Here is a 288,358-nt window from a genome sequence, read left to right as displayed (position 1 = left end):
TTTACCTAGCCTCAGATCAGGATATTTTCTTCCATGTCCCCTTCTAAAAGGTTTACAATTCATTTTATTTTTAGATTTACAAAACAATTGGAACCACTTTTTGTAAATGGAGAGAGTATTAGATTGAGGTTCATTTTTTTGCATATGGTTGTTCAGTTTTCCAACAAAATTTATTGGCAAAATTCTCCATTCTCCTTTGAATTGCTTTTGCACCTTTGTCAGAAATCAACTGACCATATTTGTTAGTGCTATTTCATTGCTCTTTCTGTTCCATAGATCTGTGTGTCTGTTCTTTGACCAGTGTCTTGATTACTATAGCATTATTTTGAGTCATAAAATCAGAAAGTGACATTCCTCTCACCTCATTCTTTTTTTTCCAAAAATGTGTTGTTATTCTATTTCTTGTGTACTTTCAAAGAGGCTTTAGAATTAGCTTCACAGATTAATTTCCTTGAGGTTCTGATGTACCTTTTATTAAACTTCTCGATTTCAGGTTTGTACAATAGATGAATTGACTACAGAAACAAATGGTTTAAAAACACATTACACAATTTAAATGAAGAGACAATAAACTTAAATTCTTACTAATGAGAAGAAAGTTGTCATATTAATAAATCTAATAATAATATGTCAAAGTGATTTTTAAGAACTGCACTTAAGTATTAGAATTTATCCTCTGAGATGTACTATAGGGTAGTTTCCAAAAACAGGAAAGATTTGTTTAAGAAAAGGAAAATTATGAAATGTTTGTACATTAGAAAGAAAAAAATAAACTGTTAATACAAAACAGAATGATCATTCTAAAAATGTTTAAAAGTAGTGTGATTCTACAGGAAACTAATGTGTATGAGAAGAAAGGAGAGAGTAAGAAAGAGAGGCAATTCCAGAAAATTGCTGAAGGAAGAGTACTAGCCATTGAATCTGCCAAATCAAACAGACATCTGATGTCCAAGAATAGTTTTGGGAACATTGTTCCCATTACTCCATTGGAGCTTTGAGTAACTAGCAGAGGATATGATGTTTCTCTTCATCGCCCCCTAGAGATTTTTAAATGGAACAAAAAGTGCTTTTTTTTCAGACATTATTAGAGGAAGAAAAGGGTATTTAAGACAACAAAAAAGATGCTCTGTTAGGAGGTTAAGAAGATGATGGAGTAGGAGGACCCTCAACTTACCGTGTCCCACTTTTACAACTAGGTATCTGCACCCAAGTCAGTAAACCAGAAAGTGATCTGACAGAACAAACTCCACAACTACATATAGACAAGAAATTGTATCTGAAAGTTTAGAAGTCAGGGAGGCAGAGAGAGAGAGAGAGAGGCTGCCTGCAGGAAGGAGGGAGCTATGCATGTGAAGATGGCAGAGAAATGGGCCCTCACACAAGGGAATTCACATGAGGAAGAACAATTCCATAGCTTTTCAAAAAATAGGTTTCAAAAAATAGGATTCGAAAAACATAGGGGCTAAATTCTATGAGTTTGTAAAATAAGTGGGACTGGGACTTGGAGCCTGGAACTTCAAAAGTCAGCTGACTAAGCCCTGAGACAGCTAGGAGGGAGAGTGATAGCTGGGGATGCTGCCTTTAAAGACGCAGCAGCCTGCATGGGGAAGAAACATAAAAATGACAGTTTATACAATGCCAGCACAAATGGGAGACAGATATGTTCACACTGATTTCAGAGGCTGTTGGTGGACTTTCACCCAAATTGACAGGTACCATTTTCCTCTCCCCACCCCAGCATAAACAGAGGAGCCACATACAGGATAGGGCTGCACAGACACCTGCTACCTAACCTGCTAGTAGTGCACCATGCCTATGAGTTCTCTAAGCCTGCTGGCTTTGGCCCTGGGCAAAGGGCAATTTTGTTAAAACTGTGCATCTGTCCTGCCCAGCTGTAAGGTACCCGGTTGCTGTCACATGCTGTACCCATCTACTGCAACCAGCCACATGCCCCAAGCTGCTGTCCTGTGCTGTGCCCACCTGTTGTTGGACACCAAGCCACATCCCCAGCTACCATTGTGCCCTGCGCCCAGCCTTGCCCAGCCATCAATTAGTGACCTAGAAGGCAGGGCAATGGAAAGTAAACTAACTGAACAAAAGAGAGAAAAAAGAATTATGCAAAATGAAATAGACTTAGGGAATTCAGTGACTGCATCAAAGGTAATAAAATTCATGTTATAGGAGTCCCAGAAGAAGAGAGAGAAAAGGGGGCAGAAAATTTATGTTGAGAAATAATAGTAGAAAACCTCCCTAACATCTAGAGAAATGCCATTAAAATCAACAATAGCAGACCCATACCATATTGTAGTTAGATTGGCAAAATATAATGATAAAGAAAAAAATTTAAAAGTAGCAAAACTAAAGAAGTCAGTAACTTACAAGGGAAAACCTACAAGGTTAGCAGAAGATTTTTCAACAGAAACTTTGAAAGCCAGAAGGGAGTGACATGATATATTCATTTTGCTGAATGGAAAAACTCTGTTGCCAAGAATATTCTGACCAGCAAGGCAATCATTCAGAATAGAAGAAGAGATAAAGAGTTTCCCAGGCACACAAAAACTAAGGCAGTTCATGATCACTAAACAAACCCTGCGAGAAATATTAAAGGGGATTCTTTGAGTGGAAAAGACAGGTCAAAAGCAACAGTATAGAGTTAGGAAACACAGAAACAGTAAAAATTAATATTTTTTTTAAAAATATTTTATTTATTTATTTGCAGAGAGAGAAAGCACAAGTAGGTAGAGCAGCAGACAGAGGTAGAGGGAGAAGCAGGTGCCCTGCTGAGCAGAGAGCCAGATGTGGAACTTGATCCCAGGACCCTGGGTTCATGACCTGAGCTGAAGGCAGATATTTAACTAACTGAGCCACCCAGTCACCCCCAACATTAATATTTCAGTAAAAAAAAAAAAAATCAGTCAAGGAACTCACAAATAAAAGAGATATAAAATGTAATTACATATATTTTAAATGTGGGAAGGAGAGGACAAAAGAAAGGGTTCAAACTTAAATGACCTTCAACTTAATATAGACTTCTTTATGCAGAATAAGTTATGTACAGACCTAATGATAACCATGTATCAAAAAACCACTAATAAATATGGAAAGAATAGAGGGAAAAATCCAATTATATTACTAAAGAAAATCATCAAAATGTGAAAAAAAGACAAGAAAGGATCAGAGAAAATCATTAGAAATAGCCACAAAATGAGTAATAAAATGGCAATAAATACATACCTAACAATAATTACTTTGAAAATAAATGGACTAAATGTTCCAATTAAATACATAGGGTGACAGAGTGGATTTTAAAAAAGCAAGATTCCCCTATATTCTGCCTACAAGAGACTCATTTTAGACCTAAAGTCACCTGCAGATTGAAAGAGAGAGGATAGGGGCAGGACACCTGATTGCTCAGTTGGTTGAGCATCCAACTCTTGATCTCAGCTTAGGTCTTGATCTCATGATCCTGAGTTTGGACCCCCTCCCCCACAACAAAAAAAGAATGGAGAAACATCTATCATGCACATAAATTTTTAAAAAAAGCTAGAGTAGCAATACTTATATTGGACAAAATAGATTTTAAAACAAAATTGTAACAAGAGGCAAAGAAGGACACTATATAATCACTAAGGGGACAATAAAACAAGAAGTTTGAACAGTTATAAATATTTATGCACCCAATTTAGGACCACACAAATACACAAAGCAATAATAAGCATAAAGGAACCTAATCAATAATACAATAATAGTAGGGGACTTTTAACACCCCACTTATATCAGTGAACAGATCATCTAACAAAGAATAAACAAAGAAAGAGTGGCTTTATGTGATACACTGGACCAATTGGATGTAATGGTTATATTCAGAAAATTCCATCTTAAAACAGCAGAATACATATTCTTTTCGAGTGTACTTGGAACATTCTTCAAAATAGATCATATTAGCCCACAAATCAAACCTTACCAAATTCAGGAAAATTGAAATCATACCATGCTTTTTTTTTTTAACATGCTATGAAACTAGAAGTCAATCAGAAGGAAAAAATACAGAAATACCAGAAGTACAAGGAGGTTAAATAACATGCTACTGAGCAAAAAATGGGTCAACCAGGAAATAAAGGAAATTTAAAAAGTACATGAAGGGGTACCTGGGTGGCTCAGTTGGTTAAGCAACTGCCTTTCGCCCAGGTCATGATCCCAGGGTCCTGGGATCAAGTCCTGCATCAAGCTCCTGCTCAGCAGAGAACCTGCTTCTACCTCTTCCACTCCCCCTACTTGTGCTCTCTCTGTCAAATAAATAAAATAAAATCTTTCAAAATAAATAAATGAATAAATATTAAAAACATGGAACAAATGAAAATGAAATCACAAGAGTCCAAAACCTTTGGAATGTAACGAAGGCAATTCTAAGGGGGAAGTTTAGAGCAATACAGCCCTCCTCAAGAAGGAAGAAAAATCTCAAATAAGAACCTAAGCTTATACCTATAAGAGCTAGAAAAAGAACAACAAACAAATCTAAAACCAATGGAAGGAAGGAAATAATAAAGATTAGAGCAGAAATAAATGATATGGAAACTAAAACAAGCAGACAAACAATAGAACAGATCAGATGTGAAATAAGGAGCTGGGTCTCTGAAAAATAATTCAGTAAAATTGATAAGCCTCTAGCTAAACTTATCAAGATAAAAAGAAAAGACTCAAATAAAATCAGAAATGAGAGAGGAGAAATAACCACTAGCACCACAGAAATAGAAAAAATTATAAGCAAATACTATGAAAAACTATATGCCAACAAACTGGGCAACCTAGAAGAAATGGATAAATTCCTAGAAACATATAAACTACAAAAAAAAGAGAGACAGAGAGAAAGAAAGAAAGATATAAACTACCAAAACTGAAACAGGAAGATATAGAAAATTTGAGCAGACTGATAACCAGCAATAAAATTGACTCTGTAACAAAAACTCCCAACAAACAGAAGTCTTGGATCAAATAGCTTCACAGGTGAATTCTCCCAAACATTTAAAGAAGAATTACTATCTATTCTGTCACACTATCTCAAAAATAGAAAAGGAAGATAAACTTCCAAATCCATTCTACGAAGCCAGCATTCCTCTGATAAGAAAACCAGATAAAGACACCAGTAAAGAAAGAACCACATACCAGTATCCCTGATGGCATAGATGCAACCCCCCCCCCCAAATTATCAAATTGAAGCCAAAAATACATTAAAATACTATTCACCATGATCAAGTGGGATTTATTCCTGGATCCTAAGATTGGTTCAACATTTACAAATCAATCAATGTGATACATCATATCAATAAAAGAAAGGATATAAACCATATGATCCTGCCATAGAGGCAGAAAAAGCATTTGCCAAAGTACATTTGTTCCTCATAAAAACCCTCAACAAATAAAGTTTAGGGGGCACATATCTTGACTGTATATGAAAACCCTCTGGGTAACATCATCCTTATTGGTGAAAAATTGAGAGCTTTGCCCCAAAGGTCAGGAACAAGACAAGGACATCCACTCTCAACACTTTTATTCAACATAGTACTGGAAGTCCTAGCCACAGGAATCAGACAACAACAACAATAAAATAAAGGCATTCATTGGTGCCTGGGTGGCTCAGTCATTAAGCATCTGCCTTCAGCTCAGATCATGATCCCTGGGTCCTGGGATCGAGCCCAGTATTGGGCTCCCTGCTCCACAGGAAGCTTGCTTCTCCCTCTCCCACTCCCCTTGCTTGTGTTCCCTCTTTCGCTATGTCTCTCTCTTTTAAATAAATAAGTAAAATCTTAAAATAAAGGCCATCCAAATTGGTATGGAATATTTTAAAATATTACACACACACACACACACACACACACACACACACACATATATATATGGAATAATAGCCGTAAAAATGAAATCTTGTCATTTGCAGTGACGTGGATTGAGCTAGAGAGTATAAGTCAATAATAAAAAGAAATAAGTCAGTCAATGAAAGACAAATACCATATGATTTCACTCGTGTTGAATTTAAGAAACAAGCAAAGGGGAAAAAATAAGGGAGAGACAAATTAAGAAACAGATTCCTAATTACAGAGAATAAACTGATGGTTTTTAGAGGAGAGGTGGATGAGGAGATGGGTTAAATAGATTATTAGGATTAAGAAGTGCATTTGTCATGATGAGCACAGGGTGATGTAGCTAAATGTTGAATCACTTTTTTGTATACCTGAAAGTAATACAACACTATGTTAACTAATTTGAATTAAAATAAAAACTTAAAAGTAAAAAGGGACAATAAAGAATAAAAATGCCCAAATTACTTCATATTTTCCATAATGTCATTCTGCTTGGCCCATGTTGTGGTTTACTAGGTTAGCACATCTATGGCAGAATATTATATTTTAGTTTTAAAGATTTTATTTATTTGACAGAGAGAGGGAGGAAGAGGGAGAGAGAACACAAGCCAGGGGAGTGGGAAAGGGAGAAGCGGTCTCCCCTACTGAACAGGGAGCCCGATGCAGGGCTCAATCCCAGGACCCTGGGATAGGACCCAAGCCAAAGGCAGATGCTTAACTGACTGAGCCACCAGATGCCCCTAGAACAGAATATTTTAAAGAAAGATACAAATGAATATTCTCTGGTGAACCAAAAGTAACAAAAAGAAAGTAAGTTCCTAGGTTCTTTAATTTTTCAAGTACAGTAACCCCTTTTTTTTTCTGTCCTAATATAGCACATCTTCACACAAATTATGAAAATCAGCATAGGTATAATTTTTTGGTTGGAAATTTTTTCCATATCATGTAGGAAACACACTGCCCCCCCCAGTACTATTGTATATGTACAGAAATGTTCAGACAACACTAAACTTCATCCTTGTTTTTCTAACCCTTTTTTTATTTTGTAGAGATTAATTTTAAAGGGAGAACACATACGTTATATTGCTAGATGCCTGAATGTTTATTGATAGTGCACTTTTTTTGATGAAACACATTGCAAGTATCAACACAGCAAACTCTGAATTGTTGCCTGGCACCCTTCCACCAAAAAGGATTTCTGCCTCCTTTTCAAGACTGATTCATCTCTAGTTCACAAACAATCTGGCATTGAAATATTTAAGGCACCTACTCCTTTGAGGTCACTGGAAAGGCAAAGAATGAGATCACACCATATAAAAGAAAATTGTGGCATCTTCTTAGCAAATAAAAAGTTCAGTCTCAATTTCATGCTGAAGTATGAATTATAGTCTCTGAAGAGAAAGCCAGTTTGGTTTGTTATAGTAGGATTTGTAACTGTGGAGGTGGAAAAGTTTTCCACTCTGTGAAAGATAGTGTGAAATATTTACTGTGAAGAAGCTGGAATAATACCAACCAGTAGCTATAAAAATAAAGGGGGGAGGAGGCTTATTTTGAGAAGTTTAATACTTTTTTATAAGAACTGCTCCATTATTCTCAATATAGACAAAGGTTGAGTCAAGTTTGTGATGCAGTAAATGAAAAGTTAGCAGTTCAGCTCATCACTTCAAGCGAATCCACATAGATTCACTGCATTCGTTTCTCTCCCTGTTCTCCCTTGCCCTGCACTTCTTCATTTTGATTAGCTCATTCTCTTAACTGGTGAAGCAAGTATTTGTCCTTCAAGTCCAATAAGTTCTAACTGTCATTAATCACAAGTTTCTTTGGTAAGTGTTTAGAAAGTCTAATCAGAGAAGAAGAGCACTAAAGAGAAAATGCATGGCACTTTCCAGTAAAAAATCCAATAAGAGGTCAAGAAGGATAATAGCTGAGTTTTTCAGTCTAGATAATATAAAATCAACAAACTATATGTTTCATAATTGCATTTTCAAATGTAGTTGTACATTTCAAAAATCGGTTATATACCCTGCTATATATAGTGAACAGTGTAAATCAATTAATTCTATTGTATTCTGTTCCCTTTTGTGCAAATCATACACCAGTTTTAATGATAGTAAAAGTTGTTTGAGGAGCATGAAATGAACAATAGTTTTGGAGATCAAATATCAGATTCCAGGAAATAAGATGCCACAAACAAATTAGTAATACATTGTTTCCCGAATCTCCACATGCAGATTATTATTTACTAACTGGGATTCTATTAGTGCCTAAGTATTAGAAGCTGGAAATTAAGCTTGAAGGGAAGAACAGTATAATTGGAAACATGGATGCTTTGAGTTAAGGAGACTCCTTTAGCTGGAACCTCTGTCTGACATATGAATCCCTTCAATAACAGCCATGAGGAGGATGTTGAAGAGATAGAACAGGCATTGGAATATCTAAATATTTTTAAATAATTTCTGAAGGCATATCTCTATCATCTTTTTTTTAATTTATTTTTTATTTTCAGCATAACAGTATTCATTATTTTTTCACCACACCCAGTGCTCCATGCAATCCGTGCCCTCTATAATGCCCACCACCTGGTACCCCGACCTCCCACCCCTCCGCCCCTTCAAAACCCTCAGATTGTTTTTCAGAGTCCATAGTCTCTCATGGTTCACCTCCCCTTCCAATTTCCCCCAACTCCCTTCTCCTCTCTATCTCCCCATGTCCTCCATGCTATTTGTTATGCTCCACAAATAAGTGAAACCATATGATAATTGACTCTCTCTCTTAAGACAACCCATGTCAACTGCTTTTTTTTTTTTTTCCATTTCCATCATTAATTGAGCTCTATTACATATCAGGTAATTATCAGGCTATGTTGATACAAAGAAGAATGAAACTCTTAATTATTGTGAAGAAAGGAGTAAAAAGAGAAAGGAATATAAAGCGATACTTTATTTTTTTTTAATATTTTTATTTGTTTGACAGTGATCACAAGCAAGCATAGAGGCAGGCAGAGAGAGAAGGAGGGGAAGCAGGCTCCCTGCTGAGCAGAGAGCCCAATGTGGGGCTCGATCCCAGGACCCTGAGATCCTGACCTGAGCCGAAGGCAGAGGCTTCAACCCACTGAGCCACCCAGGCACCCCGTGATACTTTATTTTAAGAATCAAAATACCAATGCGTTTTGTTAGGATATTGTAATATCCTAATAAAGGAGAAATGTAAGAATTACTGAGGTAGGTGACATGTAAATTGAGTTTAAAAGACAAGGGTTTGATTACTGGAAGAAGAAAAGGTGGCTTTAGGGAAGAGTTTGGGGAAATGGTATAATCGTGGATTAACAGAATCTGTTCAGTGCTTTTTGGTAATTGTTGCTTAAGTTCTAGGCACACAGGAGGAAATGAAACTAGAGAAGCATGTGGGGCAAGGCTGTGTAGATTGTGCTATATATGTATAAAAATTTAGATTTTTAGATAAATGGGACACTTTGGAGGATTTTAGGGAAATTAGTGGCATCAGCTATATGCCTTAGATAAATCAATCTATTGGTAGCATGGAGGATGGGTTTGAGGGGCCTAGAATATAAAATGGTTGGTATATTTTATTTTAGGCCAAAGAGGATGAAGGGTTAAGTGGGTAGAGTAGACCCAGAAATAAAAATGTTTTTCTAGAGTAGGTAAATAATTGGTACGTAAATCTGTCCAACAGAATATAGATTAGGGATATAATAAGAGTAAGGCTGAGGACACTAAAAATAACAATAATAGTAAAACCCAGAGTTTCTGGCTAGGTGTCTGGATTGGTGTCTGGTAGAACTACAAATTGACGTATGGAATTTAGGAGAAAAACCAGATTTGGAAGGAATATGAGTTCCGTCTTAGACATCTGGACTTTAAAATAGCCCTGAGATATCAAGTGGAGAGGTCCAAAAGTTAGGTATATATATGTGTTTAGTGCTAGGAGAGATCATGGTTAATCATGTTACTTTTGATATCATAAGAGCATAGATAGTAGTTTAAAAGCACAAAAGTGGTAGAGATAATTCAAAGAGAAACTTAATAGAAGAAAATTCATTTGGTGGAGAGGAAAGAATTGAGTGTACCAGAATTTATGAGATAAAAGAGAGAAGAACAACATTATATAGAAGAAAATTACAGGAGTATAGTGTTATAAAATGAGTGGAGTAGAAAGTTTTATGCAATAGGAAGTGATCTGACAATATTTAAAATGGCAGAGAAATCAACTAACAAAGTAAGACTGAAAATATCTGTTGTATTTAGGAGTCAGTAATCACAGAATTAGGAATAGTTTTAGTAGAGGCACAAGTGAGATCGCAGTGGTCTGAGGAGGAATGGCATGAAAAAGAGGAATTGTAAAGGCAAAACACATTATCAGATATTTATCTTAGAAAGGATATGTGATGTTTTATCACTGATCCAAAGGAAATGTAATCCATTTGTAAATTACTTCATTTTTCTGCTACCTAATATCCAAAACCTTATAATTAGAGTACTATTATTTTGTACAAGAGTTTTTCCATAAAGCCAAACCCTCTTCCACCAAGAGTGAGAAATACAATGAGTTGTATATGTTGTAGTGCCATAATATGTACTTTATTTTATCCTCTTATGAAAGGTAATTTTAATATTTCTTATAGAAGGAATTGAAAGGATTTTACAGAATCTTGACTTTGTGTTTTTGAAGCACTTTCAATGATCTTTTTTTTTATCACTTTTTAAAATCTTAGGCTATGGGATCAAATCTCCTTTTGCTGGGTTTTTATTAAATTATGTACCTACAATCCAAGAACTATAGCTGGATATTTCAGATATCTCTGTTGATTAACGGAAAGACAATGTGCTTGATTTCTTGCAAATCTCTTGTTATTTGCACTTAAACTGGTATATTCCTGGTAGCCAGAATTAAGTCCAGAGGCACAGGCTTCCTTTTTACCCTCTCTGGCTGTTAGAATATAAAATTTGCAGCTCACCAAGTCTACAATTTGCCAGGTTCTGTATGTATGATACCTCTATGTACAGAGTGTCTCATCAACCCAACTTTATTTTTCTTCTCTCATAATTCTTTTCCTAAACTTTACCCAACATAATCCCATCCAAACCTTAAATTTAATCTTACCATTATTCAATCTCCTATAGCTGGAGTGGTCTGTTATTATTATTAAATGATATTACTTCTATTTACCTAAACTTATTTTTTCAATTATTTAGAAGAAGCTTTTTAATATATAGACTAAAATGTAATGAATATTGACAACCTTTCACTCTGTCTTATGCTTTATGTACTTATTCTTTGATCTGGTAAACAAAACAACCCTTCCTACTTTCTATAGCTTAATGTTTATTGCTAAACTTTTTTAAAATTTAGAGGGGAAGGAATTGATCATAAAGGAGAATAAGGGAACTTTTGGGGAAATGGAAATGTTCCATTATGGTGGCATCGTGCATTTGTAAAACCCATTAACTATACCTCAAAAAGGGATGAATTTTAGTGTATGCAAGATTATACCTCCATAGGCCCGAATTCTAAAAATGTGTCTTAAATTCAGATAATTAATCTGGATATTGAAAAATATGTGTAGGATATTGAGAAAGAAATTATCCTACCAAATTCCAGAAGTATTATAAAATTGCAATGGAAGTGTCATAGATGTGGCTCACAAATAAATAGAAAAGAACAATTGGTTAGATAGATATAGAACTATTTAATGCATAAATGTATAACAATGCATAGGAATTTAGTTCAAAAAGAAAAACATGCCAAGTCAGTTTGCCTCTGTTAGAATCCTAACTTCACAATTTCCCTATTGTATGATATGAATCAATAGAAAGATTCAAACTATCCTTCAGTTTCATCATCAGTTAAATAATAATGCTTACTTTATAGGGTTCCTATAAAGGTTGGATGAGGCAGGGGACAAAAAGCAGAGATTCTTAATCATCAGATCCATGGATAGATTTTAGGGCCTGGGATTTGGTGGAAAAATTATATTTTCATTTTGTTCAAGCTGTAACTAAAATGTACTGTTCCCTCTGATCATGAGTCTAGGCAATACATTACAATAGTATTAAAAGGAGCTGTGGCATTATCATTAGGTATCACAGATTTTTAAAAAATTTAAAGATTTATTTATTCAGGGGAGAGAGAGAGAGAAAGAGAGAGGATGTGCAAACGTGCCAGCAGTGAGATGCGAGAGAGGCAGAGGAAGAGAGAGGAAGAGAAGCAGACTCCCCACTGAGTGTAGAGCTTGATATGTCACAGGGCTCAGTCTCAGGACCCTGAGATCATGACCTGTGCTGCAATCAAGAGTCAGATGCCTAACTGAGAAACCTAGGTTCCCCAATATCACAAATATTTTTATACCTCATTACAACTTTTGCAAATATCTCAAAATCTTATTTATATCCATGATTAGACAAAAGTGTGGGGGGTTTTTTTAGACCCACCATCAAGTCACATTTTACTGAATGTGTTGAGTATCAGGCAACTCTGTATCTACTAGTAATTCATGCACCAAGTGATGAAGTCAGATGACCCAGTTACCTACATTGTTTTACTACAATTGTTTGTTGATCAACACAGAAAGGAGCTGAGTCACTTGCATTGTTGTTTCGAGTTTTCAAAACTGGGAAATTCAAATAAAAATTTTTAACTCTTATAAGAGGTAAATACAGGCATTCATATAAGCCATAATATCAACTTGTATCCTTATTTCTGTATTTGTGATCCCTCTTCATTCCAGCGCTTGCTGACTTGATTTTTTCCTTTTAAACTTGGTTTAGTATTCAGTATTCATTTATCATCGTTGCTTTGTTTTATGCTGAATTTCCAAGTTTTTGTAGGGGAAGGGGTCACAATATTAACCTATTTAGCCATATTGCTGAATTTAGAAGAGCTATCCTCTTTTTATAATAGATACAAATTCTTTACTGAATTTTGGTTTTTGAGGATTTTTGTCCAGTTACACATTTTTTAAACATATAATTTTATGAGTTCCCTATCTTCCTTTAGGTCTGTTTCTTTTGAAATATATTTTCCTTTCCATTGTCCTTCTCTAGTCATGAAGTACTAAATGTTATGTGCTATTTACCCTCTTGTTCAGAAAAAGAGAAATTCACAGGTGATATCAACTTGGAATTATGGTATATTTCATTATTTTTGTATATTTATCTTCTATAGAAAACTGAAGCTTTATTTTTAATTTTATAAATCCCATGGTATTGTAAAGAAATTATTTGCCTAGAAGGCTTTTAATGAACCTGATTCTTTACATCACAAACCTAGACTCTGGAATATTCATGTGTCTGATAAACTTAACAGGTACCCACTTATCCCTACCAAATGTTCCCTGACATAGATCCTGACAAAGCAAGATTTCAGTTCTCTGAGCTACCTTGAATATTATGCCTTGTGGAAACAGACTGTTCTTGTGAGGATGTTCTGAGTCATCCTTAATCCATGGATCATGAGAAGATATTTTTTCTTGTTCTTTTAAGCATTTTTTTCCTGAAAAAGTATGCTTTCTTGTTTCTGCCCTCCTCTGCTGTTTTCATCTAAAATTTTCCAATCTGTGAATTATATCCTGAGAATATCGTAAATATGTAAATAGGTTTATAGACTATCTCAGCATTCTCGATTGTCAGGAATAAAATACCACTGACAGATTTAGCACCCCACACAGGCAAAAGCATCATTTAGTACCAAGGAAGAATTTTACCATCTGGCACCCTGCTAGGCTGTAGAATGCAAAAGGTCCTCCAAAGTACTTATTGTAATTCATACACCATGAGAAGCTGACTGATGTTTTATTCCTTTTTTAATAAGACATCTACTCATAACTGTGTCTTTCTTCAGACCTGGATCTCCTAACTTAGGATATAAACTTCTTAACAAGTACCGTCACATATCTCAGTTCCAAAAAAGAAAAGAGAATAGATGTCTTGAACCAATTAAGGAGACACTGTGAGTAGAACAGAAAGAAATGTATAAGATGGATGGAGATTGTACCAGAATGTTAACAGCCACAAGAAGACAAAAGGTAAAGAACAAAAAGGTCACTGAACAAATATTTTAATAAATGCTTTATTTGAAATTCCATCGGTTACACATTATTACCTTTACCATGCTGCAGAAACTCAGGAGGGATGACGTGAACAGTATTATTTATAATACAACAAACCTCAGCACCTCCAGGGCACACATCAGCCACCAAACACTTTCCCTTGTATTGCCTTATTTTATGACTTTAAAACATTGCTTTTCTTTAACAGCAGGAAACTATGTAGAGAATCAAACTTCAGTGAGTATAACAAAGAGTGCCTCTTATTATCAGTTCAGTATGATGAACTTCTTAATGAGAATATTAATAGTTACTCAATGACTTTATGCCCAAGAACTCTAGTAAGGGTTTTACACATTTTACTCGTTTCATTCTCACAGCTCAACTCTGAGGTAGGTACCATGAATTTCTCTTTTTTAGAGAAAAAAAGAAAATGTATAAAGTTGAAATAATTAGACCAATATTATTCATGTAATGATGTACATTCATGTACTGTGTGATCTTGGTTAGATTATTCAGTCTTTCCCTCTCTTCATCTAAAAATGAGGATACATAGAGCATGAACATAAAATTGTTTTGAAATCTGAAGAGCATTGTCTTTATTCTAATCCAACCAAGTACCAGAACGCCGTTTCCCATTTTAGTTGTTCACTGCCCTGCTTGTATTAGGTGAAGCCTCAGAGAAGCATAACTGTAAACGTCCTCATGCCTTGCTTGTCCTATATGACTCAACACAACCTACCCAAGACCCTTCAAAAACAGATGCTTTTATTACTTATCCCTGGAAGATCCAATTTCTTATTGCAATTCAAAGGAAAGAGAGATGGGCAGGCATAGATATAGGGAAATACCTTCCCATTTTTAAAGTTGAAGTTTTATATGTAACTTCTGAAGATCAGATACAGGCCTATAGGTTTTTTCTTTAACTTAATTTTATTTTTTCAGTGTTCTAAGATTCATTATTTATTTGCCACACCCAATGCTCCATGCAATATGTGCCCTCCTTAATACCCACCACCAGGCTCACCCAACCCCCCAACTCCTCCCCTCCCAAACCCTCATTTTGTTTCTCAGAGTCCACAGTCTCTCATGGTTTGTCTTCCCCTCTGATTTCCCCCAATTTACTTTTCCTTTCCTATTCCTAATGTCCTCCATGTTATTCCTTATGCTCCACAAGTAAGTGAAACTATATGATACTTGACTTTCTCTGCTTGACTTAACTTCACTCAGCATAATCTCTTCCAGTCCCATCCATGTTGATAACAAAAGTAGGGTATTCATCCTTTCTGATGGAGGCATAATACTTCATTGTATATATGGACCATATCTTCTTTATCCATTCATCTGTTGAAGAGCATCTTGGCTCTTTCCACAGTTTGGCAATTGTGGCCAATGTTGCTATGAACATTGGGGTACAGAAGGCCTTTCTTTTCACTACAGCTGTATCTTAGGGGTAAATACCAAGTAGTGCAATTGCAAGGTCATAGGGAAGCTCTATTTTGAATTTCTTAAGGAATATCCACACTGTTTTCCAGTGTGGCTGCACCAACTTGCATTCCCACCAAGAGGGAAGAGGGTTCTGTTCACACAAGAGTGTAAGAGGGTTCCGTTTTCTCCACATCCTCTCCAATACTTGTTGTTTCCTGTCTTGTTAATTTTGGTCTTTCTAACTGGTGTAAGGTGATATCTCCATGTGGTTTTGATTTGAATCTCCCTGATGGCTAATGATGAACATTTTTTCATGTGTCTGTTAGCCATATGTATGTCTTCTTTGGAGAAGTGTCTGTTCATTACTTTTGCCCATTTTATGATGTGATTATCTGGTTTTTGAGTGTTGAGTTTGAAGTGTTCTTTATAGACCTTGGATGTCGGCCCTTTGTCTGTAGTGGCATGTGCAAATAACTTCTCCCATTCCATGGATTGCCTCTTTGCTTTGTTGACTGTTTCCTTTGTTATGCAGAAGCTTTTTATCTTGAGGAAGTCCCAAGAATTCATTTTCACTTCTATTTCCTTCACCTTTGGAGACATGTCTTGAAAGAAGTTGCTGTGCCTGATGTCAAAGAGGTTACTGCCTGTGTTTTCTTCTAGGATTTTCATAGGCTCCTGCCTCACATTGAGGTCTTTTATCCATTTTGAGTTCATCTGCCCAGAGCAAAGTATACTTTCAATGCCATTCCAATCAAAATTCCAATAGCATTTTTCAAAGTACTGAAACAAATAATCCTAAGATTTGTATGGTACTAGAAAAGACCCTAAATGGCTAAGGAGATTTTTTTTATAATAAACATATAATATATTTTTATCCTCAGGGATACAGGTCTGTGAATCACCAGGTTTACAAACTTTACAGAACTCACCAAAGCACATACCCTCCCCAATGTCCATAACCCCACCGCCCTTTTCCTAACCCCCCTCCCCCAAGCAACCCTCAGTTTGTTTTGTGAGATTAAGAGTCGCTTATGGTGTGTCTCCCTCCCACTCCCATCTTGTTTCATTTATTCTCCTCCTACCCCCTTAACCCCCCATGTTGCATCTCTACTTCCTCATATCAGGGAGATCATATGATAGTTATTGACTTATTTTGCTAAGCATGATACCCTCTAGTTCCATCCACGTCATCGCAAATGGCAAGAATTCATTTCTTTTGATGGCTGCATAGTATTCCATTGTGTATATATGCCACATCTTCTTTATCCATTCATCTGTTGATGGACATCTAGGTTCTTTCCATAGTTTGGCTATTGTAGACATTGCTGCTGTAAACATTTGGGTGCACGTGCCCCTTTGGAACACTACGTTTGTATCTTTTTTTTTTTAATTTTTAATTTTTTATAAACATATATTTTTAACCCCAGGGGTACAGGTCTGTGAATCACCAGGTTTACACACTTCATAGCACTCACCAAAGCACATACCCTCCGCAATGTCCATAATCCCACCCCCTTCTCCCAACTCCCATCCGTCTAGCAACCCTCAGTTTGTTTTGTGAGATTAAGAGTCACTTATGGTTTGTCTCCCTCCCAATCCCATCTTCTTTCATTGATTCTTCTCCTACCCACTTAAGCCCCCATGTTGCATCACCACTTCCTCATATCGGGGAGATCATAGGATAGTTGTCTTTCTCTGCTTAACTTGTTTCACTAAGCATGATATGCACTAGTTCCATCCATGTTGTCGCAAATGGCAAGATTTCATTTCTTTTGATGACTGCATAGTATTCCATTGTGTATATATACCACATCTTCTTGATCCATTCATCTGTTGATGGACATCTAGGTTCTTTCCATAGTTTGGCTATTGTGACCATTTCTGCTATAAACATTCGGGTGCATGTGCCCCTTTGGATCACTACATTTGTAGTGTTACTTTAGGGTTAATACCCAGCAGTGCAATTGCTGGGCCATAGGGAAGTTCTATTTTCAACATTTTGAGGAACCTCCATGCTGTCTTCCAGAGTGGTTGCACCAGCTTGCATTCCCACCAACAGTGTAGGAGGGTTCCCCTTTCTCCGCATCCTCGCCAGCATCTGTCATTTCCTGACTTGTTGATTTTAGCCATTCTGACTGGTGTGAGGTGATATCTCATTGTGGTTTTGATTTGTATTTCCCTGATGCCAAGTGATATGGAGCACTTTTTCATGTGTCTGTTGGCCATCTGGATGTCTTCTTTGCAGAAATGTCTGTTCATGTCTTCTGCCCATTTCTTGATTGGATTATTTGTTCTTTGGGTGTTGAGTTTGCTAAGTTCTTTATAGATTCTGGACACTAGTCCTTTATCTGATATGTCGTTTGCAAATATCTTCTCCCATTCTGTCAGTTGTCTTTTGATTTTGTTAACTGTTTCCTTTGCTGTGCAAAAGATTTTGATCTTGATGAAATCCCAATAGTTCATTTTTGCCCTTGCTTCCCTTGTCTTTAGTGATGTTCCTATGAAGATGTTGCTGCAGCTGAGGTCGAAGAGGTTGCTGCCTGTGTGCTCCTCAAGGATTTTGGTGGATTCCTTTCACACATTGAGGTCCTTCATCCATTTTGAGTCTATTTTTATGTGTGGTGTAAGGATATGGTCCAATTTCATTTTTCTGCTTGTGACTGTCCAGTTTTCCCAGCACCATTTATTGAAGAGGCTGTCTTTTTTCCATTGGACATTCTTTCCTGGTTTGTCGAAGATTAGTTGACCATAGAGTTGAGGGTCTATTTCTGGGCTCTCTATTCTGTTCCATTGATCTATGTGTCTATTTTTGTGCCAGTACCATGCTGTCTTGATGATGACAGCTTTGTAATAGAGCTTGAAGTCCAGAATTGTGAGGCCACCAACTTTGGCTTTCTTTTTCAATATCCCTTTGGCTACTCGAGTTCTTTTCTGGTACCATATAAATTTTAGGATTATTTGTTCCATTTCTTTGAAAAAGATGGATGGTACTTAATAGGAATTGCACTAAATGTGTAGATTGCTTTAGGTAGCATAGACATTTTCACAATATTTATTCTTCCAATCCAGGAGCATGGAACATTTTTCCATTTCTTTGTGTCTTCCTCAATTTCTTACATGAGTACTTTATAATTTTCTGAGCATAGATTCTGTGCCTCTTTGGTTAGGTTTATTCCTAGGTATCTTATGGTTTTGGGTGCAATTGTAAATGGGATTGACTCCTTAATTTCTCTTTCTTCTGTCTTGCTGTTGGTGTAGAGAAATGCAACTGATTTCTGTGCATTGGTTTTATATCCTGACACTTTACTGAAATCCTGTACAAGTTCTAGCAGTTTGGGAGTGGAGTCTTTTGGGTTTTCCACATATAGTATCATATCATCTGCGAAGAGTGATAATTTGACTTCTTCTTTGCCGATTTGGATGCCTTTTATTTCCTTTTGTTGTCTGATTGCTGAAGCTAGGACCTCTAGTACTAGAGGTTGAATAGCAGTGGTGATAATGGACATCCCTGCCGTGTTCCTGACCTTAGCTGAAAGCTTTCAGTTTTTCTCCATTAAGAATGATATTTATGGTGGGTTTTTCATAGATGGCTTTGATGATATTGAGGTATGTGCCCTCTATCCCTACACTTTGAAGAGTTTTGATCAGGAAGGGATGCTGTACTTTGTCAAATGCTTTTTCAGCATCTATTGAGAGTATCATATGGTTCCTGTTCTTTCTTTTATTGATGTGTTGTATCACATTGACTGATTTGCGGATGTTGAACCAACCTTGCAGCCCTGGAATAAATCCCACTTGGTCGTGGTGAATAATCTTTTTAATGTACTGTTGAATCCCATTGGCTAGTATTTTGGTGAGAATTTTTGCATCTGTGTTCATCAAGGATATGGGTCTATAGCTCTCTTTTTTGATGGGATCCTTGTCTGGTTTTGGGATCAAGGTGATGCTGGCCTCATAAAATGAGTTTGGAAGTTTTCCTTCCATTTCTATTTTTTGGAACATTTTCAGGAGAATAGGAATTAGTTCTTCTTTAAATGTTTGGTAGAATTCCCCCGGGAAGGCGTCTGGCCCTGGGCTTTTGTTTGTTTGCAGATTTTTAATGACTATTTCAATCTCCATACTGGTTATGGGTCTGTTCAGGCTTTCTATTTCTTCCTGGTTCAGTTGTGGTAGTTTATATGTTTCTAGGAATGCAACCATTTCTTCCAGATTGTCAAATTTGTTGGCGTAGAGTTGTTCATACTATGTTCTTATAATAGTTTGTATTTCTTTGGTGTTAGTGGTGATCTCAATTCTTTCATTCATGATTTTATTTATATGGGTCCTTTCTCTTTTCTTTTTGATAAGTCTGGCCAGGGGTTTATCAATCTTATTAATTCTTTCAAAGAACCAGGTCCTAGTTTCGTTGACTTGTTCTATTGTTTTTGGTTTTTATTTCATTGATTTCTGCTCTGATCTTTATGATTTTTCTTCTCCTGCTGGGCTTAGGGTTTCTTTGTTGTTCTTTCTCCAGGTCCTTTAGGTATAGGGTTAGGTTGTGTACCTGAGACCTTTCTTGGCTCTTGAGAAAGGCTTGTACCACTATATATTTTCTTCACAGGACTGCCTTTGTTGTGTCGCACAGATTTTGAACCGTGGTATTTTCATTATCATTTGTTTCCATTATTTTTTTCAATTCTTCTTTAATTTCCCAGTTGACCCATTCATTCTTTAGAAGGATGTTGTTTAGTCTCCATGTATTTGGGTTCTTTCCAAACTTCCTCTTGTGGTTGAGTTCTAGCTTTAGATCATTGTGGTCTGAAGATATGCAGGGAATGATCCCAATCATTTGATACCAGTTGAGTCCTGATTTAGGAACGAGGATGTGATCTATTCTGGAGAATGTTCCATGTGCACTAGAGAATAATGTGTATTCTGTTGCCTTGGGATGAAATGTTCTGAATATATCTTTGATGTCCATCTGGTCCAGTGTCGTTTAAGGCCTTTATTCCTTGTGGATCTTTTGCTTGGTTGATCTGTCCATTTCAGTGAGGGGAGTGTTAAAGTCCCCTACTATTATTGTATGATCGTTGATGTGTTTCTTTGATTTTGTTATTAATTGGTTTATATAGTTGGCTGCTCCCACGTTGGGGGCATAGATATTTAAAATTGTTAGATCTTCTTGTCGGACAGCCCCTTTGAGTATGATATAGTGTCCTTCCTCATCTCTTATTATAGTCTTTGGCTTAAAATCTAATTGATCTGATATAAGGATTGCCACTCCTGCTTTCTTCTGATGTCCATTAGCATGGTAAATTCTTTTCAACCCCCTCACTTTAAATGTGGAGGTGTCTTCGGGCTTAAAATGAGTTTCTTGGAGGCAACATATAGATGGGTTTTGTTTTTTTTATCCATTCTGATACCCTGTGTCTCTTGACAGTGGCATTTAGCCATTAACATTCAGGGTAACTATTGAGAGATATGAATTTAGTGCCATTGTATTGCTTGTAAGGTGACTGTTACTGTATAAGGTCGCTGTTCCTTTCTGATCTACCACTTGTAGACTCTCTCGTTGCTTAGAGGTCCCCTTTCAATATTTCCTGTAGAACTGGTTTGGTGTTTGTAAATTCTTTCAGTTTTTGTTTGTCCTTGAAGCTTTTAATCTCTCCTTCTATTTGCAATGATAGCCTAGCTGGATATAGTATTCTTGGCTGCATGTTTTTCTCGTTTAGTGCTCTGAAAATAACATGCCAACTCTTTCTGGCCTGCCAGGTCTCTGTGGATAAGTCAGCTGCCAATCTAATATTTTTACCATTGTATGTTACAGACTTCTTTTCCCGGACTGCTTTCAGGATTTTCTCTTTGTCACTGAGACTTGTAAATTTTACTTTTAGGTGACGGGGTGTGGGCCTATTCTTACTGATTTTGAGGGGCATTCTCTGAACCTCCTGAATATTGATGCTCGTTCCCTTTGCCATATTTGGGAAATTCTCCGCAATAATTCTCTCCAGTATACCTTCTGCTCCCCTCTCTCTCTCCTTCTTCTTCAGGAACCCCAATTATTCTAATGTTGTTTCGTCTGATGGTGTCACTCATCTCTCAAATTCTGCCCTCGTGGTCCAGTGGCTGTTTGTCCCTCTTTTGCTCAGCTTCTTTATTCTCTGTCATTTGGTCTTCTATATCACTAATTCTTTCTTCTGCCTCATTTATCCTAGCAGTGAGAGCCTCCATTTTTGATTGCACCTCATTAATAGCTTTTTTGATTTCAACTTGGTTAGATTTTCGTTCTTTTATTTCTCCAGAAAGGGCTTTTATATCTCCTGAGAGGGTTTCTCTAATATCTTCCATGCCTTTTTCGAGCCCGGCTAGAACCTTGAGAATTGTCATTCTGAACTCTAGATCTGACATATTACCAATGTCTGTATTGATTAGGTCCCTAGCCTTCGGTACTGCCTCTTGCTCGTTTTTTTGTGTTGACTTTTTCTGCCTTGTCATTTTGTCCAGATAAGAGTATATGAAGGAGCAAGTAAAATACTAAAAGGGTGGCAACAACCTTAAAAAAATATGCTTTAACCAAATCAGAAGAGATCCCAAATCTTGAGGGAGGTCAAAGGAGATTTAAAGAGGTTCAAAAAGGAAGAAAGAAAAAAGCAAAGATAAAAAAAGAAAAGAAAAGGATTTTAAAAAAAAGAAAATAAAGAAAAATATAAAAAAGGAAAAAAAAATATATTAGATAAAGTAGTTAAAAAACGTTATAAAAGAAAAGGGTAAAAGTTAAAAAAAATTTAACAGAAGGCAAAATTAAAAAAAAAATTAAATTAACTGCAAGACTGAAAAAAATCACAGGGAGAAAGCCATGAGTTCCGTGCTTTGCTTTCTCCTCCTCTGGAATTCTGCTGCTCTCCTTGGTATTGAAACCGCACTCCTTGGTAGGTGAACTTGTTCTTGGTTGGATTTCTTGTTGATCTTTTGGGGGAGGGGCCTGGTGTAGTGATTCTCAAGTGTCTTTGCCCCAGGCGGAATTGCACCGCCCTTACCAGGGGCCAGGCTGAGTAATCTGCTCGGGTTTGATTTCAGGAGCTTTTGTTCCCTGAGCGCTTTCCGTAGAGTTCTGGACGATGGGAATACAAGTGGGGGCCTCCTGGTCTCTGGCCCGGAGGAGCCGAAATTCCGGGACGCCACTTCTCAGTGCGCCCTCAGAGAACAGCTCCCAGTTACTCCCGTCTGCCTGAACTCTGGCCGTGCTCCAAGCTCACCTATCCTGCAACCGGTTCAAGGTAACCCTGAGCTATTATCTTACTGTTGGCTCAGTCTCTGTAGCCGGTTTTCCCATTCCAATACCCGCAAGCTCTGTGACACTCAGACACCCTCGATCCTTCTGTGACCCTGTGGGACCTGAGGCCACACTGACCCCGTGTGGGCTTCGCCCCAGTTTAGCCTCTGGAGCGATGTCCCTCAGTGGAACAGATTTTTAAAAGTACTGGTTTTGTGCTCCGTTGCACCGCTGCTTGCCGGGAGCCAGCCCTTCCCCCCGGGGTCTATCTTCCCGTCGCTTTGGATTCACGTCTCCGCCAGTCCTACCTATCAGAAAGTGGTTGTTTTTCTGTTTCCAGAATTGCTGTTCTTCTTCTCTTCGATCTGCCAATGGATTTGCAGTTGTTTGCAATCTTTAGATAAGCTATCTAGCTGATCTCCTCCTAGCTGAAGTAGTCTCAGCCTGCTACTTCTCCGCCTACTTGACTCCTCCCCCTCTCTACGTTTGTATCTTTATGGTGAATACCCAGCAGTGCAATTGCTGGGCCATAGGGAAGTTCTATTTTCAACATTTTGAGGAACCTCCATGCTGTCTTCCAGAGTGGTTGCACCAGCTTGCATTCCCACCAACAGTGTAGGAGGGTTCCCTTCTCTCCGCATCCTCGCCAGCATCTGTCATTTCCTGACTTGTTCATTTTAGCCATTCTGACTGGTGTGAGGTGGTATCTCATTATGCTTTTGATTTGTATTTCCCTGATGCCGAGTGATATGGAGCACTTTTTCATGTGTCTGTTGGCCATCTGGATGTCTTCTTTGCAGAAATGTCTGTTCATGTTCTCTAACCATTGCTTGATTGGATTCTTTGTTCTTTGGGTATTGAGTTTCCTAAGCTCATTATAGATTTTGGACACTAGCCCTTTATCTGATATGTTGCTTGCAAATATCTTCTCCCATTCTGTCAGTTGTCTTTTGGTTTTGTTAACTGTTTCCTTTGCTTTACAAAAGCTTTTGATCTTGATGAAATCCCAATAGTTCATTTTTGTCCTTGCCTCCCTTGCCTTTGGCGATGTTCCTAGGAATATGTTGCTGTGGCTGAAGTCGAAGAGGTTGCTGCCTGTGTTCTCCTCAAGGATTTTGATGGATTCCTTTCTCACATTGAGGTCTTTCATCCATTTTGAGTCTATTTTCATGTGTGGTGTAGGGAAATGGTCCAATTTCATTTTTCTGCATGTGGCTGTCCAGTTTTCCAACACCGTTTATTGAAGAGGCTGTCTTTTTTCCATTGGACATTCTTCCAAGCTTTGTCGAAAATTAGGTGACCATAGAGTTGAGTGTCTATTTCTGGGCTCTCTATTCTGTTCCATTGATCTATGTGTCTGTTTTTGTGCCAGTACCGTGCTGTCTTGATGATGACAGCTTTGTAATAGAGCTTGAAGTCTGGAATTGTGATGCCACCAAATTTGGCTTTCTTTTTCAATATCCCTTTGGCTACTCGAGTTCTTTTCTGGTTCCATATAAATTTTAGGATAATTTGTTCCATTTCTTTGAAAAAGATGGATGGTACTTTGATAGGAATTGCGCTAAATGTGTAGATTGCTTTAGGTAGCATAGACATTTTCACAATATTTATTCTTCCAATCCAGGAGCATGGAACATTTTTCCATTTCGTTGTGTCTTCTTCAATTTCTTTCATGAGTACGTTATAGTTTTCTGAATATAGATTCTTTGCCTCTTTGGCTAGGTTTATTCCTAGGTATCTTATAGTTTTGGGTGTAATTGTAAATGGGATTTACTCCTTAATTTCTTTTTCTTCTGTCTTGTTGTTGGTGTAGAGAAATGCAACTGATTTCTGTGCATTGATTTTATATCCTGACACTTTACTGAATTCCTGTACAAGTTCTAGCAGTTTTGGAGTGGAGTCTTGTGTGTTTTCCACATATAGTATCACATCATCTGCGAAGAGTGATAGTTTGACTTCTTCTTTGCCGATTTGGATGCCTTTAATTTTCTTTTGTGGTCTGATTGGTGAGGCTAGGACTTCTAATACTATGTTGAATAGCAGTGGTGACAATGGACATCCCTGCCGTGTTTCTGACCTTAGCAAAAAAGCTTTCAGTTTTTCTCCATTGAGAATGACATTTGCGGTGGGGTTTTCATAGATGGCTTTGATAGTATTGAGGTATGTGCCCTCTGTCCCTACACTTTGAAGAGCTTTGATCAGGAAGGGATGCTGTACTTTGTCAAATGCTTTTTCAGCAGCTATTGAGAGTATCATATGGCTCTTGTTCTTTCTTTTATTATTGTGTTGTATCACACTGATTGATTTGCGGATGTTGAACCAAAAATGCAGCCCTGGAATAAATCCTACTTGGTCGTGGTGAATGATCCTTTTAATGTACTGTTGAATCCTTTGGCTAGTATTTTGATGAGAATTTTCGCAACTGTGTTCATCAAGGATATTGGTCTGTAGTTCTCTTTTTTGATGGGATCCTTATCTGGTTTTGGGATCCAGGTGATGCTGGCCTCATAAAATGAGTTTGGAAGTTTCCCTTCCATTTCTATTTTTTGAAACAGTTTCAGGAGAATAGCAATTACTTCTTCTTTAAATTTGGTAGAATTCCCCCAGGAAGCTGTCTGGCCCCGGGCTTTTGTTTGTTTGGAGATTTTTGATGACTGTTTCAATCTTCTTACTGGTTATGGGTCTGTTCACGTTTTCTATTTCTTCCTGGTTCATTTGCGGTAGTTTATATGTCTCTAGGAATGCATCTATTTCTTCCAGATTGTCAAATTTGTTGGTGTAGAGTTGCTCATAGTATGTTCTTATAATTGTCTCTATTTCTTTGGTGTTAGTTGTGCTCTCTCCTCTTTCATTCATGATTTAATTATTTGGGTCTTTTCTCTTTTCTTTTTGATAAGTCTGGCCAGAGGTTTATCAATCTTATTAATTCTTTCAAAGAACCAGTTCCTAGTTTCGTTGATTTGTTCTATTGTTTTTTGGTTTCTATTTCATTGATTTCAGCTCTGATCTGATTCTTTCTTTTTCTTTCTCCTGTAGGGTTAGGTTGTGTACCTGAGACCTTTCTGGTTTCTTGAGAAAGGCTTGTACTGCTATATATTTTCCTCTCAGGACTGCGTTCATTGTGTCCCACAGATTTTGAACCATTGTGTTTTCATTATCATTTGTTTCCATAATTTTTCAATTCTTCTTTAATTTCCTGGTTGACCCATTCATTCTTTAGGAGGATGCTTTTTAGTCTCCATGTGTTTGGGTTCTTTCCAAATTTCTTCTTGTGATTGAGTGCCAGCTTCAGAGCATTGTGGTCTGAAAATATGCAGGGAATAATCTCAATCTTTTGATACCAGCTGAGACCTGATTTAGGACCGAGGATGTGATCTATTCTGGGAATGTTTCATGTGCACTAGAGAAGAATGTGTATTCTGTTGCTTTGGGATGAAATGTTCTGAATATATCTGTGATGTCCATCTGGTCCAGTGTGTCATTTAAGGCCTTTATTTCCTTGTTGATCTTTTGCTTGGTTGATCTGTCCATTTCAGTGAGGAGAGTATTAAAGTCCCCTACTATTATTGTATTATTGTTGATGTGTTTCTTTGATTTTGTTATTAATTGGTTTATATAGTTGGCTGCTCCCACATTGGGGGCATAGATATTTAAAATTGTTAGATCTTCTTGTCGGACAGCCCCTCTGAGTATGATATAGTGTCCTTCCTCATCTCTTATTATAGTCTTTGGCTTAAAATCTGATTGATCTAAGGATTGCCACTCCTGCTTTCTTCTGATGTCCATTAGCATGGTAAATTCTTTTCCACCCCCTCACTTTAAATCTGGAGGTGTCTTCGGGTTTAAAATCAGTTTCTTGTAGGCAACATATAGATGGGTTTTGCTTTTCATCCATTCGGATACCCTGTTTCTTTTGATTGGGGCATTTATCCCATTAACATTCAGGGTAACTATTGAGAGATATGAACTTAGTGCCATTGTATTGCCTTTAAGGTGACTGTTATTGTATATTGTCTCTGTTCCTTTTGATCTACTACTTTTAGTCTCTCTCTTTGCTTAGAGGACCCCTTTCAATATTTCCTATAGAGCTGGTTTGGTGTTTGTAAATTTTTTCAGTTTTTGTTTGTCCTGGAAGCTTTTAATCTCTCCTTCTATTTTCAATGATAGCCTAGCTGGATATAGTATTCTTGGCTGCATGTTTTTCTCGTTTAGTGCTCTGAAAATATCATGCCAGCTCTTTCTGGCCTGCCAGGTCTCTGTGGATAAGTCTGCTGCCAATTTAATATTTTTAGCATTGTATTTTACAGACCTCTTTTTCTGGGCTGCTTTCAGGATTTTCTCTTTGTCACTAAGACTTGTATTAGGTGACGGGTTGTGGACCTATTCTTATTGATTTTGAGGCGGGTTCTCTGCACCTCCTGGAGTTTGATGCTTGTTCCCTTTGCCATATTTGGGAAATTCTCTCCAATAATTCTCTCCAATATACCTTCTGCTCCCCTCTCTTTCTTCTTCTTCTGGAATCCCAATTATTCAAATGTTTTTTCGTCTGATGGTGTCACTCATCTCTCAAATTGTGCCCTCGTTGTCCAGTAGCTATTTGTCCCTCTTTTGCTCAGCTTCTTTATTCTCTGTCATTTGGTCTTCTATATCGCTAATTCTTTCTTCTGCCTCATTTATCCTATCAGTGAGAGCCTCCATTTTTGATTGCACCTCATTAATAGCTGTTTCGATTTCAACTTGATTAGATTTTCATTCTTTTATTTCTCCAGAAATGGCTTTTATATCTCCCGAGGGTTTTCTCTAATATCTTCCATGCCTTTTTCGAGCCCGGCTAGAACCTTGAGAATCCATCATTCTGAACTATAGATCTGACATATTACCAGTGTCTGTATTGATTAGGTCCCTAGCCTTCGGTACTGCCTCTTGCTCGTTTTTTTGTGTTGACTTTTTCTGCCTTGTCATTTTGTCCAGATAAGTATATGAAGGAGCAAGTAAAATACTAAAAGGGTGGCAACAACCTTAAAAAAATATTCTTTCACCAAAACAGAAGATATCCCAATCGTGATGGGGTATGAAGAGGATAAAAGGAGGTTCAGAAAGGAAAAAAAAAAAAAAAGTAAGAAAGAAAAGAAGCAATTAAAAGAAGTAAACGAATAAAGAAAAAGTATAAAAAAGAGAACATATATATTAGATAAACTAGTTTAAAAACGTTAAAATGGAGAAGGGTAAAAGGTAAAAATAAATTTAGCAGAAGAGAAAAAAAATTGAAAAAGAAAAAAATTAAAATAACTGTAAGACTAAAGAATCATGGGAAGAAAGCCATGAGTTCTATGCTTTGCTTTCTTCTCCTCTGGAATTCTGCTGCTCTCCTTGGTATTGAAACTGCACTCCTTGGTAGTTGAACTTGGTCCTGGCTGGATTTCTTGTTGATCTTCTGTGGGAGGGGGCTGGTGTAGTGATTCTCAAGTGTCTTTACTCCAGGTGGAATTGCTCTGCCCTTACCAGGGCCCGGGCTGAGTAATCCGCTCAGGTTTGCTTTCGGGAGCGTTTGTTCCCTGAGCGCTTTCCGTAGTGTTCTGGAGGATGGGAATGAAATTGGCGGCCTCCCGGTCTCTGGCCCGGAGGGCCTGAGAGCCCGTGGCCCTGCTCCTCAGTGCGCCATCAGAGAACAGCGCTCAATTACTCCCATCTGCCTGGCCTCTGGCCGCGCTCTGAGCTCACCACGCCTGCGACCAGTTCAAGGTAATCCCGAGCTGGGAGCTTACTCCTCGTCTCTGTCTCTGTAGCCAGCTTCCCCATTCTAATACATGTAAGCTCTGCAACACTCAGGCACCCCTGATCCTTCTGTGACTCTGCGGGACTTGAGGCCATGCTGACCATGCGTGGGCTTCACCCCGGTTTAGCCTCTGGAGCGATGTCCCTCAGCAGAATAGACTTTTAAAAGTCCTGATTTTGTGCCCTGTTGCTCCTCCGCTTGCTGGGAGCCAGCCCCTCCCCCCAGGGTCTATCTTCCCATCACCTTGGATTCACTTCTCCGCCAGTCCTACCTTTCAGAAAGTGGTTGATTTTCTGTTTCTAGAATTGCTGTTCTTCTTCTCTTCAATCTCCCGTTGGATTTGTAAGTGTTTGAAATCTTTAGATAAGCTATCTAGCTGATCTCCTGCTATCTGAAGTAGTCTCAGCCTACTACTTCTCCGCCATCTTGATTCCTCCCCAAACCATATCAGGGAAGTATTTTTGAGGAGAGAACACCGAAGCTAAGATTTGACCTTCTAATAGATAATTTGAAATTAGGCATTAAGTTACTTCCGTTTTTAAAAGAGATGTGTTTATTTATTATTTTAGAGTGAGAGAGGGAGCACAAGTGGGAAGCGAGAGAAAATCTCCAGCAGACTCCCCACGGAGTAGGGGACCCTGAAATCATGATCTTGGCCAAAATCAAGAGTTGGACACTCAACCACGTGAGCTACCCAGGCACCCCAAGTTACTTCCTTTCTCTGTGTCACTCACTTTTTTTCATCATTTCTCATCCAGGCTTTTATTTTCTTGTAATTGTTACTATTTTAGTCAATTTCTAAATTTACATGAAATCAACTTCACTTTTTGATGTACAGTCTTATACATTTTGATAAATGCTTACAGTCATATAACCATGAGCACAATTAAGATGCAAGACAATTTCATCACCCCAAGAAATTCCTTTTGCTGCCCTTTATAGTCAACCCTTCCTATGACCTTAGCTCATGGCAAACTTTTCCAGAATCCCTTATAGATAAAAACATCCTGTATGTTACTTTTTCTATCTGGTTTCTGGTTTCTAACTTAGCATATGCATTTGAGATTCATCCATGTTGTTGTGTATATCACTAGTTTGTTCTTTTTTTGTTGCTGAGTAATATTCCATTGTGCAGATCTATCACAATTTATGTATCTATTCACCAGCTGAGGTACACTCAGGTTTCCCTATTTTTGACACTCATAAGACCATTATAAAAATTTATTTACAGGTTTTAATGTGCAATCAGAAGTTTTCTTTTCTCTCAGGTAAATGTGTAGGAGTAAAATTACTAAGTCATATGATAAGCTCATGTTTAACTTTATAAGAATCTTTCAAACTGTTTTTCTAAAATGGTTGTATGATTTTTATTCTTACCAGCAATGGATGAGAGTTCCAGTTGCTCTGTATCCTTGCAAGCCATTGGTATTGTTCTAGCCATCCTAATAGGTATATAATGGTACCTCTTGGTTTTAATTTGTATTTCCCCAATGACTGCTGATTTTCAGTATCTTATTAATGTGCTTATTTGTCATCCATGTAGTGTCATGAAAAAGTCCAAATGCCTTCCTGAGAGGAAAATTTTCATCTTTTTAGATGACTTTCAGAAAAATGTTCTAGGTATATTTTCATGTCTCAAGTCAAGCAACAGAGCCAAACATTTGTCAGAAACAAGAATTAGTATAGAGGAAAAAAATTTTTTAATGGGATATACTCTTTGAAAACTAACGTATAAATCTTCTCATTCAAATGCAATAAATGTATCTAAGGAACCATTATTTAATGCTTTTCAATACATAAATATATGTATCAGCACATATATAAATATTATTTTAATGGATTAACCCCCCAAAATTTAATCTTAAAGCACTAAAATTATTATTCAGAATTTGTTTTCTGCAAAAATAGTATTTTTATCATTCACTCAAGTATAACAATAGATTGTAGGTATAAAAAAGGGTTAATTAATTTTTTCCAAGAAATTTGAAATTTTAGAGCTGCAGAAGAATTGAATCACCTAATCAATCGCACTTATTTTAAGACAAGCTCTCAGGCATCTGGAAATGTAAGTGTTTTATTGAAGTTTGAAAAATAAGATACTTAGTGACAAATACAAAAGAACAAGATCCCTTCCCTCCTTTCCCACAAATCTTTAATATTCCTATCCCAGTGTAGGGAAGTAAAAGAGAGTGAGGGTACAGCATGATAAAAGGGCTGTAGCTCAGAGTAAATAATATTTTCTTAGCACCAGATATTTTAAAAGGGCATTGTGGAGCCAGAGGGCTTCAGGCTGGAAGAGAAGACAAGAGGAAGAATCACTATAATTAGGAAAATACGTGTAAGAAAGGAGAGACAGAATTAATTTCCTTGCCATTTGCTTAGGAACTGTCTATTTTCTCTGAAATTTATTCATTTATTTGTATATTCACACCCATTCTAGTTTTAGCTCACTAAAGTCATGATATATCCTCATGTGAAGAAAAACCTTAAACAGAAAGAAAAATTGAACATCAAGGAAATATAATCCGCTCTCTCCTGTCCTCTCTGCAGAAGCGAAATGAAAAAATTTACATTTTAGTAATTTTCTTTATCTTTATTATAAATCTAAATGATATAACTCTATTAATTTATCATAATTGGGCAGCTATATAAGGATTTTGCACTGTAACAAAAGATATAATGCAGTTAAAATACTTTCTGCCTCTCATCACTCCTTTTTTGATATTTTGAGTTGGTAGACATATTTATATCATAAAATGCAGTGGTTCTGAACAAGGGCAATTTTGTCCCCCAGGGAACATTTGGCAAATCCGGAGACATTTTTGGATGTAACAACTGGGGGTTGCTACTGGCATCTAATGGGTAGAGATGAGATGCTGTTAAGCATACTACATAGAACAGTCCCTGATGACAAAGAATCATCCAATCTGAAAGAATCAGTAGTGCTGCTGTTGAGAAATCTTGCCTATATGACGTTAGATAATGCCTCACAATAATCTTGAAAGCAATCTTTGATTTAAATGACTCCTTTCTATGAAAAATGAGGTAATCAGAACTGTATCATTTTTCCATTTACCTAAGTCAAATGTTTGTTATTATTATTGTTATGATTTATACAGTTTTCATTCTTCATTGTTATTATGATTATCACTGTGTTATGTGTGCTTTGTAAAATAATTTTTTAAGAATTCTGAACCATTAAATAAGATTTAATACTATTTTTATCAGTATTCACAATAATAATATTGATTTAGACAAAGACCAGTAATAAATGTTAAAAGTACTGTGTTAAAAGTTATGGAAACAGATTTAGACAACCTCAAAATATTCCTTCATTCATTTAGGGGAAATTCACCTTCACAAAGGATAGCATTGTGTTTAGCACCTTAACTAAGCAAATAAACTTAACATATGGTAGGACAAACTCACATTACATGCCTCCTGATATCATGTATGTGAAAGAGACTGTTACTACCTAATCAGGAAAAAACAATCAAACAAATTCAGATACTAGGAAATTCAACATGACACTAGCCTAGGCTCTTTAAAAAGATGAGTATTATAAAATACCAAAGACAGAGGCATAAAAAGATAGGTTCTGATTTAGATTAAAGTAGATGAAAGAGACATGATTACCAGATGTAGCAGGTGTACCAGGTTCTATATCAGAGCTACAAAAGACATTTTGACATCATTTGAGAGTAGGTATAGAATGAGTAAGATAAAGCTGTTATACCAGGGCTATATTTCTTGGTTTGTAACAGGCTAAACTTCTTGGTTTTGGTGGTTATGTAAAGTGAATATCCATCATATGTCAGCAACTTATTTTTTATATGGTTCAGCAGGGGGTAGGAAAGGGTGGGATTTGTGAAATGCATATGTAGAGAGAGCAAATTAAAGCAACTGGGACAAAATATTAACAGTTGGTGAATTGAGATAAAGAGAGCACATGGCTTATTTGTTCTATCATTCTCTCCATTGTAAGTCTCCATTGTATCAAAATAATTTTTTAAAAAGATTATTTATTTGACAGAGAGAGACATAGCAAGAGAGGGAACACAAGCAGGTGGAGTAGGAGAGGGAGAAGCAGGCTTCCTGCCAAGCAGCGAGTTCCACGTGGGATTCAATCCCAGGATTCTGGAATGATGACCTGAGCCAAAGGCACATGCTTAACTGACTGAGCCCCAATAAAAATTTTTAGTAACAATTGTGTTTATCCTCTGATCAAAGCCTGAGAAATAAATCTCATTTTTTAAAAAAAGTTGACTTTATATAATGATATGATGGTAAATACGTAAAAATTAGGTCTCCCAGGGGGTATAAAAGCTCTTTTTTGAAGCATCTGTTGTATTCCATGGTGATAATATTCTTACTATAACCAATTTCTAGCACGAACACAGAATTAGGAAAAAAGTGCCCAGTGCTACACCATTATATAAGTTTTTCACCATGCAGATAGATGTAAATAACCTCAAAAGCATAAATAATATAAAATGTAGCAAAATAATTAGGAAGTAATGAATTTTGAGTATTTATTGGTTCTGTTTTTATTAGAAATTACTTAAGTGTAGTTTGTATTATAGAATTAACAACTGGCCGCATTTAAAAAATCTTCCTAAAAAATTCCCCCCAAAATTAACAAGTGGTTCGCAAGAGGCAATAGAGGCCAACTATAGCACACCATTCATCCTATGTCTTGGTAAGATTCCCAGAGGTAAAAATGGAGCCTGAGAATGAAAACAGAGTTGAGGTTATACAGCTCTGTATCTTGATTAGCTATCATGAGAACAAAAGAGCTATAAAAGGAATATGGCTCTCCCTACCCTCCCAGAAGTAAAATTCTTCATAAAGTCTTAAATGATTTTATGTGTCAAGCACAATTCTAGATGTTAGAGTTACAGCAATGAACAAGATAAATGAAACTCTCTCTCATGGACTCCATTTATGTGACTTTATGACTCACTCCTTTGAATTTGCTGACTTAGAACCCGGAGCTTCTCCTTGCTTCCCTTGGACAGAACCATGTTCATTCTTGGGATATAGCTTATCTAGTCTGATTAAAAACAAAACAAAACAAAAACTTGTATTCAGTGTCCTTTTTGTCCTGGGAATTCTCAAATTTTCCAATCTTTTCACTTCTCCCTTCCTTGTTTATCATTACTAATTTGTTTTTGTAATTATGTTTTCATCATTCAAAAGAAGTTTTGGGAGAAAAGAGCAGCAAATGGATTTTCAGTCCATCATATTAAACCAAAAGATATTATATGTTAATTTCCAAAAAGAGTGCCTAAGTAGATTATTTAAGTAGAATGATTTAGAAAAGTTTATCTCTTTCAGAAAGTACAGGGGCAGCCTGCAAAATCTCTTTAGTGGCCTTACAAATCAACATATATATTTTTTCAATCACTAAGGATAAAAGAAATAGTAACATCAGATTGAAAGGAAAACTGGGGCCTAAATGAGTGTAATTATTCCATAACTTCTAACTGTCCAATACACTCTTGTATTTTTGTTATTACTTGGTTCTAAGGTATTAAAATTTCTACTTATGTACTGAAGACTCCAATAAACATAAAACTGTAGTATAAAAGTATAGTATATAATGTCCCTGATATAAAATCAGTCAGGATTTTATCCATTTTAAACTTTTTAATGAAATTAATACATTATATTCATGTTTTAACATAACATGTTATATATTTATAGCTTTCAAACATTTTTAAACTAGGTACATTTTTATTTCCTGTGAAAAAGAAACCCTACATGCTAAAACTTTAAAGCTTAAAAACTATTTAATTAATATTGCTTAGAATTTTGAGTATTTATTGATTTCATTATTCACTTCAGAATTGTGGTGCATTGAATCTGCCATTATAATAAAAAGGCAGGAAAGCACCTAATTCCCTTTAGCAAAGTAGAAATTCCTGATTACACCCTAATTAGGGTAGAAATTCAACTGAGATCCATCAAAGCATAAATTTTGTTTGGTTAAAAAGCTTACATATAGGGGCGCCTGGGTGGCTCAGTGGGTTAAGGCCTCTGCCTTCGGGCTCAGGTCACAATCCCAGGGTCCTGGGATTGAGTCCCACATCAGGAAATCTCTGCTCAGCAGGGAGCCTGCTTCTCCCTCTCTCTCTCTGCCTGCCTCTCTGCCTACTTGTGATCTCGGTCAAATAAATAAATAATATCTTTTTTTTTTTTAAAGCTTACATATTGACTATTAAGCACTAAAAATGTTCAACACTTTACATATCATTTAAAATAGAACAAAGTGACTTTTGTAATCCACTGATCAAGAAAAACTGGATAAATTACATCTTTGTATAAAATTATTTTATATTTTCTTTCCACTTTGTAATCCTGCTACTGCCCACTACTAATTTTAAATTGCTGTTTAGGGTCATGGCAGAGATTTTTCTTTTATGTTTCATCCACAACGATGAAGAAGTTATCAGATCAAGATCCCAAAATGTAAATTAATAGCCTGTTAGAAAAGGTCTGTGTTTGCATTTAGATTATAAATAGTATAAGTGCTTCAAATGCTTTTTTTAGGTTTCTTTTGAAAAAGTTGCTTAAACAAATAAAATCAATAAACAAACTAAAATACTCTATCTAACTACTTATGGATAGCACATATCTTTAAAGTACTTGACTCCATACCGTTAACATTGATATATTCCATAGACAGTTCATTTCTCTAGTTGCTTTATTATTTATTTATTTATTTATTTATTGTACGATTAGTTGACATCTTGTTCTGAGTAAAGTTGCTATATAGAGACACCTGCTGGGAAATAAATGAAGAGAAGAAAATTCAAACCTGAGCTTTGGAAACAACAACAAAAAATGCTTCCCTCTTCTATAACTTAAGGTTGCTTTCTTCAAATAATGTATTTTGCTTCAAAGCACATTGCATCTAAAATATATTCAAAGTCCACCAACATCTGGAGGTTTGCTACGCATCTAAAAATGTATACCTGAGTATGAAGTTTCCAGATCCCAAATATATCTGCTATGTATACTCAGTATTTGATAAGGGAAAGTTGTAAGAAATATATCTCAATCAAGTCATTTATTAGGTGTTCACATGCAATTTTAGAGAAATTTTAAAAGGGATTATTTTCCAGAGTGACTAGGACTTCTCTAATTTGTAATACTTTTACGTCTTAATTTTTGTTTAAAACATATGCCAAATATAGTCTGGGTTATGGACATTGGGGAGGGTACGTATTATAGTGAGTGCTGTGAAATGTATAAGCCTGATGATTCACAGACCTGTATCCCTAGGGCAAATAATACAGTATATGTTAATTTTAAAAAGTTGAAAAAATATGCTAAATGAAGGCAAATTTTTACCCTTTAAGGTTTTAATATAAATACTCTGAATTAATGAAAACGGTCTCCAAAAGTCTGTTTACATAAACTTTTGTTGTCAATTTCTATCTAAGTTTCCCAATTATAACTCAGCAGATTAAAAATAACAGAAATTAATGTAAAAAGTACACTGTTTAATAGCAAACCATCAAATAGCTATTTCAACTCTGTTCCAATCTCAAGGTCAAGCTAAATTCCTTCAGAACAACACTACTATAGCTACCATAAGATAATAAGCCTTAAAGGTGATATAAGCATATCTCATTTCTGATAAGTTTGATAAGACTTAAAGATGATATAAGCATTTCTGAGTGGTTTTAAAAATTTCATCTAGGTGCTCTGCTGAATATCAAATTGTAGGCAAGATTATAGTCAGGTCTTGGAGTGCAGCCACTACAGCAGTTCTCAAGTGATATTCACCATAATTCAGCTGAACATGGACCAGTCATGTGTGGAGAATGGATGATAGCAAGATTTCCAAGCACCTGCTCTATGCTCCCAACCAGATAGGGAGAATACATTATATGGTGACAAACTGATATCTGGCCTCCAACCATGTGGCAAAGATGCTGACAACTGCTAAGAAACCAACCCAAGATGTGACTCAAGATGGGGTGAGCATTTTATAATTTCAGAGGAGAAAAAAATACAACTTGAGAAATAACAGTTCAACTTGCTATTAAATGACCTTAAAATCCCACATTGTCCTACTCAGATCAAATACTCAAATCCATTCTAGGATATTAAGCAGCCTCTTGAAAGAAAAAATACTATGTAGTATAAGAACATAAATTCTGAAATCAGACAAAGTCAAATTCGGTCTCCAGCACTAAGTAGCCGATGTAATATTTAAATAGTATTTTCTTATTAGTACAAAGGAGATATTAATGGTATTATTGGGATGATTATACTAAATGAGATAATGCATATAAAGTGCTTTCTAGAATATTTGGCATATGGTAAGCATTCAACTAACATTAACATTTTTTTTAAGATTTTTATTTATTTGACAGAGAGAAATCACAAGTAGGCAGAGAGGCAGGCAGAGAGAAGAGAGAGAGGAGGAAGCAGGCTCTCTGCTGAGCAGAGAGCCCGATGCGGGACTCGATCCCAGGACCCCGAGATCATGACCTGAGCCGAAGGCAGCGGCTTAACTCACTGAGCCACCCAGGTGCCCCTAACATTAACATTTTAATGTTGATCATCAGCTATAGGGGAGATTTCATTAAGTCATTGTACACATCATTTCTAATAATTTTTCAGGATTATAAGGACACTATTCTTGATAATCTTTGGATAATCATAAATATTGGTTTTGAGAACATTAACAAATCAGTTGGAAAATCAAATTGAAGGGTGTATCCCAAAAGATACAGGTTTTAGGCAGATTGAATTTTAAAGCCTATAGATTCTATGTGTTGTTTCTAATCATCATAAATGAAATTCAAAACAGTTGAACCAAAACTTAATAACTTAATAGAAAAAAGAAAACCAGTACTAACAATAGATTATTTGCTTAGTGATCGCTTCTGCAATGCTATCAATATTTGTATGATTTCTTTCAGATCCATCCTCTGGCTTACCCATCATATATTTAGAATAATATTACATAAGTATTTATGAAAAGTCAAGACAATATATTGAGAAAGATTTTAGTTGGGATTCTAAAATTAGTTGGAGACACATCAGGGTGAATCACAACATTAAGCTAATAATCAAAAAATTAAGTTAATAATCTAAGATGGTTGAATAAGAAAAAAGAAACAGTTGAACAAACTGGAGGCACTATATAACACTGACAGTATTCATAGTTTCTGTTTTTATAAGAAAACAAACCCAGGTTTGCAGAGCTTTTGTTTTTTTGTTTTTGTTTTTGTTTTGTATGTGATTGGAATATACGCTACTGATCACTGAGATAACAAGAGCATGGAAATTTGGGGCTATTTTACTTTGTATCATATTGACCTTCTTGTTTTGCTTGATGTACTTCCCAGAAATAAGTGGAAGTATATTAAAATATGTATCATCCATCCACTAAGAAACTAATTTAAACTCTTCACTATATAATGCCAATGAGCATGTTTTATACATTCTTTTCTTTAAACAATGATAGTAACAATAGGTGCAGTCTCAAGGTAGATGATGACAGATGATAGATAGATGGGTAGATAGAAAAAATAAAAATGAATTGGTAAAATTTTGCATTAGGCTTTTTTTTTGATTATGTGGAAAAATAAAAAATGGGAAAAATAATTATAATGAAAGTCTAGGAATCATAAACCAGAATTAAAGATTAAGAAAAATTAACAGGAAAACATAACCTTGGGTAAAATTTCATAAAATATTACATTTGGCTATTTTTCTTTAGAAGTAGAGAGCAAATTATAAAATAATAATGTAGAGTTCTGCTTATATTACTTTAACTAAGCAACTTTTCCTGCATGCCCCATGCAACCTGGACTCGGATACAAGACTGAACTCATTATTGTCCCCTGAAGACAGCACAAATGTAAATCAGCTAAAATATAAGGCCCAGGATAACTTTTGGGTTGGTAATAAAATTCATGGTGCTTAAATTGCTCACTTCTAATGCATATTTTACAAGTCTCAGAGGAAATCTCTGAAACTCATAGATTTCTCCCCTTTCCTCATTACTGTATTTGATGTACTTTCAAATTCTGTAAGATGAGTTTAATACTTTGTAAAGCACTAAAAGTACCTATCTGAGAGAATCTGAAGGTCTTACAGGACATTTTCTATTTATGATAGTTCATTTTGGATTGCTGAATGGGAAAACTGAGGATAAATGTATCCAAAGTCCTATGGGTTTAACATCAGTCTTCTAAAGTATATTGTGCTGGATTTTCTACATAGTCCCTTGATCTAAGGAATTATGAATGATTCTTTACAGTCAGCAGGATAAGCCCTTTAAAGGAGATTTTTTTTTATGGTGGTTACATGTTCATTCTGATTTATTTACACTTTGATCCTTACTCTCAAACATGTTATGGGTCACTGAGTGGTCTATGACCATGAAAAAGCATTTAATTTACTGGCCTATACTATCCTAGGGATGAGTATATGACCTTTATTCCATTGTCACAATTCCTAAAATAGCTTATCTAACCAACCACAAGAACCAGAGAAACACTCCATGGGGATATAGAGGTGTCATGAAAAGTAGTGAATCTTTTCAATTCTGCTCTAGAACCATATTTTCCTTTAGGAGAATATTAATGAATTCAACCTATAATGACTGTGATTATGTCCCACTAATCTCTATGATGAAAGAGAGACATCCACATCTTTGAGTGATATCAGCATCTAAATCAGGTAGATTTTAAATCCTTTTATACTAAAAAATATGCAACTATCAGAAGTATAGATTAAATTAATTAGACAAGAAAACAGCTGTCTATTTTTTGTTTTGTTTGTTTTTGGAGTAGGAGGAGCTGATTATTTTTCCCTTGTTTAAGATATTTTGGGTGGATATAGAAAACACATTTATAATTATATTCTGTCAGGACACTGAAGAAATTATTTCACTGTCTTCTAGCTTTCATGATTGTTGAGAGATTAGCTGTCACTCCTTTACAACTAATTTGTAACCCCTGCCCTATTGTTTTATACCTGTAGTTTTTATGACAATACATCTAGGTGTGAATTTCTTTTTATTTCCCTTGCTTGAGATCCTATGGACTAGATCTATTCAGTGACTTTCATCAAGTTCTGGGACAATTTCAGGAAATATGTAATCAAGTATTACTTACTGCCCCATTTTCACTGCCTTCTCTTTCTGTATAACTGATTAAACCTTTCACTCTATCTTCCATGCTTCTTATGCTTTCTCATATTTCTTTCTGACCTTTGTTTTATGTATTTTTAATTTCTTCTTACCTTTCTTCCAATTCACTAATTCTCTCTTTGTCTGTGTCTGTATGCACTTAAATGTGTACATTGGGTTTTCAATTTCCACTGTTATATTTTCAGGTCTTATTTTAAAGATTTATTTTTCTATAAATATATTCAAACCTCTTTTTTTATCTTTTTAAATATACTATTGTTAGTTTATAATCTGATTATTTCAGAATTTGAAGATTTATAAGCCTGATTCTACTGGTTTTTTTTGTTTTTTGGTTTTTTCCCCACTAATTTTCAACTCATTGTAACTTGTTGCCATGTATTGTTTTTTCTCCTATGATTTTATCATTTTCCCCAAGAATGTATTCATGCAAATTAAGAACAAGGATGAACTGTATTCCTCTAGAGATGATTTGGGTTCTTTCTGCCACAGACCTCGGAGTACCATGAGTCTGGGAACATCTTAAACCAAATTTTTGGTATAAGGGTTTTGAATATGTTCAGATAATACTAATTTTGACTACATATTTGTAAATTACTAGAACTATGGTTATAATTTCTATGGCTTTTATATTTTATTTCTCTCTGAGGAGGCAGGTATATTTTGTTTCATCCCTGGGCTGAAAATACATCCTTTTAGAGCTCCTGTTTCATTGATAAAGTGTTGCCTAATAGTGTTTTTCTGGCCCTAAGCATTGATCCCTCTCATTTTTGTCCTGAAAGGCAATCAAATGCTAACTTCAGTTTCATTAGATTCATTAAATCTCCATTGGTCCACTTACCTATCTTAGTTATAGCTTTCTTTTAGATTATTGTCTTGTAATCGCTGACATTCTCTCAGTACCTCAATGCTTTCAAAACGTATCTTAAATTATTTTACTCAAATTTGTCACTTGTTTTGATGGGGCAGTTAGTCTAAATCACCTACCCTGTTAAATATGGGTATGGAGACCTTCTTTTCTTTCTGTTTTACTGCTGTTTAGGGTCAAAATATTTCAATTAAGTAAGTTCCCTAATTAAAAATCACACTAAGTCAAGTTTCATAAGAGGGTCAGAAATAGAATAGTAAAGTAGAAGTACAATAGTAAAAACGACAATGTAAGTAATAGTGGTAATTTTCATTGAGAAAGATGAGAAAATAAGTATATATATTTTTTTGTTTTAATTTGACATATGAAAGATACTGACCCAAACTGTGTAGAAATAATTAAGACTAGATAACACATGGAATTTTAGCTTGAGGAAATAAAGAGTGGTATTAGGGAATCTATTTTCTTTTTTAAAGATTTTATTTATTTATTTGACAGAGAGAGAGAGAGAGTGCACAGTAGGGGGAGCAGCAGGCAGAGGGAGAGGGAGAAGCAGGTTCCTTTCTGAGGAAGAAACCCAATGTGGGGCTCCATCCCAGGATGCTGGGATCATGACCTGAGCTGAAGGCAGATGCTTAATGACTGAGCCACTCACGCCCCCCTAGGGAACCTACTTTTACAAGGCATTTACACAAGAGATGTTACCCCAACAAAAAATTAATTTACTCTGGAAGACAGTTTAAATGAAATATTTGACATAATATTCACAACTTCTCTATAAGATGGATCTGGAAACATTAAATAATTATTCAGGCCCACAACTGAGTAATAGAACTGAGATTCAAATCTAGGATATTTCATTCTAGAACCCACAGAACTCTTATACAGGACACTGTGTGGTAGTTGAGATGTATCTCAACAATGTATCAGATAACCTTTCAAAATCTTTCTGAGCCCTAAACAAATATAGACGCAGTATACTTCAAAATGTTTTAATCAGTTGTGTTTGAAAAAACAAAAACACATACACTCTACCTTGCCTTATTAGTATCAGATTCACATATTCTTAATAGAGAGATATAGAGGTTTTGCTTATTATAACTCATCTATTGTAACTCATAACTCATCTATTCTTAATTTAGTTGCCATCAGATCAGAGTCTTACTCATTTAGTTTTTCAATGTTAGTTTGACAGAAGAAAAACAAAACAAACAAACAAAAAAAAAAAAAACAAACAGAAAAGGAAAAAAGAACCAAAGTCAAGACCTATACATAAATTATTTAATCTTTCCACACAAATACTAAATGAATTATCTCTGACTAATGTTGTAACAAAGGAGATGAGATGAAGTATTAATCATTACCCTATTTTGTTAAAAGGCCATTCCAGGTGCACCTGGGTGGCTCAGTCACTTAAGCGTCTGCCTTTAGCTCAGGCCATGATCCTAGGGTCATGGGACTAAGTCCCATATCAGGCTTCTTGCTCAGCAGGGAGCCTGCTTCTTCCTCCTCCTCTGCTTGCCGCTCCCCCGGCTTGTGCTCTCTCTCTCTCTCTCTCTCTCTGTCAAATAAATAAAATCTTTTTTAAAAGGCCATTCCAAATATATCTATATAGAGATAATCTTCATATATAATATATATTCATAATAAAACAAAATTTCATCCACTTATTTTCTACTCTAAGTTGTTTTTGTTTTTGTGCTCAACTCAATCCAATGAGATTATGGGCTAAGTGATATCTCAGCATTCCTGGTGACAGCAGTTAACCCAGAAACTAATAACAATCTCATGCAGCTAGACTTCTAGCCTGAATTTAAAGACCAGCGTGAATATTTTTGAATAAAATTAGTTTATTTGAATGCAAAATATAGTAATAATATGGGTATAGCCTATGAAATGATTGATGTATGACATTACCATTGCATGAAGCTTGATTTATATACTTAGGATTTCTCGGGAGGTAACCTATATCATGAACAAAATTACAAAAATGTGTAAAGAAATATGAAGAAAATGAAAGTAGGCTGAGATAGTGAGGGAGGAAATAGCCTATTTATTATGCAACGACTTAAAATCATTGGAAATTTTTAACTTCCAATCTGGAAGCAGTTTAGCAGGAAAAAATTCCTCAAAATAATCAAATATGAGAATCAAACAAAACACCCCAAATTTAAAAAGAAATTTCTATTGGACCATAGTTCATAGATTGATCATTAAATCATATATTCTAAACAGTAAACTGAAAAAAAGAAAAAAAAAAAAAAGAAAGAAAACACTAAACTGTTCAACCATTTGTGACCCAAACAAAAATTACTAGTCTTTGGCCTAGAGCTCAGTGGGGGTTATGATCTGTTTTATTTATAAATGGCTTGTTTTGTCTATTATAAACATGGAAAACATAAGCCTTTTTTTCCCCTTAAAACCATATACTGGTTTGCTACATGCCATAAAAAGGAGAAAACAGTCATGTACATTAATCATGCATATCAACTATAAATGAAATAACAATAGGCCTGAGAATTTTATCCCTACTCTACCCACAAGCTTAAATGAAAAAAATAAGCTGCTTTAAGACACAGTGGCTGGTTGATTTAAGATTCAAATTACTGAAAGAGTTCACCAAACTTATATTCCTTGTTTTCAGAATACTTGACACATAGTTCTTCAAACCTATCCAAGCCATTATTAAATGACATAAAAGGTGTTTATTGCTTCAAAAAGCAGCCTACCGGAATATTGCTTTTTTTCCCCTCTGAGCTACAGTCCGTTAAATGGCACTTTCTATAAACGCTAGATCTTTTCTAATAAGAAGCAATACTGTGATATCAGGAAGCCTCGCATATTGTGACAAATCTTTGAGCCTCTGGGCTGTTTACCTAATGCTCAACTTAGACTACACTTTGCTGTATCTATATATTCCTCTATATACCTCATCTTTGTCCACAAAGTAAGTGAAAAAAAATATATAAAAAAGGCTAAATAAGAGATATAGTCAATCCTATCAACCCTCTTAGAAAGCTAGAGTGAAGGTTACTTTGACTAAATTCAGCCCATGAGGTTCTACTGAACACCCACAAATGGAGATAAATTTGTCCTATGCCACCATATCCCATAGCTCTTTTAGAGAAGAACTTGTTTCCTGTTACTTTTTCCCTAAGAACTCACAAAGTTTAAATGAAAATATAAGAAAAACAAGGTAATTTAGCATGAATGACAGTATATTAATGCAATAAGCATTTATCACAACTCACTTAATAGAAGGCATTAGAAGTATGATAGAAGCAAAGAAGTATGATTATCCCACCAAATCCAATCTAAATAAATTTCTAGTTTCTTCACTACTACTTATTTCCTCAGTCCATTAGTCTAGCTCCTGGTCTCCTTCCTAATCTAGGTGTGAATATTTTGGCCTTTCACTTTAACTACATACTCACACTATCCCCCTCTGTCCTACCCCACTCCTTTTCTTCTCTTTCCAATTTTCCACAACTGCTCTTCTAAATCTTTACCTTAATTTCCCAGTCCACATTCTTATAGCAACTTTCTCTTAGAAACTTAGTATAGGTCCAAATCTATAAACAACCACCACCAACAACAACCCTCCCCCTCCAGAGGCTAGCCAAATCAGTCTCTTCTTCTTTACAATTCATTCATAATCTTTTATGGTGACCCATTTCCAACTTTCTCAGTTTCATGTGTTGCCACTTTGGATAGTCTGACCACATTAATTGCCCCCATTTAATCTATTTATCTTCTTCAGATATTTCCTTTTTTATGAAAAAACCCCACAAAAGTATATAAATGTTAAGCACTTGTTTCTTTGTCCCATGCTCACATTCATTTTCAGTTCTTTCTTTTCAAATGAAGAGCAGCATTTATTTCTTCCAACACTCTTCATCACAAAATCAACACCTGTTACCTGCTGGATATCCAGATCTCTCTCAAGGTGCAGAGCTTTTTTTCACCTTCATCATACAGTTTCCTCTACATTGCCTCCTAAATAAATGCATATTGATCCTTTGAGGTCAGCCCAAATATCATCTGCTCAGAAAAATCATTTGGGACTTCCTTCCCATCCATCCTCAGAAGAATTGATTACTTTTTCATTTGTAATTCTACAAAGTGTTTTTCATTATACTGTGTTCATGTTTTAGTTTTTGAAAAAATGTATTTGTAAAAATACCTTCTTTTGTGGGCAAAGACAGTCTCTATTGTCTCTTACTTCAATCATCTCTATCTTAATGCCTGACATTTAACAGGTGCTCACTGTTATTTGTTGCAATAAACTGATTCCATCCCTCAAGAAGCTTATTATCTATGAAAAATTCCATAGAATGATAATATAGGAATTTAGAGAAAGATCACTCCACTGTGATGTAAGAAAGCTGAAATGTGTTTAGGAATTCCAGACAGACAGACCAGGGAATATCTTGTGTCGTGCAGAAAGAGTAGATTGAGCAAAAGGTCAAACCTGAAAAGGCATAATGCTTACTAAAGGAATGCTGAACATCTAATCTGGCTGGACTTTAGTAATAGAAAAAAAGATAAGATTTGAAAAAATAGGATAAAGGGTGAAAAACTTTGCATCAGTCAGAAATACAGGTTTGAATGCAATTGACCAAAACAACAACAACAACACCTGAAAAAAAAAAAATAAGAGAAACTTATTTCTCTCACATATAAGTGAAATCCAAACATAACCATTCGAGAGTTAAGCAATCATTCCCACTGTTTACTCCCTGACCACAAATACATGCCTTCTACCTGATGGTCCAGGTGGTCTCCAAATGTTATGCATTTTAGTAAGCACAAAGCATCAAGGAATGAAAAGGGTACACATTTTGTCTCTGAAGACATATCTTGGAAAATCCAAATAAGTGATCAGAATTTACTGACAGGGCTATAAACCTAGTTGCAAATGAGAAAAAAAAATCATATTTTTTTATTGGTAAACATTTTTTTTTCTCTTTTCCAAAACAGAACTTTCTCTCTTTACCCAAGATTTTATTTCATATATATATATATATATATATATATATATATATTTATTTATTTATTTATTTTTTGGTTAAGATTCCATTTATTTATTTGAGAGAGTGAGTGCATATGAGCACAAGCAGGGAGAGAGGCAGAGGAAGATAAAAAGAGAGAAGCAGACTCTCCAATCAGCAGGGAGCCTAATGCAGGGCTCCATCCCAGGCTCCTGGGATCATGAGCTGCGCCAAGGCAGATGTCCAACCAACTGAGCCACCCAGGCACCCCTACATTTTTTAAGATTTATTTATTTATTTATTTGAGAGATAGGGAAAGGAAAGCATGTGAGATGGGGGCAGAGGGAGAGATAAGCAAACTCCCCACTCAGTGCATATCCTAACACAGGGTTGATCTCACAACACTGAGAGTATAGTCTGAGCTGAAATTGAGAGTTGGAGACCCAATGGATTATGCCACCCAAGTGCCCCCCCTTATTCAAGACCTGAAATGATAAGTTGAACCACCTGCATTTTCAATGGTGAGAATAATAAAGGTAAACTCAGAAAATATAGTTATTTTCATAAACTGACATTTTTAGGAAATTAATAATCCTGTTGGTTTTGTGTCCTTAAAGTTTCAGGGAGAACTTAAGCACAGTTTCTCTTTGCTTAGCATCTGTTTTTCAGTTATTTTTTCCTTTAAATATAAAAGTGTTCATTATATTATTCAGCTAAAAGAAACAAAGGAAATTTGACAAATAAAGTTCTTATCTCTGCAATTATATAACAGTTTTTGTTTTTTGCCCAGTTCCATGTGATTGGTCACTCCAGCAAATGAAACTGGAATACAGACGTTTAAACACAAAGAAAGGCGGACTCCCTACTTCTGTTTGCAGATTGATTTGGCTTTGTTGAATGTAAATAAGCAAAATCATTACTTTCAAAATAGCTGCTAGGGATCATCCCTCATTAATCTCTGCAAGGCTTTTCTTGCCGACATCATAAACCCAGCAGCAGGAGGTACTAACACAAAGCTCACATACTTCCAAGTTCACCTGGGAATACGTACCACCCCTTATCATTCATGGATCCTAAGTTAGGAAATATTCTGGTCATGATACTGTTTCTTTAATTTTTAAATACTACCCGTGATTTTTCATGACATCTGTATCTTTGGGGTAAATACCCAGGAGTGCAATTGCAGGGTCATAGGGAAGTTCTATTTTTAATTTCTTGAGGAATCTCCACACTGTTCTCCAAAGAGGCTGCACCAACTTGCATTCCCACCAACAGTGTAAGAGGGTTCCCCTTTCTCCACATCCTTTCCAACACATGTTGTTTCCTGTTTTGTTAATTTTGGCCATTCTAACTGGTGTAAGGTGATATCTCAATGTGGTTTTAATTTGAATCTCCCTGAGGGCTAGTGATGATGAACATTTTTTCATGTGTCTGATAGCCATTTGTATGTCTTGATTGGAGATAGCAGCAATGGCCATGGTTGCCAAACTATGGAAAGAACCAAGATGCCCTTAGACGGATGAATGGATAAAAAAGATGTGGTCCATATACACTATGGAGTATTATGCCTCCATCAGAAAGGATCAATACCCAACTTTTGTAGCAACATGGATGGGACTGGAAGAGATTATGCTGAGTGAAATAAGTCAAACAGAGAGAGTCAACTATCATATGGTTTCACTTATTTGTGGAGCATAACAAATAGCATGGAGGACAAGGGGTGTTAGAGAGGAGAAGGGAGTTGGGGTAAATTGGAAGGGGAGGTGAATCATGAGAGACTATGGACTCTGAAAAACAATCTGACGGGTTTGAAGTGGCGGGCGGGGGTGGGAGGTTGGGGTATCAGGTGGTGGGTATTATAGAGGGCACAGATTTCATGGAGAACTGGGTGTGGTGAAAAAATAATGAATACTGTTTTTCTGAAAATAAATAAATTAATTTAATTAAAAAAATACTACCCGTGAGTCCTAAATGTGAGAATAAGAAACAGTGATTTAAACATTATACATTTATAACTTTATAGAATTGAAGATAATTAAATAATTATAGAAAAATGATAACAGGAATTACTACAGGACATAGAATTGTATATTTGAGAGGCATATTATCTTTATATATAATTCTAATCATGGGTAAATGCGATTATATCATGACCAGGAATCAAATAAGAAACCATACTGATAACATAAAAACTTTTTTTTTTAATTAAAAAAGGGAGGCTTAATTAGTTTTAGACAAATTTCTGTAAATATTGTGGATTTGGACACATTAATTCTCATATACATTATCCCTAGATGTGAATCACCTTAGGTAGAAGCAAGGAATAAGAAGATTCCTGGAAGTGCATTTTGGAGTTTATGCTTTTTCCTGGACTCCAGTCCAGAGCATTAATGAACAAATCAGTGTATGAGATCTTGTAAAGTAGGAGAAAAGTTGTCAAGTACAGTCTCCAGGGTATAGAAACTGGGCAAGAAAGAATGCCCATCACCATGCCCTACAACTCTAGAGGAGAGGAAGGAATTCTAGCATCTCTCACGTGTTAGTGAACAGAGTCAAAAAAATGGCCACATAACCTGCCTGTGGACAGATACTGAATTAAAAAGTTCTCTTCTCATTCAAGGATGAGTAGAGAGAAAAAATAACAACTAGAAACGTATAGAAAAAAATACTACAGAATATAAGAAAGAAAAGACTGGAAGAATCTGAGGAAGAACATAGTACACTACTTCTTCAACTGCAGGAACCAAAAGAAAAAGATGTGCATGTTATTGTGTGCACAAACACATACACATGTGCACATGCACATTTGTGCGCACACACACACACGTATATATGTATGACAATTCAGTAGTCTACACAAAGCTAGCTATTTCAATATCTGCAGAGACCAGTATAGTCTTGTCAAAATTTCAAAGGGCAATAGCAGGTAGAAAGAATGAGGAACATGGCCAATATAAACTATGTCTAAAGAGACAGACACTAATCAGCACCATCTAAATGTCAAACATGAGTATGGCCTTATTTTTACTAGATTTCTGATTCTGGCAATCTGCGGAATTTTAAAGATTTATTTATTTGTGTGAGAGAGAGAAAGATAGAGAATGCGTGTGGGGAAGGGACAGGAGAGAGAGAATCCTCAAGCAGAGTCCCTGCCAAGCACAGAGCTCAACTAATGCAGGGCTCCACCCTAGGACCCTGAGCTCATGTCCTGAGCAGAAATCAAGAGTTGGACACTTAACCAACTAAGCCATCTACATGCCCCTGGCAATTTGGGGAATTTTTTTTACATTTCTTTCTTTCCTCCCTTCCTCCCTCTATTCCTTATTTTCTTTCCTACCATGTTGATTTCCAACAAATCAAATGAATGACAAGAAGAAGTTATGTAGCCAAACAAAACACAACTATAGTCTTCATAGAGAATACAGACTTTTTCTGAGTTCTTCTTAATGGAATATAATAAAAAAGTTGCAGAAACAAGAGCAGACAGTCAAGAAAAGAAGAAGAAATGAAAGAACACACTATGAAAAGTGAGCTGAGGAAACAATTTTCAATAATAAAATTAGATTTTGGAATAGAAGCATTAAAAGCCATAACATACATTTTAGGGAGCTAAATCACAGATGTCAATGATGATTTGAGAAACTCTTAGATACCAGAAGAAAGAATGGAAATAAAGATAAATGGTGAGAGAGAAGAAAACAGAGTGGGAGAATATACACGGAACAATACACACATAGCTGGCCCAAGAATATCAGTGCACTGTAACAGTGTACAATAAAGTAAAGAAAAACAAAATTCCCTGATCTAAACATACCCCAAGAGGGGTATCTGGGTGGTGCATTACAAAAGCATAAAAAACAGAAAATATACACTGTAAATAAGAAAAATGGTAGCAGAAATGAAAAATTTAGAAGGACTGGATTATGAGGTTGAAGGAATCTTTTAAAAAGGAGGGGAAAAAAACACAAATATGAAAAGAGAGACAATACAAAAAAAAATAGCAGATCAGTCCAGGAAGTCTAAGGTAAAAACAATGAATTTCTAAAAGATGAAATAATTTTAAAATGAGGAGAAAAATAATCAAGGAATCCTTCTTTTAAGTGCCTCAAAATAGAAGAACATAAATGTGTAGACAGGATTCACTGGATGAAAACCTCAAACCATGGATGAAAATAGACTCAAGATAACGATATCTCCATGATGTTTCAGATCATAAGAGCAAAGAGTTAATCCAAAAGGCTTTAAAGAGAAACAGAAAATAAAAATAGGCTTCCTGCAAGAGATTAAGAGAATGATGCTATCAGACTTTCAACAGTAGCTCTGCCTTCTAGCTTTGTAGAGCAATTGATTTCCAACCTAGAATTCTTGACCTAAACAAATTATCAGTGAGTAGTAAAATACAGTATAAGAAATGCAAGATATTAAATATATTATCTCCAAAGAAAGTTTTCTGAGGAAGCCACTGGAGAATGTTCTCCACAAAAATAAAGGAATACATTTTTTTTAAAAAAGGGGAAGAGAAAGAAATACAATGGAAACAGAAATACAAAAGAGACCTTCAAGATCACATTTGTACAGTGCATCTCAAAATAAATCAACCAGATTGGAACACATAAAAATTTACGGGAATACTTCCATATAGTTAAAATTGACAGAATTCCTGATATTTTTTAATGCATTAAGCAAATATTTATACAACTTGAGGAGAGATTAGGGACAAATCCATGATAAATACATTGAAAAAACTAAACAAACAGGCATATAAGCAAGGAAAGAAAATCTATACTCTAGGAAAATCAAAAAGTCCTCCAAGAAAATTAATTATAGGACTTCACATATTTCATCTCTAAGTGGAGTTTATAAAGTCCTAATAAACATAGTATTGAAAAAACTAGAATTTGAATATTACAATACAGGGGAGGTAGGAAGATGGGAATTATATTTGTTTTGGTTATAGTGAGGGATGAAAAAACAGTACATCAACACCTTCAATAGTAAATCAATAATCCTTAAATCTAAAATATCCAGAATATCATCAAATTACTTAGAGATGTAAGTAGCTTCTATCAAAGAAAGAATTAAAAAAAAAATTAAAACTGGCCTGTTGGGGCATCTGGTTGGCTTAGTTGGTGGAACAAACAACTCTTGATCTTAGGGTGGTGAGTTTGAGCCCTAGGTGTGGCATAGAGTTTACTTAAAATAAAATTTTAAATTTGCCTTCTAAAATGGGGTACATAAAGTAAAGTATTATTTCACAATAAAATACAGAGAATATATCTAAAAATGAAGGAAATCAGGCTCAAGATTTTCTTTGAAATAGTCTAACAGAAGGCAATATAATATGACTCCAAGAAATGTTTAGTGCCAAATGATGGGACCCAAGCATTTTTATGCCCAGTCAAGTAATTCTTCTTTTCATGAGTTAAAAAACTTTTAGAGACATATTCATGTAGGCAAGGATTCATAAAACATATCACATATTTTCCCTTGCAAAAACTAAGAGTATTCTTATCATCCAACTAAGAGATAAATAAAAAGCAAACAAACAAACAAACAAACAAAAAATTCCTTTTCTGGCTAAGATGGACTAATACATACTAGATTTACCCTCCTGCATAAAACCACCAAATAATTGGACAAAACAGATGAAACAATGGTTTTCAAGACACTGTATACTAGGCAGCAAAAGACTGTAATCACTGAACAACAGAAAACAAATATAATGTGCCCTTTGAATGAAAAGCTTACTGCCTTAAAAACTTTTCAGGGATTACTCAGGAAGAGGAACCAGGTACATCCTAGCACACTTCTGAGTTGAAGAAACATAATTAAAGCGTCCAGGGAAACTAAGACAGATGTAATTCACAGAGAAGAATACTAGAGAGGATTCTTCTGCATACAGAATGATGGAGATCTGCACTGTCTCGGTACCCTTCAAGTATTTAGCAGACCACTGATCAGTGGATGCATGGGAGGAAACAATATGAGGCTAGAGAATCACCCCAAAGAATGAGAAATAACAATGCTCAATACCCACTCAGGCATAGCAGCGATGTCTGTCTCTACTACCCAGTTTTAAAACCTTATAAATCAAAGGTCATTGGATAGACTATCCAGAAGAATCTTGACATCATAGAGGTGAATAATTAGCTAAACTAAACACCAGTCTTGTCTTGCCTAAAAAATCTCAAAAGCAAAACTTAAAAGGATAAAATTATTTATAAATACCTTAAATGCACTAAAGAATATTAATTATAAACTCAAGAATATTAACTAAAATCAAGAACGTTAATTATAAAACAAAATATCCAGCATCCTAAACTTAAACATCAGAATATCTGGCAACCAGTCAAGAATACCCAGGCATGCTAAATGACAAGAAAATATATCACAAGAAGATAAAATAACCAATAACAGCAGACCCCAAACTGATAAAAAAGTTAGAACTAGAAGATGAGGACATTAAAACAGCCTATTATAACTGCATTCTATGATCTAAAAGTTAAGTTAAAGTATGGGAGTTGGAATAAAATATAAAAATAAAACATCTAGAGATGAACAATAAAACATCTGGGATTAAAAATAAAGTGTAGTGGATAGATGGACATTACATAAAAAGAGATTGGTAGGGATGCCTGGATGGCTCAGTTGGTTAAGCGACTGCCTTCCACTCAGGTCATGATCCTGGAGTCCCAGGATGGAGTCCTGCATCGGACTCTCTGCTCGGCAGGGAGTGTGCATCTTCCTCTTACCCTCCCACTTCTCATGCTCTCTCTCTCTCTCAAATAAGTAAATAAAATCTTAAAAAAAAAAGATTGGTAAACTTGAAGACATAGTAATAGACATACATAGTTATATATGACATTAAATTTACTATTATTTCAATTATTTATAAATGTATTACTTATTAAAATAAATATTACATTTAATAAATATAATAATATCTAACAAACTTAACATGTCATAAACATATATTTGAACAGAAAGTAACCAAAATCTTTTCAAAATAAAATGAAACAAAAACAAAAACATAACGTATAAAATCTACTATTATTCAACCTTAAAGAGGAAGGAAATATTGACACATGGATGAAACTTGAAAACATGATACTAAGTGAAATAAGCTAACCACTAAAGGATATAGTGTTTGAGGTTCCTAGGTTAGCCACGTACATAAAACAAAAAATAGAGTGGTGGCTGCCAGGTGTTGGAAGAATGGGGGAAGGAAAATTATTGCTTATTGGTTACAGAATTTCAGTTGGGGATGATAAAAATATTCTAGAAATAAACCACAATGATGGTTGCACAACAATGTGAATGTACTTCATGTTAAAAAATAACAACAACTATGCACTTAAAAATGATTAAAAAGGTTAATTTTATATTATGTATATTTTACCACAATAAAAAAAAAGGAAACCTTCAAAGCAGCCAGAGAAACATACAGAAGAACAAAGATAAGGATGGTAATGGATTTCTTGCTAAAACAATGTAATCAGGAAGACAGAGTGACACCTCAAAATACTGATACAAAATACTCAACAACAGAAAATACAAAAATTAAATTGAAAAAATACGTTTTTGCAGCCATATGAAAGGTGAAAGAATTTTCTCAAACAGAGCCACACTATAAGGAAGACCTTAAAGTGAAAGAAATAACAAATTAAAAAAAAAAATGATCACCACAGAGGAAAAAGAGAGCTGAAAATGGACACCACATAAATATCTTTAAGATATCACTGATTTTTTAAAATTTGACATGTGGTGTGGATCGCATAAAATATGTAAAGCAAAATGTATGACAGTATTGTCATTACCAGAAGGGGGAGAAATAGAAATATATTGTTGTAGGATTCTTGGGAAATGATAGCACTTAAAGCTAGACTGTATTAAGTTAAAGACATGTTCTACACACCCTAAACCAATCACTAAAAAATAGCCAAATTTAATAAGCCAACAAAGAAGACAAAATCAAATCATAAAAAGTTCTAAATCCAAAAAAAGACAGAGAAAAGAAGGAAAAAAGTAAATAAGTGAGACAAGTATAAAATCAGCAAGATTACAGACTTAAGCCTAACTGTATGAATTATCAAATAAATATAAATGAGCTAAATATCCAATAGTAGGTAAAGAGTGTCAGACTGGCTATAAAGCATAAACCCAACTCTATGCTGTCTCCTAAAAACCAATTAAACATATAAATAGACAAATTGGTTAAAAAGTTAAAGATTATAAAATGGCGTACCTTGTATATAAGCTTTCTAGGGCTGTCATAATAAAGTACCACAGACTGGCTTAAACAAGAGAAATATATTTTCTCACAGTTCTGTAGGCTAGAAGTCCAAGATTAAGGTGTTGGTGCAGCTGGTTTCTTCTGAGATTTCTTTACTTGGCTTGTAGATGGCCATCTTCTCCCTTGTGTCTTCACATGGTCTTACTTCTGTACCCATCTGTGTCCAAATTTCCTCTTCTTATATTAACACCAGTTATATTGAATTAGAGTCCACCTTAATAAACTTATTTTTTTATTTTTCATTATTTCTTTTTTTAATCTAAATTCAATTAGCCAACATATAGTATGTCATTAGATTCAGAGGCAGAGTTCAGTAATTCATCAGCTGCATATAACACCCAGTGCTCATCACATCACATGCCCTCCTTAGGGCCCATCACCAAACTACACTATCCCCCTACCCAGCTAGCCAGCCTCCAGCAACCCTCTTTCTTTTCTATAGTTAAGAGTCTTTCATGGTTTTCTCCCTCAGTTTTCATATATATATATATATATATATATATATATATATATATATATATATATGGGAAATATAGGAAATATATATTATATATATACACACACATACATATATCATATATATATAATCACATCTTTATCCATTCATCTGTTGATGGACATCTTGGCTCTTTCCACGGTTTGGCTATTGTGAATATTGCCGCTATAAACACTGGGGTGTATATGAGCCTTTGAATCATTACATTTGTATCTTTGGGATAAATACTAGTAGTGCAATTGCTGGGTCATAGGGTAGGTCTATTTTTAATTTCTTGAAGAATCTCCATACTGTTTTCTAGAGTGGCTGCACCAGCTTGCATTCCTACCACAAGTGTAAGAGGGTTCCTTTCTCTACATTCTTGTCAATATTTGTTGTATCCTGACTTTTCAATTTTAGCCATTCTGTCTGGTGTGAGGTGGTAGCTCACTGTGGTTCTGATTTGCATTTCCCTGATGCCGAGTGATGTTCATACCAGCCCTTTATCTGATATGTCATTTGCAAATATCTTCTCCCTTTTCATAGGTTACCTTCTAGTTATGTTGTCTATTTCCTTTGCTATGAAGAAGTTTTTTATCTTGATGAAGTCCCAATAATTTATTTTTGCTTTTCTTTCCCTTGACTTTTCTGCAGCTGAGGTTGACGATATTGCTGCCTGTGTTCCCCTTAAGGATTTTAATGGATTCCTGTCTCACGTTTAAGTCTTTCATTCACTTTGAGTTTATTTTTGTGTATGGTGTAAGAAAATGGTCCAGCGTACACGATGCTTTCCAATTTTCCCAACACTGTATGTTCAAAATACTATTCTTTTTTCCACTGGATATTCCTTCTTGCTTTGTTGAAAATTAGTTGAACAAAGAATTAAGGGTCCATTTCTGGGTTCTCTATTCTGATCCACCAATCTATGTGTCAGTTTCTGTGCTATCAGCATATTGTCTTGATGATTATAGTTTTGCAATATAGCTTGAAGTCTGGAATTGTGATGCCACCAATTCTGATTTTTTTTTTTTTCAACATTCCTCTGGCTCTTTGGTTTTGTTTTGTTTTGTTTTGGTTCCATACAAATTTTAGAATTATTTGTTCCAGCTTTGTGTCTATGGTATTTTGATAGGAATTGCACTGAATGTACAGACTACTCTAGGTAGTGTAGACATTATAACAATATTTTATTCTTCCAATGCATGAGCATGGAATGCTTTTCCATTTCTTTGTGTCTTCCTAAATTTCTTTCATAAGTGTTCTATAGCTTTTAGAGTACAAATCCTTTACCTCTTTATTTAGGTTTATTCCTAAATAAATGTTTTTGGTGCAATTGTAAATGGGATTGTTTCCTTAATTTCTTTTTTTCTATCTCATTGTTAGTGTATAGAAATGCAATTGATTTCTGTGCATTGATTTTATATCCTGACACTTCACTGAATTCCTGTATGAGTTTTAGCAATTTTGGGGTGGAATATTTTGGGTTTTCTTTTTTTTTTTTTAGGGATGATTATAAATTTTTTATTTTTTATAAACATATATTTTTATCCCCAGGGGTACAGGTCTGTGAGTCACCAGGTTTACACACTTCACAGCACTCACCAAAGCACATACCCTCCCCAATGTCCATAATCCCACCCACTTCTCCCAAACCCCCTCACCCCAAGCAACCCTCAGTTTGTTTTGTGAGATTAAGAGTCACTTATGGTTTATCTCCCTCCCAATCCCATCTTCTTTCATTGATTCTTCTCCTACCCACTTAAGCCCCCATGTTGCATCACCACTTCCTCATATCAGGGAGATCATATGATAGTTGTCTTTCTCTGCTTGACTTATTTCACTAAGCATGATACGCTCCAGTTCCATCCATGTTGTCGCAAATGGCAAGATTTCATTTCTTTTGATGGCTGCATAGTATTCCATTGTGTATATATACCACATCTTCTTGATCCATTCATCTGTTGATGGACATCTAGGTTCTTTCCATAGTTTGGCTATTGTGGACATTGCTGCTATAAACATTCGCGGGCATGTGCCCCTTTGGATCACTACATTTGTATCTTTAGGGTAAATACCCAATAGTGCAATTGCTGGGTCATAGGGCAGTTCTATTTTCAACATTTTGAGGAACCTCCATGCTGTTTTCCAGAGTGGCTGCACCAGCTTGCATTCCCACCAACAGTGTAGGAGGGTTCCCCTTTCTCCGCATCCTCGCCAGCATCTGTCATTTCCTGACTAGTTTATTTTAGCCATTCTGACTGGTGTGAGGTGATATCTCATTGTGGTTTTGATTTGTATTTCCCTGATGCTGAGTGATATGGAGCACTTTTTCATGTGTCTGTTGGCCATCTGGATGTCTTCTTTGCAGAAATGTCTGTTCATGTCCTCTGCCCATTTCTTGATTGGATTATTTGTTCTTTGGGTATTGAGTTTGCTAAGTTCTTTATAGATTCTGGACACTAGTCCTTTATCTGATATGTTGAACAATGCCAAAGGCAAGGGAAGCAAGGGCAAAAATGAACTATTTTGGGTTTTCTACATAAAGTATTATGTTATCTACAAGGAGTGAGAGTTTGACTTTTTCTTTGCCAGTTTGAGTGCCTTTTATTTCTTTCTGTTGTCTGATTGCTGAGGTTAGAGACCTCTAGTACGATGTTGAACAACAGTGGTGACAGTGGACATCCCTGTCCTATTCCTGATCTTAACGGAAAAGCTCCTAGTTTTTCCATGTTGAAAATCGTATCAGCTGTGGGATTTTTATAGATGGTTTTTATGATATTGAGGTATATTCTCTTTATTCATGCACTGTGTAGAGGTTTTTTTTTTATCATTTTTTAAAAAGATTTTATTTATTTATTTGAGAGCGAGACAGTGAGAGAGAGCATGAGTGAGGAGAAGGGCAGAGAAAGAAGCAGACTCCCCGTGGAGCTGGGAGCCTGATGCAGGACTTGATCCCGGGACTCGGAGATCATGACCTGAGCCAAAGGCAGTTGTCCAACCAACTGAGCCACCCAGGCATCCCACTGTGGAGACTTTTAATCAAGAAAGGATGATGTATTTTTGTCAAATGTTTATTTCTGCATCGATTAAGAGGGTCATTTTGTTCTTGTCCTTTCTTTTATTAATGTGATGTATCACACTGACTGATTTGTGGTTGTTGAACCACCCTGCATCCCAGGAATAGCTCCCACTTGGACATGGGAGAAAATCCATTTAAGGTACTGTTGGATCCTTCTGACTAGTATCTTGGTGAGAATTTTGACATTAATGTTCATCAGGGATATTGGTCTGTAATTCTCCTTTTTGGTGGGGTCTTTGGTTTGGGGATCAAGGTAATAATAGTGGCCTCATAGAATGAGTTTGGAAGTTTTTCTTCTTTCTATTTTTTCGAACAGCTTCAGAATAACTGGTATTAATTCCTTAAATGTTTGGTAGAATTACCCTGGGCTCCGTGCTGAGCAGACCACAGAATTGGAACTTCCAGCCCTGAATTCTTGTTAGTTGGGAGACCTCATATTAATTTAATTACTCCTTTAAATACCCTATCTCCAAATAAAGTCATGTTCTGAGTTATTGGGATTTGGAGTTTTAGCATGAATTCAAGAGAAGGTGTTCAGTGTAATATATTAATTCACAATTCACAATTCATCCCATAACACCTAGCTATCACTAATCAAAAAGTCAGGTAGCTATATTAATAGCAGACTAAGTAAATTTCATAGCCAAGAATGTTATCAGATACAAAAAAGAGCATTTCATAATGACAAGGAGACAACTATTAAGATGACAAAAGAATCATAAAAGTATATGCATCTAATAACAAAGTCTCAAGAGCAGGAAACAAAAACTGATAAACTGTAAGGAGGAATGGGAAAATTCACAATTATAATTGGACATTTCTATACTTCCCTCTTAAGAGTTGATAGAACAAGTAGACATAAAATCACTAAGAAAACAGAAGACTTTAGAGGGGGAAGGAGCAAGATGGCAGAGGAGTAGAAGACTGAAATATCATCAGGTCCCAAGAGTTCAGCTAGATGTTTATCAAAACAACCTGAACATCTACAAACTCAACAAGAGATTTAAGAGAAGAGCAGCAATTCTAGGAACAGAAAATCGACTACTTTCTGGAAGGTAGGACATGCAGAGAAGTGAATCCAAAGCGACAAGAAGATAGACTGTGGGGGGAAGGGCCAACTCCCAGCAAGTGAGAGTGCAGCAGACCACAGAATTGGAACTTTTAGAAGTCTGCTCCACTGACGGACATCACCTCCAGAGGCTAAGCGGAGGGTGGAGCACTTGTGGGAGACATTGCAATCCCAGGACAGGTGTGTCTGTGTGCCTCAGGGCTCCTATGTATCAGAGTGGGGAAGCTGGCTGTAGAAACAGAGACAAGGAGTGGGCTCTCAGCTTGGGATTACCTTAAATGGGGATCCATAGCATATTTGGGCCTTTGCTCTATGACCAGGGACACAACAAGCAGCAGATCTGGGGAGACTCACCTTCCTCCTCCAGGAGGAGTGGCACAGGAATCAGCTGGGTTTGGAAACTCCAAAGAGAGCCATGCATCTGAGATAGAAATGCTCGGTCACAACTTGGAGTGTGGCTGGAGACCAGGGAGATGGGAGAAATTGACTGCTTTTCTCTGAGGGTGCATTGAGGAGTGGGCCCAGAGCTCTCAGCTCATAAGGAGATTGGTAGCCACCATCTTCATTTTCCTCCAAAGCTATACAGAAAGACTTCAGGGAACAAAAGCTACCCAGAGTGAACCCAAGCATATTACTTAGCTTGATCCTGGAAAGGGCGGTGCAATTCTGACTCAGGCAAAGACATATGAGAATCACTGCAAGAGGCCCCACCCTCAGAAGACCAGCAAGAACATCCAGCCAAGAACAAGTTTTCAACACATATATTTAATGCCTTTTTCCCCATGATCCTTTAGTCTTTCAAAGTTAATTTTTTTTAATTTTATTTTTTATTATATTTTTTATTTTTCCTCTTTCCTATTTTGACATTTTTAAAAGATTTTTAAAAGATTTTTATTTATTTATTTGACAGACAGATCACAAGTAGGCAGAGAGGCAGGCAGAGAGAGAGAAAGAGAGAGAGAGAGAGAGAGGAGGAGGAAGCAGGCTCCCCGCTGAGCAGAAAGCCGGATGTGGGGCTCAATCCCAGGACCCTGATATCATGACCTGAGCCGAAGGCAGAGGCTTTAACCCACTGAGCCACCCAGGATCCCCCTATTTTGACATTTTTAAACTATTTTATCTTATCAATACCTCTTAAAAATCTTTTTAAATTCTCATTCTTATAGTAATATGTTATCCCTTCATTGTATTTAACATTATTTTTTGTATACATATAGGCTTTTTTTTTCCCTTTAAAAGTTTTGGATACAGTTTCTTCTAATAGATGAAAATATACCCTAAGTCTAACCCATAGCATTGTTCTACTTCCAGCCTGATCACATTCTTTCCTCTTTTTAATTTTTTTTCAACCAACTTCTTATCAATTCCCTTTTCAGAATCTTATTTAATTTTCATCTTTACAATCATATCCCATCCCTTCATTGTGTTTATCCTTATTTTTGTACACATATAACTTTATCTTTCTTTAAAATTTTGGGAGATAGTTTCTTTCAACAGAACAAAATACACCCAAAATCAAGTGTGTGACTCTGTTCTGTTCCCACTCTAACATATATATACATATATATATATATATATATATATATATATATATACATGTATATATATATATATATGCTTTTTCCCCTTTTTTCTTTCCACTTTCCTTCTCCCTGTGGGTTCAGGTCTCTTCTGATTTGGTTAGTGTACATTTTTCTGGGGTTGTTGCTACCCTTTTGGTATTTTGTTCTCTCATTCATCTATTCTTATCTGTATTAAATAATAGGATAAAAAATTCCCCACAAAACAAAACAAAACAAAACAACAACAACAAAAAAACCACAAGAGGCTGTACTGAAGGCTAGGGACCTAATCAATATAGACATTAGTAATATGTCAGAAGTGGAGTTCAAAATGACAATTATCAAGGTACTAGTTGGGCTTGAAGAAAGTGTGGAAGATACTAGAGACACCCTTTTTGGAGACATAAAATCCCTTTCTGGAGAAATAAAGGAACTAAAATCTAACCAAGTTGAAATCAAACATGCTAATAATGAGAAGCAATAAAAAATGGAGGCTCGTCCTGCTAGGATAAATGAGGCAGAAGAGAGAATTAGTGATATAGAAAACCAAACAAGAATAATGAAGCTGACCAAAAAGGATAGAAACAACTACTGGACCATGGACCATGAGGGGAGAACTCAAGAGATAAGTGATATCATGAGATGGAAACAATATTAGAATAATTTGGATCCCAGATGAAGAATAAAGAGAGAGAGGGGCAGAAGGTATATTGGAGCAAATTATTGTAGAGAACTTCCCTAATTTGGCAAAAGGAACAAGCATCAAAATCCAGGAGGTGTAGAGAGCTCCCCTCACAATTAATAAAAATAGGTCAACACCCTGTCATCTAATAGTAAAACACACAAGTCTCAGTGACAATGAGAAAATCCTGAAAGCAGCTTGGGAAAAAAAGTCTGTAACATACAACAGTAGAAATATTAGATGGTAGCAGACTTATCCACAGAGACCTGGCAGGCCAGAAAGACTGCCATGATATATTCAAGGCACAAAACGAGGAAATGTTGCAGCCAAGATTACTATATCCAACTAGGCTGTCATTGAAAATAAGAGAGATTAAAAGCTTCCAGGACAAACGAAACCTAAATGAATTTGCAAACACCAAACCAACCCCACAGGAAATAGGGCAAGGAGTCCTCTAAGCAAAGAGAGAGCCTAAAAGTAACAGACCAGAAAGGAACAGAAACAATAAATAGTAACAGTCACTTTATACACAATACAGTGGTACTAAATTGATATCTTTCAATAGTTACCCTGAATGTAACTGGGATAAATGCCCCAATCAAAAGGCACAGGGTATCAGAATGGATAAAAAACAAAACAAAACAGAACAAAACAAACCATCAATATGCTATCTACAAGAAACTCATTTTAGACCCAAAGACATCTCCAGATTTAAAATGGGGGTGGGGGGGTTGAAAACAATTTATCACGCAAATAGATATCAAAAAAAATCTGGGGTGGCAATCCTTAGATCAATTAGATTTTAAGCCAAAGACTATAATAATAAGAGATGAGGAAGGATACTATCTCATACTCAAAGGGTCTGTCCAAGTAAAAGATCTAACATTTTAAATATCTATGCCCGTAACATGGGAGCAGCCAATTATATAAAGCAATTAATAATAAAATCAAAGAAACACATCAACAATAATACAACAATAGTAGGGGACTTTAATAACCCCCTTACTGAAATGAACAGATCCCCTAAGCAAAAGATCAATAAGGAAATAAAGGCTTTAAATGACACACTGAACCAGATGGACATCACAGAATACTCCATCCCAAAGCAACAGAATATACATTCTTTTCTAGTGCACATGGAACATTCTCCAGAATACATCACATCCTGGGTCACAAATCAGGCCTCAACTGGTATCAAAAGATTGGGATCACTCCCTGCATATTTTCAGAGCACAATGCTCTGAAGCTAGAACTCAATCACAAGAAGAAAGTTGGAAAGAACTCAAATACATGGAGGCTAAAGAGCATCCTACTAAAAATGAATGGGTCAAGCAGGAAATTAAAGAAGCATTGAAAAAAACTCATGGAAACAAATGAAAATGAAAACACAACTGTTCAAACTTTTTGAGACATACCAAGGTGGTCTTGAGAGGAAGGTATAGAGTAATGCAAGCCTTCCTCAAGAAACAAGAAAGGTCTCAAGTACACAACCTAACCATAAACCTAAAGGATCTGGAGAAAGAACAGCAAAGAAAACCTAAACCCAACAGAAGAAGAGAAATCATAAAGATCAGAGCATATGTCAGTGAAACAGAAACCAAAAGGACAGGAAAAGAAATCAACAAAACTGGGAACCACTTCCTTGAAAGAATTAATAAGATTGATAAAATCCTTGCCAGACTTGTCAAAAAGAAAGAAAAAAGGACTCAAATTAATAAAATCATGAATGAAAGAGGAGAGATCACAACCAACACCAAAGAAATACAAACAATTATAAGAACATATTATGAGCAACTATACACCAGGAATTTTGACAATCTGGAAGAAATAGATGCAGTCCTAGAGACATAAAAACTGTCAAAACTGAGCCAAGAAAAATAGAAAGCCTGAACAGACACATAACTAGGGAGGAGATTAAAGCAGTCATCAAAAATCTCCCAACAATGGGGCACCTGGGTGGCTCAGTTGGTTGAGCGACTGCCTTGGGATCGAGTCCCACATCAGGCTCCCAGATCTTTGGGGAGTCTGCTTCTCTCTCTGACCTTCTCCTCTCTCATGCTCTCTCTCACTCATTCTCTCTCAAATAAATAAATAAAATCTTTAAAAAAAAATCTTTAACAAAAAAATCTCCCAACAAAAAAGAGGCTAGGGCCAGACTGCTTCCCAGGGAAATCCACCAAACATTTAAAGAAGAATTAATGCCTTTCCTCCTGAAACTGTTGCAAAAAATAGAAATGGAAGGAAAACTTCCAAACTCATTTTATGAGGCTAGCATTACCTGGATCCCAAAACCAGACAAAGACCCCAACAAAAAGGAGAATTACAGACAAATATCCTTGAGGAACACAAATGCAAAAATTTTCACCAAAATACAGCCAATACGATCCAACAGTACATTAAAAGGATTATTCACCATGACCAAGTGGGATTTATTTCTGGGCTGCAAGTTGGTTCAACATCTGCAAATCAATGTGATACAATACATTAATAAAGGAAAGAACAAGAACTATATGATACTGTCAATAGATGCTGAAAAAGCATTTGACAAAGTACAGCATCCTTTCTTGATCAAAATTCTGTAAACAGTGTAGGCATAGAGGGTACATTCCTCATATCATCAAAGCCATCTATGAAAAGCTCACAGCAAGTATCCTTCTCAATGGGGAAAAATGAGAACTTTCCCCCTAAGGTCAGAAGCATGGCAGGGATGTTCACTATGAATACTGCTATTCAACATAGTACTAGAACTCCTAACCTCAGCAATCAGACAACAAAAAGAAATAAAATGCATCTGAATTGGCAAAGAAGAAGTCAAACTCTCACTCTTTGCAGATGAGTTGATACTTTATGTGGAAAATCAAAAAGACTCCATTCCAAAACTGCTGGAACACATACAGGAATTCAGTAAAGTTCAGGATATAAAGTCAATGCACAGAAATCAGTTCCATTTCTACCACACTAACAAGACAGAAAAAAGAGAAATTAAGGAGTTGATCCCATTTATAATTGTGCCACAAACCATAAGATACCTAGGAATATAAACCTAACAAAGAGGCAAAGAATCTATACTCAGAAAACTATAAAGTATTCATGAAAGAAATTGAGGAAGACACAAATAAATGGAAAAATGTTCCATACTCATGGATTGGAAGACCAAATATTGTGAAAATGTCTAAGCTACCTAAAGCAATCTACACATTTAATGCAATCCCTATCAAAATATCATCAATTTTTTTCAAAGAAATGGAACAAATAATGCTAAAATTTATGTGGAACCAGAAAATACCCCAAATAGCTAGAGGAATGTTGAAAAAGAAAGCCAAAGTTGGTGGGATCACAATTCCAGACTTCAAGCTCCAATATAAAGCTGTAATCATCAAGGCAGTATGGTACTGGCACAAAAACAGACACATAGATCAATGCAACAGAATAGAGAGAGCCCAGAAATAGACCCTCAGCTCTATGGTCAACTAATCTTCAAGACAGCAGGAAAGAATGTCCAATAGAAAAAAGACAGTCTCTTCTACCAACTGTGTTCGTAAGATTGGACAGCCACATGCAGAAAAATGAAACTGGACCATTTCATTACACCACACACAAAAATAGACACAAAATGGATGAAAGACCTCAATGTGAAACAGGAATCCATCAAAGTCCTTGAGAACACAGGCAGCCACCTCTTTGACCTCAGTCACTGCAACTTCTTCCTAGAAACATCACCATAGGCAAGGGAAACAAGGCCAAAAATGAACTATTGGGATTTCATTATGATCAAAAGCTTTTGCACAGCTAAGGAAACAGTCAACAAAACCAAAAGACAACTGATGGAATGGGAGAAGATATTTGCAAATGACATATCATATAAAGGGCTAGTATCCAAAATCTATAAAGAACTTACCAAACTCAATAAACTGACAGTTTTGGTGGCATAGGTGGATAGGGATAGGGTGGTTGGGTTATGGACTCTGGGGAGGGTATGTGCTAAGGTGAGTGCTGTGAAATGTGTAGTAAGCTTGATGATTCACAGACCTATACTCCTGGGGCAAATAATGCATTATATGTTAATTAAAAAATACAGAAGACTTCAATAGCAATATGAACCAAAGTGAACTAATCGACAATTATAAAACACAACCCAGCAGTAGCAAAACACAATATCTTTTCAAGTGCATACCAAATATAATATTAGTTCATATCTCAGGCAGTAGCAAATCTCAGCTTAAATGTATTCAAGTACCAAAAATTGGTGGCATCCAAAATCTATAAAGAAATTATCAAGCTCAACATCCAAAGAATAATCCAATCTAGAAATGGGCAGAAGACTTTAACAGACATTTCTGCAACAAAGACATCCAAATGGTCAACAGACACATGAAAAAGTGCTCCATATCACTCAGCATCAGGAAAATACAAATCAAAACCACAGTGAGATACCACCTCACACTAGTCAGAATGGCTAAAATTAACTAGTCGGGAAACAACAGAAGTTGGCGAGGATGTAGAGAAAGGGGAACTTCTACACTGTTGGTAGGAATGTAAGCTGGTGCAGCCACTTTGGAAAACAGTATGGAGGTTCCTCAAAAAGTTGAAAGTAGAACTACCCTATGACCCAGCAATCACACTACTGGGTATTTACCCTAAAGATACAAATGTAGTGATCTGAAGGGGCATGTGCACCCAAATACTTATAGCAGCAATGTCCACAATAGCCAAACTATGGAAAGAAACTAGGTTTCTATCAACAGATGAATGGATAAAGAGGATGTGGTATATATATACAATGGAATACTATGCAGCCATCATAAAACTATATTCTTGCCATTTGCAATAATGTGGATGGAACTAGATGGTATTATGCTAAGTGAAATAAGTCAATCAGAGAAAGACAATTATCATAAGATTTCTTTGATATAAGGAATTTGAGAGGCAGGGCAAGGGGATCGTGGGGTGAAGGGAGGGGAAAAAAGTGAAACAAGATGGGACCGGGGAGGGAGACAAACCATAAGAGACTCTTAATCTCAGGAAACAAGCTGAGGGTTGCTGGAGGGTGGGTGGGAAGGATAGGGGGGCTGGGTTATGGACATTGGGAAGGGTATATTCTATGGTGAGTGCTGTGAATTGTGTAAGACTAAGGATTCACTGACCTATACCCCTGAAGCAAATAATATATTATACATCAATAAAACATTAAAAAATTGCTTGTAAATCCATAGCTAAATAACCCATTTTTATATAACCTATGGGTCAAAGAGAAACTCTAAAGTAAATAAGTGTATTCAAATGAGTAAAAACAAAAACTTAGCATATAAAATCTGTGCATGACATTAAATCAGTTTTTAGAGAGAAATTTATAGCAGTAAATGCATATATTTAAAAAGAGGAACTATCTCAAAGAAACAATCTTAACCAGAAAAATAAAGGCAAATAAAACCAAAGAATTTAAAAACATCTGGCACATTTTGAAATATGTGATTTGTAATATATGAACTGAATCATTGTTAAAAAATAATATCACTCAGTGGCAGAAATTATTTCTTCCTAGGATTTTTTTTCCCCCATGATATTATCCATCTAGGACCTGGAATTATTGTATTAATTAGGCTTTAAATTACTTTGTACAGAATTATCATTTTCATATTAAAATATACGAATAAAATAATTAAAATATACCAACATATTCATGCTGTCACTGGGAATGGGAATTCGGTATTTTACTTTGAATTTTTTTTATTTTACAAATATTATCAAGTGAACATGCATTGCTTTATAATAGGAAATCTATTTTTCATAGGATAATATAATCTCATAAATTCCATATAATCATCATTATGTAACAATTCTAGGAAAACTGCCAAAGCATTAACTAATATCAGCTATCTCTAGGAGTTGAAAATATGTAAGATGATTTTCTTCTTTAAACTTTTCTATATTTTCCATTCTTTCTATAATGAGTTATATAAATGTTTAAGCAGATAATTTTCTTCTAAAAACTTTAAAAGGTATATATTAAAACAAGTATAAACTTTTGCTACAGAAATTAATGTGTAGAACCGATTTTTAGAATGATAATACAGTTTACATTTTTTCTAATGAAGACTAAATATTATTTTGCAAGAACTTACAGCTTTAGACCTAACTCCTTGATTCTAAAAATAAAAATTTAGTAGATAATAACTCAAATAATAATTCTCTACTGATATAGAATAGCTGAACTAAAAAGCAAAAGCTTAATCTTTTCTAAGGTTTTATTTATTTACTTTATTATTTTAGAGAGAGAAGGTGAGAAAGCATGCATGCTCAGGCAGGGGAGGGGCAAAGAGAGAGGGAGAGAATCTCAAGCAGACTCTGCACTGAGCAAGGGGCCCCTTGCTGGACTCAATCTCAGGAACTGAGACCATTACCTGAGCAGAAACCAAGAGTCAAAGGCTTAACCAACTGAGCTACACAGTTGCCTCCAAAAAGCTTAGTTTAATCTAACGCATTATTATAGCTTTATAATAAGGATGTAAATGCAGGGATTTTTTTCTATAAAAACAAAACCTCTTCTATTGCTATGCAGTTTGAATTTTACAAAATAATTGCCTTTCCTTTCACTTTTAACTTTGACTTAAATATTCTGTTAATGTAAATATAGAACATTCTTGCAGTATGTTAATATGATCAGTAATTTATTCAGAAGATTAAAAAACAGAACCTAAAATTATTAAAGGGATAGAAAAAACATTTATCTGTAAAGATGTTAGAAGACAGGATTATTCAACATGGCAACAGAACTGCATAATATTGAATAATAATTCTCCAATACATATATATGTTGCTGTACATATGCATATACATATAATACACATATATAAAATATGTAACTATTATGACTAGTTCATTCTTATACCTATGGAAAATTAAACCACAGACATTTGGCATAAGCACAAGTAGTTTTAATTCTTGACAGTGACACTGGCCTCATTTATCAGGAGTGTGTTCTACTTACCACTCTGCAACAAATCACTCCAGAACCCAGTGACTTAATACAGTATCGTTTTACAGGACTGTTGTGGTTGACAGTTCATCCAGTCAATTCTCAACTGAGTTTCTGATAATTTTCTAATACAATGATGGCAGAGCCTAGAGTCATCTGAAGATTTCACTGGGCATTGTCAAGATGGCTTCCTCACTTACATGTCTGGTGCCTTTGCTGGGATGGCAGGGATATTTGCATATTGGTTGTTCACATAACTTCTAATTTGTTCAGCTTGCCATCTCACAAGTATCTATAGGTAGAAACTTACTTGTCAGGTACCTTCCTCCAGAATGAGCATTTTAAGAAGGGGAAAAACAGGAACCCCATGCCAATTAAATGCCAGACCCACAATGACAAAAGGATCCTTCAGGCATATTCTATTGATAAAACCAGTTTCAGGGAGTCAGAGGTCAGGAAAATTAGCCTCATCTCTTGATTGGGGGCATAGCATATGCATGAAAGAGGGAAGAATTTGAAGGAAACACTTAAGAAAACTCAATACTGCATCTTCTTGAATTGACTATAAAAATAAGGTAACTTGGAATCATAACATTAAAACTGATAAGAGAAGCATTTTGGCTTTATTTCCAAGTCTCTAATGTGAATTTCTAAAACAATGAAGAAGGACCCATATACAAAAATACATTTCCCCTGGTTTGGTCTTCCATAATGCTGAAAAATTGCTCCATGTTTCCATTTATTTTTAATACAGACATTTCATACTCTTCTTTTGATGGCCACCTTTAATCATATTAACCTATCTTTGTCTTATAATATTATTTAATAGATTATTATTTTGCCTATTTACCTTTTCTAATTTAACTTTTTATGTTGAGGAAATTGTAGATTCATATGCACTCATAAAAAATAATAAAGATTACTGCTATCATTTCCCTATTTCCCTCCAATAGTAATAGTTTTTACAACTCATACAAGATCACAACCAGTATACTGACACTGATAATATAGTCAAAATACAAAATATTTTCATCACCACAGGAATCCTTAAGGTTGTTCTTTTATTATCACATCCCTTTTCCTTCTAACCCTACCCCCTCCTTAATCCCTCACCATTTTAAAAATTGTGTCAGTTCAAAAATTTTATAAAATTGAAACATAATTTTTAGGATTTGATTTTTTCACTCAGCACAATTCCCAGGAGATTCAGTCAAGTTGTGTAAATCAATACTTTATTTTTATTGCTGACTAGATCCCATTGGTAGATGGTGGTGCTGAGTTTCTTTAATTCCTATCTGATTTTCTGCCTGGTTGTGGCACCAATATTTGAAAGAGTTTCCAAATGTAATTGTGGATTTTTCTATCCTTCCTTTCAATTCCACCACTGATGCTTCACATATGGTATAGCTCTGTTACTTGATGCACACACACTTAGGATTGCCATGCTCTTTTAGTGGACTCACTTTATCATTATATAATATCGCTCTGCTGATTTTCTTTGCTCTTAAGTCTACTTTATCAGCTATTAATAGTCATTGTTACTTTTCTCAACTAATGCTTGCAATATACACCTTTCTCCATCCTTTTACTTTCAACTTCCCTGTATCATTATATTTGAAGTGAGTTTCTTTCAGACAGCATAAAATTATGTCTTTTTTTTTATCCACTCTCCCTCCTGATTTGCTTTAAATTGGTATATTTAAACAATTGACATTTAATGTAATTACCAGTATGTTAGGGCTTAAAATAATTTTATTCCAGTTCAATATTAGTTTGTTTCTATTGTTTCTTTTTCCTGATTTCTTCTGGATAATTTAAATATTTTTAAGAATTTGGGACGCCTGGGTGGCTCAGTTGGTTGAGCGGCTGCCTTCAGCTCGGGTCGTGATCCCAGTGTCCTGGGATCAAGTCCCACATCGGGCTCCTTGCTTGGCAGGGAGCCTGCTTCTCCCTATGCCTCTGCCTGCCACTCTGTCTGCCTGTGCTTGCTCTTGCTTCTCTCTCTATAACAAATAAATAAATAAAATCTTTTAAAAAAAAAAACAACAACAAAAAGAATTCTGTTTTGCTTAGTAAATAGTGTTTTTGAGTATGTCACCTTGTATAACTTTCTTAGTGGGTGCTCTAGGTATTAAGTTATATATACACATATATCAAAGTTCATAAGTGTCATCATTTCACCAGTTCATATGAGTAGAAAACCTGATTCCTTTATGTTCCCTTTACCTCCCTCTACTCTCATTCTAACTGACCTTCACCAATAGGTAAACTCCTGTTTTTCTCTTGCTGCTTTCAAGCTTTTTCTTCGTGTTAATTTTCAAAAGTTTATGATGTGTCTTGGTATAGATTTATTTGAATTATTGTATGGGGTTTCCTTAGTTCTTTGAAACTGTAGCATTGGGCGCCTGGGTGGCTCAGTGGGTTAAAGCCTCTGCCTTCCACTCAGGTCGTGATCCCAGGGTCCTGGGATCGAGCCCCACATGGGGCTCTCTGCACAGCAGGGAGCCCGCTTCCTCCTCTCTCTCTGCCAGCCTCTCTGCCTACTTGAGATCTCTGTCTATCAAATAAATAAATACAATATTTTAAAAAAAAATAAAAAAAACTGTAGCATTATGTCTCTTGACCAATGAAGAAACTTTTCAGCAATTATTTCTTCAAGTATTTTAAAAATCTTGGTCTCTTCTCTTTCTGGGACTCCAATAGTATGAACTTTTTTTTTTAATGCTTTCTAATGTTCTCTAGGCTTTTTTCTGTTGTTCAGTCTATTTTCTCTCTGTCTTTCAAGATTGTGTCACTTTTATTTTCCTATCACTCAATTAACTGATTCTTTCCTCTTCCCCTCCATTATTTTATTGATACCATACATTGAGCTTTCCTTTTTTAAAAAATTTCATTGAATTTTTAAATTCCAATATATTTAACATACAATATGATATTAATTTTAGGTGTGTGATATAGTGATTCAACAATGTGATACTCAATGCTCATCATGATAACTGTACTCTTTAATTTCAACCATCCCCCTCACACATCCCCCCTCTGGTGATTTGTTCTCTATAGATAAGAATCCGTATTTTGTGTGTCTCCCTTTTTATTTTTTCTTTTGTTCATTTGTACCATAAATTACATTGAGTGAAATCATATGGTATTTGTCTTTATCTGACAGATCTATTTCACTTAGCATTGTACTGTGTAGCTCCATCCATGTTGTTACAAGTGGCAATTAGGATTCCATTATATATGTATAAAGTATATATGTATATATATGTATAAGGGGATTATTATTTATATATGTTTGTATATATGTGTATATGTATACATATATATGTATATATGTGTGTGTGTATATATATATACACATACATGCATACACACACACAACCACTTCTTTATACATTCATCTATTGATGGACATGGGCTGTTTTCATAGTTTGGCTATTAAAAATAATATTGCAATAAACATAGGAGTGCACAAATCCTTTTTAGGTAGTGTTTTTTTATTTTGTGGGTAAATACCCTGTAGTGCAATTCCTTGAAGGTAGGGTACTTCTATTTTTAACTTTTTAAGGAAACTCCATACTGTTTTCCCTGATGGCTGCACCCATTTGCATTCCCAACAGTGCACAAGAGTTACTTTTTCTCCACATCCTCACCAACACTTGTTTCTTGTGGGCTTTTTGTTTTTTTTTTAAGCCATTCTGCCAGCTGTAAGGTAGTAACTCATTGTGGTTTTGATTTGTATTTCTTTAAGGATGAGTGGTGTTGAACATCTTTTTACATGTATGTTGGCCATCTACAAGTCTTCTTTGGAGAAATGTCTGTTTTATGCCTTCTTCACATTTTTTAATTGGACTATTTACTTTGGGGGTTTGAGTATAAGCTCTTTTTTGGATACTAATTCATCATCTGATATGTCATTTGCAAATATCTTCTCTCATTCTATAGGCTGTCTTTTAGTTTTGTTAATTTCCATCACTTTGCAGAAGCTTTCTATTCTGATGCAGTCCATTAGTTTCTTTTCACTTTTGTTTCCCTTTACTCAGAAGATATATCTAGAAAAATGTTGCTATATCCAATGTCATAGAAATAGCTATCTATGCTCTCTTCTAGGATTTTTATGGTTTAAGGCCTCACATTTAGGTCTTTACTCCATTTTGATTTTATTTATATGTATAGTATAAGTAAGTGTCCAGTTCCATTATTTTGCATGTAGCTGTCTAGTTTTCCCAACATTTTTAAGAGTTTTCCCAACACTTTTACCCATTGCTTACTCTTTCTTGCTTTATCAAAAATTAATTGAGCATATAACTGATAATTTATTTCTGGGCTTTCTATCCTGTTCCGTTGATCTAAGTGTCTATTTTTGTGCCAGTATCATACTGTTTTGACTACTACAGCTTTGTGGTATAACTTGAAATCTGGATTTATACTATATGCAGCTTTATTTTTTGGTTTTTGTTTGTTTGTTTGTTTGTTTTTTGATCAAGATTGTTTTGGCTATTTGGACCATCTTTGGTTCCATACAAATTTTAGGAATATTTGTTTTAATTCTGTGGATCACATTATATCTATAGATCAATTTAGTTAGTATGGACATTTTAACAATATTTATTCTTCCAATCAATGAGCATGGAGTATCTTTCTTTTTGTTTGTGTAATCTTCGATTTCTTTCACCAATATTTTGTAGTTTTTCAGAGGGCAGGTCTTTCACCTGCTTGATTAAGTTTATTCCTAGGCATTATATTATTTTTGGTGAAATTTTAAATGAGATTGTTTTCTTAATTTCTCTTGCTTCTTCATTATCAGTGTATAGAAACATAATGGATTTCTGTATATTGATTTTGTATCCTAGGACCTTATTGAATTTATTTTACAATTCTAGTAGTTTTTTGGTGAAATCATTAGGCTTTCTATTTATAGTATCATGTCATCTGCAAGTGGAGGTTTTATTTCTTCCTTACCAATATGGATGCTTTTCATTTCTTTCTCTTGTCTGATTGCTGCAGTTAAGACTTCCAATATTATGCTGTATAAAAGTTGTGAGAGTGGATATCCTTGTCTTGTTCCTAAACTTAGGAGGATAGCTCTTAATTTTTTTTAAAAGATTTTATTTATTTATGTGATAGAGAACACAAGTAGGCACAGAGGCAGGCAGAGAGAGAGGGGGAAGCAGGCTTCCCACTGAGCAGACAGTTTGATGCAGGGCTCGACCCCAGGACCCTGAGACCATGACCTGAGCCGAAGGCAGAGGCTTTAACCCACTGAGCCACCCAGGTGCCCTACAGCTCTCAATTTTTAAGCATTGAGAATGTTAGCTGTGAGCTTTTCATATATGGTCTTTATTATGTTGAGGCCTGCTCCCCCTAACCCTATTTTGTGGAAAGGTTTGTATTTTTTTTTTTTTTTAGCATGAATGGATGTTGTACTTTGTTAAATGGTTTTTGTGTATCTATTGAAATGATGATATAGCTCTTAACCTTCCTCTTGTTGATACTATGTATCATGTTGATTGATTTGTGAATTTTAAACCACTCTTGTATCCTGGGAATAAATCCCGCTTAATCATGGTGAATGACTTTTTAAATGTATTGTTGTATTTGGTTTCCTTATATTTTCTTGAGGATGTTCGCATCTACGTTCACCAGATATGTTGGTCTGTAGTTCTCTTTCTTTGAGGTTTCCTTATCAGGCTTTTGTATCAGGGTCATGCTGGCTTAATAAAAAGAATTTGGAAGCTTTCTTTTTAGTTTTATTGAATAATCTGAGAAGAATAGGTACTAATTCTTATTTATATGTTTGGTAGAATTCAACTGTGAAACTCTCTGGTCCTAGACTTCTGTTTTGGGAAATTTTTTGATCACTGACTCAGTTTTCTTGGTGGCAATCAGTCTGTTCATATTTTCTTTCTTCTGGATTCAATTTTGGGAGGATATATGTCTGGGCATTTATCCATTTCTTCTAGGTTGTCTGATTTGCTGGCATGTAATTCTTCATCACATTCTCTTATAATCCTTTTTTTTTTTTAAATAAACGTATATTTTTATCCCCAGGGGTACAGGTCTGTGAATCACCAGGTTTACACACTTCACAGCACTCACCAAAGCACATACCCACCCAATGTACAGAACCACAACCCCCTTCTCCTAACCCCCCTCCCCTAGCAAACCTCAGTTTGTTTTGTGAGATTAAGAGTCACTTATGGTTTATCTCCCTCCCAATCCCATCTTCTTTCATTGATTCTTCTCCTACCCACTTAAGCCCCCATGTTGCATCACCACTTCCCCATATCAGGGAGATCATATGATAGTGTCTTTCTCTGCTTGACTTATTTCACTAAGCATGATACGCACCAGTTCCATCCATGTTGTCGCAAATGGCAAGATTTCATTTCTTTTGATGGCTGCATAGTATTCCATTGTGTATATATACCACATCTTCTTGAACCATTCATCTGTTGATGGACATCTAGGTTCTTTCCATAGTTTGGCTATTGTGGACATTGCTGCTATAAACATTCGCGGGCACGTGCCCCTTTGGATCACTACGTTTGTATCTTTAGGGTAAATACCCAATAGTGCAATTGCTGGGTCATAGGGCAGTTCTATTTTCAACATTTTGAGGAACCTCCATGCTGTTTTCCAGAGTGGCTGCACCAGCTTGCATTCCCACCAACAGTGTAGGAGGGTTCCCCTTTCTCCGCATCCTCGCCAGCATCTGTCATTTCCTGACTTGTTTATTTTAGCCATTCTGACTGGTGTGAGGTGATATCTCATTGTGGTTTTGATTTGTATTTCCCTGATGCCGAGTGATATGGAGCACTTTTTCATGTGTCTGTTGGCCATCTGGATGTCTTCTTTGCAGAAATGTCTGTTCATGTCCTCTGCCCATTTCTTGATTGGATTATTTGTTATTTGGGTGTTGAGTTTGCTACGTTCTTTATAGATTTTGGACACTAGTCCTTTATCTGTTATGTCATTTGTAAATATCTTCTCCCATTCTGTCAGTTGTTTTTTGATTTTGTTAACGGTTTCCTTTGCTGTGCAAAAGCTTTTGATCTTGATGAAATCCCAATAGTTCATTTTTGCCCTAGCTTCCCTTGCCTTTGGCGATGTTCCTAGGAAGATGTTGTTGCGGCTCAGGTCAAAGAGGTTGCTGCCTGTGTTCTCTTCAAGGATTTTGATGGACTCCTTTCTCACATTGAGGACCTTTATCCATTTTGAGTCTATTTTTGTGTGTGGTGTAAGGAAATGGTCCAATTTCATTTTTCTGCATGTGGCTGTCCAATTTTCCCAACACCATTTATTGAAGAGGCTGTCTTGGACATTCTTTCCTGCTTTGTCAAAGATTAGTTGACCATAGAGTTGAGGGTCTATTTCTGGGCTCTCTATTCTGTTCCATTGATCTATGGGTCTGTTTTTGTGCCAGTACCATGCTGTCTTGATGATGACAGCTTTGTAATAGAGCTTGAAGTCCAGAATTGTGATGCCACCAACTTTGGCTTTCTTTTTCAATATCCCTTTAGCTATTCGAGGTCGTTTCTGGTTCCGTATAAATTTTAGAATTATTCGTTCCATTTCTTTGAAAAAGATGGATGGTACTTTAATAGGAATTGTGCTAAATGTGTAGATTGCTTTAGGTAGCATAGACATTTTCACAATATTTATTCTTCCAATCCAGGTGCATGGAACATTTTTCCATTTCTTTGTGTCTTCCTCAATTTCTTTCATGAGTACTTTATAGTTTTCTGAGCATAGATTCTGTGCCTCTTTGGTTAGGTTTATTCCTAGGTATCTTATGGTTTGGGGTGCAATTGTAAATGGGATTGACTCCTTAATTTCTCTTTCTTCTGTCTTGCTGTTGGTGTAGAGAAATGCAAGTGATTTCTGTGCATTGATTTTATATCCTGACACTTTACTGAATTCCTGTACAAGTTCTAGCAGTTTGGGAGTGGAGTCTTTTGGGTTTTCCACATATAGTATCATATCATCTGCGAAGAGTGATAATTTGACTTCTTCTTTTCCGATTTGGATGCCTTTAATTTCCTTTTGTTGTCTGATTGCTGAGGTGAGGACCTCTAGTACTATGTTGAATAGCAGTGGTGATAATGGAGATCCCTGCCACGTTCCTGACCTTAGCGGAAAAGCTTTCAGTTTTTCTCCATTGAGAATGATATTTGTGGTGGGTTTTTCATAGATGGCTTTGATGATATTGAGGTATGTGCCCTCTATCCCTACACTTTGAAGAGTTTTGATCAGGAAGGGATGCTGTACTTTGTCAAATGCTTTTTCAGCATCTATTGAGAGTATCATATGGTTCTTGTTCTTTCTTTTATTGATGTGTTGTATCACATTGACTGATTTGTAGCTGTTGAACCAAGCTTGCAGCCCTGGAATAGATCCCACTTGGTCGTGGTGAATAATCCTTTTAATGTACTGTTGAATCCTATTGGCTAGTATTTTGGTGAGAATTTTCGCATCTGTGTTCATCAAGGATATTGGTCTACAACTCTCTTTTTTGATGGGATCCTTGTCTGGTTTTGGGATAGAGGTGATGTTGGCCTCATAAAATGAGTTTGGAAGTTTTCCTTCCATTCCTATTTTTTGGAACAGTTTCAGGAGAATAGGAATTAGTTCTTCTTTAAATGTTTGGTAGAATTCCCCTGGGAAGCCATCTGGCCCTGGGCTTTCATTTGTTTGGAGATTTTTGATGACTGTTTCAATCTCCTTACTGGTTATGGGTCTGTTCAGGCTTTCTATTTCTTCCTGGTTCAGTTGTGATAGTTTATATATTTATAGGAATGCATCCATTTCTTCCAGATTGTCAAATTTGTTGGCGTAGAGTTGCTCATACTATGTTCTTATAATAGTTTGCATTTCTTTGGTGTTAGTTGTGATCTCTCCTCTTTCATTCATTTATTTATATGGGTCCTTTCTCTTTTCTTTTTGATAAGTCTGGCCAGGGGTTTATCAATCTTATTAATTCTTTCAAAGAACCAGCTCCTAGTTTCGTTGACTTGTTCTATTGTTTTTTGGTTTCTATTTCATTGATTTCTGCTCTGATCTTTATGATTTCTCTTCTCCTGCTGGGCTTAGGGTTTCTTTCTTGTTCTTTCTCCGGCTCCTTTAGGTGTAGGGTTAGGTTGTGTACCTGAGAAAGGCTTGTACCGCTATATATTTTCCTCTCAGGACTGCCTTTGTTGTGTCCCACAGATTTTGAACCGTTGTGTTTTCATTATCATTTTTTTCCATGATTTTTTTCAATTCTTCTTTAATTTCCCGGTTGACCCATTCATTCTTTAGAAGGATGCTGTTTAGTCTCCATGTATTTGGGTTTTTTCCAAACTTCCTCTTGTGGTTGAGTTCTAGTCAGAGCACTGTGGTCTGAAAATATGCAGGGAATGATCCCAATCTTTTGATACTGGTTGAGTCCTGATTTAGGACTGAGGATGTGATCTATTCTGGAGAATGTTCCATTTGACCTAGAGAAGAATATATATTCTGTTGCTTTGGGATGAAGTGTTCTGAATATATCTGTGATGTCCATCTGGTCCAGTGTGTCGTTTAAGGCCTTTATTTCCTTGTTGATCTTTTGCTTGGATGATCTGTCCATTTCAGTGAGGGGAGTGTTAAAGTCCCTTACTATTATTGTATGATTGTTGATGTGTTTCTTTGATTTTGTTATTAATTGGTTTATATAGTTGGCTGCTCCTACGTTGGGGGCATAGATATTTAAAATTGTTAGATCTTCTTGTCGGACAGCCCTTTTGAGTATGATATAGTGTCCTTCCTCATCTCTTATTATAGTCTTTGGCTTAAAATCTAATTGATCTGATATAAGGATTGCCACTCCTGCTTTCTTCTGATGTCCATTAGCATGTTAAATTCTTTTCCACCCCCTCACTTTAAATCTGGTGGTCTCTTCAGGCTTAAAATGAGTTTCTTGGAGGCAACATATAGATGGGTTTTGGGTTTTTATCCATTCTGATACCCTGTGTCTTTTGATTGGGGCATTTATCCCATTAACATTCAGGGTAACTATTGAGAGATATGAATTTAGTGCCATTGTATTGCCTGTAAGGTGACTGTTACTGTATAAGGTCGCTGTTCCTTTCTGATCTACCACTTGTAGGCTCTCTCTTTGCTTACAGGACCCCTTTCAATATTTCCTGTAGAGCTGGTTTGGTGTTTGCAAATTCTTCCAGTTTTTGTTTGTCCTGGAAGCTTTTAATCTCTCCTTCTATTTTCAATGATAGCCTAGCTGGATATAGTATTCTTGGCTGTGTGTTTTTCTTGTTTAGTGCTCTGAAAATATCATGCCAGCTCTTTCTGGCCTGCCAGGTCTCTGTGGATAAGTCTGCTGCCAATCTAATATTTTTACCATTGTATGTTACAGACCTATTTTCCCAGGCTGCTTTCAGGATTTTCTCTTTGTACTAAGACTTGTAAATTTTACTATTAGGTGATGGGGTGTGGGCCTATTCTTATTGATTTTGAGAGGGGTTCTCTGAACCTCCTGAATTTTGATGCTCGTTCCCTTTGCCATATTGGGGAAATTCTCCCCAATAATTCTCTCCAGTATACCTTCTGCTCCCCTCTCTCTCTCTTCTTCTTCTGGAATTCCAATTATTCTAATGTTGTTTCGTCTTATGGTGTCACTTATCTCTCCAATTCTCCCCTCGTGGTCCAGTAGCTATTTGTCCCTCTTTTGATCAGCTTCTTTATTCTCTGTCATTTGGTCTTCTATATCGCTAATTCTTTCTTCTGCCTCATTTATTCCAGCTGTGAGAACCTCCATTTTTAATTGCACGTCATTAACAGCTTTTTTGATTTCAACTTGGTTAGATTTTAGTTCTTTTATTTCTCCAGAAAGGGCTTTTATATCTCCCGAGAGGGTTTCTCTAGTATCTTCCATGCCTTTTTCGAGCCCAGCTAGAACCTTGAGAATTGTCATTCTGAACTCTCGATCTGACATATTACCAATATCTGTATTGATTAGGTCCCTAGCCTTCAGTACTGCCTCTTGTTCTTTTTTTGTTGGTGACTTTTTCCGCCTTGTCATTTTGTCCAGATAAGAGTATATGCAGGAGCAAGTAAAATACTAAAAGGGTGGCAACAACCCCAGGAAAATATGCTTTAACCAAATCAGAAGAGATCTCAAATCGTGAAGGGGGAGAAAGGGGATAAAAAGAGGTTCAAAAAGAAAGAAAGAAAGAAACAAAAAAGGAATTAAAAAAAAAACGAATAAAGAAAAGTATAAAAAAGAAAAATATATATATATTAGATAAACTTTCAAAAAGTGGTTGTTTTTGTTTCTAGAATTGCTGTTCTTCTTCTCTTCGATCTGCCTATTGATTTGCAAGTGTTTGCAATCTTTATCTAAGCTATCTAGCTGATCTCCTGCTAGCTGAAGTAGTCTCAGCCTGCTACTTTTCAGCCATCTTGACTCCTCCCTCTCTTATAATCCTTTGTAGATCTGTTGTCATGGTTATTATTCCCCCTCTGCCATTTCTGATTTTATTTGAGTCCTCTCTTCCTATCCTTTCCTTTCCTTTTCTTCTTTCTTTCTTTCTTTCTTCTTTTTTTTTTTTTTAAATGAGTCTGGCTAGAGGTTTATCAAAGATCATCTCCTAGTTTCCGAGATTTTATCTCTTTTATTGTTTTGTTTTGCTTTTTTGGTTTCTGTCTCATTTATTTCTTCTCTAATCTTTATTATTTTCATCCAACTATTGGTTTTAAGATTGTGTTTGTTTTTCTTTTTCTATCTCTTTTAGGTTAAGGTTAAGTTGTTTATTTGAGATTTTTCTTGATTCTTGAGGAAGGCCTGTATTGCTATAAACTCCCCTCTCAGAACAGTTCCAAGTCATTTCCATTGACACCATGGTTGGGATCGTTACTGCTGGGTGATGGTATAAGTTCAACTCATTATGAGACCTCCTCTGACCTTTATATTGCTGGGTTTTCCGAATGTCCAGTTTCACCATCTGAATTCTCCATTGATAGTCCTGGAGTGCCTCATTACTGGCCATAAGGAATGAATATCCCATATTCCTTCTTGACCTTTACTGACACCACCTTGATGGGCTGTTGGATGCTTCCTTAAAGGCTCATGAGACTAGAAGTCTAGGCTCCCATCCGGCCTTTGTTAGCATGGGGTTGAGGGGGGGATGAGGCCATAGATTTTTTATGGGTTTGGATGGAGTAGAGCAGATACTATCTAAAACTTTGCCTTTCTAGGCTATTCCTTTCAAGGGCCCTTGGCTAGAAGAACAGGTGTTTGTTGGAACACTTTTTTTTTTTTCCATCTGCACACATTGGCATTTTCAGTTTGTCAACTCCTTCTGTTCCAGGTCTGGGAATATATGAAGCCAAAGAAAACAGAGAACTCATCCTGCTTCTCAAGTTCCCTACCCAGTCTTCCTTCTTCTCATCACCTTTCAGTGTCTTACAGTTTTGTTTTTTAATATATAATTTTCAGCATTTTCAGTTGCACTTAGTGGCAGTAACAGTAAGAACTATGTCTATTCCATCTGGAAATTTTTTTATATTTCTCTATATATTTTTTCATCAATTTCTATTTAAGAATTCTTCAGCTGTTGTGTCCTTTACTTATTGTCTTTTGTTGACTAATAAGAAGATGGCTAATGATAATAAATATTAGCAATTAATAATAAATAGTAATTCCCAATACATCTGCACCAAGATACAGCTCTTTGCCTTTTCCAACTTGTTCAAGGAGATGAGATCTTAGAATCTAAAGGTGTAAGTGATTAGGAAATTAAATGTGTACTACCTTTCTGTTTTGCATGTAGAGGAAGCAGAAGAAATAACAATTGTATGTATTTTATCAGTCATAATGGGATTTCAACGTTCTCCATCAAACTCTGGTCTTTAGTTATGCAGGAGGTAGCAGTTCTACTATTTGTTGAATGGTCACCATCTTATACCTTGAGAATATCCTGTAATAAAAATATTTTAAAAACTTATATTGGTATGGTGTCACTAGTTGATTTTATTCAGGTAAACTGTAAAATCTGGATCCACTGAGTTTCTGGAGAGAAGGGTTATTATAATACTTAAATTCCTTAATGTTTTAACAAATCAATATTTGATTACGTTGTATATATAAAAGTTATTCTCTATTTGTGTGATAGAAAATTTCCATAATAAAAAGAAATAATTCTGCCAATAGAAAATGAACAGAGTTTTTCCTTTGACTAATAACCCTATAATTCCAATACCAGAGAAACTTAATGTCTTCAGAAAATTTCACTGAACTCTGTCACAACATTAGGCAATAATCAAATTTTCTGTTGTTACAATTTCTCTTCATTGTCTATCATATTTTTGTATTTAAAATACATGTTTTACTCTTGTTTTTTACTCTTGTTTTACTCTTGATATGTCTGTTATTGGAAAACAGAATAAAAACCAGAAAATTTTCTATTTAAATGACACAAAGCTCTCTACTGCATAAATGTAACTGAGGGTGCATTAGAATCGTTTTTCCTTCCTATTTTTCTATCAAATTCTTTTCCATCCATTTCAATATAGTGTTGAAACATTTTTTCCATCACAGAGAGCAATAACTTAAAAGTACATAAAGCTGCCATTGTCCCAAGGTTTTCTTCTATTTTATTTTTGATAATCTATTTATTTTTGTAATATTGTTAGGATTTAGGGTCTTTAGTTATGCAGGAGCTAGCAGTTCTACTATTTGTTGAATGGTCACTATCTTCTAGATTCAAAGCTTTATAAATATATCATCTCATTTAATCTTCAGAATATTATCTTACTTTCAAAATTTCGGAAATAGAGTTAAAGAAGTTACATAACTTGTCTGACACAAGAAAGCTAATCAGTGAACAAGCTGGGAAATTGCCAGGCAGTTTCCACAAAGGCACTCAATAAAAATAATCTGCATAAATGAATAAATGAATCTAACCTACTAATTCAAAAGTTATATGATGCCCTTCAATCTTCTTTGAAAGCTGAATTACAAGGTATGTTGGTAGCAACAATAGAGCCATAATACAGTGAATAGAATTTGTAATGAAAAACAGCAACTCCTGGACTGGATAGTTTACATAGTACTCTCCAGCCACTCCAATTCTACACCAAGATACATCTGCACCAAGATACAGCTCTTTGCCTTTTCCAACTTGTTCAAGGAGATGAGATCTTAGAATCCAAAGGTGTAAGTGGTTGGGAAATTAAATGTGTACTACCTTTCTGTTTTGCATGTAGAGGAAGCAGAAGAAATAACAATTGTACGTATTTTATCAGTCATAATGGGATTTCAACGTTCTCCATCAAACTCTTGAATCCAGGTCAAAAAGACTCTCAAGATTTATTATAATATGGACATATTCATGGACAGTTGATATTCGATAAGTCTTAATTTGTTCATATGATATGACTTATCAGGAAACAACTACTTCTTAAAATAACAAGTGTTTCAGATATATGAGTACTGAAATAAAATATAAAACTTCAATATAGAATTTAACAGTAAGTAAATATGTATTTTAAAGTATGACCATATTAAAAAAATGTAAGGAATTTTAATGAATAACTTTCCTATGGTCCTATAATTCCTATCTTATAAACTTGAAGGAATTATAATTCAAATAATCTTCATAATGTAAATAACAAAACCTCTATATATTTGGAATCTTCTGAACTATAAAATGTAGTACACTCCAATCAATATGTGTTTAAATTCCACTGCACTTGCTTCTCTGATCAAAGAAGCATAGTAAGAAATTCTTTCCTTCGGAATCATCCTGTCTATTTGAAAAGTCACACTAACAATACAAAAGAACTAAAATCTGTGCCTCAGAGTCCTAGTGAAAAAGAGACCCAAAGGAAGAGGAGACACTAAGAGAACCAGAATGGGAAGAGATGCCTTCTCACAGGAGGAAGCCTTGAAAAGTGCTTTTGGGGGAATGAGATGACATGACCAGATAAGACAATGGGCTTCTGCCCTGGCTATAAATACATTGCTGCAGTTTTAAGAAGTACTGAGAAATGCAAACTGACATAGGACAGTATCTATTGCTCTTAGACTAGGTATATATGAACATAGATAGTTCTGGCTATTAGGGTATATAGATTTAATTTTGTAAAAATAAAACAAAACCAAAATCTATCTATTAAATGTTTTAATAATATGTGAAAAAACACAAATACAGATAATACAAGAGGTAAAATAGAGAGAATGAAGCATAATCACATGTGTATGTTCGTGTTTGTTAGCAGAAAGGAAAGTGATAAATATTTATGGAGACTGCCTCTTATTTTATAAAATCTATCCATAAAAGAAGAAAAACATGAATTTAATTATGGAAAACAATTATTGAAAATAGTATGAGAAAACTGCTTTGTCTGGAGGACTTGGAAAAAGTTATACTGAACTAATTTCTAAGCCAAAGGGAAATTAATATAGAAGAATCTTTCTTGAGAATTCAAATGTCCAGGGGGAAATCACCAGGAGAAAGCTTTTCATTCCTACTCTCAGTTCCAGGAGAACAAGAAACAAGAAGTCTAGTTAGACACCTCCCACATGAGTAACTTTGGGCAATGAATTAAACACGTAAACTAAATAAAATAAACACATTATTGTAAAAAAAAAAATCAACCTTTTTTTTTTTTTAAGATTTTATTTATTTATTTGTCAGAGAGAGAGCGAGTGAGAGCGAGCACAGGCAGACAGAGTGGAAGGCAGAGTCAGAGGGAGAAGCAGGCTCCCTGTGGAGCAAGGATCCCGATGTGGGACTCGATCCCAGGATGCTGGGATCATGACCTGAGCTGAAGGCAGCTGCTTAACCAACTGAGCCACCCAGGCGTCCCAAAATCAACCTTTTTAAAATGGAATTTTTAAGTTTATATTTAATTCTTTAAAATATTAAAAACAGAGAGGGAAAAACTTAAATTTCAACTCCCCAGTTATTAGACAAGGAAAATAAGACGTATATATATTCTCAGAAAACAAAATTTAAAACCTCAGTTTCCACAGGTGTTTATGAAAATGTAGTAGTCTTGGTATGCCTGAGTGGCTCAGTCAATAGAGTGTGCCTTTGGCTCTTTTTCTAAAGAAAGAAAAGAAAAGAAAATGGAGCATTCTATGAGCATGAAGTCATTTTTCTTGTTTAAATTAAAAATGCATGTTTATTTTTATTTATTTGGGAAGTATAGTTAATAATTATAGAAATGTCCTTTTAATTATAATCTTGAGATCTTTATGCTTTAAAATTGAAGCAAATATTGAGCTATAAAGTCTCCCTCTAAATAAAATAATTTTTGTTAGTTAAGTATTTGACCTTTCAAGGAACTCAAAATTAAGAGGTAGGGAAGGATGAATAGATAACACAGAGGGTGAGCGAGGAAATAGGGTAGTGGGGGTTGAGTGAGAGAGGAGGTAAGAAAAGGAGGGAAAGGAGGAGGGGGATAAAGAGGAAAGGAGAAGAAAAATTTTCATTTTATAAGTCAATACTTAGAAAACTTTCAGTTCTTACAGGATAAAATAAATGCAAGAGAACTACAATTTTATTTCTAAATGGGAGGAGAGTGTGTGTAGACATACATAGAGAGAATGTGAGTACCTTTGTGTGTCTGTACTTGACCCTGAGAGAAAGTGGACAGTCATGTCATGTAAGTTTATTATATCTATTTTCAGGCAGAACTCTATGTATGATTGTCTGTTGAACTTGAGGAATGGGTATCATAAATAGATTCAACAGTACAATACCAGTGCTGGAAAAGATGTCAGAAAAACTTTTTCTTATCCTCCTATTTGCAAGCAGGTTTGCTCTTAATTTAACAAAAGAAGATAGCTCTGCTGCTCTTTTCTAAAAGTTCTCAGACAGAAATGTTCTTTGGCTATTCTTTACTATTTTAAGTTAAATTAAAACATATTTAGGCATCTATTCACTATGTGAAAATTTAACAAGGTAGTTTAGACGAGGTCACATATCTGAAGATGTGCATATTTTATCTACACAGTACTTGAAAGTCAAGTAAATGCTAAACATTTCCACTATTATTTGCTAGTAAGCATAGGGAGAGGTAAGGAAAAGTAGTTTAGGTTCACCTATTTCCTATGAAAAGGTAATGTTTTAATCTACATGTATAATATTGCTTATCCCACATAGTAAAAACTTAAGAATTATTTTTAAATGAGAAATGAGTGATAAAATAAAAAGCAGTAAATATGAGAAAATAAATGTATCCACCTTCTTTATATGACTTACCCTATTTCTTCATAAAATCACTATTTCATTTTTTAGAGTAGGTATATATATGTCTGGATCCTAGGTTGTCTTCTTTCTTTTTTTAAATAAAATGCAAAGATTTGTGAATGTCATTCTAGGTATTAAAGAGCTGACAATAATTCAGGACTCTAAAAACAAACACATGTCAATATTCTTAGTCCTATGACAAGATGATATATTATCTCACTTTGGAATTCCTGAAACCCGGGTTCAAAATCCAGAGCTGTAATTATCAGCCATGAGTCAATAGGCAATACTCATGGATATTCAACTTGCCCATCTATAATATGAATACTAAGGATAATTTATAAATTTACTGTGAGTATAAAATATAGTGTTCGTTATTACTATTCTATATTCTATGTTCTATAATCTGTATTTCATACTTGAGGTACAATGATCCATACAGTACATACTGTATACTCATCAACTCCTCCATACATCAACAAGATGCCTGAGTACATAGCAGATCATGGACATTATAGTAATGATCACAGTTACTGTATGGTGTATTAGAAATGGGTGTAATTAGAATGGGTGTAATAACCACAGTTACTGTACGGTGTATTAGAAAATCTTTGGGAAAAGATAACCATGGTATATAAGTAAAAAGCAGATAGGAAGTAACTGAGAGGAATGTCTTTTCACTAATACTGCTCTTGTTGTTTAGTCTATCTCTAACATACTTTAAAAACAGGATTATAAATATACATATTGGACCTACTTATGAGTCAAGGAATCATCTGTAGCATATAAGGTGATCGTGAAGAGAACTAGAAAGATGATTTAAAAAAGACAGGAAACAGCTCTTCAAAAATAGTCAGAATTTTTGTTTTTGTTTTTGGTAACAGAACAATTGGTATGTGTGGGACCTGACAGACATAAAAAATGGTATGTCTGACTCTTGAGGCAAGATAGTAGAGGAGTAGCAGACTGAAATGACATCAGGTTGCAAGAGTTCAGCTAGATAGTTATCAATCCATATGAACACCTACAAACTCAACAGCAGATTGAAGAGAAGAAGAGCAGCAATTCTAGGAATAGAAAATTGACCACTTTCTGAAAGGTAGGATGTGTGGAGAGGTGAATCTGAAGTGACGGAAAGACTGCAGGGAGAGGGGCTGGTTCCCAGCAAGCGCTGGAGCAGTGAGCACAAAATCAGAACTTTCAGAAGTCTGCTCCATTGAGGGACACTGCTCCAGGAGCCTTCGCAGGGACAGTTGTGGTCTCAGGTCTCATGGGGTCACAGAATGATTGGGAGTTTCTGAGTGTGGAAGAGCTCCCAAGTATCAGAGCAGGAAGCCAACTACAGAGACAGAGAAGAGGAGTGAGCTCTCAGCTCAGGGTTACCTTAAACTGTGATCCATGGCACAGATGGACCACTGCTCTTTGAGCAGGGACACCACAAGTGGCAGATCCAGGGAGACTCACCTTCCTTCCCTGGGAGGAACAGTGTGGCAGGAATCTGCTGGGTTTGGAGACTCCAAATGGCACTATACACTAGAGACAGAAATGTTTGGTCACAGGCCAGGTGAGCTCAGAGTGCTGCCAGAGACCAGGGAGACAGGAGTGATTACTTATCTCTGAGGGAGCACTGAGGAGTGGGGCTTGAGCTTTTGGATCCTCCACTCTGGAGAATGGGAGGCCACATTTTAATTCCCGTCCTCCAGAGCTCTATGGAAAGTGCTCAGGAAAGTGTTTCAGCTCCTGAAAGTGAACCCTAGCAGATCTCTCATCCTGGCCCCTGACAAGGGCAGTGCAATTCCACCTCAGGCAAAGACAACTGAGACTCACTGCAACAGGCCCCTCCCCCAGAAGATCAGCAAGAATACCCAATAAGACCAAGCTCACAGATCAAGGAGAACAGCAGAACTCCAGAGCTGGGGGAAAGCAATGCATGGAATTCGTGGCTTTTTTCTCATGATCTTTTAGTTTTGCAAAGTTAAATAAATTTTTTTTCTGTTTTTTTTTTTTAACTTTTCCTCTTTCCTCTTTTACATTTTTAAACTAGTTTATCTTAACAATAACGTTCTTAAAAAAAATAAAACCTTATTTTATTAAAATTTAAAATAACTCTGTGGTCAACTAATCTTCAAGACAGTAGGAAAGAATGTCCAATGGAAAAAAGACAGTCTCTTCAACAAATGGTGTTGGGAAAATTGGACAGCCACATACAGAAGAATGAAACTGGACCATTTCCTTACACCACACACAAAAATAGACTCAAAATGGATGAAAGACCTCAATGTGAAACAGGAATCCATCAAAGTCCTTGAGGAGAACACAGGCAGCCATCTCTTCGACCTCAATTGCTTCAAGTTCTTCCTAGAAACATCACCATAGGCAAGGGAAACAAGGGCAAAAATGAATTATTGGGACTTTACCAAGATCAAAAGCTTTTTTTTTTAAAAAAGATTTTATTTATTTATTTGACAGAGAGAGATCACAAGTATGGAGAGAGGGGCAGGCAGAGAGAGAGAGAGAGGGAAGCAGGCCCCCTGCTGAGCAGAGAGCCTGATGCGGGACTCGATCCCAGAACCCTGAGATCATGACCTGAGCCGAAGGCAGCGGCTTAATCCACTGAGCTACCCAGGCGCCCCAAGATCAAAAGCTTTTGCACAGCTAAGGAAACAGTCAACAAAACCAAAAGACATCTGACAGAATGGGAGAAGATATTTGCAAATGACATGTCATATAAAGGGCTAGTATCCAAATCTATAAAGAACTTACAAACTCAACACCCAAAGAATAAATAATCCAGTCAAGAAAGAGGCAGAGGACATGAACAGACATTTCTGCAAAGAAGACATCCAGATGGCCAACAGACACATGAAAAAGTGCTCAACATCACTCAGCATTAGGGAAATACAAATCAGAGCCACAATGAGATACCACCTCCACCCGTCAGAATGGCTAAAATTAGTAAGTTAGGAAGTGACAGATGTTGCAAGGATGTGGAGAAAGGGAAACCCTATTACACTTTTGGTGGGAATGTAAGCTGGTGCAGCCACTCTGGAAAACAGTATGGAGGTTCCTCAGAAAGTTGAAAATAGAGCTACTCTATGACCCAGCAAGCACACTACTGTGTATTGACTCTAAAGATACAAATGTAGTGATCAGAAGGGGTATGTGCACCGAAATGTTAATGGCAGCAATGTCCACAACAGCCAAATACGGAAAGAACCTAGATGTCCATCAACATATGAATGGATAAAGAAGTTGTGGTATATATATATTATATATATATATAATCATGCAGCCATCCAAAGAAATGAAATGCTGGCATTTGCATCGACGTGGTTAGAACTAGAGGGTATTTTGCTGAGCGAAATAAGTCAATCAGAGAAAGACAATTATCATATGATCTCTTTGATATGAGGAATTTGAGAGTCAGTGTGGGGGGTTTGGTGGGTAAGGAAGGAAAAAATGAAACAAGATGGACCAGGGAGAGAGACAAATGATAAGAGACTCTTAATCTTTACAAAACAAACTGAGGGCTGCTGGGAGAATGGGGTGTAGGGAGAGGGTAGTTGGGTTATGGACATTGGGGAGGTTATGTGATATAGTGAGTGCTGTGAAGTGTGTAAGCCTGATGATTCACAAACCTGTACCCCTGGGGCAAATAATACATTATATGTTAATAAAAATAATTAAGGGGAAAAATGGTATGCCTAATTGGTACCTCTTGACACAGGCTAAAGAAGTTTTATCTGGGAGGGCAGAGTGGAAACTATTCCTGAAGATGATAATGCACATAGTAAGAGAGACTATAATTTCTCTGAAGTCAGAAGGTCTTACTGGTCTTTATATAATGGTACCTGTTATACAGTGTTTAAAATATTTATGGATAAGAACAGAGAGAGAGAGAGAGCAATTGAGCAGAATGGTATTGTCCAAACCTGACTGGACTAGTGGCTGAAATTGTGGCTACTCACAAAGTTGCCTGAAATGCTTCTTTAAAACCTGCAGAAATAAGAATCTGAGTAATTTTGTAAAAGAAAGATTCATAAGTGTTTCTGGTGATCAGTCAGGATTGGCAGCCATTACAGTAGGTAATGGAATCACATATCAGAACTCCAAATTCCATTTAGAAGAGACTGGCCCTAGGCTTAGATCTTTGGTCATGGCTTAGAAGCATGATGGCAGGGTTTTGACAAAGGCAGGAGCAAGGTCACTCCCATAAGACATTTCTGTTAAAGTAGAGTTCAAGTGACTTCAAAATGCTTATGAAGGAACCATGTTTAGTAAGATATATAAGTTGACTGGCCTCATAATATTTTTATTAGTTAAATAAGAAAATTATAAGCAGCAGCAATGAAGCTTTCCTTCTCTATTTCTCAGAGACTCACCCCATTACAGGAATTAAACAAGGTTATTAGACTGGAGTAGCTCTAATGCCTTGGTAGCTTATGCAAGCAAACACAAAGCTGACTCAGAGTCAAGGCATTTGTATGTAAAAAAATGAAACTCAAGAACAACCAATCACAAACAGCCATTAGGTTTTCCCAAATAAGGTAATCACTTAAGCTATAGCCAATTAAATAAATTCCTTCCTTTGATTCCATCCACTCTATAAAAACGTCTTCCTAGCTCTTGTCCAGGGGTGCTCCTAATCACTTTTGGTTTAATGTTACCAGATTTGAATCAATGATTGCTCAAACAAATGCTTAAAATTTTTATGTACCTTAGTTTATCTTTTAACAACATTGATCCTTTTATAGTGGAATTTGACCAAAGTTACAACTCCAAATGTACCTTTACTTTGCAAGGAGAACAACGAAACTCATTTAAAAATTTTCATCACTGAGGGACCTAGGCGGCCCAGTCAGTTAACCATCCAACTCGACTTTTGGCTCAGGTCTTGATCAGGTCATGTTGTGAGATTGAGCCCCACCTCTGGCTCTGTGCCAGTGGGGATTGTGCTTGAGATTCTCTCTCCCTCTCCCCTTTGCACCTCCCCTCTCAATAAATAAATCTTTAAAAAATATATTTTTTAGCACCTTCCAGATCTTGGAAAGCAACTTTTTGTTCTCTATAACCCATGAGATTATTCTTGTATCATCAAATGTAAATATATATATGACTTAGGGTCATGCTAATTTCCTAAACTAGAATATATATTAGCAATTTCAATCTAGTATCTGATGTCAGATATCTGTCTATGTGTACACACACACACACACACACACACACACATATATATCTAGTAAGACCAAGATACCCCTAGAAATAGAGAATGTTGCATTGCATCCTGAGAAAGGGAAAAACACAAAACAAAACAAAACAAAACAAAACAAAAAACAAAAACAGTGTTGCCAGCTTTAACCAACATGTGACTAGTAAGATTTCTGCAGAAATCTGTCAGGAGCATAAAGTACACTTGAACTAGCAGATAGGATAGACTTTTAATATTGTTCTCTCTCCAGTAAACAGAAAGCTTAGATTAGTGAAGGTACAGTCTTCTTAGAGAAAATCCCTTCTATACTCAGTCTTATACCATTCATAATCCTGATTTGACCTGTTCTCTAAAGTTATTCAAAGAAGATGGACTTTAGGATAAACTGATGTCATTCAACTCTATAAATCTGCACAACACTAACCAACTTTATTTTTTACCACCTTTAGTCTGGTTGGTTTCAGTATAAAGTAAATTTAAACTAGTACACTCTGGTACAGTTTTTTTTCTTCTAAAATATTTAACCCTGGCACCACCACCACCACCACCACCACCACCATCACCACTATTTGAATTTCTCAAGTCAGTTTTATCTCAGAAAAGCCAGGCAAAGAAAAAGAAAACCACTTTCCTAAACTGATGGTATACATATGACATATATATGTGTATATACACACACACAGTACACACACACACACACACACACACACACACACACACAGTATGCATCTCCCTAGAGTATTTAATAAAAGTTAAATTAAAATTGACTACAGATACTAATTTATGAAACATCAAATTTCCACATGTATGTAGTATCTGATTTATTTATAAGATGCATACACTTTTCTCAAATCCTTAAGAGCCAAATGAAATCTGTGAGACCTTTGTTTAAATTTAGATTCTGCTACCTATTTACTCACACAAGTATCTTGGACAAAGTCCTTTAATCTCTCTGAACTTCAGTTTGTTCCTGTTTGAAAAGTCAGTAATGTCACTCTACACCATGAGGTTGTTTGGAGAAGCAAATAAAATAAGGTTATGAAATGAGCTTAAACAATACCTGACACATTGCACTCAATGAATTTTCCTTACTTTTGTTTTATATCCCCAAAACTAATGAATGTACTTCACAGAGTGCTTGAATGTGTGTGTCCTTTTCCATGTCTGAACATTTATTTTACTGAATTGCTTGCTGAATTTCAGATTATAAAGAGACACAAAGTCTAGATCTGAAGATAAAATTGTTATAGCTGTCCTATCATCATTTAACAATGCCAAGTTAGTTTAACAACTCTCAACTATCAGAATTCTAAAATAACATTCATGTAAGAGAAGCTTAAAGAATGCCTATCAGAGTAAGGCGAGCACTCACAAAACAATTATTGGCATGATAGGTGACCACAGAAGAATACTGAAGATTATACAAAAATGGAGATGGAGGGCGCCTGGGCAGCTCAGTGGGTTAAGCCGCTGCCTTCGGTTCAGGTCATGATCTCAGGGTCCTGGGATCGAGTCCTGCATCGGGCTCTCTGCTCAGCAGGGAGCCTGCTTCCTCCTCTCTCTCTCTCTGCCTGCCTCTCTGCCTACTTGTGATCTCTCTCTGTCAAACAAATAAATAAAAAAATCTTTAAAAAAAATGGAGATGGATACTATAATTATCATTTTTAAAAATGGAAAACAGGAAGATTCCATTTGAAAAATTTCCCAGAAAGTACTATAGGAAACTTAATAAAAGAAATAGTTAGATGGAAAAAAGAAATAAAGAAAGAGAGAGAGGTGGGTCCTAATAATCCAGTTCCACAGAGAACAAATACTAACAATCTATCTTTATTTGTAAGTCTTTATTGTAGATTAAAATCTCAAGATAAACATATGAGAGAGATGGATAAAAATTATCTGGATGCCTGTACAACTAGCTATGCTCTTAATTATTAAAAAAAATTAAGTTCAAATTATCTTACTAAAATGATCCACATCAATCTGAGAAATATCTAGACATAGATTAAAAGAGACTGGCCTTGCTTCATTCCTTATAAACATTTTGGCCCTTGGGCACCTGAGTGGCTCAGCTGGTTAAGGGTTTGACTCATGGTTTCTGCTAAGGTCTTGATCTCAGGGTTGTGATCTCAGGATCCTGAGGTGGAGGGCCCTGTCAGACTCAGGCTGAGTACTGAGCCTGCTTGAGATTCTCTCCCTTTCCCCCTCCCTCCCCCTCGATCCCTCTTCCCTCCTCCTTGGTCCCTCATGCCTCTTCCTTCTCATGCACGTGCTCTCTCTCTCTCTCTCTCATTCAAATAAATAAATAAAATCTTAAAAAAAAACACACAGTTTGGCCCTCAATTTGAATATAGACAGGAAGTATCCTATATAATATATATTATAAGTATATATTATATATAACAATTATATATAATATACAGTATAACAGCAATAATAATGGCTTTTATTAAATCCCATGTACGTGCAAGACACTTTGGAAAACATCCTTTCTATATCATCCCTGTACTCCTGAAAACCACTCTATGAAGGAGTACTATCACATCTCCCTTTCTTATAAATAAAAAACTTTGGCTTTTAAAACAAAAACAAAAGCCCAGTAAGAATAATAATAAAGACAATGGTAGGAAACTTTGGAATGTGATGGATATGTCTATGACCTTGATAGTAATGATGGTTTCAGATACATAATATATTTATCCCCAGCTCATTTGGTTGTATATATTAAACATGTACAGCTTTTCACATGTTAACCATACCTTAATAAAGTTATTTTAAGAAAATGACTACTTGATTCTGATGGTATAACAATTATATTTGGAAAATAATCCAAACTCATCCTGTGTTTCTTTTGCTAAAAAATTTAAAGGTTATATTAAGTTTGGAAAAAATAAACAGAAATTTTACCATAAATAAAAAAACTTAAAACTCACAGAGGTCCAGTAACTAACTCTAAGTCTGGAAAATGGATTATGCAATGGTGCTAGACTTAGAACCCAGGCTCATCTCACCCACAATGCCACTCAAATACTAGTCTATACTGTCCTCAGTAACATGTACCAATCACACTTGCAGATGTCAAATCAGGAGGAGAATACCTTGCATATCAGAAATTATCAAAAAATATCAATAGGCTCTTATAGCTGGAGCTGGTCTTCAGCAATAACTGGTAAGTGTTCCATCTGATATCTATCCTCCAAACTCCAACAATTCAAGGAAAGAAGAGAGGAGATTTAGTGGCAAGGGCTCAATGTGTTTGTCTGTGTGCGGGGGTGAGGAGGGACCCTATTGAACAGAATTATCCAAAGACAAAAGTGTCTGCTTTTTAAGAGTAGGCATCTTCTAGTTCTGAAAGCATTCAAACCTAGGTTAGATAACATTAAGGTACTATGACGAGGACCGAAGCACCAGATGGATATATAGACTGAACATTTAACTATCTTTTCCAGATGGATGCATAGACTGAACTATCTTTTCAACCCTGATATTCTGCTCTTAGGAATGACCAGACATTCAAAATAAAAAGAATCTAATGTGATTAGGAGAGACAGAGGAGCATATATACTTCTAGTCTCTTTAGCTTGTAGTAAATATTTGGAATATCCATCAAAAGAGCAAAATTATATTTCAACTGACAAGCCTTACCCAGTGCACACCCCAGGCAATGCTCTTATGTCACTGAGAAACAAACCGGTCTACCCAGAAGAGAGGCTCACTAATCTTGATGCCTAAAAGCTGGAAGCCTCACTGGAGAAGTGAGCAATCAAATGGGGTTTGTCACTGCTGATCAGCTGAATATTGAAAGACAGTGATCTTTATAAAAAGAAAAGAAAAAGAAAAAGAAAGAAAGAAGGAAAGAAAGAAAGAAAGAAGAGAGAAAAGGAAAAGAAAAGAAAAGAAAAGAAAAAAGGAGGATTTTCCCCTGCCAAGATGAATAATATTCACAGCTGAGCTCTATAGCTGGAGGGTTAAGGGAAGGTGCCATCACTGGCCATGGTCACTTTTAGCTGGAGTTTGTATATAGTCTGTAGCATAATGCAGGCACAGGAAGCACCTTTCTTTTCACTGAAGGGATTGCTGGCTGAAGGAATACTGTTAGCCGCTTTCCGAGGTCCATCCCTTCAACATATGCGGACTCTGATCACAAGCAGCCAACTTGGGCTTCTCTCCAGTCAGGGGCATATGGTGAGGTCACAGTGGCTGAAAGGGCTGAGAGAGAATATTGGATTTCAGAGCAAGGGAGAGAAAGCCCATCAAATGCAGGTGCACAGAAATTAGGATATCAGAACAACTCCTGGCATTTGTGCTACTTTTACAGCGTTTTCCCACTTCTATGCTCAGTGACTTGTCAGCACACCTAAAACTGGGTGTTTGATAAGGGAAGAGCAGCAAAGACTGAAATATGTTCAAATCAGAACTATGAATTTTGCCAAATGTATCATTTTATGATAAATGAATGAATCATTTTACACAGAGTAGTTTATGATTATGAGACATCAAGGAAAAGCTCTGCCAAGAACTGACTGTGCAGTAGGGCCTCTCCATCCACTGATGTGGATGGCCTCTCCATCCATCCTCACCTACTGTGAGGTGGCCCTGTCCAGGCAGCCTGATGTCATTCTGCTTTGCTTTGGGTTAGGCTTGGGTAGAGTGTGGCTGGGGTTGACAAGAATGAGATGATGCTGGTCTGTGAAAGCAGGAGTATATAATTTACATACAGTTCCCTAACCAGTCAGGAATTACAGTTCAGGTGAATGCTATAGCTTTCTTGTGGTACAGAATTCAGGATATAAAATACATTTTATACCAGAAAGTAATATGCTGCAACTTTGACCCAATTCATCAACCACTGAAGTCCATTAAGAAACAAAAGAAATTCGTCTTTATAAAGAGAATCAACTAATTGAGGTTAGGATTTCCAGAACAGACAGAGAGCTAGGACTCCAATTAAAGGAGCCTCCCAACCCCACACGTGGAGCAGAGGAACTGAAATAGAAAGGACACAAATTCCTTCTGCTTTGCACCACAGAAGCACCATCTGACAAGTCAAACAGCTGTCCAAATGAAAAAACATATGCACCGCTCAAAACATAAACATTTAACTTAGAGGTATTCGAAGTATTATGTGAGCTTAAGAGAGAGAGACCCAGAGAAACTGAGATAGAGGGAAAACTGGGGTCCTGGCTTTGGGAAAATACATATATTTAAAACACACACACACACACACACACACACACACACACACACACACATTTTAAACCTACAGACATGAAAAGGTTCTCTAAAACACTTAGCAGGAGATGTGGCCTCAATATTTTGTTCCCCACAATCTAATGTTCAAAAGGCAGTACTGGTTGCTTTTTTGTTTACTTTGCAACCCAATATATTCAATCAAACCCTAGGAGAATCCACCTTTTCCCTTTTGTTTCAATGTTTAAACACCTAAATAAAAACAATTGTTCTCTGCTATTAAATTAAAAATTATAGTAAGGAACAAAAGTAAAAAATCATAGTTAAAAAAAACCCCACCAATGATTCAAGTTATTAGACGGCATAGAAGAACCTCTGGTTCATTAGGAAATGTCACCTGCCAGCAGCTAAGTTTTGGACCAAGTCTTATATCGCTGTCCTGGCCAAACTATGACAAAGCGGAGAAATTGCTTAAGCAAAAACAAGGACAATAAAAACAAAGGTTTTCTAAATTACTGTTGCCCGTGTCATTAAATTTCATATTGTGCATGGAATATAAATACATCACTTTGTTCTGCATGACAAGCAGAAGTGAGCATTCATACATTACTCAGCCACTTAATTAAGTGCCTGGGATATTTGCAGTTAGCAGAAACTAATAAGGGAATCACATTTAAATTCAAATCACTCCTCAGGGTAGCTGTCTGCAACATAAGCAAAGCTTACTGGGTAGATGTTCCACTAAATGCTCAGCTAAAAGCTTAGATTCACTGTATTTGGGAATAAAGAATAATTCTACTTGTGATTAAAGGTGAGAGTAAAATAAACAATTCTGTTAGGGATTTTTGACTGATGTTTTATTTCCCCTGTTTTAAATACCCATTTTGTCTATTATTTTGTCTACTACAACAAGGGTATGATTTAGGGCTTTGCCAGCATAGAAAGAGGTTCCATAAAAAACAAATGACTACGCTGACCCCTTCCATAGCAGCCTTTCAACAGACCTGACAGTAACAGTCCTGCACCACAGACAGTAAACAACAAAATTACAAAGTCCCCATTCAGAAAAAGCAAGCAGGAAACAAAGCGATGGAGGGTCATGAAAGGCCAAGAAAGGGGAGGAGAGGGGAGGAGAAAATTCACATTTTTATGTCAAGGAGCCAAGAACCCAGTATTCCAAACTCTGAGTGATTGCTCCTCCCCTAGTCACTGTCCAAGAGTGGGTTTATTTTTAGTCATTCTTCTTTATAAATTTTAACTTTTTTAGACTAAAACAGTCCCATATGGTTTCAAATCTGCCCTTGATTCCAAACAGCCTCCACACTGAGCTTCTTCAAAATTTCAAAGCCATCTGGACGCCAGTGGTACAAATGACCTCTCCAATTCCTCCTTATACAAAGTGTGGTTTACAGCTTTGGAAAATGGGATTCTCAGTCCCCTAACTAATCACTTACTAAGAGCAGAGGTAGAGATACACAAAAGACCCTGTCACTTGAAGAGAAATAATCTCTAACCTAAGGTACTTATGGAAAAGTGAGTGGAATCACTTAGATTCAGATTGTACACCCTTGTTCTTTTACTCACAGAAATTACATAATTTCACCTGCAATCATGCATCATTTTGCTACAGAAAACATACATTCCCTAAATTCCAGATTGCATTCCCAAGTAGAAATAAATCAAAGTAAATTTGAATATTTTAAAATTGCATCGGGAATGAACATAATATTTTTGGTTAGAAGGAAATTTGGCATCTTCTCCCAGTCATAAAATCTTTGAAGCATAAATTTTGATCATCACAATAGGTACTGTCACACAGCGTCACCTCAGATATTGTCAAGGTACCATCTGGCATTAGTTACACAGCAGTGAATTAAAAAGGTATAGGTCTAACACTCAATTCTTAAAAGTATAAAGATCAGTATTCATACCAGCATTAAGAATCACCACAAGACATACGTAGGGTATATACGAAGAGAAAAGATTTACATTTGAAATCATTAACTTAGTTATATCTGGGAAGACATGGAGACTTAGCTTTTAACTGTGTATCCTCTTACACAATTTGAATTTTTTTTCATGTATGTGTAATAATTTTGGTGGAAGGAGAGTAGTTTGATTAAAGAACAAAATTTATGCCCACAGATTTTCAAATTTTTCCCTAACCACACTTGTCAAATAACTCAGTTTGAAAGCACCTATAAATATGTATATGCATCTACTGAACTCCATCCTACCATTATGAATGATAGCCTTCTCAGTCTGTAACCACTCTCTTACCCCAATCTGCCAAATGAAGTGCCTCTGGAGTCATGTCCTATTAGATCCCCTACATTCTTTTTTTTTTAATATTTAATTTATTTATTTGACAGAGATCACAAGGAGACAGAGAGGCAGGCAGAGAGAGAGGAGGAAGCAGACTCCCCACAGAGCAGAGAGTCCAATGTGAGGCTTGATCCCAGGACCCTGGGATCATGATCTGAACCAAAGGCAGAGGCTTTAAACCACTGAGCCACCAGGCACCCCAAATCCCCTACATTCTTGATGGAATTTTGAGAATGATCTCTTATTTGAGTTATGAGTAAAATTATTTTAGACACTTGAATATTTGGAATAGATTTTTTAAAGTTGCAAAGTCAAATATGTGTAGCCTATTATCACAAATAATGCCAAAAATATGAAAAGATTCACACAATAAGTTTATTTATCCCTAATGTCATAGATAAATGTGAGGTTATTTAGGGACTTCATTATATTTATAAAGTAGAGGTTTGGGTTCCTTCCATTATTCTAGGGCCTTGGTCTCCTCCACAATCAGCCAGCAGACAATTTAAAAGAGAGTATGGAGACTACCATGAGATATTTTATATGCACCAAACGTGGAACTGGTGTTCATCACTTCTAACCACATTGTACTGGCATCATTCAGACACTTGGGATCACCTATCTGTAAGGAAAATATAATTTAATAGTTTACTTGGGGGAAAAATTAGTGAACACCATAGTAGATTGGATTGTTCTCACATTTTCACTTTTTCCATGTATCTATACCTTTTATCATATGATTTTAGAGTACTTTTCAGGGGAGTTTGCACTATATATTTCCTCATCTCATCAATATTGGCTTTGGCTAGGGGTGCCTGAGTGGCTCTGTTGGTTAAGTATCTGCCTTAGGCTCAGGTCATGATTGGGCATCCTGAGATCAAGGCCCACATCGGGCTCCCTGCTCAGTGGGAAGTCTGTTTCTCCCTCTCCCTCTGCTGCATCCTCCCCATGCCCTCTATCTCACATGCTCTCTCTAAATAAATAACTAAAATCTTTAAAAGACAAACAAAACAAAACAAAAACATTGGCTTTGGCCATATGATTCTCTTTGGTCAAAGGAAATGTTAGCAGAAGAATGAAAGCAAAAATTTTAATATGGTTAGGGATTTTTGGCTTGCCCTTGCATTTTTTTCTTAACCTTGATAAGAGCATGCCCTGAGGAGGATGAGAGACATGTGAAATAGACCAAAACCTGAGCAGACATGAGTCTGGAAGCAAGCCCAGCCAACCCACAGCCTGAATCAGAACGACTCATTTTAGCCCAACCTAAATCAGCCCGCAAACCTGTGCGTGTGAGAATAAGTTTGTTGATATAAGCTATTGAGTTGGGGGAGGTGGGTCTGTGGAGCTGTTTGTTATATATCATTATTATAGTAGCAGCTAACTGATACAGATACACAGTAGTCTCTGCATCAGTTGGTGTCTGTGAGTAACTATAACTTTAAAATACCTCACTGACCATAATTCTCAGGAGTATTTGCCTGTATTGCTACATTAGACATTGCTTTACTTTGATAAATATTAAGAGTATTGTGAAATCTAGTACAACTCAAGAAAATGAGTTAGCCCTAAAAATGACAATCTAGATAATACATTATTATTTCACCATATTTTTTGAGGAATCTCTTGAATAATTATTTACTGTTTTGTTTTTTTTAAGTTTTACTGAAGTATAATTTATTTACAAAATCTGCACATATTTAATGTACACAATTTGATAAGTTTAGGTACATACATAAATCCTAAATGCCACAGAATGCTCATTTAAAAACTGGATACATATAATAATACTGGATACATATAATAATTATCTCAAAGTCATTTACAATAGAATTAGAAAGACAGTATCTATCTTGACTATTCTAACTGTAGATGATCATCCAGAGACTGATTTTTTTTTTTTTTTGTCTGTGAATTATCTAGGTTTCTTCTCTTTGTGCCTGCTTTAGAACATTTATTTCACAGCTGGTTAGAACTTTCAACAAAAGATGATCAGAAGCAGAAAAGATTTTGTTATACCAACCATGAACTAAATAATATCAAGCATTTAAAATATCTTGCCTCATTAAGCCCTTAAAAAGTTCCTGTGCAGTATTTATCTTTTTCCCCATTAATAGATGAACCTTCTAGTTTTATTAATTTTTCCAATGTTATATCCTACTAATATATGAAAGAGGTAGAGGGCCAGGCTTAAAACAAAGGTAGTCTTTCTCAAGTGTTCATGTTTCCTCCACTACACCAGGCTGTCTTCACAAGTAATGTAAATTCAGTAACTAAAGGGAGCCCAAATTAAGTTTTGGGATAAGAAGGAAAAATGAATTACCTACACATACAGATATTTGTGATTTAGCTTTATTTTCTTAATTAGCCAATAAAATTTCATAACAGTGCTTAACCTACATAAAAGAAAATCATTTGTTAGCATATTAATCTAAGCAAAAAGGAGATTAATTTATAGAATAAGAATCAGTGAATTTTAAACCCTGAATTCACAACTTGTTATAAGTGAGTGTAAGAAGGTATTGAAAGAATTTCCTCAATCCTTCTTCTAAAACTTTACATAAGAGAGACTAACTTTATATATGGTATAATTATAAAGAAAGTGGCTTCAAATTTTAGAAAGATCTTAAGTTTCCTAATTGGAAGTTGTATGTTTAGTCCATATAACAAAGGAGTAAATTTTTTTTAAAAGATTTTATTTATTTATTTATTTGACAGAGACAGATCACAAGTAGGCAGAGAGGCAGGCAGAGAGAGAGGGAAGCAGGCTTCCTGCTGAGCAGAGAGCCCTCCAAGGGACTCGATCCTAGCACCCTGAGACCATGACCCGAGTCGAAGGCAGAGGCCTAATCCACTAAGCCACCCAGGCGCCCCCAAAGAAGTAAATTTTAAGAGACTTTCTGTACCTGAAATATTTGGTCAAAGAGTATCATCATTTCCCTTAACCTCTGATTCATTTACTTTAATAATCTCACCAGGACAAAATAAAACAGCTGCTCAAAACGAGTGTTGTCTAAATTCTTGTACAAGTCAACTGAATTGTTAAGTCAACAAAGAATGGTGAGTTCCTACAAGGATTTAAGAATAAGAGTGCAACAGTGACTGGAATGGGAACAACATTCAACATTTCATGAGCTCACTGGAATTCATGACACCTGCTCCACCTATTGAGTCAGCTTGTGGTGGGTGGGTATTGGAAAGGGAAAAGTGGGTGACAAATGCAATTTCCAAGCACCAAAATAGGTTCTAGCACATTTAGCTCATAAGATTTCTTCTATTTAATTCTTCTAAGGAAAATTTGGAATAAAAATGTTTACCACACAAAGTTTTTATAAAAGAATACTTTTATGAGTTAGGATGTAATCCTTGTTTCTATTGCAACATAACTTCAAAATATAAAGCTATTTAGATTTCTCATTCCAATTTCAATTATAAACAGTCCAGAAGATTCACTTGTCTCCTAAAATAAGTTTTCAACTTTTTAGTAAAGAAACATTTGTCACCAGGTGACAAATCAACTTTAAATATTCTTTAAATCAGCCTATAACTGGAAGTAAGCTCTTTTTGCCCCAAGTGCAGACATGTTATCTTTTACCTAATTTTTCTCGTTGAAATTTTAAAAGTAGATCAAATTCTTAGCATACTTTCTCATTCAATTATAAATCTGTGGGTAGGAATTATTTAAAAAAAATCTTGTCATTTGTAGCAACACAGATGGGGTATAATGCTAAGTGAAATAAGTTAGAGAAAAATAAATACCTGACAATTTCACTTATATGTGGAATTAAAGAAACAAAACAGATAAATATACAAAAGAAGAGATGGACAAAAAGCCAGACTCTTAAATTCAGAGAACAAATTGGTGGTTGCCAGAGGGAAGGAGGGATGGGTGAACTAATGGGTGAAATAGATAAAGGAGATGAAGAGTACACTCACCTTGATAAGCACTGAGAAATGTATAGAATTATGGAATCATTATACTGTACACCTGAAACTAATATAACACTGAAAGTTAATTATACTTGAGTTTTATAAATTATTAAAATTAAATAGTATCAGAAATGCTCATTCTCTAAATGTTCATTCCTGTATTTGTGCACTTTTCTAAAGACTCAAAACAAAGTGAAACCCAGTATTGGCCTTGCTTTGAATATTTTTTTCAATATGATTTTTTGGGATATTGAGGTCTTTGCCTCTTCAAGACATTGCTGAATACATGCACTTATAGTACAGTACAGTGTAAGGCTCACTATTTCTCTCAATTTCCATGTTAACTACTTTTCATTTCTATTGTGTATTAAGTCAAATACATCATAAATACACAATTAAACCTCTCTTTCTTGAAAAAATGTTACTCTCATTGTATATTATAAAGGTAACTTATTTGGGGTACCTGGGTGGCTCAGTCAGTTAAGCATCTGTCTTTGACTCAGGTCATGATCCCAGAATCCTGGGATGGAGCCCCCACATCTGGTGCTCACTGGGGAATCTGCTTCTCACTCACTCTGCCTCTTCCCTGGATTATGTACTCTCCATCTCTTTCTCTCTCTCCCTCGATCACTCGCTCAAATAAATAAATAAATAAAATCTTTTTTAAAAATAAAAATAAAGGTAACAGACTTAAGTAATTCAAAAAAGTCAGGTTTATCTCTTCAAGTTTGTCACTGAAAATACTCTGATATCTAAAATCCCCAGAAGTACTAATCATGTCATTGTATATAAAATTCGCTTGAATTTTATGACTAGTAAAAGCATATTATTGTTTTCTATAATTATATAATTGATAATTATTGTCAAAAGTATATAAAATAAAAACAAATAAAAATCTATAATAATGTGCCAACCAACACCTAAAGATAATTATCTTTCAATGGAATGTTAATAAATGTATATGAATAATTTATATTTACATATGTATAAATGTGTCTGTATAATTGGGATTATCCATTATATTCTGTTTTATAATCTTCTCAATGTGTGTTATTACTTTTTATCCTAGTGATTTGAAAGACATATTTTTATTTTAATCTACTATGCTTATATTTAGTTCATATTATTTTGTCTGATTATCAGTAATAATAATAAATTTATTAACCTGCCTAATATAGCATTTAATATTTAGTATGCCAATCTTCATAATCCTTTTCCATTGACTACCTTCTTTTCCCAGATTTAAAAAAAAATGTGAAATGTCAGCTTCTTATAATTACTTTTATGGAATCATCTTTTTTCAAACTTGGAATTTTTCTTTGAAAACTGCATTAATTTATTGTAAGACAGATCTTTATTTAATTGGCTTCAATCCCTTTTAGAAGCAACTAATTCCTTCATCAAGTCGTGATTTTTATGCCTTTATCTGAATGTATTCTTTAGCAAAAGGATATAAGAAATCTGAGAATACTTTTCTGTTGTCTTCACACAGACAGAATTCTTAGATTTAAGGAAAATCTCTAGATGCTAATCCAGATCTTTCATATGAGAAATATGAAATCAATGTGATTATCTTTTTCCTTTTGTCTGAACCTATTTTCTATTCCTAACTGGGTGCCTCTTGTCTTTTAAATTTATTTTTAAATGTAAAAAAATCCAGCATATGTGGAAATAAAAATTTCTTAGGTGAATTTTGACTAACAGTAATCCTTTTCAATTCAAAGATCCAAGTCTTTCCAAGTTAGGATAGTATACTGTAATTATTTATTTATGACATCTCTATCAGTTATTATTTTTCAATCTGGAATTTTAAAAACATATATAACTTTAAATAAAGATATATATATATATAGTATCATATCATGTCATATCATATCATATATCATATCATTTATGTTTTAGGTCTCTCTTCCATGTCACATCTTTTCTTTTTGAGTTAGGAGAATTTTCTGCAGTTTTTCATCTTTTTTACTGGTTTAATTTTTCAGCATAATCATGACTATTAGTCATTGCTCTCATTGTTTTAATTAATAATTTTTTTAAAGATTTTATTTATTTATTTGACAGACAGAGATCACAAGCAGGCAGAGAGGCAGTCAGAGAGAGGAGAAAGCAGGCACCCTCCTGAGCAGAGAGCCCGATGCAGGGCTTGATCCCAAGACCCTGGGATCATGACCTGAGCCGAAGGCAGAGGCTTTAACCCACTGAGCCACCCAGGCACCCCTTAATTAATAATTTTGATTCAGTCTCATGCACTGTGCACTTTTTCTTATCTCATACTCTCACTTTTCCTTTTTTATTGGATTATAATCAACACACAATTTTCTGTCCCTTTCAGGTACACATTATGGTGATTCAATATTTTTATATATTATAAAATGATCCCCACCATAAATCTATTTACCATCTGTCACCATACAAAGGTATTACAATATTATTAACTATATATCCTATGTTGTATGTCTCCAGGATTGTTTTATAAATGGAAGTTTGTGACTCTTAATTCTATTCACTTCTTTGCTTGCCCTCCAAACCACTCCTCCCTCTGGTAACCAATTGTTTGTTTCCTGTATTTATGAGTCTGTTTCTGTTTTGTTTGTTAATGTTATGGTTTGTAGATTCCACATATAAATGAAATCATATGGTATTTCTCTTTCTCTAGCTTATTTCACTTAGCATAATTTAGAAACCAACTTTTAAAAAATTCTCTAAATGTTTATTCTGTTTCTTGAGTAAGTCCATTTGGTAGGGGAAAAAAATGCTATGGTGTTTCTAAAAAGTTCCTATTCCAGTGGGAAACTGAGAATGCAGAAAGATAAAATGGGTGTTCACAAACTCACAGACCTCAAAGGCTCAGAGGGAACTGTATTATTCAGGCTGGCCATGGTCTTAATCAATGTGCTATTAACCCATATTTCCTTGGGATGATCTTTTCCATCATTTGTCCTTCTCACTTGAGATTATATAACCTCTGGCTTCAGACAGATAGATGTAGATATAGAGATAGATAGATATAGACAACAGCTAGTACTTAATAAATATGATTATGATAAAGATGATGTACAGCAGAAATCATGATTTTAGAACACTATTAAATAACATTCAATCCAGAAAAGAAACTTACAAAGAGTGAGGGATACTGACATTGCTATTGTTACATATGTTCACTTTACTTGAAGGGACAACTAACAGTTTTTTTGTTTTTTCCAAATACCCAGTAAAAGAAAATAATTGAGCTCATTTGATAGCTGCTATAAAACACAAAATAGTGAAAAAATACAATCTGGAATAGTGAATCTAAACTTTCAGGAGATAAGAATTATTTGAGCCATTCACAGAATATAACGTATAGTGTGTATATATAAAATTAATTGATAAAAGTGATTTCAAAATGTGTTCCTAGATCATAAGTGTCCCTTCAATTAATCAGAATACTCATAATAAAAAGTCTTTGGCAGCCAAACTTGTAATAATTCTTTCTGAATGGAGATTTAATTATTTGTAAAAGCAGCGGTTAGCTAACCATTGCCTAAGTGAATAAATGCCATCAACACAAGCCTTCCATGTAATTTGCACTGCATTAACAGTCCTCATTTTTTTTTTAATCATAAACAACTTTCTACTGAAAAGTCACTGTGGACATGGCATTAACATTATGCTGGTTGTTACAGATGTTATAAACTGTATTTTCTCAGGTAGGTGGGAATTGGTAGGTGGACCAAGGGCAAGAATGAACAAAAAGTGAGTCTTCTAGTATTTCTGGGATTCATTTAAAGCAGCTGGTGATATTGGAATTCCATCTGCAATGTGATTTGTTTGAAACTACTGGTTTCTAGTTGGAGAAAATCACACACATTTTCCTAGAATTATGAAGATCTATGAGAGTTCTAGTATAGAAACAGACATTTCCCTGTCAAGATATGTCTACTATCTATCTCTTATATAACTGCTTAATTCTTCAGAAGTAAAGCAGTCTAAATTTAGAAATCCTAACTTTATTTATGTATTTATTTTACATATAGTGTTATGGTCTAAATCTATTAATGGCTTATGTCTCATGCTTTAGAAGTATCTGTTGTCACTTCATTTGTGAAACTTGGCATTGGGTTTAAAACATAGAAATCTTGTGAAGCTCAAACACATGTTTCTATAATGAGACTACAATCAAACTGGTCTGTTCCTGCTATTCACTTTTGATATGTCTCACTATAGTGGTTATTTACTTTTTCTTATCCCTCGTGCCACACTGTACCACTTATGTTAGTCCCACTTAACTTATTTTTGGCCATCAAATAGCACATGAGTAGTTAAAAAATATTTTTGAAATTTGGCTTAGATAAGATAGGTCAATGTAAAAGCTGGGTAAGACACTATTACTGCAACTGAAAATAGTTTTTGTTTTTTGTTTTTAATTTTTTAAAGATTTTATTTATTTTTTTTGATAGAGAGAGATCACAAGTAGGCAGAGAGGCAGGCAGAGAGAGAGGGGGAAGGAGGCTCCTCACTGAGCAGAGAGCCTGATGTGGGGCTCAATCCCAGACCCTGAGATCATTACCTGAGCCGAAAGCAGAGGCTTAAACCAGTGAGTCACCCAGGCGCCCCTGAAAATAGTTTTTAACCCTAGTCCTGGTTGCTCGAATGACAGCTTAAATGGAGAGACAAGAAATAACCACAACATAATGTTTATGTGAATAAATGGGGAGAACATTCAGAGCTACTGAAAGCATAAAAAATCTCTTAGAACTCTCCTGCTTCAGATGGCAGCTCCAGCACTGAGTTATTTCTTTTAGGAGGTTCTTTTAATAAGCATCAGTCTATCTGCAGATAAAGAGAGACAATCCTCCAGATTTCAGGAGTTTCTTGCATTATGTACATTTGTGGAATGGTATAGAGCATTAGGTAAACCTAGAACTGTATTAGTAGTATTGATGAAATCTGTGTTGGTGAGGCAGTAAGCTTATAAAGATGGAACTTAAAGGTGTAAGGCCTCCTCTGCAGAACAACCTAGCATTTACAATGAGAGACAACTCATTTCAGAGGTTAACAGAAGAGGAAACTGGATCTCAAAACGCTATTGTCCCATCTACAACTTTCCAGGGATGTCAGCAATATCCCAGTAATGAGAACTTAGCAGTTAACCCTAGAATAACCGACATAGACTATTTCATAGGAGGCTCTCAGTATTTCCACCCCATTCTTTTTGTTTTATTTTTAAATTTCATGCTTAAGTGCTCAAATTGGATTCTGCTACCTAGCTACTAATACCACTTGTTGGGGGGGGGGGGATTCTTATTCTAAATGAAATTAGTGATGAGAGCCTGTCTTACCAAACCCACACAGATTTTTTGGCATAAATCTTTGTCCAGGGGCTTAGTGGCATAAAGGCTATTCTTACTGAATGATGAAGAATTTAAGAGTGTATGTATCCACTGGGAATTGTTCCAAGACCGATACCTAGAATATTATATACCAAAATAAATTGACTATTATTAAATTACTAAATGACCTCATTTTTTCTATTTTCATTTCTCAATGGAATTTAATGAAATCACTGTAAGCAACCATAACAAAGTAGGAAAGAGGCGAGGAAACCGCTATCCATTTTTTCCTATTATTTTTTTTCTGAATCCCTTTGCTTTACATTATTCAAGTTCTATGATTCATCACTGCCAAATTTGTCAATATCAAATAAAAAATTTACTTTTACTTGCATCCATTGACAACTCTGACAGTAAAACAGCCTCCATGTGCCCCTTCTGACACCACAAATCATTCCACAAATTATTCTGGACTTTCTCCCTCCTCATCACTTTGACTCTTCATACTCCCATTATTGTATTTACCACTCTCATACATCTGAAAGCTACAAAGACCCTAAAGACATAGGGATGCAGTTTTACCAAAACAATCTACAATGGTCAGTGTTTTTCATTTTGTTCATTAAGTAAAAACTATAAATAATCTGAAAAGCATGAGGTAGAATAAATTAATGCTCTCCTATAAAAGATATGCTTGCATATTCTAGTACCTGTCTCTCAAAAATTTACTGTGCGACATTTAGCTAACCTAAAAGCCTCTATATATTTTTAATGCACCATTAACAAAATGGGATCAGCAATAGTAATAAGAGTTTCTACAGAACAACTAATGAAAATTTCTCCAAAGGAATACTTGCATTTTATAAATAAAAAGATCAATCTAAAAAAACAGATTGGCTATTTATATAATAGTGCAATTATCTGAGTTATCTTTGGTCAGAGTATAACTCTTTTAAAGTAAAAAAGTGTTTGGCTTAAAAATATACACCTGCTTTTATGTAAAGCTTATATTTTTATGGCATATATCTTAATCATGTTAGTAAAAATAATTGCATTCAACCAAAATGGATGTTCTCAATTCATTTGTGAAAAATGTAAGGAACACATTCTTATACCCATTATCAATAATGGAATCTACATTACAGAATTTTTAAAAATTGGTCATCAACAAATTAGTAGGTATATCATGGTTATATTACATACTCCTCCGTGACACAATTGTTGTATTTTCTGTAGCAGATATAGGAATAGGAAGTCTGGATAGAAAACATTAATTGTACATCAAAGTTAACAATAAAACTTTTATAAGAATCTAACATTATGAGAAAAAAATAAAAGCAAGTAAAACTAAAACACCTAAAGCCGTCCATGATGTTACCAATTATAAAAATTCAAAACAGTTTAAATCCCACCTCTGGCAATGTTATATATAACATGTGTAAAATGTATTCTCAAGCCTTGAAGTGAAAGTTTGCTTCTCCTCTTCTCATGGACTGAGAATACAAGAGCCTGCAGGAAAAAAAAAAAAAAAAAAAAGCAAAAGTACGACTTGGACAATAAACAATATAGATGCTTTGGTATTTCCATCCCTACATTTTACACTCCTAGGCTCCTGTCTAACCTTGTGTTTCCAAAGAGAATAGAATTTTCCCAAAGCAATACTGGTAGTTGAAGGCAATATTAAACAAATAAGGAAGTTCATTTGAATTAGAAGGAGCTATATCCAGTAGGCAGTTCACTCAGTTCTATAGCTGTATTTGCACCCAGTACAGCCATCGACTATCACACTTCTGTTCTCTAAAGATACAGCACAGACACCTCTCTGTTTCTGAGCAGAGACTTTCCAGAAAGCTGACAGAGGTCTCTCAGAGCTTTTTCAATAGGGATTGAGTAAGGAAATACAAGTAATTGACCAGGGAAAGGAGCAGCAAGAGAGATTGTGCTCTTAGCACAGTGATGGGCTTAGCATAGAAATTCAAAAAAATACTAAATTAGGTAATAAAAACCATTCTGATATATATTCTATAATCAGAATCATTGGCTTACGAATTTTTCATCTCTCTTTGTCCTTAATAATCCTCAAGACTTTCAGGATGAATTAACATACAGACCTACATCTATATCATACACATCTACAATTGAGTTCATTAACATTTGGGGAATTGTAATAATATTATGCAAACTACTAGTTTCAATTTATAGCATAACTAATATTGCAAAGTGCTTTCATACCAGTGATATGCACAATCACAAATACTCTTTTTTTTTAAAGATTTTATTTATTTATTTGACAGACAGAGATCACAAGTAGGCAGAGAGGCAGGCAGAGAGAGAGAGGAGGAAGCAGACTCCCTGCAGAGCAGAGAGACCGACGTGGGGCTCGATCCCAGGACCCTGGGATCATGACCTGAGCCAAAGGCAGAGGCTTTAACCTACTGAGCCACCCAGGCGCCCCAATACTCTTTTTTGTGTTTTGAAAATCATGTTGGCAGCTCCCTTTGCTGCTTATTCTACAAGCTACTCCAAATTCATCAGGGAAGTCCTGGAACACAACAAAGGCACAAAACATTACCCTCCTAGAACAGAGTTCCACTATTAGGGGAATAAAACTTTTAGTGAAAGAAGTGAAAATAAAACTCCTTGCAATTTCTCTAATTTCCCCTATCAGCTATGGCAAAAGGAGCGAAAATAAAGTCTGCAGCTACATAATTCTCTGCTTGAAATCTGTCTTGGGTTTGAAGAACCTAAAGAAATAAAATGGTTATAACATTTACTGAGTATCTATGGACAGTGCACACTTCATAGCTTATATATTATAAATTTAGCCATTCCGTTAGGCCTGTGAGGCAGGTGGTATTAACCCCATATTACCAGTGATGAGACTTTGCTCAAATAGGTTAGGTTAATCTGTTTAGGATCACACCATCAGTAAAAAGGAGGGCTGACCCAGTGGCAGCTCTTGCTGGTGAAGTACCCTGGCTCAGAAGCAAGCAGCGGCAGTTTGAGCTTATTCTGGCTTCTATGAGTTATGGAAAGAGAAGCTGGGTTCCTCTTCAGAACTCTAAGTAAAACTTTGAAGATGTTTTTTTTCTTATCTAATGCAAAACTATCAACTAATAAGAGAGAACAGAATGAGAACTTTTCTTGAGAGAAGCCAGAGGGGTGCCTGGTTGGCTCATTCAGTTGGGCAACTCTTGATTTTGGCTCAAATAAAGAACTCAGGATTATGGGATGCAATCCACATCTGGCTCTGTGCTCAATGGGGAGTCTGCTTCTCTCCTTCTTCCTTTGCCCCTCCCCCTCACTCCTATGAGTGTGCTGGCTCTCTCTCCCAAATAAAGAAATCTTAAAAAAAAAAAAAAAAAGAAAGAAAGAAAGAAAAGAAAGGAAGGAAGGAAGGAAGGAACGAGCCAGAGAAAGAGAAAAAAAATAGAGAGTTCCTAACCCTCAGGACATCTGCCTTGGGAAATATAAAGGAAAAAAAAAAAAAAGGATAGCATTGATATAGGAAAGATGTTGGAGTCTGGAGCTGAAGGACGAGAAAGAATTCTTGAGATGTCTTTGGTGCAAAAAGGTGGTTTATTAAAGCACAGGGACAGGACCTGTGGGCAGAAAGAGCTGCACTGCAGTCAGGAGGAGTGGCCCATTATATACTTCCAAGTTGGGAGTGGGTTAGGAATAGCTTATCTCCAAGGAATTTTGGAAGCAAGGTTTCCAGGACCTTGAGAAGGGCTAGCTAATGTTAGGAAAAAGTCACTTATTACTGACCAACAAAACCTTAGTCATGAGACCCTTCTGATGTATATGTGTGGGCTATATGCCTAGGGGATGATTGCCAGCATATACCTTGGAGGGTAGAGATAAGGGAAGTTTCCAAAGGAATTTTTATATGTTAAAGTAGACTCACAGGATCCTGGGGGTCAGCTAAGACTGCCTTTTGCCCTTAGCAAAGTATTAATATCAAGGCAACTAAGGTCCTGAAGGAATGACACTCTGCCTGTTAAAGGACTTGTCAGTGGGCTGTAGGTAGTAAGGAAATTCAGTTTTTATTTTGCCTTTGTTTCCCACATCAGCATGAAGGCTCCTTTCCTTTCTGAAGGACTACATCAATCAAAGCAAAAATGTTCCCCAAAGCTCTAAGGCCTCAAAAAGAGAATTTAAGATGAGCCAATTTCCCTACTGTTCATATTTATCAACTGATTAATAATTTAGTGATTTAAATACCTAGAATAGAAATATTGGAATTATTTAAGTGGCTTTAGAAATCAAAGCTTTTAGGCTGAACTACGTTGAAAATACCATTTTTGTAGGTCAAAAATGGTTGAATAATGTCAATTTCATATGGTCAAATTTAATGTATTATTAAATTATTAATGCCAATCTAAACATAGAAGACCCAAATAATGAGTATTCAAACTTACTAATAACCCAGGATCATTTTAAAATACAGTTTTAGACCTCCAAATATCTCTAGTAAGCCAATTTGCAGGTGGATCACTCCAAAAGGGCAGTAGCCCAGAGCTCTGAAATATTATTCAGGAAATAGTCCTTTGCCATGACAGCCATTTGACACACTGCAAAGCAAAACACATGTGACCAAAGTTCTACTTCCCCATGCCATGGCAGTTTTTCAGGCTAAGCTAGCTGATTTGTGCAAAACTATTCTCACAGCTGTGGCAAAGCTTTAGTTAGGATCACAGTATAATTTATATTCAGCCAATAATTGTGTGAAAGAACAGATTTAATTTTTAAAGGGCAGGCCTTCGAGGTTTTAGCATAACTAAGCCTGAATTAACATGTTTGCAATAAGGGCTGAAGCAAGCTGCTCACTATACTGGCCAATTTCTGTATACAAGCAACCCCCTTAGGTTTTCTACCACATGCTTGATAGGCCTGTTCACCATGGCAAAGACAGAATATATCCTGTAGGCTCCCTATGCAGCAAGAGGCTGAAAGAGCATTTAAACTTGATCCTTGCAGCCAAGAGGGAAATTCAAAGCTTTCCAATTTCAGGAGAAGAGTTGGAATGAAATTCAGCTGATATCACTGTCATGCTTAGAAGAACGAAGAGGCAGACAAGCCCAAGAGGAGAGAGTCACAACGAACAAGAACTCTGGATCTCTAAAGTGGAAATCTACTGCCAAGTCCTCATCATCTAACACTATAGTATTGTGTACTCCTGGGAAAACCCAGGTTCTCCACAGATGGGCACTTATAGAATGTTTTCCCTTCAGAATACACTGGCAACTGAAATTTTCTTTGCTTTCCTTCTTTCTCTAAAATTTAAAGAGCACACATAGTGTGCTAGACACTATCCTGGATACTAGATCCAGATCCCAGATATTGGAAAACCAGAGAAGAAACCTACGAAAATTAAGAATCATGTCACCATGGGAATGCAAGAAAGATGTTGAGTGGACGATATGCCCAATGAAGAAAAAACTCCAATAAGGATAACAGATCTCAGGTGTACAGGGTCCAGGAAATTAAGACATCATCCAAGTAAATTCAAAAAGGTGCCGTTAAGAGTTTCGTTTCTTCTTAAAGAGATACACACTTTGACGGTTTTCCTACATCTTAATTCCTCTACCTAAACTCTTTACATTCTTTCCCTTGATTCTACTTAAGGACAGAACCCTTGAAAATACTTCTTTTAAGGAATAGATATTCATCTTTTCACCTATACTTTCTTTATAATGGCCCTATGTCTTTTATACATATCATTATGAATTAGGAAACTAAAGCATAATGGAGAATTGGTGAATAAAGTTAGTGTGAAGAGACTTCAGGATTGTACCTCAGAGCTCCCCAAAATACATAACATTTCTTTCCCCCATTCTGATTGAAATCATATACATATTAATCTGATTAGAGATAAATGTTTTCAAAGGAAGGGAGGGTATTGGGTAAAACACAAAGGGAAGTATCCTAATGCCCTCTAGATTCAGCCTTATCTGTGACCTCTGAAAATTCTATTAATATATTTCCCACCAAGAGACGAAACTAGAAACTGATTATGTTACAAAATTAAATTATGCATGATTTAAAATAAACTTTTTCTTTTCCTTTTTTAAAAAAGATTTATTTATTTACTTGACAGAGAGAAAGAGGGACAGAGAGCAAAAGCAGGAGGAGCAGTAGAGATCCAGACGTGTATAATTCTGATCTCAGGCTGATTTCGTGGGTGATCATGGAGTTCTTTGGAAGGTAATCAGCTCACTTTAGCCTCCAGAAAGGATGAATACCCAACTTTTGTAGCAACATGGATGGGACTCGAAGAGATTATGCTGAGTGAAATAAGTCAAGCAGAGAGTCAATTATCATATGGTTTCACTTATTTGTGGAGCATAACAAATAGCATGGAGGACATGGGGAGTTAGAGAGGAGAAGGGAGTTCAGGGAAATTGGAAGGGGAGGTGAACCATGAGAGAATATGGACTCTGAAAAACAATCTGAGGGTTTTGAAGGGGCGGGGGGTGGGAAGTCGGGGTACCAGGTGGTGGGTATTACAGAGGGCACGGATTGCATGGAGCACTGGGTGTGGTGCAAAAACAATGAATACTGGGGGGAGGGGCCGGCTCCCGGCAAGCGGCGGAGCAACCGCGCACAAAATCAGGACTTTTAAAAGTCTGTTCCGCTGAGGGACATCGCTCCAGAGGCTACCCGGGGCAAAGCCCACACGGGGTCAGCATGGCCTCAGGTCCCGCAGGGTCACAGAAGGATCGGGGGTGTCTGAGTGTCGCAGAGCTTGCGGGTATTAGAACGGGAAAGCCGGCTACAGAGACAGAGCCGACAGTAAGCTCGCAGCTCGGGGTGACCTTGAACCGGTCGCAGGCTTGGTGAGCTCGGAGCGCGGCCGGAGGTCAGGCAGACGGGAGTAACTGGGCGCGGTTCTCTGAGCGCGCACTGAGGAGTGCGGCCCTGGGCTCTGGCTCCTCCAGGCCGGAGACCAGGAGGCCGCCATTTGTATTCCCGTCCTCCGGAACTCTACGGAAAGCGCTTAGGGAACAAAAGCTCCTGTAAGCAAACCCAAGCGGATTACTCACCCCGGCCCTGGGTAAGGGCGGTGCAATTCCGCCTGGGGCAAAGACACTTGAGAATCACTACAACAGGCCCCTCCCCCAGAAGATCAACAAGAAACCCAGCCAAGACCAAGTTCACCTACCAAAGAGTGCGGTTTCAATACCAAGGAGAGCAGGAGAATTCTAGAGGAGGAGAAAGCAAAGCACGGAACTCATGGCTTTTGCCCTGTGATTTTTTTTAGTCTTGCGTTTAATTTAATTTTTTTCTTTTTCATTTTTTGTTTTTTTTTCTCGCCTTCGGGTAAAAAAATTTTTTTTTAACTGTTACCTTTTTCTTTTTTAACGATTTTTTACTAGTTTATCTAATACATATATTTTTTCTTTTTTATATTTTTCTTAGGTGTTTTCTTTTTTTTTAAATTCTTTTCTTTTTTTTTTTTCTTTTTTTTTTTTTTTCTTTTTTTTCTTTCTTCCTTTTTGAACCTCTTTTTATCCGCTTTCTTCCCCCTCACGATTTGGGATCTCTTCTAATTTGGTTAAAGCATATTTTCCTGGGGTTGTTGCCACCCTTTTAGTATTTTACTTGCCCCCTCATATACTCTTCTCTGGACAAAATGACAAGACGGAAAAATTCAACACAAAAAAAAAAGAACAAGAGGCAGTACCGAAGGCTAGGGACCTAATCAATACAGACATTGGTAATATGTCAGATCTAGAGTTCAGAATGACAATTCTCAAGGTTCTAGCCGGGCTCGAAAAAGGCATGGAAGATATTAGAGAAACCCTCTCGAGAGATATAAAAGCCCTTTCTGGAGAAATAAAAGAACTAAAATCTAACCAAGTTGAAATCAAAAAAGCTATTAATGAGGTGCAATAAAAAATGGAGGCTCTCACTGCTAGGATAAATGAGGCAGAAGAAAGAATTAGTGATATAGAAGATCAAATGACAGAGAATAAAGAAGCTGAGCAAAAGAGGGACAAACAGATACTGGACCACGAGGGGAGAATTCGAGAGATAAGTGACACCATAAGACGAAACAACATTAGAATAATTGGGATTCCAGAAGAAGAAGAAAGAGAGAGGGGAGCAGAAGGTATACTAGAGAGAATTATTGGGGAGAATTTCCCCAATATGGCAAAGGGAATGAGCATCAAAATTCAGGAGGTTCAGAGAACACCCCTGAAAATCAATAAGAATAGGCCCACACCCCATCACCTAATAGTAAAATTTACAAGTCTCAGTGACAAAGAGAAAATCCTGAAAGCAGCCCGGGAAAAGAAGTCTGTAACATACAATGGTAAAAATATTAGATTGGCAGCTGACTTATCCACAGAGACCTGGCAGGCCAGAAAGAGCTGGCATGATATTTTCAGAGCACTAAATGAGAAAAACATGCAGCCCAGAATACTATATCCAGCTAGGCTATCATTGAAAATAGAAGGAGAGATTAAAAGCTTCCAGGACAAACAACAACTGAAAGAATTTGCAAACACCAAACCAGCTCTACAAGAAATCTTGAAAGGGGTCCTCTAAGCAAAGAGAGAGCCTACAAGTGGTAGATCAGAAAGGAACAGAGACCATATACAGTAACAGTCACCTTACAGGCAAAACAATGGCACTAAATTCATATCTCTCAATAGTTACCCTGAATGTTAATGGGCTAAATGCCCCTGTCAAAAGACACAGGGTATCAGAATGGATAAAAAAACAAAACCCATCTATATGTTGCCTCCAAGAAACTCATCTTAAGCCTGAAGACACCTCCAGATTTAAAGTGAGGGGGTGGAAAAGAATTTACCATGCTAATGGACATCAGAAGAAAGCAGGAGTGGCAATCCTTATATCAGATCAATTAGATTTTAAGCCAAAGACTATAATAAAAGATGAGGAAGGACACTATATCATACTCAAAGGGTCTGTCCAACAAGAAGATTTAACAATTTTAAATATCTATGCCCCCAACGTGGGAGCAGCCAACTATATAAACCAATTAATAACAAAATCAAAGAAACACACCAACAATAATACAATAATAGTAGGGGACGTTAACACCCCCCTCACTGAAATGGACAGATCATCCAATCAAAAGATCAGCAAGGAAATAAAGGCCTTAAACGACACTCTGGACCAGATGGACATCACAGATATATTCAGAACATTTCATCCCAAAGCAACAGAATACACATTCTTCTCTAGTGCACATGGAACATTCTCCAGAATAGATCACATCCTCGGTCCTAAATCAGGACTCAACCGGTATCAAAAGATTGGGATCATTCCCTGCATATTTTCAGACCACAATGCTCTAAAGCTAGAACTCAACCACAAAAGGAAGTTTGAAAAGAACCAAAATACATGGAGACTAAACAGCATCCTTCTAAAGAATGAATGGGTCAACCGGGAAATTAAAGAAGAATTGAAAAAAATCATGGAAAAAAATGATAATGAAAATACAACGGTTCAAAATCTGTGGGACACAACAAAGGCAGTCCTGAGAGGAAAATATATAGCGGTACAAGCCTTTCTCAAGAAACAAAAAGGTCTCAGGTATACAACCTAACCCTACACATAAAAGAGCTGGAGAAAGAACAAGAAAGAAACCCTAAGCCCAGCAGGAGAAGAGAAATCATAAAGATCAGAGCAGAAATCAATGAAATAGAAACCAAAAAAACAATAGAACAAATCAACGAAACTAGGAGCTGCTTCTTTGAAAGAATTAATAAAATTGATAAACCCCTGGCCAGACTTATCAAAAAGAAAAGAGAAAGGACCCAAATAAATAAAATCATGAATGAAAGAGGAGAGATCACAACTAACACCAAAGAACTACAAACTATTATAAGAACATACTATGATCAACTCTACGGCAATAAATTTGACAATCTGGAAGAAATGGATGCATTCCTAGAAACATATAAAATACCACAACTGAACCAGGAAGAAATAGAAAGCCTGAACAGACCCATAACCAGTAAGGAGATTGAAACAGTCATTAAAAATCTCCAAACAAACAAAAGCCCAGGGCCAGACGGCTTCCCGGGGGAATTCTACCAAACATTTAAAGAAGAACTAATTCCTATTCTCCTAAAACTGTTCCAAAAAATAGAAATGGAAGGAAAACTTCCAAACTCATTTTATGAGGCCAGCATCACCTTGATCCCAAAACCAGTCAAGGATCCCACCAAAAAAGAGAGCTATAGACCAATATCCTTGATGAACACAGATGCGAAAATACTCAACAAAATACTAGCCAATAGGATTCAACAGTACATTAAAAAGATTATTCACCACGACCAAGTGGGATTTATTCCAGGGCTGCAAGGTTGGTTCAACATCCGCAAATCAGTCAATGTGATACAACACATCAATAAAAGTAAGAACAAGAACCATATGATACTCTCAATAGATGCTGAAAAAGCATTTGACAAAGTACAGCATCCCTTCCTGATCAAAACTCTTAAAGTGTAGGGATAGAGGGCACATACCTCAATATCACCAAAGCCATCTATGAAAAACCCACCGCAAATATCATTCTCAATGGAGAAAAACTGAAAGCTTTTCCGCTAAGGTCAGGAACGTGGCAGGGATCTCCATTATCACCACTGCTATTCAACATAGTACTAGAGGTCCTAGCCTCAGCAATCAGACAACAAAAGGAAATTAAAGGCATCCAAATCGGCAAAGAAGAAGTCAAATTATCACTCTTCGCAGATGATATGATACTATATGTGGAAAACCCAAAAGACTCCACTCCAAAACTGCTAGAACTTATACAGGAATTCAGTAAAGTGTCAGGATATAAAATCAATGCACAGAAATCAGTTGCATTTCTCTACACCAACAGCAAGACAGAAGAAAGGGAAATTAAGGAGTCAATCCCATTTACAATTGCACCCAAAACCATAAGATACCTAGGAATAAACCTAACCAAAGAGACACAGAATCTATACTCAGAAAACTATAAAGTACTCATGAAAGAAATTGAGGAAGACACAAAGAAATGGAAAAATGTTCCATGCTCCTGGATTGGAAGAATAAATATTGTGAAAATGTCTATGCTACCTAAAGCAATCTACACATTTAATGCAATTCCTATCAAAGTACCATCCATCTTTTTCAAAGAAATGGAACAAATAATTCTAAAATTTATATGGAACCAGAAAAGACCTCGAATAGCCAAAGGGATATTGAAAATGAAAGCCAACGTTGGTGGCATCACAATCCCGGACTTCAAGCTCTATTACAAAGCTGTCATCACCAAGACAGCATGGTACTGGCACAAAAACAGACCCATAGATCAATGGAACAGAATAGAGAGCCCAGAAATAGACTCTCAACTCTATGGTCAACTAATCTTCGACAAAGCAGGAAAGAATGTCCAATGGAAAAAAGACAGCCTCTTCAATAAATGGTGCTGGGAAAATTGTACAGCCACATGCAGAAAAATGAAATTGGACCATTTCCTTACACCACACACGAAAATAGACTCAAAATGGATGAAGGACCTCAATGTGCGAAAGGAATCCATCAAAATCCTTGAGGAGAACACAGGCAGCAACCTCTTTGACCTCAGCCGCAGCAACATCTTCCTAGGAACAACGCCAAAGGCAAGGGAAGCAAGGGCAAAAATGAACTATTGGGATTTCATCAAGATCAAAAGCTTTTGCACAGCAAAGGAAACAGTTCACAAAATCAAAAGACAACTGACAGAATGGGAGAAGATATTTGCAAACGACATATCAGATAAAGGACTAGTGTCCAGAATCTATAAAGAACTTAGCAAACTCAACACCCAAAGAACAAATAATCCAATCAAGAAATGGGCAGACAAACCATAAGTGACTCTTAATCTCACAAAACAAACTGAGGGTTGTTGGGGGGAGGGGGTTTGGGAGAAGGGGGTGGTATTATGGACATTGGGGAGGGAATGTGTTTTGGTGAGTGCTGTGAAGTGTGTAAACCTGGTGATTCACAGACCTGTACCCCTGGGGATAAAAATATATGTTTATAAAAGAAAAAGAAAAAAAAAAGAAATGGGCAGAGGACATGAACAGACATTTCTGCAAAGAAGACATCCAGATGGCCAACAGACACATGAAAAAGTGCTCCATATCACTCGGCATCAGGGAAATACAAATCAAAACCACAATGAGATATCACCTCACACCAGTCAGAATGGCTAAAATCAACAAGTCAGGAAATGACAGATGCTGGCGAGGATGCGGAGAAAGGGGAACCCTCCTACACTGTTGGTGGGAATGCAAGCTGGTGCAACCTCTCTGGAAAACAGCATGGAGGTTCCTCAAAATGTTGAAAATAGAACTGCCCTATGACCCAGCATTTGTACTATTGGGTATTTACCCTAAAGATACAAACGTAGTGATCCAAAGGGGCACGTCTACTCGAATGTTTATAGCAGCAATGTCCACAATAGCCAAACTATGGAAAGAACCTAGATGTCCATCAACAGATGAATGGATCAAGAAGATGTGGTATATATACACAATGGAATACTATGCAGCCATCAAAAGAAATGAAATCTTGCCATTTGCGACAACATGGATGGAACTAGAGCGTATCATGCTTAGCGAAATAAGTCAAGCGGAGAAAGACAACTATCATATGATCTCCCTGATATGAGGAAGTGGTGATGCAACATGGGGGCTTAAGTGGGTAGGAGAAGAATCAATGAAACAAGATGGGATTGGGAGGGAGATAAACCATAAGTGACTCTTAATCTCACAAAACAAACTGAGGGTTGCTGGGGGGAGGGGGTTTGGGAGAAGGGGGTGGTATTATGGACATTGGGGAGGGTATGTGTTTTGGTGAGTGCTGTGAAGTGTGTAAACCTGGTGATTCACAGACCTGTACCCCTGGGGATAAAAATATATGTTTATAAAAAATAAAAAATTATATTAAAAAAATGCTTTGAAAAAGCATATCTACCTGAATTGTTCCTATTGAAGTCCATAGAAAGTAATAAGCCAAAATTTTTGTTTGATTTTAGAAAATGGGTAAATTTTAAAGGTCTCATCATGTACATCTGGCAGCATTGTTGTTACATATACTGTATACCCTTTTTGTTTAAATTTGCTTTTTGTTCAAGGAAAGGAAACTTGAGAAACCCCATGCACCTTGTTACTCTGTGAATTCTCCAGCCTGCAAGCGTCTGAGAAGCTGCCAGAACGTTTGATTTGTTTTGTAATCTTTGAGCTTTTTAAAAGGACCTTGACATTCTGCTTACCTTCTTCATTTCAGTTACCTATTAAACATCAGACTTTAATGATTTTCTAACTATAACTGCAAAATTACTTTGCCCATTTTTCTGATGTCACAGCCTTTATCACACAATTCTTCCCTTTCCTTATTTGCTCTAGGGTGACATTGAGGGCACGGACATCAAAATCCTTTTTTGTTTTCTATCTGATTCCCTGGACACACAGGACTCCTTCCAGCATCTTTATGATCCCTCAAATTCACAAAGCTGCCCCTGACTGTAAGTCATCACAGCACCCACCCTCCCAAAAAAGGCATTTGGTGAGCTGATTTCTCTCTTACACACAGCGCATACAAAGCACCTCATTATATCTTAGTGTGGCCTAGTAAACTGCAGAGACTTGATGGCCACTAAGGAGCCTCTGCACTTTGCAGTCCTGAATTCTTCACCCTTTTACTTGCACTCTTCTAAGGAAAATAATCTCTAGGATGAAGGAATCTTAAAGACATCTCAAATTGAACTTCCTCTCACCCCCTCAATTCCCCACCATTATAACCTACCTTGTCAGTGTCATCCTACTCTCATCCAACAACCCCTCCCTGAAATCACTTTCATACAAATCTCTTACTCATCCTTTGGACCTTTAAAAGAAACCGTTTGAATTTAGTAAGCTCTTTTCATATATTTCTCATCCTCTCTGGGAAAGAATTTTATTGATCCATGAATGTCATGACATTTCCAAGATGATGGCAGTTATAGAATTTTTAACATGGGCAAGACTTGGTTTAGGACAAGACAGATGACAAATGGGGAACTGGTGATGATACACATTATACACTACACAATACTGGGGTAGAAGAGAGCACACGTATGTATGCCAGAAAGGTTCAGTAATTGATCAAGGCTTTACAATAAAACTGAATTAAGCATAAAGTAGTGAGGAAAACAAGAGCATCTATTCTTAAGAGAAAAATAAAACAACCATCAAAACTGCAAGTGAAACTTCTGATTTGGAGCAGATATTTATGTCAATGAGCAGTAATTATAGTGGAGTGTTTCCACATTGTATGTAATTAATTTGTACATAGATAATTATTTTGTATTATATTATATATTATGTTATTTTTCTATATATTAAGAAAATGAGCAATTTATAAGTAAGGCCAATGAAATAATACATTAAATTATGGGAAGGAGATATTCATTTTAGGAGACTTTGATGCCTAAGATAAATAGAGGAAGAGAGGAAAAAGAAGTGAGATGGGAGACTAGAAGTTAACTCAAAATACTAGAGAGGGGCTAAAAAATTGGGGGCTATAAAACATAAGAGAGAAAGATTTTTTTATTTTATTTTATTTTATTTTGCTGGTAAAAAACGAGAATAAAATTATTCCTGACTATAGTTAACCCAAAGGTTTATTGACCTTAACTTTATAGCATTTAGAAAGAGCTTATAAAATGCCTATCATCCATGAGCCTAAGGAGCAAAAAACGTCTCTTCCTAGGATAATAACCAGGTGTCCGCTGCTGACAAAGATTGGCCACTAGATTTCCTTGCAATGAAGTTTAGTTAGGTCATTCTGCAAATTATCAGTCTTTTCCATGTCTATCAGTAAGGCATTCTCAAATAAGAGGTCAAAGTGTTAGTAATTTTCAGTGAATAAGCAGTCCTGGCAACAAAGTATAAAAGAAAAATCAGGGAGTAGAAAGCAAAAGGAAAGAATGACATTCTAATAAATGCTGCCCTGTAGCTGAGTGAGACTCCTACCTAAATGACAGTTAATCAGCATTTTCTAAATGGCACAGTATAGAAAAATTTCTTATCAATTCTTCTTTCTAGTACAGATACTAAAGCAGTGTCTCAGCTACTGACTGATTTTAAAAAGTAAGTATGTTCCATCACAATCCAGTGATCATAGTTATTTCATTAGCTATTACTGTATTTTCAACTTTGAAATAAAGGAACATATGCTATATGATATCAAAGCCCAGGGTTAAAGTTTGCCTTTATTGTTGAAGGTAAATTTTTCAATCTGCTTAAATAAACCAAAAAAAAAAAAAAAAACCCAGACTTTTTTAATAGGCTTATCAATTTTTTAAGAACCTTTTCATAACCTGAAAGGTTATGATTACAACGAAGGAAAACATCTTCACGAAGTGACCAAGAGATAGCTTGAGAGGGAAAAAACTCTTAACTTAGGGTTTTGGGAGAATGCTTCAAAATCTCATTCTAATAGTGGCTAGCTGTGAGAGAACTATTAATGTAATCTGACAAAAATACAGAGTATGTACTATGTTTGGGGACCATAGTAGTGTTTTATCATATACAAAGATAACTAAATCTGGTTCCTGGACTTCAATATGATAACACAATAGGTTTCTCATAGGATCTCTCAAATTGCCCAGCCTTTCTTATGTTTATAGAGCATTTATCCAGAAAATTATAAGACATAGGAGCATATATGTCCCATTGCATTTTACCAGTATTATGAAAACAATACTCTACTGTAAGTATCAAAGTATTAATGCAAGCTTGAAAACAGTCACACTGCAACGTTACAAGTGTATTATTTCTAGGGAATCAGCACCTACAAAAAAGGATACTTATTGTCTAAGCAGTGGCCCTTTTGTAAACTCTCCATATTTTTTTTAAAGATTTTAATTATTTATTTGACACACACACACACACACAGAGAAAGAGCATAAGCAGGGGAAGGGGCAGAGGCAGAGGGAAAAGCAGGCTCTCCCCTGAGTAGGGACCCCAATGCAATGTGGTGCTCCATCCCAGGACCCTGAGCCAGCATCATGACCTAAGCCAAAAGCAGATGCTTAACAGACTAAGCCATACAGACACCTTGTAAACTCTACACAGTTCAATTCCTGCAGTTACTAATCCAAATCTAGTTCTCTTGTCAATTCCCAAACTGAAAAAATGATCTGGGGAAAAAGGGAGGGGCAATTTGATAGGGCAGATTTCTATCCAGAAGAAATGTCTTTTGTAAGCATTTACTTTACATACTGGAAGCTCAGTAACATCTTCTATGAGAAGTGTCAGAGCAAGTCCAATTTATGCAGGATGGGTAAGGTAAAATTTTAGCTCTTACCTGCAAGAATGGAAAAGGCAGAGATGGTCAACTTAATCAGGCAAACCTAGCAATTCTAAAGCAAGATATCCACCATTGAATTTCTGTGTTTGAACATCGAAAAGACTCTCATTTATTCAGATAGCCTCTGTATGTGGTGATGGGGCTTGAGGGACAGTTGTTTTCCAGGTGCATGGCTCACTTAAATATGTGTTGACCAGTCATCCATACAGACAGGATCATTGTTACATCCAAAACCCAAACTTTAGCATTTCTAATCAATGTAATTGAGCAGAATCAGAGATGTAGCTTATTCTCCCTTATTTTTTCTCTATTTATAGACTCAGTGACAGGTCTGATGTACAGGAGTGGGCTCTTACTCAAGACATCTGCTCACCATGTGTTGCTGAGTCATACATAATTTTTCATTACCAAAAGTAACAAATATTTATTTTCTCCTTGACAGTCCCACAAAGTCTTGCAGCAGAAGGAAAAACAAGTGAGATTCCATTCAGCTTTGCTCATAAAAAAAATCACTACTGTTGTGTGTCTCCACGACTAAGAGGGATGTGGAAACCTTGGAATGTGTCCAGAATAGAGCAATGGAAATGATTCAAGAAGATCTGTGAGAAAAGGTTAAAAGCATTGATATGGGTCTAGAAATAAAATTATGTGCAATTACAGATTAGATTGTGCAATTACAGATAGATATAGACATAGACATAGACATAGATATAGATGATATAGATATAAAAGATTCGTCTACATCTGAGTTTTGTCTGAAGCAAATATTTACAAACCTAAGAGAGACTTCAAGGAACACTTGAAATCCTCCCTCAAACACAATATCCATGTTGATCATTAATTCTCATAGGAGCCTGGGATGGAATCATGCAGTGTTATCTAAAGGTAATGGCATACATTACATTTCTCTTGTGACAATGTCAAAGGGAAGTACCTAGATAGGATTTTCTGCCCTTTTTTGTAACTTTCTATGTAATTATTTAAATGGCAAACTGCAACTTTGGACTTACACATAAAACCATGTCTGACCTAGAAGACAAGAAGTAAAAAGAGTAGACAAGAGTAGAGTAGACAAGAAATTACATGGATAATTTCTCTAAATCGGGTTTATAGCTGAGCTAACAATTTCAGCTATATCTTTAGTCTTTTCAAAATTCTTGTAAATGAATGTCATCCTGATTTGATTGACTGATCTTTGTTTCACACCCTTCATAAAGTAGCCTGAAATAGCTGCTGGAAAACACTGCAAACTTGCTGATTTTTAGCAGTCATCAACTTTATATTGTTATAATTTACTGAGGGAGAGTTATAATTAGGTTTAATTATTAACTATAAAAGCTCCAGAAAGAAAATTTTACAAATCATATTACTGTCATCTTATCTTGCCACAGCCTCTCTCTTTAAAAAAGGCAGCTCATCTAATTCACCATCATTAAGGATCATTGCTTAGAGAGAAATTTTTTTTTTAAGATTTTATTTATTTGACAGACAGAGATCACAAGTAGGCAGAGAGGCAGGCAGACAGAGAGGAAGGGAAGCAGGCTCCCTGGGATCCTGACCTGAGCCGAAAGCAGAGACTTTAACCCATTGAGCCACCCAGGTGCCTCGAGAGAAATTTTAACTAAGATAATTGACTTCAGGGGTGTCTGTGTGGCTCAGTCCTTAAACATCTGCCTTTGGCTCAGGTCATGATCCCAGGGTCCTGGGATCAAGCCCTGCATCAAGCTCCCTCCTCTGTGGGAAGCCTGCTTCTGCCTCTCCCACCACCCCTGCTTGTGTTCTTGCTCTCTCTCTCTCTCTCTCCTCTGTGGGAAGCCTGCTTCTCCCTCTCCCACTCCCTCTGCTTGTGTTCCTGCTCTCTCTCTCTCTCTCTGTCAAATAAATAAATGAAATCTTGGAGAAAAAAAAGATTGAATTCATACTGAATTTGCCTTTTCTTTAAACTGGCTTCTTTTCTACCTTAATTGCACATGTGTAAGACCACATTCACAGGATAGGCTCAACAAAGGCATATTTGCTGGTATAACAATCACTTTCCTTATATAATCTTATAATGGGCTTAACATGGTTATATATATTTAGGAAAAATATCCTTCTATCAAGGTGGCCTAAATTTAAAAAAAAAAAAAATGTTAGCTGACTTGAACATCAGCTGCTGCTTCATGACCTTGATTGTGTTTAGATCACCTATATTCCCCTGACTTCAGAATAACCCACATTATGTTAATGACCCTAATCCCAAAATACCTAACCCTCTCACATCTAGTTAAGCTAGTGCCATACCAAAAGCATAGATCACCCAAGTGCTCAGGTGCTTACGGGAAATACACTCTTTCCAATAAGTCATTTTGGCTTGCCACTGCAAGTGTTCATGCATAAAACATACAAACTAGTTCAAGAATTTCCATGAAAATATGTGCCTCAGAATATTTTCTGTAATTTTAAAACCATGTATTTTAAATTGTACACCCAATGTAATTAGGAACATAGCCCATTTTGAAATATACTTAAAACTTTACCTATGGTTTAATTAATGTAATGTCTGTATTCTTTATCCTTCAAAAATCAAGTAAAAATTTTAAATTCCTTTCATTTTTATACATAAAATGGCTTTCTGCTTAAATGTAAATTCCCTGTGGGATAAGAAATTCAGTCTCAAAATCTAATCTGTTTTCTAGTCTTAAAAATCATCTGACAGCTCTCCAAATGCAAAGTACACATACATTTTGAAAGTTAACCTTCAGGGAATATAAATAGAATAGACAGAAGCACCTTGCTGTCTCATTGTGTGTGTGGGAATTGCATAAATTGATTCAAACTCTATTAAGATTAATCTTTCAAAACTAATACTCTGTGGTTCGAAGGTTACTGAGATAGGTTCCCCTGACATGTTTTATCATATCTCAAAAGTGTCTTAAGGACTCACATATTATCTGATGTTTATCTCGGTTATTGGCTCATTCCATTCATAGCCAATCCAAGCTATTTCTTGTCAGACAGAACTGATAAAACTTCAATAGCATTCAAGAACCTTTCCTCAGTAACATGAATATCCCAGTGGTCATGCAGTAAAATTTTGAAAACAGGTAGTCCATTGTATTTTTAAAAGTGCCTATTTTCACAGAAAGGCTTTCAGGTGAATGACTGGGTTCATGGTACTATATCTATGCAAGTTATCTACTAAGAAACATTAAACACTACATAAAACACAGTTTCTTTAAATATATGTCAATTCAAGAAAAATAACGTGGACAGAAAAGTAATCGTGAAATGAGTGTGAAAATGAAGACAGCCAATATGGATAACCCAGATCCCAACTGTTTTTCTCAAGAGGAAAATGTTGGCAGAATTCCAAGATTACAATTTCAGCTTTCTATTTAATTTTGTATTCACACAAAAAAAATCTAAATTTGATTAACAGAGTGCCTTTTTTTCCTCTAATAAAACATCCACATAATTATTTGTGTCTCAAATAAAATGAGATTCTGATAAATGGTGAAGACCTGAAAAAGCATGTGGAAGGAAAATTTGATTCTTTATCATTATTATATCTCATGAAATTAAATTAAGTTGATAAAAAACCTTTATAATCTATACTTTCATAAAGTCAGGAAAGGACATTTATTGGGAGGGCAATTATCACTAGAAGTGGCAGTGATACTAGTATTTCCTGAATGTCATAGAAACTTAGAAACAAACAGAAAAATACTAAGATCTCTATTCCAGAGATTTTGTCTTGTTTTTCTTTCATTCACTTAAGTAATCCAGATCCCATCATGATTTCATCATTCTTATCCTTAAACATTATCCTTCCTTCTTCCAGGGAATGATGAATGCTGCTCAGAGATGAGTTCTCTGAACCTTGTGTCAACATGGATAGCTGACCCAATGTGTAAGGACACTACAGTCAGCCACAATATAGACTGCAGAGATCAATTTGTTATCTTAAACAAAACAAAACGAAACAAAACATGTGCCTGATTTCGCTGCAGGTACCAGAAGCAAACTTCAGGGAGAATGAGACTTAAGCCATCTTCTAAGAAATAATGAGGTTTTGGTTAGTAGCCATCTGAGATTAGGAAGTGTATTTGTAAGAAAAACATTATTTGGTTAAAATAATGAAATAATTTTAGAAGAATTTCAAGGAAGATCTTTTATCTGGTCATTAAGTATTCTAAAAATTATTTATGTCTAGATTATTAAGCAATGGCATATACATCTGGAGTAAAAGTATTACACAGTATTACACTATCTTAGGTCTTCAGGTAATGTATGTATACTTCCCATCCGTATCCAGTTAATCTTTTCCAAGGTCTTTTATGTGGTATTCTTTTGAAACATATCCAGGGATCAAAATAAAATATTTTCAAAAGACCCAATGAGCAAGAGAGTAAACTGCAACAGCAGGAGCTCCATTTGAGTTTGTTTCCCATTGGTCAGAGAAAACATAAAAATGTGTAAGTGAAAAAAGCATTTAGCAAACAATAAAAATTACTGACCTACCACTAATCCCTTATTTAGGAGTATAAGAGTTTAACAAAGGGAAGAAGAAAGGAAGATGAAGTAGAAGATGGAGGAGAAGGAGATGTTTATAGCAATAATCAGAGCTATTAAATTACATGCCAAACTTCTACTCTATGGGAAAAGTGAATCTCACAATATTTGTATGAATTCTATATTCAAACATCTGATCAAATTTAACCTTGGAGTGGGTAAATGAAACAACGACATGAAAAAACAAGAAGAAAATCCAAAGACAAGAAGGTTTATATAAATGTTGATGTAATTCATTTAAAAACTCAGTCATTTTAAGACCCCAATTGATTAAGAAATGTTACCTCCTCTGTTTGGTTAAGAGTAGATTGGTCCAGTCTAGTATCACAGATAAGGAAATCAAGGCTCACCAAAGTATTGAGATTTTATTTTACAGTATTAGGATTAGCAATCAGTTGGGCTCCCTGATAGAAATCAAGTCTTCCTATGATTCTTGCAGTTTAGTGCAGAATAATCATTAAATTCTGATTGACAAAAATATCTAGAATCCCCAGAGATACCAATCGAACTTCAAGGAAATTAAATGATTTATCCCACAATATTTAACTAAACCTCCTTCCTAACTCCTATAACCTAAGATTTCATTTTTTCCCCCATGAGACACTCCTTTCAAAGAAGTTAAAACAACAACAACAAAAGCAACAAAAAGAACCTTCCGGACTCCTGGCCCTTAGGATGCAATACACCCTCATAAAACCTGCCCTTGATAGCGATACTTCTCCCTGCTTCCCCCACTGAACTGCACTAGAACCTTATCTGGAAGCATTCGTAGTGTGTCTAATAAGGAACTCAATTTTTAAAGCAAGGAAGAGGAACATCTATCCCTTAGTAGCTTTATGATTTGCTGACCAGAAAAAGCAATTTCTTTTTTTGTTTGGCTTCTACCATTTTAAAAAGTAAAAATATATACCTTATAATAATTGAGGTAACAGTGGGATGGGGGAGAAAAAAATGTAGGAAAATATACTGTCATTGTCTAGTTTCATTTGCTAAACATGGCAACCCAATTCATGAGAGGAAAATGTAAACTTTTCAGGAAATGAGGCAGAGAGTATTCAAGGTAATTTGGATTTTATATTCGATATCACAGATGTTAAGTGCATGCCCAATAGGTAATAATCTATTTAGGGAATAAACATCTTCAGTCTGTTCTTAAAATATTTATGTTTTATTTTATGACTAAATACTATCATTGAGCTAAAATAAATTATACAGCTACAAACATGAAAACATAACCCGTGGATGTAATTCAAGCAAGTGTAAGTATCACCTGTCGGTTGGCTGTTATGAAAACAAATTGTAATTAAAACAAACAGATTAATTCAATTTCTTTAAAATTCTTTGCAAATACAGTACAGCTCTTGGAGAAATGGAAACTAATTTGACTTCCATTACTCATAATTAGCATTTGTTAATAAGGCAAGAACTTTTATAAAAGCTGTTGCATCTCTGCTTCCAACAGTGGAAGAATTGGCTATTATTAAATTTAAAACAGTTGTTTAACTTAGGCAACTTGCTGAAAATGACCCAGAATTATGAAATTTTGAAAATAACTTAGCCACTCTGAGTTGTAATCTTCCTGAAGAAAAACTTCGTTTATGTTCCCAAATACCCCACCCCAAAGACTACCAAAATCTATTAATGGATATTTAGTATTTCATTATAGTTTGAACACATTTTTTTCTCTTTTTCTGTAAAAATCAACGTTTAATAGATAGGGAAAGTATGGTCGCTCCTTCAATTTTACAGGTGTACAAGAAGGTTTTCTACACTTTCATAGAATAACTAAATAGAAAAAGAGAGTCATTTTATACCTAATACCTGGCTGGAATTTAAATTTTACAATTATTTTAGGCAAAGGAAACTTTATTTAAATACACTGTGTGACTGCATTGAATTATGACTTCTCTGATCTCTCCAATTGTTCCACTCAGGAACATTCAGGAAACCCTGTTTGACTTCTCTTGCTCAGTGCTGTCATTCTTCCTCTCTCTTCTTGTCCAAAGGATTTAAAATTCCCTTCCTTAACAAAGATCCTCATGACTAAAAAATCCAAAAGAAAGAAAGCTAATCTTTCCACCACTAATTTTTTTTTTTCTCCCTAGCACATTTCTACTGTACAGTAAAACCACTCCTGGATTAATGCTTGTAGCACTTTCCTGTTGCTGCTTGCATAAAGTGAGCTACATAAGGAATAACACACGGAGAACATTGGGAGATGGAGAAGAGAAGTGAAATGGGGGAAATCAGAGCGGGAGACAAACCATGAGAGACTGCGGACTGTGAAACAAACTGAGGGTTTTGGAGGGAAGGGGAGCAGGGGGGATGGGTAAGCCTGCTGGTGGGTATTATGGAGGGCAGGTATTTCATGGAGCACTGGTACATAAACAATGAATTTTGGAACACTGAGAAGAAATAAAATAAGATAAAATGGGAAAAAAGTGAGCTACAAATGCTTCATGCAAAATAGATGGTGAATTTTAGGCTTTATATAACTGTGTTTTTTTGTAAGCTAATCCGGGAAGGTTGTCTTCATTTGAGAAACTTTGAAATCAGAGCATTGCCATTCTGAAATAATTTTGTGGATCCTATAGATGTTTATGTGACACAAAAAAAGCATGATATAAAATTTGGTTTAAATCTGCTCAGCACTGGCCTAAACTAAGTGGATGTCCCATGTTGTTAATGCATAGTTAAAAAAAAAAAAAGTTGTAAAAATATATCTATGAAGGTCTATGTCAATAAATTACAAAACCTAGGGTTTAAAAAAAGTAAAATATATGGATTCTCACACTGACCAGAAAATAAATTTAAATTATTTTATTGTGCAGGGGGGAACAACAATTTTAGGTCTTTCAGGTGACCCCCTGTAATATCCCGTTGTATGGATGTAATTAATTGCCTCAACATTGATTTACAAAGGTGTATTTCAACAAATAACTTCCTAGAAGTTAAAGCTGATTGTTGTCCCCAAATATCATGTTGTTAAAACATCTGTATGTTTAGCTGGTATACACAAAGCAGTTAAGTATCCAGAATCTGAGTTTTTAGTCACTAAGCTCAATCTGGATCACAAAACAAAACAGAAAAACAAACAAACTTTGATAGAAATCTTATCTAAAATAATGGCTACTAGAAGTTGACCAGTTAATCAAAAATCCAATTAAAGTAAGAAATTATCTTAAGCAATTTATTAAATAAAAAGACAGATATGGAAAAAGAAATTGAGATATGCAAAAATGTGGTCATATTTTCATATGTGACCAAACTTTTTGTTTCAGTGGGTATATTAGTTTGTGTTTAGCAGGCACTGATCTAAATATTAAGTGCAGGTGGCTTATTTGGGAAATGATCCCGGAAAGCACAAGTAAGAATGCTGTAAAATAGATTCAGAGAAGGTAAGAAAACCAACAATATGTAGTTTAAGCCATAGCTACTGAAATTCAATCATACTTAGAAGCCTCTGAAAAATTGTGTGGTACATCTAAAAAGAGATAGACTCTGGCTGTATTTTTATTCACTGATCCCCATGCCTCACTGAATCAAGGCTGCACATGCAGGTATTAAATCCCTAGCACTTTGAGTGGCCTTAGTCCTGGACTGATTCTGTAGTCCTTAAGCAGAGTCAGAGAAAGCAAATAATCTAGTAGGCGATTCTGTAAATGTACTGGGTACTCTGCACTGAAACTGTAGGGAAACAGAAAAGATGTGAATGGTGCACTAAGCACCCCCCAGTGTCTGTTATTAGGCAGGGGGTGGGTGCAGGGTTCTTGGTTGGAATTTCTTACAATTCTTCTTGATTAAACCAAAGCTGTTCTCCCTCTATCCCTATACTTTGAATCGTTTTAATCAGCAACGGATGCTGTATCTTGTCAAATGCTTTATCTGCATCAATTGAGTTCTTCTCTCTTCTCTCTTCTTTTATTGATTTGTTCTATCACATTGGTTGATTTGAGAATGTTGAACCACCTTTGCATCCAGGGATAATTCCCCCCTGGTCATGGTAGATGATCTTTTTAATGTACCTTTGGATCCTATTAGCTAGGATCTTGTTGAGAATCTTGGCATCCATAATCATCAGGGATATTGGTCTGAAATTCTCCTTTTTGGTGGTGTCTTTGCTTCATTTGGGGATCAGGGTAATGCTGGCTTCATAGACAGAGTCTGGAAATTTTCCTTCTGTTTCTATTTTTATTTTTTGAAACAGCTTCAGGAAATAGGTATTATTTCTTCTTTGAATGTTTGGTAGAATTCTCCAGGGAATCCATCAGGTCTTGGGCTCTAGTTCTTTGGGAGGTTTTTGATCACTGCTTCAATCTTATCATTAGATATTGGTCTATTCAGGCTGTCGGTTTCTTCCTGATCCAGTTTTAGAAGTTTATAGGTTTCCAGGAATGCATCCATTTCACCTAGGTTGCTTAACTTATTGGCATATAACTACTGATAATAATTTCTGATGATTGTTTCTATTTCCTTGGTGTTAGTCATGATCTCTCCCTTTTCATTCATAATTGCATTAGTTTGGGTTCTCTCTCTTTTCTTTTGGGTTAGTTTGGCCAATGCTTTATCTATCTCATTGATTTCTTTCAAAAACCAGCTTCTAGTTTCACTGATGTGTTCTACTGTACCTCTAGTTTCTATCTCATTGATCTTTGCTCTAATCTTGATTATTTCTCTTCTTGTGTGTGGGGTTGGCTTAATTTGCTGTTGATTCTCCAATTCTTTAAGGTGTAAAGAGAGCTGGTATATTCTGGATTTTTCAATTTTTTTGAGGGAGGCTTGGATGGCTATGTATTTCCCCCTTAGGACCGCCATTGCTGTATCCCATAGGTTTTGGATCAAAGTGTCTTCATTCTCATTGATTCTCATGAATTGTTTAAGTTCTTCTTTGATTTCCTGGTTGATCCAAACATTCTTAATCAGGGTGGTCTTTAGCTTCCAAGTGTTTGAATTCCTTCCAAACTTTTTCTTGTAGTTGAGTTCCAGTTTCAAAGCATTGTGGTCTAAGAATATGCAGGGAATAATCTCAGTTCCTCAACTTGATAAAATCTATCTATGAAAAACCCACAGCGAATATCATCCTCAATGGGGAAAAGCTGACAGTCTTCCCTTTGAGATAAGGAACACAACAAGGATGCTCACTCTTGCCACTCTTGTTCAAAATAGTACTAGAAGTCCTAGCAAACAGCAATCAGACAACAAAAAGAAATAAAAGATATTCACATTGGCAATGAAGCAGTCAAACTCTTTCTCTTCACAGGCAACATCATACTTTATATGGAAAAGTATGATGATAGACTCCACCCCCAAACTACTAGAACTCATACAGCAATTCAGTAATGTGGCAGGATACAAAATCAATGTACAGAAATCAGTTGCTTTCTTATACACTAGCAATGAAAATATAGAAAGGGAAATGAGAGAATCAATTCCATTTACTATAGCACCAAGAACCATAAGATACCTGGGAATAAACCTAACCAAAGAGGTAAAGGATCTGTACTCAAGGAACTACAGAACACTTATGAAAGAAATTGAAGAAGACACAAAAAGACAGAAGACCATTCCATGCTCATGGAGCAGAAGATAAACATTGTTAAAATGTCTATACTGCCTAGAGAAATCTATACTTTCAATGCTATCCTGATCAAAATTCTACCGGCATTTTTCAAAGAGCTGGAACAAACAACCCTAAAATTAGTATGGAACCAGAATAGACCTCGAATTACTAAAGTAATGTTGAAAAAGAAAAATAAAACTGGGGGCATTACGTTGCCTGATTTCAAGCTTTACTACAAAGCTGTGATCACCAAGACAGCATGGTACTGGCACAAAAACAGACACATAGACCAGTGGAACAGAGCAGAGAGCCTGGACATGGACCCTCAACTCTATGGTCAAATAACTTTGACAAAGCAGGAAAAAATATAGAGCGGGAAAAAGTCTCTTCAATAAATGGTACTGGGAAAACTGGACAGCTACGTATAGAAGAATGAAACTCAACCATTCTCTTACACCATACACAAAAATAAACTCGAAATGGATAAAAGACCTCAATATGAGGCAGCAATCTATCAAAATCCTAGAGGAGAACATGGGCAGTAATCTCTTTGACATCAGCCACAGTAACTTCTTTCAAGATATGTCTCAAAAGGCAAAGGATACAAAAGCAAAAATAAACTTTTGGGACTTCATCAAGATCAAAAGTTTCTTCACAGCAAAGGAAATAGTCAACAAAACAAATTAGCAACCCATGGAATGAAAGAAGATATTCACAAATGACATTACAGACAAAGGGCTGATATTCAAGATCTATAAAGAACTCCTCAAACCCAACACACATGAAACAGATAATCATGTCCAAAAATGGGCAGAAGACATGAACAGACACTTCTCCAAAGAAGACATACAAATGGCTAAAAAACACATGAAAAAATGTTCCTCATTGTTAGCCATCAGGGAGATTCAAATCAAAACCACATGGAGATACCACCTTACACCAGTTAGAATGGCCAAAATTACAAGACAGGAAACAACAAGTGTTGGAGAGGATGTGGAGAAAGGGAAACCCTCTTACACTTTGTGTGGGAATGCAAATTGGTGCAGCCACACTGGGAAACAGTGTGGAGATTTCTTAAGAAATTAAAAATAGAGCTTCCTTATGATCCTACAATTGCACTACTGGGTATTTACTCCAAAGATACAGATGTACTGAAAAGAAGGGCTATCTATACCCCAATGTTCATAGCAGCAATGGCCACAGTCACCAAAGTATGGAAAGAACCAAGATGCCCTTCAACGGATGAATGGATAAAGATGTGGTCCATATACACAATGAAGTATTATGACTCCATCAGAAAGGATGAATACCCAACTTTTGTATCAACATAGATGGGACTGGAAGAGATTATGCTAAGTGAAATAAGTCAAGCAAAGAGAGTCAATTATCATATGGTTTCACTTACTTGTGAAGCATAAGGAATAACATGGAGGACATTGGGAGATGGAGAGGAGTGAGCGGGGGAAATTGGAGGGGGAGACAAACCATGAGAGACTATGGACTCTGAGAAACAAACTGAGGGTTTTGGAGGGCAAGGGGATAGGGAATTGAGTGAGCCTAATGGTAGGTATTATGGAGGGCACGTATTGCATGGAACACTGAGTGTGGTGCATAAACAATGACCTCTGGGATACTGAAAAGAAATAAAATAAAAAAAAAACTATTCTCTTTTTTTAATAATATTTCATTCCTTTAAGTGAGTGAGAAATTAAAGATACTTGGAAAGCAAAGTGCAGATTCATTTAGATGATTTAGTTTTCAAAATTCTATGATTTCTCCAAAGCTTTAGAGTCATTTTACCCTCAAATAATTCTATCTCACATTTTTAACAGTATTTAACAGCATTATTTTAACAGTGTTTTAACAGTATACAAAATAATATCTTATATAATTAGCATAAAAAGTGCTCTTGGCATAAACATGTTTAGGAATACACACGCTGAATCTTGGTAAATATACAACTTAACTGGTGGAGTAGTTAAGGCAGTTGAGTCAGATTTCTCCTTGCCTCAGACACCAGGTGGAAAAGTTGAGCAATGAAGTTGTAACTATGGGTTGATTGTCCTTGTGGCTTTGTTAAGTGAAAACTGCTTTTAAAAGTTGCTAGTGTTTACTGCTGCTATGGATCTTGCTCTCAGTCCTAAAAAAGACTCATCATGGTTATTTACATTAAAAAAAAGAAAAGAAAAAAATGATACACTGTGTGGCCTAGAATGGTCATGCTATAGCCTATGTGCTCACACCCAGATATTCAAAAGGGAAAGTCACACCCATGGCAAATTGATAAGGCAAGACACCCATTTACCTAAACAATAAGATGATGAGAAAAAAAAGGCTAGTAAATTAAACAAATCCTTTAAGATAATAATGTGTCATAAATTCAGGCAATCACACTTAAAATGATGATAAAATATATTACCTTTGTAAGAATCATCACAAGACAAACTCTAGGCAAATATATGAGTAAGCCTTTCAGCCTCACTTTGTTCTCTTGTCTTGAAGCTTCTCTTATTTATAGGCACTTTCGCCCTTTATAAAAGTCTCTCAAATTTTCCTTCTTCCATTGCTAGCATTATTGCTAGCAAACAAGCTGTCATCCCAGAACTTCACTTCCAAGCCCCTCTTGTCTCTAAATGGGGCCTATTCTAAATGATAGAAAATGGATGGAAGCAATGTGTACTACTTTTGGCCCAGATATTTGAAAAATGGGTATGCCTTTTCCCCATTTCCTTTACTATCTATTGGCTGGATATCAAAGCTCAGAGTGACCTGAAGATGATAAAGCTGATGCAGCCTGGTCCCTGAACAGATGAATGAATGGGTCATGATGTTTGCCCAGCCCCTATCCTCTGACTTGGAACTACCTTTGACTATTTAGTTAGAGAGAAAAGAGAGAAGATTATACTTGAAGACTATATTTGAAAAATGCTATGTGTTTTCTAAACCATTTCATTTTCCTAGGAACACAGGAAGACCTAATACTGAGACTGCCTTGGTCTCAGGCTGGGGTTTATATCTCTTAGTTCTGCTAGTAGATTTGGGGTAGAATTGATGTATAAACACAACTACAAACCATTTGTAAAATCCTGCATTTTCACTATTCTCCTTAGCAGTATTTTGGAGATTTATACTGAAGATAGGAGCCTGGGTCCCTAACTGACCAAGCAGAGCAACTTGCATTGACTGCGACATGAATACTTATTAATAAGCCACTGAATTTCAAAGTTGTTTATTTTATCAGAAATCTTACTCTAAATATTATAGAAACTAGAAACTCTAAAAAATATAGAAAATTGAGTACTTCCATAACAGAAGCATAAAATGTATAGAATTGGTTTAGTGGTCAGATGGTAGATGATGAGGAAACAGATATCACAGGTTTAATGCTAGAGGTCCGTATTATGTATTGCACACATTTCAAAAACCGTCACCTACACTCTGTGTCTGCTGAACTTATTTTAGGGAAAGAGGTTAGAAAACAAACCATTAACAGTATGTGCCAGTTGTTTCTGCTGTTCGTTTGGTAATAGTTCTAATAAAGAGATGGACTAAGAAAAAGTGGCAAGGTTTGCAAGCAAAAATAAAAGAGAATGAAAATCTAGAAATGCGGGGTCTTTGCTATATGCTTCTAGACCCTAACTGGTAAGAGATGGAATTTATAGAAGTCTTTGAGCAGAGTCACTCATTCTTGTGGCCAAATTCAGATTTGCAATCCAACCATCCTAAAAACCCTGACAGCCTCAGGAGATGAGCTGGCATTAGCAGGGAGTCAGATGCTTGAAAATGAAGAAGAGAAGAGATAAACAGATTTGTGAGCTATAAGCTGTTAGGTAGAAGCTAGGTATGAGCAGTAGAATGAACAGCCCAAGGCAGAGTCCCAAGTCCTTCATTGGGGAATGAAAGAGACATGAACTTGAGGAAAGGATGGTGATAAATACGGTACATCTTAGAAGCCCAGAGGTACAACATCCTGATCTTGGAGCTTCCAAGACCTTGGAGTAACAGGTGTAGAGCGTGTGCTCTCCTCTTCTACCTCCGCCCCAGGGTAACCCCTAAACTCATTATGATGCATTTGCATTGTGATTAGCCACCCCCCCAAAACATGGAAAAAGGGTGCCATGATGTTTCTGATATGAACCTCGTAGGGTCAAAAAAACCCCTCCCAACCTGTGGGAGGATTTCCCAAATGATTGGAAAGAGCTCCACTAGAGACTACCCCACTGTACATCACAGCTCTTCCCAGGCCAGAAAAACCCAACAAACATCCAATCCCAAAACAACCTAGGGGTTGGTTCCACCTTGTAGAACCTGTTTTCCCACTTTAAGTACACTAAAGACTACACTAAAGAGTATTCTTCCCCTTTAATAAACTGCTTTCTGCTTGCTACTTTCCTTCTGGCTGTCTTTATTCAAGCACAGATCCTCACATAAATCTTTTTGTGGGGAATCCAAGAATGGAGAGCTCTATTCACACAACACAGACTCTCCCATCAGTAACATATCTGAGGAAAATCTTTCGATATGACTACTGGCACATGGAACTGACGAAAAAAAAAAAAACAGGTCAAAAGACACAAAATCTGTCACAGAATTCTACTGACAAAAAGAGAAAACATGAGGCTGGTGTAAAACAATGGAGGACTGTTGGCCTTCACCTGCTCACTAAGCAGATTTCAGTATTTCTCTATTCCAGAGTCTATTATGTGGAGGCTGTTCTTTACCTTTCCATATGAGAATGTTGTCACTGTTGGGTTTTGAGAGAAGGGAATCAAATAAACATTTTAATTTATAGGATGCTGGCCCAGTGGAAAAGACAGATCACCTGGAGATTCTAGACTGTGAATTGGAAGTAGTGACTGGATTAACTGTGGGCTGTCTGCATCACTGGAGAGGTCATTAATGTTTTTTTATGTTTAAAAGAAACAGTGAAACAGATATCTCATACTATAGACTGACTCTGGCAGCGAAAATACCATGTACTTACCAAACACATCTTCTTCCTTAGCACACAGGAAGACTACATTTTCCACACATTCCTTTGTTTGAGGGCTAGGGGTGTGGGTCTTATGACTGAAATCTGACAAAGATATGTGAGTAGAAGTGATGTTGTCACTTTCACACATGGCAAAGACAAACAAATAAACAAACAAGACCCATGAGATTATCTATGTTCCTTCTTCTCTTTTGCAAAGATATTAGAAGCCATTTCTTGAGAATAGCTGAATCACATAATGGGTAGAATATGGGTCTGTGAGTAACCACATTAAGCAGAGGCTCATATATCCCAACACAACAGACTGTGAGGTGTAAACAAGCAATGAACGTACATTTTGCTAAGTCATGAGGTTTGGGAATTTGGTATTAGTTTCCCAAGATTAACTTGACAAATTACTGCAAATTTGGTAGATTAAAACAACAGAAATTTATTCTCTCAGAATTCTAGAGGCCAGAAATCCAAAAGCACAGTATCTGCAGGGTCATATTCTCTCCTGAAATTCTGGATGAGTGTTATTCCTTGCCTCTACCAGTTTCTGGAGGCTGGTAGCTACCGTTGGTATTTCTTGGCTTTTAGATACCATTCTAATCTCTATCACCATTTTCACATTGATTTCTAGTTCGTATCTCTGTCACTGGCTTCAGGGCCCACCATGTAACCTCCTACTAGCATTTAGCCTATTCAATTAACTAAGCTCTCAAGTTATGCTACACACTTTTTTTTTTAGAAAAAAATTCTACCCAGATCAGAGGTTAACTTTTCAAGATTTGTAGTAATCAAAATATTTTAAGTGGACACACATGTAAATATTGAGAATTACATTTGACATTTTTAAGGTTCATTCTAAGTAAGATAGACTATCTCATTAAAATAAATAAATGTACATGTAACTGATAAATTATTGAACTCTACATATAAAACTAATGATGTACTATAGGTTGGCTAATTGAATTTAAATTAAAAAATAAATTTAAAAAATTAGGAAAAGAAAGAAAAAATAAAATAAAATAGCTAAATGTCAAGTATTTGAAAGAAAAAAAAAATCTATATTTGTAAGCAGTAGAAAAGTCCTCTGAAAACAAAGGTGCTTTCCTGATGTCCTTGAAATCATGGCATCAGAAGGCACTAAATTGACAGCACTAAAGAAGAATAAAGGTGACCTCTGACACTAGGAAACAGACATTTTTGAACAAGATTGTAAGCAGTCTCCAAGTTTGGACAAATAGCATCCTATAGTGACTGGCTTTTGAAAAGTTGCTAAGCTTCCACCCATATCCTGATTTTGGAAAGATAAGTAGGTCACACTCCTTTTGTTCCCAGTGTGCCCATACAGGGATAGCTGCTTTAGCTTGACTACCAATGGTCATATAAACTAAATCACAGAAACAAGAACATATCACCAGAAGCAATGCTAATGAAACACACTGAGCCTGGATGTTGAATCAAAATAGAACTTCCCTTTGTGGAACAAATAAAACAAATAAAAATATTATTATTTTATAATAACAAGAATTATATATCCCTTACACTGACCCATCAAAAGAAAAGAAAAACAAAATACCCAACAGAATAAATTAGGATGTTAACTGGTAACCAATCCTTTGACTAACTGTAATAAATTTAAAAACAAATTAAAAGCCATTTCAATAGGAACATGCCAATTGCTCTTATAAAAATCCTCACCGAAAGAAACTATATCAAGAACCTCATTGTAATCTCTACAATCTTAAGCACTTTTGCCTGAATATTTATTACAGATATTTCAACAAACAAAAGCCCTACTGTAACTTATGCAAATCACATCAATCTTAAATTGGACATTACTGATATAAATATGTTTTTGGCTTATTACAAAGATATTGAAGTAAAGCATCAAATAGCAGAACTAAGTCATATTCTTGTATATTATGGCCCAAGTTTTCCTAAAGTCAACAGAAAGGAAAGACAATTAGCACATTATTGATACTCATGTTAATTTTGTTCTAATTTCCAAACCTATTCATTTTATTTTAATGCTTTGGCCAAGGTTTTAAGTCAAATAAAATAAGTATATAATATTTCTCTTATTTATGTACCTAATACTATTTAAGAAAAATGTATGCTAACTTGATAGGATTATAAACCAAATAATAATGGAATTGTCACATTTTCTTCCGTATTTTGACCATTAAAAACAACAATATCAATAATAACAAAAACAACCTCTTTTCACACTCCTCTAGATATTAATTGGTAGTCAAGTATTTATTACAGAATAAGAGAGCTAATATTTTTGCATTTATTCTCATCTTCTTTTCCATTTGACCTTAGTAAGTAATTCCTTTCCTGACTACTGTATAAAGAAAATATTAGCCTGGTTAATAACAGAATTGCAATTTGGTGATTTCTGGAAAATAACTCATAATTTCTCTGTCATTACCCTTCATCAAACCTTGAAACCTTGTTAAAATAAATATTTTGATTCAGTTGGTTTTGGGTAGGAACAGTAATCACACAGTTCTAAAAATTTCCTTGGGGATGCCTAATGCTGCTGGGATGCCTAATAAGGTTGCAGTCATATTAGGGCAATATTCAATTTTCATTTCATTTAGTTCATATTGGCTACAACAATTAGAAAGCCATATAATTTTAACTTACAACAACATCTGAAAAGAAAGGGAAATACAATAACTTTAAGAGTTTTAAAAACCCCCTTTTATACTGTTTTTTTTTTAAGATTTTTTATTTATTTATTTGACAGAGATTACAAGTAGGCAGAGAGGCAGCCAGAGAGAGGAGGAAGCAGGCTCCCTGCTGAGCAGAGAGCCGGATGTGGGCTTGATCCCAGCACCCTGGGATCATGAACTGAGCCGAAGGCAGAGGCTTTAACCCACTGAGCCACCCAGGCACCCCAAAAAAACCCCTTTTATACTGTTTGAATATGTTTTACATATCCTAACTGTGGAACAAACTGTCAGTAGCCAATACTTCTCAACTACACTAACACTTCACAACTAAACTAACACTTTCTCAACCATAAGATTTCCTTGCATCTTGCTCATTTATTTATTTTTCATACTTTCAGTGTCCACAAGTGCTCTTGGCAGCTTAGCAAGAGCTCATCTCTCATTTCACAGCCATATGCTACTTAAGTAATAACAAACCCCCTTTGCACAAATGGAAATATGAACATTCTTAAAAGCATCTCTCTTGAGCTCTCATCAAAAGGTGCTACATCTTTGAGATCATTGTTCAAACCCAACTTGAAGGAATACTTGCCTGAATTCATGCACTGTATTCATTCAACTTGACCACAATGTGACCCACCAGGATCACCTACCCAAGAGATCACCACCTTTCAAGAAGAGAAACTTGTTGGGGCGCCTGGGTGGCTCAGTGGGTTAAAGCCTCTGCCTTCGGCTCAGGTCATGATCCCAGGGTCCTGGGATCGAGCCCCGCATCGGGCTCTCTGCTCAGCAGGGAGCCTGCTTCCTCCTCTCTCTGACTCCCTCTCTGCCTGCTTGTAGTCTCTGTCTGTCAAATAAATAAATAAAAAAAAAAATTAAAAAAAAAAATTAAAAAAATAAAAATAAAAAAAAAATAAAAAAAAATAAAAAAAAAAGAGAAACTTGTTGGAAACCAATCTAACAATTCACTTGAAGAATTACATTCTTTAGAAAACATCAAAATTTTGTTCATTGTTATATGCACATATGTGTACAAATCATAAATTAAGTTTACAAGTATGGAGAGCTTAATGAGTAGAGTGAGAAAATTAAACTATTAATAATAGAAATATTTAATAGAAGCGTAAGAAACCCTATTTTCTAAATAATATTTCTTTGTACCAGAAAATAATATGTCTACTTAGAGGCAGCATGGAATAATGATTAAAGATATATATATTGGAATCAGAGGGACTTAGTCTGAATCCCAGTTTGGCTATTCAATAACTATGTGATGTAGGACACTTAGTCAGTCTAGGTTTCAATTTCCTTACGACAGTTTCTTCAAAAATTTATACTAGATTTTGCTACATAGCAAAACCCACAAAATCATGTAGGCATAGAATAAGAATTATTTTCTAACTCAAAGATTTGCAAGATGGCTTAGTGAGTGGATAAAAGTCCAGGTTAGCTCTACGATTTTGATGTTCTGGGCCTGAACTGGACGGGCAGTGGCTACCTGGAGACGTTTTCTTCACGGTAAAGCTATGACACTTCCAGAAGTTTAAGTAGGAAAACAAGTTGCTTCTTAGGACCCAAGTTCTACACAAGGATAATGCCATTTCACTCATATTTGCCAAAGCAAATTATACAGCAGGCTCAACATCAAGAAGATGTGGAAGAAAATTTCTCCCCCAGAGGTGGTAAGGGGAAAAGCAAAGACAATGATCTGAACAATAATCTAATCTTCCCCCAATTTCTTGTGAGAGTTTTAAAATGCACTTCAGATACTTAGATATTGCTATTTTAAATAAGTGCTTAGCAAATGCTTAGAAAAGAAAGATTTAGAGCAACACTAATATAAAATCTGGCTGACTGTTCACCAGCCATTTCCCTTTTGCTCTTAGACATACAGATAAACCACATTTTCCAGAGTCCCTTAAATTTAGGTTCAGTTATTTGTCTGAATTCTGACCAATGGAAAGTGTAATGAAATAATATACTAGACCTCAGTCTGGCTCAAAAAATCTCCCTGACAAACCATAGTGAGGCTTGAAACAGAGGTCCAAGAGGAAAAAATAGAGGTTTTAGACAAAGATGTCCAGCAGAAATTTTGTGGTGATAGAAATGTTCTGTATCTGCACTTATAAGCTAAGAGCCAAATGTGGCTACTGAACACTTGAAATGTGGCTACTACAACTGAAGAGTTGAATTTTTCATTTTAATCCCTTTAAATTTAATAGCCACTTGAATAATGACCACCACTACTGTGGTTCTAGAGAAGAACAAAGACTCTAGATCAAAAGAGCTTAGAAGGTCCATGACAATTATCTGACTGAACTATGACAAGAGTGAAAAATAAATTTTTACTTTGTTAAACTAGTGAGATTTGGAGTTTATGTGATAGAGCTGTTAGCCTACTCTAATAGCAACTATAAAAAGTAGAGTTAAGCATGAATGCTTTAGCATTTCACAGAGCAGAGATTTAATTTTGACCCCATAATTTACTAGCTACATAACACTGGGCAAGTTATTTAGCCTATTCCTTCTTTTGTTGAGTAGGAATATTACCAAAACCCACCTCTATAGGGTGGTTGTATAAAGATTAAAGATGTTATGTAATGTTTTTATACTTATACCTGAAACGTAGTAAGAGCTTAAAAATGGCAGTTATAATAATTGTTGTTGTTGTTAACTACTGAAATAACTGAAAATACAGAATTCATGGGGTCACCCAAAAATCTCTCCTTAACTTAATGAAACATGATATAATTTTTATGTGAGAACAAAGGATTGAGGCAAATCCTATCACTAGACAAATATATTTAGATAGGATGGATTATAGTAGTATAAGGTCATATTTCAGTATTATTTCTAGGACTTTAATAAGTTGCATAGAAACAAGCAAGTAAAAGAAACTCCAAATTTGTTATAAAAATGATTAAGGAAAGGGAGTACCTTAAAGAGACATACTAATTAATAATAATAAAATCTAAAACCATAGGAGAAAAACCACTCAAAGTAAAAGAATATAACTTGAAAAATGAAAAGAGAAGTGTTTGCTAAAATAATAATTTTCTACTAACCCTACCACCTCCCATCTTGACTATAATTTCTTTGGGACCCTGAGTGCGAGGGAAAATAAAAGTGCATGTAGATGTCCATTAAATCACTAAGCTGAGTGGATATGGAGAGGAGTGGGCAGTTTATAACAGGACACTTACCCTAAATCAAAGGCAAATGAAACATATCATTGTGGAAGTGTGAAATTTCCATAATAATTTAACAAGTTGCCAACCAGCATAATTTCATATGCGCTTTAAAAAAACATTTGTCATCAATTTAGAAATGCCTTATTTGTCTAATTAAAACAAAGCCTAATACAGTTTGTGATAGAAACTCACACCAAGAAACAATATAATCTAAAATCACATTTTTTTTCATTTTTTTTTTATTTTTATTTTTTTATAAACATATATTTTTATCCCCAGGGGTACAGGTCTGTGAATCACCAGGTTTACACACTTCACAGCACTCACCAAAGCACATACCCTCCCCAATGTCCATAATCCCACCCCCTTCTCCCAAACCCCCTCCCCCCAGCAACCCTCAGTTTGTTTTGTGAGATTAAGAGCCACTTATGGTTTGTCTCCTTCCCAATTCCATCTTGTTTCATTGATTCTTCTTCTACCCACTTAAGCCCCCATGTTGCATCACTACTTCCTCATATCAGGGAGATCATATGATAGTTGTCTTTCTCTGCTTGACTTATTTCGCTAAGCATGATACGCTCTAGTTCCATCCATGTTGTCGCAAATGGCAAGATTTCATTTCTTTTGATGGCTGCATAGTATTCCATTGTGTGTATATACCACATCTTCTTGATCCATTCATCTGTTGATGGACATCTAGGTTCTTTCCATAGTTTGGCTATTGTGGACATTGCTGCTATAAACATTCGGGTGCCCGAGGGGGAGGAGTCAAGATGGCGGAGAAGTAGCAGGCTGAGACTACTTCAGCTAGCAGGAGATCAGCTAGATAACTTAACTAAAGATTGCAAACACCTGAAAACAGGTAAAATCACATTTTTTATGTTTTAAAGCTAGTGACCTAATTTTAGGCACAGAACAATCAACTCATTTCAAGTGCACTTTCTCCAATTTCAACTACATTATGAAAACTTGAAAAATTATCAGAAATTCCTGTCTTGTGATGATGTGTAATTTAAGAAGGCATTTCACATTCTGTTTGACTTGATATACATCATGAAAAAATATTTTTCAAATGTTGACTTAAAGTATCTACTTGCCAATTTTCAAAATCCTACTAACCTAAATGTAACAGAAACAAAAAGTAAATGCCTTCTTAGTCATAAATTTCCAAGAACTTCTAGGTTTTGTGGGGTTGTTTGTTTTATTTTGTTTTGTCTTGTTTTGTTAAGTCTATCTCCCAATATAAAAAGCAATTTTAAAATCATCACTTTCCTTAAATCATCTCACCAATACCATGGCTTTAACTACAGTTAATAAGCCAATGACTCCCAAATTTATATCTCCATCTCTGACTGTATGAAGTGACTTTACTGAGATAACAAATATCTGTAATTATCTCAATGGCTTTCAGCAACATTTATTTCTTGTGCCTGCTTCTCCAGTGTTAACAACTCTGATGGGCTTGACTAGGAGCAGCAGCTCAGTGTCATCTCATCTTATCTCAGATCCCAGGTGTGAGAATCAAAGAATACTACTCTCTAAGTAGAGAGCAGAAAATGGGACCAAACCAAAACATGCTAGCACATTTAGAGATTTTGCTCAGATACAGCAACTTTCAAGTCCATTCATATCCTATTGGCTAAATCCATTCATTTGGCCAGATCCAAAGTAACTGGGTAAAAAGCATGTCCTACCTATAGGAAGAAAAGGCAAGGGAGAAGAAGAGACAAATTCCTGTGAACAAATAATGTCACCTATGGCACTACCCTCTCTCTGAACTCCTGGTTCATATACACACTGAAGCTATTTGATAACTCCAATTGGATATCTAATAAACATCTCACACTTACCATTTCCAAAATGAACCTTAAATTTCCAGTGCCCTCTCCAACCTGCAATCCTCTGATTTATCTTTCCTGTCTCAATAAATGGCACCACCATCCACTCTATATTTCTGGCCACCATTGTCTTACGATCTATCCTATTAACTCTCTACTTTTGTGAAGGGTACTATTTATAGGTCTAAATCTGGGCACTAGATCGCTTATTACGCTGAGGGGAAAGTTGTGGTTTTTATATATTTTTAAAACTTTGTATTATGAAAACTTTCAAACATATATAAAGTGGAAATAGTATAATGAATTTCGTGTACATAACTTTATACGTAACAAGTATAAAAATCATGGCTGGGATGCCTGGGTGGCTCAGTGGGTTGAGCCTCTGCCTTTGGCTCGTCATGATCTCAGGGTCCTGGGATCGAGCCCCACATTGGGCTCTCTGCTCGGCAGGGAGCCTGCTTCCCCCTCTCTCTCTGCCTGTCTCTGCACCTACTTGTGTTCTCTCTCTGTCAAATAAATAAATAAAATCTTAAAAAAAAAAATCATGGCTAACCTAGTTTCATCTGAACCTCATTTGCTCCTACCCAATACTTCTCCAAATATTTTTAAAGCAAATTTAGATATATTATTTAATCACTGAGATTATAATAGAGAGTAGCATTTTTAAATTATCTAACAAATCACTTTATTCTTTTGTATTAAAACCTACCCTAGGTTCTTATCACTGTGTGAATAAAATCCAATTTCCCTGACACCTACAGACAATATCAGCCCACATCAACCCCTTTAAACTGATTTCCCCTCAAGCTGCCATTCACTTCATCTAGTAGACTTTTGACATTCCAGCACTCATCAGAAAACCTTGTTATTGTTTGTTGTTGCTTTCATTTTGGGTTATTTTTTAAATTAGCCTATTAGCTGTCTGTTCATTCTACTAGGATTTTGAGAGAAGGAGAGAATTGGTGGTTTTAATGACTACATCCTTATGTCTAAAACAAGTGCCTTTTCCATTTTATGTGTTAAATAGGTGCTTGTTAAATGAATAGGCTGGTGAACTTTCTACTACTTGGACCAAAATCCTCAGTATTTTTTTTTAAAGATTTTATTTATTTATTTGAAAGAGAGATCACAAGTAGGCAGAGAGGCAGGCAGTGAGAGAGAGAGAGAGAGAGGAGGAAGCAGGCTCCCCGCTGAGCAGAGAGCCCGACGTGGGACTCGATCCCAGGACCCTGAGATTGTGACCTGAGCCGAAGGCAGCGGCTTAACCCACTGAGCCACCCAGGCGCCCCAATCCTCAGTATTTTTATTGAAAAATCAAATCAACTTTATTAAGTCATAGAGTTTCTAGGTCCTAAAATATATTTCTCTCTCCAAGTTTCAGAGTTAGATAAAACAATCACCACAGAAATAGGAGATTGCTAACTTGCCTTTTAAGATTAAATACATTGATACGTTCATGTCTTATTTAAGTGAAGAATTAAATCTGAAAGTTGGATTAAGGAATGTACAGTATACTGAAGAGCAATAAAATATCTAGAATGCCTCCTGTGGCATAATTTAAGATAGCTTGAAAATAAAAATGGAAGATCAAACTTTCCAGCTTTTATTTTTGAAGCTTCCAGACATAATCTCAGCACTAACATATCCAAGAACTTTCTATGGACATGTTTCCATAGTCAGGCTAAAACCTGACCTCTTAGGTTAGGCTAAAACCTGATCTCTTAGGTCAGGCTAAAACCTACCTCTTAGAGAATCATCTTCTCTACCTAATCCTTGACCAAATTTGAAGCAGAACATATTACCAATTAAATAAAATATACAAGCCATTGCAGAAGGCAGAACACAGGAGAACTAATAATGAAATGTTTCATCATCTGTGGATGCCATTGGGTGAGGACTGAAGAGTAATCCTTGTTAATTTTTCCATTACCTCTATCGAAATAATACAGGATGTGTCTTTGTAAATGCAGCCACTTCTGATCTTCATGGCAGATTGCCTCCCTAAACTCCTTGAGAGAAATTAAGGAGTCACCATTGGTTAAAAATATTTTGTAACAAAAAATCATTACTTAGAACCAAAAAATTATTACCTGGAAAGGACTTTTTTAGAAGATTTTATTTATTTGACAAAGATCACAAGTAGGCAGAGAGGCAGTCAGAGAGAGAGGAGGAAGCCGGCTCCCTGCTGAGCAGAAAGCCCAATGCCAGGCTCCATCCCAGGACCCTGGGTTCATGACCTGAGCAGAAGGCAGAGGCTTTAACCCACTGAGACACCCAAGCACCCCTACCTGGAAAGGATTTTAGTAAAGAACAATGTTTCTTTCTACCCATCTGTGATAGAGTGAGAATTATCTGTGACATGTAAAATCTGTGTTGTAATAGTATAGGAGTAAATACAGTCTTATCAGAATTTACTCTTAAATATAAATGATGAGTTTAATTTACAGAATGGGAAGGGTTTGAGAACTGTTTGAGAGCTTAAATGAGGAACCTTATTCTTTTTCTAAGATATCAGGGGTATTTATTACTCATTCAAATATTTGAAGTGAAACTGAGAATTATTCAAGAATTTTGTAGCCAAGGCAATTATCAAAGCTGTTTCATACAAACTGAAATTTAGACAAGCTAGCACAAGCCATTGTGTTCCTTACCATATGGAATTCAAAAACCTGGAAGACAAAAATCAACTCGTGAATTTATAATAAAAGTATTCTAGTACATAGTAATGAGTAGTTGGGATTTTGGTGATTTATGATTTTTAAGATGGTTTTCAGTCTCAATTTAACTGTCAAAGTAACTCTGTGAGGTATGCACAGTGCTTTTTTTTCATTTAAGTAATAAGCAATTAGACTCAGAAGAGGTAAATTATTTACTTGGGGTCATAAGTCACAGATATTCAAAAATAGAGCTAGAACTATGTTTTGAATGATAACACAGTGGTTTTTCTATGTCAGAATTATAGTGGTAAAATCTGAATGAGAGTTTTACTGTACTTAGGGACGGACTGCACATATTAGCAGCACAACTTAATTAAGCACTATTATAAAAGAGCTATAATGGGGTTCATAGATGTAATATGCTCCCTAGAAAATTCAATAATTAAATAGATTACCTTATTTTCTGAGTAATGTGTTATGCTACAATATTTTAAAAGAAATATAGTCTATTCCTAATAATTCTTCCACAGTCTTATTTATATTACTAAAATGCTTACTAATCTACTTCTCTGATATTTTACAAAAATAAACATATATCTAGTTCTTTTCTGAAATACCATAAATCTCAAGTTAGTCAAATCATGATTAATGAGATTTACTGTATATCAGCATGAGTCTTCAATAAATAATGCTTACTCTTTTCAACTGGATTGCATAATTCAGCAATGACGATTGGAAAGTATGATAAATAGCATGCTAACATGATAGAGATCTGAGTAACTGTTTTGTCCTCACAGATCTTCAAAGATCTGAACAAATACAGAATTCATTCTAGCAGTTCTTCAAATAAAACTAAAAAGGAAAAAGAAAAAAAGATCAGTTCAATTTCTATAAGCAAGAGATTGGAATTACTTGAAACAGGCCTATGGTAGCTATTCTCTGGGGAGAATAGTTGTTAACTCAATAGAATCAAGTCCTGAGATGGAGGGGGAGAAAAACAAACCAATCAAGGCTAATGGTTCCTGATGAACCCAGATTAAACACAGAGATCGGTCTGGTTTAAATATACTCAAGGGAACAGTCCTTCAGACAAGAGTATCAATTTTCACTCTGGGTCAATAGGATGAAGAGTGTGTGGTTAAAAATCAGATATTGCAAATGTATACAGCTTGAGTCAGGATGCATGTTAAAAAAAAAAAAAACTTGGCAATCAGAGGATGCTCTGAGGGTATATGAAGAATAATAATTAACATAGTCAAAATTTAAATTAATTAGAGAACTGAGGAAGATAGGTAAAAATAATATGCAAGATTTAGTAACTTTTCTTTGTATCTTAGAACATAGAAAAAGATCATAACAATGAAAACATGAAAATATTTATATATAAACTTTGTCCAAAATATCCAGGATTAAAATGAAGAAAACTGCAAAAGTACTGAGGAGGAGTAGGAGGAGGGGCAAAGGGAGAAGGAGATAGAATCTTCACCAAGCTCCGCATCCAGTGGGGAACCAGACTCATGGGGCTGGATCTCACGACCCTGACATATGACCTAAGCTGAAATTGAGTTGGATAGTTAACTGACTGAGCCACCCAGGCACCCCATGATTTATATGATTTGAAGAGAAACCAGAGTATAGAAATATTAACAGTATTTAATATATATAATATATATACAATATACATGTATATACAATATAAATTTTATATATTATATATACATACATACATACAAACACTATATTCATACACATACATATACTATATATATATATACTATATATACTATATATATTATATTTATTCATATTTATACATTACACATACACACATGTATTTACTTTTATACCTATCATTGCTAACTAAGGTTTGAGGCAGCGAAGGATAACTGCAGTATATGTTTATTCCATAATCTTGAAACTATACACAGCTCAGTATCATCTTATCAACCGCCTAACTTGAGGTATTAGGAAGATATGTTTTAACTCCTAAAAAATAGTTTTTTAAAAGTTTCTGGAAAAAGTATGTATCATCATGTTGAAGATAAGAAATTTGGGGCATACTGCACACTTGTTAAGTATCAACTCTGTTTTATCATCTTAAAAAACAGAGCATTTAGTACCACAATGAGCAAATACGTATGCTCAAATCAATCATTTTGTGCTTGAGATCTAATAGCATTATTTGAATTTTTATCCTTAAAAATATTTTCCCTTCATTATTTCAGGAAAAAAAAATAAACTTGAACTCTTATAGCAAATAGCTCCATGTAGAATGGACTAGAATGCAATGCTATTATATGGGAAAAAAAGACATCTTTTTTTTCATTCCCCAAAGCATTAAAATAAATGTGGCAACTGGTTATTGGCCTCAGATCAGAGTAGTACGTTCTCACAAGGCACCTGAAATGATAAGAAAAATGGGTTACTGGGACAAAATTTATTACAGAGGAATAGATATTTACATAGGATTTCAGGGAACTTCTGTTTTTTTGGGGGGTGGGTCTAAAATATGCAATGTGAATGAGTTAGAACCCATAATCTGTCCCTCTATTCATTTTACTGACCTGGGTTTACTATAAAAATAAAAAGTTTATATCTGCCAAAAATATGTACATCCCACACAGGGGTCCAGTTACAAAGTTTGAGAAAAAAATCTAATTTGACAAGACTGCTGATAGATTTCCTAAAGTCCCATTGCTTTTGATTTCTCAGTGATGACATTCTTCCCTGTAGTCAATATGCATCTCTTAATTTGTTTGCAGGAAAATTGGCCTCTTCTGCCTTCTCAAATCACACTTTGTAATCAATGGCTATGTTCTAAATGCAACTCAGAAATGTCTTTAGAAATAGAGGACAGTTTCAATAAAATATTTTTAGCCTGATATCCCTCTAGGAACTTATTATTACCACAGCATACCAGCAACTTACATTTTTCATCTTCCTTGCATCTACAAAGAGACACATATTCTACTACTGTAGGTCAAAATTTACAGAGCAGTCACATACTATGAATATATTTTGTCCAATAAAATCTATTCCCAAATCATTTCTTGGAAACATGCCATAGTTACATTATTCTTGTGATACTTCCTATATTTTAAAACATACAAATGGATTCTTCAGTCATTTGGCCTACCTAGTAAACTAAAGTAAATCTTCAACACCTGTACATGTAAAGAGTCTTAATTTTTTTTCAAATATTTATTTATTTATTTATTTATTTATTTATTTATTTGAGAGATTGAGAGAGATTGAGAGAGACAGAGAGACAGAGCAAATACAAGCAGGGGAAGAGGCAGAGAGAGAGGAAGAGGGAGAAGCATACTCCCCATTGAGCTGGGAGTCAGACGTGGGACTCTATCCCAGGACCTGGAGATCGTGACCTGAGCAAGGCAGACGTTTTACCATCTGAGCCACCCAGGCACCCCAAGGTGCCTTAATTTTTAGGAAAGCCAAGAGTCATCTAATGCTATCAAAAGATCCAGGGTAAGATACTTAGGCTTGGAATTTAAAGTCAAAATTAGATTACAGTAATGAGTAACAATTACTGCTTAGAATCAGCTATTTCATTTATATTGGTTCCTTCTGTTCCATAAAATAGTTATCTTTCTCTAAGATTAGTTAGCATTATACTATTATTTTATTTGATGTATGGTATATCTGTATCATTTCAGTTTGCACTGCTGAGGTAAGTCTCGCCAGTAGATGGCCTACACAAGCAAGCCCACTTGAGCATAGATCTCTGAATTTGAGCACAACACCTTGACAAGTTATCTTCCTTGACTGGATTACCCTCAAAAAAAAAAAATTTCTTATAAGCAACAAGAAATGCCACAACCTTAAAATCTTAGAATAACAGTGGAAGGAGATCCTACATTGATGTCTAGCCACAACAGAACCCCAGTGAATTCAGCTGGACAAAAGATAAAAATGAAGATGCAACCAAAGACCAAGCCAAAACCAAAGCAAAGGTACTGTCAGAACAACCACTAGAAAGTAGAGCTGAAAGCTCATAGTAGGGTCCCTTAAGGTAGGACAGAGTTCCAAGATTAAAATTTCAGCTATAGAGTCATTGCTGATTAGTCACAAGTATGATTCCCTCCTTGACTGACTTATCCGATGTTAACTGGGCATCAGTGCTATTCTAGGCACTTTTCTAAGAGAGGGGTTCAGAAGTGAACAACCTAAACAAAGTCCCTCCTTCCACAGAGCTTCCACCTATAATGAAAAAAAAAAATACACAAAATACATAAATGTAAAGTAATGCTAAGTGCTCTGGAGAAAATGCAAAGTATGGAACTCTCAAACAACCATGTTGCACCAAATACCTTGAAAATATACTTAAAAATAACTTCAGCATAATGTTATTAGAGTTATGAAACAAGAAAACAACTTTTGCAAAGATCATTTATATTCATACTTATATAAGAAACTTTCCCAAACTTATTAGTAGCAGGATTAGTACAAGATCCAACATTTTTTAATTCTAGGCTATGCTTAGATATATGTCTTAGTGTTCAGCTTTCATTAGCCATAGGCTACATTTAGGTTTAAGGATTATAGTATTACCTTAAGAAGAGCATTAGAATAAAACTCAGTAAATGAGGATTCTAGTGATTCAAGAGATCATGAGATCATGAGCAAATCTTAATCTCTTTTTGTTGGTTTCCTCCAACTAGCAAATGCGGATAAGCACTTTCAAATAAATATAAAGGAGTATCTGAGAAATTCTGTTCAATTTAATTCAACACAGCATGTACCAGGTATTATGATAAGCATAGAGGTACATTGAGGGAGACAACAAACACTAAGTAATTCATTAAAGGTGTTAGAAAGTTAGAGACTACCCTATTCTAGATGAAAAATAAGCCACTCTAAAACTTAAGCATAGACTTATAGGATGAGTATATGACAATGCATTTATTAAGTGATGTATCTAAACTCTTCAAAGTTCTATAGAAAAAAAGGCAATGCGTATTTACTTGTATGATAACAGTAGTAGGATGTTATATTATTATAACTTTAAAATTTATTATAAGTCTAAAACCCTATATAAAAAATATATGGGAAAATAAACGAAGTTATGTACATCATTATCTTCCCTACTAAATTCTTGAGTGAAATGTGAACTAACCAATTAAGATTAAAACATGTCTAAATCTTAAAGGGGTTTTTACAGAATGTTACCAGCATTCTTTCTGTCTCCTCCTTTGTCTCTCATTTTTTACTTACTCTGATCTATCAAACAATCACACTAGTTACTAGACAGCACAGTCAAAATAAAGTGGCACCTGAAATTGTTCATTTTTGTATGGAAATCACTAAAAAAAGAGTGAATAGCTGTAAGCAGTTTTCTCTTTAGAAAACCTTCTAGTTGTAACTGAAAAGGTAAAACATTAATCTCTCTATGAACTTCATTTAACTTTTTTCATAAATTTTATAAGGCTGATCATACCTTTTAATTTGATTTAAATATCAAATTTTGATGATGGATCTCTCTATATATTGCAGTGATAGAACAAAGAAGTAAGATTTCTAGGGCTCACAAAAGCTACATCAATTTTCCATTAAAAGCTTCAGAATTTAGTTGATTTCATTTAATAATAACCTAATTAGTGAAAGTAAGGAAATAATAACTTTCATTAATCTATTATCTATTTTATAAAAATTGTATAATGAAATTCATCCTTAGCCATAAGGATACAGGTTATATTATAAATAACTCTGATAATGTGTGAACACACTGAGAAACCCAATTTAACCTGTTAAGTACGTATTTCTTCACTGAAATTATACAAAATCCATTTATCAAAGTGTTCCATCTACATTCATTTCTTACCAACAGGAAAAGGGTGAGGAGCAGGTAGGAAGGAATATGAGAAGGGGAGGGGAGTGAGGAAGTAAAGAAGTTTTAAAATCATATTCTTGCAACAAACTTTAGGTTTTTCAAATACCTAACACAAAATTGGAACCATGTAGTACGTTGTCATAAAAAACATAACCAATATTGGCTCTTGTCCCCAGTTTCAGTTAGGTACTAAGAAATACAATTCTTGCTTTTACCTTCTGTTTTTCTACTAAGATCTCCAAAGAGTCATTTCAAAATTATTGTTCTATTAATGGGTATTATGGAGGGCACATATTGCATGGAGCACTGGGTGTGGTGCATAAACAATGAATTTTCAAACACTGTAAAAAAAAATTAAAAAGAAAAAAAAACCTGGCTCAGTTCCCCTTATCTGCCTTATTTGCATTTGCATTTGGGATAAAAATTTCATAATACAAAATTCTCAATGTGCCTCTGATGGTGTTTTGAATTCTTCCCAATAATAACTCATCTTATCTCCAAAATATTAAAAAGTCCAGTTCATCAGCCCAAATGCCACAATTATTTTACCTACTCAAAACTAACCTTTTTTTGCAGTAAGGTCACAGTAGTACCACACCAATATAGGATAAAATAACCCACACTGCATACTTCCTTAGACCCCTTTACTTTCTACAGAAATAGAAAGCAGAAGAAGGGGAACAATATAAGCTCTGTAAAATTCTACATAGAAGGCAGGTGTTTCTTTGTTTTGTGTTGTTTTGCTTTATTTGACATGTAACAAGCTCAGGAAAATGAAAGATTTCTCCTTCAGGAGAACATATTAGATGACTAGCCATAGTGAATCTTTTCCCTGCTGATCCCTAAAAGGAAAACAATTGCTGAGTGTTTGCATATAGGCCAAAAAAGTCTATCTCAACATTCAAACTGTTTGAAAGATGAATCATTTTAATAACTACATAAAATTTGCATTCTATTCATTTAAATCCAGTTACTTTCACTTATTTAAAAAAGAAAAAAAAAAAAAGGAAAGAAAGAAAAACAGCTCCCAAATCTTCTATAACTGAAGTTCCAGGATGCCACAACTCTCCTGTATAGGAGAGTTTAGAGAATGGCTGGCACATAACCACATAATCCCAGAAGGATTTATAGCCAAATCAGATGCATTAAACAAAGAAGGTATTTTTGATGAAGCATACTAACTTATAAAAAATTATTAAAAGCATGGCAAATTAATTAATTTTAAGAGGTTAATATAGTCAAACCACAATTTCTAGGTAAGATTTCACTTGGCATAAACATAGTAACCTACCATTTTATTTAAAAATCTCCAATAGGGGAAATTACACATCCTATCATGTTAGCAAGTATAGCAGTCAAAAACTTATTCAAATTCAAAATGTCTTTCTCAGTTACAAGTCACCTATTCCTATCTCTCTAGGATGCAACAAAGAACAGCTATTAACTATTACATCATCATTAGTATCTCTTTCATGTTATAACTTTTCTAAAGAAGCAGTCAGTTTTTACTCTGAACTATGCAAGGCTTGTGAGATGATAAAAGCAGTAAAGATAGCAATGGATTTGAAACAACATCCTCAATATCTCTGAAACCTCAGGGGAACTGAGAAACCAAGGAATTGTCAATCCAAGGTCATGCAAAATTAAAGAAAGGAAAGGAAAGGATAGGGTAGGAAAGGAAAGGAAAGGGTCCATAAAACAAGCAGCCAACCTAGGACTTTCAGTCTTCTGTTCTTACTGCTTAAATAGTCTCACTATCTTTAAAATTCTTTTCCATTCAGGTAAGACAAAGCCCTCTGGGATTCATTCCCCCTTGTGCAGGTTGCTTAGCTGAGCCATACATTTCTATTGGCCCTATTGATTAGGCATCTGCTTCCTCTCTGTGGATGGTTTGCTCTTGTGGAACCGTGTTTAGCAGCTGTTACAGTTCAGATGAGTGTTGACAGGATGAAAATTAAATTAACACCCAATAACATTTTAACACCTGGTCCAACAACTGCAATATCATTGAATTTCACCTTTTCGAAATTGCTTCGGGAGTTAATTCATCCTTACTTTGACTTTGACCTAAGGAGACACTCCTATAATTTTGCTACAAAAGACTCTCCCTTGACTGTTCATTTATAATTTCTGTAAACCTTCCCTCTGATTCATGTTCAATGACTGCATGGGCAGTCTCTGGAATATATTCAGTAGAAATATTTCATTAGAAGATGTGATACTATCTTGATTACAGCTAAAGAGTGAACATGAATGGAAAATGTTAACCAGAGGGGAAGTATGTTTCACTATAGCATAAGCCAGGCTGATGAGCAGATAACTATCTACTCCAGGAAAATAAAGTTGGAAAGAATGCAGGTTTCATACACTTATAACTTCCTAAGTCCTGACTGGCTTGTGGATACGTTAGGTATATACAGCATGGTCCTTAAGCTGGTGGACTCTGGAGTCAGATGGCCTCATTTAAAAATTAAACTCTGCTGGGGCGCCTGGGTGGCTCAGTGGGTTAAGCCGCTGCCTTCGGCTCAGGTCATGATCTCAGGGTCCTGGGATCGAGCCCCGCATTGGGCTCTCTGCTCAGCAGGGAGCCTGCTTCCCTCTCTCTCTCTCCCCACCTGCCTCTCTGCCTACTTGTGATCTCTGTCAAATAAATAAAATCTTTAAAAAAAAAAAAATTAAACTCTGCTGTTCCTAAACGTGTGCATTATTTGATACTTGAATCCCTAAGCTTTAATTTCCTCATAAAAGCCAACTAATAAGAGTACCTATTCACAGGATTGTTGACAAATACACAATCCACATAAAACTTAAAGTGATAGTATCCTACAGGGTCTAATACAATCTAATTCCTAAGTAAGTCTTATGTATCATTATTATGTCGGAAACCACCTGAAGCAAAAAGAAGTTTTGAGATCATTTAATCCTATCTTTTCATTTTACTGTTAAGTAAACACAAAGAAGTTTGGTCACTTCCTCAAGGAAGTATGTCCACAAAGTCAGTGCTGAGAAACAAATCCAGGTTTCCTCATCAGAACTTATTTTCCCTAAAAGGCTACTTAGAAAAGATTCTGTGACCACACTCCATAACTCATTCACTTAAACTTCTTCTATCTGTATTTCTCTTCTCTCTATGAGAAAAAAAATAGTGCTATTTGCTATTTGCCAGGGCTATTAAGATTCACAGATAATGAAACTGTCATCTTACCATTTGGCATTTAGAATTCCTATCAGATGCTATATTTTCTGCCTAAGATAAATATAACACTGTACCTAATATATAGGAAGGTAAAGAAAAACTGTCCTGCATAACCACATAACAAATACAGTCTAATAAACAATTGTTAGAAAATAATAATCTATTTAGTAGATTTCCCAAGATCTTCACTTCTAGTTTCTGTTGCCTTCAATTTTATTGTTAATTATTTTGGTAGGGAAGAGGGACTAGCAGAAGGGAGAACTGCATCTTTTAATTTGGTTAGTGTTAGTACTTGTTAACAATTTTGGGCAACTGTTCTATATTTCTACAGATTGATACTCTAGACTATACTGAGGTTTTTGGATCAGCCATACATTATATTTATTCATCTACTTTTCCCACCTGCTTTTCAGTAGACTTGAGAGCTTTTGTTCTTATTTTATGATAGATTATTGTCCCCTAGTATTTTCTTCTTTTTGTTTGGTTTGGTTTTGTTTCATTCCATTTTCTTTATTTCTCATCCTGAATATGTAAGAGTGATAGTATAGACAGGATTTGCAAGACACAATTTGGAGGTGATAATATTTCACAAAAGTATGCTTTTAAAACCATTTTATGTTAATTCTTTGGAGTAAAACATCTCAAATCCTATATTGTTAAGTTTTCAAAATTCACTGTAAGTATCAATTTTTCAGAAAATGTTTTTATAAAAAAAATATGAGTTCATGATGAAAAGAAGAATGACAGGGGAGGGGGTATGAGGATCTAAGTATTCTAATCTGCTACTGTGAGAAAAGCAGCTTCCAGAAGTGAAAATCAAACGGTGGGAAATACTGAATGTTTTCAGAATGTTATATAATTATAACTTAATTATAATTAACTGCATCATTCTCCTAAATGGTTCCCTTTGTCCCTTTAGGCAAATAAAGCCTACAAATCCAGAAAGGAGCTATCTAATCAACCTGAGGAGAATGAATATGTGTGTGTATACACACACACACACACACACACACACACACACATATATACACACATATATGTATTTTTTGAAATATTTAATTATTAAAAATATATAATGTGCTTGGCACCACATATACCACTGATTCCTTCTATATTTCCCAGGTAAATGTATAAATATCCTGATATATGTGTCTTTTCACTAATAATAATAAGACTAATAAAAGAAAAAAAATATTATTTCTAGCAACCTGACTATGCACTTACAACAGGAAGAAAGGTTATAAGATTCTCAAATTCTGAAAGGACTGCAGTTTTTACCAGTTATTTGCACAACTGATTACTTAGCATCTGGAAATACTCCTACTAAAACTAACATACTCACACAATGGTCAGTATTAATATTTTAGTGTTTTATAAAGGGTGATTTGAAAAGGACATTATCATAAATATGCAAGTTCAACTAAAATATGGTTGAACACTCTTAAAAGGTGATGGCTATAAGTGACACTTTGCTTTTGAATATTTTAATTATTCTGCATTACAAAGAGATGGGTCATCTAGGAAAGAAATTTTGTTTTTCTAAGAGGAAAAAGAAGAAGAGAAAAGAGGAATAGAAATCAGGAAAAGTTCCCATTTCTTTCAATACCAATATCTGGTGTTATCAGGTAATAGTTCATAAAACTATAAAATTGGAAGGGTTCTTAATATTTCATTCAATTGATATCCATGCTGCCTGGAAAGAGAATTAGTAGAAGGAGAAAAACAACTATAGCATCTTGAATCAAACAAGGCAGTTCATTAACCTCTGGTTTTATTTAGAAATACTCCAGACATGATAAAATCACATTACTTTAAATGCTTATCATGTTCATAATTGACCTGTCCAATTGCATACAGTGTGATCATTCTGGTAACTGGAGCACTACTACCATTCATCAGACAGAAAAAAATTTCATTCATTAAAAATCTATACAATCACAAACCTAAAATTAAGGGTGAGAATCACCTTACAGGGGCACTTCATTTTATAGATAAAGAGACTATGTCTGTAAAAAGTGACATGTTTTACACATGATCGCACACATGATCAGATAAAAAACAAGATTAATATGAAGGGATGTTCCTGGCAGGCCAACATTCATTTTACTACACCAGACCAGCTGCACAACTTTATTAGTTATTATCAACACCTAAATGGCAGTATAAACTAACAGGAACCTGATAACTCTGGGACAAGTTCCTCTATCTACCAAACAGAATCAAGATCTTACCTACTAGGTCATGAAGGTCATGAGACAGGAAAAGCCATTTGTTCAGATGCTCACCTGCCTGTTCTTGCAGCACCTTAACCAGTTATAGTATAAGATTGCTTCCCTGTTTACTTAACATTTGGTGGCAATGTAATAAATAAGACATCAATCAGCAAGAGTGACTGTATCCAAATCAAGAAAATTTTGGAAGTGAATGTACACAATTACGGATTTGGTGCCAAAATATATTAGCAGAAAAATTACATATGTACAGATTGGGTAAGAATACTAATCAAGATATATTTCTTGCATATATAACGTACTAACTGTTTCAACATAAGACATGTCCATTATTGGAGCTCTGTAAATCTCTACTATGGCTATTCTATAAGAAGGAGATGACATATAACCTGTTCTGATATTGCTTTGCCCTCACTTTAATGGACTTTTCAGATACTTCCCTGATTTCACTTTTAATATAAGTCCCATTAAAAAAAACAACCCACAAATACTATTTCTTTGGAAACTGGAATTCGATTTACTCCACCAAAGATCAGCAAGAAAGCAAAAAGAATCCCATTCTCCTCAGTATTTAGGCTAGAAATACCAACAATACAATGTCATGACTTGGGAACTCTGCAGTAACAATGTTCTTTAAAGCAGTCTTGAGAGACTCACCTAATCAAGACGTCATGTTGCTACAGCACATCATACCTAAATCCACATGAAATACAACCTACAGAATGAAAAAGCAGAGAAAATAACAGTCACTCTTTGGCTAATGTTTTATTTATCGCATCACCATCAAATGTTAGGTAAACAGTGAAACAGATTTTCTTTTTACCTAGGACCATGAAAGAAAAGTCCTTTATCTAGAGATTATGATTTGAGGCTTTATTTTCAAACTGGGAATAATAAATGTAGCCATATTTGCTTTCAGTGAAAAATCAAGTTTAATATATTAATACAAATACAAACTTTCTAAGAAAATAGTTATTGAAGCTGAGGCTACTATAAGCTCATAAAATTCAGACTGAAGGAAAACCATCTCAATTACACACCAAGGATGATCTTCAGGATGAACTAAGAGAGTACAGAAATATAGATAGATAGATAGATACATACATACATACATATAAATATCATTTATATACATATAAATATCTATCTATCTATATATATATATAATGTATCTTGGAAATTATATTAAGTATAATAAAACATATATTGTCATCCAACAGATAATTTCACATATTAAAATCTGTTTGAGTTATTTCAGTGATTATACTTCAAATATATAATTATTTAAAGTATTTCCCACCTAAGCTGCTCATATTTTTGTGCAAAGAATGAGTTAGCAAACATCTTGAAAAATAATCACATATTCTTCTTTAAAAAAAAATTTAAAAAAAGGGGCACCTGGGTGGCTCAGTGGTTTAAAGCCTCTGCCTTCAGCTCAGGTCATGATCCCAGGGTCCTGGGATGGAGCCTGGCATTGGGCTCTCTGTTCCCCGGGGAGTCTGCTTCCTCCTCTCTCTCTCTGCCTGCCTCTCTGCCTACTTGTGATCTCTGTCTGTCAAATAGAGAAATAAAATCTTTTAAAAAATAATAATAATCACATATTCTAAACACGAATTATGAGTATTGCAGAAAGATAACAGTTTAATATGAAATACCAAATGTGAATAGTTGAAATTTTTTTCTGTGTTCTTGTTACTTGTTATGGGCATCATGTTCATCTCCTTACAGAACTCTGCTTACACCCTAAAATGTAGACCTTTGGAAAAATGAGAAGTGCTTTCTTAAGCAAGCTACAATACAAAGGCAGATCCTAGGGAGGGGTAAAACTGCCGGAGTTCCATACTAAAGAAATATGTTGATTAATGATGGGCTATAGTAGGGAGTCAGTGGGAGAAAGAAGGTGGTTTGCTAAACTAGGACTACCTGGGCTACCACACCCTGAAAGAAGCACCATCTACAATAAAGGTAACTTTTTCTTATTTAAATCACTAACAACAATAAGCTCAGATAGTTTCTATATTGTAGTGAGCCTCTGTTCCAAATTTGAACCCCAAAATGCATTAACATACAGACAAATTCCATAAATGATGATTAGCAACCTTGAGTGCTTTGAACCTATAATGTGGCTAACCTGTCCAAAACTAATATTAGGGATGGATAGTAACGACAGTTCAGTAGCACAATTTTATGGCTAAAAGTGACAGGGGTCCACTACTCAGGGAGAATGTTCATAGATTAGGGCATTATTTATAGATCATAAATATAACAAGTCAATATATTTATTGGCTCTCTTCCCAAAGCTTTCTAAAAAGTATATTTCTAACTTGTCTTCCAACATTATCCCATCTCAGGACCTGTAATATTTTGTATTTGAAAATGCTACTTGAAGTAACTTCCCTTGTTTAGATTTAATCAGTCACTCCCACTCTTATTTTCCATGAAGATGGAAATTCTATGTCCACCATCTTCAAAACAATTTCTAATTTGTAATCTTTTTTTAAAATTTTTTCTTTTTTTTTAGATTTTTATTTATTTATTTGACAGAGATCACAAGTAGGCAGAGAGGCAGGCAGGGAGAGAGGAGGAAGCAGGCTCCCCGCTGAGCAGAGAGCCCAATGCCGAGCTTGATCCCAGTACCCTGAGATCATGACCTGAGCCGAAGGCAGAGGCTTAACCCACTGATCCACCCAGGCACCCCTACTTTGTAATCTTTGAAGTTTCTGTATTTGTTCAGGTCATCTGAGAAGCAAATACTGAGATGGGATCAGTCTTTCAAGAGACTTAGAGAAACACCTTCTAAGAATAAAGGGGAGGAAGCAGTAGGCAAAGAAAACATTCAGATTGCAATGTAGTCCTGACATCGGTGAAAGAACAAGAGCAAGAAGGAGCACAGGTTGCGTGCAACTCTTAAGAAAAATCTCAGCCAAAAAGGTGGGGGATTACCAACCCAGACTTGTCCACAAGAAGGATCTAATCTGCTGTCCAAATAAACCAATATTAGTATTCTAGCTGTGCTTAATCACTCAGAATATGTTAGGGAAGCACAACCTTATTATAGGCATGCTGGTAGACTCAGGGAGATGGCAGCTGGACGGGTCTTTAATTACGCTCCGCCACGACAGGAGATATGAAATATCTTTCCATGAGTGCCATAGTAGTTTGTGAATTCTTTCTGTATCTTTAAAGAAGGTCTGAATTTTGTCCTAGAATGTTAAGGCACTTTGTAAATGTCCCAAAGTGTGTAAGAATATGGATATCAAATTGCCCTCCAACTAGAGATACGGATTCTATCAGTCTCACAGTGATAGAGGAATGAAACTGATACCATGCATACTGCCTGCTGACAAACACTGTACTTGAATAAATACATCTCTTTGTTCACCTGGGAAATTAAAAGAAAACCCAAGGACCCTACTTCCCCATTTATAAGGGGAATATATAGGGACTATAATAAAAATTCATTTTTCTCTAGATTGATGAAACATATCTTGGAATGAGTTCTTCAGTTTCTCAGTAAGGGTAACATGTTTCTTCAGAATATGTGTATCCAAGAATTACTTCCTGTTACTTTTGCAAATACATACCAACTGGACTGAGAGGAGTTTAAGAAATGATTGCTTAATTAACTATAGTGCTCCATAAAGTGAGGTTCCTTTTTCTCCCCTCACATAATCCTTAAAGGACTAAGGCAGAACTGCAGTATCTCATGAGTAGATAGGGACATGGAATTCGAGGGTAAAAAGTTTCTAAGTCACTGAGGAACAACTAGAAAAATGAAATTAACTACATAGACACTCTGGTGGTTATTAGACTTGGTTTTCACAATACTTCATTTTACTCTCCTCTTGGAGAGATTAAAACGCAAAAATCACACAACTTCAACTCCCTTAGAAACTATGTTTCTAGAAGTAAATTATCATATTCCCAGTGTATTTTGAAGGTAATGGTGGTTAGCAAGTGAGCTCTGACACACTGAATATTCTTGCTCCCTGTCACTAACCATCTGGGTATAAGGTAGCAGTGGTAGTAGGTACTAGCAGTGGCAATAGCAGGGTTTTGCTCTGTCTTTATCATAGCTATACTGTTGTGATCCTGTAACAAGAAGTCCAATGGCAACCTCCCTAAAATACCTCTATAAATATTTAATTCCCTATGTAAACACCCATTTCCCTGTATATACCCAGGTCCTTATAAACACTTAATTCCTTGTATTAAGTCTCTTTTTGCTTGGTTTCATTTTTCTGAACAAAACTTTAACTGACAAAATGATTAGAGAACTGCATGTTTGATAGGGAAGTAAATGTACTGAAACCATAAGGCAGAGGACTATGGAATGGCCATATCTGCATCAAGATGGAAAGTTAATATAATTTTACTAAGAATCTTCCAAAGAAAGACAACTTAGGTAGTAAATCCTGGGGAAGGGGATACCTGGTAGGGAATACTATAATGCTTAAAACCTTACTAGTAGATTTCGATAGTGATAAGGACACCAAAAGTTACCAAAAATCAGTTCCTAGTACTAAATGATAATACATCTTGTGTTGCAGAGCACTCTAAAGATTGCAAAGGGGAATCATCCGAGCATTTCTTAGCTTATGCCCTATACAAACTGAACTAAAAATTGAGCTAAACATGAGAAATATTATTATCTGTTTTGTAGACAAAGAGACTGGGTCTCAAAGAGATTTTAATAACTAGCAAGCAGTGGAATTTGGATAAGAACAGCTTTTTCACTCCCAGTATATTTTAACCAGTACAACGCAGCCTCTCCACATAATATACCTCCATACAACAATAAAACGTTTTTTTAAAAATATGACTTGAACTCTCAGATGAAATATTTAGATATTATATAGAAACTGAAGAAAACTATAAAAATCTTTATATCCACTCAAATAAATAGTAAAAGAATGCACTCATCACTGAACTTTCAGTGTGACAACTATAATTTGCAACAGCAGGCCTAACAACAACCTCATCTTTTATGTCTAATATCACCCTAAGAGTGCATATATACTTTAATTTCTGCCTTCTAAAGACTCCACATGTCTTACTCTCTTGAGGTACTGTCATTATCCATTTGTTCCTACTCTAGGTGATTGTACCTTTCCATTTCACACCCATTTCATAGAGATTTAGAATTATTAAAATCTTCAATCACTGAGATCATACAGTATTTCTTTTTTTTTCTTTTTTAAAAAGATTTTATTTATTTATTGGATAGACAGAAATCACAAGTGGGCAGAGAGGCAGGCAGAGAGAGAGCAAGGGAAGCAGGCTCCCTGCTGAGCAGAGAGCCTGATGTGGGGCTCAATCCCAGGACACTGGGATCATGACCTGAGCCGAAGGCAGAGGCTTTAACCCACCCAGGTGCCCCTCATACAGTATTTCTATGTGGAATTAAAGGACCAGAGAGTAACACGCATATCACAAAGGAAAATGTGTTTTATGAAATATATTAATGTGAGTAGAGTATACTTCAAGGTGAGCAACAGAATACAAGCAAAAGACAACAGATGTGGGCAATACACCTTACAGCAGGCTGTAAATGGGACAACCAGACCTAATTTTTTTTGATGGACCCATTGTTTTTGATTATACAATTTTAAATGACTTGCAATCCACATTTATTCAATCCAAAAATAATTGAAATTTGATAAAATGCAACTAGAATTAAATCTATGTATAATTATTCTATCAAGGAAAGTGTGCCAAGGGAGATATTATTACATTTTATGTATAGTGTTATTTATAAGATAGTTTTGCTACCATGTAATGAGTATCAAGTATGTGCCAGGCACAATAATACAATATTGGCACAATAATGTGCCAGGCTCTAGATAAATTATCATATTTATGCTTCACAGAAACCTTATATAATATTAAACTTCACATTTGTGGATAGAGAAATATCTGAGAAAGTTTAGAAATCTCCTTAAGAGTACATAATTAATAAGTGGTAGCAAAAAAATGTGAAATACAATAACTCGGTGCATGTATGATTAAGCCAGACAAGCTCTCTAGGCTCATACTGGCAGAAAATGTCTTACATTACATTGAACTAGGTCATCTGGTTCATTTTTAATCTAAAACCCTTGTAAATACTTTCTGAACTTCCCTTATTTTCAAGCCACCTAGAACAGCTGTGGCTTGAAGGATGAAATTAGGAAATTAGACACAAATTCTAAAATAAAGATGCTAAAGCTGGTAGGCAGGTAAGACCTATACAAACAATGATACAATGAGGAATTTGAAGTAAGCCCTAAGAAACAAACAAATATAATCCTTTGCAAGCCCGGAGAAGAAATGATTCTGTTTTGTAATGAGTCAGGAATGACTCCACAGATGAGATAGCATATGAGCAGGCCTAGAAGGATGGCTGAAGTTTAAAGTCAGATAGTAAGTGTTGGTGAGGATGTGGAGAAAGTACAAGGCTTATACACTGCTGGTGGACATACAGAATGGTGAAATGGCTTTGGAGAATAATCAGTTAGTTCCTCGATGGATTAAACACAGAGTTAGCATATGACCCAGAAATTCTATTCCTACATATATGCCCCAAAGAAATGAAAACAGTTGTCCATACAAAAATGTGCACAAAGTATCCATAGAAATATTATGCATAAAAACTCAAAGATGAAAATAACCCAAAAGTCAATCAACAAAGAGATAAACAAATGTGGTATATTCATTCAAGGAAATATTACTCTTCTACAAATAGGACGAAAGTGCTAATACATGCAACATAAATGAATCTTGAAAACATTATTCTATGTGAAAGAATCCAGTCATAAAAGTCCATGTATTACACAATTCCAACCACATGAAAGTCCATAATAAGGAAATCTATAGTGACAGTGGTTGCTTAAGGCTGGGGAGACAGATGAGTGGATTGAAGGTATGAAAGTTAAAGGGTATGGGGTTTATTTTTGAGTTGATAAAATAGAGAAAAAAATCTTTCCAGACATGAAAAAGAGCATTAAGCCCAAGGAAAAAAGCAGGAATTTTATTTGTTTTTGCATTTTCCTTTTGCTGCTTTTTTTAAGGTGTTGTTTCAACAAGATAATGATTATATAAAACAAACTGGCTTTTTTTCTTGCTTGTACAACTAAGACATAACAATACTTAAAATCAACATAAAATCCTCCCTTATACCTTTCCTTTTGTGCTTAAATTATAGTTACTTTCTTATTGTTAGTTTATTTTGATTTATAGTTGTGTGTTCTGGTATATTCGTTTTATATTACTGTGTAACAAATTACCATAAATTTAGCAGCTTAAAATACCATCTATTTATTATCTCACAGTTCTGTATGTCAGAAGTCCAAACACGCATGGCAGCATTCTCTGCTCTGGGTCTCACGGGGCCATAACCAAGGTCTCAGCCAGGCTGGGATTTTATCTGGAGGCTTTAGGGAAAAATCTACTTCTAAGCTGATTCTGGTTATTGGCAGAATTCAGTCCTTTGCTATTTTATGACTGAGGTTCCCTTGTCCTTGCTGGCTGTTAGCCAGGCATTACTTTCAGCAACTAGAGGCCATACTTGGATCCTTGAACATGCTGCCTCCATTTTCAGAGCCAGCAATACAACAGTACATCACATCCTTATTGTGCCTTTAATATCTCTGACTTTGCTTCTGACACCACTATGAGAAAACTCTGCTCTTAAATGGTTCATGTGACTAGGTTAGGCCCCACTCCATATTCTCCCTTTCAACTGATTCGAAGTCAGCTGAATAGTAACTTTAATTACATCTGAATACTCTTTTTCAGTGTAAGATAACATAAGCAGGGATATGATATCTCATCCTAATCACGATCCCAGGGATCAGGGCAGGAAATCTTGAGGGTTCATTTTAGAATTCAATCTACTACACTTGGTTTAAATAAAAAGATTTCTATGGACAAGTCAACAAGTAGTACTGTCTAAGAAATGATAAATTAGTTTATTTTCTCTGCACAGTATCTCCACATGCTCAAGCAGTTTGTGTACATTATAATTTACCAAGAAAGAAATGTTCTGTTTTTCAAATTACATATAATTGGTCATTATATCAATTTAGTTCATCAGAACCATCACTGGTCATAGGAAAATAAAACCAAATGACTTTTTATTCAGCATACATTTATATATTGTTAAGCATGTGTCAGACAATTTTAACAAAATTAACACACAACTTAAATTTTGAATGGTTAAGAAAATAGGCACAGAGAGCCTAACCACAGGTGGGACAGTTAGAGAATGTTAAGCCAGGATATGAACCCAGGATCTACTTGGGTTTCTGGAATCTAACTAATCAAGATCAGGGTTCTTAGGCTTTATACTAGCACTCTAATTTTTGCTTATATTTCTCTGATTTTTTGCCAAATATATTTGAAAAGTAACATTCTATGTAATGTTTTCCAAACATAGATTACATTAAAATCTTTTGTTGAGTCCATCTATCACATTCATCATCAATCTTGAAAAACATGGCTTTAGATATGCTTCTCTTATTTTTTTAAAGATTTTTTTTAGTCTATTTAAGAGAGAGAGAGAGAGTAGGAGAGTGAGCATGAACAGGGTGCAGAGGGATAGAATCTCAAGCCAACTCCCACTGACTGTGGACCCAGAGGCAGAGCTGTATCCCACAACACTGAGATCATGATCTGATCTGAAATCAAGAGTCAGTCACCCAGCTGACTGAGCCACCCAGGCGCCCGTAGAAATGCTTCTACCTAGAGCATAACAAAATTGTAAATCTTACAAAAATATTTGACTTCAAATACATTTCAGTAAATTTAAAAATAATTTTGTAATATCTGATGTTGGAATATATTTTTAAAACCCATTTAAATAGGGGTGCCTGGGTGACTCAGTCAGTTAACCATCTCCCTTCAGATCAGGTCATGATCCTAGGGTCCTGGAATCCAGCCCTGCATCTGACTCCCTGCTCAGTTGGGGGGTCTCTGTTTCTCCCTTGCCTTCTGCCCCTCTTCCCTGATTGTGCTCTCTCTCTCTCTCGCAAATAAATAAAATATTTTTTAAAAATCCATTTATTTTTTTTATTAATTAAATTTATTTATTTTCAGCATAACAGTATTCATTATTTTTGCACCACACCCAGTGCTCCATGCAATCTGTGCCCTCTATAATACCCACCACCTGGTACCCCAACCTCCCACCCCCCCACCACTTCATTCCCCTGTACCCCTGGGGATAAAAATATATGTTTATAAAAATCCATTTAAACAGTACCTGTTATTTTAAAATTTCATGAAAAGAACTCAGATTCAAATAACCTTCAATAATTATTCAGGTTTAGAGACCAGACCAGAATTCACTGAGGTAAAGAAATTCTCACTTCTCAGGTTCAGTTATACCCATTAAAGCAAGAATAAAAGGTAGAAAATACACACCATAATATATCAAGCACCACATAAGAGCAATAAACTTAATTAATTAGAGCAATAGGGAATAATTTTAAGATATATTTTTCAAGTTAAAAAATAGATTTCTGAGGGCTAAAAAGTAAAGTTGATATATTATCTAATATTTGTCTGCTTATTTTATTAGGATAAAAACTAAAGTTATTCTTGAGGATTCACATAAATGTCTATATCTTTCCATAGTATTTTTCATTAATAATAACTCAAGATTGTATTTCCAGTGGTCACTTGTATGAACCATTACACATAAATAGTTAATATAAATAACTAAATTATAAATACTAAATAACCTAATTACAGGATAAATTAACCTAAAATAACCTAATTATAAAAGAGCTAAAATAACCTAATTATAAGAGAATTTCCTAATCTCAAAAGCAGAGAAATAGCAGTCATGACAACATCTACAATTTTTTGTCATCCATTTACTATAATAACAATTTAACACTTCACATTCTTTCTATGACAAAATTTGATGATGTCACTGGGTTTTGGGGGTTTTTTGGATGGAAGTCATATGAAAAAGTTTTATTAAACCTATAGCAAAGAAGAACGCTAAAAATGTTGAATATGTCAGCTGTAGGGTGACACTGCTCTTGAAATTGCTCAATTTTAGTAGAGAAAGCTCAGTTTACGGTATTACTACAGTAGAAAGAATGTAAAACTTCCTCAGGTTCCACTTCAGGTCAAAAATATGCAAGTTTCTTTCTGACATTTTTAATATTAAGAAATACCTTCCAGTTGTTACTTAAAAATGTTACTAGTCCTAAAAAAATTTTAAAGTTTGAACAATAAAAACTTGCTTACACATACTCTGATGATATTAATGGAAAAATATGTTAGAATAGTTGAAGTCTAAAAGAAAATTCCCCTTTCCATGTAAACAGGATGTATGACAAGTTGCCTCGCAAAAACTATTTCCCATTGGTGGCTCTAGCCTCTATTATACTTTGATAACTCACTATAATGCTCTATTCTTGAGAATATGCATATATTCTCTCACATAATAAAAAAATTATGGATAATATCATTAGACAGTTGCACTGATCGGGGGGAATCCTTTCACAAAAATATGTGTATCAAGCCACCACAATGTATACTTTAATTTTCTTTTCAGATTTATTTATTTGAAAGACAAGAGTGCATGCATGCAGTGGGAGGGCCATTGGGAGACGGAGAGAAGCAGACTCCCCACTGAGCAGGGAGCCAGACAAAGGACCCATCTCACAACCCTGATATTATGACCTGAGCCAAAATCAAGAGCCAGACACTCAACCAACTAAGTCACCAGGCACCCCAACACTGAGAATATTTTACAATTTTTATGCCATTTATTCCTCAATAAACCTGGGTGGCTCAGTGGATTAAACCTGAATTAAAAAAAAAAAAAAACCTCTTATGAGCAATATTTCAAAAATAAATATTTGATACACCAAGAGATAGATGTGTCAGTCTGCTATTGTGCAGGAACTTGAATTAATATTCATTTTGGCTGATGAGAACCAAAAACAAGTCACTTCTTTATAAAATATTTTATTTATTTGACAGAGAGAGACACAGAGAGAGAGGGAACACAAGCAGAGGGAGTGGGAGAGGGAGAAGCAGGCTTCCTGTCAAGCAGGGAGCCCAATGTGGGGCTCGATCCAAGAACCTGGGGGATCATGACCTGAGCCGAAGGCAGACATGTCACTACTGAGCAATCTAGGCACCCCAACAACTCACATTTTTTTCAATATTTTCTTTAAGCAACTCCCATACATTTTGTCTGTCTATTCAGATGAATTCTGCACTGTTATCCTATAAATTGAGGTGAACAACTGTTTGAGAGCCAGAGAAACAGGCTTCCTCAAGACAAAAGAAGAGACCAAGAAGTCAAAAAATCATAAACTATTCCAAATACTTTAGCATAGATTCAAGTGCAGTTTTAGTTAAGCAAGATAAGTTCTAGAGATCTACTTTATGATATTGTAATTTTATTGTATACCTAAAAATGTTAAAAGCATCAATCTCGTGTAAAAATATTCTTACTATAATGAAATCTTGTTTTCTACCCATTTTGTTTTTACTTTGGAACATGTAATTTAAACACATTAATCTTCTCTTAATTTCCAAATCTTAATTTCAAACAGAACAATGGTTGTTACCTCTGGGGAAATACACAATCATGCAAAAATGGAAATAGTTTAGGGTTAAAGATAGCTTCATAGTATGATAACTTTTGTCAGACTGCATCAAATCTGAAAACTTGAGCTCCCAAAATGCACTCATTTAAGTCAGTCAAGTCATTCAATTAGCAATTATGTTTTGAGTAGTCCTTATGTGTCTTGTCCTATTTTAGGCAACAGGTACACAGTAATGAACAAAATAGATAATGTACCTCCACTAATGACATATTTTAGGGGTAGTGGAGGAGTAGACAAAATATAAATAAGATAGAGGTTACCTATAAAACCCTAGGTGACACCATAGAACATAAATATGAAATAGATGGGGTGCAAAATGACCTAGGAAAAAACCAACTGTAAGTAACAACAGGTGTCATGTAGGCCACACACTTCATGATAACAACACTTCTTTTATTTTAGCACTACACAGTTTAGCACAATAGAATATGAGTTAAAGTTGTATTTTGAGTTATAAAAACAGAGCCTGTACCCTTAAGTGCAAGCTCTGTGAAAGTTAAATAATGAAAGACTAGTAGTTTTCAGCTGTTAGTATAAGACTTGATATGAAAAAGTTACTAACCTAGGGAGCAAATATTAAAAATTATGGTACAAAATTAGGACCTGGTGCAAGACCATACTCTACTAAAATAACTTTTTCTTTTTGCCTTCAGTCACACCTAATTAATAATTCCCCCAGTTCCTTAGTAAGTGTATTAGAGTTCTCATAGGGAAGGAGAGAAGAAGAGAGACTAACTTATTAGAAGGGATTGGTTCATACAGTTATGAAGGCTGATGAGTCCCAAGATCTGCAGTTGGGAAGCTGGAGACAAATGAGAGCTGATGGCATTAGTTCTAGTTTAAGTCTGAAGGCCTGAGAAAACAATGTCATAGCTCAAAAACTGTCATACAGAGCAAGTTCCCCCTCACTTATAGGAGGGTCAGGCTTTGATTCTGTTCATGTCTTCAACTGATTGGATGAAGCCCACCCACATTAGGGAGAGCAATCTGCTTTACTCTACCTACGAATTTAAATGCTAGTCTCATCCAGAAACCATGCAGAATAATGCTTGAGCAAATGTCTGGGCACCTCATGATCCACCAAGTTGACACATAAAATTAACCATCCCAGTGACAAAGTATGAGTGAACCACACATACACAGACACAGACACACACACACACACACACACACACACACATACATACACACTTCTTTCTTATATATCATCTCATTTAATCTCTAACTCATTTATTTCTCTGATACCAAACCCAGCCCCTCTCAATCTAACCACACTATGCTGCTAGATTACTCTTGCTAAAGCACCATTTCATCATGTCACTCTGTTCAAAGGCCCACCACAGTTGTCTACTCACAGCAGTATACTGTCTATATTATCTACATAACCTACTGCTAAACCTTGATATATGCTATTAACAGTCAAAGTGAAATACTTGCTATCTCTCATTCACATATTGCTCAACCTATTCCTTTTTACTATAATGTTACACCACCCCCCTCAGTTTTACACACTCCAGATGCCTCGTAGTCTCAGGATTCAACTGAAATGTTATTTCATTCATAAGTTTTCCCTACTCAAACCTCTTTGTTTTACATAAAACAACCTCTCTGTATTTTGTACATGAAGCACTCTCTCCTTGAATTGACCTCCTAATTTTGGATATTCCAAAGTTCAATATATCATTACCTCCTCTTCATTATCTGCACTCACTTCTTTGATGAGTCATCCAATCTTATAGCTTAAAATACCACTTCTTTGCCAAAGACTCAGAAATTGACTTATCCTACCCAGTCTTCTTTTCAGTGTCCCAGACCTATGTAATGAACTTGATATTTCCACCAAGAAGATTAATAAACTTCTCAAACATGACATGTCCAAAACTGCACTCCTAATCTTCCATCCAAAATTGCTCTTCCCTATCTTAGAGGGTAAAAACACCATCCTTGCAGTTACTCACACCAAAAACTTTAAACATTCTTTTACACATCTGTCTCTTGCAAACCCTGTCCAATGCATCAGAAAATCTTTTGGCTCTACCTTTAGACTTTATCTAGAATCTAACTAATTCCCAGTAATTTGATTGCTATCATCTGGTCTTATCCACCAGTATTTTCTTATATGGATTTTTATAATATCTTCTTGATTAATAGGCTTTTTTAAAATGAGCTTTTTTCTTATTATTCATGATAAAATAGGCAATAGTCTGCAAAGATCTACATTAACCATCATTTCCATTATTTATGTAGCCTCATCAGTTACTCCTTTTTCCTCTGTTCATTCTATATAAGACTCACTTGTCTCTTTGCTATTCCTCACATAAACCAAACACACTCCCCTCTGGGGCATTTTCAGTGACTGGTTTATCTGTCTAGAATGTTCTTCATCAAGATACTCTTATGACCAACTTCCTCACCTCTATCAAGTCTTCACATAAATACCACCTTCTCCATAAAGCCTACTTTGACCATCCTATTTAAAATTACAACTCTCCCACCACCCCCCACACTCTTGATTAGCTCTACCTCTTCTATTTTTTAACCATGGTATTTATCAACTTCTAATATGCTATTTAACTTACATATACAATGTCTATTTTTTCCATCTCTTCCTACTAGGATGCAAGATCTATTATATATGTTTGGTCACAAATATATCTCAAGTGCCTAGATCAATGTTGAATGAATCACTCTTCCCTCTTTTAAGCTATTTTACATACTATACACTATAGTGAAGTTATTTGTATATATCTTATTTCCTTTCTCATTTTGTGGTCTCCATTAAGAAAACATTAGTATCTCATTTATCTTTGTTAACCACACCTCCACCTACAATGTTCAGCATTTTGGTCTGCACATAAGTCTGAGTAATATTTTGGAAGTACAACTCAAACAAGTTAATATTTTTTAGATGAAGCAAAATTTTTAGTGTATGAGTGTTTCACTGAAATGAAAATTATCAGATACTTTCCACACTTCAGAAATAACTAAAATTAGAGACTGAAAAAGCAATTGGAAAGACAGTCTCTCTGTGGGGACCAGGTGGTTGTTTATCTCTGGTTCTCTGCACATTCACTACATCTCTGGCAGCCTCTGCTTCTTTCTCTCTCTCCATCTATTCTCCTCCATCCCCAATTTCATTTCTGCCTCTCACTGCTTCTTCATATTCCTAATGAAAGATGGCTATCCACAGCTCCCTAGTTTATTCTCCCTCAAAGAATATATGACCCATTTCAGTATAAAGGGATTTCACCTACTTAATATGAACCATAGAAATTTAACCTCCCAAATTTTATTCAAGCCTTCTCCTGATCATAGGTCCAGATCTCTTACCAGGAAACCTGCCTAGCTCAGCAGATACTGCCAATGGAGCAACCAAACTCACTCAAACAACTAACAAAAGAAATCTTGACTAGGTTGAAGAATTCATTTTGACTAATTAAACTGATTACTTTTCCCATTCATCACTCATTTTGTTTAAATAGTAATGCCAGTTTACTTTGTCCTATTTTAAGGTTTATAACCTTGCAAGTTTACTGTAGGAAAGAAATGGAAAGACAATGCTAAAAGGAAGTTTCAAATCCAATAGGTGAAAAGAATATCTTCCCAATTTTCACTGCTATCACTTTAAAATTTCTAAGCAAGATATCTTGAGTTACAGTTTTAAAGAAACCACTATGGACTAAATCTTCACCAATCTTATCCTGTATAAAATCACGCTCTTATTGTTACCTCTGGCACTCATAAAGATACCAAATGACAACTTTCCATATAAGCCATGGGAGAGAACATTATTTAAGAAAAACTACAAGAAATTTTAAAGACTTTTAAAGACAAAATATTTCTTTTTCCTTTCCTTTTATTTCTTCTAAATTTAAAATTACATTTAACAACTAGAGACAGCAATAGAGAAAGATTATGTTTAATGTCACTGCTCATCTGAATTCTGAACTATCTCAGTGTCTTCTTTCTCCATTCCACCCATCCCACTCTGATGCAGTTCTAAAACACAAAGTCTTTAACATAGGTTTCATTGATAAGTGTTTCTCATTGAATCTGGGCAAGGTTGAATCTGGGCAGGGTTGTACCTTCAGTATAATGTGCTCAGATAACTTCCACAACTAGGCTATAAAAGATTATGTAATTTCCATTTTCTTTACTGGAATACATGCTCTAGGAGCCCAGAGCAACTGCTGTCATGCTGGAGTGAAGTCATGTAGATTCCCAGATGTACATTCCTTGTTGAGTCCATTCTTCTGTCATCCTAAGTTAGGTGACAAACATGTGAGTGAAGAATCTTGAAAGGGGACTCTCCAGCCCAAACTCTTTCAGCCTTCTGCTCTTGAACTACTCCCTGTCACTGAACATTCCATGAGCATAATAAATGTAGTTTTATACCCCTAAATTTTGTGGTAGTTTATTATACAAGAATAGATAATTGGAATATATCCCAAAGCAGTAGCTGTTTCTTTCGACTTCTGAATAACAATCTCTCCAATAACAATGTATTTATAGCCAGTTAGTATTTGTAAAAGATCTGATAAATACCATTCACAGTGAAGTATTAATAGGTGATAACTAATTATAAGCCTGTGAGCCTCCAGCTTCCTTGTTATAAAACCAAGGGTATGTGCTTTATAATTTCTAGGTCCCTTTCAATTTTGTCCTTTTTAGCCCTCATGAGCAGTGACTTAACTTTGAATAATGAAGCACCGATGGTGTTAGATGTGGAGTTATAATTTTATTTCCAAATATTTAGCTTAGAATCTCTCAAATATATCATTATGTTCTCATCATCATCAGTTTTCTCCAACCCTAGATTAATCCTAGTTACAGTTATGTCAATTCAACATTTCTTAAGGGAGAGGTAGACACTTACGTCTCTTCCTTAATTACTTTTAAATACAGTGTGTGATTTCTTTGGATTAAAATTCGGATAGTTTCCATTTTCACAACAGTGCACAGAAGCAGTTCTCTCTGACATCATTAAATGGGTAGAATATTAGGCAGAGATATATTTCTGGTTGTTTGCTCCAGAAAGCAAATAAAAATGCATACAGAGTTTCCTAAGGATCAGATTTGCTCAAGTAGTATTCTGACCCAACATACTCTCTTATTCATCTTTAGATATTACTGTATATTGCTAAGGTTTTTTTCCTTAAATAAATATTATCCCTAGTTATTTTTTCATTTAGTCAAGTGTTAGAGAGCTGAAAATTTTCCACATAGTTTTTTTTTTTTTATCTTCTCTTCCTCCTAGTGATAGACACCAGCCATTAGTAAAAAAAAAAAAAAATAAAGAGTGAATTCAGGTCATCAGGACCTAAGTGGAAAGACCGTGGCAGTTAACCAAGCTATATTACCCATTAAAACTTAAATTTGTGCTTTTCTGAAATTCCTGAGGTACCTTCACATCATGGATTTATGTGTTGTCTTTTTTGAAGTGGAGAATGACATTAGAAAAATTATGAAATTATTTTTGACTGAGAACATATTGAAATTTATCATTTTCCAACTTTGGTGCTTTGACTAAAATGTAAAACACTTTTTACTGAAGTGTTGAAGCTCTCATTAAGTAGTCTTAGCTTACTCAAAGCATGATTGTTGACCTTCTGTGCTAAAGACATGTGCTGTTCCATGCAGATAGAGGCTTTTCTACTATACTCCTCTTGATGGCTCATAATGGGAGCTACATGTGCATATCAGGAGGAGAATAGACCTTAATTTGGAATATTAAGTAGCACAGGCACATAAAAAGCCTTCATTAAAATATTAAAAGTGTGCTAAACCCATAAGAGCTAAGCGATGTGTTCCTATGGGAGGAAAATTTCAACCTCAAGCTTCCTCCTTATCTCAATTTCTGACATGTGTTAATAAGAAAGAACATTAACTTAGTAAGTCACTTTTATCCAGTGGCTGCTAAAGTGACCAGACTACCAAAGGTTTAGCTCATAGTTTGCCTGTTTCAGAATACAACAGTAAACAATCATTGTATCCCTGGAACTACCAAACCAAACAGATACAAGGCTCATTTTGTCATCTTGAGCTATATAGGGGAAAAAATATTCATACAATAATTATTTTCACCAAGGCAATGATAGACCCATCAAGGTTTTGGTGGTATAGCTATGCCAATGGACAGCTGAATCCTCACATTTACAAAGGACATTTAAGGAATACCCACCATAAGAAAATTCCTGAAATAGGGGGCTTTGAGGCTCCAATTTTTACTTTTTAAAATATAAAACAATAAACTACCTACAGACTAGTTCTTATACATAAGACATTAAATGAATTTAGTAATTTCTATATTTAAAACATAATTTTAAATTAAATGTTGCTTTACATACATGTTTCTTTTTCCTCGTGAAATTTAGTGCCATAAAGAAATAACTCTCATTTGCTAAATAATGGGTGTCAAAAAAAGTTCTAATATTTATACCTGATCTTTAGATGTTGTTATTTATAGTAATTTAAAAGTCATATTGGTGGGTCTTGGAATCTGCCACTACGCTTGAAAATAAGCGTAGAACTATTCATTTAATATATGAATATATAAATTTGTTGAATGTTTTACTCTTGTCAGAAATACTTTAATAACATTGCAAGGATAGGGGCACCTGGGTGACTTAGTCGGTTAAAGTTGATGAAGTAACATAACTGCCTTCGGTTTAGATCATGATCCCAGGGTCCTGGGATTGAGCCCCCAGTTGGGCTCCCTAGTTAGCAAGGAACTTCCTTCCTCACCTCCCACCCCACTGCTCCACCTGCTTGCATTCTCTCTCACTCTGTCAAATAAATAAATAAAGTCTTTAAAAAAAAATTGCAAGGATAAATATAGGATGGAGCAGCAAGAATTGTTCCAACAACAACTAGACTAGGAAGGAGTTTATGGATGTACAGAAATGAGTACACTAATTAGTAAAAGAAAATAAAAGAAGGAACAAAAAAGTAATGTATGATATTTAGTATATTAGTTTGCTAGGCCACTATAAGAAAATACCACATAGTGGATGAAATAAACAACAGAAATTATTTTCTCACAGTTTTGATGGCTAGAGGTCCAAGATCAAGGTGTTGGTAGGATCAGCTTCATTCTGAAATCTCTCTCGTTGGTTTGCAGATGGCTGCTTTCTCACTGCGTTCTCACATGGTGTTTTCTCTGTGCGCACTCACACTCACACACACACACAAACACACACACACACACACACACACCTCTGCTGTCTCTCCATGTGTCCTAATTTACTCTTGGTATGAGGATCCTAGTCATTCCGGATTAGGACCTACTCTAAAGACCTCATATTAACTTAATCACTTCTTTAAAGACTTTATCTACAAATACAGTTACATTCTGAAATACTGAGGGTTTAGGACTTTAGCATTTGAACCTGGAGGGGAGACAATTCAGCTCATAACTATTAGTTTCCCATCATCAAGAATCCAGATACCCACAATGTTAAAATAGGGATTTTGAAAAAGTTGAAATTCATTTTTTTGGAAAACATTATTTAAGTTTTTGGTTACCCAGAAAATATGATAAATTTGCAAAGATAAAAGAAATTGTGTAATCAATAAAAGCAGGCCTTGTATCAGCTGTAAAATGATCAAATTTTGATTTTATACTACTATTTTTTATTATTTATACTATTTTATACTACTGATTTTATAAATGATTTTATACTACAGGAATGAACAGTCACTAAATGTTGAAAACAGGTTCTTTTATAGCTATCTGAGAGAAGAAAAAAGGGTCACATAGGAATTTAAGCAATAACCAATAACTATATATGGAATCTTTCTCCCAGAAGATAGGTATGAGGGACTTGGGAAGAAAGGCAAAATTAATGGCCTAACGCTTGGCAACCGCAACAAACCATTAGGGCTTTCCTGATGAATGAATACTAGTTTCCAATCCCTAGAATGACCATATAATCCAGTTTGCACAGGTATTTCCCAATTTATGCTTGTTATTTCTCAATATTATGTCCAGTTAGCATCTCCTTTAGCCCTCAAAATTATCCCAGTTTGATCACCCATATATCACTATAGCCCCATCTTCCTCCCAACGTGTATACATACCCACACCTATAGCAAATATTTGAGATTCAAAAGCCCTAACTCCCATACTCAACAGATGCTGCTTTCTCCCTATATCTACATATTGAAACTATTTTCCTCTTGACCAGTAGAGAATATAACAGATTTCCAGTTCTATTTTATCCATCCTTGATAATAGGTTCTAGGTTCTGTAGAGAAAGGAAAGAGTATCCACAATATTTTTCAAATTTTCAGATTTGGTTTTAACATGCATCAGGCTATAATGGGAAAAGGTCTGGGCCAGAAATAACGTATTTCTAGCCCCTACTTTATCAGCTATTAACCCTGCAGCTTTGCACACATCGTTAAAATTTTTCAAACTTGCTTTCCTCATTTATATCAAAGGGGTAGGGCAAATAAGCTTATAAATTGCTTGGTCATGACATTAATAATGCTTCTAGGGGACACCATTTCCTCACTCCTAGAACACTGACATTCATTCTTGTGCTCGGTATCATGAAGATTCATATGAGGAACCAAGGGAAAGGTGAAAGGAGAAAAGCTGAATTAGGGATTGTATGTGGCTAAATACATGGCAAGAATTAAGAATGTATGATTGAGAGAACTTAAACAACTCTATGCTTAAAAAACCAAATAATTCAATTAAAAACTAGACAAAGAAACTGAGTAAACATTTTTCCATATAAGACATATAGATAGCCAACAGATACATGAAATGATGTTCAACATTACTAATCAACAGAAAAAGGCATATCAAAACAACTATGAGATACCACCTCAACATGGTCAGGATGGCTAGCAACAAAAAGACAAGAAATAACAAGTGTTGATGAGGAGGTGGAGAAAAGGGAACCCTCACATACTGCTGGTGGGAACCCTCACATACTTTCAGGTGCAATCACTATGAAAAAAATACGAAGGTTCCTCAAAAAATTAAAGTACTATACAATTCAGTAAGTCTATCGAAAACAAAAAATAGTAATTTAAAAAGATATATGCAGCCCAGACCTATGCTTATTGCAGCATTATAACAGCCAAGATATGGAAGAACCAAAGGGTCCACAACAGATAAATGGAAAAAGAAGATGGGGCGTGTATGTGTATAAACATATATATAATGGAATATTACTTACCCTTAAAAATGAATGAGATCCTTCCATTTATGTCAACAAGAATGAACCTAGAGAACATTATGCTAAGTGAAACAAGTCAGATCAAGAAAGGCAAATACCATATGGTTTCGCTCATATGTGGAATCTAAAAAAACAAAACAAATGAACAAACAAGCAAAAATGGAAACAGACTCATAAATATAGAGAATAAACTGGTAATTGCCCAGGGAAGGATGTGGAGGAATAGGCAAAATAGGTGAAGGTGATTAAGAAGTATAAACTTCCAGCTATAAAATAAGTCACAGAGAGGAAAAGAATTATATTTTTATATTATTATATTATATTATATTATATTATTATATTCCCTATACTGTACTGTGATAGTATTGTATACTGTATATAGTATTGTGATGTTGCATGGTAATACATGGTAACCATATTCACAGTGGTGAACAGAGAGTAATGTATAGAGCTGTCAAATCACTATGTTGTGCACCTGAAACAAACATAACCTTGTACATCAACTACAAAACAAGAAAAATACTTTAAAATATTTTTAAAACTTTAAAAATTAGAAAGATTAAAGAAAAAAGTATGATTGAGGAACTTAGAAATTTAGAGCACAGAGAAAGGTAAAGTGACATTTAAAAAATAGTAATAATACCTCATAAGCTTTCCAGTTATGTTTCAATGAGCATTTTGGCATTTGAGTTGTAACATGTTAGGTATTCCATGCTTTTTTGTATTTTAACTATGGGGAACAGAGAATCTAGAGAATAAGTCTAGGGAGGGAGAATGAGAGAGAAGGAAAACTAAAACAGCAGTGAGTAGGCATTTAGCTTTTGTTTTGCCCAGTTTCTGACTTTTTGTTAAAAGAGGACATAAGAGAGAATACAGGAAACTAACAATCAAGATGAGACTGTATCTGTCAACATAGACCTGGAGGTATGATATGTTACCTTGACTTAGAATATCCAATTATTATTTTTTTAAAGATTTTATTTATTTGACAGAGATCACAAGTAGGCAGAGGGGCAGGCAGAGAGACAGAGGAGGAAGCAGGCTCCCTGCCGAGCAGAGAGCCCAATGCGGGGCTCAATCCCAGAACCCTGAGATCATGACCTGAGCCAAAGGCAGAGGCTTTAACCCACTGAGCCACCCAGGCCCGCTCAGATTATTTTTAATATGTGTATTTTTGAGGGTTTTTATCTTTTGAGGAAAAAAACACATAAAAATTTATGGGTCTATGCCAGAAAGACTGTAAAATATGCCTAATCTCCCGTCAGGTCAAAAAATTTCATATAAAAGATGCATGGTTAATATAAGGGGGAAAATGTTAACCAACCTACATCTAAGCATAACACTCCCCGCTTTGCACTACCTACCATATTGTCATCTTATTTTTTTTAATCTGTCCTGAAATCCCATTTCCATACCCATAAATTACACTATAAATTGTATGTTAACTTGGGAATATATCTAAGTATGGGTTCATCATATGTGCTCTGGTTTTCAAAAAGTAATGTCTATGCTTAGAGAGAACAAGGTCAGCATGGTTGAGAAAACACGTGGTGCCCATCACTGTAATCATTGCAAATCATGTGAAAGCAGTCCTTCAAGAAAATACCCAAGTCATAATCATTCTTGAGTTTGAAATGTGATACTGTGACTATGCTCCTTTGACAGAAGGTTGTGGGTTAAAAAAAAAAAAAAAAACTATCTCATAATCTACATTGAATCTGTTCTGCTATTTGTATATTCAAAAGCATTAAATCTTGTCAATGGTTCCTCTCTTCATGATGACTCTTGGCTATAACTATGTCAGGCTGAAGAAAGTAGGGAATTAAGATTATTTTCAGGACTCCGTGACCCTTACAAATCTAATAACAAAGAAATTTCACCTTTTCCTACTCATATCAGTTATCTGTTTCCACCATAATGCTGTGAAACAAATGAACAGAAAGCATCAGTGGCCTATATCAGTAAACGTGTATTTAGCTCACAGCTCCATAAGGAGATGGTTTAGGTTGGACTCAACCAGGTAACTCTTCTAGTCTCAGATGAGCTCATCTACACATCTGAGGTTCTCCTGGCTGCCAGTTTGGGGCTTATACATATGGATTAGCTGGGCGTTGGCTACAGCAACTCAGCTGTGCTTCGTGCATCTCTCACCATCATCCAGCTGACTATGCTGGTTTGTTCTTACGGCAAAGGCAGAGGAGCAAAAGCAGAAATGTCACTGCACTTGTGCATTTTCAAGCCTCCTCATTCATCACATCTGCTGGCCCATTGGCTGAATCAAATTACGATGGCTGAACATAGAATCAATGAGCAGAGAAATAAACTCCATGTTTTAATAGGAGTAACTTTAAAGTCACAAGGCAAAGGGATATGTATGTAAGAAGAGATGAATAGGGGCTAACTGCAAAATTAGTGTACTCTTAATCTTGTTTGTCTTCCTAGCACAGAGGGAGGCATTTTTTTTTATTTCTTTTTTTTTATTTTTTTATCTTCAGCATAACAGTATTTATTATTTTTGCATCACACCCAGTGCTCCATGCAATCTGTGCCCTCTGTAATACCCACCACCTGGTTCCCCCAACCTCCCACCCCCCGCCGCTTCAAACCCCTCAGATTGTTTTTCAGAGTCCATAATTTCTCATGGGTTACCTACCCTTCCAATTTCCCCCAACTCCCTTCTCCTCTCTAACTCCCCTTGTCCTCCATGCTATTTGTTATGCTCCACAAATAAGTGAAACCATATGATAATTTTTTTATTTCTAAGTGTTTAGATACCCTGTAAAAATACACTAACTTTTACATACAGTAACTTCTAAAATAAACCAACTTTTATATACATTAACTGACTTCTAATACACCTCTCCTGCAGATATATCAAAAACCATTCTAACCAAACTTCACAGGTCTTTGGAGGCATCTCTACATAGTCTCACTGGAATAACCATATATTGAAAATTCCCAACCAACTTCCTCCAGTTCACTTCCCTATCCAACCCTGAACTTTATTTCAACTTCTAAATGTTTTTCAGGTTTCTCAAACTTAATATCTTCATTACTGATTTCTTCATTCTTCTACACCACACCAATACTAATATATTTTTTCTCTTGATTCCTTATTCTCTATGCTCTATAACTGATCCCACCATGCACATGTCAACTAAGCTAGAAAAGGTCAGCTCTCTTCCTACCCATCCTATCGCTACATTTTCAAATGTTTGTCATGCCCTAAAACTGCTACCTCCTTAAGATTTATTTCTTTTTTTCTATTATCTTCTCTTTTCTATTCCTCCCGCCTCTGTCTTCAGTTTATGCTTTATCTTTTTATACTGAACTGCTGAAATTATTTACTTCCCTTCTTATTCTGTCATGCCCCCAAATTATGTTTCTTAAGCAAATGTTGTCATAGGGATATCCTAGCTTAAACATCTTCAAAGACATCTCACTACCAATGGGACAAGAAATGTGAGTACTTTCATGAGGTAGCCTCTTATTTCTTCCAGTAACTCAGTTGCCCCTAATTTATATAAAACTAATAGTGGTAAACTTAGTTTGTTTTGACAAGCCTGACTGATTCTATTCATATGCCTCATTTGATTTCCATGTTTCATTTATGCCCACAAATATATATACACAAGCAAAACCACATAGACACACCCCACCACAACCACCACCAGCAGCAGCAGCTGGTACTGTGTAGTCTTACTCTACCCTTTATGTTTCCACTACTTTCTGCACTGGTCTTTATCAGGCACAGCACATCAATGTACTTATCTGCTTACATTTGTCTCCACTTTAGATTATTCTCAACTTTACTTAGATGACTTCTTACTCATTTTTCTAACCCCAGATTCTAGTATGTAATAGATGTGATGTCTAAATAAGTTAAGAGACAGGTGGTAGGGAAAGTGTCCAGTAGAAAAGGAAATATTATTATACGTGTACCCAGGATGCATGTAATATATTTTCCTGGTATTAAATAAAACAGATTGAAGAAAATAGACTAAACTTGAATCCTTCTCAACCTTATTAAAAAATATTCCAGGAAATATGCCACTCACTCCTTTTCAATCAGTAATTTCATCTTAGAGCTCTCTCAAGATGTATTAAAGGGCTTTGGTTAGCAAGTCTTACAAAGTAACTGCCAGAGCTAGCTCTCCAGATGACTGAATTAGTCAACAATGACAGCATGTAAGTGTTGATGCTGTCCTTCATCTTCCTATACCTAATGCACAAAAAAAATGAAAGAATGTCAACTTTCCCCTGTTGTGGCCTGATTCTTTCAAATGCACAATTTTCAGTAGAGGAGCCAAGTGCTAAAATAAGAATATTCTTGTCTGGAAAAGAACTAGCCAATCATTAGAAATCTTATTCTACCCTCAGAGATAACCCTTTTGGTTTTTCAGTAATACTCTTAACAATGAAGAAACACACACAAAAGAAGGTGAGGGATTTAAAACAAAATTTAATAGAGTATACAGTAGTAAATATTTGCTGACTTCAACAAAATGTACACATTCATTTAAGTGATATAAATTCAGATACCATTCAGGGCTTCTGTGTAAGAATGGGCAACCTCTCAAGCAAAGCAAATAAAGGTGACATGGTGAGTTCAGAATTTTACGTCTTTGAAGAGTCTTTTTCCTTCCTACCTTTCCTGCTAGATGGTAGATGATTTGAGGAAAAAAGCAAAAAGGAAATGCATAGAAAACAAAATTTCCTTATAACCTGCAGTCCACTGACAAATACTTGAGGCAGGCCGAGTATAACTTTCCTCCAGGAACTCCCAACCCTCTTAATGTTAATGTTTTAAAAGAGGGAAAAATAACTGTAGCTTGAAAATAGCTAGGACCTGAGTATCCTGTGAGCATTCTTTAACATACGAAAATCCTTTTGGAAACTTCTCTTGTCTTTATCTCACTCAACTACATGGTATATAATCAGTTGCTCCTCCCAATCCCAGGGCACGTCTTTCTGCCCATGGGTCCTGCCCCCATGCTTTAATAAAACCACCTTTTTTGCACCCAAGACGTCTCAAGAATTCTTCCTTGGCCATCGGCTCTGAACCCAAACATTTCCACATTAGTAAACACTCAGTTTTAACATATTTTAAAGTCAGAATTTACCACCTGAGAACAATCAACAATGAACTGCATAATAGAGATCTGGAGAACTGACCATGAAACTGAATTTTGTCCATACACACTGTCTCCTGCAGAATGAATTGTCCAAAACCTGGCCAGCTTGAGTATTCTGAACTTACAAGGTCTTACTAAAATTGGTCTTACTAAAATTAGTCACTAAAAGAGACTATCCAACCCAATTAGAGAAGGAGCAGAGAGTAAAGGAACTTAAGAGACACACACAAATAAATAAATGAGCAAGAGCCATGAGAAAGTATATACCATGAGTAAGCAAAAGCCAGGAGGTAAAAATAGAAAAGGAAGACATAGACACAAATAAAATCAGATAAATAAATGGAAAAGCAGAGTGACTAGAAGCAGGGGCAATGGACCCTTGCCTCTAATGGGACAATTAAAAGTTCTAGGGACACTCAAAGAACTTCTGAAAGCCTGGATATTTGGTTGCTGAAGCAGTTTCTAGGGCTTCCCTTCTTTTTCTGAAAACCTACAATGAAATCCTAACAGGAGTGGAGATCCAAACATGGTTGTTTCTTACCACTCAGAAGTACCTTTATAATCCAGTGGGAAAGCATAAAGAAGATACATGTATTTGTAATGTAAAGAATATACCAGCCTATTTTTTTCTGGAATATAACCAGAATCCTAGCTCAAAATCCTCAAAATCACTTTCATCTGTTCCACCTCCTTTATCTTAACTGTTAATATTATTACCTCTGATTTTTCTCCATCATGGGTCAATATCCCCCAAGTAGTACTTAGCCTACCAGAGAAAGGTGACATTAAAATAGTATCATCTCTGTCTTGGATAGGCTAAACTGTCCCCTTAGTTCATTAAGATAAATAAAAATAAGTACGTTAAACCACTAGCATAAAAAAAGCAATGTTTACACCAAAACACAAATGACATTAAATGGGCTCTCTCTTATTACAAATCAGTATTTTCTCTTTAACTCCCATACTTCAACTTACTGCTACATCCTAACTTGAAGGCCTCACATTACAGAATTAAAATGTTCAAAGAAGTGATTTTTTTCCCCTTCTCCCAGAATCACCCTTCTACAGGATTGAGCAGGTATACATTGACCCCCAATTATGCATAACATCTCTTTCACCATAAACTATAAGCCAAAGCAAATAGGATAGCAAATATAGAGCAATAAATAGCAAATATGAAGCCTGCTCAGAGTCAAGGAGCAAAGAAACAAACTCCATGACTTGAGAGAGTGGCAAAATCACATTATAAAAGCACACACAGAATAGGAAATATAGTTGGGACCATCTTTGGAAGATATAATCTTCCTGTCTCCAAAGCTAGAATGAAACACGGGTACATTTTACAAAATGGCTTCTACGCCTTTTCTATCCCTATGGTGTTAATTTAGCACAATACCTGGCACAGAGTGGATGTTTTTACACATTTTATTTTATTTTCCAAGCAAGGTGTGAGATATTTCTAACACCAACACACTACACAAAAGGTAGGGGTTTATTTCTTCTTTGGGGTTAAATATAGATGAGAACATGCTACCCATAAAAAGAGGTTTAAGTTTTGATCAACAATAAGATTATTGTCCTCCTCATGTTTCCCTTCACAGAAGAGGCAATGTCCATTCTGGGCCCCCCCCAGCTTTTAAAAGCCCCATTTGGTAAATATACTTTCATTATTACATGAGTAAATTTGATCTCTGGGTGTGGATAAATGCATATCCTTAATCTGAGGTTGATTTGCCTTTGCCCAAAAGATGCCTAAAATTTCTTTTTAAAAGGTCCATATAGCACTTTCATCAGACAAGTTTGAATTCAGGAGGAAAAAAAGGAACAAACAAACAAAATCGCCTTCAATACTCCCTTCGATTGTTGCCAGGGAGACCTTGTCTGAAGCTTCCCTCTGTTCTCAACATGCATTGGCTCATATTCATCACTATTGACAGTCTCATATGTGTCACTGTCCAGCAAAAATCCTATCTGTTACTATTAATAAGCTACCCTTTGCCATATTGATTAGTTGCTTATCTGAGCTTTACAGACAACAACCTCCCTGCTTGTCTCAGAAGCCTCATATTAGTCAGAATGGTACTTCAATCTCTTTGCTTCCTATCTTTGTGACTTAAAAGTATATATAGCCTTGACCTTAGATCTATACCTCTGTCTTAGTACTTAGACATCCTCCTGCACCGTGTTGCAGTATTAACTCTCAGATGACTAAACTCTGCTCCATCCATGTGCTACAGTACTCCCTGGAAGTTGATTATGGAGCTAAAGTGAACGATCTCTAAACAAGATGCACAAAAGAAATTTTCTAGGAGCATACTCAAATACTCCATTTCCTACAAGGCCTAGCCCCATTTCCTGATAACAATAACAGTTAAATGGAACTGGCATAAAACTATAGGATCTGGTATGGTACATCAGCTTTGTAGCACATGAACTACATTTAAGGAGGTGTTCGTAAAACTTCTCAGAGAACTAGTTAGTTGAGCCAATCAGGAATATGTTTCATTGGATTCCCTACTAGAAAATCCTTTATCCAAAAAATGAGGCATGCCAGCTCAATTTGAGAATGATGTTTCAAGTAAGAAAGAAGAGGCAGTTATGAAAAGGTAATTTATTCCTCAGCCCAGTCTTAGTCTCACATCTATATTCTAGGGCAACTGGCTTCAGGAGAAAATAAAAGTTATTTTCACCAGAATTTCCACAGATATCAAGGGAATAAGGCAGCTACACCCTGGAATACATGTATCCAGCACACCACAAAAGTGAGAGAATGATCTCTGCTGCCCCTAAACATAAAGCAGGATGGCCACATGGAGCTTCTTCAGCATCAACAGTGACTTTAGTTTGCCACCATGGACCAGTTTCAGTTCAATAGAGCATTAGCATAACTTAGTTTGCATCATTACGTCAGGAGACCATCTCAATATTAGCAGCATTACAGTTCCTTGGAAGGACTGCACTATTTTAGCAGTATATATTACCTTGACCAGAGCAGGAAGGAGAAGAAAAGAAATTATGCCATTATGTCAGATGGAGCACCTCGGTGGCTCAGTTGGTTAAATGCCTGACTCTTGATTTTGGCTGGTCATGATCTCAGTGTCATGAGATTGAGTCCTACATTGAGCAGCACTTAGTGTGGAGACTGCTTCAGATTCTCTCTCTCCCTTTTCCTCTGCTCCTTCCCTGTCTCTCTCAAAAAAAAAAAAAAAAAAAAAAAAAAAAAAAAAAAGTTATGCCAGAGGTCCTAAAGTAATTAGGAAAACATAGAGGAGCTGCAGGTCTCACAATAAGAAATTTTTAAAAATACCAAAAAATACTATTTGTTTTCTCTTTTTTTTCTGCAAATTTTAAAAAACAAGAAATAAATTAAGTAATATAATCCAGAAAGGCCCCAGCAATACAAAAGTAAAAAATATTTGGAATAGGATACAATACAAACCACACCTGCAATAGTCTATTTACAACCTGGCAAAAGGCTATAGGGTCAAAATATAATCATCCAATGCAATCAGGTAAATATGGGTTAGGCCCATAGCAGTACAAGACCATGCATGGGTGAATGTTGAATGCTGTTTCCACATTCCTACTCCTTTGTAATCTCTTTCTGTTCACTTCTCCAGCTTTTCTTACTTTGTTTATAAATATCAAGGATATTGGATAGGGTTACTGACCTGTGCCTTTACATAAAATAACTTTAATATATACACATGGAATAGAGAAAACATTTTAAGAAATATATACCATGCATAAAATTAGAAGAAAAAGTTCCCTTAGCACATTCAGCTCAAGTTGCTGTTTCTTATTTAAGATGCTATTATAGCTTCTTTGCTAGAATGTTGATTTCTAGAATTGTTCACTGTTAGCAATTCACCACAAAATTCCAGAAGCATGTCATGTGAGATTTCATCAAATATAAGAGTTAATCAGATTCTTTTAATTCTCTGCATACATTTTCTCAAAATAACATGTACTATCCTTAAGAAAATGAGTTCTAAAATATGATCAAAGCAAAAATAACCTATTCCCTATGGAAACACAAAGGCTCTAACAAGTACCTTTACAATTTATATAAATAGAGACAAATAGGTTAATTTTGTTTACTTTTTTTAATGGCTCTCAGTCAGGAGCTCATTTATACAAATGTTTATTATGATTATGATTATTATTCTTAAAACCCTTTTATAAAAGGATATTTCCTCAAGACAAAGGCATCTCATGGTATAATTGGCATGAGTATGTTATGTGAAGCTGAATTATGTTAGCTAGCATTCCTCTAATTACCATTTTTTTCATGGGAATCCATTTTTCAACAATAATATTAGAAAATAATTAATACCTTCAGGACAAAGACCTGAACTTTATGCAAATATAGATTAGAAAAGTCCAAATTATTTTTTAATGAGCTATATGTATTATATCTCCCTATGTAGAGTTCATCTGGACCATAGCATTAAATAAGCTTAGAGTTAATTAAGCGTATTATAACTATTCCTAGCTTCTGTCTTTATTAGTATGAATCCGCCAGCTCAGAGGCACTCAGCAAACATGGAAATACTTTATCAACACCTCACTCCAAAACACCTTGAAATATTTCAATCCTGCCTATACTCTTGGGATAATTCTAAAAGCTCAAACCTATTGGGCTCTTTTTGAAATCCATTACTTTTCTATTTATATAAATATGAATTGCAGGAATAGAGGAGGCTTTCTTTGTAGATGTTGATTTATATTAATAAAAGCTATAGGCAAACAATGGCTGTTGAGCACAAGCACACAAGAAGGAACGATATCTCTTGCTGCAGAGATACTGGCTCAGTCATCAGCAGATTAAATGAACAGATTTGCTTCATATTTTAGTGTGTTAAATTGAATACAAGTCATAATAGAAAATCTCAACGTGCAAATGAAATCAGAAGAGCTTTTCTAATTTTCAGGAAGGGAATGAGAGAATCAATCTTTTAGTTAAAAAAAGAAAATCCACAGACCACTTATTAATAGCTGATCACATTTTGGAAGCAGCCTAACTAATTTAACTTATAACTACTCAGCTTGTGTTAGTTAGAAGAGCAAACTCAGAACTAACCCTATTAAAATTTACCCAAAATTTAAAAGAAACATCACTTACATAAGATAATACTATGGGGGAGGGGGGACACAACACTGTGAATATCCACAGTGAACAATATCAATACCTACAGGAAAGAAAGAGACATTCATTTCCTACCATGGATACAGAGGGAAAGTAAAAGAGCACAGTCAAGATGTATTTTCCATGGATCTGTTTCACATTCTATCATACACCCTCTGGGCACATTTCCACAGCTGTGGCAAAATCTTCTATAGAAGAATGATTTGACATTTTAAAGTTATTTTCCCAGTCTCTCCCATGTAATTTTGTGATAAAATAAACTCGCACCCCCTGAAAAGGTGGGGTATCAAAATGACAATGGATTTTGGATTCAGAGAAACTAGACTTTAAATACAAGCATTGCCACTCAGTAAGTGAAATACTTTGGAAAATTAGTTCACTTTTCTCAGCCTCAGTTCTTTCTACAGTAAAGAGGATTCACCACCTAAACAGAACCATTGAAGGAAAAAAAAAAAAATCCAGCAGATTATCTGTAAGATAATGTATACTCAACAATTATCAGTTCACTTATCTCAGGCATTATCTCTACTCTAATTTTCTATGCTATCAGCTGCTAGTCAAAAATTCTGGGTCCTTTATGTGATCTGGACTTCCATTTCTTTATATTTTACTTTACTCCTAGGCAATCACAAGTTTTGAGTACACACCATATCATTTGAAAGTCCCCCAAATTTTCTTTTCCCATAACCTCATTCCACTCCTTCCCTAGCACTAGGGGGAATAAAATAGAACTATGGTCAATGGAATCAACTAAAAGGTAAAGTTTCTGTTGGATAGAAGAAAGTAATTTTAAAGATAGCTGGACCCAGGTAAATATGCTCTTGGCTTTCCTGAATCACTTTTCTCTTGAAATACTCTCCTTCTGGGGGGCGCCTGGGTGGCTCAGTGGGTTAAGCCGCTGCCTTCGGCTCAGGTCATGATCTCAGGGTCTTGGGATCGAGTCCCGCATCGGGCTCTCTGCTCAGCAGGGAGCCTGCTTCCTCCTCTCTCTCTCTCTCTCTCTGCCTGCCTCTATGCCTACTTGTGATCTCTCTCTCTGTCAAATAAATAAATAAATAATCAAAAAAAAAAAAAAGAAAGAAAGAAAGAAAGAAATACTCTCCTTCTTATTATCCCCTGTGCCTGGTAAGTCCCCTTTCCTAATAGAAGAGGCATTGTTTTCCACACTCAACAACCATAGAGGAAAATCCAGGAAAAAACTGAGGAGCAGGCTATTTAAGCCTGTCCATTGTTTGGGACACAGTAGTCCTAGTGATACATATGAAGTACAGCTTTGTTCTCCAGAGATGGAGAGGTGAACATTTCAAAGCCAAATGAGTAATTAATTACTTTTCTTTTCAGGTACATGGGACCCAGGTTAGGATGGACAAGGAGGGCAGCAACTGCTTTATCAGACAGGAGGTAGATTCAGCAGTTCAAATCCTGTCTACATACTTTCACTACACCTGCAGTAGTTAAATAAAAGTAGGCCCCCTTTCTTGAGTAACATACAAAACACTTTACAATATTATGAAATATAATTTCACTATTTTACTAAAAGCATAAAGATTTAGTACTTCATCAAGAATGGTCTTCTTTTCTAAAAGTAAGTTATAAAATATCTGATCATGGAATTTATAAGACCTCTCTTAGAATACATGTTCAGACAATCACTTATAAATAATTTTTTGATAAGTCAGTGCACCAGGCTAAATATTAGTCCCCAAAATATCCAGTCCTAATCCCTGGAACCTATAAATGTTACCATACACACACACACACACACACACACACACACACACACTCACATATTTATATTTATATCTATATATATTTATATCTTTAATTGGCAAAAGGAACTTCACATGGGTGATTAAGAATATTAAATTAGAGAGATTATATTGCATTATCCAGATAAACCTGAAATGTAATCACCAGCATCTTTATAAGAAGGCAGAGGGAGTTTGCTAACAGAAGAGGAGAGGTAATGTGACCATGCTTCTGGCCTTGAAGATGGAGGAAAGAGCCATGGGCTGAAGAATATAAGGAATGCATCTCTAGAAGCTAGAAAAGGCAAGAAAGCAGATTTTTTCCCATAAGTCTCTCTAGGGAATATGACCTTGCTGATACCTTAGTTTGGGCCCAGTTTTTTGGACCCGTTTTGAACTTCTAGCCTCCGAACTAAAGGAAAATAAAGTTCTGTTGTTACAATTCACTTGTTGTTACAAGTAAATTAGTAATAACTTGTTATAGCAGCCATAGGAAACTAACATAATCAGAAACATTTAATTAAATAGAAACTTATTACGAATCAACTAATGGGGATGTGAACAAGAAATAAAGCTTTTCCCAAATTCTTCAACCTTAGTTACATATCTCTTATATTATGTGCTTGCACAGCATAGCACAATTCCCTTTTATGGCATCTCTCACATGCTCTGGAATTAAATTATTTAGTTGTCTCTTTTCCACAAAACAGAAAGTCCATGACAGCAAGATCTATGTCTGCCTCATTTATTTGTGTTCTATGGCTGACATGTTGCATCACTGATAAATATTTGTTGAAAAGATGAATAAGTGAATAAGAGAATGAAAGAATGAATTATTTAAGAATAGAGCCAAACAGAGAAAAACAATATGAGGACACACAGGAAGAAAGAGGATTACCCCAAATGCTTAGGAAATTGTTAGTCAGTGTAAGGAGGAAAAAAAAAAAAAATCAACTGATTCAGGGGATTATTTTACATTTTTCTTGGTCAATTTTGCTAACATTTAAAGAGGCAAGGCACAAAATGGCAGCCAGAATAAAATAAAAGTTTCATACAATTCCTAACTTCTAAATAGACCTTAAATAATAAAAAAAATGTAAACATTTATAAACATAGGATAAAATTAATTTAAATCTTTAAGTGATCGGGGCACCTGGGTGGCTCAGTGGGTTAAGCCTCTGCCTCAGCTCAGGTCATGATCTCAGGGTCCTGGGATCGAGCCCCACATCCGGCTCTCTGCTCGGCAGGGAGCCTGCTTCCCCCTCTCTCTCTGCCTGCCTCTCTGCCTACTTGTGATCTCTCTCTCTGTTTAATAAATAAAATCTTTAAAAATAAATAAATAAATAAATAAATAAATAAATCTTTAAGTGATCTATGTGACACATTTTATAAATTATATTTAAAATGTATTTTGAGCACCTGGGTGGCTCAGTCAGTTAAGTGGACTCTTGATTTCAGCTTAGGTCATGATCTCAGGGTCATGAGATCAAGTGCAGCATCAGGTCTGCACTGGGTGTGGAGCTTACTTAAGATTCTCTCTCTCCCTCTGCCCCTCCTCCCATATCTCTCCCTCTTCCTCTCAAAAAATAAAATAAAATAATAAAATGTATTTTACTGTATTATACATAATAGAGATATTACTGTTATACTGCTATTGTGTTGTTATATATTCTAATATATATATATAACATATATAATATATTCATACACATAAAAATATGAAATTCTGCTTTGATAGCACCTGGATCAGCTGTATAGTAGGCTTATTTGTCCAGTGACTTCATTGTTACAAGTATTCATATTGCCCAGTCACAAGGGCTAGCTTTTTTCCCTCCTAATCATTTTAATCTAATATATGTGAAAACTTACACCTGTAAAAGTATTTACTATTACCATATGCATATTAGTCATAGCAAACCTAATAGATCTGTATTCCATCCAAGTACTAACCAGGCCCGACCCTGCTTAGCTTCCGAGATCAGACGAGATCGGGCGCGTTCAGGGTGGTATGGCCATAGACTAGATCTGTATTCCAAACAAAATCCTTCTTTCAGACAAAACTGTATATCCTGGGATCTTCTGCACCTGTTAATCTGAATGCAAAATTTGGATCTGAAACTTTTTAATTTTTATTTGAGTTTTGTGCAGCTGTGCAAACTACTATGCTAATAGGAAAATCAAATATCATTTATTCAGAGGGGGAATTAACTTTTATAATAACATACATATCAGAAATTCCCATGAAGATAAATATTGTTTTTCTCCATATTTATATTACCTTTATAAAGATTTGTTTTGTGTCACTGAATTCTTGTCTCTAGTTTGGAAGCTATGTATGACAATGCAAATAAACTGGGGCAGCAGAGTGATCCACTGCAAACCAAAACAAATACTGGACATCATTAGTGTTATTACAAGGAAATTCTCAGAGTAAATATACAGTAATATAAGCTATGGTGAAAGGCCAAGGAAAGAATACTATTTTAATGTTAATGTGTATATTTACCACCATAAAGGATATAAGTTCAAATGAAGTAAATTTTCACTTGCATATAATACATATAAAAATATGCCTGCCTCCGTAAAACCAAAGTTAAATTTGGAAATATTTCCAGTACAGAATCCAATTTCAAATATTCTAATACTCCAGCAACAGCAATTAAGAAAATGTAAGAAATATTTCAAGTTCGTAGCAGATTGAAGGATTTTTTTTGTATTTTACAAGTTTACTTAATTTTTCCAGTACATAAAAGGAAACCTAAGTTTTATCTTAATGAGTACTATACAAATTTTGTAAAAACAAATGAGATCATATGTTTAAATATGTTTTGAATGTTTTAGACAATATAAGAACTGCTTAGAATAGTTACATCCTAATTACAAACATTCTAACATTAACACAATTCCTTAACTGTAAGATGCACATATTTTCATATTCTAACATTTCTACATGTGTATGAAACTTATATTCAGTGACATTTCACAACTGGACTAAAATTTTTTTTATTAGTGATATGTAATAACAGTACATCTAACAACTGAAGTCATCTAAGATTGATGAAATGTCATAAATTATTTGGTATGTAAGATAAAGCAAATATAAATTTTAATTTATCTTTTGTTATAACATGTAATATGTAGAAAAATTAATCACAAATGAGAATTAAATATTAAGCACCATAACCTAGCATTACATATTAAGAAATGTGTTAAATAAATGTCAGATGCTGAAATATAAAATTCACTTATGAAAATAAAGTAATGGCATATAAATGCAAAAGATCTATCTATAGGGCAATATCTACCTAGGTCCAGTCCTTAAATATGAAAGATATTCATAAATCAGAGATGGAAAAAACAGTTTTCTTTTTGCTACAAAAACAATTTTGCAAATTAATATTGCCTTACAGATCTAAAAATCATACTGTAGGTTAGTGTGCCTCTAAGAGAACTGTATGGTGCTTATTTTTAAAAGAAACATAATTTTCAAACCAATAAGCATGAGAAAAAGTAAGCAGACATCAACTTGGGTCAAAAGATTCTAGAAGATCATGAAAAGCTAGAACTTGCCATAAATCTATGCCTAATTCTCTGCCAAAGTGCCTCAGATCCTCAATCCATCCAGTTAAGGCATTGCTGTTAAAATGCTGTTAATGTCAGAGATGACTTTTCCTAACTGCTATTAGCCATTAACTAAGATAGAATAGCCTAAAAGACCACTTAGCCTTTAACAAATGAATTCCTAAGGAACCACACATGTTTTAATTAGAAACAAGGAAATGTGACCAAAACTACAAAGACTCTTATCAAAGTCTAACTTTAATCAGTTAGTCAGGCTAAGAAATATCAGAGTGACAACAAGGAAAGGTGGGTGATAAGAAATCTCCAAGCATTCTGGGCTAAATTACAGAACCCCCATGATTGAGATCTGGCACTAAAAAGAAGTGAAAAATCACAGAATGGCAAGCTTGATTTAGTGATTATCTGTTTAAATACTTTTGTATTAAGACCTTGCTTTTTGAGAATTAAAAGGATCATCAAATTCTTTTTTCATTCTAGTGCATCATGGAATAATGACCTGAACTATATTTCCATTTAAGTCATATCTTTACAGGAAGACAGACGAGAACTTTGAAAACTACAGTACTTATTAAAAAAATGGGTATTGGGGCTCCTGGGTGGCTCACTTGGTTAAGTGTCTGCCTTTGGCTCAGGTCATGAGCATATAATCAATAATATTATTAATACCTTTGTGTGATGACAGATATAACTATACTTCTGGTGAGCACTGTAATATATAAAATTGTTGAATCACTTTGCTGTACACCTGAAACTAATAAAACACTACAGGTCAATTATACTTTAATAATGATGAATGAATGAATGAATGAATGAGAGACAGAGAGAGAGAGAAAGAAAATTTTTTACTTTATGGGTAAGAGAAAAAATACAGTAAGCCAAATTGGAGCTTTGAAAATTATTTAAAAAACACTCTAATTTTGAACAAGGACTCTATAAACATTTGCAAGCTGCTGAACACTTTGCATGTGTACCTCTGCCAGATTTTTGTGGTCTTTAGTCTCAGTCTGGCACCTCCAATGTTCACACAGATTGTCTCAAAATGAAATTTGCAAAACAAAGAAAAATCAAAGCACATTTAAATATGTGGCTGAGGCTGAAGAATCTGTCAGTAGAAAAGATCTCCAAGATAGAAACTGTGATCTTTAAGACAGCTACTGTTCAGCAATAGAACCCAAACACAACAACCCATTTTGGTCCAGAAGATGAAGCTGAAGCATTTTTGCGTTAAGTTTGGAATATAGACTTCCCAAGTAATTTATGACTTTCGGCTCTTAATGGTAACTGTTTCTAATCCATTTCTCAAAGAAAAATAACAACAAAGGATAGAAAGTCAAATTTATCAAAATGCCAAAAATTAGAAGTGGGTGGGTCCTTAGAATTCACCTAACAAAACCATCTCAGGTTACAGACCTGGAAACTAGGGCCTAAAGAAGTAAAGTGACCTGGGGATAAAAATATATGTTTATAAAAAATAAAAAATTAAAAAAAAAAAAAAAAAGAAGTAAAGTGACTTGCCAAAGATTATATAATCTTTAATGCAAAAAGAAGAAACAGATCCCACATTTCTTTACTTACTGCCAAGTGCTCTTTCCCCCATTATCATAATGCTCCTCCCTTAAAGCACAACAAAAAAAAACTGAATGTGAGGTATTTACCATACGTCATACTTGAGTTTCAGCAGCATGTCACTATTTTTTTAAAGTTACAGTTATCTGAGTTACTAAAGATTGACAGTACTATTTCAGTGAAGTTTATTGTTCACATGAAACCATTACAAAGTATAGTAAAAGATAGAACAAATTTGATTTTGAAGTTGACTTTTTGTGCTTAGAGCATGTGATGAGGGAAAATGTTCTGACAGTTCAAGCTTACTCAAGCTTAATGACAGATCTAAATTGGAGCTTGGAGATAAAAGAAATTCTTTAGTGATGCCTCAGTTGTCATTGATTGCTATGAGCAATTTTAAAGCTATTCAAGATGGAGAATTGCCAGCTTGGTTCTGAAAGGGGAGAAAGTGGTACATAAGATTAGAGGCTGGTACAAATGCTATCTTGGTTTAAAAAGAGAGGACAGTTTTGTATCACATACATAGGTGACAATCGTGACTACATATAGACATTTATCAGCAGGAAATGACTCAATGGGTGTTCAGAGTAGTGTAAGCACCAGCTGTGCTAAGGAAGATGAAAATGAAAGGCACTTGCCTTATAAGGATTACTAGCAGCAAGATGGCTGAAAAAATAAATAAGCAGTTGCTAAAGCTGAGGGTTAATAAAAAAATAAAATAAAATAACTATCTTCATTATAGGATATCTCCCTCCTACTTGCTGAAAATCTTTGAATTAAAAAGAGTCCATTTTGAGAAATTCAACTTCATCAAATGGAATGTGAAAGCATCTCCAATTCTACATATACACTGAAGCCTTCATGCCCCATTGGCACTATTCAGATTGAATCCCATAATAAGTTTCTACCTAGTGAGTCCAAATAAATGGCAGTTATCAAAATGTTCTGTTTTTAACTGATTTTTTAAGTCACTTTGTCTCTACTATTTTATCCTTATAAAATATCATTAGTCCTTAAAATTATTAATTAATAGATGTGCTTTCCCCTAAATGAGTTAATTGTATCATTAATTTAAAAGTAGGAGCCAGAGATAGAGAAATACAAAAAAGACTCTATCCACAAGTAGAATGGATGACCCCAGAAAAAAAATATATATATAGCCCAAATAGACATTTTCCTCCAGAACACTCCTCTTAACTGTTTGTCATTCCCTAAATATACCATGCATATTCACACTTGGAGCTTTTTAAAATGAAATTATCCATCTATATAAAATATCTTTTCCAATATTCTCCACCTAATGTACATATTGTATCCTCTAAGTTCTAACTCCAGTATCCCTTCAATGGTCAGAAATTCTGTCATAGAGAAATATTCTTGCCTCCATGTTTCTACTGCACATACTTTCAGCATAGCAGTATTACCTATTATTTGTTTATCTTCCCTTTTCCTCCACTATAGGATAGGGACTGCTGTATATAATGTTATTTGTCTCCGTATTTTTCCCAAAAGTTATATAGTTGACTAGGACATAACAAGTACTATATAATATTATATAAACAAATGAAAATGAGCCCTCTTATAAACAGGGTTGAACATTTCTTTGCTTCCAATGAAAATTACCACAAAATATGAAATTTAGTTACAGACAACCTTGCCAGAGATTTTTATTTTGATGTATTTCCCCCAAATTTACATTTTACTCTAATATATCTTATAAAAAAGCATTTCATCATGTCAGTTTCTCACCTAAGCATTTATTGTTAATAAAAGAAATTGCACAGTAATTGTATGAGTGTCATTGTATTATGAGATAGAGAATAGCTCTCCCCTTATTTTCCAACAACATAGAGAAATTCATCAAAAAGGGTATTTTCTGTTGGCCTAGACCAAAGTAAATATAGAAATGGAAAGATGGTGTTAAAGAAACTTCAGAAGCTATTTCCTTTCTGAATTATGTGTTGCTTAGGGAGGGGAAGAGACACATTACACAAACACCTATGTGTATACACACATGCATACCTTCTCTGTCACTGGCACCCTCATGTACAGTCAGAGCTATCAAGAGATAGAGCCACAGTATTTCATATCATGCTACCTGCCAAGGCATTTGCTTGCACAATTCTTTTTACAAAATAAAATATTTTCAATATATTTATTTTTGCTATTTGAGTAAACCTGGGCAAAAACTCCAATGATTTTGGTAAAGTACACTGGTAAAAAGCCTAACCTCCTAACAAGGGAAGGAAAAATTCTAAATTGTAAATAACACTACATCAGGGGAACTCTCATAGTACACAGATGTTACAAATTTACTAATAAAATATGTCCAATCCCAACTGTCTGGGTATCTTCGCTTGTCTCTTTGTTTGTTTTACCAGAAATAATCCTACTGGCAAAATGCCATTGTTTTCTATGAATTTCTAGAATCTTGCATTACTTTCCAAGAAAGTTCCTACATTCCTGTACATTTTCTCAATTTGATGCAGAAAAAAAGTTCATTTAAATAGCCTTCCATGTGTGTGTGCTCTCTGTGAAGGTACAGATAATATTATCTTGAATCAGAGCAAAAAGAGTTGATCTTCTGAAGAATGTATATGACCAGTCTAAAAATGAGGCAGTTACACTTAATATGCCCTGCTTTTATTCAAATAGACATGAAAAAGACCTAACATAGACATCGGAAACTCTAACACAAAATATTTTAGTAGAAAAAATATCAGTTTTTTGTAATGCTTGTTTACATTGCAAAATTACCAAGATGAAAACATTTCTAAGGTGATATTAGAAGAACATGTAATTCACATTTGTGAAAGACCAAATGTTTCTCCTTTTTAGTAATATGCTCTAAAAATATTTCAAGAATGTTGGGATACCTGGGTGGCTCAGTCGGTTAAGCACCTGCCTTCAGCTCAGGTCATGATCCCAGGGGTCCTGGGATCAAGTCACCCATGAGGGTTTCCTGCTCAGTGGGGAGCCTGCATCTCCCTCTGCCTCCAACTCCCCCTGCTTGTGTGTGTGTGCACTTGTGTGTACGCGTGTACTCTCTCTGACAAATAAATAAATAAAATCTCAAAAAAAGAGAGAGAGAATACTATTGATGCTGTAGTAAAGAGTTACCCAAATTGATAAAGTAGAATTGCAATTTGGGTCTTGTAATAACAAAATTGCCCTGTGGTTTTCTGACTTAATGAAGTTGAATCTTCAGTGCCCAAACCACTCCAAAAGAAGTGAAAGAAGACAATGATTCCCACAAAACACAAGTAATATAGTAAATTAAAAGAAAAGTGTTGAAATTGATTTAGAAGTCTGAAAGAGACAATGCAACTTATTAATTTATTTCCAGGAACAAACTGTAACACAAGCTCTATACCTCACTAAGCATTAATAAAACAAACAATACTTTTGATGTGCTAAGTTTCTGACCACTACTTATCATTCCAGTTTATGCTCTTGCCTAGATTACCATACAATGGGCACTTGTGCTGATGGAATGCTTGAATGGTTTATTTGGGCTATGTTCCCTCCAATAGCCTGAATATTCTGTAACTGACACATTTTTACTCCCCCTGAAATTGATTCATAATCCAGAAAATCAAAAAGTCTGGATAGTAAATCTAACACATCAAAATAGTTCTTTCAATAAACATTCCTTTAACTTGGAAATGAAAGCAACTGTATGCTCAAAGTCTCTGTTTTACTAACTGCTGAAAATGAGGCTTTACTTTTTTTAAACAGTAAAGCACTACTGATTTATAGGGGACTCATCTTTCTTTCTTTCTTTCCTTTTTTTTTTTTTTTTTTTTTTGCCCTTGTTAAGTAAAAAAATAGAAATTACTTTATCTTCATTTATTAAAAGTTTAGGGCACCTGGGTGGCTCAATTGGGTAAGCAACTGCCTTTGGCTCAGGTCATCCTGGAGTGCCAGGATCAAGTCCCATATCGGACCCCCTGCTCAGCCGGGAGTCTGCTTCTCACTCTGACCTCTCCCCTCTCATGTACTCTCTCTCTCTAAAATAAATACAATAAAATTTTAAAAAAGTTTATTTGCTCTTCTAATACAAATATCCCTTGTTTTTTTTAAAAAAAAATCCAATTATTCATACAGGTAAGTTAATATATAATCTTGTTTCCTTCTAAAACATATGAATGCGTGTATTCTCATGTGGAAAAACAAAGCACATTCTAGCGTGTTAAAATATACCCACATCTTTAAGCTTCTTTTTTTTTTTTTAAGATTTTATTTATTTATTTGACAGACAGAGATCACAAGTAGGCAGAGAGGCAGGCAGAGAGAGAGGGCGAAGCAGGCTCCCTGGGAATCGTGACCTGAGCCGAAGGCAGAGGCTTAACCCACTGAGCCACCCAGGTGCCCCCATCTTTAAGCTTCTTAAAATTTAGCAAAACCCAAAAGTCATCTGATTATTATATTTTCAAAGACTGGGCCTATAACATTCAACCTGCTAAATAGCAATGTACTTCTAATAAAATCTAAAATAAATAACTAAGGTTTAGAAACAGAAAAGCCTATAAGAAACCTAGAAAAACTGGATTGGAAATTGTAGCCCAATGATAATCTGATATATAATTGGATTTTAATTTCAATGACATTTTAGTCTTTAGTTCACATATCAGGTAGTATGCAAATTCAAGGATATATAAATGTATGGTTGAAGAGATTGCTCTGAAGCCACTGTAAATGACAATTCTCAACACATTTCCATGAGTGCATTTTTATATAGCAAAATATGGTAAAATTTTCACTATACTGTGGGGCGCATTCTCCAAAACGTACACTGAAAGATTTTCTATCCAAGAAAACCTGGAAAGGATGATAGAGTTTGTGAACTTTTACTGGGTCACAGTTTTAGTTCTTTTTTGCTACTGTTTCTGCCCCATCTTTTGTAGTAATACGTAATAGAAATGAAACTCTAGTCACAAAATCAGGTGCATAAGAAATGTATCTTAAATTTTCCTAACCCAACATTTTCTATCTAAACATATTCTACCTGGGGTTACCTAGAGTTACTCCAGTCTATTTGAAGTTTTCCAGTTATTTCATGGTTTTCTATCATTTCAGGGCCTTGATACCATATACAACTCAGTGCTCTGCAGAGTTAGACTAACACAGGTCGAAGGCTCTGTGGTGGAAGCATCCAATTCTAGGACATTATCATCTACACACCAACATGTATAGCCTCTCATGAATAAGCAGTAGATGTGTGGGTAAGAGTCCAGCAAGTGGTTTAACCCCTTTGTACTTTAGTTTTGTCTTCAATAAAATGGAAATAATAAAGTGTAGTCTACATAAAAGTGTTGTCATGAAGAATCTGTAAGATAGTACATAGAAAATGCTTAGAATACCTGGCACCTGCTAAGCAAACAATAAATGCTAGCTACTGATAGCTATTATCCCATCCTATGTTGAATCCTCAATCTATATAAATTGCTGACAGATCTTTACTCCTGACCCCACCTTGTCCTCATTCATTTTCTAGTCCAAGCCATTTATGATATCCCCACATTCCTGAACACAAAGCTTGGATTGTGCTTTCTCTTAGCTATGTCTGTATCCTTCAACACACAGAAAACATCTGAAATTCTAAGGGTGCCTCACATTGACTAACCTCCCTAGACACACCAATTACCAATAAAGATACTGTCACATTGTTCTCGGTAAGGAAAAAGGCTAAGACAAGATCCATCTAGGTAGTTTGGCTAATAATGTACAGAAGAGAATCACAGCAAAGGCCACCTTTCAAACACACATACATAAATCCCTAAGTGTCCCTTCTTCATCTCCTACCACTCTGCTCTCTAAAAGGCAGTAGAAATTTTATTTGCTGTGGGAGAGAGGGAGGCAGGGACAGATTTTGCTCTGAATTGATACTGCATTTTTTTTTCATATTTATTGTTTAGGAAATACATTTTATGCCCCAAATTTCCTCAGGCCTAAGTTTCTGATGGCCAAAAGTACCATGGTTTTACACCTACTGAGGTATCAGACACTCAAAATCTCTAATAGATCTCTTTGAGGCAATAGATATCTCTTAAGGAGACAAGGGGTAGTGTAGTTTGGGACAACAAGAGTTCCTGGGGGAAAAACAACAGTTAATATATTAAAATATGATCCTGCTAAATACAACATGAAATTAACACCAATGCCTTTTTTATTCATGTCAAAGAAAATACATAAGAATAAAGATATAATCTAACTCAATTCCAGTATCCATTTTAGAATGTCTCTAATAACCAATGTATGATTTTTAGAACTTAGGTAAATTGAAGGATGTTATATACTGCTCTATAAAAAGATTTTAAAACTTCCAATGTTGAAAATATATAAAAATATGATTCAATGAAAACAAAGTTTCGTCTTCAAACAAAATTCTGTTTTTATAAAGAATAAATAAATGAAATTCAGAAGTTGCAAATTTTTTAATATTTGCCAGCATATCTATGAAAAAAGAAAAAAAAAGAAAATCACTTACTTGTGCCTCTTTTTCAATCAGAATTATTCCAATATATTAAGTAAAAAATGGTCTACTTTGGCAATATTAGGCCTCCAGGTCCAGAACACTTTCATAATCAATACTTCCCTAAAACTCTTTGAATTATATTATATTCTAAGCATGTTATCATATCTTCTGAATAGGATATGAGGAAGACGCAATATTTTCCAGTAATTAATGTCAGTTAAGCACTGAGAATGACTACAAAAAAAGCAAAATAATCTCTAGGTATAAACAAAACTTCAACATAAGTCATTTTTCTCCATGTAGAAAAAAAGCTTTATGTGATTTTTTAAAAATGTGGAGTAAACTCTAATTTAAAACTATGGGTATTTTTAAAATGTGTAGCAGAAAGAAATAACAACATCAATATAAACAACAACAAAAAAAATTCAGGGATTCAAAAACTGTTTTAAAGTACTTTGCACTGCAAGGCCTATAAAAGCGATGCAAAGTTTTATTATAAAAATAAAAGCTATATAAGGACATAGCCCTTATCTAACTTTTTCTCCACTGAATCTTTAGTTCGTAGAACATTAAATAAAACAAGAAAAGCATTCCATAAATACTAGTTGGAGTAGAGAAAATATATCATTTTATCCTGACTACATTTTTGTTATACAATAAAGAGATCATTTTCACCAGTTTCATAAACAGAGATGGTGAGTGACTTTTTTTCAAATAACACACAGCTATTTAATCACAGAATGAAACATTACCAATCCTACTTCAGTTAAATGTTCTTCAAGAGCAGAGCCAGATTTCTGAAGTTACTTAAGATCTATTTATATTATCAAATGACTTGAAACTGCTGCTTTCATTCTATACAGAATTCAGAACTTCATCAGATTCAGAAATAATGATTTTGAGGGGTTTGTCTTAAATCTGTATGTACTGAAGGACAAGCTTGTTTTTTTTTTTTTTTTTGGTTTTTTTTTTGGTTTTGTTTTTGTTTTAAGATTTTATTTATTTGAGTGAAACAGAGTTCATGAGCAAGGTGAGGGGCAGAGGGATGGGGAGAGGGAGAGGGAAAGCAGACTCTCTGCTGAGCTCAGAGCCCCAGTACCTTGAGATCATGATCTGAGCTGAAACCAAGAGTTGGACATTCAACTGACTGAGCCACCCAGGTGCTCCCTGAAGGACAATCTCCCTAAACAGTTGCCCATACATCCATGGATGTATGTATCTGATCCTGCTTATCCTAATGAGATCACTCAGTACTAAAATAAGGGAGCCATACAAATAAAATAAAGCAGAGGGAGTCTAAACTATCACAGTAAATAACCCAACTTACTCTACTTTGTGCTTAGAGCACTATGACTTTGTCATGTATTCGAACTTTTCATAGTACAAAATTAATACGTCACATTGGTTTATTGTAGGAGGGCCAACAAAGCCTCAACAATTTGATCACTTTCTAACCAACCTCTCACAAGTCTCCACAATTTTCAAGCAACTCCTTACTTTATACTAAGGCAGTTTGATTAGGCAATTCTCCCAATTTATAGCTACAGGAGAAATCCTGGAATAAGAGGGAAACACTTTTTTTTTTTTTAAGATTTTATTTATTTATTTGACAGAGAGAAAGAACACAAGTAGGCATAGAGGCAGGCAGAGAGAGAGGAGGAAGCAGGTCCCTGCCAAGCAGAGAGCCCGATGAGGGACTCGATCCCAGGACCCTGAGATCATGACAGGAGCCGAAGGCAGAGGCTTAACCCACTGAGCCACCCAGGCATCCAAGAGGGAAACACTTTAAGAAAAATCTGGCCAAGTCAAAACTGATTTAGCAGTGAACTCAGGATTGTGAAGGAAATTAAGGCCATATTAAATAAGAAAAAGTTAAAGGAATCAGAGGTTTTAAGCAGTGAGAAAATTCTAGGAACGAGTCAAGGTCATGATCCTTAAACATTTTAAAGGCTGTAAAGTTCCAAATGGGACTATAATACTAGGGACAGAACCAGGGATAGCATCAGTGGAAAATAACAAAACAAAACAAACAAAAAAACTAGTACTAGAAGCTAGAAGGTTAAAGAGCAAGGCTTCATTTCAATATAGGAAGTCATAGCTATTCAAATATAGAATGGCTTACACAATTCAGCCCATGTGGAAATCTTCACTATTTTTTTTATCACTGAACTTGTCCACGTATAAGTTAGAAAACCTCTTGGCGGGGTTGATGCAATCCAATTCAATCATTACATTAAGGTTCGGATTTCATGACCTTTCCAGTCCATTCCAACCCTGAGATTCACTGAGGCTCTGAAACCCACTCCACTGGGAGTGCTGCCTGCCAAATTAGACTTTGCATGAAAGGCACAAAATGATGTCAATTGTTGCAGCTGCAGTGAGTCAGCTGGAAACTGCTTGACAAAGGCAAAGTTCAACCTAGTTACTAAACCCCAACTAATTTTAAATGATTTTAGCTTTCTTAGATGGTTCCAGAATTACACACTCGATTAATGCTGTTGATTTCAGCCAAGAATCCACAAAAAGAAGTGGAAAGCAAGGCAAGTATTTGGATAAATCAAACCAAAGAAACTGGGACTTTCTGTTTCAAAAGTATCTTCAATTATCCTAAAATCTTAGAATAAAAAGATATCACAATTCAAGACATGGAGTGTTGAATGAGAAAATAGAGGCTCTTGATTCTAGTCTCTGCCACATTTCACTCTATCTGAAAGAACAGAGGTCTCAGAGTCAAATAAATCTAGATTATTGGCTTAACTATTACCAACGGTGGGGCTCTGGAGGAGCTGCAATATCTCTGAATCTCAATAATCTCATCTCTAATAACAATAACAGTAGCAACTCCTATTTATTGAGAATCTGCTATGTGACTGTCACTATATTAAGGTTTCAAGTGCATTTTTATGATTTCTTTAGAACTTCTATGAATGGGCATTGTTAATAACATTTTAGAAATGAAGAAAGTGGATTTTAAAGAGATAAAATAACTACCTCAAGCCACATAATTAGTGGAATTTTTATCGAGTTGGACAGAACATTTTTGCATTTTATGTAAGTTATAACCAATGAGATAAAAAGGAATATCCTACAGAACTTTCAGGAGGATTTCTTTATGGTTGGGCCATGCCCTTCTTGTGGTCCTGCCTCCATTCTGAAGCCCAAAAGATACTGGTGATAACCAGAGTTCTAGTAACCATGTAGGGCCATGTCTAGAGATAAGGAAGTCATGAACTGAAGAGAGTCTGGATCCCTGATGATTTTGTAGAACCACCATACCTATCTTAAGCAGATAATAAATAAGGTTCTTTGACATGAGAGGAAAAAAAACACATTTTCCTCATTTTAAACATTTTAAGACACTATTAATTTGAGTTTTAGTTAAATGTTGCTGAACTTGATCCTAAATGATATACCATACATCAAAAGAAATTCTGTCTCTGCTCAGAGACTCATGCTGAAGCATAATATGAGAGATGTTTGATTAAACAATGTGAATATAGTAACTCAGAAGATGAAAAGCCATCCAGGAACTGAGAATTTCTATAGGTTATCAAGTAGTAGAGCATCGTAAACTTGGGGGCAGTTTCACTAAGAAGTAGTATATATATATATATATATATATATAATAGGTTGGAGTTGAGGACAAAAGTTTATCTTAAACTAGAACATATAAATCAATCCTTACTATGATGACCCTCTAGAAACAGATAATATATAATAAACCAGTCACAATTTCATACTAGAGGACAATAAGCTCATCCTTTAATTCATTCATTTAAATAATTATACCATTGCCTTCTATGAGTCATGCCTGCAAGTCCTAAGGACTGACTGAAGACAGGGAAACCAAAAAGCGTTAAGATTCTTGTCTTCTAAAAGAAAGACTTAAACAAATAAACAAATATTCAGAAATGAATGTTGTGATGGAAATATACACAAGATATTTTAGAAGCCCAGAGAAGCATGGGCTTCTACATGGATTACAGGGAGAGAAAGAGATTAAGACAACCCAAAAGAGGTGAAAGTTGATGTGAGTCCACAGCAATATGCAAAAGTTAACCAGGCATAGAAAAAGCAGAGGAATACTCTAGACAGGGTGAACAGGATATACAAATATACAGAAGTGACAGCTTGGCAAACTTAGGCACATGTGCAGTGTGGCATAAAGTGGCATAAAGAAGATGAGACCAGGGATATGAGGAAGGGGCCAAATACTGAAAGCCTAATTTTATTGGCCAGATGAGTTTAAATCTGATCATTAAAACATCAGAGATGGAGTGCCTGGGTGGCTCAGTGGGTTAAGCCTCTGCCTTTGGCTCAGGTCATGATCCCAGGGTTCTGGGATCGAGCCCCGCATCGGGCTCTCTGCTCAGCAGGAAGCCTGTTTCCCCCTCTCTCTCTGCCTGCTTCTCTGCATACTTGTGATCTCTCTCTCTCTCTCTCTCTGTTAAGTAAAGAAGTAAAAATCTATATTTTTTTTTAAGCAGGGATTTTTAATCAACACTGAAATGATCAAATATGTTTCAGAGATGATTCTGGCAAGAGGACAGGTTGGAGGTCACAAGACTAGTAGCAAGGAAACAATTTTGAAGCTATTGATATAATTGGATAAAGTAAATTCTTAGGAATAGAATGAAAACAGTTGAATTGTAGATGTAAATGAACCACACTTTAGAATCTATAAAAGAACTGAGAAGGATCTACCAAACTTAGCAACCTAGATGCCATTTGGTTCCATAGCAAGAATTTCAAGAGTGTGAAATTTGTTTCAAAACAAACCCCAGACTGACATCAATAGAGGACTGAATGAGCAATGAAGAAGTAGCAATGTCTAGAGGCTATATTGTTATTTTCCCATCAAAGCTAACCTTTCTTCATGAATTGGAGCAACATTTAAAAAGATGTTCCAGGAAGGAAAATGAAATGATGTTGGTGGAAAAGACTTGAGAATGTTTATATTCTGTTGGAAATGGAGGAGTCCTAGAGGAATGAGAACCGAAACGAAGACCATGAGGATTAAAAGGGGAAAGGATCCCATGCAAAATATCCAATACATAAATGTGGTCAGGAAAATGTACTGTCTGAGAGAAAGAACCCTGGATATATTGGAATGTTCAAGTTTAAGGAATTAAGAATTAAACCACTTGCCTCCCTATCCATTAAAGACAGAAAAAACAAATACCATATGATATCACTTATATGTAAAATTTAAGAAACAAAAAAAAATGAACAAAGAAAGAATAAGAAACAAAAGAGATTTTTTAACAATTTGTTTACATTGAATATAGTTAATACACAATGTTACTTTCAGGTTTACAACTCAGGAATTTGACAAGTTTATACATTATGTTCTCTATGTTCACCACAACTGTAGCTACCATCTATCCTATTACATTGCTATTAAATACAGAAAACAAACTGGTGAATGCCAAAAGAGAGGTGGGTAGGGGGATGAGTGAAACAGATAAAGGAGATTGAGAATTCACTAACCATGATGAGCACTGACTAATGTATAGAATTGTTTGATGATTATATTTTACAACTAAAACTAATATAACACTACACATTAATTATACCTCAGTAAAAATAGGGGTGTCTGGGTGGCTCAGCTGGTTAAATGTTTGCCTTCAGCTTAGTTCATGATCTCAGGGTCCTGGCATGGAGCCCCTGGGATCAAGAATGGCATCAGGCTCCCTGCTCAGCAGGGAATCTGCTTCTCCTTCTCCCTCTGCCCCTCCCCCCTGCTCGTGCTTCTTATCTCTCTTTCTCAAATAAATAAAGTCTTTAAAAATAAATGAATGAATGAATGATACTTTAAAAAAGAGATTTTTGGCCTCTATCCCTAAGTTGACTAGTGCAAAAAAGTCAGTTCAATGGAGCTATAGCAGAGGTTTTAAACATTCTAACACACAAAAGAGAGGATAGGGGCATTTCAGAAAGAAATTATCAGTATTTTTCATAAAAGCAAACACTGAGAATGAGCCCATGCTCTGGGAATGGGTCTGCTTAAGATTCCCCTCCTCCCCCTCTCCCCTGTACCCCACTTACTCTTATTCTAAATTAAAAATACATACATACATACATACATACATACTAATGCCCAAATTTCCTATATTCTGATATAAATTATTTACCTGATATATGGATGTGCCTAGACTTCTAATCTCAGCCTTTCCAGCATATTTCCTCCCACGATCACCAAATCTATCCTACCCCTCTGTAACTTTATTCTTGATTCTGATACTGAGGTCCCTCCTTTTTTATTCCTTCCAAAAAAAATAATACATAAATAAAATTGAGCACCTATATGTCTCAGGAACTATCCTGTATAGATGGGATACAGAAAAGAGTCCCATCTGTGAAGAGCTTATTCTTCAAAAACAGTTCTAACAGATACATACATAAACTAAAACATCTTTGAACTTCATTCCAATTGTATTTTATTCTTATTTTTAAAAGTTCAAGAAAAAAATAATCTTAAACTAACCATTTGGTGTAAGCCTTATTAGAATTTTCTGATACACAGCCATAGATCTCTGTAAAATGTGTGGGTTTAAAATCCTTACAGGTTTAACTACATATTCTGTTGATATATGAAGAATCTATAATCATTATCCTAGAATCCTAGATTAGAGTTTTGTTTTGTTTTTTTAATATTAGAAAACACCTAAGTCAACAACTTGCCCAGGTAAAGAATACATTGTATTGGGTCTGCTTACATTTTCTAGTTTTTGCTCAATGTCTGAGAACTGGGAGTTTTTTATTATACAAGGCAAACTCACATTATTGGTTCTCTAATTAGTACTATATCTGCTCTCCAAATCTGCAAAGGAAAATACTGTCACAAGACAACCTCCAAATATTTCAATACAACCTTCCTGTGTGCCCTTAATTCTCTCCTCTAAGTTGAAGAACTCCCAATTTATGTCAGGGTTTATACATCCTTCACCATCTTGATCCCTCTCCTCTGGATACATACCACTGCAATGTTTCTCTAAAAAGTATAGCACACTTAACAGAACAAATAATCCAGATGTACCAAAACAGAGCACCACAATTCCTGAAACCTGGATAATCTAAAATTGCAAGGGTATCACATCTTCAGTTCATATGCAGTTCATGGAAACTAAATCTTTTTCCATGTGAAGAACAAACCAGGTATCCCCATATCTTGAAATAACTGATCAATTCTTTATGCCCCAAAAGAGTAAATAATATTTATTCTTGTTAAGTTTTTATTGTTAGTTTCAACCAAATATTCCAGCTGAAACTTGATTCAGTCAGCTATCTTAAACATCCTTCTCAATTTTTTTTTCCATCCAAAACCATGATAAGGTTCTTATATATGACTTCACTCAACTAATTGGTAACATTTTTCAACAGTATAAAGGCATAAGACAGAGCCCTGTGGCACTCCCAGATGGTAACAAGCCATTTGTCTTTCTTTGCAATTCATCCTCTTTGTATTTTCTTAAGTAAATAACATATGTGTGCTATAAAATTTTAAGCAATACAGAAATAGAAACAGTAAAACAAACAAATAAACAAAAACCAGAAATACTCCTATTGCAACCCTAACCTCCAGATGTAAAAACTTTTAATATTTTGGTACATATTTATCTATCTAGATAAATGTATCTACCTTTCTCTAATTTTACATATTTGTAGTCTTTTCAGAAGTGAGCACACACATTAAATATTGCTCTGTACCTTTTTTCCATTTCAGTTATTACTGGTCTGTTTTTCACACTTTCAGACATTTCAAGCTACCTTATTATTTTTAACAGTTGCATTAGTTTCTAACATGCTCTTAATAGTTGTACCACAATTTGTTTAACTAGTCTCTTTCTGACTGATCTAATTTACTTATAATTTTGGTTATTATAAAATATACTGCAAGGTATATTTATTGTAAATTACAAATTTGGGAGGGTAGTAATGAGAGAATTTCTGTAAGATTCATTTCTTAAAGTAGAATTGCTGGTGAAAAAAATATGAAAATTTTCAGATTAAACATATTACTAAACCGTTCTCCAAAAATTATAATGAATTATACCTCAACCAATATCAAATTACTACATATATTTGCCTATAACTTTACCCCAAAATGAACATTATCAATATTTTAATTTGCATCACCATGATAGGTAAAATGCTTATCTCAGTTCAAGGGTTTGTTTTCGTTTTTTTTTTTTAAACTAGTGAATTTGTGTTTTAATACATTAGATTCTGTCTTCTCCATCTTTTCCTATTAAGGTGCCTTTTTAAACTGATTTTTTTTGTTTGTTTGTTTGTTTAAGAGGTCTTTGAAATACAGAGGTTTTTTACATTTGTGACACATTTCTGCAAGTCTGAAATTTGTCTTGCTTCATTTCTTTGTTGATGTCATATAGAATTTTTAACTGTCATATATTTTAGTTATTAACTTTTTAAAATTACTTCTGTTTCACATTAGATTTGGTAAGCCTTTCACACTACATAAGTATTAAAGAAAAAACATTTTCTTCCAATACTTTGTACTTTCATTGTATACAAGCAAATGTTTAACTTTGTTTTGGTGTAGAGAACTTAAAAAGCCATATTCTTTGTTCTCAAATGGCTACTTATGCCACTGTCATTTAAGGAATATATTATTCAACACTAATTATGAGATGAAATTTGTATCCTTTAAATCCCCACATATATATTTGGATCTACATAAGGACTTCTCTTTCATTTGACATGGCAGTATTTTGCTATTTTAAATATAGTAGGGAGCAATCTATATTTACACCTATTTATGTTTTTAGGATTTTCTATAAATAAGTAATAGTAAACAATTATTATTTATCAGCTCCATTATTAGTGAAATATTAGGTATTAATATTAAGAATTTTAAGGTCATGTATTCCCATTGAAAGAAAAAAATCAAGAAAAACAAAATAATATCAGAAAAAATAATTAGCAGTTAGTTTGTAACCATTCTTCTGTCTTCAAAGATGACTGAGGACTTGATTGAATTCTTCTTTCAACAGTAAACTGGAGCTTAGAAAAAGTATCAGATCTGACCAAAGTTGCTCTCTATCTAACCAAACAACAATAACTCATAATAAAGAGTCTTTGCCAAATAACATATAATCAGTATTAATAAGATGTTTGCCACAAAAATTAGAAGAGAGATCCATAAATTTGGAGACCCTGGACATGAGCTGGGCAGAAAGCTTAAGGGACCCCATAGCTGATTAATTATTTAAACTGAGATAGTTAACACTTAACCCAGTCTCATCACTCATCCCCATATGAATCCCAAGTATATATTGATGAGATTCTAATACAAAGGCACAAATATACAATGTTTCTCAATTCTTCTTTTCTTTAATTTATACCTCTGCTTTGCATATATAAAATAGATGAAGTGGAAGTATATATATTTCCAAAATGGAAAACAAAATCTTTTCCTCTGCCTATAATTTGGCTTTCTTATAATGAATGGATACAAGATGTTGTCTACTATAGAACAAGAAACCAATGTCAGTTTTCTACTTCTACAAAATAATCAAGATTTCCTAAAACAAATATTATGTATGAATCCTTCTATTTAATTAAATATAAAAAAAAATCAGGAAAATTAACAACACAGGGACCAAACCCCACCTAGAATAAGCAAAGAGAGCCAATGCAGATTAAACTGAAAAACGCAGCTCACCCACAATAGTAGGGTTCATAGAATACACATAGTATTAAAAGTAACATAGTAACATTTAAAGTGCTGGGTTCCGGTGAACAAAGAACATTGCACTGCAGGGGGCTACAGGACCTCTTCTTCATAAGAGCAAGAGACATAGCAACTTTCTGAACACAGCGAAAAGACACAGAGTTAGAGAAAATGAGGAGACAGAGGAATAGGTCCTAAATGAAAAAATAGGACAAAGTCACAGCAAGAGAGCAAATGAAACAAAGATAAGTAAAATGACTAAGAGATAATTTAAAGTAATGACCACAAAGATATTCACTGGACGTGAGAAAAGAGTGGAGGACTTCACTGAGATCATCAATGAAAAGACAGAAAACAAAAAAGAACCAATTAGAGATGAAGAAAAAGAAATGATAAAAAATTAAAATAGATTATGAGAACTCAGCAACACCATTAAGCATAATAACATTCACATTATTATAGGGATGCCAGAATAAAGAGAGAGAGAATGGAGATGTAGACAATTTATTTGAAGAAATAACAGCTGAAAAATTCCTGAATCTGGGGAAGGAAACAGAAATCCAGATCCAGGAAGTACACAGAGACTCCAACAAATCAACCCAAGGAGGTCCAACCAGACACAGAGTAATTAAAATGGCAAAAAGAAAAGATAAAGAACTTTAAAAGCAGCAAAATGGGGCACCTGCGTGGCTAAGTCAGTTGACTATCCAACTCTTGCTTTTGGTTCAAGTCATGAACTCCTAAGTTGAAGGACTGAGCCCCCCCAACAGGCTCCAGCTCAGTGGGAAGTCTCCTCAAAGATTCTCTCCCTCCTCCTCTTCCTCACTGGAGGGATGCACACTCTCTCTCCCTAAAATAAATAAATAAATCTTTTCAAAAAATGAAATGAAGTAAAAGCAGAAAGAAAAAAGAAACAATTACATACTAAGAAAACCTCATAAAGCTATCACTGCATTTTTCAGCAGAAACTCTGAGACCAGAAAAGACTGGCATGATAATATTCAAAGTGCTGAAGGAAAAGAACCTCCAAACAAGAATATTCTATCCAACAGTTATCAATCAGAATGGAAGGAAAGACCAAGAGATTCCCAGATGAACAAAAGTTTAGAGAATTCATCATCACTAAACAAGAAATGTTAAAAGGGACTATAAGTGGAAAGGAAAGGCAAAGAGTAAGGTAAGTAGGAAGGATTAAAGCAATAATATGAAGTATATCTATAAAAATCATTCAAGGGATTCACAAAACAAAAGGATGTAAAATGTAACACCATATACCTAAAATATGGCAGGGAGAAGAGGAAAGAATGGTTTCAAACTTAAGCCACCATCAACTTGATATAAACTGCTATATGGGTAAGATGTTATATATAAATATAATGATAACCACAAAACAAGAACTAATAATGGAAATGCAAAAAATAAGGAAAAAAGGAAAAAATACAGCACTAAAGAAAGCCAAGAAACCATGAGAGAAAAGAGCAAGAAAGGACCCACAAAAACAACCATAAAGAAATGGAATGACAATACATACCTATCATTAATTTCTTTGAATGAAAATGGACTAAACATTCTGCCCCATTAAGATATCTTGATATCCAGTGACAGAATTGATAAAAAAGCAAGACCCACTTATATGCTGTCTATAAGAGACTCGTTACAGACCTAAAGACATATAGATTGAAAGTGAAGGGATGTATAAGCAAATGGATTTGAAAAGAAAGCTAGGGTAGCAAAACTTATATTGGACAAAATAAGCTTTAAAACAAAGACTGTAACAAAAGACAAAGAAGGACACTATATAATCATTAAGGGGATAATACAACAAGATGATGTAACAATTGTAAATATTTATGCACCAACATGGGAGCACCGAAATATTTAGAGCAATTAAAAACAAACATAAAGGGGTGCCTGGGTGGCTCAGTGGTTTAAGCCTTTGCCTTCAGCTCAGGTCATGATCTCAGGGTCCTGGGATTGAGCCCCACATCCGGCTCTCTGCTCAGCGGGGAGCCTGCTTCCCCCTCTCTCTCTGCCTGCCTCTCTGCCTACTTGTGATCTCTCTCTGTCTATCAAATAAGTAAATAAAAATCTTTAAAAAAAAAAAAAAACATAAAAGGTGAGAGGAGCAAGTTGGTGGATGAGTAAGAGACCTTAATTTCTTCAGGTACCAGGAATTCAGCTAGATAGTTATCAAACTATTCTGAACACCTAAAAACTCAACAGGAAATTGAAGAAAAGAATAGTTCTAGGTACAGAAAAGGTTCTAGGTACAGAAAAGCGACCACTTTCTGGAAGGTAAGAGGTGCAGAGAAATGAATCCCAGGTGATACATGAGAAGATAGACCCCGGGGAGAGGGGCCAGCTCTTGGACCAGCAGTAGAGCAGTGGAGCACAAAATGGGAACTTACAGAAGTCTAGTCAACTGACGGACATTGCTCCAGAGGCTAGGTGGGGGGAGGGGGGGGCCCTCACTGAGACAGTGTGGTCTCAAGGCCCTCAGGGTCACAGAAAGACCAGGGGTGCCTGAGTGTGGCAGAGTTCCCAGGTATCAGTGGGGAAGCCAGGTGCAAAGATGGAGACAAGGAGGTGGCTTTCAGCTCGGGGTTACCTTAAACCGTAATCCAAGGCACAATCAAACCACTACTCTTCAAGCAGTCACCCAACAAGTGAAAGATCCAGGGAGACCCCCCTTCCTCCACCAGGAGGACAGGCAGGGGAGTGTGCTGAAGAAATCGGCTGGGTTTAGAGATTCCAAACCAGGCCGTGCATTAGAGATAGAAATGTTCAGTCATAGGTATTATAACTTCAGTTTTGTTATTTGCCTCTCACATGTGTTCTCTGATATTAGAGACAGAGAATTTTAGTTACTCATTTCTCAACTGAATTGAGGGACTGTTTGGGAGTATATTAGCTGTACTGTTCTCCTCTAACTTAAAGCACTTCCCTTTATTCCAACACACAACCCTTCTACATCTACTAAGAACCATCAGTACCAGATAAAGAAAAGTTGTGGGAACTAATTGCTTGAGAGGAGTATATAGACATAATTATTTTATCTTCCTCCACAGCTTTATTTTAAATGTTTTTAATTTTAAAATATATTTCAGTAATGTATATAAAGCATACAAGTAAATTACAAAATAATTATAACCAATATGTTTTTTAGAAATAGAATACTGTGTCTTAGAAACCTGTCCCTCCCTAATTACATTTCTCTTCCTTCCCACTATCAGTAACCATTATTCTGATTTCTATGCATAATTTATTTTTCCATTTTGCTATTTATGAATCCCTAAACAATAATTTGATTTTTTCCATATTCTTAATTGTATAAAATTTAAATCATATTGCACCAATCCTTTTGACTTACTTCCCTCACTTTATTTTACATATATGTTCATCTACATTAGGGGATATATCATATAGTATTCTATTTTATAAATATACCAAAATATTAAAGTTCTACTACTGGTGGACATTTGAACTGATGGACATTTGAGTTGTTTCCACTTTGTTTGTAAGGTTACTATAAATATATGACATACTTGTACAAGGTTCTTTTTTAGAATATACAAACAGAAGTGGAATTGTAAAAAGGCAAAGGCTGTGTACATCTTTAATTTTCCTAAATTATGCCAAACATCTTTCCCACAGTGGTTTTAAACAGCTTAAAATCACCAAAAGAGTACACATTATCCCACTGCTTCATATTCTTACCAACACTTCCATTTGACAATTTAACTTCTGACAATTTGATGCTTAAATTATGATAGTTCACTGTGATCTAAAGTCAATTTTTTCTGGGGCGCCTCACCTAGCTGGCTCAGTCAGTGAAGCATGGGATGCTTGATCTTGGGGTTATGAATTCAAGCTCCACGCTGGGTGCAGATATTACTTAAAAAATAAATTATAAATTTAAAAAATAAAATAAAATCACATTTTTCTGATTATTAATAATGTTTAAAATCTTTTTATATGTTTATTACCTGTTTGGATTTCCTCCCCTCACTTAAAATCTTTTAAAATTCTTTTGTAATCATGGGTTCTAACCTCACTTTTTCCTCTGGCAGTGTCTAAAAGTGAAAATTGTCACTAATGTTGGCATTCAGATCTCTGCAGCCATTTAATATCACCTATAAAAATTTATAAGAGTTGCATTCTCAAGAGGCACCAAATATTCCCCACCTAGCCAACTTTACTTGCTTTCATACCACTACACAAGCCCCTCTAGAAATAGTTGAGAGTTACTTCCAACTGAACTCCATCTCACTCAATTCTACCTCATTCCATGAAACTTTACTTCTGAAGAAGACACATCAGGATTTGAAGCATTCTGTAGAGTAAATATTGCAGAGATTACAAGCTCCATGGAAATAGTTCATTATCTATCCTTATCCTATCACTTCAGAAAGACTCAGAAACATAAACAGAACCAGATTTAGAGTGTAGAATTATTTATCTTAATAATCTCTTCCAAATTCTAAATAAAATTGAAGACTATTTTTTAATTATAAAAATTATATACATTCATAAAGGAAACTGAAGCAAAAGAAAATATATAGAGAAGAAAATAAAATTCATCCCACATCCTACAAAATGAAAATAACTACTATATATTTTCTTGGAATAAACTTCTAAACCTTTCTGTCTTTATCTCTCTCTAGTTCTTTATTAGGCATTTAGTTCATTTCTAACTCTTTGTTGTAGATAATATTATAATGACTGTCCTTTGACACAGATCACCCTACATTTATTTAATGTTTTCCCTATGAAAAATTCCTAGTAAAGAATTTCTGTGATAAAACAGATTCATATTTTAGTGGTTTACTCTCATTAACAAATTTCCTTTGGGAAATACCAGTTTACTAATAAGAATGCTGGTTTCTTCACACACTTACCTACCCTCAATATTAATAATCTTTTAATATTTGCCAGTCTGACAAGCAACATGTGATAGGTCATTGTTTTGCATGTATATCCTCCATACCAGTTATGCTGCATATTTTCATATGTTTAATAGCCACTTTAATTCCCTTTATGAACTGCTTATTCAGATCCTTTGTTAAATTTAAATTGAAATATTTGACATTGACTTTAAAATTTTTTTTACATATTGAGATCATTAACATTTGCCTGTCATATATGAAGCAGATAACTGTCTCTGATTTGTTTTACAAGACTGAGTTTTTTAAGAAAACTTTTTTTGGTTTGGTTTACTGATTGTAATAAAAATGACTGGAAGGAAACAAAAATGCTAAGGATCCCATTTTTCTGTGATAAAATTATAAATGACAGTGGTAGACAAGTATGTTGTCTTGTCTGCCCAATGTGCAAATATCCAGTATGTCAAGCAATTACCTCCCACAACTACAATATGTGAAAATGCATCTCTCTTGAACATGCTTTATATCAGCTAGAATTAAGCATGTGACATAATGCAATCAATTAGTAGTGCTATCTAGGAAAATGAACTTTGGAGGACTGACATAAAGATAATGGGTCAGCTAGAGGTTCTATGGGATAAAGCAAACATTCAAAGATGTGGAGTTCAACAGTGAATCAGCTAAAGGCATCAGGGCCAGCAGTGTCATATGCCCAGTGACAATTATGACAATGGCAATATCCTAAGCAAACACTTCCTGTAGTATGATCTTGGTTATGCAGGCTTCCTTAGATCTTACCCAGTTCTGGTTCTCATCCTTCACTTTGATTATGTGAGCCACGTGATACCTTTATCATCATAAATTAAGTAGAATCAACGTCTGTTTATGCCTCCACTTTCTGGTTAGTTACATGACTTTTTTCCTTTTACCTAATTCCAAACCTTCTACCATCTGATTATATAATTGTTATCTTTTTAAACTAATACATAAAGCAATAAAATCATCTTCTCCACAGGTTCTGTCATTAATTTGTATAACAAAATTTCAAGCACAATTTTCAGACAGATACTTGGCAAGCTTGTTTCAGGAAATTATATTTAAACAAGCAAGAAATTAAGTCTGGACTTGCACATGGTTTAAGAATTTTAGATTTGCAGGGCACCTGGGTGGCTCAGTGGGTTAAGCCTCTGCCTTTGGCTCGGGTCATGATCCCAGGGTCCTGGGATCGAGCCCTGCATCGGGATCTCTACTCAGCGGGGAGCCTGCTTTCCCCCTCTCTCTGACTGCCTCTCTGCCTGCTTGTGATCTCTGTCTGTCAAATAAATAAATAAAATATTTTTTTTTAAAAAGGAATTTTAGATTTGCATTGCAATTTTTCTTTTAAAAGGAAAAATATGATTTAAAAGAGTACAATTTTAGGGGCACCTGGGTGGCTCAGTTGGTTAAGCTTCTACCTTTGGCTCAGATCAGATCCCAGAGTCCTGGGATCCAACCCCACCATGGGGCTCTCTGCTCAGCAGGGAGCCAGCTTCTCCCTCTCAATCTGCCTGCTACTCCACCTGCTTATGCGTACTCTCTCTCTCTCCCTCTGTCAAATAAATAAATAAAATTCTTTAAAAAGGTAAAAATTTAATTCCCATAACCTGTTGATAATAAAACATAAGAGCATTCTTTAAATAGGTGCCATTCACCACCACATCTACATGTTAGAAACTGCAAGGCCATTGCTATACTGGAAAGACAAGTACATTACTTAATTGGAAGTAAGTTTTCCTCTACAGGATTATCAATTGCCAAATGTCAGGTTTGAAGAAAGAAGAAAATGAGTGATTCTTCAATTAAAAAACCTACATGAGGCAAAATAATTTGCAAGTTTAATTTGACACTTATATATATCTGGAGAAACATTTGGTAAATTTAGAGAAGTTCCACTGGATGTTTCAGGACTCCTTACTGTGTATTTCCCTCATTAAAAGTAAGGACAAATCATTATTTTAAATGGCATCAATTTTCTTCCAGTAATTAAAACTAAAATCTAACTTTTAATAACATTTAACTGTACTTTGCTTTTTTAATAACCATTATCTATTGGTAGGTTCAAAATTCCAGAAAGTTATACTAGCTAGACATAAAGAAAAATTGACTTTACTCATTAATATCCTAATTACCCTGCCCAATTAATCTTGAGCTTAGCTGTGTGATTTGCTTTGGCTAATGGAAGATGAGTGGATGTGAAGTATGCCATGACAGAGCATAAGTTCTGAGCACTTGAGTGGTTGGGCTCACTTACTGACTCTTATTTATACCATGAGAACTGCATGCCCAAATTAGGACTGCTTCTTCTGTCTCAATCCTCAAATGAAAAAGACATATGGAAAAAAAAAAAAAAAACCAGAGTTGTCACTGATCAGCAGCAAATGGAAGCTGACATGTAATGAGAGTAAGCATTATAACTTGGTTGGCATAGCAACTACATTTGCAAGATGTTATACACCATAGCCCAATGTGACCTAATACAGGTGGTACTGGTCTTTATTGTGATCTACCCTACCTCTTCAGATCAGATACTTCTGTATATTATATATTACTTCTTAAAAAAAAAAAACTACTAATAATGACAGATTAAGCTTCTTAATCCCAGTACTCCCAGCAGAATAACTGTTATTTAGTGTAACTGGAACAGTATAAGTCACATTCTATCCCTGACTTGAGTTACGAGTATGGAATGAGATATTTATTTTAGCCTACATACTCAATTCCTGGTGTCAGGGTGGAAGCAGTTTCCCTAAAACTGTAAGGACCACCAAACAGAAATTTAGGACTACTGGAAACTGAGAAGGGGAAAATAAATTATCAGAAGACAATTAACAAATATTTATATATTATGAAAGAAGGTACTTTTTAGTATACCCTTATAGACAAATATTGAAACTTGTAAAGAAAATATGTGCATAATTTATATTGAAAATGTTTAAAATGTGGATAAAAATATAACTTAGATTACTATTAAACAGCACATTAGTCATCTCTAATATGACCACTCATTTTGATAAGAGTAAGGCAGGAAATTTTCATAGTGGCAGGATCACATACAGTATTCAAATGATAAAAATGAATTTGAGGGTTATTTTAAAAAGAAAATGCTAACAACTATGAAAGATATTCCAAATTTATTTCCACTACACACTTAACCACTAAAGGGTAGTTTGAGAAAAAAGTGACTAAAAGACATGTTTAACCAGTGAGAAGGTTTGAAGAAAATCTAGATATTTGTACACATATTTAAGTCTGTATTGCATTTCAAATAAACTAAGTAATGGACACTGCTAAGAGAAAACATTTCCTCTCTTGCATATTCAAATACATATTGTCTTAGAAAAAACTGAACATACATACATCATGAAATATGTCTATTTCACTTTATTCACCAATATAAGCCAGAAAAAGAGTGTGCATTTTTTTTATTTTTAAATTCACCAGCAATCCAGTGAGATTTTTAACTATGTTTAACTGTTCACATGAAAATGGGTAAGTACAAGTTAGAAGAAATGGATAGCAAAACATACTACATCAATTTAAGGACTTGAAGGTATCAAAAGAATGGATAAATGATGAATCAGATGAGGTACCATTAAAGATGAAAAGGAATAGAAATGTCAGTGAAAACAGTGAAAGATAGTAGAAAAGCAGGTGCCTTAGTCTCCTATAAGGATTAAGAGCTGGAAATAATAACTTTGGAAGAATTTGAAAGTTAGTTTTCCCTTATAACATATCATAACAAATTCTTTCTCCTTTTTTCCAAGGAGATTATGAAAAATCTTCAGGGGGAAAAAAAAGAGTAAAATCAATGCCATATAATTGCCATATATTTCCAAAAGCCCAAAATTGTGAAGAAATCCACAGGTAGAAAATTAGGAAGAAGGAGGTCATTAACATAGCTTTTTCAGTACACCTGGTTTTCTAACTTTACAGCATAGGAGGAAATTAAAACAGAACTTGATTGTAAAAATGCCTTTCCTACCTTCTGAAAAAAAAAAAATGCCTTTCAGTGAAATACTAGTAAAAATGGGCTCAGTTACATCATCTACTGTAAGGATGCAGCTGTATCAACAAGCATTTTTTTCTCTTTTGACAAAACAAAAAAACAAATTCTTAGGCAGGAGGTGGAAAGAGAGGACAAGAAATTCTGTTGTATTATTTTTCCCCTTTGGGGATCAGGTGAACTCACAAAAATGGAAAGACAGATGCAAAAAGTACTATATGCCTATAGTTATGGGATGCTGCCGTAATGACTATAGGAGATTACCGTGCTATATATATAATTAAGCTTATATCTCATGCTTGCCTGAAGTTAGCTCTCACAACCAGAATTATAAAAATCAAAATCTCTTGGTTTCTCTTTCCTCCTAAACATTACTTCTTCTTTCTCATCTTTCTCTTCGAGACACTTTCTTTCTTAGCATCAGTAATAAAAAAAAAAAAAAAAAAATGTGCAATGCTTTACCTTGGGCAGGTGGATTCTCACTTGAGACTTGTGCCACATTATATAACTGCAAAGACTATAATTCAAAATGTAGCAAAAGCCAAAATATAAAATTTTTGAAGCTCCTGGAATTCCAGGGGGCACTATGCACATAGAAAACAATGTGAATGCCGCTCCTAAGGGTTGAGGGACATAATGGTAATTGCTTGGGCATACTGAGAGCCCCTCAAAACCTTGGGACCCAGTGAAATACAGACCCTAGTTTTACTGCCTTCCTTCTAAAGGTACAAATAATGAAGTACGGAATAAGGGCAGAAGTAATTGGCAAAATTTTGCATCCCAAATATGGTTATTTAGTCCCTTCTCTTTTTTACCCTGTGGTTACTGCTTTGGAGAGACAGTGGATAAAGAAATTATATATGAAACAAAAACATTCTGCTTATGGAGAGTGCCAAATTGATAGATCATAATTATAGACTAAAGAGGTCTTAGTCAAAGAATTGAGAACTGTTGACTAGAATTTGTTCCATTTTGTTCCATACCTTCAATTTACAGATGAGAAAACTGAAGCCAAAACAAGATCAGAGATCATGGACTAAGATCCAAGGTATCTAACAAGATTCAACCAGAAAAGATCTTCTGTTTTACTTAAAAATTCTTCAATGTAAGATTTCTTCTGTATACAAGATCCCCATGTCCAGCATGACATGGTCTCGCACTCCAATCAAAGCACATCCACATCATCGAAAGATTCTAAAGGATGTACTACAGGCAGGACAGTGATCGCAGAAATGAAGACCTAAGCAAGTGACGAATGAACAATGGCCATATAAAACAATGATATTTAAATATGTTTCTGTGGTTAAAAACTAAAATTAAAATTAAAATACACAAATCAACAACATGTAAGTCTGATGATGGGGCATTAAAGGAAAATAAAATATTCTACAGTTCTTACATCATCTGAGAGAACAAAGTATTAAATATATTCAGGCATTAATGAATTAAGTATGCAAATTCAAATCTCTAGGGTAATCACTTAAAGAATGGAAAAAGTGTATTTCCAACTGAGCAGAGAGGAAATAAATTCTTTAGATGCTTCTTCAGCTATTTGCTTTTATATTTCTAAATAATATGTTGAATGTTTATATGGCTACTTCATCAATTTTAGACACGATTAACTGACTTAACTATCTATCTTACCACTTTTATGTCATCCCCACACCATTTCACCTTCTTGTATCCCCTCTATATAGTTACATGATAGGTCTGAGGCAAATCAATATTCAGATTTAACATTATTATAACTATATAAATGATGTTAGTTGCGGATCCAAGTTTATTGTAATTGTACTTTTCTTCTTGTCTAACTTTCTGGGGATTTTTTTGGAGTATATAATGGCCTCATTTTTCCTTATGTGGTTCTCTATTACTTATCTCTAATTCTTCACAAAAGAATTGAAAGTAATTCGTTCTAGGGACTAAGGATTGGATATAGATAGGAGCACTGTTGAATTTCAACATATTTAACAACCAAAACACATAAACACCTATTAATCCAATACTCTCTATCCAAAAGCAACTGGTAAGGCTGTGCCAAGGTATATGCACTGAACATCCATCCTGGAGAGGGAACTTAGAAGGAAAACAGTGGGCTAGAAGATTGTTATTGCCTTGTTACAAGCTTTGCCGTATTATCTGACCTTTTAAAGATATATATGAGTATGTCAACTAAAATAAAAATAATTTTTGAAATAAATACATTTTATTTTATTTAGTCTTTTAACCCTAACAGATGTATTTGAGACTAAAGAATTCATTATGTGACATATGCACTCAAAATAAAATGCAAATGAGTATTTGAAACAAAAGTCCATGGGGGGGGGAAACATTTCTGCTGTGTAACAGAACTGACAACAACCAAGGTGCTTACTTTCTAATGAATAAATATTTTTGGCCCTGTTTAGAGAAAGAGGCTGAATAATATACATCAAATTCTTCTAGGCAAAGTGAATTGAATTAAAGAGATAAGGCAGTCTTCCTCTTGAGGAAATTGTTAAGTAATTGCACCCTATTAAGTGTTAATTTTCAACAGGTGTTACTTAAACGTAACATAGATCATCCTTGTATAATAAGGTCTCTGAGTTGAGAGTCCCTGTGCCAAATTTTACACCAATTCATTTAAATTGAATGGAGTTACTATGCCTTCCCCCAAAACAAATAAAGACAGACATGCTAGTTAGTAACTATAAGGGGTACCACATTAATTATCATTCTTAATTTCCCTCCAGAAATCATTCCTGTCAATAACTCCATCTCAACTAAGATGAATGGGAGGCAAAGGCATTAGGTTTAAGCAGCAGGCTTCTAACAAACTGATTTGGGTACTATAGCTGAGATTAGATCATGAGGCTATGAAACAGAAAAAAAGTGGCTTCCTATTTTGTGGTGTACAAACAAACAGAAAAGAGAGGCCAATAGTCTTCCTTAACATTGAATTCCTACTGAAAATATACAGATTTATGAATATGAGGACTTACTTATTCTCGGTAAGAAAGGGTTTTGGGGATTTTGTTTGCTTTTTAAATTTTTTTTAAAGATTTATTAATTTATTTTTAGAGACAGAGCAAGTGCAGTAGGAAACAGAAGGAGAGAGAGAAACTCAAGCAGACTTTGCGCTTAGTGCAGAGTCCCATGCAGGACTCAATCTCACCACCCATGAGATCATGACCTGAGCCAAAAATCATGAGTGGGACGATTAACCAACTGAGCCACCCAGGCACCGATATTTGTTTTTACAATGGAGTAGCAAGCAAAAATTTTCCTCTTTTGAAGTTAAAGGGCAAAGGTCTGAGGCAAGAAAAATTGAGAACTAAAAAAGTACAATGGATATTAAAAAAAAGAAATTTGCTATAGAAAAATATTAAAACTGAGTAGGAAGCAATAAGTAGTAATAAATTAAAAAGATGTGTGAATTACAAAGTAATAAAAAATTATTAGACATTAAATTATTTTATTCAACTGAATAAATATTTAAAAGAAGGACTGGAGACAGAAAATGGCATCACTACTTAAAAGAGGAATTGGAGATAGAAAATGTCCTTATGATAAATACAACTTAGAAGTAAAGACAGACACATAGCAAATAATTTTTTAAATGACTAAATAAATTTTGGTTAATTCTGCCTAGAGCTGGATCAGGGATGACTTTATCTAAGATAAATCAATTTGAAATATGTATAACTGACTATTAGAGACAGAAAGAAAAGTGGATGGAACAGCAAGAAAAAAATCAAAGTGCAGAGCATATTGCAGGAAGTACAAATAATGTGACATTATTAGAATTTATTACAACCTTTGTCAAAAGAAAGAACATATTGAGAGAGAATAGTAGCAGTCCAATACATTTATTGCTATTTACAAATAGTTCTCAAGCAATTAGGTAAATAATCTGTTCTGTCAGAATCATGTCTCCAGTTCCTATTTACTTGTGCACTGCATTGTTTAAGGAGTCACTTGCACCCCAAATAGAAACCATATTTCCTAATTTCCCTCCGTGATGGTAAAGATGCACACACTAATAGAATCCGATGCACTATCTCAAAACAGAGACACAGACTATCAGAAGTACAAATTTGGACACATATTTTCTTCCTTTTTTTTTTTTTATCTTGTAACAACATGCACCATATTATCAAAATATAAGATGAACAACGCAAAACAAAATTTGAAACTGCTTTTTCCACAACATCAACCACATCAACCAAGAAATAATTATTGTTTCTCATGCATTAAAATGCTATTTCAGAGATTTTTAAGAAAACTACAAAAATTCAATACACTAAAATAAGTTCTGGGCATGTCTGGGTGCTAATAAGCATAGGTAAAATAAAGAAAAATTATGTTCATGTATTTATTTGAATATATAAGATTTACTTAAATATATTTAAAGATTATTGGTGTATTTTTCAAGTGTAAAAAATACACTTAAGGAGCACTTGGGTGGCTCAGTCAGTTAAGCGACTGCTTTCAGCTAAGGTTCATGATCCTGGGGTCCTGGGGTTCTGGAGTCGAGCCCTGGGTCAGCCTCCCGCTTCTCCCACTCCCTCTGCCCCCTGCTTGTGCTCTCTCTGTCACTCTATCTCAAGTAAGTAAGTTAATCTATAATTTCACATGATAAATCTGAAAGTTTTACTTACATTGCCAATAAATTCGAAGTGTCAATAAAAATTTAACTGAGTCTTGGAGGGTGCAGATTTTGGCCACTGCTTAGATAAAGGGAATTCAGATGGTTCCCAACTTCCCAACTTTTGATAGCTGAATTTTCAATCCTTCCTTTTGTGAACGTTGGTCTCATAAATAAAATCTCCAAAAATTTCTTATTTATAATTATATTGGTTACGATAATGTTTTTTTTTTTTTTCTTTATTTATTTGACAAAGCAAGAGCACAAGTAGGGGGAGCAGCAGATAGATGAAGAAGGAAAAGCAGACTCCCTGCTGAACAGGGTGCCTGATGAGGGCTCATCTCAGAACCCTGGGATCACCACCTGAGCCAAAGACAGATGCTTAACCAACTGAATCAGGCACCCCTCACCATGATAATGTTAACACTCTTGATTCTGAGTGATAGAAACGGTTCCTCCTTCAGCATTTGCAATTCTAAGTCTTTAGGAAATTCATGTTCTTCAAATGTTTTCAGTACTTAATGACCCTAAATTTGAATGCCAAGTATTTGACAGTCTTGTTGTCCTAAGGCACTTTAAAAATAACTGTGGGTGTTATTTACTCTGGCACTAAGACAAAAATGTCCCAATTACTATTTTCCTTACACTAGGATTTCCAGTGAAAGAAATAACAAATGGACATAACCTGACAATCTTTAAATCTACACCTTCTTTTTTTTTTAAGATTTTATTTATTTATTGGAGAGAGAGCAAGCATGAGAGTGGAGGGGACAGAGGGACAGAGAGAGACACAGTGAGAGAGGAAACACAAGCAGGGGGAGTGGGAGAGGGAGAAGCAGGCTTCCTGCCCAGCAGGGAGCCCGATATGGGGCTTGATCCCAGGACCCACGATCCCAGGATCATGACTTGAGCCAAGGGCAGATGCTTAACGACTGAGCCACCTAGGCACCCTTGTTTCTTATTTTTAAAAGAAGAAAATTCATCGTATATTACAGAGGAACTCCATAATAAATAGAGTCTTGGGTGCCTGGCTGGCTCAGTTGGTTAAGCGTCTGCTTTTGGCTTAGGTCATGATCCTAGGGTCCTGTGAAGGATCATGTCCCGCACAGGGTTTCCGGCTCCATGAGGAGTCTGCTTCTCCCTCTGCCTATCTCAAATAACTGAATAAAATCTTTAATAAAAAAAAATAGGCATTATTACTTTTCATTATTTATTTCACCAATATAAAACAACTTAAAAATTACTGATAATCAAATTCAAGCATAAATTTTTGTGAGTAAAGCTTGTGAAGATTATATTTTATATTTTGAAGAACTACAGTAAAATAGCCAAAGAAACACTGAAAAATAGGGGCACCTAGGTAGCTCAATTAGTTAAGCATCTACTTTTGGCTCAGGTCATGATCCCAGGGTCCTGGGACTGATACCCAGGGCAGGCCCTCTGCTCAGCAGGAGGACTGCTTCTCCCTTTTCTTCCTGCTTATGCTCTCTGTTGCTATCTCTGTCTCTCTCAAATAAATAAATAATAAATAAATCTTTAAAAAAGAAACATTGAAAAATAAAGGTATTTAAATTAATAATTAACAATATGCAAAGAGAAGAAGCATGTCAGTGAAAACAATAGGGCATGATTTCATAGAACCATGTATATAAAGAACTTAATATATAATAACATTGACTTCTCAAGCAACATAGATTAAAAGATAAAATAGTCAATAAATAGTGGATCAACTTGCTAGCCATTTGGAAAAAAGTGCCTTTTAACACCTCTTCTCTTTATCATAAACATTAAAGTGAAACAAGTATAAATGACTTTCAATAAGAGTGCAATCCATAATATAATATTGTCATAAGCTCACAGTCTGTGTGTGTCTTACCAAGTTGACAGTTTGCTCTGTGGAAAGCATGTGCCAAAAAATTCATGTGTGCACAGGGATTGGGACATAGTGGTTGTGGTAGTATATACACTTTTACAATTTTATACTGAAGTTATGTGCAAGTCTGCATCTGAAATATACATATGTGAACCTTCCTAATCAATGACCCCATCGTAAGACCTTCATTTACATGCTTTATTGTGAAGGACATACAACACACCAACTATCTTAGCTACACAAATCCATCACTGGTGTTTCAGTGATTTAAAATTTTAGCATCTGTAACAAACTTTACGTATTTAAACAAACAAGTACTTTAAACTTAACAAGCTTTGATATCGCCATACATACAATGCAAATAATAAAGACTTTCTCATTGGGATTAAATAAATCTGCTTATGTAAAAAACACTGTCATGGAGTAGGCATTTAAAATATGAATTTTCGGGCGCCTGGGTGGCTCAGTGGGTTAAGCCGCTGCCTTCGGCTCAGGTCATGATCTCAGGGTCCTGGGATCGAGTCCCACATCGGGCTCTCTGCTCGGCAGGGAGCCTGCTTCCTTCTCTCTCTCTCTGCCTGCCTCTCAGTGTACTTGTAATTTCTCTCTGTCAAATAAATAAATAAAATCTTTTAAAAAAAAAAATAAAATAAAATATGAATTTTCTTCTGTTTCTCTCTTCCCTGAGTGGTCTGTCCTCTCCCTCTGAATGCCTACTATAAAGTAACAGATTACTATATCTGAGACTGTTCCATGCAAATAATGGATTTTAATTTTTGATATGGGACAAATAGAAATTAATTAATTTATAACCTTTTTCTCTTTAGATATTAACCAATTAGAGTAATTAACTGAAAGAAGTCACATAAACAGCTGTAATTTATGCAACACAGCAAGAGAGATCCACAAATCTAACACTAACACCTTTGCTTATTTATCTGTGGCTCTGGCCCTGACCCTGAATGCTCTAGCTTACTGAAATACAGTGTATACCATACTGAAAGTTCAAGAGTCAAAATTTGCATTTAGATTTCTGTATGCTCAGTTTGGCTTTGTTAACCCAGTTCTGTGAAAATTATCCAGTAACTATTGCCTAAAGGTCTCGTTTCAGTTCTTTGCAAGGGCTGTCTTCTGCAATATTCTTCTAGCATCTCACTCCCCTCAATGTATCTGCCTAAATCCTACTCAATCTTAAATTCTTAGTTTAGACATCATTTCCCAGGAAGTCCTTCGTGATTCTGCCAAACCTAGGTAATAATGCTTACCCTTTCAGGCAGTTCCATAGCATCTTGAGCTTCCCCATCCAAGACATTTCTCCAGTTGTACTGAAATTACTTTCCTTATAAATCTGAACTACATACTAGACATAAGCTCCCTGAGAGCAGGGACCTGCTATATTGTATACCCTTGTCTCCTCACTGCTATGTATGTTTCATGGCACAGAGTAGGTATTCAATTAATATTTTTTGAATTGAGGCTCATTAGAAAAAGAGAAGGGAATCCTATGGGTTTTAATCCAATGTCAAATCTGGAAAGAGAAATATGTAAATCTAAATCATAAACCCATTTCAGCCCTTCAGAGCCTACTTTGACTTTTAAACTATTTTAACATATTAAATTCATTCTCTGTAGTGAGGATTTGATGTTTAAAAGAAATCTAAGTGATACCCTGTGAAAAAATTTGCTAGTACATTAATGTTTATTGGACAATTTTATTACCAGCAAACTTACCAACTTGTGATATTTGGAATCAAATACTAGAATAACTTAACATCACTTATAAACACTCAGGAGACTCCAGAAGTATTTAAGTTTTCATGCTTTTAGCAACAGAAATTAGCATAGGTGACTGAAACAAAACAAACCAGTAATGCACAGAGGTGGAGTATAATCTGTCAAGAGCCATGTGCTGGAAACAGTAGTGTTGAAAGGCTAATTGCAGTTTTTCAGATCTTTGCTAAGCAAAACCTTGTCTTTAAAGGAGATTTGATTGCTTGCAGAGCAAATAATTTTTAGCTTTCCAAAACATCAGTGTATTTGATTTCTGATCTAGGAAACAAATATTACAGTATCCAAACACATTTAGCAATTCAATGATTGCAACAATTCAAGTAGGAATATTAAGGGGAATTAGAAGAACACCCTTTATTACCACTGAACTTTAGGTCCATAGATTAGCATTCTTAGTACCTTGTGTTTTATTCATGTAGGGAATAAGATTATTGAAAAACTGAGCTGATTTTGCAAGCCTTTTTTGCCATTAGAGTTGACATACTAGTTTTAGACACCTGCGTATAAAAATTTCCTGTGAGCATTGAGTTTGTCTTACTGCAACTGTCCTTCTGCATGATTGGAATTAGTGAAGATAAGTGGTAAACTTACATGTTGATCTTTTTTTAAACTTAGCACCTATACTCTTCATTTTATTCTTCTATACTGAAGCAAGTGGTCAATAAAATATTGAAGCAAAATGATTAAGTTAATGAATATAGAGCTGAAAGAAACTCTACCAAACACGAAATATTTATGGTTGTAGCACTGATTGAAGAGGCTAAGTGACCAGGCAAGTTCAGCATCTCTCAGGTGCAACTGCAGGTGGATTAGTAATCTACTAATCATGGAAGGTATATTACTAAATTATTATCTGTAAAAAATAATCCAAGTATTTTCATTGTTCACCACTTTTATTTGTATTTGACATTTACTGAATTTATGTTTTAGAGAGAAATGTGTGGTTCTTGAAACAAAAAAATGCAACAGAAGATTTTCGTTATGCCTTTAGAAGCTTGTAATTAGAAACATTTAAAATATTGAAACCAATTTTCTGTAATTTAAATTTCTAATAGTATGGATTATTGCAGATTAATCTAGTATTATGCCTCTTAACAGCTGAAGAAAGGATAAATAGAAAAGAAGTAGTCAGGTGGGATCAAGAATAAAGGGCTTTCCGGGGCACCTGGGTGGCTCAGTGGGTTAAGCCTCTGCCTTCCACTCAGGTTATGATCTCGGGGTCCTGGGATCGAGTCCCGCATGGGGCTCTCTGCTCAGCGGGGAGCCTGCTTCCTCCTCTCTCTCTCTGCCTGCCTCTCTGCCTACTTGTGATCTCTGTCAAATAAATAAATAATAATTTTTTAAAAAAGAATAAAAGGGCTTCCTAAAGAAGATGAGGTTTACAGTACATGTGGTAGATAGTATTACTTTCCATCCATTTCAAGAAATAGAAAACTCAAGTCCAACCTGCTTAAAAAAAGAAAAGAGGATTTTTTTTGGCTCCTGTAACAGAAGAATCCAGAGGTAGATTTGGATTCTGAAAAGGAATGATCCTAAAGTGCATGATGTCATCAGCGTCTGGTTCCATTCCTTTTCAGTCTTTTGGCTTTGCCCTCCTCAGCATGTTGGCATCCTATTCTGGCACCCTTCATTTGGTGCCTAAAATAATGATTTCAGAATTCCAGAGCCTATACACTCATCCCTCTCTCCAGAGAATGAATTATCCTGGAATGCAGTCTGAAATTCTCAGAGCACCATTGAATCTGAACCAATTATTGTGACTGAGGAGGATGGAATGCATATGCTCCACCATTGTCATTGAGGAAGAAATTAAATTCTTCAGAAGCACCTGTATCTCAAGTGGAAAAAGAGGCTATTAAAAAGGAGAAGTGGGGAATAAATGGTGAGAAGGCAACTAGTGAACATTAGCTGGACTTGAATTTTAAACAAACGAGAAACATAGACTTATAGAGAAAATAGGGTAGGATTCCAAACAGAAGGAATAATGTGGCAATCAGCTAATTATGTTGGATCATGAAGATTCATAAAGATCACCCTAACTTGCATGTAAACAAATAGTGAGATATTATTGAATTATATGATAGGAAGTCTGAGATGTTCTTGAAGATTAGTTTAAGGATGTTAACTTCAGAAGTATATAATATGATGGGTACCTTGGTGTATAATTTGCCCCAGCTGAAATTAATTAATCTTTCTCTCACCCACCGTCCATGCACATGGCAGTCAGAAAAAAAGCCAAGTCAAAAATGTAAGTAAAATTACTAAAACAAACCTTTTAGTTATGCATGAGAAAAACTTCCCTGAGTAGTCTTAGGGAAGGCTGAAGTTACCTGAGTGCAGATATCATGTACTAAGATATTAAGTGTAGTTTTCCTTAGTATGAATTTGGACTGTACTGAGAGTTATTTATGTGCAAGCTCCTCAGCTCCCACTAAAGAAAATGCCAAGAAACTGACCTTAGTTTGGCATAGCCATATATAGTTTGGGTTGTTGATATTTCACAATTGGTAAGATATTGAACACTGAATAATATACAATTTGCTGATGTTAGATTTCATGTTCCAATGTCATCTTCTTAAAACCAAACAAGAATATACTCCTCATGGACGGTAGAAGGGCTTTAGTTGAAAGGAGTGAATATTTTCCGTCTTCCACCTAAGAGGGTTTCCTAAAGCAGAGAATAATATCTAATGAGACAGAACTTGGACCCTATTGAACGAAAAAAAAATGTCCTCTTGTTGAATCACTGTAATTGTTCCACTTTGGACTTGGAACTGGAGATATATTTAAAGTAATCCCAGTGTTGGGAGTATCTGGTTCTTTAATGCATTGTAACAGCATTGGTGATGGGATGGGGAGAAGGCCTAGTGAAGACTACTGAAGAAGACATTTAGCCCATTGGCTCTGAGAGTAGTGACACCTAGTAGTCCTTATAAGTAATTCACTATGTAACACTTGCCTTCCATTCTACCTGAACTTTAGCAAAATATATGTATTTTAAATGTTTAGTTTGGTCTTTGCTGAGCTGTAGTGAACTGGAATGGGCTTATACCAGGCCTCGAATGGAGTAAGCCAAGGGATTGTTCTGAACACCATTGATGCCGGATCATTGTGAACAGTGGTGGGTCCCTATTATAGAGAGCTGTGAGAAATGGACCTATTGTCTTAGGAGGATCAGTAGTATCAATGACAGTGGTGAAGCTACCTGGTGGGGAGGCTAGGGGAATGAAGTATCCCTGAGTATGATAAAGTACTACAAGAATATCACTGAATAGAAGTAAGGGAACTCTCATAAGTAGCTGAGGACACTCTGATGGGCGTTATTAAACAAGACTGCAAATTTACTTAAAGCCTTGTGGGGCCAAGAATGTTTTGTTAATATAAGGAGACAGGGTGATAATGGTATAAGAACAGTAAGAACATCAAGCAGCATTATTAACCATGTAAATAATGGCAAAGTAAACCAGAGATTGGGAGGATCAGTGTTAAGAGTGAATGAGAAATATATCATTTTAATAAATTTTAAATTTCTCTGTTTCTAAAGAATCTGCAAGATTTAAGGTCGATTAAACTATGTGTTGTGTGTGGTGTAAGCTAACAATAGTTGAAAACAAAGAGTTGATTCTAGAGAAGAAAAAGAAATGAGAGAATGGGCTGTAAGTTGCTAGTTATCTTTTTCATTTGTTGCCCACATATTTCAGTCTAGATCTGAAGTGCTAAAAAGTCTCCCCTTGCAAGGACACTGCCATTATTCTTAAGCACCCCCTTTCACATGTCCTTTACTTTGCCTAGAAGTGGAGCTTGATCGAAAAAACAAAACTGAATGTTTCCTTGTGTCAGCCATGTTTGCAATTCCTTTACACTATAGCATTCATTTTAGGAGATATATAGCATATCCAACACCATTTCTGTGCCCATTAGTACTTCTATTGTAAGATGGATTCAGGTATCATAAATCATATTTTTAAATGTCAAGTTATGTCTCTCTCAACATGAAATAAAACCTAAATAAAGTAATAAATGATTCTTCTGGAATTATTATATTATGTATCTTAAAAAGGTGTGTGTGTGTGTGTGTGTGTGTATGTGTGTGTGTGTTTTAATGTGTGTGTTAACTGTGTTTTGTATGTTTTTTAGTAAGTACTGTGCTGAACCAGAGGGATGACTGAGGAGTTGGGTGGGCTTGCTATGACAAGAAAACAGCACTTTGACATGTGGCAATATCTGAGTTTTAATGTCAACAATTACTTTTGACAAATTTTGAATCGTGTTAGTTTACAGCTATCCATGTGCTTCATTAGCTAAAGAATATTTAGCTCAAATTTCAGGGATCATTTTTAGTTTTAGTAATATAATCATTCTGTGATTTAATTTTGATCACTTATCTGTGAATCCCTGTTACAGAAAAATTGATAAAATATTGTATATAATCATAGTAAAGTGACTTTTAAGTAATTTATTCACAATAGAAAATTAAAATATATTTCCAAATAGGAGAAATCCTTTTGTTACTAGTATACGGGCTTTTCTTTTTATTTAGTATAAAAATGTTTGCTATGTTAGCCAAAAGCTATTTCAAATAACATTCTCTTTCAAATTTCCCTTCTTCAGAAGATTTAGGTTTTTTTTTTTTTTGCTAAAATATCTTTATTAAAGATATAATCTTAAAATTCTTTAAGTTGTTGAATGGTGTTAAGTAGTTTCCTATTTTCTCTAGTGTTAAAATGTGATAAAAGACCTTTAAATTGTGTGTAAACATTCATTTGAACAGCTTGATGGTATTATATACTCATAAATATAGCTCTTTAAAAAACACATTTGAAGATTTCTTCTGCTAAATCCTTTTATATTTATTCTGCCTGGTAGGAAAAGCTCAATAAAAGTGTACATTGTTCACAAGTTTCACATAAAACTTGGTAGTATAGTTGCTTGTTTAGAGGTAAAGTTCCCTCCTTTTCCCTTACCCTCTACCCCACTCCCCTCCACATCCATCTTCTCCCTGCTTCCCTCCCTCCTATTGACATTACTTGAAAATATCCACTGCTATTGGAAAGCAAAAATGCCATAGTTTTATAATATAGATGTGTCTATGACTTTATATTGTCATGTAGAAATGATTAGAAACATGGCTGGCATTTTCCTTGAGGGCATGGGGCCTATTTTATGTATTGCATGCCCTGTGTAAACATAATGGAACATAATAAGCACCTTCATTATAAATTCAGTAAAATAATGATGTAAAAATGATCCTGAATCTCACTTTTGGTTGCTAGTGTCTGCTTATCATAAAGTTTAGGCCTTTAGTTTCCTGGATTCCTTTTATATATTAGTTAATTTTATAGTCTTTTCCTTAGTCATTCATTGTAGTTATATCAGTTATTTCTAGTAATTTTCTATTAATATTTTGTTTCTTTTTAAAATATAACCCTGGAGTTTCCTGGACATTGGCATCTGGAAACAAATTTCAAAATTTTGAAGTGTCTTTAGCTTTCCATGTATTTATTTATTTATTATTTTGATGGTGAAGTTCAACTTTAAGTGGATTTTATTTTCTTCCCAAGATAGAAGACCAATTAAATTGCTTGTGAGAATACATTATTAAAAGGTTCTTTGAGTATCATGTTTTCTTTCATACTGATTGTGGACGAGAGAGTGGGCACACTACCCATGGATAGTGGGAAGGGGAGAGTTATGTAGTCTTGTTGATACTTCTTAGAGAGATAAAGGCCTTTCTGTATTAAGCTTCTAAGTATGATGACTGACCTTAGCTATCCTAATGATCTCCCATCAAATTTTGGCAAGGGTTTCTATTTTCCAAATTTTCATATGATTCCAGATAAAAGCATAATGGTTAGGTATCAAATTACAAACTTATTTCCATAGATAATCTGATAATGAATAAATGATTTACTTTCCAAAGCCTATTTTGTTTTTGCCTTGCTGGAAAAAACATCCAAGAAATAAGTCAATGCAAACTATAAAAATGTACTCATTTCCCCTGTGCTCTTAAAATGAAAGTATAATAGGAGATAATTTGGATTAAAAATCAGCTCACGAATTAATGTAGTTGATATGTTCATCACTTGCCTTATATGAAATCAGTTTTGTAGTAATCTAGAAGTTTGGGCCATGTTTGAAAATTTGGATGCAGGGGCGCCTGGGTGGCTCAGTGGGTTAAAAGCCTCTGCCTTCGGCTCAGGTCATGATCTCAGGGTCCTGGGATCGAGCCCTGCATAGGGCTCTCTGCTCAGCGGGGAGCCTGCTTCCCCCTTCCCTCTCTCTGCCTGCCTCTCTGCCTACTTGTGATCTCTGTCTGTCAAATAAATAAATAAAATCTTTAAAAAAAAAAAAAAAAAAAAGAAAATTTGGATGCAAGTTTGATCATCTAATCACATGTTTAAAATATCAGAAACATTTTCACCTTTTTAAATATATTTTTAAATATATTTTCAACTTCTGAAAATTTGTTTAAATTATTTGTATTTAAAGTTTATTCAGAAGGTGTAGACTTAGGGACGCCTGGGTGGCTCAGTTGGTTAAGTGATTGCCCTGAGCTCAGTTCATGATCCTGGAGTCCTGAGATCGAGTCCTACATTGGGCTCCTTGCTTGGCGAGGAGTCTGTTTCTCCCTCTCCCACTCCCCTGCTTGTGTTCCCTCTCTCACTGTCTCTCTCTCTCTGTCAAATAAATAAATAAATAAATAAAATCTTTTAAAAATAATAAGAGATAAAAAAAATATATTGCTTATGGAAGTTTCAAGAAATATAATGTATGAGCTCAAAATAAATTATAAATCAAATACCAATTTTACTAAGCAGTACAAGTTAGCAAAAAAAAAAAAGGTCTGAATTATTGAACTTGTGTCCCTATGTGGGGTAAAGTAATTCAGAATATAATTAGACCCTTACTCCTCTGACTGATTGCAATGAATGATGAATCATCCTCTTCATGGGAAAATCTTAAGGGATGTTAGCCTTACTCTGCTGAGTATCTTTTCCTTAAATGCCTCATGTTAAAAAGAGGACTTTTGATTGAACTAAGAAAGTGAGCTAGGAAGAATTAGAATAGGATTCTAGAAACTTATTCCCACTCATGTCACTACATTTAGTGAGGTTATATTTAAAATATCTTTAAGCACAGTTTTGCAAAATTTTATTTTAATACAGAGTCCAACAAAATTTTTTAACTTTAATTCATTCCAATAATATAATGAATAGGATGTTTATCAAATTTTTCTAATTTTTTCTTGTTGGTATATACAAGTAATACTGATTTTATAAAAAGCCATGCATGGAACTCACTTATTAGGTCCAATAGGTTTTTTGAGGTAGTGACATTCTCATCAAAACAATAATGACTTGGGCAATATCCACTCTAAAATTTAGACATCTTGTATCTCATTAGCTATCTGTTCCAGGAAAAAAAAATAGTGAGAGTAGTTATCAACATTTTCTATAGCACAGCACTTGCCCAGGTTATTATCAGTATAGTTTTAGTTACCTGAGAAATTAATACAATATTATTATATGGGAAAACATTCCATGATCAAGTAAGTCTGGAAAAAAATATTAAGTTATATTAGATAAGACTCACTGGAGAAAAAAAGCTTGGGAATTTTAAAATAATACTTATTGTGGATCTCCTAAAGTCTAATATTGTAGGTCGTATATCTACAAAATATTTGACCAATGTAGATCACTAATTCATCCTAAATTTAATTTATATGGGGAGCACATTAAAAGCAGATATAGATTAATATTATTTTCAGATAATTAACTCTTCCAAAATCAGGATTTTCTCCACCTATTGGAGAAATCAGTTGCAATATAATATTTACATTTTATGTTTAGTTTATTCTACTTGTATAAGATTTTTCTGCTAGTTTTTATCAAAGACATTTTTTTTTAAAAAAACTTTATTTATTTATTTGACAGACAGAGATCACAAGTAGGCAGAGAAGCAGGCAGAGAGAGAGGAGGAAGCAGGCTTCCCAAGGAGCAGAGAGCCTGATGCAGGGGTCGATCCCTGGTCCCTGGGATCATGACTTGAGCAGAAGGCAGAGGCCTTAACCCACTGAGCCACCCAGGTGCCCCAAAGACATTCTTTCTTTATATTTAGTATGGATTTTCTGGTTTGAATTTCTTTTAGTTATCTTTTACATATTGATGCTTTATCAGACCACTTTGTAAGAATGCTCATTCATAGTTCAGTGACTCCTCTGACTTAAACCTTAGTCAAAACAAATCACCTAATTTACTTGATATTATATTACTAATACAATTTTGTGGGTTTTTTTTTAACATTTTCTTGTTTAATGTAATTATATTTTTAATCACTTTGTTTTTCAAGCATCTCTTGTAAACAACATAGTTTTTTTAAAAAAAATTTTACCTAAACTCCAATTGCTTAATAAGTAAATTTATCTCATTCATATTTATTATTGTATTATTTTATTTCAGTCAACCTCTTCTAAATGGACTACCTTTTTTCTACTTTTACATTCTCTAGTGTTTTAGATGAAGTATATCTTATTTTAATTTTATTCATGATTACTTGTAAAAGTTAACATTTTTGAAGTATATTACTCTGGTATTAGAATAAAGTATAAATTGGGATCTTTCAGAACCTACTTTTCTGATGACAAATTTTACATATTCAGCTTTAAAAATTTTTGCCTTTGTATTTAATTTTGTTACCAGATATGTGTCTCTTTTGAAATTTTAACTAGTATCTGCTCATACCATGAATATAATGATTATCTCATAATCTAAATGTTTCTGGATTTAAAATTAAATTAGTATACTATATTGTATTCAATTACAGGAAAAAAGCGGAGAAATAAAATATCAGAAAATAATCATATATATATATATATATATATATATATATATATATATTCTATCTTGGTTGAATTAACAATTTTGTAGTTTTAGAATTATTTTAGATTATATCATTAATCTCAACTTCATTGGGATTTGCATTCTATTTTTCATTTCTATTTTCTCCTTCTTTCTCTTCCTGAACCTTTTATTTATCCACCCTGGCCTTACCTTCTTCCCCAGTATTCTCACACACAATCTGAGATCATCCACACAGATAAGTCAGGCTGCATTAAGATTTTTCCTTAAATAAAAATATACTCAGAGGTAGTCATATTTCTATTTTTAACCCTTTGACTAGTAACCTAAAAGCCTAATGTTCATCTACCTAATGTAAAACAGCTATGTAAGTGGTGGTGGGGGGTGGATGAAAAGATGTTGTTTCATTCACCTGTCATCTCAAGGGATACCACTGTATCTCATGGGCTTAAGAGCACCAAGGCAGTAATAATCAGGCTTTAGTGACATCCCTGACTCTGCCCAGAAAGCTCCATTAACCTAGCAACAAGAATTCCTCAGTCTCACTGTTTAAACTCCAACACCTATCTGAACTCTAGCACAAAATTAAAATTTATAAAGTGTAGCCTAAATTAGAATAATGGCCAATACCACCAACAACATTCAACATTATTTAATGGAATATCTGTTTTCTTAAATAAAACTAAAGTAGATATGAAATGTATTGTTATGCTTTAGGCTATTTTATGTGCGTCATTTAATGATTCAACTCTTTCTCCACTTTTTCTCTTCAAACTCTATGACACCATTATTCCCACAGAACCATATGGCCCTCATATGATAAGGATGCATTATTTTCCTACTCTTTCTTATTAGCCATTAACAACTGAATTATTACTTTGCCTTTTGCATCAAGTCAAATCAATGTTTTAATCTAAAAAACTAAATTTTTATTCAATAAAAATGTCTTTTATTACTAAGGGATTTCTGGGGAAGCTGGCAAAGTAGAAGGATCCTAAACTTAGCTCTTCCCACGGATACAATTAGATAACACTGGTATCAGTGTAAATAAACCAAAGAAATGAAATGCAGACTGACAGAATGGACTCTCCACAGGTAAATGTAGAAAAGAGGCCACATCAAAGAGGGTAAGAAGGGCAGAGTTGCACTGGGGAGCCAAATGAATTCAAGGAATGGTCCATGGGAAAGAGGGATAGTGCAGGCTCACAGAACGGAAAGGAGGCAAATCCCCTTGGCCAGTACAGGGAAGAGGAATCCTCAGAACATTTAGCTTTGAAAACCAAAGAGGCCCAACAATCAGTGGGGCTTAACATGTGAAACTTTAAAAATCAGTAGGCTCAGCGCTGGGAGAACTAGAGGGCTGTAGTAAACTGAGTCCCTGCTCTTTAAAGAGAACACAACAAAGAGCCTCAAAGAGATATAGCATAGAAGCAGCAGTTTGAAAAACCCTTGGGATACAGGTAAGGAGATTCATTTATTAATCTCAGAGCATGTGCTGGAGGGTCAGATATCTTTAGGAGACTTCCCCAAACCAAAAAACTGGCAGGACACATTTCCCTTCCTGGCCCCCAGCTTAGATACTTAAACACCTGAAGGAACCAGCTCAGCACAACACTCCCCACCTGCTTCTAATAGTGTGCCCCACTCCCTACTCTGTGTGCCTCTGTGAATCCACCCCCTCCAATTTAGCCTCTGCAAGAGTCCTCTAGGTGGCTGCAGGTCCCCTCAGTAGACAAGCATGGATACTGCCGGCACTGTAAGCCCCACCCCCACATTCTTCTGCAGACCTGTCCCCTTCAACAGGCCCTTCTTAGAAACTCATCCAAAGCACTGGCCACAAGCCTGGCAGTGTGCAAGCAGCTCACAGGGGCCAGCGCCACTCCAAAGTGACCCATGCCTCAGAGAGAGAGGAAGAAATCCACACTCTCTGGTTCAACTGTCACCCCAGCAATGAGCGGGGGGCAGACAAAATAACTGTGGGGCCCTCCCACCAGTGAAAGTTTCTCAGGGGGACAAAACAGGGAAAGCGCCCTGCAGGTCAGTGTTACTGCATCTGGCAAATAAATACCTGCTCTGACCCAACTCAAGGCCAAGGTAGCCCCAGACCTGCCCACTAAGGACAAAAGGACAAAGACAAAACCCTGCCCCAAATGGGCAAAGAGCCATTGTAGACAAGGAGACTGAAAGCAAAACTGGCTCAGTCATAACAGTAATAAATGCGTCATGAGATTGAACCCCACACCTGTGCTGGGGATGGAGGCAGCTAAAGAATCTCCCTCTCTCCCTCTGCCCCAGCTCCCTCCACCAAAAAATTTAAATAAATAAATAAATAAATAGAGAGAGAGAGAGAGAGAGAGAGAGAGAATAGAAGAGGAAGGCATGCTTCCAAATTCATTCTGTGAGGCCAGCATGACCCTGATACCAAAACTAGTAACAGATACCATAAAAAAAAGGGAATCACAGGCCAACATCTTTAAACATAGATGCAAAAGTCCTCAACAAATATTAGCAAACCAAATCCAACAATACGTTAAAAAAAAAAAAAATCAGGGGTGCCTAGGTGGCTCAGTGGATTAAAGCTTCTGCCTTTGGTTCAGGTCATGATCCCAGGACCTCCCTGCTCCTCTGGAAGCCTGCTTCCTCCTCTCTCTCTCTGCCTGCCTCTCTGCCTCCTTGTGATCTCTGTCAAATAAATAAATAAAATCTTTTTAAAAAAATCATTCACCATGATTAAGTGGAATTTATTCCTGGGATGCAAGGGTGGTTGCATCCAAATCAATAAACAGGATACATCACATCAACAAGAGAAAGAATTTAAAAATTATCATTTCAGTAGATGCAGAAAAAGCACTTGACATAGTACAACATCCTCAACATAATAGAGGTCTTGGGTGAAAAACTCATCGAGTATTATACCCAATAATGAAAACTGGAGAGCTTTTCCCCTAAGATCAGAATCAAGACAGTATGTCATCCACTTTCACCACTTTTATTCAACACAGTACTAGAAGTCCTAGCCACAGCAATCAGAAAACAAAAAGAAATGAAAGGCATTCAAATTGGAAAGGAAGTAAAACTTCCACTATTTGTTGATGACATGATACAGTATATAGAAAACCTTAAAGACTACACCAAAAAATTACTAGATCTGATGAATGAATTCAGTAAGGTCACAGAATACAAAATCAATATACAGAAATCCATTGCATTTCTATACAGAAATAATGAAGTATTAGAAAGAGAAATTAAGAAAAAAATCCCATTTTAATTGCATCAAAAATAATAAAATACCTAGAAATAAACTCAACCAAGGAGATGAAAGACCTGTCCTCTGAAAACTATAAAACACTGATGAAAGAAATGGGTGAGTGAAATAGGGGAAGGGGATAAACAGCATACTTATCATGATGAACACAGAGTAATGTACAAAACTGTTGAAACACTATATTGTACAACTAAAACTAATATAACACCATATGTTAACTACACTAGAATTTTTTAAAAGTTACTATTTCAAAAAAGAAAATTACCTTTTAATTGCAAATTTAATTGGCAAAAAAATAAGTTGTGGTTCTCTACCAAATAAAATAATTCAGCAACAAATACAAGAATATTGTTCTCATTTTGACATTAAGATATGCTATCTTAGTGGTAGCCCTACTTATTTCACCAGCACAACAATATTAAATAGTGTCACATTAGGTGAGCACTTACCATCTGTGAGATCATAAATATGTATGCAAATATAATAAATGAAATAATAACCCAGAATGTGGTTACATTAAGTTATTAGATTATTATTAAAATAAAACACACACAATTTTAAATTTCTACATAATACTCATGGTCCATGAAATTTCATTCTCTGGCCACAGTCTGAGAAATAGTGCACTATACCATAGCGATGATTAGCGTGAGAGGTATAAATGACGTTGATGTGAAAATGAACTAGAGATATGCAAGTTCTAGCTGAGATGCCAATGAACATCTGCTAGAAGTCTCATTTTGCTGCAAATATTATCTCTCAGCTAGTTGATGAAGCAATGAGGGACTATTACTCTGAATTTAACTTTGACCAAAAAGAAAGAACTGGTTCATGAAATTCAAGTGACAGGAACCTTGAAAGAAAGTCAACTTGTCATCTTAGTGCTTGAAATAGCCCAGAAAGAAAACACTCAGTGCAGTCTGACAGGTAGCTTGGACTTTAGAAAGCAGATTTCAAAAATTTCAGAGAGGAGATCTGAGTGATTCCATGACTTCATGTCTTTTAAAAAGATTGGAGGTCTTGAAAAACAAATTCTGATGAGAAAATTATAAACATCAACAACAAGGAGGAAACAAAAGGGAACAGTATATAAAGGGAACTAACAGCTACATATATTTTCCTGAATGCACTATAAGGAGGATAAAAAGAAAGGATTACAATTTTGAACATCTTTATGTGTATAAAAGATGTTAAATCGTTCACATAGAGGTATCTCTACTTCCATTTTACTGATGAGGAAACTGAGGCTGAAGAGATTGCACAGACTCCAGAAATATAAAGTCTAGTATAGAGTTACGAGATAACTAAAGATAATAAAAAGTTCTGTCAGCCATGAGAAAGATACTTTTTAAAAAAGAAAAATAGTAAAAAAAAAAAAAATAGTTAATTCCAGTACTTGATGCTGATTGCTTCATATTAATCAAAAATAATAAATAAGCAAAAGGAATTAGTGCTTACATTCTCTATGATGGAAATGCATCTTTATACTAGTAAGGATAAAACAAATGCAAATAAAAACCACTACACAGATATAGTAGTCAGATAAAGGTAAGTAGTAGAATTGAAGAGTCATTTAAAAAAAAATTTTTTTAAGTCATTTTAAGGCAGACTAGCATTAGCATCATGGCAAATCTGAGCCATGTGCACACTGACATCATGGAGAAACAAAAGCCTTAACTAGCCCAAGTGTGCAAGTATTTTAAAAGCAGCAAGACCATAAGGCACGCACATGGAGGAAAGTGTAGAGGTGAGACCTGATATCCCAGGAAAAACAGGGACTAATTTCAGGTACTGACTTTCCAGTTCTAAGTGTCCTGTGTCCAGACTGCCCAGTTCTGACACTTGAATACCTAAATGACACACCAAGCATGATTTGGATACCTACTGGGTTATCTGTACTTCATCTCCAGCTCTGGAAACTCCATTCTACTTCCTGCCATCCACATTTCAATAGGATAGTCGTGTTCATACATTATAACTCCATCTCCTGACAATACTGATTAATTCAGACATAGAAACCTTAACCAAGAGAAACAAAAACACTCTCTGCATAGAATATGGAATAAGATATTTCAACCTAAAATAAGCTACTTTCTGAAACCTATAAAATAGGATACAAATTTGAGTGTTATTGGTATTAGCCACTACTTCCTAACTCGAAAACATAAAAATATCTCCCACCCCCCAAAAAAGTGACATGAAGAGAAGAACAGAGATAACAGAAGGAGAGAAATTACTGAGTTCCCTTCAAATAGACTGGTATGTGAGTCATCTGAAATACAGTTGTATCCCTGCCCTTGGATACCACAAGACAACCTCTGTTTATAATTACAGCACCAATGGATGATCATGGTGACTGGGAAGAATGCTAAAAAAAAAAAAGATATATAGAAAGATGCTGAGAAATGAGATATTTTACTGAATTCCATGTAAAATTAAAATGTACATATAAAAATTACACATCTTAAAGCATTCTTTCAATTACCAACAAAATTCCAAGACATATAATTAGACAGATGGCTCATGAACACCTAGAAAAGGAAGTGGTAATCACCAAGAGCCACTTTAAATTAACTAAGAATAAATTATACCAAATTAATTAAATTATATAGACATAGTGAATCTGCATTTCAATGAGGCATTTAATGCAGTGTTCTGTTGATGTCTTTTGGACAAGATATATATGAAGAGGATGTTTGTAAATTATGTGGTACGTGTTAGTTGAACAATTATTCTCAACCCATGACAAATACATGGCTCATTTTTGAACCTGTTGTGAGCCTTATTCACAATTTTGAATTAAAAAATGAATATAGATGTAGAAAGATGTATATTAATTTAGAGAAATAGTCAAGTATTGAATAATAGAATCATGATTTTAAAAAATCAGTATTTTTTTCATTATAAATGTTGGAACAATGGATCAAATTCAGTAAGAAGGAATTCTAGAAGATAAATATAAAGTCTAATACTCCTGGTTAAAAAGTCAACCTCACAAACACAGGATAGCAAAGATTACAAATAGGAAAAAAATTGGAGAGGGTTTTGGGTTATGGACATTGAGGAGGGTATATGAAATGGTGAGTGCTGTGAAGTGTGCAAACTTGGTGATTCACAGACCTGTACGCCTGGGGCAAATAATACATTATATGTTAATAAATATAATTAATAAATTTTAAAAAAATTTAAATAGGAAAAATATCCATATACTTTGAGGAACGGGACTATACCTTGTAGGTCCATAGTCACAGCTCCCAACACAACTCCTGGAACAAAACAGATGCTAGAGTTAGATAATTTTTTAATCAATGAGAAATTCAATATGAGCCAATAAATGTCACACACATTTATGCTGCATTTACACAAAGGCAGTATTTAGGAAGGAAGTCAATAATGTCCCTGTACCTTACACTGGTAAGATCATATTTGGAGCACTGTATCTGTTTGGAAGCCATATATTAAGTGGAACACTGATAAACTATAATGATTTCAGAAGAGAGTAAACAAGTGAAAAGACAGTATTCTTGTGTTGGCCTGAGTTCTTCAGAAAAACAGAACCAATAGGATGTATATATTTACATTCATATTTATATTTATATCTATATCTATATTTATCTATGTATCTACAGAGAGAGAGATTTTAAGAAACCAGCTCATGCAATCATGCAATTGTAAAGACTGGCAAAAATCTACAGAGTGTGCTGACAAGCTGGAGACCCAGGGAAGGGTTTATGCTGAAATTCAAGTCTGAAGACAATCTGCTGGTAGAATTCCCTCTTCCTGGGTAAGTACAGTCTCTTTCTTAAGGCCTTCAAATGACTGGATGAAGCCCACCCACATTATAGAGGACAATCTGCTTTACTCAAAGTCTACTGATTTAAACGTTAATATCATCTAAAAAATATCTCTAAGCAACATCTAGATTAGTGTTTGACCAAATATTTGAGTGCCAAAGCCTAGGCAAATTGGCCCATAAAATTAACCATCTCAACTCCACTGTCATATGACAAATGGTTAAGGGAAAAAGAGATAATTTAACTTGGAAGAGAAAAAAGCTGGGTATAGAAACTGTTTTTAAAAAAATTCAAATTTTAAATAAAAAGAGGGGATTAGACTCAATCATTATAACTCTAAAGTGTTATTTTAAGATAAATGGCAAAAATTACAAATGAATCTTTAACAGGTGAACTATCTAATTTAAATGAGAAGTGAGATGTACTTAAATGAAAAAAATATGTGGCAAGGTCCCAATCCTCAAGGAAATTGAAGTTTAACTGTAAGAGTAAAAATGCAGATATTAAAAAAACACATCGGGAGGAGTCAAGATGGCGGAGAAGTAGCAGGCTGAAACTACTTCAGCTAGGCGGAGATCAGCTAGATAGCTTATCTAAAGATTGCAAATACCTGAAAATCCATCCGCAGATCGAAGAGAAGAACAGCAATTCTGGAAACAGAAAAACAACCACTTTCTGAAAGGTAGGACCAGCGGAGAAGTGAATCCAAAGCCACGGGAAGATAGACCCCAGGGGAGAGGGGCCGGCTCCCGGCAAGCGGCGGAGCAACAGCGCACAAAATCAGGACTTTTAAAAGTCTGTTCCGCTGAGGGACATCGCTCCAGAGGCTAAACCGGGGCGAAAACCACGCGGGGTCAGCGTGGCCTCAGGTCCCGAGGGTCACAGAAGGATCGGGGGTGTCTGAGTGTCGCAGATCTTGCGGGTATTAGAATGGGAAAGCTGGCTACAGAGACAGAGCCGACAGTAAGCTCGCAGCTTGGTGTTACCCTGAAACGGGTCGCAGGCTCCATAAGCTCGGAGCCCGGCCGGAGGTTAGGCAGACGGGAGTAACTGGGCGCTGTTCTCTGAGGGCGCACTGAGGAGTGGGGCCCTGGGCTCTGGGTTCCTCCAGGCCGGAGACCAGGAGGCCGCCATTTGTATTCCTGTCCTCCAGAACTCTACAGAAAGCTCTCAGGGAACAAAAGCTCCTGAAAGCAAACCCAAGCAGATTACTCACCCTGGCCCCTGATAAGGGCTGTACAATTCCGCCTGGGGCAAAGACACTTGAGAATCACTACAACAGGCCCCCTCCTCCAGAAAATCAACAAGAAATCCAGGCGAGACCAAGTTCAACTACCAAGGAGTGCGGTTTCCATACCAAGGAGAACAGCAGAATTCCAGAGGAGGAGAAAGCAAAGCACGGAACTCATGGCTTTTTCCTATGATTTTTTTTAGTTTTGCAGTTAATTTAATTTTTTTCTTTTTCATTTTTTGTTTTTTTTCTCGCCTTCTGGTAAATTTTTTTTTAACTTTTACCTTTATCTTTTTTAACGTTTTTTAACTAGTTTATCCAATATATATATTTTTTCTTTTTTATATTTTTCTTATTTGTTTTCTTTTTTTTTTTAATTCTTTTCTTTTATTTTCTTTTTTCTTTTTTTTTTTTCTTTCTTCCTTTTTGAACCTCTTTCTATCCCCTTTCTCCCCCCTCACGATTTGGGATCTAATTTGGTTAAAGCATATTTTCCTGGGGTTGTTGCCACCCTTTTAGTATTTTACTTGCTCCTTCATATACTCTTATCTGGACAAAATGACAAGGCAGAAAAAGTCAACACAAAAAAAAGAGCAAGAGGCAGTACCGAAGGCTAGGGACCTAATCAATACAGACACTGGTAATATGTCAGATCTATAGTTCAGAATGATGGATTCTCAAGGTTCTAGCCGGGCTCGAAAAAGGCATGGAAGATATTAGAGAAAACCCTCGGGAGATATAAAAGCCATTTCTGGAGAAATAAAAGAACTAAAATCTAACCAAGTTGAAATCAAAAAAGCTATTAATGAGGTGCAATCAAAAATGGAGGCTCTCACTGCTAGGATAAATGAGGCAGAAGAAAGAATTAGTGATATAGAAGACCAAATGACAGAGAATAAGGAAGCTGAGCAAAAGAGGGAAAAACAGCTACTGGACCATGAGGGGAGAATTCGAGAGATAAGTGACACCATAAGACGAAACAACATTAGAATAATAGAGATTCCAGAAGAAGAAGAAAGAGAGAGGGGAGCAGAAGGTATACTGGAGAGAATTATTGGGGAGAACTTCCCCAATATGGCAAAGGGAACGAGCATCAAAATTCAGGAGGTTCAGAGAACCCCTCTCAAAATCAATAAGAATAGGCCCACACCCCGTCACCTAATAGTAAAATTTACAAGTCTCAGTGACAAAGAGAAAATCCTGAAAGCAGTCCGGGAAAAGAAGTCTGTAACATACAATGGTAAAAATATTAGATTGGCAGCTGACTTATCCACAGAGACCTGGCAGGCCAGAAAGAGCTGGCATGATATTTTCAGAGTACTAAACGAGAAAAACATGCAGCCAAGAATACTATATCCAGCTAGGCTATCATTGAAAATAGAAGGAGAGATTAAAAGCTTCCAGGACAACAAAAACTGAAAGAATTTGCAAACACCAAACCAGCTCTACAGGAAATATTGAAAGGGGTCCTCTAAGCAAAGAGAGAGCCTACAAGTGGTAGATCAGAAAGGAACAGAGACCATATACAGTAACAGTCACCTTACAGGCAAAACAATGGCACTAAATTCATATCTCTCAATAGTTACCCTGAATGTTAATGGGCTAAATGCCCCTGTCAAAAGACACAGGGTATCAGAATGGATAAAAAAACAAAACCCATCTATATGTTGCCTCCAAGAAACTCATTTTAAGCCCGAAGACACCTCCAGATTTAAAGTGAGGGGGTGGAAAAGAATTTACCATGCTAATGGACATCAGAAGAAAGCAGGAGTGGCAATCCTTATATCAGATCAATTAGATTTTAAGCCAAAGACTATAATAAGAGATGAGGAAGGACACTATATCATATTCAAAGGGGCTGTCCGACAAGAAGATCTAACAATTCTAAATATCTATGCCCCCAACGTGGGAGCAGCCAACTATATAAACCAATTAAAAACAAAATCAAAGAAACAAATCAACAATCATACAATAATAGTAGGGAACTTTAACACTCTCCTCACTGAAATGGACAGATCAACCAAGCAAAAGATCAGCAAGGAAATAAAGGCCTTAAATGACACACTGGACCAGATGGACATCACAGATATATTCAGAACGTTTCATCCCAAAGCAACAGAATACACATTCTTCTCTAGTGCACATGGAACATTCTCCAGAATAGATCACATCCTCGGTCCTAAAGAAGGACTCAACCGGTATCAAAAGATTGGGATCATTCCCTGCATATTTTCAGGCCACCATGCTCTAAAGCTAGAACTCAACCACAAAAGGAAGTTTGAAAAGAAACCAAATACATGGAGATTAAACAGCATCATTCTAAAGAATGAATGGATCAACCGGGAAATTAAAGAAGAATTGAAAAAAATCATAGAAACAAATGATAATGAAAATACAACGGTTCAAAATCTGTGGGACACAACAAAGGCAGTCCTGAGGGGAAATATATAGCAGTACAAGCCTTTCTCAAGAAACAAGAAAGGTCTCAGGTACACAACCTAACTCTACACCTAAAGGAGCTGGAGAAAGAACAAGAAAGAAACCCTAAGCCCAGCAGGAGAAGAGAAATCATAAAGATCAGAGCAGAAATCAATGAAATAGAAACGAAAAAAACAATAGAACAAATCAACGAAACTAGGAGCTGGTTCTTTGAAAGACTTATCAAAGACTTATCAAAGACTTATCAAAAAGAAAAGAGAAAGGACCCAAATAAATAAAATCATGAATGAAAGAGGAGAGATCACAACTAACACCAAAGAAATACAAACTATTATAAGAACATACTATGAGCAATGACAATCTGGAAGAAATGGATGCATTCCTAGAAACATATAAACTACCACAACTGAACCAGGAAGAAATAGAAAACCTGAACAGACCCATAACCAGTAAGGAGATTGAAGCAGTCATTTTAAATCTCCAAACAAACAAAAGCCCAGGGCCAGACGGCTTCCCGGGGGAATTCTACCAAACATTTAAAGAAGAACTAATTCCTATTCTCCTGAAACAGTACGAAAAAATAGAAATGGAAGGAAACCTTCCAAACTCATTTTATGAGGCCAACATCACCTTGATCCCAAAAGCAGACAAGGATCCCATCAAAAAAGAGAGCTATAGACCAATATCCTTGATGAACACAGATGCGAAAATTCTCACCAAAATACTAGCCAATAGGATTCAACAGTACATTAAAAGGATTATTCACCACGACCAAGTGGGATCTATTCCAGGGCTGCAAGCTTGGTTCAACATCCGCAAATCAGTCAATGTGATACAACACATCAATAAAAGAAAGAACAAGAACCATATGATACTCTCAATAGATGCTGAAAAAGCATTTGACAAAGTACAGCATCCCTTCCTGATCAAAACTCTTCAAAGTGTAGGGATAGAGGGCACATACCTCAATATCATCAAAGCCATCTATGAAAATCCCACCACAAATATCATTCTCAATGGAGAAAAACTGAAAGCTTTTCTGCTAAGGTCAGGAACATAGCAGGGATGTCCATTATCACCACTGCTATTCAACATAGTACTAGAGGTCCTAGCCTCAGCAATCAGACAACAAAAGGAAATTAAAGGCATCCAAATCGGCAAAGAAGAAGTAAAATTATCACTCTTCGTAGATGATATGATACTATATGTGGAAAACCCAAAAGACTCCACTCCAAAACTGCTAGAACTTATACAGGAATTCAGTAAAGTGTCAGGATATAAAATCAATGCACAGAAATCAGTTGCATTTCTCTACACCAACAGCAAGACAGAAGAAAGAGAAATTAAGGAGTCAATCTCATGTACAATTGTACCCAAAACCACAAGATACCTAGGAATAAACCTAACCAAAGAGGCACAGAATCTATACTCAGAAAACTATAAAGTATTCATGAAAGAAATTGAGGAAGACACAAAGAAATGGAAAAATGTTCCATGCTCCTGGATTGGAAGAATAAATATTGTGAAAATGTCTATGCTACCTAAAGCTATCTACACATTTAATGCAATTCCTATCAAAGTACCATCCATCTTTTTCAAAGAAATGGAATAAATAATTCTAAAATTATATGGAACCAGAAAAGACCTTGAATAGCCAAAGGGATATTGAAAAGAAAGCCAACGTTGGTGGCATCACAATTCCGGACTTCAAGCTCTATTACAAAGCTGTCATCATCAAGACAGCATGGTACTGGCACAAAAACAGACACATAGATCAATGGAACAGAATAGAGAGCCCAGAAATAGACCCTCAACTCTACAGTCAACTAATCTTCGACAAAGCAAGAAAGAATGTCCAATGGAAAAAAGACAGCCTCTTCAATAAATGGTGCTGGGAAAATTGGACAGCCACATACAGAAAAATGAAATTGGACCATTTCCTTACACCACACACGAAAATAGACTCAAAATGGATGAAGGACCTCAATGTGCGAAAGGAATCCATCAAAATCCTTGAGGAGAACACAGGCAGCAACCTCTTTGACCTCAGCCGCAGCAACATCTTCCTAGGAACAACGCCAAAGGCAAGGGAAGCAAGGGCAAAAATGAACTATTGGGATTTCATCAAGATCAAAAGCTTTTGCACAGCAAAGGAAACAGTTCACAAAATCAAAAGACAACTGACAGAATGGGAGAAGATATTTGCAAACGACATATCAGATAAAGGACTAGTGTCCAGAATCTATAAAGAACTTAGCAAACTCAACACCCAAAGAACAAATAATCCAATCAAGAAATGGGCAGAGGACATGAACAGACATTTCTGCAAAGAAGACATCCAGATGGCCAACAGACACATGAAAAAGTGCTCCATATCACTCGGCATCAGGGAAATACAAATCAAAACCACAATGAGATATCATCTCACACCAGTCAGAATCGCTAAAATCAACAAATCAGGAAATGACAGATGCTGGCGAGGATGCGGAGAAAGGGGAACCCTCCTACACTGTTGGTGGGAATGCAAGCTGGTGCAGCCACTCTGGAAAACAGCATGGAGGTTCCTCAAAATGTTGAAAATAGAACTGCCCTATGACCCAGCAATTGCACTATTGGGTATTTACCCTAAAGATACAAATGTAGTGATCCAAAGGGACACATGCACCCGAATGTTTATAGCAGCAATGTCCACAATAGCCAAACTATGGAAAGAACCTAGATGTCCATCAACAGATGAATGGATCAAGAAGATGTGGTATATATACACAATGGAATACTATGCAGCCATCAAAAGAAATGAAATCTTGCCATTTGCGACAACATGGATGGAACTAGAGCGTATCATGCTTAGTGAAATAAGTCAAGCAGAGAAAGACAACTATCATATGATCTCCCTGATATGAGGAAGTGGTGATGCAACATAGGGGCTTAAGTGGTTAGGAGAAGAATAAATGAAACAAGATGGGATTGGGAGTGAGACAAACCGTAAGTGACTCTTAATCTCACAAAACAAACTGAGGGTTGCTGGGGGGAGGGGGTTTGGGAGAAGGGGGTGGGATTATGGACATTGGGGAGGGTATGTGCTTTGGTGAGTGCTGTGAAGTGTGTAAACCTGGTGATTCACAGACCTGTACCCCTGGGGATAAAATATATGTTTATAAAAAATAAAAATTTTTTTAAAAAAAACACATCAATTCATTGAACTAATATTAGTTACTTATCATTTTCTACACATTAGCAATACAGTACCAATCAAGAAAATTTGCCTGCCTTTATATAGCTCATATTCTCATGGAAAGATAGAGATAATAAATAAAATATATAGCATGTTAAAAGTGATAACTTCTAGGGGGACTGAGGAGTCTGACTCCTGCTTAAAAACCTAAGTGTGGGGCACCTGAGTGGCTCAGTGGGTTAAAGCCTCTGTCTTCGGCTCAGGTCATGTTCTCTAAGTCCTGGGATCAAGCCCCGAATCGGGCTCTCAGCTTGACGGGGAGCCTCCTTCCCCCACTCTCTCTCTGCTGACTCTCTGCCTACTTGTGAATCTCTGTCAAATAAATAAATAAAATCTTAAAAAAAAAAAAAAAAACCTAGGTCTGATCATCAGCAATTACAAAGGCCTTATCTTGCAGGTCTCATGGAGAATAGCTGCCCTCCCCACATCAGACCTGGTGTACAGCCAGTGCACTGCAATCTGAAGGGAGTTACAGTCAAAGTTTCAGGCCCCTTGGTCAGCCATGCTCTTATTCTCATCCACATACTTACTAGCCCAAGCACTTTCACATCAAGGTTTATTAATCAGGAGTCTTCATCTGAGGCTATCTCCAGGTTACTCTGCCTACAGCTCCTTATGGGAAGGTGCACTATGCTTGAAGACACTTTTCTCCAGTCTTAATCAGTGCTCAGTACTTTTTAACTCCTAGTCTTTTTCTCTCTCCCATCAGCTTTCAGGTCCACAAAACTGCAGAAACCTTTTGTTCTCAGTGCTGCCTCAGCAGTGAAACCCCCACATCTGTGCTGAGCTCCATGACCCTTGACCAGTGGGCTTTTCTATACGGAAAATGGAAGAGTAGGGACCCCATGTTTTCCCCAGCTTAGCTTCTTGCTTACACTATAGCAGTCAGTGATTAAAGGTTTAGCTATTCCTTTCATTTTGTCTTATCATCATAGTTGGCTACTCTGACCCCTAACAGTTCATCCTCCCCCATAGTAAGCTCCATAGAGCTCACAGAGAAACTATCTTGGTCAGTTTCAACTTCTAAAACAGAATCCTACAGACTGGATGGCTTAAACAACAAATATTTATTTCTCATAGTTCCAGAGGCTGAAAGTCTCACTAGGGCGCCAGTATAGTCAGGTTCTTCGCAAAGGCCCTCTTTCTGATTTACAGATGGCCATATTCTCAATGTATTTTCACAAGGCAGAAAAAACACAGATGGTCTCTCTCCTTTGTCTCTTCTTATAAGGGCACTAATCCCATTCATGAAGGCTCCACCATCATAACCTAATTACCTCTGAGAGGCTCCATCTCGTAAAACCATCACACTGAGGTTTAGGTTTTCAGCATGTTAATTCTAGAGGGACACAATATTCAGTCCATAAGAGAGGCAAAATTAAAAAAAAAAAAAAAAGGAAGATAAGGAGGGACAGGAGATGAGATAGCATAATATAGAAACCTAAGAAAGCAATACTTGAGTAAATACCTGAAGGTATGAGAGAGTTTGGAGGATACCCAGGCAGGAGCACTGTGGGCAGGGTAAAGCACAAAGACAAAGACCCTGAGAAGGATACAGGCCCTTGTTAGACACTGGCCAGATGGAACAATAATAATAATAGTAGAAGAATTCAAGAGGTCTTGCTTCCACAGTTCTTTCAGTCTGTTAAGGAAAAAAGAGAGAAAGGAAGAGAGAAAAAAGAAAGAGAGAGAGAGAAAGAAAACAAGATAGAAGGCTGTGAAAAGTGCTGTGGCAGAAGAAAAACAGGGAGGCTCTGGAGACATAAAGCAAGGGAGCCCAACAATCATGATACACACCCCAGAAGTCAGGATGTCTAGTCAGAACACAAGAAGAATAAGAAACAAGAAAAAGGGTCAGAAAGTGTCCCACAGTATTTAACAAAATAAAGAAAAAAACAAAACAAACAAACAAAAAGTTTAGTGATCAGGTAGGGAAGTCATGCTGCACTGCTCTAGGGGGCTCCACTCACAGCACAATCTTGGCATCATGCAGTGCACACAGGTGAGGCCTTATACGATGAAATCAGGAACTAAAATCATGCTGGTTTGGGGGAATCAAAACATTCAATGTAACTAAAGTACAAAGCACTGACTAGGAATAAAATGCCAAAATCAAGAGGTAAGCAAAGATTGACATAAATTTTTCTAAAGTCACAAATTGTTTTAAATAAGATATGAATACGACAAAAACTCTGGTTATTATGCTGCAATAAGTGATTGTGGGGTAACAAGGAAAACCAGTGATGAGACTATGGTCAGAGATAAATTTTCTCGGCTTGGAATTAGGGTCTTAAAAATAGGGTTTTAAAAAAGAGTAGAAGCAGAAAGGGCTGGGAGCCAGTGGAATGTGCATGAGAGTAAAAAAAATTAAGGATTATCCTCGGGTTTAATGTGGACTCCTACAACAACAGTGATAACATTTCTGATGTACAGAACAAAAGAGGACAACTAGGTACTGTATACAAGATGATCTCCTTAATATGGACTTTGTGCACTTAAAGTGCCTGCATATGATCCAAGTAGAAAAATAAATAGTATGAAATATTAATAGATAATCCACAAAAGAAGGGTTCCTTGATCAGATATATCTAGAAAAATACTACATATTAATCCTGCTCTTAAAGATCTATTCAATTATTTATTCATTCAACCTATATTTTGTAGCTCCTACTTTGTGCCATAAACTATGTTTCACTCTGAAATATAGAACTAAATCTGAACTAAATAAGATGAACATGGTCTCGGACTTCAAGAAGCTTACAATCTATGGGTGATAGATGAATCAAACAAATAATTATTTAAATTATAATCGGATAATTTTACAAATGTAGTACAAAGTCCCAGGAATGTGTAAGATGGGGCCAAATCTAGCCTGAAGAGTCCCCCTGTCACAGAAATGTATTTAAATCCTACCATTATGAAACCCACCAAAATCACTTAAATAAGGATTATCATGGGTTGCTAGATTGTTTTTAAGCATGAAGGTTGTTTTATTTCCTCTATAAATATGTATTCCATGTAAAGAGCAAATCTTGGAATGTAGTTTAAAAAACTTCTCAAGAAAGAAAACAAGGAAAAATGTTGTTAATAAGTACTTGAGTCTTCATTGCCAAGCTTCCCTTTTCTTCAAAGAAAGAACAAGACCAGAGCAGGACACTCAGGTGCTTTGCAGCACACAAAGTAGAACAGCCTGATTACATAAACAGCAAGCCCAGCGAGCAATTCTGATCAGTTGGGCATTCAAAGAGAAACTATAAGAGTTACTTGCACTGGGACGCCTGGGTGGCTCAGTTGGTTAAGCAGCTGCCTTTGGCTCACCCAGCGTCCTGGGATCGAGTCCCACATCGGGCTCCTTGCTCTGCAGGGAGCCTGCTTCTCCCTCTGACTCTGCCTGCCACTCTGTCTGCTTGTGCTTGCGCTCACTCTACCTCTCTCTCTGACAAATAAATAAATAAAAATAAAATTAAAAAAAAAAATAGTTACTTGCACTGAGTCAATAGACTACCCAAATTGCTTCCATTTTCTACTTCACTCACTGAAAGTGATGACATTTATTTCTCTCTCTTCCTCCCATTCTAGAGACACAGCAAGGTTGTCATAGCTGTGTTTAATGAATGAAAGAATGAATAAACTCTGATCTCTTTGGTATGTGTAATGAATAAAATATTATTGATATTAATAATGAAATAGTTATTCAACTTCTAACTGGCACAGATTGAAATTTCATTTCTTATGTCTGCAACTGTTCTTTGAGTCATCAAAGGACTTCAAAAATCAGTTGAATATTCAGACCGAATATATTTATATATTTTTTTCTTTTTTGGTAGAAGTGTGAGTCAAGGATATTGGAGCTAGAAATATGCCCTGGGAGAACCATGATTTAGTGTGTCTTCTCAAATCTTCCCTCTCTCCCTGCTGCTCTTGTCCTCCCAAACATACTCTACTAAATTCTCAGCCAAAATTTTTATAAGACAATTTACATGAGAGTAATTTTAGATACTGAACATTTATGGATCCTCTGAATACTAGAGTAAATAACTGTAATTAGATTAATATGCAATAATTAAAAATAATATTGCATTTAATGGTGCAAGAAGATTTTAAAAACATGTTAACTAAAATGCAAATTCAAAATAAAATAAAATAAAATGTAAATTCCGTATAAGCTCCCATTTTTGTTTAAAAAAATTCATGTGCATAGAGACATAAAGTTTTGCTTTTCAATTGTATTACTAGGTATTTACCCAAAGAACACAAAAATACTAATTCAAAGGGATACATGCACCTCGATGTTTATAACAGCATTATCTACAATAGCCAAATTATGGAAAGAGCCCAAGTGCCCAGTGACTGATGAATGGATTACTTCTTAGTAATGGTATATTTAAGAGGAGATATATATATATATATATATATATATATATATTTATATTATATATTTATATACCTATATTACATATAATATATACAATGGAATATTACCCAGTCATAAAAAAGAATGAAATATTGCCATTTGCAACAACATGGATGGAATTAGAGTGCACTGGGCTAAGTGAAAATAAGTGAGGGCTCCTGGGTAGCTCAGTCGGTTAAGCATTTGTCTTGGGTTCAGGTCATGATCCCAGGGTCCTGAGATCGAGTTCCACATCAGGCTCCCTACTCTGCAGGGAGCCTGCTTCTCCCCTGCCTCTGCCTCTCTCTCTGTCTCTCATGAATAAATAATGAAATCTTAAATTTAAAAAGTTAAATAAGTCAATCACAGAAAGACATGATATGATTTCACTCATATGTGGAATTTAAGAAAACAAACAAGCGAAGGAAAAATTAAAAAAAAAAAAAAAAAAAAAAAAACAGAGAGGGAGGCAAACCAAGAAGCAGACTCCTAACTATAGAGAACAAACTAATGGTTACCAGTGGGGAGGTGGGTGAGAGGATGGATGAAATAGATTATAGCGATTAAGGAATGCACTTGCCATGATGTGCACCAAGTGTTCTACAGAAGTGTTAAATTACTGTATTATACATCTAAAACTAACATGACACTGTATGTTTAATAACTGAAATTAAAAAGAAACTTAAAAAAAAGAGTTTTACTTTCTGATGACTAAAAACCAGATTTTTTTATTCATCTATATTTTCAAATTTTTCTATTTACTGTTTTAAGAAAACATGTGAAGAACTAAATTAAAAGTTTCAAACTCTTTCCGAATAAACATGTTTTGAGGTGATACATTTGAAGTTTTATTAAGAACAGCTCTGTTGGGGGCGCCTGGGTGGCTCAGTGGGTTAAGCCGCTGCCTTCGGCTCAGGTCATGATCTCAGGGTCCTGGGATCGAGTCCCGCGTCGGGCTCTCTGCTCAGCAGGGAGCCTGCTTCCTCCTCTCTCTCCCTCTCTGCCTGCCTCTCCATCTACTTGTGATTTCTCTCTGTAAAATAAATAAATAAAATCTTTAAATTTAAAAAAAAAAAAAAAAAAAAAAAAAAAAAAAAAAAAAGAACAGCTCTGTTGGATTTATAAGTAGTTTAGAATTGTATTCACTGTTAGCTTTATATTTGTAAAAGCTTTTCTGACATTTGGTAAATATTCTGTTCAATAATCTTTCCATTGTTGCCTTTCCTAATACCCTACACTCACTCACCAGTTTCACCACTCATTAGCAAAAAATAAGCAGCAATGGCAATCATTTGCTGTGTTTCAGAGATTTGGTAGTTAAATTCTTCAAGAAAATCAGCTGCAGTCTGTACATTCTGAAAGAAATTCTCTTGGTGAAGGATCTAGGTAAAGAGCCCTGAGCAATGAAGGCCAGTTTACATGGGAATATCAAGCACTTTATATAGGCTCTTAAAAAGAGAATTGATGAATAGAGCCTTTTTAATGACTAACCCTGACTTTTTTGCCAAACTATACTTTGCTCCATGTAAAAGAATTCCTGTATGAAAGAGACATTAAAGTGCCAAACTGACTTTCATGAGTCTTTGAAGTCTCATAACTTCATAGTAACACACCAGAAATTTTTCATCAACACTGTCTATGTACCAGCAAGAGAGAGAAAGAATTTTTGTGTTACACAGGTGGTATTAGAGAAGTGAAGGATACAAACGGAAATAAAATTATTTCTGTTTTAGAAATGTTTACAAAATAGGGAGACAAGCAATCATAATGCAAAATGGAATAAACTAATATAACCTTCTGAGGATTAACCAGCTTTAAATGACAGGAAAGAAAGTAGGGAAAAGATATTCCAAGTTCATCAGGACTAAGAGCATGAGGGCATGAATATATACAGTATACTTCGAAAAATGACTAAAAGCTAAGCATAATGGAAGATTGCATTGAGACGTGGTCTATACAAGCAGAATAAAATCAGTCTTGCAAACTGCGAATGCCATTTTAGGATATGTGACTATTTTTATAGGCCACAGGCAGACACCTAAATTCTTTATTGAGCATAAAAGGTGGAGTAGTATATGGAAAGGCTAAAGACGATACCAGTTGGAAAGTTACTGGAATACTTTGTGTGTGAGATGCTGTCACTACATGCAGTATTAGAAGAATAGTTGAAAATAAACAATAAACTGATGAAGCACCATTGTGGAAGCAGAACAAACAGAATTTAATATTTTACCAGTAGTGTGGGTGAGGGCAATGAAAGATTCAAAGATACCTGAGCTTCCTTGCATAAGTGACTGGGAAGATGAAGTACCAGCTCCACTGGATTAAGTTTAATTGGGCTTTGAGACATCATGTAAATTTTTGGGAATTAGAGTTAGAATTTCAGGAAAAACATAAATTTGATAGTTACTGTCCAGAAGCCAGAGCAATATTTTAAAATATTTGTGTTAAACAATAAAAAGTCCAAGACCAGAAAAATAGGGAAAGATTACATACTTTTTTGAGGTTAATTAAAGGAAGCAGAAACAGTAAAATAATTAAGGAAAAATACCCGAAAAATTTTTTAATTCTAAAATTAAGAAGAAAATAAGATCTTTTTTACCTCAGACCAGAATATAAGAACTATGATAAAACTAAGTAAGGAAGAATGTCTGGGAACAATGGAGCAGAAAGGTTAGGGAATGAAGAGTAGCCAACAGTGGTTAAATATAGTAGAAAAGTTGGGGAAGCTGAGGCCTATAAAGAAGGACTAGAACTGGCAAACTATACATTACTGATGACCTCTGAAAAGCATTTTCAGTAAAATGTGGAAGAAAGAAGCAATAAAGAAGCATTTTAATGGATGGTTAAGAAATGAAGATAGCAATTTAAAACAGTCTTTCAAAAATTTAATAAAGTTAAGAAGAGATATGAGGTGTCAATTTGGCAGAGAAGCAAGGCCTGAGAAAGAGTTTTTGTTATTTGTTTACACTTGAAATATGGGAGACTTTGATATATTTGTTGACCAAAGAAAATCTAGTGAAGATAAAGAAACTAGTTATAAATTGAGTGATAAATTATGGATAATAATTATGGAACTGTGGATAGTAATGAATTCAATCAGTAAGAAGAATGAATTCAATCAAGGACAAAGGAACTAGCCCTGGAAACTAGGAACACTTTTTCTATAAAGCGAGGACAAATAATGTGGAAGTTCAGAACAAATCAGTTTATTGGGAGGGAAAGAAGTTGAGAACAGTATGTTGGCCTGTTTCTTTACTACTAAAGGAGAGAGCAACTCTATGGCTTAAGATAATACATGGATTTAATAACTTTATATCATAATTATGGTTCACACAATAATCATGAAGCTTCAGAAAACTTTAGTTGGAACATCTGACATAACTGGACAGGTAAGGGTATATAGCTCACAGACCCAGAAGACAAATGGACCACAAGAGAAACAATTACTACCACTGCAATTATGTTTCCTTAGGAAAAACCTTTTAATTAAGATAAATTGAATCTATTTAGTGCCTGAAAAATCCAGTTACTACATATGGGTCAGTGAAATACACATCATACCACTACTTTTATGTAAGCCTATTTTCACATGCACCAACAGTCTCAGAAAAAGATAGTGTCAGTGAGATGAACAGCTAGGGAAAATGCCATCGTCTTCCTATTCAGAATTGGGTGTGACCACAAGCACAAACATGTTACTTAACCTTCTGTGCCTCTTTTTCTTCAATGATACTGATCTGATAGGTTTGCTGTGAAGATGAAATAGCTGTTGCACAGTAAGAACCCATGAAAATTAATCACCATTTTCTTTTTCCTGCAGCTCTCCTCATCCTTCTCCTTTCTTCTACTTCACTATAATTCTTAGTTAATTCCCTCAGCAAACATTTATTTATAACTGACTATATGCCAGATACTCTACTACCCTGGATATATAGTGATGAACAAAATATACATGATTCCTGGGCTCTTTGACCTTGCAAACTAGCACAGCAGGCAAATACTGAGCAAACAAAAATATAAATAAAAATATATTTTGGGGACGCCTGGGTGGCTCAGTGGGTTAAAGCCTCTGCCTTCGGCTCAGGTCATGATCCCAGGGTCCTGGGATCGAGCCCCACATCGGGATCTCTGCTCGGTGGGGGGCCTGCTTCCTCCTCTCTCTCTCTGCCTGCCTCTCTGCCTACTTGTGATCTCTGTCAAATAAATAAATAAAAAATCTTAAAAATATATATATATATTTTGTATCTTCAAATAACTTTAAATATATTTGTATATAAATATAAATAAATCTATGATTAAAAATTGTGATAATTTAATTGAAAGTAGCAGGAAGCAAGAAAAGAGACTAATATAAATAATTATTCTAACATGGAGGCAAGGGAAGGACTCTGAAAAACTGACAGTTAAATGGAGATAGAAAAATCCCCAAATTTTGAAAGAATGGATATTACTTAATTTTCCAAAAAGTGCTATCCAAAATTTATTTGTTCCCAATCAATTCAACTAGTTAAAATTTTAAGTGCTTTACCATATACTTTATACTTAGAATTCTTGTGCTGAAAAAAAGAAAACAGAAAAGGCTTTCCTTGAAATCCAAGATTGTTTCTATAAAAAAACAAGTTAATCAACTAAAAAGTAATAAATTCCATTTAAAGAAATCGACTTTATTTATTTATTTAGAGAGGGAAAGAGCAGGGGGAGGGGGAGAGAGAGAGAGACTCTTTTTTTTTTTCTTTTTTTTGAGAGAGAGACTCTTAAGCAGGCTTCATGCCCAGCACAAAATCCAACCTGGGATTCGATCTCACAACCCTGAGATCATGATCTGAGCTGAAATTAAGAGTCACATGCTTAACCGACTGAGCCACCCAGGTACCCCAGTAAACAAAAAATTTGAAAGAACTTTAAATGAGTGTTAAGTGTTTTAACTAATTTTCATTAGACTAGTTTATGTAAAGGACATGATCTAAAGCTAAATCAGCCAAATATATAACCTTAAGGAAAGAAGACTTTATACTGAAAGGACAACTAATTATAGTTAATTTGTATAATGTCTGTCATGTAGGTATGACTATAATGTCTGGGTGTCAGGAAAAGGTTCTTAGCTCTGCCAGCAGACATAATATGGGAAGGTTAATTATATTCAGGCTTTAAGACTGATAAAAACATCTACGCTAAAATATTTAAAGAGAGGAGTTGGAAAACTATAATGAGATTATACAGTCTTCAGAATTTGAGGTTAAGTACAAACAGTAAAAGACCAATTTTGGCTAAACTAGTGATCAAAATCAGAAAATAAAAAGAGAAACAGTAAGTCTGATAGTTAAGTCAAGAGGGTTGATTTCCCTTTACTTAATTAGATTGCCAAAATGCAGGAGGTCAGAGAAATAAGGCAATAGCCATGGTTTAGCTTCAGAGCTTAGAGAAGAGAAATTCATACCCTTAAGGGGGGATGTCTTCACTGCCAAAGGACTTGAAATATGCAACTGAAGCCAAGTTTACTGGCCTTTCTTGACGGCCTTGACATTCGTGATTATTGGTATACTGAGCATGTAAGATCCCTTGAGAGTAAATCTGCTTTTATAAACCTTATATTCTGATTTTCTAACACCTAACATCATTCCACACAAGAGAGAAGAATAGTAAAATTTCGTTGGGTATTTTAGAGGTAACAATTAAACTGAACCCACTGTATAATAATATACCTATTATAATAGGTATAATAGGTAATTACAGGTATAATAGGTAATTATTATACCTATTAAATAGGCATAATATTTACCTATTATAAATAGGTAAATAATGAATCTGATATGATTATGTCAATTATGTATTATTATCAGGTATAGTTTAAGCAAGACATATATTAATTACAATATAAAAATATTCATGGGGCGCCTGGGTGGCTCAGTAGGTTAAAGCCTCTGCCTTTGGCTAAGGTCATGATCCCAGGGTCCTGGGATTGAGCCCCACATCAGGCTCTCTGCTCAGCAGGGAGCCTGCTTCCTCCTCTCTCTCTCTGCCTACCTCTCTGCCTACTTGTGATCTCTGTCTGTCAAATAAATAAATAAAAATCTTAAAAAAAAAAAAAGACTTAAAAATATTCAATATACTTGGTTCCTTAATACAAAAATAAAAATAAGTACAATTTAAGTATACTTGAAGAAATAAATCAAATATATCTAAAGACAGGCACCAGTTTCTGTAATGAAGGTAGCTATCAGCTTCAAAGTAAAAGTGACTAGCTCAAACAACAAATGTATGAAGTAGATACACCGCAAACTTGCTCCTTTTCATTAGCTTGTAATATTAGCTTGAATTCTATATTCATATATAATGTGTCTTTTTCTACATTACAACAATTACCAGTTGATGATTGCCACATAAAAGAAGTATTTTAGGAGTTTTTACCTCTACTTATCATACTTCTTTGCACTTACTGGGTTTAAAATCACGACATCATTTTTTTGAAAATAATTTCTATGTACCCTATGAAAATTTCACTGAGAAATTAAGTTGGTAAGAGTTTCCTTTGGATGTTATCATTTTAAATCATTTAGAAAACACTCTGGTTTTGCTAAATGGTATAAGAGACAAAAAGCCTAAAATATTTAATATATTAAACTCTTTTGGCCCTTCTACAAATCATGTAAAATCAGGAGGCAGATGGGGAAGGAGTCTCAGGAAGGCAAAACTAAATTCAAGACTTAAATATTTCTATGTTGAAATTTAGTCCACAGTGATATATATACAAACTGACTTCTCATTGAGATGAATATCAATAAATTGACTGACCTGAGAGATAAATATTGATTTTAGCAAGCCCAAGGTCTGCATTTATACCAGACAATTCTTCTTGATATTTCCTAGGATACAGAGTCAATAGATGAATTGTTATATTTACATTCTGAATAATTTCCTGAGTCTGCAGGAAAGTAAGGTTTTTCATTCTGTTTTGGAGAAGTACTGACCAATTTACATCTGTATTTTGTGAAATGCTTTCTAAAAAAATACCCAAATGGAATATCGCTGTATTTGTTGTTCTGATATTTGATTCACATTAATAACACTGAATATCATTCCCAATTCACTGCTGTTATTTATATTCAATATTTTTCCATTTAACATATTTCTTTTAATATGTTTCCATTATATTCAGAAGACTTTGACATGAAGCCAACACATATGGTCACTGAAGCTAGCCGGGAAAAAAAATAAAATTTAGCCATTATTTAGCCATAATTATTGTTTGTAAAACCAATTTATTGTCCTGAGTTCTGAATCCTAACTATCATTTTTCAGTCTCCATTCCTTTCTTTTTTCCTGGTTACTTATACTGTCTGCTTTACTTCACTACACATAAATCTTTCTGAATCTCAAAGTTAAAGAGCATTAAATAGATTCCCTGAACCTTAATGCTGAGAAGACATTAATGAAAAACAGGATGTCCATGTAATGTAACTTGTCACTATTCACCCCAAATCCTCCCTGGTGGATTCCCATGAGGAAATGGTCATGCCACATTTATACATTTTTTTGTTTAAGCTGCTCACCTAACCTTTAGAGAACTTAATTAAGACGTCGAAAAATAACAGCATATACTTCATAGAAATTGAATTTTCCATTAAAAGTTACCAAAATAGGGGCGCCTGGGTGGCTCAGTGGGTTAAAGCCTCTGCCTATGGCTCAATTCATGATCCCAGGGTCCTGGGATCCAGCCCCACATCAGGCTCTCTGCTCAGCAGGGAGCCTGCTTCCTCCTTTCTTTGCCTCTCCGCCTACTTGTGATCTCCCTCTCTGTCAAATAAATAAATAAAATCTTCAAAAAAAAAAAAAAAAGATTTAAAAGTTACCAAAACAAATGGATAAAAGCTTGCATAGCTGGAATGAAAAACAAAGTGAAGATGTCAGCTAAAGGGAGATAAAAGATAGAAAGAAAATTACTGTGTCATCAAAAAGATAATGAAGTTTAAAAGAAATAAAAAAAATATGAGTACATTTGTAGAACATAAAAAAACAGTTTGTCTAGAGCCAATAAAAAGAAAGAAACTTTGTTGAAGGAAATGTCACTAATTAAGTATTGTTAAAGCTGAAATGAACATTTTATATTGTGTTTTTATAGGCTAACAATTTTTTTTTAAAAAGTACTTAAATAAGCAATATCTAGTCTTACACAGATCCGGGCACAGACTGTATGACATTATCTCTACAGGAATACAACCTAATCATGTGGTGCTATGACACCATGAGGCAAAGTGAAAATGCATTTTGGAACAGACCTTGAATTTGTATGCTACATACAGAAGGAAGCAAATGAATTTTTTAATCCATGGAAAGGATGAAAAGGCAACCCCTTTGAAAGTAATCTACAAAGAAACAAAAAAACCAATTCTATCCCAACCATTCTAGCCTGAGATTAGTCTCATTATTAGCAGAAGTTAAAAATTATAATTATAACACAGAAATAAACCCACAATTCTATGCTCCATGAATCTTCAACAGAGCAGGAAAGAACATGCAGTAGGAAAAAGATAGTCTCTTCAACAAATGGTGTTGGGAAAACTGGACAGCAATATACAAAAGAATGAAACTGAACTACTTTCTTACACCATACACAAAAATAAGCTCAAAATGGATTAAAGACCTAAACGTGAGTCCTAAAACCATAAAAAAAATCCCAGAAGCAAGCCCAGGCAGTCAACACTTTGACATCAGCAAGAGCGATTTCCTTCTAGCTATGTCTCTTGAAGCAAGGGAAACAAAAGCAAAAATAACCTCTTGGGACTACATCAAAATAAAAAGCTTCTGCACACCAAGTAAACAATCAACAAAACTAAAAGACAACCTACTGAATGGAAAAAGGTATTTGCAAACGACATAGCTGATAAGGATCAGTATCTAAAATCTATTAAAGAATGTATCAAACTCAACACCCCAAAAAACAAATAATCCAATTAAAAAGTGGGCAGAAGACTTGAGCAGACATTTCTCCAAAGAAGACACAGAGATAGCCAACCAACACATGAAAAGATACTCATCGCTATCAGCAGGGAGATGCAAATGAATGCTACAATGAGATATCACCTCTTACCTGTCAGAATAACTAAAATCAACAAGAACAAATAAGTATTGGAGAGAATGTGGATAAAGGGGAAACCTCTTGCACTGTTGGTGGAATGCAAATTGGTGCAGCCACTGTGGAAAAGAGTATGGAGGTTCCTCAGAAAGTTAAAAATAGAACTGCCCTGTGATCCAGCAATTGCACTAGTAGGTATTTACCCAAAGAATACGAAAATACTGAATCAAAGGGATACATGCACCTCGATGTTTATAGAAGCATTATCTTCAATAACCAAATTTTGGAAAGAGCCCAAGGGCCCACTGACTGACGAATGGATGAAGAAGTAGTGGTCTGTGTGTGTGATGTACATATGTATGTATGTATCTATCTATATATAATGAAATAAAACTCAGCCATAAAAACTAATGAAATATTGTCATTTGCAATGACATAGATAGAGCTAAAGAGTATAAGCAAAATAAACTAGTCAGAGAAAGACAAATACCATACGATTTCACTCTTTTGTAGATTTTACAACACAATAAATAAGCGAAGGGGGGAAAAGAATGAGACAAACCAAGAAACAGATTATAGAGAACAAACTGATGGTTGCCAGAGGAAGGTAAGTGGAGGTATAAGGGAAATAGGGGATAGGGATTAAAGTGTACACTTACCATGATGAAAAAAAATAAAAGAAAATGATAAAAATCATAATTGTCATAATTATTTTAAATTATATTTTCAAAATATAACCTTATACTGCAAGACAGTATAATAACAAGTAATGGTGAGATGTCACTTGTCATAAGACTGACAAAGATGAAAATGCTACCAATAAACAGTGTGGGGAAACAGAGTTGCTGTAGTGTAGAACATGAACATCTTTGTGGGGGAACAACATGATGGCAGAAGTGAAATATTAAATATAAATATTCTTTAATCCAACAAGCCCATTCCTAGAAGTTCATTCTAAATAGAGATTATAATGTGGATGTAAAGATATACTTATAGTAGTGTTGCTTGCAATAGCAAAAAACAAATCAAACAAAACAAAACAAACAGCAAACAAAACAAAACAAGCAGCAACAACAAAAAATGAACCTAAATGTTTCATCAGTGAAACAGAGTTCATTAAATGGGATGGTCAGTATCCTTTAACAGTGGAGATGCCTATTCATTGATATGTCTTAAGGAGATCTTAAGAAAAATAAAATTTATATATACATTTATCATGTTTGTATATACATATGTATTTGCAAATATGTGTATGTGTGTGAATTTCATTTTTCTTCTTTTATTACACCTTTTTGCATTTGCATTTTATACAATGAGCATATATTTACTTTTCTAAACAGATAGAGTAAAAAATAAAAAGAAACAAGATATTGTATTGTATACATGGAATCAAGAAGCAGAGACAGAATGACCTGCTTCAAGGTTCACAGGTAGTTAACAACAGGACTAGTACTAAGGCTCAGTTTACTATGATACCTCAACCTGCATCCAAGGAATAATAGAAAGGTTTGAGTTTGTCCCCCATTAACATGCATTAATATACAAGATTACACTGCACTATAACACTTCCATTTGAAAACAGATAAGAAAGAGTCAAACAAGAGGGTAAAACAACCATAACATAAATCTTAAAGATCATCATTAATTCAACTTTGAATTTTTTTATATGACGACTATAGAGTTCACTCTGTGCCTATTATATTAGCAAAACCTCATGTTGCTGATAGCCAGCAAAGGAACCTCAAATAAAGTAATATACCAAAAAAATGTAATATATAAAATTATATATTTAATTATTAATATATAAGTATTATATATAAATACATAATTATAAATTAATATGTAAATATTACATATTAATATAATATATAGAAAAACATTATATAAAACACAAGTAGAAACTGAGGCTCAAGCCTGATTTCTTCAAGCTCACAATAAAATAAAATACCTTGTAAAATTGGAATTATAATTGAAATGGCAATCAAAGGAGTATAGAACATATTACATCTATCAATGGTGCATGTCATTCAAAGACAAATATTTATTAAGCATATGGAGCTTCAACTCCAGCCTGTTAATGTTTATTGGTGTCACTCTTTTGCTTTTGTAGACAGTTCAACAACTGACAGTTCTACAATTTATCTTTATATCTCCTCTGTCTCCATATCAGCACCACAGAACACAAATGATTTATCTGCCTAAAGGAAAACCACTCTAAGTCCCAAATGTAGATACTCGATTAAAAAAAAAAAAAAAAAAGCCACCTGGGTGGCTCAGTTGGGTATGGTCATGATCAGTTCTGGGATGGAGCCTTATGTCAGACTCCCTGCTCAGTAGGGAGTCTGCTTCTCCCTCTGCTCCTCCCCACTGTTTGTACTTTCTCTCTCTCAAATAACTAGAGAAAATCTTTTTTTTTTTAAGTATCTTAATGTCATATTCCCTCTAAGACTTTTACCTGGGAGAATTTACAGGATCATGGCATACAATCAAAATAAGTTAATACACATATTGGGGCACCTGGGTGGCTCAGTGAGTTAAAGCCTCTGCCTTCAGCTCAGGTCATGATCCCAGAGTCCTGGGATGGAGCTCAGCAGGGAGCCTGCTTCCTCCTCTCTCTCTCTCCATCTGCCTGCCTCTCTGCCTAATTGTGATCTCTGTCAAATAAATAAATAAAATCTTTTAAAAAAATAAGTTAATACACATATTAACAAAGTTAAAATTCATAATTAAATAAAACAAAATTGCATTAAACAACACTTCAATAAAGTACGAGAAATACGACCAGATATTTAGGCATAACTGGGGCAAAAGTAGTGCTAACAGTAAATTTTACTTTCACCTTACTAATGGCTCAGTTATCCTAACCTTGCCCAGATGTCACAGGATTTAACTCTGTGACTTAATAGATTCAATGAGAGGTGGCTGCCAATATAAGAGTTTTCTCAGCCAGGATTTTGCCTCAATTGAATATACAGCCCAGGGAATCAGAAAGGCCAATGTTTACCTAGTTAGTCACAGGATGACTCGTGGGGGGTATTTATAAATTAAATAAATCATCTATGGCTCTCGCAGTAGAGCAGAGGAGATTCAAAAGTACGTCACAACTTACTCAGATCCATATACCAGGGAACACCTATGACTAAGTCCCCTGATTTGTCTAGAAAGGAGCACTAGGTATTCCTTAAGGTGACTAAACCCCTTGGATAATGTCTTAGCTTGGACTGCTATAAACAAAATGTCATAGAGTGGGTGGCTTTAACAACACATATTTATTTCTCACATTTCTGGAAGCTGGTAAGTCTAAGATCAGGGTATAAACAAATGCATTTTCTGCTGAGAGACTTCTTTTGCAAACTGGTGTCTTTTCACATGGCAGAGCTAGGACAAGAGCTCTTGTCTTCCTTCTCCTTAAAAGGACAATAATCCCATTATGACAGCCCAACACTCCTGACCTCATCAGTATCTAAAAAGCTCCCAAAGGCACCACCTCTAAATATCATCACACTGGGGAATGGACTTCAACATATACATTTGGGAGCCGAGGGAAGGACATAAACATTTAGTCTGTAATAGATTACAAGTGCATTCCCAATTGGTTATTGCATACCAATCAGAATGGTTTGTTTCCTGGGACACAGAACAATTTTGGCTGAGGGAGAGACTGGAAAGGAAAGCAGAGGTGCTTACTCCCTCAGACCTGGAAGAAATAACAAGGCTATAAGTGCTTACTTCCAACACAAATGTTACCTAGGGATGACATAATCACAGTATAATTCAAGGGACAACAAGAAAGCTTCCCAACTACACTGTTTTCCCCACACAAATTCAAATAATCATTAGGTAGAAAGTAAACATTCCAGGAATGGATGGGGGGGGGGATGATTACCAAACATTTCAACTTAGGTTAATTGTGTTTACTCAGATTTTTCCCAAAGTTAAAGTTCATGGGAGAGATTTTTGATGAAAGGAACTGAAGAAAGAAAAGGTAGTTTTGGATTGGGAATACTACAGAGAAAAGAGAGCATATGTACAGGGAGGGCACTGGGCAGCCAATGACAGACAATAGGAAAGCATGTATGTGAGGAATCATGGATGGCCAGAAGGAAAAAGAAAAGGAAGACAGGAATGTGTGAGGGAAAATGTGAACTTTTAGATTCTACTGATTAGCCCGGCTCTCTCCCTGCATGAACTAAAGTGCAGCACTCACTGAACACTTGCAAAGAACCCAGCACCCAGAAACCTTGAGATGCACCATGGTGCAACATAGCCAAGAACAGAAAAAAAAAGGGGGGGGACGCTTGGTTAGGACTCAGAAGACTGTAAATTAATCTGGTGATTCTGGGATGTCACATTCCTTCTCTGGGGCCTTGTTTACAAATTGCACTCTCTCAGGAAGGGTTTTTCAATCTTAGAACTATTTATATTTTTAATCAGATAATTGTTAGCTAGGGGAGGTTATCCTGTGCAGATATTGTGGGATATGCAGAAGCATCCCTGGCCTTCATTCACTAGATACATTAGCATTCCTCCAGTTATAACAACCAAAAATGTCTCCAAATGCTGCCAAATGTCCTGTAAAAAACAGCCTCTCTCAGTTGAGAACCACTGCCCTGCTACTTGTAATTTTTTCATTCTTTAATTGTATGTGTTTAATATGCCAAAGTAATATATAGTAAAGCAGTAAAGAGCATAACATCTATAGTCAGAGTACCTGGGGTAAAATCTCTCTTTACCACTTGGAAATTACTTTTGGCAACTTATTTAATTCGTTTGTAAAATGAGAACTGTAATACTACCTCAAAGTGTTCATTAGGGGATCAATGTATATAAAGTACCAAGAACAGCAAGTTCCTCTTTGCACACAATTTTATAAGTGTAGCTATTTTAATTATTATAGTCCCAATCTTTCACCTACAACATTGGGCTGGTACTCTGATGACACATAGAGGATTCTTTTGACTTGCTTCCCCAGATTAACTCCCCATATCAAACATGTAATATGCAAAGCTATCCTTTGGAGGAAATGTCGGCTAGACTAAAAGCACCATGGGAAGAAGAACAGATTTATGAATTCAGTTCTTTGTGTTCAAGCCCCCAGCATAAGACCTGGTATATAAGACACATTCAAGAAATAGGTGCTAATGGATACACCAACTGATACAAGAATGATGTAGAATACAGATAATTTCAAATGTATTGCTTGAGATTCCAAAAAGCCTAAAAGTGAGTAAAGTCTTATTTATATCTGATAGTACCCTTTATGCCAAAAGATAAAATCATATCCCCAAAAAATCATAACCATGTACTTGAACTTTACAGAATAGCATTACTCTGATATCAGTAGTAGCTATGAGAACAAACTACTCTTTAACCATATTTCTTGCAACACTGAGGAACCAATAAAGAGAATAAAAAATTAATTTGACTGCATCTGCAGCTTGTGCCCTACTCTCCATTAAGGACACTGGATTCCTGGGAACCTGAGTGCCTCGGTTGAGCAACTGCTTTTGGCTCAGGATATGATCCTGGATCATGGGATCTGGGATCAGGTCCCACATCGGGTTCCCTTCTTGGTGGGGAGTCTGCTTCTTCCTCTGACCCTCTCCCTTCTCATGCTCTCTCTCTCTCAGATAAATAAATAAATTCTTTTAAAAAATAAAGACACTGGATGCTTAAATTCTAATATAGCTATTCAAATCCCTCTGCCCTCTTCTCTCATGTTCTCTTGCTTTCACTCTCTCTCACTCTCTCTCTCCTTGCCAAACAGCTCTACAAAGGAAATGGAAAAACTGAAAGTAGAAACTTGTGAAATATAATTCTCCCAGCAATAAGGATTTTTATTGTCAATCTAAAAACAGCTGACACTGCCTGAAAGTAGGACCATAAAAATAAAATACAGCACACATCCCATTTGCCTACACTTGAAGGAAATGAGACATTCTCACAACTGTTATGGCAGTGAATGTTAGCACGTTTGGTAGTTTGCAACAATGGAAAAAGGGGGGCAGAGGGGGAGATCTCCTGAGCCTTAGGATACCTCCTTGGTTTTCAAACTGAAACAGCTTAATTTAAGAAGCTATACATTGAAAATACATCTTCATGATGAAAATGTAGTTCAGCTTCTTTATAGTTCTTACTCAAAAATCATTATCTGCTAGTTATAGGAACAGAAAAGTAACTCTTGCACTAAGATTGTTGAAGTCATTTCCTTTTCTACTTTCAAAATTAAAATTCTTCAGAATCAAAATTTTTTATTCCCTCTCTTATTGGTCTCCCCAAATATTCTAAACCTTCACAACTCTTACCTCTATGGAAACCTTTCTTTTTCCCTGAAAAATATAGTCAACTATGCATTAAGTGCATCAATGTCCTGATTAGAAATGTATCTGTAATTTAGATGTTCTCAGATTAGCTATTTCTTATATCCTAAGGGACTGTGATCTATCAAATATTCTGTTTCTACCCAAACCTATACCCTCCTTCTCCTTCTCACTGTACTCTTTTCTTCAGAATCCAAATCTGCATAAATTTTCCTAATCATAAACTTTTCCTCTGAATGTCCCTCTAGATTCTCTCTGACTATTGCTCTATTTATGCATTCCTTCAGAGTTAACATCTTAAAGGAGTAATCTGTGCTCTTTTTCACAGCCTCATTACCAACATGAATCTATCCATTCTAACGTAGCCTCTGATCCCATTCACTAAAGTCATTGTTGGGGAGGCCAGTAACAAATCCTACATTTTCAAAATCTATATTCTTCATGTGACAAATACAAAACAATTACCTGATGAGAATTATTAGGCTTTTCCTTCTCCAACCAAAGATGTATAGTTTTGCCCTGTTTCTCTTACCTTCCCTCTAAAGAAGATTCTTTCTTGCCAGATGAGTTTCTTTGGGATTTTATGATGGAGAATCAGGAAGGAAGAGGTAGGAATACAGGCCGAAAGGTAAAGAGCTAAAGATGGTGGAGGAAATTTGGGAGAACATTTTTTGAAAAGGTGCTATAAGAGCAGTAATACTGAGAGAAATAGATGAAACAGAATAAAGAATGTGATTATAAATTTACTCTATAATATTAGGCAAATAAATGGAAAACCAAGTTGTTTTGAAATTATTTTCCATAATGCTCATGTTTTTTTTAATTATGACGTTTCTCAGAGAGTGGACAATTGTTACATTTATCATATCTGATTTTTCGTCATTTGACATGACCAATTAAACCTCCATGAAGGTCTTGATTTTTTTCACTCCTATCATTTTTCTTCGATTTTTCTTTGACCTAGTTTTGTATCTCTAGCATCCTGATTAATACCATAAATGAACTTCTCTTCTCTCCTATCCAAAGAAATCCATGATTGGAGACTGACCTAAATTCTCTCCCCTCTTCATTAAGCCACCCCCCCTTGCAATGAGAATATACTTGTTATGAGCTGAACTGAATCCTCACAAAAGTCATATGTTTAGATACTAACCCCCAAAACCTGGGAATGTGAATGTATTTGGAGACAAGGTCTTAAAAAAAAAAATGGTGAAGTCAAAATGAGGTCCTCAGGGTGGGCCTTAATCCAAACTTACTGCTGTCATAAGAAGAAATTTAGACACACAGAAAGACACCAAGAAAAGGATCATGTTAGGGCACATCAAGAAGCAAACACAGAAAAAAGACCATGTTAGGACACAAGAAAGCAGCCATCTGCAAGCCAGAGAGAGACATCTTAGAATGAAAACAACCCTTGAACTTAAGGCTTTAGACTCCAAAATGTGAGAATATATATTTGTTATTTAAGCCACCTACTGTATGGCATTTTGTTACAGCAATCCTAATGATACAACACTTAAATATTTGTTTTGGTATTAGACCAAATAAAGATTAAGTTACTACTAAAGTCTGATTCTAATTCTGTATTCTGAAACAAACTTACACAATACTAAAGCTGAAACTTCTTAGAGAGAATTTAGTTGTTTTTTTCATTTTGGGGGTATAGTAGTTTTTCATCTTCTGAGGGTGACTAGATTCCTTTTTAACACTTATGCAAGCCAGAGTCCCTTCCTCAGCATAGTGAACATTAGAACATATACATAACTTTGTGTATATTTTATCTTATTTGGAATTGATTTTATTCTCATATGAATAAAATTTTTATATGAATAAATTTTTTTGAAATTTATGAATAAATAATTCCCTAATTTTTTCATGAAAAAATTAAAAGTCACTTTCTGAAATAAAAGACAATGACTTGCATTGGTTAAATAAAAAGAACACTAATCTGGCTCTACAGCAAATTTCAGTAAGAAATCTGATGTAAAAGTTTTAGTTTACTTTAATACATCAGTATCTTGGATATTCAACAGATTTATGACTTTGTTGTAGTTTGAAAGCAGGAGGAAGTGAAAAAACCTAGCTTACTATATAAGACAGCACTGCCATATTACCAGAATTAGAATTAGAATAACTATTACTCTCTTTGCCAGTGAAGGATAGGATTGTGTGAAGAAACAAAACACTTTCCAAGTCCTTTTGAAGAAATTCTAGTCACATCATTTCCACCAGTCAATAAGGTCACCTTTGGCAAGCACTGCATCACTGATCCTGTCTATTTCAATGAGAAAATAAAATAAATCCATATTTTGATGTTAAGGTCATTGAAGCAGGGGTAACTTTCAAAGAAGTTTTTCAGTACTTGGATATATTCAAAGATTTCTGCCAATGTATAAAATGACAGGACTGTCAGTCTCACCTCCAGGCTCTAGAAGCACTAGGCCTGGAATTAGAAAGTTTGTATATTTGTCAACTCTGTCTACCTCTCATGATATGAAAACATGGCCAAAAGAGCTCCTTCTTTTCAATATCATTGACAGGCAATGTAAGTATCTTAAATCAGAAGATCTTCCCTCCTTTCTTGATCCAAATCATCTGACAGTGAGCCAATCTACAAATACATTTTTCCCTGTCAACTTTTTTTGTCACTTGGGCTTTTTTGTTCTCTCAAAACAAATAAACCTTCTGTTTAAAGTTTAGTGAAACACTTAAAAATGCAGCAAACTTTTTGGTATTCAAAAACTTTATATTATGCTTGAATTTGTGACAATTTCTTGAAAAGACAATGACTGAAAAACCTGGCTTTGAAAAAAAATAAATAATCTGACTTTGAAGAAACTGGCATCATTCATAATAAACAGAATTCTTTTTAAGATTGTTGACTGGGTCTTTGATACCAGTACATCCTAATGTCAAAAGCAATGAAAAGTCAAAATGATGTGGCTTCTTCAAAGTAGGAAATCCAGATGGTAGCCAAGCCTGTTGATGTTTCATTGGGGTACAAAAAGCTAAGATGTTTTTTGCCCCTAGTCGAAGGCTTTCTCATTGAAGAAATTCTCACCATTTTGAAAGTGTCTATGGTCACTGACATTTTTAAAAGTAACTCAAAAATTAGAACATTCTTTTTGATAGTTTTAGTTTGTACATAAATTAGAAAACCAGTGTTTGGTAGCACAGAAAAATAAAAGTAGTGTCATCTGATTTTATACTGAAAGAAAAATGACACAGTTGTAAATTCCTCCTACTTCAGGGTATCAGAAAAAATGTCAGCAAATCTGATGTGTATGATGTCATTTGTTGAAGATCCTGTTTCCATTTTCTTTTGTGGCTTCAATCACAAACGAACTCAAAAATTTCAGAAGACCATGCCAAGTGTCTCCAGTTTTATTTGGCTTCTCGTTCTTAGCAATGTCCTAAGTGAAATCTGACCTAGAGAAAGCTATGTAAAGCCAAAGACCTCCTCCCAGTGTCAAAGAATCTTGAGAAAAAAATCATCAGTAAAGAGACAGCATTGTGCTCATGGACAAGCTCTTCTCAACCACCAGGTAGTACTGGCCATTTTTCTCCCTCTGGCTCAGACTCCTGAGCAACCAGTGGTAATGGTGTGACAGTGCTGCTTATGCCTATCCCGGCCATTTTGCAATTGTCCACATTATATATGATGTCCACCATTATATGTCAAGGTATCTCCTTCTAATCTCAAGAAAATGATACCTGCACCAATTGGATTCTTCTCATTGCAGAAGCTATTCACATGGCCAGTGAGCCCCAAAAGCAATCCAAGGCAGGCCCATGTTCTCAGCTAAGGGAAATAAATCCTTACAGCCTTGCTCTAAGTTATACATATGTTCTCAATACTGGCCAGAAACCTACTGTATTCATTATTTGCTTTCTCTCATAACTCCTATTGAAGTATAATCCTGCACAGAGATACAGGAACCCTATGTTCTTCTGGATGTATTGTCAGGGCATTACATTTTCCCTAAAAATGACAAATTAGAGTTTGTTTCTCTTGCTCTATAAATTAAATTTTGCTTTAGGTTGTGAACTGCTAAATGAGACTTTGAAAAAATTTGTAACAGCAATTTTTTAGCTAGTTGACATGAAACTGAGTAGCTATTCGAATAGCTAGAAGGTAGAAGCTACACTAATAGCTAGAAGCCACTAGTATTAAAGTCTCCCTATGCTCTAGGTACTGGTACCCATTTATATGCATTAACAAGCATACAATATTTTTTTATTTTGTAACTGTACAAGGATGCAAAAACTTTGACTGGAGTCAGGGCATTAGAACAGAGGAGGGCAGAGAGGGGATGACATGGCATTTAGCCCCGATCTACTTTCTGTGATTACCTTGGAGCTTCTATGGACAGAGAGAATGAGGCAGAATCTGACAATATATTTAGGTGTTGGACACAAGTAAAACTGCTTTGGATCCAGGTATCAGGATGGAGTACAGAGTAGGGAAAGAAACCAGTTCCCTTATGTATTAGTCAAGGTTCTCCAGAAAAACAGAAATAGTAAGGAATATTAAAAATACATATATATATATGGGGGCCTGGGTGGCTCAGTGGGTTAAATCTTCTGCCTTTGGCTCAGGTCATGATCTCAGAGTCCTGGGATCGAGCCCTGCACCAGGCTCTCCACTCCGCAGGGAGCCTGCTTCCTCCTCTCTCTCTTCCTGCCTCTCTGCCTCTCTGCCTACTCTATCTCTAGCTCTGTTGGTCAAATAAAAAAATAAAATCTTTCTTAAAAAAAAAAATATATATATATATATTTAAATATATTCATATCATTAAATATATGTATATATTTAATGATATATAAGATACTATTTTACATATATGTATCTATATATATACATATACTATATATATATGTATGTGTGTGTGTGTATATATATATGATGAAATATAAGGTACTGATTCACAGGGTTACAAATGCAGAGAAGTTCCATTCTGCCATCTGACTGGAAAGGATGCTGGTAGTATAATTAAAAGGCCTGAGAGCCAGAAAGCCAGCCTGAGTCTGAAGGCCTGAGAATCAGAAGCACCAAGCATAGGAAAAGAGCAATGTCCTGGTTCAAGTAATCAGGTACTCAAGTAGTAAATTCAACCTTCCTTGTCATTTTTTTCTACCCAGACCTTCAGTGAATTTGATGATGTCCACCCACATTAGGGAAGGCAATCTGCTTTTCTCTAAGTCTATCAGTTCAATTGCTAATATCTTCTAGAAACACCCTCAGACATATACACAGAAATAATATTTGGGCTTTTGAGCATCTAACGGCCCAGTCAAGTAAACACATAAAATTAACCATCACACCATACTTCACGTGGAACTATGAACTGCTCAGGTGTCTTGAAGATTAGAAGTTTGGAATCAACTGAAACAGTAACTTTGGCTTTAGACCTGTGCCCTGGTGCTCTTATTCTGGGTACCGATAGCAGTGAAGTCTCTATAAGTAGCTCTGTAGAAAATAGAAAGTGAGAAACGAAGTAGAAGGAGCAGAGAACAAGGACACTGTGTCATGATAAATTCTTCTGATAGCTAACTTAGGGCCCATGAGATATTGCTTCCAAAGGAAACTAAGAAATAAATGGGAGACATTTTGAGGATGCTATTAGCAAGCACTCAATACAATGGGAATGCATCCCATTACACTTTAAAAAGAAAGTGCTGTCTTTCCTTATAGTCACATGCTGTTTGGTCTAGAACATTAGGATTATGTATACAGTACCATATAAGGTCTTGATTTAGCATACAGATAGACAGGAATCAAAGAATCCTGAGCATAAACATAACTGAGGTGATTAAGAAAACAAGCAGGATAGTGTAGCCATACTGTTTATTCAAAAACAACTTCTTTTTTAGATTAAGGCAAAATGATAATGCAAACAAATCATGAGCCAGTGATAATGAATAACACAATTTATTGCCCCTGAAGTTGAAATAAAGAAAAATAATCAAAAGATGACTTGAAGCCCACTAGGATAACTAGGGTGTCATTGTTTACTTACATATTATAGAGTTAACTTTTCATAAACATTAAGCATTACCTTCATGATAGGTATGAATCACATACTGTATACCAAGTACAATTTATAATTATTTTAAGAATTCATGATATAAATATTGGACTTAAAATGAAAATAATATACATGTTCTGAAATATTGAAACAAAATGTTAGTACCATTTATTGTTTGATCCTATTTTCTTCTTTTCCTTATCTTCTGTCTTCTATCTTTCCTTCTATCTTCTGTTTTCCACATATTATCATCAAAATGTGTTTTGTTTCCTACTTTGCCCCTAAACAGTACTAGTGGCAGTCTTCATATGAGTTTTTGAACAGTGAACTAGAGTTTCAGCACATAAAGAGATGAAGAAGTCAACAAGGAAAACTTGATACCTAATTTCTATCTGCTGGGTTCCAGTAAAGGCAAATCATTCCGCAGTGATTCTAATAAAATTACACTGTTCTCAACATCCTACAAAGTCCCTGCCCATACACACCACCACAGGCATCATCATTGCCTCCACATTGTCAAGTGGCATAAGATTTTTTGTATAGGAGAAAGCTGTTCAAATGCTCAGAAAAGGCACTACAGGGCACCACATATCTCACAGGTCACTTCAGGAGATTATTCTGGATAAGCCCCAATAACCTAAAATGGCCCTTGGAGCAGCATCAAGTAGTTTTTTCAAGAGCTTATACTTCCTGCCAGTGACTTCAGTCAAGTTTTGGAATACCTCCCAAGGGCTTAGAAACCTCTAAGAAAAACCTCCTTTGTATTTCCCAGCTTTGTTTACAAGCATTGATAAGCACTTGGGTATCAGTCTGTTATGAATTTGAATACATGTGCATTTCCCAATTGTTGGTCATTAAATGTGCCTTAATTTTGATTGCAAGTTTACTGGCTCCCAAGTTCTAGGCCTGAATAAATTATTGGATTTAGTGACCCATTATTTAGAACAAATATTAATATATGTATGTATCTGCCAGGTTCTCACACCTATACAACACTGATGTATTTCTAAGATCTAAATATTAAAATTCATGCTCATCCAGAACAAAGGCACACAGCTATTTCATAACATGATGGCATGGCGGGGGAGGGAAGAAGACTTGAGAGTTAGAATTTATACCACTGTGTTGCATCAGATCTAATATTATCAAAAAAGTTGTGGTTTCATGTTGTTTTAATATTAGGGGTTTTTTTTTATTTGAAAAAAATTAAATGTATGAAAAGCTGCAACAACTGCCACATGTCTTTCACCTAGAAGCCCCATTCAAGAGTCATCAACTATGTGACAGGATCTTAAATCTCCATCAGTCCAGGATGGCTGATGTGGGCCACTTCCAAATCAGTCACCTTCCTCAAGAAGGTGCCAACCCCTGTTGTGTAACGCCTTTCAATCACCTTCTTCCTCTGGACCAACATCTCACACAAGGCCACTTCCGTGTTCAAGCCTTGACTCCTCCTCCCACAGTTACTTTCCTCACTCATTAGTTTAGACTGAATCATTTGCATGATACTATCTTCCTTTAAAGGGTGTCCAGTCCTGATCTGGCTGGCAGTTAAACTACTGGCAGGTCTTCTTGATCATAAAGGGTTTGTTTTAGTTTGTTTTAAAGAGGGCCTGTTTTGGCTTTATCTTTAGTCCTGGAATGTGTTCTTTATTTTCTAGCAGTTATTCCTAAAATAGGGCCTTTCTGCAGTACCGGCTAAATGGATAAGGTGTTTCCCAAGGTCCCTCTCACTCTAGCTAGTCATGAACACATGCCACTGCGTAACCTTTGGTACCTCCCTTCAGCTATCAGCCCTGCAGCAGATGTTCTCAGCTAGCCACAGTCTTGCCCTGCACAGAGGCAGCAATATCCTCATAGAGGACTATGTCCTCTATGTCCCACTGTTGACTTCTGGAGCTCTACTCCATAAAGCTCTTCCTCTAACAAATTCTAGCTACTTGAGCAGTCTCAACTCTCTACCTATTCAGCTCAGTGACACTGGCTCTGCTCAGGATCCATCTCTGCTCTTTAATAGTGAAAGTGTTCAGGCAGAAAGACACAGTGAACCTAGAATACCCTTTGTAGGTTTCCCTTTTTCCAAAGATTGGTACTGCCTGTAGTACCATCCCCAAAAATGGTGCATCATGGACTTCATCCAGTGTTGTAGCTATTTATAGCAGGAGAGTAATCTTGCCACTAACTCTTCTGCTAGAAGACGATCAAGTCTGTCGTTAAAGGCAAAATTAATTACTGAATAAAAATATAGTCAGATATACTAATCATAAATTAAATTGAAGGGTACGATTTTAGAATTTTTTAAAGGGTCTTAGCAAAAGGGATGAGAAAATTCTTTTTTAAAATAGTAAGTGAGGGTGCCTGTGTGGCTCAGTGGGTTAAGCCGCTGCCTTCGGCTCAGGTCATGATCTCAGGGTCCTGGGATCGAGTCCCGCATCGGGCTCTCTGCTCAGCAGGGAGCCTGCTTCCCTCTCTCTCTCTCTCTCTGCCTGCCTCTCTGTCTACTGTGATCTCTCTGTCAAATAAATAAATAAAATCTTTAAAATAAATAAATAAATAAATAAATAAAATAAAATAGTAAGTGAATTTGGGCACCTGGATGGCTCAGTGGGTTAAGCCGCTGCCTTCGGCTCAGATCATGATCTCAGGGTCCTGGGATCGAGTCCCGCATCGGGCTCTCTGCTCAGCAGGGGGCCTGCTTCCCTTCCTCTCTCTCTGCCTGCCTCTCTGCCTGCTTGTGATCTCTGTCAAATAAATAAATAAAATCTTTAAAAAAAATATTAAGTGAATTTGAATGACTACAGCAGTACTTTATTTAGTACAGTAATGTAGTTATGATTCTTCATAGTACTGATCAGCCAATATGGCAGAATTTACTCTCATGCAAATAAATGCTTAGCCCCTTTGCTGCAATTTCTAATCTCTTTCCTTTACTCCACAAAGGTCTCTTTTAGTGCTAATACATTCTATTACCTGAAGATACATTGATTATTTGGCAAAGAATAAGCAATCATTTATAGCATGGATTGCATTAACATGTCACTTGGAGCACCTGGGTGGCTCAGTCAGTTAAGCATCCAATTTTTTTTTTTTTTTTTTTTTTTAAAGACAGAGAGGGCAAGTGGAGTTGGTGGGTGGCACAAAGGGAAAGGGATAGAGAGAATCTCAAGCAGACTTCTCCACGCTCAGTGCAGAGCCTGATGTTGGGCTTGATCTCACGACTCTGTGATCATGACCTGAGCTGAAATCAAGAGTCAGACACTTAACCAACTGAACTACCCAGGTGCCCCAAGTGCCTGACTCTTCATTTTGGCTCAGATCATGATCTCAGGGTTGTGAGATTGATCCCAGTGTCCGGATCCACACTGAGCAAGAAGCCTGCTTGAGATTCTCTCCAGCCCTCTCCCTCTGCCCCTCCCTGCCATACACAGTCACTCTCTCTTTATAAATAAAGAAAAATAAAATAGAATAAAATAAAATAAAATAAATAAAATGCCAGTTTGGCTATGAATCTATCAAGTGTGTTCTCCCATTGAAGTACATAATACATTAGTGCTAACAAAATCCACCAATAGAACAATTCTAAATAGTAATGGCAAAATCCACAAAAAGAATAATTCTAAAAAATATAGAAACACAAAGTCATCAACCAATACACCCATAAGAGCATCCTGATTGATTTGAATAAATGATGGTGTGGACGCAATTCCATACAGACCATGCCAAGTTAACTGTAACAGCATGGATTCATTTAGTGCTGCCATTTCCTGAAATGCATTCACACTTCTAAGTATGGTATAACTGGCTTATTATCAATGTATATCTTACTCTGAAATATCATCACTGAAGTCTGTCAGACTTTTCATGAGTACCTAAAAAAGGTAGTACAACTCATGGAAACTGATCACAATATTAAATTGTCATATACTTTATATTCATGCATAATTAGCTGGTTTTTAAACATCAACTTAATCATATGCTATGGTTGAAATGGATGTACTTGAGGCTTACCACTGGAAGAGAATGCCAAGGACTGGAAGAGTGATTACTGGGCAACTGCCCTAATTTGGCAAGTGGTGAGACATGTACGTCCTCTTACATACATAACCCCTATGATTTTCCTCAATGCAAGAAGCACTCTATGTCTATAGCTCAGATTTTCCACACACTACAGAGAACAGAATGCATTATGGCAGGGAGCTGACTTTTCTCTTATAGCCACATAAGATTCTCAACTAATTTCAAGTCTGGTAAAATAAAAGGGATCAAAACCACTTTTTTTTCCAAGAGAGACAGATATTACTAAACAGTTTTCACTGAGACCTAGTTTGGCAGAGAAGTTATTGTCACTCAACAGTACAGAATGTAAGCAACATGCAAAGCAGTCTCCTCAAAGACTATGGATGATATCTCAGGAATTACAGTCAGCAGGATTCAATGAAAATCTGACTACGGCGACTTACCAAAATATAGAATGATTTAATCCATAATTGATTTAGCTGCTCAAGAAAGTGTTCATGATCTATAATAATGATGTTTATAAAAAAATTCCCACCTTCTACCATAAGAAAAGTGTTTTTTAAGTTAAGAGATGTGTTTGCCATTCTGTAATGAATTTAGAGTAGTATTTAAAAACACATGGAATAAAGCTGTTTATAAAAGTTGTACATGAAGAATACTTTGAGAACTATGTTATTTCAGGGAATGGATATGATAGTTCTTCTGTAATGCAGTTAGAGAAGTGTTTAAAAACACACATAATAAAAATGTTCTAAAAAGCGATAACTGCTTACTATAAAGAAAAAAGTGCTTTTTAAAGTTAAGGGGTGTGTCTGACACTCTGTAATGCATTCTGAGAAGTGTTTAAAACACACTGCAGATATTTTTTAACTGCTCATGGTTCTAAGTCTTCTCTCAATCAAAGGTGGCTATTCTACCACCAAGTGTATGTGTATTCTAGGCAGAAAGAAAGAGGAAGAATAAAGGGCAAAAGTCAAAGAAACAAGGCGTCCTTTCCTTTTTAAAGTAAAGCCTTTCCTCAGAAACCTCTTCTCCCATACATAGCAACTTCTGAATGTATCTCTTTAGTTAAAATTATCAAAATTATTACAACTTTAAGATAAGTATTTAATTATATTATATCAATATATTAATTATATTATATTCTGTCATTAAACAATGGAAAAATAGCTATTGAATAGGCAGCTAGTAATGTCCATCCTAGGATCACTTGTGTTAGATTGGCTGTGTCTGATTTAACCTTATTTATCTCTGCAATATCAGTTGAAGTCTTGAATTTTATTAACTACCTAACTATTCCAAGATCCAAACTGGTTATTCTGTGTCAAATTAGAAAATAAAGGTAAATTAAAAGCTATATATGAGGGGCGCCTGGGTGGCTCAGTGGGTTAAAGCCTCTGCCTTCAGCCCAGGTCATGATCTCAGGGTCCTGGGATCAAGCCCCACATCGGGCTCTCTGCTCAGCAGGGAGCCTGCTTCCTCCTCTCTCTCTGCCTGCCTCTCTGCCTACTTGTGATCTCTGTCTGCCAAATAAATAAATAAAATATTTTTTTTTAAAAAAAGCTATATATGATTCGGAACTTTAAATAGGTCTGGCAATTTTTTTTTAAAGATTTTATTTATTTATTTGTCAGAGAGAGAGATGGCACAAGCAAGGGGAGTGGCAGGCAGAGGGAGAAGCAGGCTCCCTGCTGAGCAAGGAGCCCAATTCAGGACTCAATCCCAGGACCCCAGGATCACAACCTGAGCCAAAGGCTGATGCTTAACAAACTGAGCCAACCAGGGATCCCTGGCAATTATTAATAATAGTAAAAACAGTAGAGTACTGATTATTAATGACTTAATGATTATTAAAAGAATATTATAAGTTTTTAAAATTACAGATTTTGTATATTAGCTATAAAATCATCTAAGCAAGATAAGCCTTAATAGAGTGGTTTAAAATTTATATATACCCATATTGAGCAAAGTAAAACCTTAGACATGTGAGCTAAAGTAACAATGGAATAAATACTGTGTCTTCAAAGCTCAATGTCACTGTTACAGGAATTAAAGTTAATGAGATTGCCCTAAAGAGAGCATGCCCAAGACTTCAACTAGACACAAAGCAACCAACCTAGGCTAAATCCTCTGAGGAAGCTGCTCTGTGCTGCAAAAAATTATTTTTGGAAAGAATTACTGCAGGTGAAATAGATGAGAAATGCTGTTTCCTGAGTTTATGGAAGCCTATAACTATCAATTCAAGTTGATAGTTGAATACATTGTAGACCCTACACTGTATGTCACAGATACTGGATTATTTGGATAATCCTTTCTCTTACTCTATTGAGTGAAAAGCAACTAATTCTCTAAAGTCTTTTTCTGGGGAAACTTAAATATCAAGTAACCAGGCAGTTCACTTTAAACAATTAAAATTAAAAATAAAATGACAGTTTGCAACACGATGGTACATTATAATAAGTCTATTCTCAAAGAGAATCTAGCACCATAAATCTAGAATTGTTTAAGAATTCTTAAGAAAAACATGTAATATTACATAAGAAATTATTTTTGGTCAATAAATACAATGTTAAATCTGGACAGTCAGCAGTACTCGCTTATCTAAACCCTAAAATGAATCCAAGTATATCCTGAGGAATTCAGATAGGACAGGTCGATAAAATATAATCTACTCTGCCTTATTTTTTTAATTCTCAAGGGAGGTGGTGAAGAGTAGGGACCCTTGATTTACTAACTAATAATAAAACCCAGGACACTTTTACAGATGGAAAAAAAGGTGAAAACTGTCTACAGAAGGATGATTCCAGGGAGAATCAACTTGATTCTCATCTTGACAGAAAATCTTATTTTGGTAGTACAATCCTGGTGCTGATTATAAAGCACCAGATTATCTCTGAAAGCCAGAATGAAAGATGAGGCTGAAAGCACAAGGTTTGGTAGATAATTTGCTTCAAAAGTTCAAAACTTACTCCCCTAGTTCTTTCTGAAGTTGTTTCTCCCTTACCTACGAGGGATATAGATCAAGTTAACTTATAGAGAGTTTGAACAACAGATCTATAGACCTAGGAACATCAGGCAAAATTATCGGGTAACATATGGTCATACTCAAAGCAAGGAATTATGACATCCTCAACTCTGAACAAAGAGACCTTTGTGGTCCTAATCTGCTGACAGCCAGATAAACCAACAGAAAGGAAAAGGGAGGCTTCAGCTTTAAAAAAGAAGCAACCTAAGAGAAAAGACATATAGATACTAACATTTAGATTCCCAATGACAGAGTCTAGTTCTCACCCAATAACCATATACTGCAGCTACCTTATAACAACTCTTAGTCACACACAAAATTTTCAAACAGCTATTTGGTGCCTTACTCCTAAAACTATCAGTTTATTATCATCAGATATTCAAAGAAAGGTTAAAACATTAAAAACAAACTAAAGCAAACAAAAAACAAAAGGAAGTTTAAGAAGAAATAAACTTAAAAAGTATAAGCAATTAATGACATCAGAGAGATCATAAAAACACTAAATCAAGAAACTAATATTAGTAAAATATGAGAAAAACAGGAGGAATCTTACTTTATAAGACTGTGTTGCTAGCAGACTGGCTCTGCCTCTTGCTGGCCTTGAAGAAGCAACAGAAAACATAGAAGAAAAAAGAATAGAAAACATTAACCCTAGGGAACAAAAAGTCATCTAAGAAATAAACATATAAAACACAGTGTGGCATAGCCATGATAACATTTATGGACATAATGATGTAAATTCTGAATGCTGACTCTATAAAACTTCCAAATTGAGAATGAGGGGATAAGTACATATTTGGTATAAGAAAAATTTATAAGAAAACTAATTCATCATCTTCACAGTAGTAATAACAAAATCCATTTTTGGATTTCTATACTCGGTGCAATCTCTAAGCACCAAGATAGACTATTTCATACATTGATCAGTAGCTTTATTCATGCTTCTCAGCATTCTGAGCAGTACTTCCTCTTGCCCTCTTCCTTGACTTTCCATATCTACCAAACCTAACACTGTCTTAGCCATGCCAGTCCTTTTTGACTACTCAGCTCCTGCAACTCCCCTGACTCCTTCCTTTACTAAAAAGGCTATGCATTAAATGCTGGGTGAAGCCCTATGAAGAAAACTAATCTAATCTCCCCAGTGAGAATGAAACTATTTAGACCAAGAACACCAACTTCCTGGGTTATTTGAAATAAAAATCAAAACTGCTACTAGTTACAGCTACTGAATAAAACAGTGGGTTTTCCTGGAGGTGGAGACCGGCAGAGCTCCACTCAGGACAATGCAACTTTGCTGAAGCTTCTGAGATTCTCCCCCAAATCCTAGCCACATCCCAATTAAATCTAGGGCATCACTAGAGGGGGAGGAGAAGACAGAGCTAAAATCAAAGTCATAGAAAAATAGTGAACAGAGATTATTTTATAATAAAGTGTTTAATTTTCACTAAAAATTTTATTTTATAAA

The 288,358-nt window shown here is 35.5% G+C and overlaps 1 long non-coding RNA gene across 1 annotated transcript; it reads right to left on the bottom strand.

The window, feature by feature from the left end:
* Positions 1-150,786: 150,786 nt before the first annotated feature.
* Positions 150,787-287,495, bottom strand: LOC131835332 (uncharacterized). The gene is made up of 4 exons (XR_009355132.1): positions 287,447-287,495; positions 246,565-246,600; positions 160,495-160,552; positions 150,787-150,962 (listed from the first exon to the last, which is right to left on the bottom strand). It is a non-coding gene; the product is annotated as an uncharacterized LOC131835332 (long non-coding RNA).
* Positions 287,496-288,358: the final 863 nt, after the last annotated feature.

This window comes from Mustela lutreola, chromosome 7 (assembly GCF_030435805.1).
Source record: "Mustela lutreola isolate mMusLut2 chromosome 7, mMusLut2.pri, whole genome shotgun sequence".
NCBI classification, from domain to species: domain Eukaryota; kingdom Metazoa; phylum Chordata; class Mammalia; order Carnivora; family Mustelidae; genus Mustela; species Mustela lutreola.
The sequence above is the reverse complement of the archived record's forward strand: the minus strand, read 5'-3'. Positions and strand labels throughout refer to the sequence as shown.